This window comes from Megalobrama amblycephala, linkage group LG24 (genome assembly GCF_018812025.1).
Source record: "Megalobrama amblycephala isolate DHTTF-2021 linkage group LG24, ASM1881202v1, whole genome shotgun sequence".
Lineage (NCBI taxonomy): Eukaryota > Metazoa > Chordata > Actinopteri > Cypriniformes > Xenocyprididae > Megalobrama > Megalobrama amblycephala.
In genome coordinates this window covers 29,929,750-30,218,107 of record NC_063067.1, presented here as the reverse complement: position 1 = coordinate 30,218,107, position 288,358 = coordinate 29,929,750, and the positions used below count along the sequence as shown (strand labels likewise).

Here is a 288,358-nt window from a genome sequence, read left to right as displayed (position 1 = left end):
TTAATCTGTGTTTCAGAAAGCCATTTTTCAAGCCATTATTCTAGATTAAAGGGGTAGTTCACACAAAAAAATGAAATTTCTGTCATTAACTACTCACCCTTATGTCGTTCCAAACCTGTAAGATCTTCGTTCATCTTCAAAACACAAATTAAGATATTTTTGATGAAATCAGAAGGGTTTCTGAACCACACATGGCAGCAACGTCATTGCAGGTCCAGAAAGGTAGTAAAAACATCACTAAAACAGTCAACGGTGGTTCAACCTTAATGTTATGAAGCAACGAGAATACTTTTTGTGCGCAAAAACAAAACAAAATAGCGACTTTATTTAACAATTTGAACTGTTATTATAAGCAGTTGATGTAATGAATGCAGTGCAGGCTTCCATGTTTTTGCGTACGAAAGCCGGCTCATTATTGGCCAGGTATTTTAACTATGTTAATGATGTTTTTAATAATTTGTGTTCAGAAGATGAACGAAGGTCTAATGGGTTTGGGACGACATGAGGGTGAGTAATTAATGATAGTAAATAACCCTTTAAGGCCTACTCTTGTCTTAATCTAAATCCTGTCCAGGAAACCGCCACTGAAACTCATAATCACGAATTACCAAAGCATGACTTTTTTCTTACTGTATCTTGCAGAAATGGGCTTTAATATAAACATTCTCAATCTTTTATAACTCTCTGAGGATGAATATCATTCCTGTGCCTAAACATCACGTCCAATGAGCAAAATAGGAAAAACTGCAATACGTGATTAATTCACAGCCCAAGCAATAAAATATTTCTGAATACATTAAGCGAAGCATTGGAAAGATAGAATTAGCAAAACTACAGAGGGCCAGTGAGAGCAGGGGGAAACAGTCATGGGCAGAGCCGTCAACCAAATATAAATTGCTATTTCTATTTAAAAAAAAAAAAAAGTCCCAGCTAAATCCACAGAGGAGGTTGGTACAGATTGCTCCGAGAGGCCCAACTCAATATGTGACATTAGGGATGAGGGTCTTCGGCAGAGAGGGACTGACCAGCAAACACACGCAGCAGGCCTGCGGTACACTGGAGCAAACATTATCGACCCCACCTTAATTTCCTAATTATTTTCCTATTGGATTTCTAGTTTCATAATCGTCATCAGGACACATTACCAGAAACCCAAAACCCAAGCAGGATTTTTTTGCCATGGTAAACATTTTCAGTAAAACTAAAAAAAAAAAAAAAACTGTGGAATGAAGCTGTATATTCAATTTCTGAGCCCAGCTGGTGGATTCGACCCCCTCACGCCACCCCACCCGTCCACGTTTCCTTTTTTGCAAACACAGAACTCTTGGAAAGCATATACTGCACAACAGTTGTGCTTAAGGAAATGTAAAAAAGCTGTTTCTTGTGCTGACGGCTTCGCTAATGTAGATGTTTAGCATTGCACATTTTCTGCTTGATCTGATCCTGTGTGGGATTATCACACCAGTTCGCTTGCTGTGTTTTGTTAACTTTTGGAGGGAAAGCTCAGCGAGAGGCAGTCGAGAAAAACCAGACCATCCATCTTGAACATCTTGTTCTTGCGGCCTGGTCCGGGCCTGAACGGGAAAGACAAAATGAAAGGAAAGCTGGTGTGGTACCAGAGGGACAAGAACATAATGACAGCTTTTCCACAGAAAGTCACTTCCCGAGACTTTCCCATAAAACGTCACAATTTTTCAACACCTTGTTTTGAATTTGCAGTTGTTGTTTGCATCACTTCTGTTCTGACGTAAATGAGTATGACTGATGCAAACATCATTAAACTGATGAAAATTCACAGCGTAACGACTTCCTCTGACAGCCTGAGAAGACACCTACTTCCACTGACAGGATGTTTTCCCTTCCTTTTGGAAAGGATCAGCTGGAACCTGGAAACTCGAGGAAATTCCGATGGATCTATTGAGGAATTCTGGGAACTTTGCAGTTGTGTGCCAGGCTCAGGGCATGGGGCATTTGATAATGAACTCAATCCTGACAGCCCAAAGACAGAGTTTCTCACTGTGTTTCTCTCTGGATTTGATCCCTCGTATCTGCGAGCGATCAGAGGGCAGTGGATGGAGAGAGCGGAGACTCCACAGAATAATTACAGACGTGGCTTTCAACAATCAAATGACTGTGGGAAAGAAAAGATATTTATGGGAAAATGAAAAACTGAAAAAGGTATTAAATTTCTTCAGTTAAATCCCAGAAATTAAGTTCCCCATGATTTAGGGGACATTTTGGGCTAATGTTGGAAAGGATCTCAAAAATTTGTGCGTAATCATTCTGTGGTGCACAACAGAGTATTTTCCCAGCAGCACTGCACTGACATTTACTGTTTCCACCATCTGTCCACTTATTAGATTCACTCTTACATCAGCTAGACTTTCAACAATGACCTTTCTTTAAGGATACGTGGATGTACAGATCCATATGAAAAAGGAAGAAACAGATTGTATAATGTTTTCATGGTTTTTATGGTAATGGTACATTTTTGGTAACATTTCGATGGTCCACTTTCGACATTCTGCAACTTTGCAACTACATGTAAACTAACTCTCATTAGATTATTAGTAGACTGTCTACTTAATATCTGCTAACACTTTATTTTGATGCTCCCAACAGACATTCTACTCACTATATAACTCTACGTCAACTTGTAAACGTCAAATTTGGTACTCTACGTCAACTTATTCTACTAACGCTAAACAACAGTCTACTAATACTCTAATGAAAGTTAGTTGACATATAGTTGCAAAGTTACTTATAGTTAGTACAATGTCGAAAGTGGACCATCGAAATAAAGTGTAACCTGATTTTTTCCATGTGGAAACATTCGGGAAAATGGAGTGCTATAAACACATAAGACACACTTAAAAATGTATAAATGTCTTTGCATTCAATTAAAAAAGCACACCATTTATTTTAAGGAAATTTGGCAGAAGCACACTTCTCAAGCCAAACATTTTACAAAAATAAAAAAAACAATTAGAAATATTGTTCAAAATCAAGAAAAACATAGTTGGATAGGTTACTTTTATAATTATGGAACACATTAATGTGATGAATTGTGGTTATGTGTGAATTTAAAGAAATATATCAAATGCAAAAAGATATCAATTTAATTGTATTTATAAATAGATTAAAATATTTATAAAAATTATTTACATTTATTTCACTGGTCACTGAGAAACCATCAAAAATTCAATTATTTTTTGTTAAATTATTTTAGCGCATTAAGGATTTTAAATTAATTGCGTGTCTTAACACATTGACAGCCCTAATTTATATTATTTCATTACAAAATGCTCTGTATATAGCAGGAGTTCTTCATTGCACACAACGTTTTTTCAAACCATCGCAACATGAAAAAAATTTTAATTAGACTTTTTATTATATACATCACAAATATTAATATATATCAGCATTTGCACAATAAATTAGAAAACAGTCATTTTAAATGGATAGTTCACCCTCAAGTTGTTCCAAACCTGTATAAATTTCTTTGTTCTGCTGTTCAGATATTTGGAAGAATGCTTGTAATCAAGCAGATCTCACGCCCCATTGACTACCATAGTAGGGGGGAAATACTATGGAACATAGTACATAGAACATCAGTACATGGAAAAGACATACATTGAGTTTCAAACTCCATTGCTTCCTCCTTCTTATGTAAATCTCATTTGTTTAAAAGACCTCCGAAAAACAGGCGAATCTCAACATAACACCGACTGTTACGTAACAGTCGGATTATTAATATGTATGACCCCAATATTTGCATATGCCAGCCCATGTTCAAGGCATTAGACAAGGGCAGCCAGTATTAACGTCTGGATCTGTGCACAGCTGAATCATCAGACTAGGTAAGCAAGCCAGAACAATAGCGAAAAATGGCAGATGGAGCAATAATAACTGACATGATCCATGATTACTTGATATTTTTTAGTGATATTTGTGAATTGTCTCTCTAAATGTTTCGTTAGCATGTTGCTAATGTACTGTTAAATGTGGTTAAAGTTACCATCGTTTATTACTGTATTCACAGAGACAAGAGAGCCGTCTGTATAATGCATAAACACATCTTCATTCTTTATAAATCTCTCCAACAGTGTGTAATGTTAGCTTTAGCCAAGGAGCACTATCAAACTCACTCAGAATCAAATGTAAACATCCAAATAAATACTATACTCACATGATCCGATGCATGCATGCAGTATGCATGACGAACATCTTGTAAAGATCCATTTGAGGGTTATATTAGCTGTGTGAACTTTGTAAATGCACTGTATTATTGTCGAGAGCTCGGGGGGGCAGGGAGTGAGTGATTTAAAGGGGCCGCAGCCTGAATCGGTGCATAGTTAATGATGCCCCAAAATAGGCAGTTAAAAAAAATTATTAAAAAAAATCTATGGGGTATTTTGAGCTGAAAATACCCCATAGATTCACAGACACAGACACAGACACATACACATTCACAGACACATTCAGGGGACACCTTAGACTTATATTATATCTTGTAAAAACTGGTTCTAGGGCACCTTTAAATTAAAATCATCAAATAAATGCAGCCTTTAAGCATAGATAAACACCAACCAACAGAACCATAGTAAATAGTGGGATAAAATACCAATACTAACTTGAAACACAACACTTTTTTTAAGCACAAAATGATCTGCATCAACTTCTCAGTCGACCAGAGGCTTCTCGTTTGTTCGTTGACACGTTAAATGTTAACTGCTTTTCCGGCGCTCTGATCCCTGATCTCACAAAAGGGCATGTTTTACATTTCCTCATTTAAAATCTCTACTTGAAACAAGTCACAACAGTCATAAAGCATGCTCAGAACTTCGCGGCAGAGAGGTGCTGAATGAACCCATTAAATCACAGCATAAAGCACTTAGGTAATGAAGGAGCAGTACAGACAGTACAGCAGGAGTCGGCAGGGGTCCCGCTGCTCTACAGACCCCAGCTTACACCAGCATCAACTGCCATGAGCTCTACATCTACATTCACGCACATGCATAAAGGGACAGTGCATCCAATTAGGAGAAATTACAAATAAGCTCCAGGAAAAATGACACTGGTCTATCTGATTGTGAAGGTAGTGTGCTGGATGAGTTAGTTCAGAAGGTCGTTGAAGCCAGAGCAGTGGCACAGTGCTTTAAAGGTCTTGTTGTGCATTAAGCCTGAGCCTAACATCAAAAAGATAGTAGGTTACCCAACGTGACCACGACTCAAAATAAGCCCAAACCCGACCAGAAAGCAAAACTGCTCATTATCTTCCGGACAACCAACCCAAAACCAAGACTGTGTGGCCTGGTACTGTCAAATTAAATTACAAAACCCAACCTAAAATGCCAACACAATCTCATGACAATTTTTGGTGGAAATTTGGTATGAATTCGTAATCTTATCTGTTTACAGTTATGAGACAGTTATGTTTAGGCGTGGACCTTCGTGCTTACTTTTTTTTCTAAAACTTATCAATTTTCCTGTTCATAATGCACAAATTTATACAAAATCAACAACTCGTAAAATAGTTAAGTTGCTGCTTTTCACAGCATGCTCAAGAAAAATTCCCAGCCGGAATTTCAAAGTTTATTTATGATTCGTCAAGGTTGAATTACGACTGAATTTTGTTTTTCGATTTTGCAAACTGAATCAACGCTGATATTGCAAAGTTGTTTAAACATCTTTTCGTGCAGATCTTGTTTAAATTTCAAAGTTGTTTTAAAACATTTTACAACATTTAGCATCAAAGTCATGATAAAATGGAAGTAGCAACAGATCTTTTTTTCCATATTGTGACGCATATAAAAATATATTCATGGATGAATGGTTCACGATGGGATCTATAACATGCATTTTAGAAAATATATTTCAACATTGAAACAACTGACAAAATTTCAACCACATTTCAACTTTAAATATAAAATATTTATAATAATCCATTTTCATTACTCACAAACCCAAACCTGATTCACACTCATCTCAGGCCCTGTTTACACCTGGTATTAAGATGCATTTTCATCAGTCAGATCACAAGTGGATGACGCTAAATACAGGTGTAAACGGGGTCTAAGGTAAAATTTTGGCGTTATCTGCATTTAACAACTTCCAGAGGTAGTCAAAAACTACCTACTACCTACTAATTTCGACCGGATTGTTTTCGTAGTGTAGACAGTCATGTGGTCGAAAGACAAAATGAAAGGAAAGTTGGTGTGGTACCAGAGGGACGAGAACATAATGACAGCTCTTCCTCAGAAAGTCACTTCCCGAGACTTTTCCCATAAAACGTCACAACTTTTCACCTCATTGTTTGACTGTTCCTCATTTCCCAGCACTGAATAAGTGAAATGAAAGATGTCATTTGCAGTTGTTATTTGCATCACTTCTGTTCTGACGTAAATGAGATCTTATCTGCATTTAACAACTTCCAGAGGTAGTCAAAAACTACCTACTACCGACTAACTTCAACCGGATTGCTTTTGTAGTGTAGACGGTCAAGTGGTTAAATGTGTTCAAACTGCCACAAAAGACCACCAACTCTCCTCCAACTGACCTAATGTGTAAACATTATGGGAAGCACCCTAGCCAGACGGGATTTAAACTTTGTCAGTTGGAGATCCAAGTTTGGTTTGAAGACAAAAAACATACCAAGAACAATGTTCTCTCACCATTCCTGATTTCTAACACACACTCACAGCGTTCGGCTGGTTTTGCGGCTGTCAGAGCAGAAACGAAAGCTGATGCTCTCCGTGTCATGACAGAAGTGGTTGAAAGTGGACAAAAGAGACAGATTAAAACACGAGGTGTAAACGGGAACGTGTCTCCCTCGTCTACTTTGATCCGATCGACCAAAACGCATCTTAATACCAGGTGTAAACAGGACCTCATGATCCTCATATGACTGTGGCTCTTGCTATTTTACAACAATTTAAAGTCCTGCCATTTAGTTGTGAAAATAAATTCATTTCTAAACTAATTTCAATTGCATAATCATAAGCTTTTAGACCAAAAGAAGTTTTCAGGTCATGAGAAACATTCAGTCATGTATCCAAACATTTGTCTGGTTCTGTGATTTGAGTGTGGACAGTCCAGCTTGTGTTGATGGTTTCTCAGTAACCTTGAGCTCGGGATTGCTTATGGCTTTTGGCAGGATCTCCGGACAGAGTTGGCCGTTCCAGTCAAATCGAGATTTGAGAAGAATCACCCCTGTCAAACCTCTGTTGCATGAGGTGTGTAAGCATGTTTTTTGTGTGGGGGTGTCAGAGTATCAGGGTTTAAATCCCAGTGAAGATGTTTTTGGCCTTGATCACCATCCCGATCGATTCTTGGCTGATTCACTTTCAGATATGTCTTATTTTATTAGTAGCTTCAGCCTTCCACAGGCCCATTCACGCGTGATCAATACGATGGCTGAGACGGGACATATTTTTCTCATTTTTAGTGCCTTAACGCTATTTAACCGTGTCATCTGATAAATGAGTGGCCGTCCCAAAACGCTGATTTTCTATTGATTTCTCCCTCAATCTCAACACCCTTTGCCCCGTCACTCCTACATTGTTTGTATGTCCAGTTATCTGTCCACCTTTAAAAGACTGCACTGTCTCCTTCCTGTACACAGGAACCCATTTTATGTCAGACCAATGTGCTGAAGGATTAGAGGAGGAACGTTCTCAATACCGATCTTTAAAATAGTTAATGCATTTGACTTTTTAACACCACTTTATTCAATAAATGTATTTCTCATGAATTACATTTGTATATTTAAATTAAATTTAAGACTTTCAATAGTGTTTTATGGCTTCTTTAAAACTGTTTGTACACCCTCAAGATTTTAAAGGAGGCTATATGCAGTGCTTGAAGTGGGCCGTTGTGTTGTGCTGAATTTTGACTCCCTGAAAAATTATTACCTCCCTCGTTGAGGCTGCTACCTGATTGCCTAATCCTTACCCCACCCCCACACCTAATCCTAAACCTACCCATACTGGTGATTTAGGGGGGTAATAATCTGGCGGGGATCAGAATTCGGCACAACACCGGCACTTCCATATTTTGATCTGTAGCGCACCCTCACTTTTTCTTGCATACCGCACTTTAGAGGTCTGCGCGGGACTGTTTTTTTCGTCCCGCTCCCGCAATGGTTCTATTCCGCACGAACCCGCTCCCACCGAAAATTCACTCTGTGTTCACCCGCTATCCGCATATAGTGATTTTCTTCCCGACCCGACGGGTCCGGCTAAAGATCGTTTCCAGAATTTAAACTTCCCCTAAAGAAAGAGAGTGATTGAGGATAACAAATATAAAATGTTGCATATATACAAGATTTGTTATTTGTCTATAATGCTGTCGACACCATCCACGCAAGAACAGAATGACGCTGACTGACGACCGGTTTCTCAGGACAGGGAAATGGGGACTGTGTAAACGCCACCACTGCAGAAAGATTTATTCACTTCAAGTTCAAGCACAGATGCGCTGATGTCAAAGCATCTCGGGAGCGACCAGGATATTGTCAGACCGCCCGCTCCCGCCTAATGTACACTAATGTTTAATCCCACGCAGCAAGAAATCTTATCGGGTCTTATCTTATGCGGTAGAGGTCTCTTAATGCAGACCTCTACCGCACTTCTCACATGTTGCCAAAATGGCATTTCCGTATTCTCCAAAAAGTTTCCGCTGTATGTCCTACGCCTTCCCTATTCCCTACGGAACGAATGCAGCGCAAGTTAAATTTTTTCCTTAAGTAGAACAGGGAAGGTGTAGGACATACAGCGTAAACTTTTTGGAGAATACGGAAATGCCGTTTTGGCGGAAGCACTTAGAAGGCGAACATTTGTTTATATAAAGCATATACATTTTTTTTTTCGAAAATGACCGATGGTTTCTCTAGTTAAGACCCTTATTCCTCACCTGGTATCTTTAAAGCCCTTTGAAGCTGCACTGAAACTGTGATTTTGACCTTCAACTGTCTGGAGGCCATTGAAGTCCACTATATGGAGAATAATCCTGGAATGTTTTCCTCAAAAACCTTAATTTCTTTTCGACTGAAGAAAGAAAGACATGAACATCTTGGATGACATGGGGGTGAGTAAATTATCAAGAAAAGTTTATTTGAAAGTGAACTAATTCTTTAAACTGTCAACTTGAGATTTGAATCTATGGCGGAAAAGAGGGTTTTTAAAGACACTCTGTTGTTGTTATTTATTTACACACTCGTGCCTTCGAACTGTTGTATAAACACAGTATCACACTCATAGTCGTGTGATATGGCTCAATATCAGCACGGCTGTGATTACCTACACTCAGCCGCCAAATCACAGTGTGTGATATTGCTCATACATCGCACGTTCTGAGCTTTTATAAGCCGTATGAACAGAATGGACCAATTATCTGCACAATATGACTCAAGCCCAATTGTTTAATTGTGCGTGAGTGGTGCGCAAATCACCGTATACTCTGCGCACGTTCACCAGCGCACTCCAAAATGGGATAAGACTTGTGCGAGCCATTCCTATTGTGACACTGATATTTTTTTCCCTACTGCAAGCTCTGGTTATATGTAAGAATTTTTTTAGGTATTAATTATTTTTTTTATAGCCACTGTGTGAATAGCTTGTAACTTAAAAACCAGACCTTCCCCGAATTCCTAGGTTGTCTATGAAAGCCTGTAGACTGATTTTTATGTTAAGGACTTTTTGCCAGAAAAAATCAAAAGGATGTGATGATTACACATGCTCCTGAGAGCCTCTCTTCCATCCAATCAATGACACACGAAACATGCGTATATAATGTTCAGGATAATGCTGAAAGAGCTATTTTATACTGTAATGTCATGCAAAGAAAAGGGATTAATTCAAACTATAGTTTCACATAGTCAGATCTATACAATCTATAGTTGCGTCCCAAATGACGCACTATACACTTATACACTATGTACTTGTGCACTATGCACTCATCCATGTAGTGCGTGAATTGTATAAGGTTATTTTGTCATTTAACAACAGAGTCCGATCCTCCCTTCCCCTCCACTACGTAATTAAAGCTGCGACAGTTGAGTGCACGAAGTGTCCAACATTCCACACTTCGTTTTTTCCATTAATTTAGTGCATCATCCGGGTATTTAAAGTGCACTTTTTCTTTTTGGAATTTTCTGTGTGAACGCACTACTCGCACTATTTATACTTAAAAACGTCATAGAATAGTTCACAAGTACGCAAATTGGGACGCACCTTATATACTTTATAATCAAACTATCATAACAGTGTAAATTTAATTACCTCATCTGTCGACACGATGCCCATGCAAATATATCCACATCGCTTTAATCACATGCTTTCTTAACTGCTGTTTTCTCACTGCTGTCATTTTGTTGTTTAAATCTATCATACAGATTTTGTTATTAAGAGAAAAGTGCGCAGCACATATTTACATATTCATCTAAACGTCGCTCTGAGCAGCGTGTATGGTGTTGGGATGTTTGTTAACAGTATATCACTGCAAAGGTCTTAACAATTTCTTTTACTTCTAAGCAAAGAACGAAATAGTACTTTACCATGAGAATATCAGGGCCTTGAATCACGTTCAGTCTCTTGTACGTGTGAATGAGTGCGAGCACGAGCAATAAGTTGCTGGCTGCAGTTCACTTAATGACCACCGGTGTCGCTAATAACAAGTTTTTCATTTCTACAGATAGCCCCTCTAAATATTATAATTAATTAGATAATAAATAACATATTTTATTTAATATATTCATTAGTGTTAGGGTTAGACTAGAGCTCACATTCTGTTTTGAAGCATGTTGTCTCGTCTGAAGAAACATTCATTTTAATTAAAAATGACTTTGTATGAAACTGTGTAATACACTGTCTTCATGGATATTTCATAGCTCAAATCACAATGGATACACACTCTCACACACATTCAACTTGATCTGTTCCTGCATTATTAATGCTAAATTAAAGCAGCCCCTGTCTCCTGTCTTGAGCACAGTAATACATATTGATCCTTTCATTACCAAAGAACCTCCATAAAGTTCTTTACATATTGCTGAGGCATTCTGGGTGAAACTGCACATAAACAGATCTAATCACACTTGATGCATGTCATACATTCCCTGAGTCAAAGTGCCACAGATCAATCTTGACATTTTGTGAACGGAACAAAATGTAACCAGATCCATTTACTAATTTTTACAAAATGCATTTGCCAAATGAATAAACCTCCATTAATGTTCATCGTGAGAAGAATTTCATACCTTCTCCTTTACAAGTGATCTCTGAATACCTGCACCAGAACCATAAACACAGATTATGTAGTCCAATAACACCAGCTTGCGTGGGTTTTATTAGACCTTTCAACCCTTATATAATGGGTTAAGTGATAAAGTGACATTTACTGCCCACTCACCAGGTTACATGTGGAGCACAGGGCAATAACACACTGCTGGTGGGGCGGATTTTCTATTAAAACTGACTGCAGAACAAAATGGAGTTTATTTTAAAGCTAATTATTGCAGCAATATCCCTGCAAAACCAGCAAACCAGACCAGATTGACCAGGCTAAAACCAGAAAACCAGCTAACCAGCAGAGTTTGGCTATTACTGTAATTTTATATAATGTCACTATCTTTCACCATTCAGTGACATTATAGATTAGTGTTTCTTAACCAGGGGTCCACTAGGCCTCAGCAAACTTCCAATTAATATATATATATATATATATATATATATATATATGTATACAAAAATAATCTACCTTTAACTCTAAATTAAAATGCTAAAAACACAATTATGATAGGCTAACTATTGTTTTTACTAAAGAGCATAAGAACTATATGTTAGTAAAAACAATAGTTAGCCTATCATAATATGAAATGGAATCACAAAATGAATTGTGTTTACTTCATTTAATATAACAGTGCAGTGTTATTTTAGTATCATTGAGATACTATTATAGTTTTTATTATTATTTTGAATTCATTTTTATATTTTCCATTTTATATTTTTCATTTTAATTTTTTAGTTTTAGTATTTAGTATTTGAGTGTCTGATATTTGTGTTAGTTTCTGAGGTTTAAAAATATGTCTATATAGTTGTTACACATTTTATATTGGTTTTAGTTATTTTAGCACATCAAGTTAAATTAAATTATAATAAGAAATGTTGTCTTGACAACTAGCTGAAATAAAACAAGTTTACATTTTTTACACTCTCTAAAAAAGTCTGTAAAAATATGGTCCAATGTACTGTTATTATGAAGGAATTTTCTGCTTTAATTTTTCACAAGTGTTTTAATTACTCATTGTATTGCATTGTATTGTATTGTGTTTTAGGCTTAATTTTGCATGACACAGAAGTTGAAATAGTCTTTTCTTCCCTATCGTGATATATATCATGTGAGTGGCAGGTTACCCCACCCTCACGCCAGTAAACACGTCATCAGAGAAAAGAAGAGATGTCGCCGCAAGACGCAGGGGAAGTTATTTTGATTAAAGATTACGAGGACACATGAATTTTTAATTGTATAAAATTGTCCATTTTGATTTCGTGATGACTTTAAAGGAAAAGTCTGTAAACATACAGATTTTTTCCTAGTGCATATTTCTTAATTGAAGTAACGAAAATACGGCTGCATCCAAAAATGCTGCCTTCTGAGGATGCATTCCAAGGTAGGAAGGCATCAATGCACGTCCGAATCTAAACTTAGCTTTACTTCCTGTCTCCTGAGATGCCTTCATCTGATCGATTTTTGAAGGACACATGCTGCCTTTGATATCCCACAATTCTGTGCTTTCATTCTGTGACAGTTGAGCTAAAAAATAAAGATGGCATCTGAAAGTTGCGGTTGGTGGTCAGTTTGTGTGTAAGTGTACATTTTTGACCATTGTTTTGTCACTTCTAGCAAGAAATGAATATTGTAGTAATTAAATATTCACTTACATATCACCTTAAAGGCCTTTGCACACTGAGTTTGAAATTCGCATGCAAAACTGTCGCACGTTAAAAAATAAATTCGACCTCATGTTATGTCAATCACATTTACAAACTGCCTCCAAAACTTTCGTCCGTCATAAAAATATTCGGATCAGGTTCGATTTTCTGCGTTTTTCGCATCCGTGGCACACATTTTGAGAGACATTTTGACAATTCAGAGCCACTGTACGCGAACGCAAAAATCCACTTCGTCTACAGCACAAAACAGCAGCACTGTATGACAAACAAAGTGCGGAATACAAAGATCAGAATATAAAGTCCGATTGTGCCAGTAGCAAAGCATCAAACTGAGCCACTGACATCCTGAAGTAAACTTTGAAACGTTCGGGATAATCACGCAGCTTAATGAGGTGGATCTCCTTTCTCTCTATGCAATCTCGGGATTGGATGGACCCAATATTTCCTCTTTCTTTTTCTCTTTTTAAGAACAGAGAGGACACCTAAATCATGCTTACTGCTTGAAGACTTAATTTTGTATTGTTTTGTGATTTTTTTTTCACAACGGATTCATTAATACGCATTGGACTCAGTGTGCAAGGTCTCTGTGCGTGACAAATTTTTAGGATTACGAATGCGAAAAAACGCATGCGGAAATTTCGGACTCAGTGTGCAAAGGCCTTAACTCATGCTATTTTGCTGTCTTAAGGCCTACATTTTCGTCGCAAATTTTCGTATGCGTTTTTTCATATTTGTGATCCTAAAAATTTGTCACGCACAGAGACCTTGCACACTGAGTCCGATGCGTATTAATGAATCCGTTGCGAAAAAATTTGCAAAACAATACAAAAAGGACCTCCTCCCGGTGGGACATGCCCAGAACACCTCCCCAGGGAGGCATCCAGGAGGCATCCGGAACAGATGCCCGAGCCACCTCAGCTGGCTCCTCTCGATGTGGAGGAGCAGCGGCTCAACTCTGAGCTCCTCCCGAGTGACCGAGCTCCTCACCCTATCTCTAAAGGAGCGCCCAGCCACCCTACGGAGGAAGATCATTTCGACCGCCTGTATCCAGGATCTCATTCTTTCGGTCATGAAAGCTCATTTCGGTCATGAAAGCCCAAAGCTCATGACCATAGGTGAGAGTTGGAACGTAGATTGACCGGTAAATCGAGAGCTTCGCCTCACGGCTCAGCTCCTTCTTCACCACGACGGACCGGTACATCGACCGCATTACTGCAGAAGCTGCACCGATCCGCCTGTCAATCTCCCGCTCTGTCCTTCCCTCACTCGTGAACAAGACCCCAAGATACTTAAACTCCTCCACTTGAGGCAGGACTACTCCACCAACCTGAAGGGGGCAAGCCCCCCTTTTCCGGCTGAGAACCATGGCCTCGGACTTGGAGGTGCTGATTCTCATCCCAGCCACTTCACCCGTCCCAGTGCGCGCTGAAGGTCCTGGTTTGATGGAGCCAACAGGACAACATCATCTGCAAAAAGCAGTGACGAAATCCTATGGTCCCCAAACCGGACTCCCTCTGGCCCCTGTCTGTGCCTAGAAATTCTGTCCATAAAGATAATAAACAGGACCGGTGACAAAGGGCAGCCCTGCCGGAGTCCAACACGCACCGGGAACAGGTCTGACTTTCTGCTGGCAATGCGAACCAAGCTCCTGCTCTGGTCGTACAGGGACCGTGTGCAAACGTGATTAACATAACGTGAGGTCGAATTTATTTTTTAACATGCGAAAATTTTGCATGCGAATTTCGGACTCAGTGTGCAAAGGCCTTCAGTGTGCAAAGGCCTTTAGAAGTCTGTCCGAAATCATTTCATGAGATGTCTTTGCGCGCAATTGCTGCCTGCAAAGACATTGCCTGATAGGGTAGCGAGGCAACAAGTCAGCTGCCTAAGTTTTCGAATGCAGCCTGCATCCACTAGCCACTTTATTAGAAACATCTTTTTAACTGCTCGTTAATGCAAATATCTACTCAGCTAATCACATGGCAGCAACTCAGTGTATTTAGGCATGTAGACATGGTCAAGATGATCTGCTGACGTTCAAACTGAGCATCAGAATGGGGAAGAAAGGTAATTTAAGTGATTTTGAAAGTGGCATGGTTGTTTGCACCTGATGGGCTGGTCGGAGTATTTCAAAAACTGCTGATCTGCTGGGATTTTCAAGCACAACCATCTCTAGGGACTACAGAGAATGGTCCAAAAAAGAGGAAATATCCAGTTCTGTGGGTGAAAATGCCTTGTTGATGCAAGAGGTCAGAGGAGAATGACCAGACTGGTTCAGCTGATAGAAAGGCAATAGTAACTCAAATAAGCACTCGTTACAACCGAGGTCTGCAGAAGAGCATCTCTGAACACATAACATGTCCTACCTTGAAGCAGATGAGCTACAGCAGCAGAAGACACACCGGTGCCACTCCTGTCAGCTGAGAACAGCAAACTGAGGCTACAATTCACATGACTCACATAATGGTATGGATGATATATTCTTGGCACACTTTGGTCCTCTTAGTACCATCTGAGCATCGTTTAAACACTGCAGTCTACCTGAGTATTGTTGCTGACAATGTCCATCCCTTTATGACACACAGTGTATCATCTTCTGATGGCTACTTCCAGCAGGATAACGCTCCATGTCTCAAATCATCTCAAACTTGTTTCTTGAACATGTCAACGAGTTCACTAAACTCAAATGACCTCCACATTCACCAGATCTCAGCAGCTTTGGGATGTGGGGGAACGGGAGATTATCATCATGGATGTGCAGCCGACAAATCTGCAGCAACTGCGTGATGCTGTCTAGGGCTGTGTATTGCCAAGAATCTGGCGATACGATACGTATCACGATACAGGAGTTACGATACGATATATTGTGATATATTGCGATATTTCTTGGGTTTTTTTAGAAAAAGGATGTAATTTTCATAAAGAACACACCACCATATGCATAAAACCTTACAAACAATTTCATTTTTTTTTATCAATACAGTATCATTTGTACGGAAGAGGATTAGGGCCAAGCAATAATAAAAAAATAAAACCATCTCGAGATTAAAGTTGTTAAATTTCGAGAAAAAAGTCGAGATAAAATGTTGAGAATAAAGTCATTAAATTACGAGAAAAAAACGTGTTAAATTTCGAGAAAAAAGTTGAGATAAAATGTTGAGAATAAAGTCATTAAATTACAAGAATAAACTTGTTAAATTACGAGAAAAAACTCGTTAAATTTCGAGAAAGAAGTCGAGATAAACTCATTAAATCTCCTAATTAATCTTCCAACTCCTGACTGCTTTGTCAGACAAAATGGCGTATTCGGCGTTATGATTGGTTAGATCGCCTGTCAATCAAACTCCCAGCAAAGGGTCAATTAATCAGAACAGTAAATTTTCCATGCATCCACTGATCCACAACAGCAGAAGATGTTAGCTAGCAATTAATGCCAATGGTTTTGTATTGTAAATGCTCAACAACCACTGTAATGGTGTTGGAGTGTAAACATACCTACTTTCGGCCATGAAGCATATGTAATTTACCTGACGAGGAAACCTCTTGAGTTGTTTGTGTTCTCTTGACTTGTTCAGATGAAAATGTGGAACAGCAGTTTTGAAATGTACAAAACTAAAAGTTATTCAGTGAATTTTAGGGTAATTAATTTAGCTAGATGCTAACATCAACATGGTCAAGATTTTACAAATACTGACATACCGTCTTATTGCGTACTCAAAAGTATATACTTCCCCATCATCGGTGAAGTGCATGCTAGGCTACGTTCACACTTTCAGCTTAAATCCAATTATTTGTGTATCCGATTGGAATCTGATCTAAATGATTGACTGTGTATTGCAACTCTTTAAATCCGATTTGTTTTTCATTTCTAGAATATCTGAATTGGTTGTGTGTTTCCTACAATGTCTGACATGTTTTTGTTTTATGTGGCGTAAGAGAGCGACTTGAAACTGAACACAGACTGACTGAAATGAATTTACAGAAATGTGAGGATTTCAAACCACATATTCACCAATGAAAGTAGCTTGAAACGGTTTTGAAATAATCGTATTTCGTGTGATTTTTTGACGTTCTCACTTGCTAAATATAATCTGATTCCAATCGGATATGCAGAAAAATCAGATTTGGACTGACAGTGTGAACATGGCTTTATTGCACAATATGCGAATTGGGAAGCAGCAACTTCGCTACTGTTCACTACAGACGCTTGTAGATTACCAGCTCCACCTTGTGGCGGCTCCACGCCTCCACACCCATCCACAGACAGGCATTAATCATAACCAGAGGAGTGTAAAATTCAATTGCCTCCCTCTATCCATTTGGAGTGTAGAAGCCTGAAGGCCAGCCTTGTACTTCACCTGAGAGAGAAAGAGAGAGAGAGAGAAAATAAATAAATAAAGAAGAAGAACCCTCTGCCTACACTTCATCAGAAGCCCCTACTTCATAATAAATGGAGTGTCTCTGCGGTGGAGTTGTGCCATCAGAAACTCGCCCTCTCTCTATCCATTTAATTCCAGCGGCGGAGGGAAGGGTCAGGGTAGGAGCATCGCGCCGGAGTGAAACTGCGCGCCGCCTGCTTCCCTCAGTCATGCTGTAAACTACCTTTTAGGAATTGTTTCTCAATAAGAAATGATCAGTCCATTTATCTGCGGCAGACGGAACTGTCTCTTCGCCCAGACCTCCAATATTTTTCGTTTGACCTGATCAGGGCAATAAACTAGAGCGAGACACTTTCGATTTGTCACCGGCCCGAGAGCCGGGGTGGCTGAACGACTGATTACATCCCTCTCTCCACGTGCGCACACACACACACGCGCGCGAGCGCGCGAATTCATTCAACTCCAACTCCTCCCATCCACACACTTCCAGCTTATGATTTACACTTAACATAATACTTCATAATAGAGGCTATTTGACACTGATTTACCACAATTTCCTACATGGATCAGTTTATATAGCTTACCTTTTATCTATTTAGTTGTCATTATTAGACGTTTTCTCTTGCATTACAAACTACTAATATTATCAATCACGTTTATACAGTGTGTATCCATTAATGTAAATAGCATTGGCATTAATCACATTTAAATGTTTATTATCTTGCATATGGAAATGATGTGCTGGCATATGCAGACATTAGCTTGAAAAATTAAACCTCTCGTTGAGGTAAAATCATTTATAATACAAATTTCCCTTTCAAACTATTTTCTGTGCTCTGTGTGAAAACAAAAATAGCTTCACAACTGAAAATGCTTATGAGAGGTTTCATAATAGGTGATTAAGGGTATATTTATGCAAGACTTTCTCTCGCTCGGAGGTAGGGCATTACATTTTATCTAGATAAGGACATTAGAGGACATTAAGTTGATTTAATAAAGCAGACACATCTATGTTAAGTTCTGACGTCGTTCAACCTTTGTCTGACTGTTAAAATGACCGTAAAGTTCTAACAGACACACGACTGAGATGTGCGTTTGCAGCTTTTGTTGTTGTTGTGGATTCTCCAAGCTGGTATCACATTTAGACGAATTAATGAATTAGTTTAAACTAAATTAAACAATTTTATCAAACCGAAAAAAACTGTCGCTGACGACAGCCGTGACCGCGTGACTCTTGTGCAGTGGTGTCTCCTCGCGTGAGTCCGTTTCTTTTCTTCTTTTCTTTGCAGACCGCTTTGAAGACTAAGGACTGTCTGAGTGTCAGAGACACTTTTTCATGCTACCAGTATGAACCCCCTCACTCTTCAGAGCAATTGCTAGAATAATTGATTGTTGCATCTACTTGTCTGTTTGTAGAAGCTCTTGAAGTATCACTGGAATATAAAAGTGTTGTAACATAATGGAGCATTGTGCATTCTTATAATGAGGTTCTTTATTGACATCGAAGGTTCTGTGAAGAACCTTTAACATCCCATTCCACAAAAGGTTCTTTAGGCTAGACTATTAAAATGTTCTCCACACTAAGAAATAAATGGTTCTTTTAAGAACTGTTCGCTGAAAGGTTGTTGTGCAACCAAAAAAAATAAAAAATAAATAGTTCTATTGCATTGCTACGAAACCCTTTTATTTTTAAGTGTTTAATTTCATTCAAATTCAGATGATCAACTTTGGGTTATCGTTACATGTCTATTAAAATAATGTTATCATTATTACAGTATGATCTTGATACAAGGAAATTGTGAAATAAAAACACTTTGCATAAATTTACATACAATTTACATCAAAATGCATTCACTTCTTTTATCACTATATTGAGAATTATTACTTTTTATTAATGTTTTATATGTAGATATTTTACAACAACATGTTTATAACTGTACAACATGGAAATACATCATTTATATAGTTCATTAAGCCATTAATATTTATGACTTCAAACATTCAAATAAAGAACCACAATTAAAGACTTCACATGGTTTTGTTGTCCTCTAAACTAAAATTATATCATATTTTGCTCTACTTCTATATTATGCACTACTTCTGAAACGTTTGGGGCAATAAGAAGTTTTTTAATAGAAATTATTATTCAGCAAGGATGCATTAGAGTGATCAAAAGTGACAGTAAAGACATTTACAATGTAACAAAGATATCTATTTTAAATAAATGCTGTTCTTTTAAACTTCAATTAAATTTTTTAAAGAATTCTGAAACAATGTAATAGAGTTTCCATAGCCTACAAATATGACAAACATTCATAAAATCAGAAATGTTTCTTGAGCAGCAAATCAGCATATTATGATTTCTGAAGGATCATGTGACACTGAAGACTGGCGTATAAATAAATAAATGCAGTCTTGATAAGCATAAAAGAAAGTGGTTATTTCAGACGTACACATATTATAACATGCTAGAAAACAGAAAGGTTGTTAATCAGATGAAATTGTCCTCTGAGTTTGTCTCAATCTGACTCGTGTGTTCTCCTGACCAACACTGACACCTTGTGGTGAATCACACACTTGTTTTAATCATGAACAAGAAACGCAACGGCATGTAGTTCTACATCTTTGATGGTAGTAGGCTATTATACGCTTATTTGAGAAATTGTGTGTGTGTGTGTGTGTGTGTGTGTGTGTGAGTGACATATCAGGACACAAATTAAATGTGTATAATGACATGGGTATGACATAGGTATTACAAGAAGAGGTGACTTATGAGGACATTACTCCATGTCCCCATTTTTCAAAAGGCTTATAAATCATACAGAATGAGTTTTTTGAGTTGGTGTAGGGCGAAAGAAAATATGGTTTGTACAATATAAAAACCATTACGCCTATGGAATGTCCTCACAATTCACAAAAACAAATGTGTGTGTGTGTGTGTGTGTCACTTTTTCCACATTTTATGTTACAGCCTTATTCCAAAATTGATTAAATTCATTATTTTCCTCAAAATTCTACAAACAATACCCCATGATAACAACATGAAAGAAGTTTGTTTGAATTCTTTGCAAATTTATTAAAAATAAAAAACGAAAAAATCACATATAAGTATTGACAGCCTTTGCCATGACACTCAAAATTGGGCTCAGGTGCATCCTGTTTCCACTGATCATCATTGAAATGTTTCTACAACTTGATTGGAGTCCACCTGTGGTAAATTCAGTTGATTGGACATGATTTGGAAAGGCACACACCTATCTATATAAGGTCCCACAGTTAACAGTGCATGTCAGAGCACAAACCAAGCCATGAAGTCCAAGGAATTATCTGTAGACCTCCGAGACAGCTTGTAACGAGGCACAGATCTGGGGAAGGGTACAGAAAAGCCTAGAGCGGGCCACCTGGCCAAACTGAGTGATTGGGGGAGAAGGGCCTTAGTCAGGGAGGTGACCAAGAACCCGATGGTCACTCTGACAGAGCTCCAGCGTTTCTCTGTGGAGAGAAAAGAAACTTCTAGAAGAACAACCATCTCTGCAGCACTCCACCAATCAGGCCTGTATGGTAGAGTGGTCCAGACAGGAAGCCACTCCTCTGTAAAAGGCACATGACAGCCCGCCTAGAGTTTGCCAAAAGGCACCTGAAGGACTCTCAGAACAAAATTCTCTGGTCTGATGAAACAAAGATTGAATTCTTTGGCCTGAATAGCAAGCATCATGCCTGGATGAAACCATCACCGCGCATGACCTGGCCAATACCATCCCTACAGTGAAGCATGGTGGTGGCAGCATCATGCTGTGGGGATGTTTTTCAGCGGTAGGAATTGGGAGACTAGTTAGGATCGAGGGAAAGATGAATGCAGCAATGTACAGAGACATCCTTGATAACCTGCTCCAGAGTGCTCTGGACCTCAGACTGGGGCGAAGGTTCATCTTCCAACAGGACAACGACCCTAAGCACACAGCCAAGATAACAAATGAGTGGCTACGGGACAACTCTGTGAATGTCCTTGAGTGGCCCAGCCAGAGCCCAGGCTTGAACCCAATTGAACATCTATGGAGAGATCTGAAAATGGCTGTGTGCCGATGCTCCCCATACAACCTGATGGAGCTTGAGAGGTCATGCAAAGAATAATGGGAGAAACTGCCCAAAAATAGGCATGCCAAGCTTGTAGCATCATACTCAGACTTGAGGCTGTAATTGGTGCCAAAGTTGCTTCAACAAAGTATTGAGCAAAGTCTGTGAATACTTATCTACATGTGTGGTGTTTTTTTTTTGTTTTTTTTGCAAATTTGCAAAGATTTCAAAAACTTTTTTCACGTTGTCATTATGGGGTATTGTTTATAGAATTTTGAGGAATTAAAGAAAATAGCATCAAGTCAGTTAAACTCCTGGGATATTGATCTGGTCAGTTCAGTAGCAGAGGGGGTTGTTAATCAGTTTCAGCTGCTTTGGTTTTAATGAAATTAACAACAGGTGCACTAGACGGGCAACAATGAGATGACCCCCAAAACAGGAATGGTTTTACAGGTGGAGGTCACTGACATTTTTTTCCCCTACTCATCTTTTCTACTGTTTTTCACAAGTTTTGCATTTGGCTAGGGTCAATGTCACTACTGGTAGCATGAGGCGATACCTGGGGCCCTACAGAGGTTGCACAGGCAATCCAACTCCTCCAGGATGGCACATCAATACATACCATTGCCAGAAGGTTTTCTGTGTCTCCCAGTACAGTCTCAAGAGCATGGAGGAGATTCCAGGAGACAGGCAGTTACTCTAGGAGAGCTGGACAGGGCCGTAGAAGGTTCTTAACCCATCAGCAGGACCGGTATCTGCTCCTTTGTGCAAGGAGGAACACAAAATGACCTCCAGCAGGCCACTGGTGTGAATATCTCTGAATCAGATTTCATGGGGGTGGCCTGAGGGCTTGACGTCCTCTAGTGGTCCCTGTGCTCACTGCCCGGCACTGTGGAGGTCGATTGGCATTTTTCATTGAACACCAGAATTGGCAGGTCCGCCACTGGCGCACTGTGCTTTTCACAGATGAGAGCAGGTTCACCCCTGAGCACGTGACAGACGTGAAAGGGTCTAGAGAAGCTGTGGAGAACGTTATGCTGCCTGTAACACCATTCAGCATGGTCCAGATCTGGGAGGAAATACCCCAGGACACCATCCGTCGTCTCATTAGGAGCATGCCCCAATGTTGTCGGGCATGCATACAAACACGTGGTGCCAATCAAACTACCGAGTTGCTGCTATGAAATTTCAGCAAAATGGATTAGCCTGCTGCATCATTTTTTCACTTTGATTTATAGGGTGTCTTTGAATTCAGTCCTCTCTGTAGGTTGATCATTTTCATCTCCATCAAACGATGTGGCATCCTTGCGTTCCTAACACATTACCCAGTCCATATTAGTATAGATATCCAGCATGATATTCTTCCCCATTGAGATCTGATCTATATCAGTGTTCTGTAGATATATTCATGAGGTTTTACAAAATTACATTGTACAAATCAAAACCACATACGTTTTCCACAGATTCCTTCTTTATTCTATTTAAAAACATACACCAGTACAGACTCTGCACATTTATTTACTACGAACATAAGACTTTATTGACTTTATGCTGCACAGTGTGGAACAACATTTTAACAAAGTCAGTCACTACAAAGTCACTACATGTTGCACATTTACGTCAGATTATTTATGTATTTCCTCAGCAAATTACTGCATTGCTGTGAAACTACTTGAGATTTGTATTGTTTAAAGACATGCAAGAACGTTTAAACTGCTATCAGCTAATCTGACTGTATCTGACTTTGTCTCAGTCAAACCGACAGCTAAATCTACACTACTCAAGTGTACTGAACTGACTACATATATAACCACGTATATTGTCTTGAAGACATTTGGCAAGTTACCTTGAAAGTAGTTTTTAGATGGTAGATTTTAACTACATTGCTTTCAAAGTTTTTTCGGACATAATAAAGTAGTTAATAATAAACAAGTCACAGTAAAATCAAATTGGGAAAAATGCCCATTTGCCACAAGCCAAAACATTACACTGTACAAAGGCTCCGCCTCCATTCACATGATTGGCACCTCAGCCTTCCTATTAAATGCCACGCCCAGAAATGTGGCCGTATATCCTATTTTGTTAGCATCCATTTTCAGTATTTTTACTTTAGTAGGAAATAACTTCCTCCCTGAGGCATCTCTTTCACTGTGCTATTAACTCACCACGCTTAAACAACTAGTCATGGCTGATCTTTCCTAAATGAGACCTTACATTATATGATTAAATGAATAATTACATCTATTAACACAGTTTTTTTTAGGCCAGAGGCGCACAAGGCTACTTTTTAGGAACCTGTATATACATATATAATATAAAAAAATGGCACTTTTTTTGTCACATGCTTACAGTGTAACTACAATTATTTGCACATTCCATATACATCAGGAAATGTTCTATGGTTTTATAATATTTGGCACATAATGGTTAAAAGGCCACTACGTTTGAGCTACACAGTATTTCTCCGATGAGGGTGTGAAAAAAACTGGGAAAAAATAGCTTATAATAATATTCTGGTTATTATTGAGGGTAGGTGTTCGTGCGAATGTTGTAAAGCTGTACATCTGTATCCATCCATCCATCCATCCATCCATCCAGTCATTCTCTCACTCTCAAACAGTAATCAATAATACAATCACAGTCACGTCATTCCAATGGCTCTCCACCTTCACTAAAAAGCTATTAAATAATACAAAGATGACCATGACAGCATAAATATGTCATATACATTTGTATATACAAAATAACACAGTGTTTCTTTCGCCTTACAGCTGCAATAAACACCCAAAGTCTGCATGTGTAGTTCCTTGAACTAAGAACTTCCTTTAATTATGGCCTGTTGTTCAGGAAAACCGAGTCCATCGGCTCCTAAAGATGTGAATCAGAAGACTTTGGTCCGTTTGCTGTTCAGAGACCCGTGCTGCAAGACAAATTAGAGCGACAGATATGTGAAAAGCAATATTTCAGGTCATCTGTTTTTGTAGTGTTGTGTGACCAGTGTTGGGGGTAATGCATTACAAGTAACACGGGTTACAGTTATGTAATCAGATTACTTTTTTCGACTAACTAGTAACGCATTACTTTTAAAATTACAACAAAATATCTGAGTTGCTTTTTCAAATAAGTAATGTATGTTACTCTGTTTTCCAATTTATTGACTGACAGCTCACATGTTGGGAGTAAATGCAGAGGCGTTGTGTGCGCTGGATCATCTAAAGGATCGTTTCACTTTTGGAGTGAAAAGGCCTTTACATTTGCCGAAAATAGAACTTTTTTATATATATAAAAAATACAGAAAAATACAACAGAAGGGGCCTCCGCTTGTACTCGACAAAGAGCCCCGCCCCTCGCCATCACACAGAGCACACACACCGGGGTCGAAAATTAATGAGATCTTAGGGCAAAAATGCCACCAAAATTAATAAAAATGCTTCCAAAAACCAAGATATGGTGCAAAAAAAGTTCTGTATAAGTTCTTGTTTTTAATATTTATAAGCAGTATTACATGAGCAAAGGTTCTGTTTTCCTGAATATCAGCATGTTTGCAAATGTAATATTGATATTATACAACAATTCAATAAACAAGTTAATAGGCGACTTAAATTTTAGACACAATATTGTCTGTCAGTATTGTCTGTTTTTTCTATATTTTGCCAATGAAAATAGTTCCAAACAGTAAAGCCATTGCGCATCTCCGAGCAACACAGTTTCAATTTTGTTACTGAATGAATCCGCATTTTTGAACGAATCGTTCTAATGAATGATTTGACGACTCACTCACTTCTGCTTTATTCCTGAATGAATCAGCCATTTTGAACGAATCGTTTGACTGAATGATTCAATGACCATAGCCTTGTCCAAATACCCACACTTGCAGTCTTTGCACTTGACCACTTGTCTACTTACATGATGCATTTCCTGTATTTGGCCCAAGTGGGTGTGAAGACCACAAGTGTGTGTAGAACTTTTGATTGCCCGATGGGACACACTTATAGTGTTGCAAAAAATGCAAGCGTTTACAGCTTTTGTTTAAATTATTATTTTCAGTACTCTGCATTTTAAAATACACTTCTAAATGTCTGTTCAGTGGTCGCTATGCAACTAACAGAAAACACTATTTTAAAATTGCGGTGCTTCTTTGAGTGATAAAAAGCAGTTGCAAATGATGTACAAAATACACATAGCCTACTCATCTTTGCATCAATAAAATGCATAACACTTTATATTTTAATACCAAATTATATGTATTATATAATTAATTTAACTTACAGTCATATGTTTTCCTTGACATCTCACGATTTCGGGGCATGTGAGTTCCTGAACATAATGCATGATGGGATACGCTTAGCCTTGAATACCGCTCAGAAGCAGTGTGGGTTTAGTGTGCATTAAGGGCACTGCACTTGAGCATTTTTAAGACATTGGACAGTCTTGCGCACTTACTTCCTGTCGCGTACATGAGCTCTCAAGTGGGCAAGACCGCAAGTGTGGGTATTTGGACAAGGCATTTCTCATTGAGACAATGATTTGTCGCCACCTACTGGCGGTTTTAGTATCATTTCATTTTAGCTGAGGGGTGAAGATTGAATGCTTGAATGAATAGTTCTGATTAAAGAGATAATAGTCTATTTATAAATGCATTCTAAGAGCGAAATATGAGATAACATTGTAAAAATATGACAGAGAAAATAATTGCAGTCACATTGCATACAATGTTTGGGTACACTATTTTAAGGTGTCTGTGTTACTGTGTTTGTTGGTTTGTAAATCTAAAATACATTCGGGTGATACATTTTGAAATATTCCATGCAAGCATGTTTCTGAATAAAACTTTCATTTTCTAGCAGCATCATAAAAATTACAATTCAACAGAATATGCTTTTTAAGTACTGAGTAATAACAATTAAGTGCATGTACTTACTATAGGGTTAATATTAGAATTAGGGCTTTAGTTTAAGGTTAGTCACGTGTAATTATGCATCATTTATAGTTATTACTACAGTAACTACATGTAATATGTTTAACAAGGGGGGGTTGGCTTTGTATTTTAATTTTAAACAGGCCTCCGGATTGCAAAGGCCGCAAAGTGATGCATTGCTTTTAAAAGTAACTTTCATCAGGACATGAAAAACATTGCAAGGCATGTGAAAAGTGTTTAACTGCAGCAAAGAACAAGTATTTCTAGTAAAATTCATGCTCCCACTATTAAAGGAATTGGCTTTGTATTTTTATTTGGTAAAACCCTGTTTATAATTGAGCTTTAAAGATGGACATTTTCTTCAAGGCAAATGAAATTCTGGTTATGCAGAAAATAAATGAAGCATTAAATTGAAGTGACAGTAAAGAAAGTTTAAAAGAAATATTTCAGTTTCAAATATATGCTGTTGTTGTTTTGAGCTTTCTATTCTTTAAAGAATCCTAGAAAACAAAATGTATCAATTTTTCCACAAAAAAATGAATCAGCACATTGATAATAATCAGAAATGTTTCTTGAGCAGCAAATCAGCATATTAGAATGATTTCTGAAGAACACTGAAGACTGGACTAGTGATGCTGAAAATTCAGCTTTGATCACAGGAATAAATTACTATTTACAACATTCACATAGAATACAGTTATTTAAAATTATAATAATATTTCTCAGTATTACTGTTTTTAACTAAAAATTAAATGCAGCCTTGGTGAGCAGAAGAGAACATTCAAAAACATTCAAAATCTTATTGACCCCAAAACTTTTGAACAGTAGTGTACATATTAAAGTGGTCAAAAAAGTTTTCAGTTCAGATAGTCCGTTCTCTGCTAAACCTGACTCTAGATTAACACATCGACCCACAAATCCTTTGTGTCTCACCTTGGCCTGTTTGTAAAAGTGAGGAGCCAACTCCACCAGCCAGGACGACTCGACTGCGGTCACGTCCCGCATGTAGTACTTGCTGGTCTGAACCACCTCGTTGAAGACGACCCTGAGACACATCCCAAAACAAACAGTTCGGTTAATATCTGGTGAAAAAGAAAAACAGGAGTAGAAGTACAATTTATCCCAGTAGATTCATACGAGTACCATTTTGGGGGCTTTTCTCCATACAGCACCGAGTCAGGGTGGATGTACAGCTCTCTGTCGTCACGTAGAGTCCTGGACGATGTACAGCATTAAAAGAAGAACAGTGACATGCAAATATGGCTGGAAAAGTCAGCAGACTACCACTGATGAAGAGGAACTATTGAGGACACACAAGTAAGGATGAACGAACCGACCTGTAGGAGCCGGAGTGATGCATACGGGCGGCATTCGCAAAAAAACCCGACACAATACATCTGAGAATCACATCCGGATCACCTTGAGAGCAGACAGAAGAGTGAGACATCTCTAAACTCTGTATAAAAATACGGCCAGACAATATGACAAACCAATGACAATGTCTGAGGATAAAATAAGCAGTTTTAACAAACCAATATGGCAACCGATAGCATGAAAGCATTAGATTCATGTTGGTCACAGAAATGACAGCTCACCTTCACTGGACGTCCGAGGCACCTTAAACTTGTTGAGGAGGTGCCGCAGCTGTTCCCGTACGGCCACAGCGCGGAGGAGACCTTTATAGTTGAGGAAATGATCCTGACACCACTGAGAACTCTTCTGATGCTGTGGGAACAAATGTGGCATTTTATAGGCTGGATTCAATATCAAAATACCAAATTATCATATATCTTTATCCAAACATCACAAATCTGTGGTTATCAACCAGGAGGCCTCAGCAAAGTGCTACGGGGTTGGCATTGGAGTCAAAAAGCTTGAGAATCGATCTAAATGCAAAATAAACTAGGGCTGTCACTAATTATTATTTTAGTAATCGGTCGATTATTTTGACAATTAAGTGGACAATTGCCTAAAAATGAAAAAATGACTTAAAATACATACATACACACACACATATATATATGAAGAGTTTATTTGCAAAAACAGATAACTCCATTTTTATGAATTCTCACAAATCATGTTTTTTTTATTGTGCATTCCATATAACAATAAACTGCATTGGGCTGTTTTGATATAATATATCTAAAAAATATAGGTAAATTAAAAATTAAAATTCATTGAAAGTATGTTTTATATATATATTAAAAGTTTGTTTTTTAGCAAAAGCAGATAACTCCAACAGTCGTTTTTTGGCAAAAGCAGATAACTCCACATTTCATGTTTCATAGTTAAACAAAACCCAAGTAATTGCATTTAAAACACTCTCAAACACACGTGTGCACACAAACGCACACACACACCCACCCACCCACGCGCACACACACACACACACACACACACACACACAAACAGATCGGCACACACATACACACACACGCGCGCGCGCGCACGCTCTCTCTCTCTCAAACACACACACACACACACACACACACAGATCGGCAACAAGTACACACACACGCACTTCCACACACGCACGTGCGCGCGCGCGCACACACACACACAAGCAAAAGGACAACCAATTTTTCATGAAGTCGTGTATGGTGTACAAGGACTTAAAGCGAAATCATAAATCCTCGATCACTTTTAGTGAGCTTTGATAAAACTTCCCTCAGCTAGCGCGTTTTTTGAAGTGACTAGAAGCCTTGTCACCTGACCTGAATACTGCGCGCTGATTCGTAAAACGGACTATTGGTTTCTGTCTGTAAAAACAAGGGCCTTGTCGGCTTCTGCTGTAAAACGTGAACTTGCATGCCTGAAAGTGGGCAAAACCGGCTCTTCTGACAAAATGATTTAGGGTACAGGACGTGCTATATATGGAGAATAATGCACAGCACTGTTCATTTTTTTTTAAAATGGCGTTTATCGGTTTTTGCAAATGAACTCTTCATATATATATATATATATATATATATATATATATATATATATATAAAATAATAATTTATTCAAATAAAGTATCAAAAGCAAGTAATCATGTGGTTTTAATGAACAACACTTAAAAAAACAATGTCATCAAATTCAACTTATGTACATTACGTATTATAAACGCCTGCAGAGGGCACCAACAGCCTGGTGATACTGGTCAAACAAAGTTTAAGGTTACAAGCAACTCAAACTCACAGCATATGCAGATATGGAGGTTTTTAGGCAAGTTGCTGAGACGCGCTCCACACATGTAAATGATAACAGTGCAATACTTTGCTATGAAACACAAAGCGCATCAGATTTTATAAGCGTTCCTAAATGCACGTTATTGGAAACCCAGTTCATGTGGAGCAGAATTTACTGTAAACGGAGCTGCTCTGAGAAGCTGGAAGAAACTCTTAACCTGCACGCATGTAAATAATTAAAGTGTAGCGCTTCACTCTGAAACCCGCAGCCCATATATGTATTTAATTGAATCGCAGTCTTTGTGATTTCACAATAGCACTATGCTATAGTAAATAGTTTTAATATATCGTGCAGCCTTAGAAAATGGTCAAATAATGCGGTTCATGGATTCTCATACATGGAATGCTCCACTTCCAGTATTTTACACAATAAAACTGCAATCGAGGATTTTTTAAAATCAAGCACTCAAATTTAATTTTCTGATATAATGGACAACCTTAAAATAAACCAAGGTTTAATAAAGTAAAAGTGAATTTGAGTGCGGTGCCTGACCAACAGGATGCTCAGTTACCTTTATGAAAGCCTCATAAACATTCAGCATGGTGAGATGATCCCCCTCAGCCACAGCAAACTTCCTGTGCTCCCGCGCCTGACATCATATGGACACACAGAAAAATGTTTTATTGGCACAAATACATTAAAGGGATAGTTCACCCAAAAATGAAAATGATCCCACAATTTACTCACCCTCAAGCCATCCTAGGTTATATGATTTTCTTCTTTCAGCGAAACACAATCTGAGTTATATTAAAAAATATCCTGGCTCTTCCAAGCTTTGTAATGGGAGTAAATGGCACCCGAGTTTTTGAAGCTCCAAAAAGCACATTCATCATAAAAGTAATCCATACAACTCCAAAGGCCTTCTGAAGCGAAGCAATGCGCTTTTGTAAAAACAAATCCATATTTATTAGCTTTACTTCCGACTATGGCCATATGTGCATTCACGAGAGGGTCGAGCTCACCTGACCCCAATGTACGACGTAGCTCCTCTTCTCTTATATCGAAATCCTCCCACATTTTAAAAATGTCTGGTTTTCTTTCTTTCTCTTTTTTTTTTTAACGCCATGCCAGCTTCTATGGCTATATTCATGATGAGAAAGAGGTTTGGTTAAAAAAAAAATCTAAATAAATGTCTCATTTTAAACTTCTAATTCGTGACCAGTATTTTGTTTTGCTCTATCCTCTGTGAATCTGTTCATCTATTCTCACCTAAGCTTACCCAAGCCTACATCATGCGACGGGTCAGAGGTCACTCTTTCCACTGGAACTCGACTTGCATACGGCCGTTACAGGAAGCCAGTGAAAGTTTATAAAGTTATAAGTATGGATATTTTTCTTAGAAAAACGCATCACTTCGCTTCAGAAGGGCTTTATTAACCCACTGGAGCCGTATGGATTACTTTTATGATGGACGGATGGATGGATGTGCTTTCTGGAGCTTCAAAAGCTCCATTCAATGCCATTACAAAGCTGGGAAGAGCCAGGATATTATTTAATATAAATAACCATTGTGTTCGGCTGAAAGAAGAAAGTCATATATATACCTAGGATGACTTGAGGGTGAGAAAATCATGGGATCATTTTTGGGTGAACTATTCAGTAGCACAAAAAAAAAAACAGTAAAACATAAACAGCAAAAAAAAGACATACAGCTGCTTTCTTCTGATTGTGTGGCACCGTGAAAAGGTTTTGAATTTGCATCATGGCTGCGATGGTGACTATCTCCTTGGAGCAGCCGAAGTTTCCTGATTCCAGCAGCATCTTGGCAAACATGGGAGTGAGCGGGAACTCGGCCATTCGCACACCCATCGGGTCAGTGAGACGCCCGTACTGATCCAGACCTGTCAGAACCAGATCTGATGAGTTCACATACAGACAATCAAGCAGAAATCATGTGACAGTGTAAGATAAAGTCTTGTTCTTCTACCTCCAAGAGCGAAGAGCAGCTCCAGGGCTTGAACCATGGACTGAGCAGGAGGAGGCTGCGATACGAACACACTGATGCCATCAGAGACAAGGTACTCTTGAAGAACAACCACTCATAAATGTCTTGATACAACAGTAGGTGGCACTCACAGACAAGGAAGCTGAATCGCAGCACATTGTCGATGCCCAGAGCTTTCAGCTGCAGAATGACTGGAGCCAGATTAGAGCGCTGCATCTCTGGAACTGTAGACGCGGGCAACTTCTCAAAGTCCTCCTCTGACAGAGACACATGCACAGAACAGTACAATATACTATCATACATGCTTTGGAACTTTGCAGATCTTTTTTCATGGTCAAACTACTATATATTTTTAATTATCTTTGTATTATATGTTTTATTAATATATTATATATAATAATAGCACAGTACCTGTGTAGAGACGGAAGCACTTCCCTGCGCGGTTCCGCCCGGCTCTTCCGGCTCTCTGACAGGCAGAGGCTTTAGAGATGGGCGTGACGATCAGTGACTCTATTGCTGTTAGTGGATTATACGCCCTCAGCTTGACAAATGCACAATCAATCACAAACACTACACCGTTGATGGTGATGGATGTCTCGGCTATATTGGTTGCGACCACCACCTGAAAAAAAACATCACAGAACAAACTATCTTCAAGAAGATCCAATTTAGCACCTAGCACATATTTACATCTGTGCCGATTCCATATGTCTAAGTTAAATAGTACACTAAATGTCTCCAACTGTGTTTGAATCCCAATTCATAGTTTTTGTCCCATATAATGTGATCACGCTGCACCTTTCTGACAGTAGGGGGCATCCTCTCAAATACTCTCATCTGTTCGCTGTAGGGCAGGCCTGCGTACATGGGCAGCACACACAGGTGCTTCTTCATCCCGTAGCGGGACAAAGTTCGGGCCTGTTCCTGGAGCAGAGACACCACCTTCTCCACCTCCTCCTGTTGAATGATCAAATGGCAATGTTTATCTTGAACTGAACACAGCAAGTACGGTTGAGCTGCCATTTAATGCTTTAATGCTCTATGTACAGGTGCATCTCAATAAATTAGAATGTCGTGGATAAGTTCATTTATTTCAGTAATTCAACTCAAATTGTGGAACTTGTGTATTAAATAAAATCAATGCACACAGACTGAAGTACTTCAAGCCTTTGGTTCTTTTAATTGTGATGATTTTGGCTCACATTTAACAAAAACCCACCAATTCACTATCTCAATCAAATTAGAATACTTCATGAGATCAATAAAAAAAAAGGATGTTTTAAACAGAAATGTCAGGTTTCTGAAATGTATGTTCATTTTTTATGCACTCAATACTTGGTTGGGCCTCCTTTTGCATGAATTACTGCATCAATGTGGCGTGGCATGGAGGCAATCAGTCTGTGGCACTGCTCAGGTGTAATGGATGCCCAGGTTGCTTTGATAGTGGCCTTCAGCTCATCTGCATTGTTGGGTCTGGTGCCTTTCATCTTCCTCTCATAGATTCTCTATGGGGTTCAGGTCAGGCGAGTTTGCTGGCCAATCAAGCACAATAACACCATGGTCATTGAACCAGCTTTTGGTACCTTTGGCAGTGTGGACAGGTGCCAAATCCTGCTGGAAAATGAAATCAGGCATCTCCATAAAGCATGTCAGCAGAAGGAAGCAATGAAGTGCTCTAAAATTTCCTGGTATACGGCGGCGTTGACTGTGGACTTCAGAAAACACAGTGGACCAACACCAGCAGATGACATGGCAGCCCAAATCATCACTGACTGTGGAAACTTCACACTGGACCTTCAAGCAACATGGTTTCTGTGCCTCTCCACTCTTCCTCCAAGCTCTGGGACCTTGATTTCCAAATGAAATTTCAAAATTTACTTTCATCTGAAAAGAGCAACAGTCCAGTTATTTTTCTCCTTAGCCCAGGTAAGATGCTTTGACGTTGTCTTTGGTTCAGAAGTGGCTTGGTACGTGAAATGTGACAGTTGTAGCCCATTTCCTGAAGATGTCTGTGTGTGGTGGCTCTTGATGCACTGACTTCCAGCTTCAGTTCCACTTCTTTTGAAGCTCTCCTAAGTTCTTAAATCGGCTTCGCCTAACAATCATCAAGCCTGTGGTCATTCCTTTCACTTGTACACCTTTTCCTACCACACCTTTTCCTTCCAGTCAACTTTCCATGAATACGCTTTGGCACAGCACTCTGCGAACAGCCAGCTCTTTCAGCAATGACCCTCTGTGGCTTACCCTCATTGTAGAGGGTCTTGATGATCGTCTTCTGGACAACTGTCAAGTCAGCAGACTTCCCCATGACTGCTGTTGGGATTACTGACCTAAACCCAGTATTTATAGCCTGAGAATGGTAATTTAATAGAACTTGAAATTAAATATTCTAATAATATGAGATACTGATTTTTTTTTATTTATTTTTTTTATGAGCAGCAAGCTGTAATCATCAAAATGAAAACAAAAAAGTCTGGAAATATTTTACTTTATGTCTAATAAATCTAGAATACATTTAAGTTTTGACTTTTTGAATTAAATTACAGAAAAAAAAAAAAAAAACTTTTTCATGATAATTCTAATTTATTGAGATGCACCTGTATATTCACTAATCAATTCAGTTTATATGTGAATTAAAGCCTAAATTAATGCTGCCTTCACATGCTATCGGAATTATTGTAAATACGAGTATCCTAGTTGGAAATTGTGCCAGGATAAAATTGTGCTCTCCAGTCATATTTTACCACTGGGAAACTGGGGTATAATTTTAATACCCAAGTTCCTAAGCTGGACGGGACATAAACTTTAAACATGGCGGAGGGCAGAATGATTGCTGCTGTGACTGCTACTCATTATTTTATTTTTTTCACAACAGCTACATCGCCTTCATCTTATCATTAAAGTAGTACATATTTACAGTACATATATGAATAATCATTTGAAGTGTATCATATGTTTTATACACAGCAAGCTGACTATCTAGATAGCGTGGTGAATATTTGTAGGGTTGTCAATGAATCGGCTTCAAAATTTTATTCAAAATCCGTTGGATATTCATTAAATATCTTCAATGCATTTTGGCTTTTAATAAGATTTCCCCAATAAAGAGGCACAAATAAACCTGGTGTCCTCCATAGAGTTGACTCCTATTCGACTTCTATTATTAGACGTTCATTTAAGCCATTAGTCGACTAATTGCACATTCATATTAATTTAATAACTTAGATATATACTGCGCAGAATACTAAACCATAATGAGCCTTTAATATACATATAGGCGTAATTTACCTATTCCGCTCTCAAGCGCACATAAAGCTTGCCGCAAAAGCTGCCATTTTTCTTTATTTTACAGCACAATGTTTTCTTGTTATTCTGAGTTTACACAAATAAAAGTAGACATTTTACAGTTCCGAATGATGTATTACTATTATCTGTTTGAACGAAAATGACATTGTGACATGACAAAAATTAGTACTTTAAGTTGTTACTTACATGTTTCAAATTATAAGCCATATTTGAGGTTGATGGTGAATTTGGATTTCCTGCCCGACATACTGTAATTATCACAAGGACCCGCGGTTAACGATCTGTCCCTCACGGACTGCATGATATCGCTATGAGTTGTTTTTTTGTTTTGTTTTTTTTCTTTGATTAAAGGGTTAGTTCACCCAAAGCTTCGGAGCATTATGAATCAGCGTGTCGAATCAGCTGTTCGGAGCACCAAAGTCATGTGATTTCAGTAGTTTGGCTGTTTGACACACGATCCGAACCTCTGATTCGACACAAAGGATTCATAACGCTCCGAAGCTTCCTGAAGCAGTGTTTTGAAATCGGCCACCACTAAATAAGTCATTATTTTGTTTTTTTGGTGCACCAAAACTATTCTTGTCGCTTTATAATATTAATATTGAACCACTGTACTCACATGAACTGATTTAAATATGTTTTTAGTACATTAATGGATCCTGAGAGAGGAAATGTCATTTCTGGCTATGGAGGCCTCACGGAGCCATCGGATTTCAACTAAAATATCTTAATTTGTGTTCTGAAGATTAACGAAGGTCTTATGGGTGTGGAACGGCATGAGGGTGAGTAATAAATGACATTACTTTCATTTTTGGGTGAACTAACCCTTTAACCAACTAATAAAATTTTGGTCGACTAAGCCTCTTCTGACACTGACATTTAGTTAACTATTAGGGGGCAGCCCTAGTCCTCCATGATTCCTGTTCTTTCCAAAAACAAAGCACTTGAATACGACGAGCTCGTAATCACGACTTCAGAAGTAGGAAGTAGGAAATTTCCGATAGCACATGAAGAGAACGTGTATCTTCAGAAGACATGGATTAAACCGCTCCATTAATATGGATTTCTTTTACGATCTCTTTATGAACGCTTTGAAGCATTAGAGTTTTGGGTGAATAGACTTTCAACAGAGGGTTAGAAATCTCTCCGATTTCATTAAACACCTTCATTTGTGTTTTGAAGATGAATGAAAGTCTTGTGGGTTTGGAACAACATGAGGATGAGTGAATGAGGACAGAATTTTCCATCCCTTTCATAAACGCTGAGAGCAATACTTTTTGCATGTCATGTCAAAATCAAGGAAGCTTCAAAGTTCTTAAAAATCACATTTTATGTTAAGTCCTTTTTAATCGAATAAAATAAATGCTGCATCCCAGAACAAAAATACAGAGATGTCAACATTTTCTCCCAGCACACACACCTGTCCTGTGAGAAACGCCAGCACGTCTCCATCCTCCTCTGTCTCGTGGATCTTCAGCACGGTTTCCACCGTAGCCTTCACATAGTCTGGTACAGGACTAGATACAAAATCATTCTCCTCAGTTTCATTATTCAAAGCACAGAGACTCATCCTCACAGGACTGACCGTATGGTATAAACACGCACCTGACAGTGTAGAAAATATCCACAGGGAAAGTTCGGCCCTCAACCGTCAGAATGCCACAGGTGTCTTTATTTGGGTCTCCAGACTCATTTAGGTTGAAGAAATCTTGAAATTTCTGTGAGAAAAGCATTATTAGTACATTAACACATAGACTGTTATAGACCGCTACTGGAGATGATCAGACAGGATAACCACGTTCACTCAGTCTGTCAGCTCCATAACCATCCAACAAAAAAGAAAAAAGTCTCTTCTGCTCACCAAGGCTGCATTTATTTTATCAAAAGATTTTTAGCATCATTACACAGTCTTTAGTGTCACGTGATCCTTCAGAAATCATTCTAATATGCTGATTTGCTGTTATAAAGCCTGGGACACACCAAGCCCAACTCTTCAACATTGATAATAATCACAAATGTTTCTTGGGCAACAAATCATCATATTAGAATGATTTCTGAAGGATCATGTGACACTGAAGACTGGAGTAATGATGCTGAAAATTCAGCTTTGATCACAGAAATAAATTACATTTTAAAACATATTAACCTAGAAAACAGCTATTTTAAATTGTAATAATATTTCATAATATTACTGTTTTTTGTATTTTTAATCAAATAAATGCAGTACTGGTCAGCAGAAGTGACATGTATATATAAAATTTATTTTCTGAATTAAAATGTATTCGAATCTTCTTGGTGCTATACAGTCATGCTGATAATGTGCAACTAACATGCAGAAATATGCAGGAAATTATCAAATGAATATATATTTTTTTAATAATTCAATGTAATGATGTTTGTACAATTATATTCAAACAATTTTTTGTGAGAAATTTTGAATATAAGGAGTACTTTTCACATGCGCTGTAAATGGGGTCAGAGGTCAGACTTACCTTGGCATCCAGAGTGGCCGAGGCTACAATCAGACGCAGGTCTCGCCTCTTCTTCTGAATCTGTGAAGTAAGAGAAAACAATAAACGGAGAAATCCCACAGAGATTCTCATCTGACAGAAGATCAAGAGCAAATAAAGCGTCACCTTCTTCAGAAGGCCGATGGCAATGTCCGTGTACAGCGTTCTCTCATGAGCTTCATCCAGCATTAACACACTACAACGAGACAACATCCATGTCTGAATGCGCTGTGATATGAATCAATCCCCTGCAAATCAACGCTGGCAGAGGTGTGGTGGCTTTACCTGTATTTCTTTAACAGCGGGTCAGACATCATCTCCCGAACTAACATCCCATCTGTCAGAAACTGAGAGAGAAGACAACAGTACATACCAGAAGGCAACAGTAATAAACATCTATGGATGAAAATGACCGTCTCTACCTTTATACGAGTGGCGTGCGGGTCAGAGCAGTCATCAAACCTGATGGTGTAGCCCACCTCGTGCCCAAGAAATGCCCCTCTCTCCTCTGCCACACGACTGGCCACCTGCGAGCATACGTTCAGAGACTGCAGCAGGTGTTCACGCTCAAACATAAGCTGAGGAGAAGGGCTTACGTACAGATGTGGCCGCCACCCGTCGAGGCTGAGTCACTCCGATCACCTTCCCTTCTGCCGCCCATCCAGCCTCCAGCAGATACTGCAGACACACCTCACGTCACATGATATGACAATAAACTCTGTCAAGCAAACCTGCCAAAAAGTGATTCAGGAGAACTCAAGGAAACCCTCAAATAGGATGGACAAACCTGTGGAATTTGTGTGCTTTTTCCAGATCCTGTTTCTCCAACAATCACCACAGTCTGGAAACTCTCAACCAGATAGAGGATGTTGTTTCTGTGCTGGATGCAGAACACAAACATCATTCATAAATACAGAAACTGAATTGTAAAATTGCAAACAATATTGTAAATAGTGGTGGGAAAAGTTACGTTTTAAAGTAATGCATTACAATATTGTGTTACTCCCTAAAAAAGTAACTAATTGCATTACTACTTTGGTAACACTTACAATAAGGTTCATTGGTTAAACATTAGTTAATGTATTTACTAACATGAACATTACATTTGTTACTGTATTTACTAATCTTTGTTAATGTGTGTTAATGAAAATACAGTTGTTCATTTTTTGTTCATGTTAGTTCACAGTGCATTAACTAATGTTAACAAGATTTTAATAATAAATTTGTAAATTTTCAAATTAACATTAACAAAGATTAATAAATGCTGTATAAGTGCAGTTCATTATTAGTGCATGTTAACTAATGTAGTTAACTAATGTTAACTAATGAACCTTTATTGTAAAGTGTTACCATTTGTTTTTATGGAAAGTAATGCATTACTTTTTCTGACTTAGGCTTGCTTGTTTGTTTTTACATAACAAAAAAAAAAGTTCTATTTTTTGGCAAATGTAAAGTCTCTTTTACACCAAAAGTGAAATGAATAAGCCTCAAGCCCTGTTCACACTGCCAGCGACTTTGTCACTGTATGTTGCTAGTTTCTGTACTGTGAAGACACTTGTGGGCATTCCTAGTCCTGTCGCTCTTATGTTATTGGTAGACTGCACATCTATGGCCATATCTTTAGAAAATGCAATCACAAAATATATACAGTACATATACACCAATCAGGCATAACATTATAACCACCTTCCTAATATTGTGTTGGTCCCCCTTTTGCTGCCAAAACAGCCCTGACCCGTCTAGACCCCTGAAGGTGTGCTGTGGTATCTGCACCAAGATGTTAGCAGCAGATCCTTTAAGTCCTGTAAGTTGCGAGGTGGAGCCTCCTTGGACTGGACTTGTTTTTCAGCACATCCCACAGATGCTCGATTGGATTGAGATCTGGGGAATTTGGAGGCCAAGTCAACACCTCAAACTCATTGTTGTGCTCCTCAAACCATTCCTGAACCATTTTTGCTTTGTTTCAGGAGCATTATCCTGCTGAAAGAGACCACAGACACCAGGGAATACCGTTTCCATGAAATGGTGTACATGGTCTGCAACAATCCTTAGGTAGGTGGTACGTGCGAAGTATGGATGGCAGGACCGGTTTCCTAGCAGAACATTGCCCGAAGCATCAGACTAATGTAATGCACATTACATTACCGCTCGCTTGCCTTCTTCCCATAGTGCATCCTGGTGGCATGTGTTCCCCAGGTAAGCGATGCACACATACCCGGCCATCCATGTGATGTGAGAAACCGTGATTCATCAGACCAGACCACCTTCTTCCATTGCTCTGTGGTCCAGTTCTGATGCTCACGTGTCCACTGTTGGTGCTTTCGGCGGTGGACAGGGGTCAGCATGGACACCCTGACTGGTCTGCAGCTATGCAGCCTCATACGCAACAAACTGTGATGCATTGTGTATTCTGACACCTTTCTATCAGAACCAGCATTAACTTCTTGAGCAATTTTGAGCTACAGTAGCTCATCTGTTGGATCGGACCACAAGAGCCAGCCTTCGCTCCCCATGTGCATCAATGAGCCTTTGGCCGCCCATGATCCTATCGGCGGTTCACCGCTGTTCATTCCTTTGACCACTTTTGAGAGATACTGACCACTGCAGACCGGGAACACCCCACAAGAGCTGCAGTTTTGGAGATGCTCTGACCCAGTCGTCTAGCCATCACAATTTGGCCCTTGTCAAAATGTTCACTTGCTGCCTAATATATCCCACTCACTAACAGGTGCCCAGACCGACGTAGGTCATCTGACATTTCATATAGTTGGTTGATGACAAATATGAAGCAGTTCAACAACTCACTGCGTAATGGAGCCTATAGACAGGTTTCTGTGCAACTTCATCACAGAGATGCGCGCGCAACTAAAGGGCAGAAAGCATCACTCTTTACAGCATATCTAGCAGAAACAGAGATGACACAGGGCTGTTGTGCTGTAAACTGCAATAACCGCCAAAAAGATGGAACTCGGCATAACACCTGTTAGCGGTTTTGCCCCCTGAATGCGCGTGCATTCAGTATTGTTTGTATACAAGAAACCAGTCTATAGAATGTAGTTAGAATGTCCCTAAAATTCAAGAAATGTTTTTGTCTCATATTTACATCATATGACATAGTTAAGCAATATCACGAGAGTAACGGGCACAATATCACAGGAGTGCTGTTTTCCGTCCACAAATTTTAGACAATATTGTCTGTTTTGCTCAATTTTGCCAAAGAAAATATAAAGACAAAGCAGAACTGTTCATCTCCGAGCAACACACAGTGTCATTTCATTTCTGAATCCGTGTTTTGAACGAATCGGGTGAACCTTGTTGGACTTGAATCAGCGCTGCACAGACTGATCGGTATATGACATATGACGTGGTCATCAAAGTAATATGAGTCTGCGAGGGCTTTGAGCGATTCAGAAGTAAAGACCTTCAACCAATCAGAGTACAGAGTAAGTGATGTATGTTGAGCGACGCATAGTTGTCAGAGCAGAACTGCACACATGCTGGAACTAGTAGAAGATGGAGCAAACAATCTTTGCCGGTGTTGTAAAAAGAATTTAAGTATACACGGAGTACTTGCCAATTAATGCGCTGTCGATATCTTCTATAACGCGAAATCTACACATTTCAGCTTCAACAACAGCCATCATTGTTGTAAACTAATTCAACCCAAGCGCTCTTTGTGTGATTACGTTTCAGGTGATAATCCAATCATCGCTCAATGTTTGGTCGCTCTGTTCGGGCATAATTACTCCTCTACGCCAGCACGCTCGAAATGTTGTGGGCACTCAATCACTCACGGCCCAAGCATACGCTCCACTCGTGTGTCGCCCACGTGCACCGGTAAGACGACATTCGCTCAAATCCTGCTCCGACATGAAATTTCTATGTACTGTACTTTTTGTTGATGCTTTTTAAGGCATCGTTTACCATTTTGCAAAGATCGCCTCAGCACATTATCTATGAATAGAGCACTCTGTGCATGGGTGTGATTACATTAATAATTAGCAGAGATAGGCTAAACTGTGCATCTCTTTAATTTCATACAGATTACACTGCAGGATAATATCTGTTTTAAATTAGAGGTTTTATTTATTTCTTTAGACATATATGTCATGTTTGTGTGATAAGTAGGCAATTCGATGAGTTTTTAGAAATGCACCTTTTTTCCCAATGCACTTTTTTGAGAAAGCGCACCGTTTATTTTCCTTATTTTACAAAAGCACAAGGTTTTGATGTTACTGTGAGTGTACACAAATAAAAGTATTATAGTTGTCTTACAGTAATCTGTATGGCTAAAAATTTTGTTTCCGCTGTCAAAAAAATCCATCAGAACGCGCCGGCGCGTTCGTTGAACAGGATTAAAGAAAACGTAGCCTATTTAGTTTCATATTTATGTTTAAATATAAGATTTTTTTTTTTTATTTCATCTATGTTGATTATGAAAAGTGAACAGCATGACTACATCAAGATGCGCAATATGTCGGGAGACATGCAGTGGGTCAAACATGAATATGACCACTTTGTTAAGTTTTGATTTGTAGAAATCCTTTCTTTAAAGTGAATTTTGTTTTGTATAAATCGTATCTTAATTTTAAGCAATGTTTCATCAACCAGTTGCCTAGATTTAATGCATGAGAACGAAACCAAAAACGGATTGAAGTGCATAACAAACGAACCCTCTATGTTTCCGCGGCCTTTGAGGTGGAAACAATGTCTTTCTGTTTTAATAAATTTCTTAAATACATGTCTCAATCACAGTAGGCATACAGATAGTTATGATATTTGTGGCTTTAAAGCAATAGGCTATATTGTATAAAGTAAGCTATAAATAAACGTGACGTGACGTGACTTGACTGGAGAGTGCTGAATTACAGAGCTGCTGCAAACATATCAACATCATTATGATCAGATCAGACGCTTTCTTACATTTGTTTTTTTCTTTTCATATTTGTTGTGTGTTTTTGTTATTGAGAGGAAAACGCACCTATAAACGGTGCTATCAGCAGCATGGACGGGTCGGGATATTCATTAACAATATGACGCATTTCAAAGTTCTTTTTACCCCAAAACAAAGTATGAATCGTTGTGATTACATCACAAAATGAATCTTTGCTAATTTCTCCACACGGCCTTTCAATTAGGCCTAGGTCTCCTTCTTCGTTCTTATAACTTTGATGTTCAGGGCATTCTGGGTTGAGTGAGTGTACTATACTTGTTTTCATACATTGTTTGGAAGCTCGCACTGGACAGAAAGTGGAATAACATTGTTTAAAATAATGGATTAATTTTTTTTTTTTATTATTTAAAAAATATTTTTTAATATAGCTATAATAATTTTTTAGCTTTTTCATTTGATTAATCGGAAAAATAATTAATTGATTATTTTCTTTTTAAATCATTAGTTGCACTCCTAATATGAATAATACACAAACACATATCTGTATTTATCATGTTTCTGCAGGTACCTTGAAGACGGGCAGCCTCTGCCTCTGTTTCTCTATGGAGAGAGCCGTGTGCGGGTTAAAGATGATGGGAGAGCCGGTGGTCTCAGTGGACAGGTCTCTCTCCTCACACACACCCGGAGCCTCTGAGCCTGGAAGAGACACACATCAGCCATTCACACACTGACAGGAGCTCCATCTTTACTGTCAGGCAGTGGATTCAGAGCATTCTGGACAATGCTGCGCATGTACGAGAGAATCCCGAGTCTGGATCAAATCATGTCCTTCTAATGCATTATAGTGTGATAACTTGTGCATTTTGTGTTGTATTTCTGGGACATGAAACATGAAACATGGCATGTTATCATGTTATATAGCCATGCAGCACTGCAGTAACACACTAATACATCAAATACACACTAACGCTACACATGAATCAACACACAGCACAGCGCTGCTGCAGCATACGTTTACTCTGCGGTAATATCACCGGTCAAAATATGTATAAATATATTAGGATAACTCTGTGATACACGATATGAATTTTACCGGGTTTCCAGAATTTCATGGTGGTGTGGGGCGCCGCCATGATGCTACGTCATTGACCTCGGTGATATCATCGTACCTGTGAACTCACAGCTAGAGGGCGACAAACACAATTAATATGTACATTAATATGTCTATCTCTCATAGAACAAAATAAATACATTTAAAATATGAATGTTAAAAGCGTATAAAATAATTTATTGTGTAATTAAAAAAATTTAAAAGAAAATGTTTAATGAGACGTTGTAAAAAAAAAAAAAAAAAACCAGCTGCTTCAGTTGAGTTTGAACTCAATCAATCATTTCAATAATCCATCTATATCTACACATTATAGCCACAGCTTTAAAGTTTGTCACTATGCATACAACATAAGACACTAGTTGTTCTGTTATTATCACGTGCTTTCATGCAGGCTTATAAAGAAACACAGAGAAACCACAGGGAGACATAAGTGCACTGCACACTCTAAACATGATTTTAGTTAGTTAACAAATGTTCAGTGTGAACAAAAGCTATTGCAAGGATGGTTTTACTGATCACAAATTTGACAAATACTGGTGTGCTTCTCAACCTTTTTGACTCCAACACCTCCCAATGAGCGCAAACATATTCCCCATGACTTTTTCTTTTTTCTCTGTGATTTACTGGATAAGGTTTAAAGTCCCTGGAATCATTTTTTTTTTTTTATCTTTTAGTATGAATATGTTAGCCTTAAGGTGCAATATGTAATATTTTTGCAGTAAAATATCCAAAAACCACTAGGTCAGTGTTATATATTTTGTTCACTTGAGTACTTACAATATCCCAAATGTTTCCAACTATTTGTAAATCGTGAGAAAATTGCAATTTTAACCAAGGCTCCGGGACGTGTGAGGGACGTCAATTGCGTCATACCGCGTTACCCTCGGTTTCCGGTTTTATTTTGTAGAAACCATGAAAACACCAAAGACGCTTTAAAATTTACATGTTTTAATAGACATATTTATTTATTAATATATTTGATATATTCATAGACAGAAAACTAATTGTTGTTATATAGCTCACGTTTAGTCTTATTGTTTAAATCTAATTTTCTTGATTTTTTTGCGAGTACATGCTTTACCATGCCTCAGAGAAAAACACTATTTTGTCAAGTAACGTTAGCTAACATAGCATAATCAGATGCAGCTTTATTTTTAGTAACAGTAATACAGAATTTTCTCCATCATACAATACGTTTTAAATTGCATGCCATTTATCAACACAAGCCATCCAGCATTTAATATGATATTGTAAAATCGATCTATCTTACTGCAGTGTGTAACAGTGTCTCACAGCAGCCGCCGAGCGAACGCTCAGAGTAATGTTATAACATCATTTTAAACACATTCAAATGTATCTAATATGATAAACAGAGCTGTGTTACCTCATACTCATGACCGGAAAAGCGGAAGCAGCGCCGGTGACTGTGTCATAATAAAAGTCCCGCTGCTCGTGAGGCGTGTGTTGATCAATCGCTCCAGCGGCCTCGTTCAGCTCCCACAACACTCGATCCTGCTCTGCTTCATACTACAGTAATGTTGATAATCTCATCCATGAACATGATTTCTTCCCGAGTCCTATCCCTATTCTTTTACACCGTCCGTTGAGGTGGAGACCACATGTCCCAAGATTCCACGCTCAAACTTGGTGTCATCAAGCTACGCCTTTGTTTTGAATAGGCCTCTAGCGACCTCTAGCGGACAAAATTATATATTGTACCTTGAAGGTTATGAATAAGCTGGTGTGTTCCAAAACAATGACAAAATTCGCATTTAGGAGATATAAGCATTCAAAACTTAGTCTCTCACTTCCGCTAAAATGGATCACAGATTTTCATGACATCACATCGCACTTCAGTTTCTCGTCAAATCTTCGGTCCGATTAATCTAGAATCTGAAGTCCCGCCCCCTCCTACACTATCAACAGACACTGAAGCTGCGGCTGAAATCGGTAATTTGTTCACATTTACAAGTTTCTACATGGTGAATGGCACATAGTCCAGTTTATAGAGAATAGGGAATGATTCAGACAGTGTAAATATGATTTCCTTTGACGCGAATGAAGTCCGTTTTCGCGTTAGTGTCACATGAACCGCCGCAACGCGAGCAGCACAGTCTGCTCCAGTCCAGAGACACGAGAGCACAGAGCAGATCATATGCGTGAGTCGGTGCAGACCACAAAAGGTATCGGACCCATTTGAATTCTGCACAGAATGCTGTATATAAGCGATATAAAGGACATTATTTGGAGAAACGGTTAGAGATTAGAAGGAAACAGAGGTTCTAACAGCTCTGGCAAGCTGTAACGTAAACAAAACGCTATGGCTATTTAAAAAAGGGGGCGGGGCTGTTTGATATATTGTCCTGTCTTCCTGTTTCAGTTGAAATTACGTCAACACATTGAATAATGCTGTGTGCTCCAACACTCTTCAGTGGGCCTTTAAGGATATAGCCTACTCAAAATTTCCACCCAATGTAGCCTACTTTTTTTTAGAACTTGGCACAGCCTAACTAGAAAATTTATATTCATTATAAAAATGTTGATAGAGTTATAATATTTTATTAATTTACATGACTTTTCTCCATTTTAAAAATTACACCTTTTAAAATTAGGCTACCTCATGTGAGAGGAGGGAAGACAGAGAGGAAAAACATTTAAAAACAATTAGGCTACAACAGTAGGCTATTAAAACAATTTTAAGTCATCCTCTGGCCCCCTGGTTGAGATGGATTGCACCACATTTTGCATAAACAAAATGGCTTATCAAACAAGAAAAAATGTAGGGTGGGGCTCGATTTTGTCCATGAGGAATTGATTGGATGGTTGTGGTTTGCGATTGATCAATCTCATGTGAGTGACAGGTTGCCCCGCCCTTGCGCCAGTAGGGAGAAGTAGTTTGATTTAAAAAGGCACTTTAATTAAAAAAAAAAAAAAAAAAAAAAAATCATTTATAATAAATACTGCAATATTCCATTAAACCAATAAGAAATGTCGCACCAGTAAGGAGGGGAAGTTCGTTATTTTGATTTAAAAAGGACACATGAATTTTAAACAAATCATAAATATTATAAACACAGCAATATTAAAAAAAAAGAAAGAAATGGCAATTTTGATTTCATTGTGACTGTAAAGTGCGGTCACATTTACAGTTGCTCAGCGAAATTATAATGGAGAATCCATGCGTTCAGGAATTTCGTGGGCATATTTCCCCTCAGATTTCGCAACAGGTTTAAATTTGTCACGCGTTAACCAACAGAGAGTTGACTGGCGTACAATTTTTTTTTCAGCAAAATTCCGCTGCCAAAAAAGGTCAATTTCCTGTTGTCAACCGTGGAACAAAGTATGAAGCACAGCCCACACACGTCACTTTCAAACCGTTGACCAACATGGCGAACCCGTTGCTAAACTAAACCTTTCGCCCTCATGTGAAATTCCCAATTCCAGATCGCGTGGATTCCTATTGAAATGACAGGATTCACCTGTTAATATTCAACAACCATGTAAATGTGACCAGACATTAAGGGTTATATATTAAATAAACAGAAATACAGGGCTTCTCTCAATAGAGTTATCAAACAAACAACTTTACTGGATTTGTAAAGCTACAAAGAAAAAAAAGGATAAAATGTCCATCAGAATGTGAGCAGAACATCTGTTGAAAAGTGTGGGGCAGACAATGCCCAGGTTTTATTTTATTCTCCAAAACATTTCAGCCAGAAAATAGTCTCTCTACAGCCTCAGGTACATCTTATTAATCATAACAAGCATTCAGAACATTTGCATTTCCATTTCCATGAATACACTATAAAATACTGAGAAGTATGTTACATCAACAGACATAAGAAATTCTTTAATACATTATGGATTCAATAAAATGAATTGTACAGAATTTACACACTCCTATTCGATTTGACTGTTCATAACAGAGTAAGACAATCTGTTGGAAGCTAATCGTGAAAGAAATAAACAAAAACATAAAATTAAGTTAAATCCTGCTCGATACGGTGGCATTTGAATGAGAAAAAGCAGAAAGGACAAACGGAAATAACAGTTATTAACCCATTAGCCGTGGCAGTGCACTGGACAATATTAGCTTAAAAATTCAATGACCCCTGGGTGCGAGAAGGTTATTATCATGTCTTGTACCCATGATGCACCTCTTCCTCAAGGCTCACACATGCTGCTGGTAACATATACAGACACCTTGGAGAAGTAGCTCGATACAGCCCTTCCATTTTAAATTAAATAAAATGTCCGTCTTTGTCTCTCCAGGACTATGGGTTTCCTGCACGTCCTCAGTCGTAATGCAGCGCCGTGTAGAATATTATCCAAACCACCTGCAAACAAACCCATACATTTATCAGACAATTAGATATCAGCTAACAAGCTGAATCAACCACCAGAACCAACAGGAATCACATCCCCCATTCCATTAATAATCAATTAAAACAATATTTTATGACTGTATTATTTGTGGTACTAAATTAATGTAATGTATGTTGATTAAAAAAAACAAAAACAAAAAAACAATGCTGTCTCCAGACAGGATGACTTCCTTCATTACAGTAAAATGAATAACATTTCATATCATGAGAATTTACTGGATATGTACCATGAATATACAGTCATATAAAAAAAGGAAAAGAAGTCTAAAACAGGCTTCATTCATCTTATGCGAAATGTAACTTTTATTTTGATTTCGGGATGATCTGTGACATTCCTTCATTAAAGGTGGGAATGCTCCTAATTTGCTTAATTTTACCTACCATGTAAAACTTAACTATAATAATTAATATTGAAGTATTTTCTTAAAATATTACACCACTCCACCCAATACACTACCATTCAAAAGTTTGGAATCAGTACATTTAAGAAAATTAACACTTTCAATCAGGACACATTAAAGGGTTAGTTCACCCAAAAATGAAAATTCTGTCATTAATTATTTACCCACACCCGTAAGACCTTCGTTCATCTTCGGAACACAAATTAAGATCTTTGTGATGAAATCACAAAAAGGTTTCTCGTCACTTCATACCATTAAGGCTGAACCACTGCAGTCACGTTGACTATTTTAACAATGTCTTTACAACTTCTCTGGACCTTGAATGTGGTAATTTTGTTGCTTTCTATGGGAGATAAAAAAAAAACCTCTCGTATTTTATCAAAAATATCTTAATGTGCGTTCTGAAGATGAACAAAGGTCTTAAGGATGTGGAACGACATGAGGGTGAGTAATTAATGACAGAAATGTCATTTTTGGGTGAACTAACCCTTTAAATTGATCAAAAGTGACAGTAAAGACATTTATAATGTTACAGATTTCTATTACAGATAAATGCTGTTCATTTGGACTTTCCATTCATCAAAGAATCCTAAAAAAATGTATTGCAGCACAACTGTTTTCAACATTGATAATCATAAAATCAGCATATTAGAATGATTTTTGAAAGATCATGTGACCCTAAAATCTGGAGTAATGATGGTGAAAATTCAGCTTTGATCACAGGAATAAATTAATTTTTTACAGTATATTCACATAGAAAACAGTTTTTAAATTGTAATAATATTTCACAATTTATTTTTTACTAAACACAAGAGACTTATTTCAATAACATTAAACATCTTATTGACCAAACATTTTTGAATGGTAGTGCAATGTTTCAGTTTTTAAAATTACAAAATACTTTAATGCTAATAGTGTAGACTGTACTCAACACAGGACCGACAAAGTTTCCAGATATATTTGTTCTACAGTTATCCTACTAAAGTTTATGCTCTGTAGCAGTGGTGGACAGTAAAAGAATCTTTACTTTGTTACTTCACTTAAAGTACAGATACTTGAAAATGTACTTAGAGTTTTTTATTTTTGGAAAATTTTATGTCACTACATTCCAAAGCATGATATACTTTTTACTCCACTACATTTCATAAAAACAAGTAATTCAAGAATGAACCTCACTGGTTCTTGCGGAAGCTCAAACGAACTGCATAACACATGAGAATTAACTTCATTGGTTCTTGCTGAAGCTCAAACGAGCTGCATAACACAAGAGAATGAACCTCATTGGTTCTTGCTGAAGCTTAAATGTGCTGCATAGCAAGAATGAACCTCATTGGTTCTTGCGGAAGTTCAAACGAGCTGTGTAGCACACAAGAATGAACCTCATTGGTTCTTGCTGAAGCTCAAACGTGCTTGCATAACAAGAATGAACCTCATTGGTTCTTGCGGAAGCTCAAACGAGCTGCGTAACACAAGAATGAACCTCATTGGTTCTTGCTGAAGCTCAAACGAGCTGCATAACACACGAGAATGAACCTCATTGGTTCTTACTGAAGCTCAAACGAGCTGCATAACACACGAGAATGAACCTCATTGGTTCTTGCGGAAGCTCAAACGTGCTGCATAACAAGAATGAACCTCATTGGTTCTTGCGGAAGCTCAAACGTGCTGAGTAACACAAGAATGAACCTCATTGGTTCTTGCTGAAGCTCAAACGTGCTGCATAACAAGAATGAACCTCATTGGTTCTTGCGGAAGCTCAAACGTGCTGAGTAACACACGAGAATGAACCTCATTGGTTCTTGCTGAAGCTCAAACGTGCTGCGTAACACAAGAATAAACCTCACTGGTTCTTGCGGAAGCTCAAACGAGCTGCATAACAAGAATGAACCTCATTGGTTCTTGCGGAAGCTCAAACGAGCTGCCTAACACAAGAATGAACCTCATTGGTTCTTGCTGAAGCTCAAACGAGCTGCATAACAAGAATGAACCTCATTGGTTCTTGCTGAAGCTCAAACGTGCTGCGTAACACAAGAATGAACCTCATTGATTCTTGCGGAAGCTCAAACGTGCTGCATAACAAGAATGAACCTCATTGGTTCTTGCGGAAGCTCAAACGAGCTGCCTAACACAAGAATGAACCTCATTGGTTCTTGCTGAAGCTCAAACGAGCTGCATAACACACGAGAATGAACCTCATTGGTTCTTGCTGAAGCTCAAATGTGCTGCATAACAAGAATGAACCTCATTGGTTCTTGCGGAAGCTCAAACGAGCTGTGTAGCACACGAGAATGAACCTCATTGGTTCTTGCTGAAGCTCAAACGTGCTGCATAACAAGAATGAACCTCATTGGTTCTTGCGGAAGCTCAAACGAGCTGCGTAACAAGAATGAACCTCATTGGTTCTTGCTGAAGCTCAAACGTGCTGCATAACAAGAATGAACCTCATTGGTTCTTGCGGAAGCTCAAACGTGCTGCATAACAAGAATGAACCTCATTGGTTCTTGCGGAAGCTCAAACGTGCTGCGTAACACAAGAATAAAGCTCACTGGTTCTTGCGGAAGCTCAAACGTGCTGAGTAACACATGAGAATGCAACCTCATTGGTTCTTGTGGAAGCTCAAACGTGCTGCGTAACACAAGAATAAACCTCACTGGTTCTTGCGGAAGCTCAAACGTGCTGAGTAACACATGAGAATGCACCTCATTGGTTCTTGCGGAAGCTCAAACGTGCTGCGTAACACAAGAATAAACCTCACTGGTTCTTGCGGAAGCTCAAACGTGCTGAGTAACACATGAGAATGCACCTCATTGGTTCTTGCGGAAGCTGCGTAACACTAGAATGAATCTCACTGGTTCTTGCTGAAGCTCAAACGTACTGCGTAACACATGAGAATGAACCTCATTGGTTCTTGTGGAAGCTCAAATGTGCTGCGTAACACATGAGAATGAACCTCATTGGTTCTTGTGGAAGCTCAAATGTGCTGCGTAACAAGAATGAACCTCATTGGTTCTTGCTGAAGCTCAAACGTGCTGCGTAACACACGAGAATGAACCTCATTGGTTCTTGCGGAGGCTCAAACGTGCTGAGTAACACTAGAATGAACCTCATTGGTTCTTGCGGAAGCTCAAACGAGCTGCGTAACACAAGAATGAACCTCATTGGTTCTTGCGGAGGCTCAAACGTGCTGAGTAACACTAGAATGAGCCTCATTGGTTCTTGCGGAAGCTCAAACGAGCTGCGTAACACGAGAATGAACCTCATTGGTTCTTGCTGAAGCTCAAATGTGCTGCATAACAAGAATGAACCTCATTGGTTCTTGCGGAAGTTCAAACGAGCTGCGTAACACACAAGAATGAACCTCATAGGTTCTTGCTGAAGCTCAAACGAGCTGCATAACACACGAGAATGAACCTCATTGGTTCTTGCGAAAGCTCAAACGAGCTGTGTAGCACACGAGAATGAACCTCATTGGTTCTTGCTGAAGCTCAAACGTGCTGCATAACAAAAATGAACCTCATTGGTTCTTACGGAAGCTCAAACGAGCTGCATAACACACGAGAATGAACCTCATTGGTTCTTGCTGAAGCTCAAACGAGCTGCATAACACACGAGAATGAACCTCATTGGTTCTTGCTGAAGCTCAAACGAGCTGCGTAACAAGAATGAACCTCACTGGTTCTTGCGGAAGCTCAAACGTGCTGCGTAACACAAGAATAAACCTCACTGGTTCTTGCTGAAGCTCAAACGTGCTGCGTAACACATGAGAATGAACCTCACTGGTTCTTGCGGAAGCTCAAACGAGCTGCATAACACACGAGAATGAACCTCATTGGTTCTTGCTGAAGCTCAAACGTGCTGCATAAGAATGAACCTCATTGGTTCTTGCGAAAGCTCAAACGAGCTGTGTAGCACATGAGAATGAACCTCATTGGTTCTTGTGGAAGCTCAAATGTGCTGCGTAACACAAGAATGAACCTCATTGGTTCTTGCTGAAGCTCAAACGTGCTGCGTAACAAGAATGAACCTCATTGGTTCTTGCTGAAGCTCAAACGTGCTGTGTAACACAAGAATGAACCTCATTGGTTCTTGCTGAAGCTCAAACGTGCTGCGTAACAAGAATGAACCTCATTGGTTCTTGCTGAAGCTCAAACGTGCTGCGTAACACAAGAATGAACCTCATTGGTTCTTGCTGAAGCTCAAACGTGCTGCGTAACACATGAGAATGAACCTCATTGGTTCTTGTGGAAGCTCAAACGTGCTGCGTAACACAAGAATGAACCTCATTGGTTCTTGCGGAAGTTCAAACGAGCTGCGTAACACACAAGAATGAACCTCATTGGTTCTTGCTGAAGCTCAAACGTGCTGCATAAGAATGAACCTCATTGGTTCTTGCGAAAGCTCAAACGAGCTGTGTAGCACACGAGAATGAACCTCATTGGTTCTTGCTGAAACTCAAACGTGCTGCATAACAAAAATGAACCTCATTGGTTCTTACGGAAGCTCAAACGAGCTGCATAACACACGAGAATGAACCTCATTGGTTCTTGCTGAAGCTCAAACGAGCTGCATAACACACGAGAATGAACCTCATTGGTTCTTGCTGAAGCTCAAACGAGCTGCATAACACACGAGAATGAACCTCATTGGTTCTTGCTGAAGCTCAAACGAGCTGCGTAACAAGAATGAACCTCACTGGTTCTTGCGGAAGCTCAAACGTGCTGCGTAACACATGAGAATGCACCTCATTGGTTCTTGCGGAAGCTGCGTAACACTAGAATGAATCTCACTGGTTCTTGCTGAAGCTCAAACGTGCTGCGTAACACATGAGAATGAACCTCACTGGTTCTTGCGGAAGCTCAAACGAGCTGCATAACACACGAGAATGAACCTCATTGGTTCTTGCTGAAGCTCAAACGTGCTGCATAAGAATGAACCTCATTGGTTCTTGCGAAAGCTCAAACGAGCTGTGTAGCACATGAGAATGAACCTCACTGGTTCTTGCTGAAGCTCAAACGAGCTGCATAACACACGAGAATGAACCTCATTGGTTCTTGCTGAAGCTCAAACGAGCTGCATAACACACGAGAATGAACCTCATTGGTTCTTGCTGAAGCTCAAACGAGCTGCGTAACACATGAGAATGAACCTCACTGGTTCTTGCGGAAGCTCAAACGTGCTGCGTAACACATGAGAATGAACCTCACTGGTTCTTATGGAAGCTCAAATGAGCTGCGTAACACACGAGAATGAACTGGTTCTCATGTCAAGCAAACATGCTTGAGCTTCTGTTTACCACAACTGATGTGCAAGTTGATGAATGTTTATTTGTGAATAAAAGCCTAAATTAAATCTGTTCATCATGTAAAGTGATTGAGTCTCTTCAGAAAATTTGGACTAAAGCTTTCAATTCATATGGATTAGTTTTACAATCTCTTTATGAACTTTTGAAACCGAAGTGTCAAAGTGTCAGTTGCGTAGCTGTCAACGGAGAGACAGAATTCACTCAAATTTTATTAAAAATATCTTCATTTGTGTTCCGAAGATAAACAAAGGTCTTACAGGATTGGAACGACATGAGGGTGAGAAATTAATGACAGACTTACAGAATTAACAACATTTTTTGATTTTTGAACTATTCCTTTAAATTGATCAAAAATAGGCTGATAAATATCAGCGACCAATCCATCGGTGCATCTCTACTGTATATTTTGTTATTTTCACTTGTTTGCACACTTGAATTCAGTAATTATCAGTAGTAGTTATCAGTTCATGACAAGTTTTGTTAATGATGTAAAACATTTTCTTATCAGTACATAAGTGTCTGCACAATCACCCCCCCCCCTCCATCCTATACTAGGATGGAGTATACAAAATAGTAAACAGTACATTGTACGTTTAATACACAAGTACATTAAAAATCAAGTACTTTTGTACTTCTACTCAAGTAAAATCGAAAAGGTCTACTGAATACTTTTTCCCCCGGTTTCACAGACAAGGCTTAAGCCTAGTCCCACACTAAAATGCATATTTGAGCCGTTTTAACTGAGAGCAAATTGCACTAAAATATCTTAAAATATATCAACGCCATTGTTTTGTCTCAAAATGCACACCAGTAATGTTTTTTTTTCTAAAGACACGTTTAAAAAAGCTGCCCCAATTGAACGAAGGCCTAATCCTGGCTTGTATCTGTACTTTTACTCAAGTACTTCATCCTCCACTGCTCTGTAGTATTAAAAAAAATTCACAGAAAATGTTCCATAATATTTTGGGTGACTCTATAAAGCATCAGTTCAAACACAGTATAACAGGTTTAGCAGGAGATAGCCAAAATATATGTACCAGAAACAAAGCAAATGAAGTCATGAATCCTTCTTTGGTGAGCTCCCATGTTCCTCCGTACTCCTCCTCATCCACCTGCTGAAAACTACTGAAGTACACGTACAGAACTCCTGCGTTGATTACACAGAATCTGAAGGAAACAAACACAGACAGACATTTATAATTCACGGATGATTTGATAAAGTGTTCAGTTTGAGGACGTCAGTACTCACATGGCTATACCCAGAAACCCTTTCAGAGGAGCGACACCCCAGATTACGCCCAATATGACAGCGATGATTTGTCGGAACCAGTAGACGACATCTAAAAACTCATCCTGAAATTTAAAAAAAACAAGGAACAATAGGTGGAAAAGTAAGAAAAGCATAAACATTTGTGTATTTTTCATTCTTTCCTTTTTAACGCCATCCCAGCTTCTATGGCTATATTCATGGTGAGAGCCAGGTTTAGGTTAAAAAAAAACCTTATGAATAAATTTGGATTTACTTTGTTAAAAACCTTTTCAAAAGTATTAACAGAATAAAACAAGTTCCTCAAAGGGGTTAGAAGAGTAAAACATGTTTAATGAACAATTGATTCTGACAAGATGAAGACTTTGGGAAATTTTCTCCTGAAAGTAAAAATATTGAGTGTGTATAAAGTGTATAAAACAGCAGTTTAGTTCTGATAAAACTAACAACTTCAAACTAACAAATCAGATCAGATCATTTATCCCAACCACACTTCTGTTTCTGTAGCACCACAGATACATTATAGATACACACATTTTATATATATAAAATGTGTGTATCTATAATGTATCTGTGGTGCTATATATAGCACATATATATATGCTATATGATAATACAGGGGGGCAGCGCAGCACACGCCAGCAGTAATCTCCTTTAAACAGTCCAATCCCTACATATGACACCTAAACCCGAACACAGTTCACCATTCACATACACGCGTCTGCTTCTGCTAGGACACATTATAGAAAACACATATACACATGTAGTAGCCTACATACATGACTGGAGCGTGAGATGTGAGTGTAAATCAGACCTTCTCGTCCCACACTGCTTTACAGCTGATGGCTTTGCTCCATGTGGGCTGCTTTACTCCTCCATTAACCACATGAACCTCCTCTTTCCGCTTTGAGCTGCTCGTCATGATGTTTCGTCTGTGTAAACACGATAAAACACGCGACCTGATGTTTAAAAGCCTTGATCCAAATTGTAAAATCTTCTACAAGCGTTCAGAACTGCTGCTTTTCGCCCCACATTGACACAGCTCAGGGAACTGACTCTGCGCATGCGCACCGAAGTCATGACCTTGCCATACCATCCAATGAGCGAATGCGACGTCTCAACGTTCGGCCAATGAGAACGCAGAACTGGTATCAGACGCATGCGTTTCGCCCTCTACAGGAAAGCGATAATTACTGCAATTTCAGAGAGCGTTAGTAAATGAATGAAGTGAAGGAGTTCAGCTCCGACTCATTTGCATATATTGTGTGTTTTTTTCATTACAAAGTAAAATAAGCATAGCAAATCATTGTATTTACAAGATCTAGATGTAAAAATAATTATATAAAAACTAGCAAATAACCTCTAGAGATAACAGGAATTGTGACGCAAATTAATACGTTAATGAATTAAACAATCGTTTTTCAGATTTTTTTTTTTTCTGAGATTTTATTGTTTCTTCAGGTAGGCTAAAGTTTCCAGTGTTGGACGAAATAGCCACGTGGCTCTTCTTGTTTCACAAAAAAACAAAAAAAAAAAACACGAAAAAACAAAAAACACGTTTTGTGTATTTTGTTCACTTAATAATTTTAAACAGCATGCTTAATAAAATTATGTTTAATGAAAAACTGTGTCTTTAATATTTTTTATTAGCTATGTAGAAAGCAACAAGATGGCAGTGATATATTGTGAATATAGAAAATATACCCTTAAATATACGGGCGTTATGCATAACAAGACTTTAAAAAATAACACCTCACGCGGTGTCGCGCTTCATATGACACAGCAATATCTAACCCCTATGAGCCTGTCAACCCAGGGCCGGAAGGGGGTGCCAGAGAGTTTAATAGAATTATTGACAATGCATTTTATTTTGATTGCCTTTATTTTAGCGCTGCTCAAGGTTGTGTGTTAACTAACTGAGATACTAATTAAATAAGTTTAAGGCTAAATAAATAAATAAAACATGAAGTAGGCTAGAGAATGTGGCATTTGTTTTTCATTCTGCTTTCTAAAGACTGGTCTGAAATCTTTCTAAAGATGATTATACGGCTATTAATCAAGATTATTCACTTCCTTGACTGCCCTTGTTTTGGTTTAAATGTATATTTATAGTAAAATGCATTATATAGGCTACATTTGAATTGCAATATGTATAGCCTACTCTAGTTGGTAGAGCTTAAAGGATTAGTTCACTTTCAAATAAACTTTTCCTGATAATTTACTCACCCCCATGTCATCCAAGATGTTCATGTCTTTCTTTCTTCAGTCCTTCAAACCTTAATCAGAAATTAAGGTTTTTGATGAAAACATTCCAGGATTTTTCTCCTTATAGTGGACTTCAATGGCCTCCAGACGGTTGAAGGTCAAAATTACAGTTTCATTGCAGCTTCAAAGGGCTTTAAACAATACCAGACAAGGAATAAGGGTCTTATCTAGAGAAACCATTGCTCATTTTCTAAAAAAAAAAAAAAAAAAAAAAATTGTTATACATTTTAACCAATTAAGACGTTCACCGCGCTCTCCCAGCTAATCAGGTGCCAGGACCTATAGTTCAAATTAAGAATACAAAAAAGGTCTGCACTCTAAAAAAAACTTTAATTGAAGTGCACAGGAGATAAGATGACAAACGTTTCGGCTCTTCACCTTCGTCAGTATAACAATTTCATTCACTCTCAATAGTAATATAGAAAATGCACTATAAATCCACAGGTGCTCACAATCATGATTATAGCAATCAGATAATCAGTCCACAAACTTCAGTTCAAGGTAGGTAGGTAATAGGTCACAATTAAAGAATGACAAGAGTAAATCACACAATCACACAGAATAGATCCTTCAAAAAAAAAAAAAAAAAAAAATAGACACCAGAATAGCTCCATCAAAAATAAATAAATAAATAAATGGGATACAATAGCACATCAGGCAACATAGCCATTCATAAACAATATCAATACCTACACAAGTGAGTACATACATTTTAACCATAAATGCTCATCTTGAACTAGCTCTCTTCTTCTTCTCTATTAGAATTCCGGCAGTGTAGACACTGCTAAGTGTATTACTGCCCTCCTCAGGTCAAAGTTTGAACTAAATTGTCATATGCAATATGCTAGTGCAAGTATATAACATTTAGTTCAAACTTTGACCTGTGGAGGGCAGTAATACATTTAGCAGCATCTACACTGCTGGAATTCTAATAGAGAAGAAGAAGAAGAAGAGAGCTAGTTCAAGATGAATATTTATGGTTAAAATGTATAAAAAAATGTTTTTTTCTTTAGAAAATGAGTGATCGTTTCGCTAGATATATATATGGACAAAAATCCTGGAATGTTTTCATCAAAAACCTTTATTTCTTTTCGACTGAAGAAAGAAAGACACAAACATCTTGGATGACATGGGGGTGAGTAAATTATCAGGAAATTTTCATTTGAAAGTGAACTAATCCTTTAAATGCAAAGTAAATATTTGTATAGGCTACTTCTCTTTTTTTTTTAGGATTAAAGCGTCTGTGAAATGAGTACATGTAAATATTTTAAACATAATATTTGCTTCATTGACAATATAAAAGCCAATCATTTCAACAACGCTGTCATGCTGTTGATGCACAGCTTAGAGTCTTTATACATGAAAAGAGCTGCCTTTACATTTAATAGGGTTGCACTCACAGTCACAAGCAACAATATGTTTCAAAAGCACTGTACCTACACCCCTTATTTCTGCAGCATTCATATTACCTCACTTGACCTTTGTAGCAAAGCCCTAACCACAGAAACAAGTTACACTAGCTTAACTGCTATTACTTCACTGTAATTTAAACTTCCCTCAAACTTTTTCACTCGTTTCTGTTCGCAGAAATAACTTTTCATTCATGACAATGAGTGATGCATTTCGTATCTTTGTGTATGAATGTTAATTACTCATCATTATCAGTTTATATTCATGAGCTGATCATCAGGGCTTCGGATGCCAGTGACGTATCCAGTCACATGACACTGCCGCTGGTGACGTGCGGCGTGAGTTTCTTTCCCCGTCTGTGTTTAACACACACTCTCACACACACTCGACTGGACATAAACAAGAGTGAAGGGCCTTTGTGTTACACTCATCACTGTATCCTCCAGCACAAGCTGACCTGAGTTGTATTTATTGTGTGTATGGCAGCTGAAGCTGCGCGCCTCTGACGGGATTTGGCTCGTGCGCGCGGGTGAGTTTGTGTTTGACTTTTATTGTTACACATCGACGTCACAATCTATCATTACAGCAGCTATACTGCACTGATACATTTAAAGTGACTGACTGCTGCTCTGTGAGTGAGTGAGGAGTTAGTGTGTGTGTGTGTAATGGCGACAGGAAGAAGGGGTGGAGATGTAGTTTGTGGTTATGGTTTTAAATATGTGATCATATTTCATAATATTAGTATTCATATACATTAAAGTTGATCAGTGGCACACGTGTGAGATCATACATCTAACAATATGTATGTGAATTACTAGTGTTGAGATCATGTTCAACTAATTTGCTTTTAATAGTTTCATCTTAAAGTTGAATTTATCAAGTTGGTTGGTTAATTATTCCTTTAATATTTCCAGATTAGTCAGTGATAACTAATTTGTATTAACTCTTATGTGATCAGAACTCAGAATATATTGCTGACACATTTTAGTCATGTTTAGTGAACAATATGGGGCAATATTTGGTCATTTTAAGATAATGGCATCGGCCAATAACTGAGCCAGATTGACCGATAAACAAAACAAATATTTGTCAGATTTTAGATATACCTGTAGTTTTCTTTATGGATGGTGCACATTGTCCGTTTTGAATTGTAAATGGGGAAAATGCTAAATTAATGTTATTATAAAATTTGACAAGTGTTTATTTAAATTTCCCATTTGTTATAGATCTTATTTGCTATCATCAAATTGTATTATTCATACATTTTCCTTAGTCCACCCTCCACTATAACATCAGTATCTGTCAGTATCAGTCATTTCAAAAGCAGTCACTTACTAGTGTCAAATGTATGAATGATCATCCACACTTAGAGGTGGCAAATTGTTTTCAGTAAGTCAAGTTTAGTAGTAAAAAATGAACATCAAGCGCATGAAGTCAGTTTCCTGTCCTGAAGCTCAAGGCTGTCTGTGGTGAACTTGCAGGCCCTGGTGTTTGCTTCAAGAAAAGTTTTAACACCTTCACGGGCCTTTCTTCCTCAGCAAAAGGTCATGGCCAATGTAAAAATGCATCTCAAAATGACTGTGACGCACAACTACGTAGTATTCAGAGCTATTACCTTGAAAACAGATTTGTATGTTAGGAATGACAGTCGCCTGAAAATATTTGGTTGTGCTGAACCTCTTGATATAATAGGCTTTGTTTTCATGTATTAACACTATTATCGTTCTTCTATGACTGTAGGAAGAAATAAAAACCCTAAATCATCAGTAAACTCTCAACACTTTTATGCCCAGTTAAAGGTTCTGTTAGAATGTCTTCCTTGTTTTACTTTCCTTTCCTTCTTCCCAGCTTCCAGGTGGGATTATTGCAAATCTGTCCCCTAACAAAACATGGAAGCGCTCCCTTCCCTTGAAATCAGGACAAGGGTTGCGGGTCCCTGCGCTGTGCGTTCTAGCGGCTCTGGTCTGGTCAGCAGGAGCTGGCATTGCACTGCCTCGCTGGTTAGGAGACTGTGATGTCAGCCATTTTAGGTTGGACAGCAGAGCGTGTGGTGTGCCGCCATTTTTTTCCCCTCACTCTTCCATTTTTAACTGAGCCTTAACACCTTAGGTGCTGGCGACATCGAATCTGTGCCACTTTGCATTTAAAAAGCCCAATGTTCATGGCACCTTTGGACTTATTATAATGACATTGGTGTAGTTGCATTTGTAATAATAACCAAACTGAGCAAAACATGACAAAAAGCCATACTATGCCACTTTTGGTCTATTTGACGAAGAGGTCTTATTTTCAAAGCAAACTGTCAGTAGAAAAAAACCCAAATCGGACTAACTTTTATGAAATCTCTACAATTTATTGACTGTTAAAAAATGCACGTTCATGTTAGCTGAAACACATTTTCATTTGAAAGTCAACATGCCATTCAGAATGAGGGGCTACGACCAGGGAATGAGGGAACGCCATGCTATTGACAATGAGTGATAACAACCACACCTATCTAACACAGCCTGAAATAAGATCAGGGCCTGCTCTCGCCACACGCAGCGTCCTGAAAAACAAGCCAGTGAGAGCCAGGGACCGAACGCCATCCATGGGTTGACCACTGCGTGTATTAGTGCGTTAATTCAGTGTGTATGTGAAACAGAGTTTTGTGTGTGTGTATGTGTGTGTGTGTGTGTGGGGGGGGTTGCCATGGGATAGTAACACACCAGTGGTGCTGACGACCCGTCTCCCTGCAGACTGGGCTGAACTTGTTGAAGGGGAGAGAGAGAGAGGGAATGGGGGAGGGGAGGTGAGCAGGCAAACTGACGGTGGGGTACATGTGTTTTCGCCAAAGCAAACGTAACAGATAGAGAATAGATTGTAACCCCAACTATACGAAGCCATGTTTATCAATGCATAACGCTGCCTCTAAAACATCCGCATGGCTAAGAATTGGTCAGTTTAGGCACTATTGTGTCACACAGGACATGTGATATTGTTTATTTACGTGTTCTCCGGGCAGAGAGACAAAGATGTTCTGTCTGAAGCCACAGGACGGTACTTGTCTGAATATATAGGCCGCAAACATTTGAAATAGTTTTTATTCATGCTTTTTAGTGTCAACAGATTTGTTTGCTCAAGGGTAAAGAAGATCAGCACTCTTGCAGACAGGTATGCATTACATTTAGGTATTGCCAAACAAGTCCATGACCCCAAAGTTATTTTATTAGCATGTCAGAATACTGGTTGATCAATATGTGGTTTTCAGTAACAAATTTGTAAATTTGTCCACTCAATATTGAATATTTTCTTGTATTGTCGGGTAATTTTTAAGCAAACAAATTGGCATACAATCCATTCGTTTTGTATGTTATAGTGCTTGTTCATGTATCCACAGCTTATTCGAGAGGCGCTCAACGCAAACGGCAGCTTGGCTCCCAGGTTGACCACTCGCTAAATAGCTCATGGTGGAACATTCCAGAGTCTTTGGAGTGAGCCAGAGAGGAGGAGGAGGAGGAGGAGGAGATGGGGGGGTAACGGCTCTGTGATTGTTGGATGAGGGTGAAAAAAGGGTGTGTGTGATGGGGGTAGGGATGGGGAATTGGTATCAAGGCAAAAAAAAATTCCTTGCTGAAACACCTCACTGCTTCCTGCAACAGTTAATGGCCCCTCCCCAACTTCCCAACACATGTGTACACACACGCTCGCACCTCAGACCAAACTTACTTGCCCTGCCCCCACACGTCTTCTCGTCCTCAGGGTCTGACCCACATGATGGATGTGAGGCCCGCCTACCGCACAACCCCTTTGTGTTGGTTATGTGACCCAGCAGTGTTGGCAGGGCCGTGCCCCTCATGCAAAACTGAATGGCAACACTGCAAGCTACAATGAAGGGCATTTCCATCTGGGAAAAACAGGAGATACGTGGCAGTGTGTTCTGTTTGCAAGGATGAACCCCTCACTTACCCTCCGACAAACACATGATCACCTAGAAGTACGCGATTTAGAATCTGCTATCTTTGCTTCTGGGCTCAGAACTTTTGAGGCAATAACTTGAGCCATATATGCCATGTGACTAATCACTCTGAAACTGCAGGAAAATTATATCATGACAATGGCAATTGTCTGATGCCACCAAAAGAACGTGCACAGCTCAAGATAGATGCTTGTGAAGTTTGGTACTACTGTGTGTTGTCAATAACATCAGACAGAAAAAATGAGAAAAAAAAGTATATTTTGCATCTTTAAGAGCCCTCTAAGTTGGGCACTGGAAAATCATAATCTAAACTAAAAAAAAAAGTGATTTATATGTTGCTTGGAAGAAGTTTTATGTAGTCAGAATACATGAATAATATTGAATGGCCATCAATGAAGAATATGTTTTGGGTCCAGATAGTGTAGTTACTGCATCTACCAGCAGGGGCTGACTAGACCATGTTAATAGACTAAACCAGGGGTATTCAATTACAGTTCCTAGAGGTCACATCTCTATATTTCCTTCCCAGTGGTGGTCTGGACAATACTTTTTTGGAATAGTTATACATTTCCATATGGGCAGCAGTAGTAAATACCCTCATCGTGAGCAGAAAATAAAGTTAACTTGTAATTTCAAAGTTTTAGTTGCTTTTCCTTGCCCTACAAATTTCCCCAATTATAACATTATTTATTATGAAATGCTCTTAACATGCTGATGAATAAAACTAAATGTAGATGAAAAAAATGAGCTTGATCTCATGAAAGTGCATATCAATAGCATGAATTTATGTTTGTATTTGGCGTGCTATTTATATGCAGAAATTACTTTTTTTGTGCGTTTGATACGCATGTGTTTTACGTGCATAGGATATGCATTTTTCGTGTACATATAATATGCACTTAACCCACACCACCAATCCTACACAAGGGGTTAACGTATCATATATGCACGTAAAAAGTAATATCTGTGTATAAATAGCACGCCAAATACAAACATAAATTCATGCTATAGATACATAATACTAGGAGATCGGGTTGGAAAAATGTTGTCAAAAAACTTGTTTATTTGAATGGTCGTAGTCATATATGTATGACAGATAAATAATTGTATTTGCTGCATTCTCATTTTCTGCAGTGTTTTAGCGAAAGCATTAATCTATTTTGCTGTTCAAAATAACTGCATCATCTGCAGCTCTTAATGTGGCGCTTTATGTCTATAACGTGAGAGAGAAGCAATGCCAAATGTTTATTACCATAAACTAGCCTGAGGGCTTGTGGTGTGTACCGCTCTGTTGTTTTGACACGCTGCTCACTTTAAACTGTAGAAACGGTAAAATGGTGCTACCGTTGTCATTATGTTGGCCTACTTTTTGAGGATCACTGGACTAAACCATTCCTTGTCCTTATATAATATGGTAGAATTGGGTAAAGTTGTAGTACTCCCAGAAGACTTTTCACTATTCACTATTTGTGACCCACTAAACCCCTTTATGTTTGAGGGTTAACTTGCAGCTAAGAAACTGTGCTGCCCTGTTCTTGGGTGTCTGCTTGCTGCAGTCAAATATTAGTGAATTTGAGAGAAGTGTCCCAAATATCTAGCAGTTGTTAACAAGCCATTAGAAGCAAAAATGAACTGCAGTGGCTTTTTTTTTTTTTTTTTAGTTTGGTGAATACACTGTTGAACTTAATTGTTGAAATGAAATGTTTTTTTCTGACTTTTTTTGTTTGTATCATTAGATCAGGTTTGATTGATAGTATGCCATTCACTTAAACTACAGAAGTGAAAAGTGGGGTGTGATGGGTTGTGAGAACTCTACGTAAACTGAATGAGAGGCTGTAAAAGGTTCTTTGAAAGTGGCTCAGCCATCAAGAGACAGACAAAGCAGCTCTTCTCTTTCAGTGGGAAAAACAGTTAGGCCAATAGGCAGTTTCTTTATGTTAGTATAATAACTAAATTGATCTTGAATTCTGTGGTTGTTAAATGCTGTTGTTTTTTGTCTTTACAGATTGTTGTTCTGATGCCTGATACACATTGCCGTTAAGGACACAGAATACTTTATAATGGACTGATGATCATGTCCATCACCAAGTTATCAGTGGATGTTCTATAAGAGCAGGATAACCTTAAGTAATTGGAATCTCACTGGAGACTTAAGTAGACAAAACCATGGCTAGCAAGAGGAAGTCCACCGTTCCATGCATGATTCCTATAAAAACCATGCATCTGCAGGATGACTTTCAACGGGACAGACTGTCCCCTCCAACCAAGGATATTGGCTTTTCCTTCAGGGAGGAAACAAGTGCAAAAGGCAGTGAAAGTTTGGGTGAGTCCTCTGGGCAAGAAGCAGGTGATATCCATAAAGATGGCGGCATTTACACTTGTAAGCCATGTAACTTTGAGACACAGGACCTAAATCTTTTCCTTGATCATGTCTACAGTGGGCACCCAGATTTCCGAATTGACCCCTGTTTTCTTTGTGTGGATTGTGGGATAAGTGCTGCAAAATTTGAGGGCTTAGCTCTGCACAATGCCCGTGTCCATCCCAGTACACTAACCACCACACTTCAGCTCAAAAAGAAGGACAACAGGATCATGGTAGAGCAGAGTCTTTGCATGGAACCTTGTGAAAGCACTAGCTCTAAAGAAACGGAGATATCCATAACCAAGACACCAATCATGAAAATGCTGAAGGGTAAATCAGAACCCAAAAGGATTGTTGTTTCCCACCCTGCCACTGATGACCCTCCACCCTCTATTACTAAAGCGGTGGGGAAAAATGACTCTCCTGCAGTTACAGTCACCCATGTGCCCACTATTGTGCACAGTGGAGCAACCAGCAAAGTTGCTCTGCCATCAGCCATACAGATTGTTAATGGCTCTGGGGCTTTACCCATGCTGAAGACGGCTGTTACACAAGTTGTGTCTGTTGTGCAGAACACAAGTCTCAATCAGCACTCTGCTCCAGTCTCCTCATCCCACTCCTCTTCAGCCTCTTCATCATCAAGTACTAAGAATCTTCCAAAAGTGATGATCCCTCTCAGCAGCATTCCTACCTATAATGCATCCATGGACAATAGCAGTTTCTTAAAGACATCCTTTAGCAAGTTCCCTTATCCAACCAAGGCTGAGCTTTGCTACCTTACTGTTGTCACCAAGTATCCTGAGGAGCAGATCAAGATCTGGTTCACAGCACAGAGGCTAAAACAAGGAATCAGCTGGTCTCCTGAGGAAATAGAAGATGCCCGCAGAAAAATGTTCAATACAATCATACAGGCAGCACCTTCCATTGGCCAGCAGCAACGTCAGACCCACCACACTGCTACTCAGCCAACTATCACAGTTCTGGGTACAACTGCCATCCCTCACATCTTGCAAGGTAGCCTGGTTGGACAAGGAGGGGTGATTGTCACCCAACCAATGATGGCTAATGGAATTCAGGTCAGCAGTGCCCCTGTTGCACTAGCGGTCACACCCAAACCTCAGGCTGCTGCAAAACCTATGATGCAGGCCAGACCTGCTGCAGCCCTGGTAGCTGATAAAGGAATCAGCATGGTTTTAGGCACTGTTGGTAGCAGTAGTAGTGGAAATTGCAGTAGTAGCAGCAGTGCTAGTGCTAGCAGCAGTTCAAGCAGTATTAGTAGTACTAGCAGCTTATGTAGCCAGGCTAGTGTAATCAGTGTTGGTGGAAGTAGCACTGCAAAGTCGAAATAGCAACAGCAATGTGAAGGTCAGTACACCAGGTACTAATGGCACTTGCATTCAGAGCAACGGTAATATTGTGAAAAGTGAGGGTAAAGGCAATTCTGAGGCTAAAAGCAACATTAACGGCAAGAACAATATTCTGTCTGCCAGTACCACTCCAACCACTACCTTGGCATCTACAACTACAACAGATAGCACAATACCAAGTAAATCAGACTCCCCATGTCCTGTCTCTATGAACTCTCGTATTTTCTCCTCCAATAACTTCCTGGACCCCAGCTTTAACAAAACCAAAAAGTCCCAGGGACAGCTGGCAGCCCTAAAGGAGAGCTTCCTTGTTAACCAGTTTCCTAATCAAGAGGAAGTAGACAGACTTATAAGCCTAACTGGTTTGTCTGTGCGTGAAGTACGAAAATGGTTCAGTGACCGCCGCTATCACTTCCGGAATCTGAAGGGCTCAAGGTCAAGTGGCAGTGGTCAAACTGTTACAGCTAGTGGTAGCATTTCCCAGCTTGATACACTTGCTGCTGTAGACCTGTCAGAAAACAGTTCAACCCCGGAGAGGCCCAAAACTCCCCAGCAGTCACCTCTCAGCCCCTCACAAACATCATCACCACCAACTCCCACACGGCGTCCTCCACGACCCCCATCACCAGATTTCACGGCTATACGGTACAAGGAGCGAGAGCCTCATCAGGTTCGTGCTTTGGAATCCAGCTTTGCACAGGACCCAGATCCATCTAGTGAAGAAGTTGACCGGTTAAGAGCAGAAACCAAGATGACTCGCCGCGAGATCCATGGTTGGTTTGCTGAGCGGCGAAGGAGGGTAGCAGCAGAGAAGAAGAAAGAGGAAGCTGAGAAGGCAGAAAGGGAAGATGATGATACAGTGGGAGAGGAAGAGGGGGATGGAATAAAAAAGGAAAAAACAAGCAATGAGGAGACACATGAAGCTGAAGATTCCTCCATAGAAACACAAGTCAAAGAGGAGAAACTAAGGGATGAGACCGGTACTGAGCCAAAAGTTAACCCTATCAAGATCAATCTCAAAATGCTGAAAGTTACTGAATCTAATGGAAAAGGTGAGCCTGAGGGAAATCAACTGATTGAAGCTACCAAGATGCCACAATCTATCTCTCAGACTTCCCCATACCGAGGTAAAAAAACACCTGAACAGCTCCACCTGCTGAAGCAAGTCTTTGCACGCACCCACTGGCCCAGCAGTCCCCAGTACAATGAACTGATAGCTAAAACGGGTCTACCACGACCAGAGGTAGTACGTTGGTTTGGAGATTGCCGCTATGTCCTGAAGAATGGTCAGCTCAAGTGGCTTGAGAGTTACCAGACCATGGTAGATGAGGAAGACTTTCAGAAAGCCAGTATTAGTGTTCTAAAGGAGCACCTAGACACACATGGTAAACTAGATGAGACTAAGTTGGAGGAGATTGCCAAGTCAAGTGGGTTAGGTGAAGAGTCAATACGGCGGTGGTTTGCAAATAAGACCCCGCTTTTATTGGAGGAAAGGAACTCTGAGAACACAGGAAGTGTGATGACTGGGTCATCATCTGCAACCCCAACTGAAGCTGCTCTAACGTCACAGAATCCAGACCATGAAGATTTAAAGGTGGGGCAGTCAGGAAGCAGCCTAATCTCAAAGGATCAAACCGTAGAGTCAACAATTGAAATATCAACAAATACTAACAAGGTGATTCATTTTCTGCCAACTTAGCCATCAATTGAATTACATTGTAGCTTATTTGAGGATGGGTGAATCGGAGGGATTAAAAGAAATTAGCCCTCAGATTGTGTCCATTATAAAGTCATTCTTGTTTAATGCTGTTTGTTTTTTTGCAGAGTCTGACTGAGGAGGAGAGTTTATGCATGAATGGATGTAAAGAGATATCAGCCTACGGGATTACAGCACATGTGACCTTTATTTGAAGGCTTTTTTTTTTTTTTTTTTTTTTTTAAATGTCAGATGAAACTTTAACAGGAGCACTGGAGGATACCTCTGCAAAAAAATTTCTTCTATAATGAACATTTTCTTTTTCACCCAAGAATTACTAGCTGTCCCACTGTTCAAGACATGGTGTGGATTGTTGAAGGTCAGGATACACCCCTTCACCAGCCAGCTGCTTTTTCTATTTGGATAGAATAGAGGGGAAAACAGACATTGGCTTTGAGAAGCGAGACGCCCAAGTTGAAGTCCAGAGTTTTTCTTGGATGTGTATTTCTTTCTTTCTACTACTTCTGGAGAGGAATTGCCATTTTTAGGGAAATTATGGTGTATGAAGCGTAAACTGCACAGCTCTCATTGAGCCCTTTTGTAATTCTTAAAATATGACTTGACATAATTGCACCTCAGAGAGGTTAAGTTGTGTGCTGTAGGTGAGCATCAATACCACAGCACATTTTTTTTCTGAAATTTCATTGAAAGTAAAAGAAAACTGTAAAATCATGATAGATTCACCAGTGTGAACGCTTAGGCTTGTATGATTTTTACAAATATTATTTGCAAAATAAATTTAATAAAAAAAGGTCATGGATTTTCAGGCTTGGAAAAAAAAAAAAAATCACTTTTTCATTGTTGAATAAGTACTTTATTCTCAGGCTTGATTATGTTTCATATGAAAAGCAAAATTAAAATGTGTACTTCCTCCAATATAGCATAGGCACATTACAGAAAAGGCTTGGTTTGTAAATAAGAACATTGGTAACAAAACACTGATGCAAGAAAGCATAGAAAAAGGCATACATGTCCAACAGGGGATCTTTCGTTGATGTATATATGTATACATACACCAAGGCACATGAATGATGATGCAAGGAATTAGCAGAAACTAATTTACAGACTGGAGAAGGGCTACAGAAGTTTCAGGGAAAGGGATTTAACACTCAAAAGTAATTGAGGGAATGTTGGCTAATTAGGAATAAATGCAGGTGAATTCCCTCTGAAGAGGTTTGGCCTTGACTTTTCTTCAAAACTCAGGAAGTGATTATGGTCCCTGTGTCTTTCTGTAATATTTCTAGATTGAAAAATTGTTGTACACTAAACCACAGAGACAGACTGGGGGGGGATGGGGGAATGACAGAATTTATGCATGCATCCGAAGACGCAAGCCCGTTACACATACCTCCAAGTTAATGTCCCTCTTCTCCAATTTTCAATGTTATTAACACTTCTGCATATGCTCAATCAGGGGAACATACAACAATGTTACAATATAACTTTGGGAGTAAACTTCTGGAGCATCTTTCAGACTTTGATGCACAGAACCAAATAAATACTGACAAAAGCGCCATAATTTTACAGCCAAAAGGCAAAAAAAAAAAAAAAAAAAAAAAAAAAAAATTCTAAAAAGGTGGGGCTGCAAAGCACAAAGCAGCCTCTGCATAGTCACCTTGCTCCATAAAAATGCACCTGGTCCCCATGATCACATGGAGAGCCAGGTAAAGCATCGGTGATGGAAAAAAAAAAAAAATAATACAACAGCATCGCAATGGCTTCTGTATGTGGTTGTTGGAGACTGAATGATTTTCAGAACTACATGGCATGTGTATATGTGTGCAGATCAGTAACATCTCAACCTCTACTGGCTAAACAAGAGAACTGCATGAAACTTTTATCAGAGCTACAATAAATATGGCCTTGTTTTTACTGTACATCCACTGTAAATACTGAGGTTTAGCAGTCTTAGCCGGTTTATCAATTAATGACAACCTGTGTTAGAGCAATACTATGGCATAATGCAAAACTAAATGACTGCTTGGCACAGGGTATACATCAAAAGAAGGAATGACCAAAAATGCCCTCACTCTTATCCACAGTAGGGGGTTAAAAAACAAAACAAAACAAAAAAAACATTATGTCCTTTTTTCCCCTGTAAATATTCAACATTCAGTGAGTTCTAGTAACCCAATGTACTGAGACAAAAGTATTTGGTCCCAATTTCTTGTTTATACCACCTGCACAGTCTACCTTTGGCTTTCTTTAAACAGATACCATGGCTAACACACTACGAAAGGTACTAAATCACACATAACATTTCCTCCCTATTTGATCTGATAAGACAACACATAATAAAAAGCCTTCAGGAACAAGACATTTCAATTGCTAAAATGGAGGAACAGTAAATGATAAATCACAGAAATGGTTTTAGAGGGATAAAATGTTCTGAAATGAGATGGTCCAAGTTCTGTTCTGTAAACTAAATACACAACATTTCCAAAGCTCCCATAGCCTAAAAACCCCACCTGAGCTGTTTGTGAATTAAAGTCCACCCGTGCAGACTGGAAAAACATAAAACGAGGAGAGTGATATTGCTCTATGGTCACTTGATAACTTCATAACTTTATTTTAAAACAAAATAAAGGCTGTTCTTGAGTTAAACGTTGAAGAATGTGTTCCTGAAGCTTAGACGGCGACTACTTCAATGAGATCTGCCATCTGCCTGCCTAAAAAAAAAATAAACAAGAACATGTGCATCCTGGGACACATCAAACACTTCAGTCCATCAAGTCGGACAGAGGGAAGAGAAAGCATGAGAAACGCAATTAAAAAGGCCAAGCCCTCATGTTAGAAACATACTCGTATAGAAAAAAAAAAACAATAACATTATGAAAGTTTAAAACAGACGTTTAAATAATAAAAATAATCAATCTGAAATGAAATAAAAATGTGGAGTGAGAGGCTCTTTGAGAGCAGATCAGCTGCAACGCTTTTCTAACTGACAGCAAAATGGGGCACACACACACACATTTATATATTTATATATAAGCCAGAGACAGAGTAAAGAAAAGTATTATTACTCCATAAATGTTAACCTGGAATCGGTTTCAAAGTGATGAATGATACAGCCCCCACTCAATTGTGAAACACTGGCCCTGTCCTCGAGTCTCGCGCTGTATCAGAACACCCCTGTCCCTTTCGCCGCAGGTTCAGATTGTAGCTAAGCAGATATTTGTTCATTTCTGTCCGTGAGCGAAGGCTCCATTCACGCCCCGTTAGTCCCTCTGCCACTCACACGGCCCTGAGCGGGAGAGAGTCGCAGAGAGAGGGAGATCTGTCCAAAAACGCTGGCGATTTCCATAGAAACGGGTTTCACGGCAGTCCTTGACATCATCAGCTCTGAAGGAACCTTGTCGCTGGCCTTGCGTCTGCTCTGTCCATCTGTCGTACGCTCAGCCGGTCGTTTACGCACGGTTGTCGGCGCTGACGCGAGCCCTGCGAAGCCTACGAGGGAAAAGAGATTCAAATGTAACCACTTTTGATCATATTTGGTCCACGTCGCAGCTTTCTTTTGCCAAGAACCACCAACTCAGACAGGAAGAGCCCATCTCAAGTAATTCAACCAGCCACAGTTGATAATAGATTTTCAGAATTTAAATGTGCTGTTCTATAGAGTGGTGCAGGGATGATGTATTTTTGTAGACCAAAACCCAGAAACGAGTTGCATTTTAGCACGTTCTGGGTTTTTTGAATGGGTTTTTGGGTCAGTGCTTGAAATAAGGTCTGTGGTGAAAACAAGCTCGAGGTGTTTTCACATTTTATTCCACGGCAAAAAAACACATCAGTAAAACCCTCTTGTGATTTTTCAAAAGCTATTACTTGTCCTGAAAAAGACGGTTGCTTACAAATGTCTAAATGAGACTATAGAGGTTGTACTCACTGGCATTAGTCGCTTTCATAGTCTTGTTGGGTTTATAAATCGCTCTTGCAAACTACTATAACTCTAAAATGTTTTTAAGACTGAAAGAATTGTCGGAAGCTTAATTATGGTGATGCTGAAGTCATGTGACCGTGGTGTAATTCGTTTATAACCTAAGTTTAGCTTTTGACTTCTGCCGATTATATTCAGGCTTCAAAATTCATTGTGATGATGATCATGATAAACAAAACATGTAAGAATAATAAGTTGTCGGTCATAGACTTTATTTTCTGCAATAATCCAAAATATCCCATATCCCTGCTCCACTCTATTACCAACTGTGATAACACTGATTTCAGAATTATCTGCATTAAACGTCAAACAGAAATGGCAATTTACAGGCCCGTTCCTGTTTTGTGGGCATTTTTAGCCACTATAAGCTGCAAAGTGGACCAGCTTATGGACTGCAAACTAATATTTACTACAACTATGTTATTCATCATCTTAAAGTTATCATCTTAAAGCATAAAATGAAAATTGCATGTTAAATGCATGTTATTGAGCTTATCTTGAATTTAACATCAAAATGTCATAACTCGATCTTCCATCTTCTCTGATGTATGCTGAACTTCTCCAATCATTTAGTCTTGCCCCTTTCTTACAATTGACTGCAAGCTCGCATCCAGATCTGCCTCCATAGAGTACCTCAGAGATGATGTGTTTTTGTATGCAAAACCCAGAAGTGAGTTAGCATTTTAGGACTTCTGGTTCCATCGCCCTAAAGTCTATGGATTTTTTTAATGGGTTTTTGCTAAATCGCCTGAGAAAAGGTCTGTGGTTAACAAAGCCTCTAAATATTTTCACATTTTGATCTATGACATAAAACACACCAGTTATAAACCACTAGTGATCTATTTTTTTTTTTTTTTTTTTTTTTTTTTTAACCTTTATTGTGTCTTAAAAACAGCAGTTGCTAACAAGTTGCTAAAAGGCCTACTTCATTTGGAGGGGACTTTAGATGTCATCATGACAAACAGGACATTTGGACAGCATTTCTCATAAAAAAAGTGGATAAGTATTCATTCACAGCGCAGATCATAATCAGCGAGCATGTTTTTAAATAAAGTTGTTTTTTAAATAAAGTTTGAGGAAGCTTGGTGGTGACGACGTTGATCCGCGACCATGGTGTGCTGTAGTCCGTTTATAGCCTACTGTTAGCTTTTTATATCTGACCACTTTATTTAGGCTTCAAAATGTACAATTGTTGTGTTAACTTGTAAAGATTATCTCGATAGAAAAAATGTGTAAGTGTCATAACCCTTTATTAAAGGTGCCATAGAATTGAAAATTGAATTTACCTTGGCATAGTTGAATAACAAGAGTTCAGTACATGGAAATGACATACAGTGAGTCTCAAACACCATTGTTTCCTCCTTCTTATATAAATCTCATTTGTTTAAATGACCTCCGAAGAACAGGCGAATCTCAACATAACGTAACAGTCGGGATCATTAATATGTACGACCCCAATATTTGCATATGCCAGCCCATGTTCAAGGCATTACACAAGGGTAGCCAGTATTAACGTCTGGATCTGTGCACAGCTGAATCATCAGACTAGGTAAGCAAGCAAGCAAGAACAATAGCGAAAAATGGCAGACGGAGCAATAATAACTGACATGATCCATGATATCATGATATTTTTAGTGATATTTGTAAATTGTGTTTGTAAATGTTTTGTTAGCATGTTGCTAATATACTGTTAAATGTGGTTAAAGTTACCATCGTTTATCACTGTATTCACAGAGACAAGACTGTCGCTATTTTCATTTTTAAACACTTGCAGTCTGTATAATTCTTAAACAACTTCATTCTTTATAAATCTCTCCAACAGTGTGTAATGTTAGCTTTAGCCCATTAGCCACGGATCATAGCCTCAAACTCATTCAGAATCAAATGTAAACATCCAAATAAATACTGTACTTACATGATCTGATGCATGCATGCAGTATGCATGACGAACATTTTGTGAAGATCCATTTTGAGGGTTATATTAGCTGTGTGAACTTTGTTTATGCAATGTATTAGAGTCGCAAGCTCGGGGGCGGGGAGCGCGAGGATTTAAAGGGGAAGCAGCCTGATAATGATGCCCCCAAAATAGGCAGTTACACAAATTAATAAAAAAAAAAAAAAAAAATCTATGGGGTATTTTGAGCTGAAGCTTCACAGACACATTCGGTGGACACCTTAGACTTATATTACATCTTGTGAAAAAGCGTTCTAGGGCACCTTTAAACACAGAGCTTATTTTTTGCGATTTTCCAAAAGTCTATGGGAAAAATATATAGGCTTTCGATCGAGGGAACCCATGCGCCGCTAACTTCCGGGTTGTTCTACAAAAACACGTCACCCCTGAGGTACTCTATTCAATCAACAACTGATGGGTAGAACCAAGTCCCAACTAGGGATGTCACGATACCAAGAATCTAGTAGTCGGTACTGATACCACCAAAAGTACACGATACTCGCTACCAAAGTCGATAAAAAAAAAAAAAGAACAATAATACTTAAACATTAACTCTTTTAATGTGTGTGTGTGTGTGTGTGTGTGTGTGTGTGTGTGTGTGTGTGTGTGTGTGTGTGTGTGTGTGTGTGTGTGTGTGTGTGTGTGTGTGTGTGTGTCATTTTTATACATATTTTAAAAAGAAATTACAATTTACAATTTTGTGTTTTTATGAGGTAATTTGTTGCAGTAGTCAGTAATAAAACAAGAATGAATAAACATTACAAGCAGTAGCATAAATAAATACAACAGAATAAAGATACAAATTAAACAATGCTGTATATTTTTTCAGGTAGGTCTAATAGTTAAGTAAAAACACCACAGAAATTGAATAATCAAATATAAAATAACTCTGCACAGTCACGTATACACTGTATAAGTTAAATAGACATTAACCCTTATTAAAGCTTTTCTTTTGTTTTTTTATTATTAATAATACAGACAGCCAGTATGAGAAAGTAGCAAGATGCAGTCACTAAGACCTAATGTGCATAACCGACTGTGCTTGTGTGAATATTTGGCAAGACGGGCATTTTGACATAAACATTCAAATACACACACAGTTATGTATAATAAGCGATAGAAATCTGACACTCACGAGAAGCGACTATGTGCGCGCGCTTTGGTTGAGAGCGCACTGACTGAAGATCGTCTCTCAGAGAGAGCGAGAGTACTTTATAGTTTAAATTCGCTTGAATTTATAAATTGGCATGATATAAAACAATGTGTGCGCTAACGTCTTGTATTGCACCGTGCAGCTCGCTTGCAGAACAAAATCAATATAGATACTATGGGTGTGAAGCCGTTTGCGTATTTTGAGAGCGAGAGAAGACGTGATTTAGTGCTGAATCACTGTTTATGAAATTACGTCTCATAGAAAGTTTTGAAATTTCTGATTTTATCTGATAATATGTTTGGGTTCAACCTACATGCTATAATGCAGAAACGTTCGGTACTATTGGTACTTACGGTACTGTAGAAAAACAAGTACCGTCAGATTTTAAAGTGTTGATACCAATTTGGTACCGAAGTATAGGTTCTCATGACATCCCTAGTCCCAACCTACATTTTTTTTTTCTCTACGTCACAATACGGAAGAAAATGTCACAACGTTTGTTTCATCGCAACTACATGCTGTGTATTATTTGACAATTCAGCATCTTTTTCAAAAGCAGGCTCTTCAAACCAAACACACCTCCTGTTCTCATGGTCCAACAGCGCCTCCTGTGACACTCTGAAGTCATCCAGCGGGGACTGGTACCGGGCCTCAAACGAGCCCTCCCGACCACGATATCCCAGGGCCTGACCCGGAGACGAGGGCAGAGGTGACATGGAGGACGTGGAGGAAACTGAGCTCGTGTCCCCCATACGCTCCCGGCCCACCTGCATGGCCACGCCAATCGCTCCTGCTGCAGAGAATGGACTCAACATCTCGCCGTTCTCATGCTGCAGAGGAAAAGAGATTGCCATTACGATACAGCATATTCATTTAGTCTAGTAAATGACGTTACTGAGGTGCGTTTCTACATACTATGATCTCATAGCCCACCCTTCCTCTGATGATGTCCATATGCACCAGCAGGGACGCCAACTCGAGATCCTCACTGTAGCTGTTTTTAAGCGGGACCGAACGGTAGCCTAAAAGACGGACAGGAGTGACATTGGTTTTTCCAAACTCAGGGCGATTACTGCAATATTCATTTCAGGGGTGACGAATCCTGCTCCAGACTTTAGCTTCAACCCCAACACACTTGCCTAGAAGTTTCTAGTGATCCTAAAGACCTTGATTAGCTGATTCAGGTTTGATCAGGATTGGTGCTAAACTCTGCAGGAGTAGGACTGGACACCCCTGATTTATTTAGAGAAGTTCCCTTTGGTCATTCATTCAGGAGCAGTACCTGTTTTGAGGCAGTTGATGGGGAACGTTGCCTGGGCAAGAAAGTTCTGGTCATTGAACATGTCGATTTCATAGACCACGAAGCGCAGAAACGCAAAAGAAGGATTGCACACGGTGAATCGGAAGGGTTTCCTGGGCCAGGTGGGGTTCAGACCGTTGTCAGCTGAGAGTAAAACAGGAAAATCGTTTTGTACGGTTGAACTCTAGATACTTACAGCTCCTTTAATCCCAGGTGATCCCACATACCCCTATAACATTTGTTCATGTCCACCTCACCTTCAGAGTCAGTCCTCTGTTTGGCGTTGTCATATTCTGCTCCACAAACTTCAATCTCGATGAGGGGGCAGACGATACCTCGACCATGTTTGGGCAGGTGGCGTGCTCCCAAAACCTTAAAACACAAAAAACGTTCAGTTTTCTTCAAATTTGGTCACTTTCAGCTTGTCGGAATTGGCAGTAGTGTAAATTTCGTTGACGAAGTATTAAATGTTTGTTGACAACGTTTTTTTTTTCCATGACTAAGACAAGACGAATGTGAGAAGACAACAACGTCATTAAACCATAATTGTGACTATATCAAAATAAAATGTAGTTAAAAATATAAAAACCTTTACCAAAATCACTATGTTTTTGTCAAATAAAAAGAGGAGACAAAATATTGCAGATTGTTTTTAACAAGCCTCTACAATCTGTCATGTTTGCGGTTGCCAGATATCAAGATTTTAAATCCTCAATCAGAGCTTTTCTATCAAAAGGACACAATTTCTGTCTGGTGTTTTACTTAAAGGGAACCTATAATGCCCCTTTAACAAGATGTAATATAAGTCTCTGGTGTCCCAGAATGTGTCTGTGAAGTTTCAGCTAAAAATACCCCACGGATCATTTATTATAGCTTGTCAAATTTGCCTCTATTTGGGTGTGAGCAAAAACACACCGTTTTTGTGTGTGTCCTTTAAATGCAAATGAGCTGCTGCTCCCTGCCCGCTTTCCAGAAGAGGGCGGAGCTTTAACAGCTCATGCTTCGGTTGCTCAACAACAACAAAGCTGGAGAATCTCACGCAGCCAAAATGAGTATTGTCAGTAACGGTGTTCAGCCTTACATCGTTCAAACCAAAGTCGGACGCTGATGGAGAGACTCAGGAAGAAGTTACAACTTTTAGAATGAAACTGGACGTTTCTGAATGGTTAGTGGATAAATTTATCGTAACTTTGCAGATGTTGTTTATGCTCTAACAGGAACATTACACACTAACTAAAGTTAAAAAAAGTGAAATAATAATCAATTACTCCTTTAATCTTTGCAATCTGGCAACCATGCGTACGCACTCTCTCTGAAAAACAAGTAAGCTGGAGTTCAGCGATCTCCATTTGATATATTCTGCTTAAATGAAAGTGTCATTCACTCAGTGTTCCTTCACTTGTGCTGTTTGCTGTAACTAAATCTGCGATCAAACATTCTCAGTGATGAACGGTAATAAATCTAAACATGGATCTCGACTAAACTGTGATTGTAGTTGCTGAATAAATGCACTTGTGCAACCTCTGTGTGGCAATACAAAGTCTTTTTTTGCTGTTGCTTTAATAGAACTATTAAAATAGTTTTAATTTTTGAGAGAATTTTCTTGTTTTCATAATATAGACAGAGAGTGTTAATTTATATGATAAATAGCCAATAATAAATCAGGAAAATAGATGAGGTGAAATAAACCGTACGTATGAGACAACATTCTCTTGATTTCATAGCTGAAAGTGCAATAATTCTGGTAAATATAAAACTAAATTTCTTTTTTATAATTACAGTTTTGAGCAAAATAATCATTTTTTTCAATTTATCCATTACAAAGCATGAATTTTTTCATTCACTAAAACACTAAACTTAAAACTTGACTGAATAAAAACAGGACAAGGTTGACTAAACATGATAAAAACTAAAAAGTACATTTGACACAAGATTAAGACTAAATTTAAAAATAGCTGACAAAATTAACACTAATTGGCAGATAACCCATGTGCACTTGGTCTGAAAACTGGTTGCTTTTAACATGTTGCCATTCTATGGTGACATTGCGTAAAAGTAATGAAAATAAAATCCCCTAGCCACATTTGTATGGCACTTCTAAAGATTTAGTCTTAGTGTGTCCTATAGTGCGGCAGGGCATTTGTACCTCTATGCTCAGCGTGATCGGCTCCACTCCTCTCAGAGAGTGCCGGTCAAAAGGATCAAAGTTGTCATCTCTCATGATTGGCGGCTGCAGCACATAACCGCTCCTGCCGTTCAACATGAAGAGCGCTTGATTCATCTGCATCGGCTTATCTACAGAGAGATGATTACACTGTTAGATGACAGGACTGATGCCCCTTTTCCACCAAGTCAGTTTGAGTGCTGGTTCAGAGCCAGAGCCTAGTTTCAAATCAGTTCTTTGTCTTTCGACACCCAAAGCACCAGCTCCAAACCAGGAAAAGTGCTTCAGAAGTAGCACCAAAACATTGCTGGTCTAAAAGTAAGAACCACTTGCATCAGGGGCTGGGTTACCATGATCAACAAGACAAACAGAAACTTGTGACCGCCATTTTTGAAATAGCACCCAAAATCGATGGACGCGATTTAGCCGAAACAACAGTGGTCCGTGGAGGACACAAACTGCCTCCTTGCACTCTGGTCCTCGGAGAGTAAATTGGAGGGAGCTTCACGGACGAAACCAGTGTTAAAGCAAATTCATAGTGAGATGGGATTCAGAGTGAGAACACGTTGGATTCGCAGTGTTTGGATGCCAATGTAGGTTTGCAAAGCCATGAATATCAATAGTAAAGCAACGTCCACCATTGTTGATGGTGTGTTTGTGTTTGGCACTGACGCACTAGCATTGCTGGGAAAGATGAGACGTATACACTATACAGTGACATAAGATCTGGCTCTGTGGTGGCTCTCTAGCCTGTGGAAAGGCAAATTGGTTCTTGGAACCAACTCTAAACCGACAATAGCACTGGCTCTGAACTAGCACACGGTTCATGCTGGTGGAAAAAGGGTATGAGAGAAGGAATCATGGCCCTGTACTCACCTGCGGTCTGGAAGTTAAGGGCCACTAGCTGACTGCCACAAAGCCACATGGGTAACGGGTCATAGTTGGATGAGTCCAGGCGCTGACCGCGCGGGTAGATACGAGAGAGTTGTAGCCGATTGTACTGCAGAAACTTCTTTCCTTTGATGCGGTTCACATACTTCTCTGCTTTGGTCTCGGGAAACGAGGACATGTCTCGGAAACAGGCCCGCTCCGTCCCAATTTCTGTAAGAGATAGAAGATGCCAGGGTTTATGTTAAGGAGTTACTTGGTTTTGTATATTAAAGCAGTGTTTCCCAACTTGAAACCGCATTATTCCCCATGAACCGCATTATTAGACCATTTTCTAAGGCTGCACGATGTATTAAAACCATACTATAGCATATTGCTATTGTGAAATCACATAGACTGCAAGTCAATTAAATAAATATATGCTCTGTGGGTTTAATATAAACACACACATCTGTGTAGGTTACGTTCGTCTCAGAGTGGCTCTGTTCACAATAAATGCTGCTCCACATGAACTGTTATCATTTACATGCATGGAGCGTGTCTTTTAACAGCAGATGGTGCTCTAGGCTAGTTTTTAACCACACGCTCAAATGCTCGCGAAGAAGAGTGCTCGTGCATTCGGCCTGAATCTGAGAATGTACTTGCACCTCAGAATGCTTTTATGACGCGAGATTAATGTAAACGGCGCACTGCAAACACACTTGTAATTGGCTTCAACCTTTTTGAACTTTCTGAGTGATTACGAGTATGGCTGTTTCTAAAGCACACAGTGCCATCTGCTGTTAAAAACTAAGCTCAGAATCGATTGGAGAGAGAATCACGATGCATTCGGAAAATCTCAGAATCTATCCAGAATCATTTCTCGATTGAAGTGGAGTCAGCGCTACGGCCGATTACAAAAAACTCACATTAACATGCCAATATACTAAACTTAACTTTGACTTTAGTATAGGTCAAATTTATCTTTTACAATATCTGTAAAAAAAAGTAAGTAAAAATTAAAAAAAAAATTATTCCAGAGATGTTGGAAAACATCCTGAAGTCAAAACACCTTCAATAACAATAGTTGGTATGATTTAAAAAATGGTATCTAACTATATAGTGGCAGAAGCAGAATCAGGTCAAGTTTCAAGTAAAATGCATTCACAGTAATTTTATGCCAATATAAATATTATGCAACATGATGAATATGATTTGATTTGAAAACAGTTTATTTGGCTATTAGGTTTCCCACAGAGCATCTTGTTAGACTAATCGTGTAACCCCTAATTGACAGTAAGAAAGCATTAAAACAGTTTTAATAGCTCAGATTTAAACATAAGTGCAGAATGATTATTTCCATAAATCAGTTCAAACTGTCAATTTTATTGACTCAGACTCAATGATTTATTATCACTCAAAAATGTTCATGGAAGCCTCTGTCTGCCATTAACATGTATTAATAAAAAAAAAAAAAAAACTATATGCAAGTAAACATTGGTGTTTATTGCTATGTATTGTAATATTTTGTGCATATTAAAAATAATATAGTATTAATTTAGTGAGAAGTTAATTATTTAATTAGTGTCAGCTTTGCACTATTTTATCTTTATTGTACAATGTTTGTATTGGTCAGGATTATTAAAACCAATTATACTCTTAGTTTATCAATTGTTTTTTTTTTTTTTTCTTCAAACAGAGGACAACTAGATTTAATATTCTGAACAAACAACCGTTGTAAAATGAGGTTTAAAAAAAATGAAAAATGAGAGATTTTAAATATATGACCCAGTCCTAAGTGTTAAAAAGTACATTAGGCCAGTGTTATTTTAGTATCACTGATATACTATTATAGTTTTTGTTAATACTTTAAATTAGATTTAATCTTTTTATTTTCTGTTTCATTTTATTTTAAGTAATTTTATAATTGTATTAATTCTATTAGTTTTTTTTTGTATTTTATTTTAGTCAATGTTTTATTTATTATTCCAAGAAATTATTTTATTATTATTATTATTGTTTTATTTAACGATAATAACCCTGTTTAGGACATGATATGACATGAGCTGGAGAATCACTTTCCACGAGGCATCGATAAGTCTGAATTTGAAAAGTGTTGGACGTCTTACTGTCTTCATCAAAGGGAACAGGGCGGCAGTAGATGACAAGGTCCGACAGCTCTAAAGCAATCTTCTTTCTTCTTTCCATCATTTTACCCTCCTCAATCTGAAGGAGAACAATCGTTACTCATATCAAACACATTCACACAGTCTATGGGAAAAGCAAAAAAATAATAATTTTAGATCAACTTGACCACATGATTTCCAAGCACAAGTTTGTTCTAGCATCAAAGATAGCTCAGAGATTTAGTAACAGGTGGTCACGGTCAGTTACTGTATTACTGGAGGAGGAGGAGGAGATAAGGCGCGTACGGCAGGACGGACCTTAGCTTCAGAGGTCATGGTGACCTCTCGAATCTTCACCACCCAGTCCTTCAGCTCCTCCTGTGAACTAGCGGCAATGTCCAGAACTGGGCCGGTACGGGGCGAAGCAACGAGGACCAAAGAGAAGACAAACTGTCTACTGCCCTTCCCTTCTGGTCTGACCACTACAGCAGAGACAAGATACACATGCAAATATTTCAAGTCAACATGAAACAGCATTTTACTCCTGCAATCTATATATTTCTTAATTAAACAGAATATTAGACAAGGGGAAAATGGATTAGCATCACTTAATTTTATTCATCAGGAATTGGTGAATCAACTGAATTTATGGTCAAAAAAAGTCTCTATATGGCAGGTGATTGAAGGGGAGAGGATGAAAATAATAGGTTTTAGTCAGCTGAAAATGAAATTTGTTATAGAAGTGCAGTAAGTTCGTTTTGATCAAAGATTATGAAGACCAACATTCTCTCTTTTTGGAATAAATAACATGCACTGTTGATCCCTGCACAATAAAACCAGGAATATGTTAAAAAAGGAAATGGTGTCAATTGTGTCACATTAATTTCTAGAAGTTAGATAGAGCATTCAGTGCTACTGCACAATAAACCGCAAGTGTGTGCTGCATCCAAAGTAGGGCTAATCCAGCGCTAGGCTAACCCTAAATGCAGGACTGCCAAAGTTAACCTGTTAACTTAAACCTGTTTGATATCACTGCGTTAAAGAGGACCTATTATGCCAATTTTCAAAAGGTGTAATACAAGTCACTGGTGTCCCCAGAATGTGTCTGAAGTTTCAGGTCAAAATACCCCACAGATCATTTATTACAGCTTGTCGAATTTGTACATCGTTTTTGTGTACGTTCCTTTAAATGCAAATGAGCTGCTACTCCCGGCCCACTTTCCAGAAGAGGGCGGAGCTTTAACAGCTCACGTGTCAGTTGCTCAACAACAAAGCTGGAGAATCTCACGCAGCCAAAATGAGGATGGTCAGTAACGGTGTTCAGACTTACATTGTTCAAACCGGAGTTGACACTGATGGAGAGATTCAGGAAGAAGTTACAACTTTTAGAATGAAATTGGATGTTTCTGAAGAATGATTAGTAGATAAATTTACGTAGTTGCTGTGGAGTTGATTCCACAGCAACTACATACATATACTACATACATACACACAGAATCTACTTCCTGCTTCGCTACTGTTCGGACGCTCTTGCTTACAGCTCCGCGCTTTGCTCTATTGCTTTTTTATTTTATCTCCTAATTTTAACTACAGCAAATCAGCACAGTGCTCAAACGACAAATCTTGGCACCAACAAACTTTTTAACTGGAAGAATTGCTACAAAAAATTTTTATCCAACCAGCCTCCCACTGATGGCAGCCATCAGCTTACATTCCGGAGAAGAGAAACAGCTGCCTACATCCAAAAGGATTAGAAATAATATGCCTCCTCTGGTTGAAGAATCTACCTGCTGCACAAACTGCCACAGACTTCTACAAAGGATTGCAGTTCTTGAAACAAAGTTACTTGCGGGACTACCAAACCAGACGGAACACACAACAGAGCTTCGTCATGGATGTCCTCAGCACACAGTCGGTGAGTCCCATGAATCTAATGCCACTAAACAGACCATACTGAGTGCCGAAACTGATCAACATACTAATCAATGGCACAAACAGGGAGCGAGACCCAAAGGCACTCGAGACATCAGATTGTCACGAGTATCACATATTGCAGTAGCATCCTCTACCCCAAACACTAGCTCCCTACCACCGCCAATACATCTGGAGAACAGATTTGAAGTGTTAATGAATGTGGGTAAGGAATCTCCAGACATGATGAATGTGGGTAAGGAATCCCCAAACATGATCGGACACAGATCAAATCAGCCAGCAGCTAACACCGATGCTAACTGCCACTCAAGCAGCTGAGCCCAGGACTCTGATAGTGGGTGACTATTATCAGAAACATTAGCAGCAGGGATACAACTACATGCTGCCTTCCACAAGCAACAGTTTCTGATGTAAACAGGGAACTTAAGAGCATTCTGATGAAATATAAAACTGCAAATCGACTAATCATCCATGTGGGGAAGAATTATATTCGGAAGGAGCAGTCAGAACTCCTTAAAAGGGATTTCAATGAACTTTTTGAAATGCTTAGAAGACTAAAAGTTCAGTCGTTCATCAGTGGACCACTCCCAGCAAGAGGAACAAATAGATTTACACAGGTTGCTTGGACTTAACACCATGGCTGCAAAAAACCTGCAACTTACAGGGACTGAATTTCATCGACAACTTCAATCTTTTCTGGAGTCAGAGACAAATGTTCACTCATGATGGCCTGCACCCAAACAAACTGGGCTCAAGAGTGCTAAAGGACAATATCTACTTCTGCCTCCATCATCCTTCAGCAGTGTGTGCAAATACACTCAACCTGAATGGCACAAACACACCTGGACAGAGTACAACTGACCACAGGACTTCATTTCAGCACCTGAATGGACATGCGGCTGACACATCCCACAAGGTCAATGATAACACCACGCAGCCACAACAACCACTGCTCATGGACACAATCCTGACTGAGCCCTGCCCACAGAACTCACCAAGAGACAGTGACGTGTTAGAACTGCTCCAAGATTCAGCACCCAAGGACGACTTTCGGGAAAACAGCCAGGGAAGCCAGGACAACATATTACAGCCTCCGGTAACACCAGAGCAACAGCCCCTCTCACCGGACACGTTATCCCTCTCTCCAGCATCCCCTCTTCTGTGCTTCTCAGAGAAAATGGAGGAACTGGTGTATGCTGGAACCAAACTCTCCCACTCTTTTGCTGCGAGCCCCCAGATATCAACAAAAAACCGACCCCCGAAACCACCAAAGCCTTTGGGCCCAGCTCGACCTCCCCCTCCTCCTGCGAGAGCTCTTCGGCCCCTGCCACAATGCCCAGGGCCCTCACCCTCCTCCATCTGTTCTAGGTGAACCAAAAACAACCGATAACAGCTCTCAGTGATGTGTGTCGGGTCTCCGCCATGATAACAGTGACTTTATCAAATGTTTAGAGAACAAGTGGGAACCAAGTGTGCCGGTTGCTTTCTCTATTTCGGTTTTATTACGTGATAGAAAGCCTAAGGCCTTCTCAAACCGTTTGGCAAACCCATTTAATCTGCTACCTATTACACGTCAAACTAAGATTACTGTAGAGACAGAAAGTAAGACTGTTAAGTTAGCACTTTTAAACATCCGTTCACTTAAAAATAAATCACTTCTAGTCAAACAACCTAGATTTTATGCTTCTAAATGAAACATGGCTTGAAGACAGTTGCAGTTCAACAATCCTGAATGAAACAGCCCCTCCTAATTTTACTTTTATGAGTGTCTGCAGAGCTGTTAGGAGAGGTGGAGGTGTAGCTGCTCTATTTAAAGAGGTCTATCAATGCAAGCAAGTGTCATTTGGTGATTACTTGTCTTTTGAATACTTGGGTATTGTGTTAAAAGGTGCTCCTCGCATTCTACTTATAATTATTTACAGGCCAAATACTCTCCAGCCTTTGTTGAGGACTTTACATTACTGTTATCAGCAATTTCCTCAGAGTTTGACTGTTTTTCTATTAGTGGGGATTTTAACATCCACATAGAAAATGCAGAATCCAATATGGCAAAAGAAATCCTAAACGTTTTGAATACTTTTGATCTGACTCAGCATGTACTTGGACCTACACACAATCGTGGACACACTCTAGATTTAATTATTAGTAAGGGTCTAAACATTTCATCCATTGTCATTAAGGGTGTAGCGCTATTTGATCATTTCTGTATTTTCTTTGATATATTGATCTCTCTGACTGTTGAAGTTAGATCTATCTCGGTCAAAAAGTGATGCATAAATGAGAATACTTGTGCACTGTTTATGAAGGCTATATCTTTAACACCAAGCATATCTGCAGACTCTGTTGATTTTCTCCTTGATTCTTTTAACTCAAAAGTACAGAATGTTATTGATAACATTGCTCCTGTGAAAGTCAGGAAGAAGAGTGGCAGACAAAAAGCACTGTGGAGAAACTCAACAGCAGTGCAAAATATGAAAAGACAATGCAGAAAAGCTGAGCGCATTTTGGCGAAAAGACAAAACTTGAAATCCACTATAACATTTATAAAGATAACCTTCATGATTTCAATGTGGAACTAGGCAAAGGTAGACAGACCTTATTCTCAAATATTATAAACAGAAACTTAAACAACACCCGCACTCTTTTTGCTACTGTAGAGAGACTAACAACCCCCCCCCAAGTCAGATTCCCAGTGAAATGCTCTCAGACAGCAAATGCTGTGAATTTGCTTCCTCCTTCTCTGAGAAAATTAATAATATCAGAAAGGCAATCAGCATATCCTTGAGCTGCACTGGGGTCAAACAGATCAGATCACAACCTCAGAAATTAGCTATTATGTCTGTTTTTGAAGCAATTGATGGCAAAATTTTGGAAGAAACAGTACAGCACCTTAAAACATCTACCTGCGCCCTTGACACACTTCCCACATCTTTTTTCAAAAGTGTGTTTAACTGTTTAGAAGCAGATCTCCTAGAAGTAGTAAATGCCTCACTTCTCTCTGGGAATTTTCCAAAATCCCAGAAAACTGCAGTTGTTAAGCCCCTCCTGAAAAAGAGCAATCTGGATAACATCATATTGAGCAACTACAGACCAATCTCAAATCTTCCTTTCATAGGCAAGTTCATTGAAAAAGTTGTTTTCAATCAGCTCTTAAACTTGAATGGATACTTTGACAACTTTCAATCTGGTTTCCGACCGCATCACCGCACCGAGACAGCACTCATAAAGATAATAAATGATATTCGCCTAAACACAGATTCAGGTAAATTATCAGTGCTGGTTCTACTCGACCTCAGTGCTGTGTTTGACACTGTCAATCACAACATACTTCTTGACAGGCTGGAAAACTGGGTTGGGCTTTCTGGGATGGTCCTTAAATGGTTCAGGTCATACTTAGAAGGGAGAGGTTATTATGTGAGTATCGGTGACCATAAGTCTGAGTGGACATCCATGACATGCGGAGTCCCTCAAGGTTCAATACTTGCACCCCTCCTGTTCAACCTATATATGCTGCCACTGAGCCAAATAATGAGAAAGAACCAAATTGCATATCACCGCTATGCAGATGACACCCAAATTTACCTAGCCCTATCACCTAACGACTACAGCCCCATTGACTCCTTGTGCCAGTGCATTGATGAAATTAAAAATTGGATGTGCCTAAACTTCCTTCAGTTAAACAAAGACAAAACTGAAATCATTGCGTTTGGAAACAAAGATGAAGTTCTCAAAGTGAACATGTATGTTCACTCTAGTGGTCAAACAACTAAAAATCAAGTCAGGAATCTTGGTGTGATTTTGGAGTCAGACCTGAGTTTCACTAGCCATATAAAGAGAAGTAACTAAATCAGCATATTATCATCTCAAAAATATTGCAAGAATTAGATGCTTTGTCTCCAGTCAAGACTTAGAGAAACTTGTTCATGCTTTCATCACCAGCAGGGTGGATTATTGTAATGGGCTCCTCACTAGCGTTCCCAAAAAGACCATAAGACAGCTGCAGCTCGTATAGAATGCTGCTGCCAGGATTCTGAGCAGAACCAGAAAACATGAACACATCACACCAGTCTCCAGGTCCTTGCACTGGCTTCCAGTTGCATTTAGAATTGATTTTAAAGTACTGTTACTTGTTTATAAATCACTCAGTGGCCTAGGACCTCAATACATTGCAGATATGCTCATAGAATATAAACCTAACAGATCACTCAGATCATCAGGATCAAGTCATTTAGAAATACCAAGGGTTCACTGAAAGCAAGGAGAGTCTGCTTTTAGCCGTTACGCCAGCCACAGCTGGAACCAGCTTCCAGAAGATATCAGGTGTGCTCCAACAGTAGCCACATTCAAATCCAGACTCAAAACATATATTTTTATCTATGCATTTGCTGATTGAGCACTGTGCTACGTCCAAACTGTTTTTGCATTTTATTTGATACGTATTATCTTTTTATTCTTTTAATTCCTTTTCCTGTTTTTATTTCATTTTCAATGTATTTTATATCTTTTATGTATCATCTTGTTATTTCTGACTTTTAATGCATTTTAAATATTGCTGTCTGGTTGAAGGAGCTGGGAGAATTAGGAAGAAAGCATTTGTGATTAGGTTTAAATTTGGGGGACAAACCATGGGGAAATTTGAGCTGTGGTGCATGGTTAAGATATCTCTGGATTACAGTCAGGACACTTTCCAAAGGGGGAAATTTCCAAAGGGGAAATTTGAACTGCGTTGCATAGATTTCTCCGGAAGGGGGATTAGGGCTGTGTGGCGCAGTTTGAGGTGTCTTGGCAAAAGGGGAGATTGAAACTTTGTTTATCAGTTTGAAGTGCCTTAACAGGTAGCAGTCCTGTCGTGTGAGGAAGATCCGTTTAGATCCACTCTGACGGACAACAACAACAACAACAACAACAACAACAACAACAACAACAACAACAAAAAACTCCCTAAGACCTCCAAGCTCATCCATCCAGATAGCAAAATTCTCTGTTTTTACTGTTATTTCTATTCCTTATGTTCTATTTTTATTATTCTTCTTTATGTAAAGCACTTTGAATTACCATTGTGTATGAAATGTGCTATACAAATAAAATTGCCTTGCCTTGATTCAACTCATCGACTAGCATGTGCCGTCATTTTAATCTTTTGTGCAAATCCAGCATTGAATTGACCCTCATTTATGAAGCAGTCCGGCGTAAAATGATGGCATGATAACAACACTCTACTACAACAACTCTTCCTCTTCTCTAAGCAGCTCAACAGAGACATATCCAGCTGCAGACGCAGCACCACAGTTTCAGAACCGCAGCCACAGAACGGAAGTGAGGGGCGGGGCTTAACAGTCATATTTGCGCTACCCATACATGCCATTTTCTTTTGTTAAATATAAGTTGTTTTTACATGGATTTTGATCGGATCGATGTCTACAGTATTTAACAACAATACTTTTAAATAAAGATATTTTTCTGTTCATATAGGAGTGATGGCCTAATATGCATAAGATATCATGATGTACAATGGTGTGTCTCAATCAGCTCTCTAGAGTTTTAATTACCATGTTAATGGGTCGCGTGATCGTGGCTTTCTTTCAATACAAACTGTGCTCACAGAAAAGCAAAAGACGCTGCGATTTTGTTAAGGCATGCGTCTTTTCCGCGTGCAACTAATTTGTAAAAAACTGAACAATTACTTTTAACCATATAATTTTGAAAATATATTAATAAATGTGTAACCATATAGTAAAATGTCTCCCTTGACTCCCGTGATATTATTTCCGTATGTTCATGTTGTGAACTTGTGACAAATAGTATAAAGACACAGAGGTATGGGCATTTAATGTCAAAATATAGGCCTACATGTATTTAATCATTGCAAATCCTTGAAAAAGTGAAACATACATTTAAGCCAATAAGGCATTTAACAACAGAAGGTGTATACGGTGATGATATTTCTGTCATGATGTGGTGAACAAATTTATATTTATATATTTATATTAAGTGTTTATCTGCTACAGGCTATTGAATCATTTACATTTTTCCATTTAAAGATTTTTGTGCATTTGTCAAAGATATTTATCGTGTTAATATTAAATAAATATTAATTAATAAGACTTATTCATTTTGTTTTCATTTCTGCAGAAATGCCATGATATGGGCTTATAATTTTTAAGTGTTTTAAGATGATTATTTGTTGTTTGCTTGTTTTTATTTTATTATGAGCAGTTTAAATGTGTTTTAACCCTATTATTTTAGAAATGTTTTTTAAATATCCTATTTGTTTTCATACAGAGAAACACACGTTTCACTTGTTCAAGGCTTTTTTTAAATGGCTATTTTTATTTGACATTAAATAGCCTACGTTACATAATCTAAGTATTATTTGTAACAATTTGAACATGACAAAAATAATACGATCAAATATACAGTCAAATGTTACACATTTATTAATATATGTTTGATTATTAATATATGTTTTATTGGGCCTATATGAACAGAAAAATGACTTTAATTAAAAGTATTGCTGTTAAATACTGTAGACATCGATCCAATCAAAATCCATGTAAAAACAACTTGTATTTAACAAAAGAAAATGGCATGTATGGGTAGCGCAAATATGACTGTTAAGCCCCGCCCCTCACTTCCGCTCTGTGTCTGCGGTTCTGAAACTGCGTTCTCAAACTGTGGTACTGCGGGTCTGCAGCTGGATAGTATTGGCTCAACATGGCCTCGCCCCCTTTGTTGCGCATTCCCAGGGGCAGAGTTCATGCCAATTTTAGGGTTAGTAATGTCACCAACCAAAAGAAGCTCGTTGTAGTCCCTACCAGCCTTTTGTTGTAGTCCTAAAAAAGCATTTTCCTATAAAAAGAAAATATCTCCCTTTGCATTGAACGTTGAGCATTGTAATTTTGCTTTTGTTGTTTATGCTCAAACAGCAACATTACACACTAACTAAAGTTAAAAAAGTGAAATCATAATCAAGGACCCCTTTAAAAAGGTACACTATGTAATTTTTTTTTTGTCAAAAATGAACTTTAAAATGTCAATACATCATAAATCCTTCTTTCAAAATGTTTTTGTCTTACCCTGATTCACTATGGTAAGCCTTTAATAAGTGTTTATATTTTAGACCTGACAGGATGGTTTTTGTGGGAAATTGCGTACATGCGTCTTGTGTCATATCCATAAATAGAGAAAAGTTTCTCCAGCTACTTTGTGTATGGTGTGGGAGTGACAGAGGTTAGTTGTCACAATGAGCGAGAAAGGTTTACATGGAGCAGCTAAATCCTGAATCTCCGGGGATTCAGCCATTTTAAACAAACGCAGAACAGAGGAGAGTCTGCTTGCAAAAAGAGAGTGTGACAGAACTCGTAATAAAACCAGAATCAACATTGGCCTGGCTTTTCAGAGATGCTGAGAACTTTGAAATGTTGTAAAAGCGATGCAGACATGATGGTGTTCTAACAGAGTTCATTGTAAAGCACTATCTATTGTGAAGGCTCATTTCATGGTTGTAGTAGTGCTGTGCTTATTCTCAAGGAAGTACTGTGTCTATTAATGGGTAAAGCTACAGTAACGTCTTCAGCTTGAGATGCTTTCTAAGCTGAGATCTAAGCTGGTTATATCTCTTAAGCCTAGTAGTGAATGCTTTTTGAGAACCATATTCATCCCCATAATAATAGCCAAAGCACAACCAAAACAATGTTCTTCCGCAAAATACATGGCGTTTTGTTTTTTAACTGCTAGAGGGCCAAAAGTAACCTTTAAATTAAACCACAGTTAAAACATTTATCTAATTATACATTAAAAACTAGAGAACTTTTACTTTAAAACTTTAACAGACTGAATGCATTAAAGTCACCATGAAATCAAAATCAACAATGCTTTTTTTATGGAATATTGCATTATTATTAATGATTTATATGTGCACATGATTTATTATTTTTTTTAAAAGAATATGTGCCTCATAATCTTGAACCAAAATAACTTCCCCTCCCTCTTGCAGCAACATCTCTTTTCTGATGACGAGGGCGGGGCAACCCGTCGCTCACATGAGATCCACCAATAGCAAACCACAACCATCAAATCAATTACACACACAAAATCAAGTCCATTTGTTCTTGTTCCAGAAGCCATTACTCTCGGTTATACATCACAACAGGGAAGAAAACACTATCACAACTTCCATTTCATGCAGACACTAAATCTGGAAGAAAACTATATATATATATATATATATATATATATCACATATACACACACACACACATTCTCTTTGTAAGGGCCTCAAACAGGGATCTGATGATGAGTGTGTATCAGGGAAGAGGAACACACACACACACACACACACACACACACACACACACACTCACCGATCTGACAGGAAGACACGTCCACACTTCCTCTCAGGAGATCTCCCAGAGGACTGTTCTCTGTGGCCTGCTGAGAGAGAGAAAAAGGGTAAAAGGTCGGAGCACAGAGCGGTGCGAGGAGCTCTGACATAACAGAACAACAACAAACACAAACACGCGTCTGACTGGAGTACAAACTGAACTCACAGATCTGTCAGGCTCCACGGCTGTCGGGCTGATTTCCTCAACGTAATTCGCAGGGAACCACAGTTGCTTCTTGCCACCGCAGTCTCCCTTCCACCTGTGTGGAGAACAGAAATAGACACGTTTATTTTCAGGGTTTGTCTGTTGTGAACTAAATCAACACTGAATGAGAGAAACGGCCCAGACAGGCTTCAAAAACAAAAAGCAGGTAAAATAGGCTTTGGCAAGTAAATGAGACTTTCTGGTTAGTTAGATATTAATGTTTTAGAAATTCAGATACATGACATAGACATCAATATTAAAAAAACAACAACAAAAAAAACAATGTCAGGGCTCAACAATCAGTGTTGTGGGTAAACACGTGTTACATAATCAGATTACTTTTTTCAAGTAACGAGTAAAGTAATGCATTAGTTTTAAATATGACACAAAATATCTGAGTTACATTTTCAAATAAGTAATGCAAGTAACTTTGTTTTCTCATTTATTGACTGACAGCTCTCCTGTCTCCATGTTGACAGAAACAAACGGTGCTTTCCAAACGGGATATATCGCCCTCCGAAGGGCACTTCGGAGTGAAAATAATCATGGCCGCCATATTGAAGGGTCGTTCCAAACTGAAGTGCTCAAAACTGGCCACTTCAAAGGGTCACTTCTAAGGATTTCGAAGGGTACAACTGATGGACACTTCAGGCCCCCATGATCCTTTGCACAGGGAAGTTGTTTGGCATCACAGAATGGGTACAGTAGGTTAGGAGTTCGAGTTTACCTATAAATGTACACTACCGTTCAAAAGTTTGGGTTCAGTAAGATTTTTTTATGTTTTAAAAGAAGTATCTTCTGCTCACCAAGCCTGCATTTATTTGATTAAAAATACAAACAATAACAGTAATATTGTGAAATCTTATTCCAATTTAAAACAGCTGTTTTCTATGTCAATATACAGTATCATCACAGATCATGTGACACTGAAGACTGAAGTAATGATGCTGAAAATTCAACTTTGATCACAGGAATAAATTACACTTTACTGTATATTGACATAGAAAACAGCTGTTTTAAGTTGGAATAATATTTCACAATATTACTGTTTTTGTTTGTATTTTTAATCAAATAAATGCAGGCTTGGCGAGCAGAAGATACTTGTTTTAAAACATTAAAAAATCTTACTGACCCCAAACTTTTGAACGGTAGTGTATGTATAGTATTTTTCTACACCATGTAATAATTATACGAGTTAGATTTGGTACGTAATTATGGTCGAAACGACATTGTACTTAAACAAAAATACTTTACAGCTCCCTTTATCAGTCCATTCAAATGTTTAAAATACATAGACACACTATACATGGTGCGATAAACCAAAAATAAATAAATAAACTAACGTTAAACAAAGGGCGCAGCTTGCACAATCTACTCCTCTTTGATTGTCTCGTTAAGATGACGCGAAGTGCGTTCCAAAAGAATAGTTTTTTTGACCCCTACACCCTTCACTGCTTCGAAGCTCTCCTCTGAAGGGATTAGGGCATAGGGATGCACCCTTCTGAATGGAACGCAGGGAAAGAGTATAGAACCCAAGAGGCAACACTTTGATACTTTTTTGCTAACAGCCACTAGATGGCACTCCGGTAGCGCGGCCACCATTATGGGGTGAAAATACTAACTGGACCATTGAATCCTTCACATCTTACACACCCAAGATCGGCAAATTTCACTGCCAAATCAGAAGCGCAAAAGAACATTTTTCAAATTAAATCATCAGTAAATTGTATGGCTCCTACAGTAAATGTTTTATTGTCTTATTTATGTTATATTTTACCAGTTGTGGAATCCAACCATTCAACCATCTGAGGTAACATAGTTAGCCTACTTTGAGTATTTCCATTTTATGCAACTTTACACATTTATTATTAGTCAATTAATAATTAATACATTTAAGATCATCACTATTTTTTTAAGAGAAGGCAGACTAGGGAATGTTGCGACTGATGTCACTGCCATTACACAATAGGCTGAGAGGTGAGCACATGATTAAGTTAGCCGTTATGCTTTCTCCAACGGTAAGAGATACAGACCCTCTTATCTCCCTATAATATACTATCTCTGGATACTGGTCGAAGTATACTCGGGGCTTAAGAATTACAGCACAGCTGAAAGGTTTGTTTGAGCAGCGCCCTCTACTGTACAGGCGTGAAGTTGCATTTCATTCACCCTGAGGCTTATTCAGTTCACTTTTGGTGTGAAAGGGCCTTTACATTTGCCAAAAATAGATTTTTTGTTGTTGTTAAAAAAAACAACAAAAACAAACAAGCACAGCCCAGAAGCAAGTACAGTAACACATTACTTTCCATAAAAAGTAACTAAGAAGCACAATTTACTTTTTTTAGAGAGTAACACAATATTGTAATGCATTACTTTTAAAGGTCCCGTTCTTCGTGATCCCATGTTTCAAACTTTAGTTAGTGTGTAATGTTGTTGTTAGAGTATAAATAAAATCTGTAAAATTTTAAAGCTCAAAGTTCAATGCCAAGCGAGATATTTTATTTAACAGAAGTCGCCTACATCGAACGGCCAGTTTGGACTACATCCCTCTACTTCCTTCTTTAATGACGTCACTAAAACAGTTTTTTGACTAACCTCCGCCCACAGGAATACACAAGAGTTGCGTTTGTAGAGTGTGTTTGTCGCCATGTCGTCGAAACGCTGTTATTTTCATCCCGCAGTCCAATCACCGGGTCTGATTCCGGCTCAAATTGATAGGGTAAAATTAAAGACATGTTACAATAACACTGAGCGCGTGCATCTCCACGTTATGGTAAGAGGCGTGACCTTTCCGGGCAAGGTTTGCTCTGGGTTTGCTCAGAGAGCCATAGGGTTTGCTAAGCTGCTGTCGAATCACAACACAGGAACCGCTGGCACAATCAACCCGTTTTTATGACAGTGGAAACAGCGGTATACAGATAAGTAAATTATGTGAAAAATACTGTGTTTTTTTACACGCGAAACATGAACACATGTTATATTGCACACTATAAACACAATCAAAGCTTCAAAAAACCACGAAAAACGGGACCTTTAAAAGTAACTTTTCCCATGTTCTGTTTATTCATGAGCTGCAGTTTTGTCATCTGCAGCTAAAAATGGATTATGATTGGCTGTCAATGTTTTTATTGTTCATCAGCTGGAAAAAATCATTCTGAATCCACTATCATTATCATTATAGTTCTGGTTTGGACTTCACTATTCTCACAGAATCAGAATGATTGTTAAAAATCATCGGTGTATAGTTATAGTTGTCACAGAGAAACAATATCACTGGAATCACTTTCAGAATGATTTTTTCAGCTGATAAAAACACTGACAACCAATCAGAATCCATCCTGCTTTAAAGAGCTCAAGCATTTAAAGTGACAGGTGAAAAAAAACTGTAGCGCACACTTCTAATAAACAGAACAATATCATCCGCTGGTGTGGACGCTAATATAGTTATCGTTACAGTTATCATTCATGGAGAGAACGGGTCTTAAATCTCAGGTCAGCCGTTAGACCGTTAGTTTAGACCTTACCTACCTTATTTAGTAACATTATTTATCAGAGTGAAAGTATCACTTCTGTACTCTATAAATAATGTATCATTCTGGTCTTCCTGCCCCTTGAGTTTCCCACTATATTTTTATATACTGTCTGCTACACCTTGTTCTTGTAAAGCCAAGTGCAAACTTAAAGGGGTGGTATAATGCCAATTTTACAAGATGTAAAATAAGTCTCTGATGTCCCCAGAGTGTGTATGTGCAGTTTTAGCTCAAAATACCCTACACATCATTTTTTATAGCATGTTAAATTTGTCACTTTTTGAGGGTGAGCAAAAACGCTCCGTTTTTGTGTGTATCCCTTTAAATGCACATGAGCTGCTGCTCTCAAAAGGGGGTGGAGTTTCAGGAGCTCGTGTTAGCGCTTAGCAGCGCCTCACATTACCTCAAGCAGACTCACTGAAAATGTCAGAAACTGTTGCTGCTGAAATCACTTGACTTTGGCACTCTGTACAACTGATTCGAAACAAAAGATTCGTAAAGCTTTGAAGCAGTGTTTTGAAATCGGCCATCACTAGATATTGTTGAAAAGTTGTTATTTTGTTTTTTGGGCACACAGAAAGTATTCTCGTCGCTTTACAATATTAAGGTTGAACCACTGTAGTCACATGAACTGTTTTAAATATGTTTTGAGTACCTTTCTGGATCTTGAGAGGTTCTGTGATATTGCTGGCAATGGAGGCCTCACCGAGCCAACGGATTTTATCAAAAATATCTTAATTTGTGTTCTGAAGATGAACAAAGGTCTTACAGGTGTGGAACGATATGAGGGTGAGTAATTAATGACAGAATTAAAATTTTTGGGTGAACTAACCCTTTAACCAGAACACAATTTTTAAAATAAAATGTTGTGGTGCTTTTTACATGCTGAACTGGCAGCTGCATTTAGATATAGTCTCGTACTCACCAGCCTCCTTCCTGTTTGTCCACATTTTGAATGATGGCATTCTTATTGAAGGAAAGTTCATCATCTCGCTGGGCTTTGTATTCATACATGGCTCGTACTGTACACTGCTCACACACACACACACAGGGATGTCAGACACTAAGCCAAACATGATGACAAACATTTTCTACATGCAGCTAGAGAGCGGAGTTACCTTAAACGTGGGCATTTGATTGGCTTCCACATAAAATCCAGGGTTACGGCCCTCATACAGAGATCCATAATCAGGCTCCTGCACACAGACACACAGAGGAAGAGCCTTCACTTCAACAACAATCCACCCAAAAACCGCCTGAACAAAATGATCAGTTAATTCTTGAACATAAAGAGAAACGTACAGATGCACTCAAGAATATAGTATCTCAAAATAAATTTTAGCACTCAATGCAAACAGCCTGAACTGCCATTATCTGTTCATTTTCTATCTTAAAGATCCACTGATGTGCCTTGGAAAGCTCAGCTTTATTCAGTGTTGACGTAATTTCCAATGAAACAGGGGATATATATATATATATATATATATATATATATATATATATATATATATATATATATATATATATATATATAGAAGCTCCTCCCCTTTTTTAAAAATAGCGTTTTGCCTAGATCACAGCTTGGCCAGAGCCGTTGAACTCCTAAAGCCCAATTTTACCTCATAATCTCTAACCGTTTTTCCTCAATATTGCTTTAAAAATATAGCATTGTTTGTAGAATTCAAATGCGTCCTAAAGTTTTGTGGTCTGCGCCAACTTGCACATATGATCCGCTCTGTGCTCTTGTGCTCTGGACCAGAGCAGACTGTGCTCACAATGCGGCGGTTCACGTGACACTAAGGCCCCTAGTTGACTGATATAAATCTGTACACTACAGTACGTCTACACTTATCCCAGGTACATTTGAAAACGCATCTTTTTTCTCTGCGTTTTGTCCTTCATCCACACTAAGAAGGAATTTTTGTCCTTTCAAAATGGAGCTTTTTGAAGACGCTCTCTGACATGGATAAATTCGAAAACGTTGTTTTCTGTTGTAGTGTGGACTAGGGTTGGGCGATGTCCCCTAAATTGGCAGTTGACGATGTTTACAGTAAAACATCGTGATGGACGATGATATCGTCGGGTGTGTGTGTGTGTGGGGGGGGGGGTATTTTAATTTTTCGTTATTATATAATTATTATTCATTATTTTACTTTATTACTTTATCCCTTTGACGCGTACGATCGGTACAATCACACCGGTGTGATTAGAACGTTCAGTGCAGTGCATCACGTGATCAATTGCCAAATTCAAATGTTCGTGTGCGCTTTGGCTGGCGCTAAACCAGAGATGGACGCGCGCAGCACTTTTCATATATCACAAATATGCAGTGTTTTCAACCACATAATGTTTATTTTAGGTTTCGGATGTTTAAATACATAAGATGTTGTGAATCCAACAGAACCTGCGGCACAAACTAACATGGCGACGCCCATAACGTGTATAGCTCAACTAACGCAATCATTATAAAGTTGTTTAAACAGCAAAACACATCCACTTTCACATATTTGACAATCGGAATATCAGATATTTCATGTTATAGTTAACAAATTAGTGAATATTTTGAATAAAAAAGGAAAACTGAAATAAAAGCAGATCATCAGTCATACAGCGCTGCGGTGTGTGACTGACATGACAAGCGATGATGCGTCACCATGGAAACAATAAAGTGATACGTTCTAAATAACGGTCGCCTTGAAAAACTCACGCTGGGGGGTCAGCCAGAATATTTTAAAGGTGCCCTAGAATCAGAATTTGAATTTACCTCGGCATAGTTGAATAACAAGAGTTCAGTACATGGAAAAGACATACATTGAGTTTCAAACCCCATTGTTTCCTCCTTCTTATGTAAATCTCATTTGTTTAAAAGACTTCCGGAAAACACTCGGATCTCAACATAACACCGACTGTTACGTAACAGTCGGGATCATTAATATGTATGACCCCAATATTTGCATAATGCCAGCCCATTCGACGCATTAGACAAGAAAGGCAGTATTAACGGCTGGATCTGTGCACAGACAAGGTAAGCAAGCAAGAACAGCGAAAAATGGCAGATGGAGCAATAATAACTGACATGATCCATGATAGCATGATATTTTTAGTGATATTTGTAAATTGTCTTTCTAAATGTTTCATTAGCATGTTGCTAATATACTGTTAAATGTGGTTAAATTTACCATCGTTTCTTACTGTATTCACGGAGACGAGAGTCGTTGCTATTTTCATTTTTAAACACTTTCAGTCTGTATAATGCATAAACAACTTCATTCTTTATAAATCTCTCCAACAGTGTGTAATGTTAGCTTTAGCCACAGAGCATAGCCTCAAACTCACACAGAATCAAACGTAACCATCTAAATAAATACTTTACTCACATAATTCGAAGCATGCATACAGCATGCATGACGAACATCTTGTAAAGATCCATTTGAGGGTTATATTAGCTGTGTGAACTTTGTAAATGCACTGTAATATAGTCGAGAGCTTGTGTGGCAGATGGAGCGTGCTCTTAAAGGGGCCATGCTGAAAAAATCAGTGCATAGTTAATGATGCCCCAAAATAGGCAGCTAAAAAAATTAATTAAAAAAAATCTATGGGGTATTTTGAGCTGAAACTTCACAGACACATTCAGGGGACACCTAGGACTTATATTACATCTTGTAAAAAAAAACAATCTAGGGCACCTTTAAACTTAAGTGCGAAAGGGTTATTTTATTTCCCAACTAATGACTCATCCGGGCATGTGAGGGGAATAAAAGGGGCGGGGCGGGGGCGTGGCATCACGGATGGTGTCTCTCCATCGTGATGTCGGTCATCGTCCATCGGCACAACCCTAGTGTGGACTGTGAAAATTGAGGTATTTGAAAACTTACACGTTTAGTCATATGACACATATTGTACCAATAGATATCCATTTTTATAGTGGTATGTATTATTCACTTTCAGTGTTGCTAAAGATCTTCACATTACAGTTCTGCAAATGACAGAAAATTTACCCTCAATTGCGTTTTAGACCATATAATAAGTGTTGATTGAGTGTGAATGCACAAGTCAGTGGCGAGATATTTTGTTAACGATTTGATCGTGCCAGAAGAATAGCGTGAGAATTTTAAGATGTCTGTCTCTCGGCATCATCTCAGTGAGCTTTTATTACGCTTTACGCATGTGCAGTATACGTCTTCCAGCATTTCAGTGTGGGCGTAAAACGTTTGGAAAAGCTAGTGTGGATGGAAACCGTTTTGAAATGAAAACGGCATTTTCAAATTAGTGTAGACATAGACTACGACTCCTGGAATTTGCATAAAACCAGGCAATCCCATTAGAGCTTGGGATTTCAGCCACATCTTGGCATTTCTGTGTGCATCAGACTGTAGGTGTGCAACCTGAGACTTGCAGCAGGCCTACATTTTTTCTCTGGATACTAATTATAGGCTAACTGTTGCAGCTTTCAGAGGAACTTAAATGCACCGGTCACAAAGCAGAAGGAAGTTAACTCAAATTGGGTGCTTCTCAGTCAGAAAATCTAATTTTAACAGTACCCACACTGAGCAAATGACTCAGGTAAGAGGTACATCAAGATTTCGGTATGCATGCTGTCAGATCGCCTACATGCGTTGTTAAGTCCAGATTTTGAGTTTATACACACGAGTAGCACCAGGGAGTGCTTTAAATTAATTATCAAGTTAGTTCTCTTGGTTATCAGCTTAGATATTCCATACTGGTGCATCCGTAAAGTGACAGTTCACCAAAAATGTCTGTCGCCCTGCCTTCATGTCAATGACTATATATATACACTCGTCTTCTGTGGAACATAAAAGACATTTTGAGAAATGTCTTTGTTATTTGTCAATGGGCACTAAAAGAGTTTGGTTACAAAATGTTCTACTAAATATCATCTTTTTGGTTGCACAGAAGAAAGTCATACAGAAGGGAAGTAAATGACAGAATTTTCATTTACAGGTAAACGGTCCTTTAAACCACAGATTAGAGGAGCTGAGATGGATGTTAATCTAGATGTGTGTAGCTGCACTTACAGCAGTGCCAATCTTCTCCAGTGTTTCCTCATTGATGGGGTAGCGTAGCTTCATCTTGCGGTACAGTGGATGTTTCTCATAGTAACTGATTAAATCTACTAAACTGTCAAACTCAGAGGTGCCCAAAACCACAGTCTGTCCCTCCTGCTGCACACGGCAGTGCTTTATCTTGCCCTCCGCCCTAAGAGAGCAAACAAGAAAAAAAAAAAAAAAAAAAAAAAGAGAATGAGGAAAAACTACAGAAACAACGACACGAAAAACATGAAAGCAGGAGTCTGGATTTTACCGGAAGGAAATGGCGAAAGAGTTGTATTCTGTCCTCTTCCTAACGAGGAAAGCCCCGTCACGTGGGACTCTCATCAACATGTTTTCAGCCTGACTGCGGGACAGACACGCGTGGTACCACCTGCACGGAAAACACATGCTGAAATTAGAAAACACAAGGAAGACAGGAAACAGCACACAAACCCCTGCTACACATCCACTGCCGTTATTCCCTGCAAGATGTGCGCTGCTGTTCACACGTTTGAAGGCAGTAAGACCTTTTGGTTACACTTTATTTTAAGGGTGTCCTTGTTACAGTGTAATTATACACTTAAGTACAGAGTAATAATAAAAAACAACATGCACTTACTATAGAATAAGGGTTTGGTTTAGGGTTAGTTACATGTAGTTTATATAATTTATAGTTATTACTATAGTAACTACATGTAAAACGTAACAAGGACACTAAAATAAAGTGTTTCCGAAAGAAATTAAGGAGGCATTAAAATGATCATAAGTGACTGTAAAGACATTTTAATAAATGCTGTCCTGATAAAAATGTATCACAGGAGCAAATGTGTTACAAAAAGAATTCTAACAAGAAAGAAAGAAAGAAAGAAAGAAAGAAAGAAAGAAAGAAAGAAAGAAAGAAAGAAAGAAAGAAAGAAAGAAAGAAAGAAAGAAAGAAAGAAAGAAAGGTGCGGGTTTGGAACGACATTAAATGATGACATCTTTCATTTGAAGTGAACTGTCTTTTAAAGGTGCAGTAAGCAATTTCTGAGAAACACTGTTTATGTTTAAAATCAAGCCAAACAAACACACCCCTCCCTTCATTGCTCCGCCCCCAAAATGCACGAACACGCAATGCAAGAGTGGATGCGTCTTTACCAAAGCTGATGCGCAGCAAAATAATGCTTGGTTAAAAACAAAGCGAAGATCACGAACAAACAACAAGGAAGAACAAAAAATGCTCCAGCTCCAGACAAACAATGACACTCAAAACTGTCCTGTTACTATAGCTAACATTACAACAACAGCAATCTTCGTTCTGTGAAACAGAGCAAAACCAATGTTACTCACATATGAAGCAGAAACAACGTGACGCAGCATCCATTTTCAAGCCTTCCCGCTCTCTAACGTCTCTCCAGCGCTGAAAATCTTTTCTAATATTAACGCGGGTCCTAAAGCTCTGGCCTGATCAATAACCCTTCTTTTTCCAGTGATATTCCTCTGAGATTTTCTCTTTTGTAATGTCTCTCAGCCATCTCTCTTTCTACAGTCTTTCTTCAAATTTCCCTCTTGCTCACTCCCACTCCCCCATAATGAGTGGACACGCCCCTACCGCTGATTGGCTCACTCACTCCTCCCCCTTTATGACTGGATACGACCCCTACTGCTGATTGGCTCACTCTATCCTCCCCCTTCATGAGTGGACACACCCCCTACAGCTGACTTGCCCACTCCCTCTCCTCCCCCTTCATGAGTGGATACGCCCCCTACTGCTGATTGCCTCATTCACTCCTCCCTCTTCATGAGTGGATACGCCCCCTACTGCTGATTAGCTCATTTTCTCTCCTCCCACATCATGAGTGGACACACCCCCTACTGCTGATTGGCTACAAGTGTGCTGTGCTGCTCGGTCTGATCCACTTTCTCATGGCTTACTGCACCTTTAAGAGCTTTCATACATCAACTGCTTCAGTTGTGAGCTGGGTGCGAGACTCACTCTTTGCTCTCGTGAGCGTTGGTTTGTGGCACTGGCTCAGTCAGCTTCATCTCAAACTCGTTGCAGCGCAGAGGCACCTGCTGGTAATGTGTGATGAGTGCAAACAGAGTGTCAAACACCAGGTTATCCGTCAGGTAGAACTTCGGGCTGCCGGCTTCCTGCCGAGAGTGAATCCTGCAGTGCTGAACGCGACCGGACCTCCTGAGGAGAGGGGGGGAAAAATACATTTTTATTTTACAGCCATTTTAGGTTTCCAAGTAAACAATCGGTCAACTGCTACTCTGTGACTATGATGAGGCAACGTTATTGTTGTTGTTACCAGAAGGACAGCGTGTAGTCGCCCACAAACGTCTCGCTCTCCCGCACCAGAAAGGAGCCGTCGGGCGCTCCAGTCTCCAGGCAGTACTCCGACAGCAGACGCTCTGCGATCTGACGCCCGTCACGTCCCGCACCCAGCTTACCGTGAAACCACTTCTCCGTTACATGTTGGTCCATGCCGTTACAGGTCTAAAGAACACACGTAAGAGTCTGGATGTTCAATCATACTAATGAGTTCACAGTGCTACCACTGGCTAAATTACCAATGGTTTTCTTTTACCATTATAAAGTGACTTAGTGGTGGGCGATATACCGTCACATGACGTTGCCGTGCTGCTTTGTCGCGACAGCTTGCATGCGTTTTTAAGCATATCAGTTTAAAATCAAGTGATTTTAGACCACTGAAGCACAATAAGCGGTGAAAGAGAACACATAAAGCCGCTGCTCAGAGTGTGCGAGTACTGAACTGAGTTCTTTTTGAAGCATAATTGGGCTTGAACGATTAAATACACATACTAGTGTCAAAATGTCCGTCTTTGAAAGTATCCTCGTAAAAAGTCCTTTATGTCTTAGTAGAGAAAGGAAAAGCATGCGTTATCAGTATATTGGATCTGTGCATTAGCTCTTAATGTGACAGCAGCCTAATACACCTGCTGCCATCTGTGTCATTAAAGGGTTAGTTCACCCGAAATGAAAATTCTGTCATTAATTACTCACCCTCACGTAGTTCCAAATCCATAAGACTTTCATTCATCTTTGGAACACAAATTAAGATCTTTTTGATGAAAACAGAGATTACAGAAAGCTCTCAGATTCCCATCCCCCCCCCCAAAAAAAATCTTCATTTGTGTTCCGAAGATGAACGAAAGTCTTACGCGTTTGGAACGACATGAAGGTGTGCAATTAATGACAGAATTTTCATGTCCATTTCATTTGTGTCTTTGTTCTATTCCTGTACACTTGTAATTCCTTTCTTTGTTCTTATTTTTTTTATTTTTTTTATTTTAGCATAAATTTAGCATACTTTTTTTTTGTGATACTGAAATTGGTGATGAGAATTATGAAACTTCAAATTGTATCAAATTTTGATATCATAAAAACCTTATTTAAAGCAAAAATAACTATATCGTGATATATATCATTATCGTAAAATAAAATGACTCATATCGTGATATAAGATTATGGTCATATCGCCCACTCCTGTGAATTGTGTGAAAGTGAGCATGTTATTCTGTATCAAAAGTAACCACTAGTTTAATGAACTAATAGGAAACAAACTATTCATCAGCATTGGAGGAAGTTACTTTAAAGTATTCTGAGCATATACCTTGACAAAAAAAAAAAAAAAAAAAAAAAAAAAAAAGAATCGAAAGCAGCACAGGAACTTCTGGGGAAAGTGTTTTATAAAAAGTCCCAGGCAGAAACCTGGGGATTTTTTGGACTAGTACTATTAGCTCCGTTTAACATTTTCAATGATGGCTCAAAGCATTATAAAGTTGTGTTTCAAATGTACAATATAGCAAAAAACGGTCACTTGAGGGAAAAAAGGAGGTCACTTTATATTAAGTGTCTTTAACTACTATGTACTTACATTTAAAAAAAAAAAAATAACTGTTAGATACAATGTACTTATTGTGTTTATGTTGTCTGTAAAACACTTGTGCTGCTGTTGAGGTAGAGATACGGGTAAGGTTAGGACAAGTTTAGTGGTATGGGTAGGTTAAGGGTCAACAGTGTAATTATAGTTGTAATTACAGAAATTAATTACAGCTTTAATTACATGAAGTTATTTTGTGAATATAAGTACAATGTACACAATAAGTAGTGCATTGTATCAAATGATTTATGTTATTATATAAATTATACACTTAAAGATTAGTTCACTTTCAAATTAATTTCCTGATAATTTACTCACCCCCATGTCATCCAAGACGTTCATGTCTTTCTTTCTTCAGTTGAAAAGAAATTAAGGTTTTTGATGAAAACTTCAATGGAGCCCAAACGGTTGAAGGTCAAAATTAGTTTCATTGCAAAGCGTTCTACACGATCCCAGGCGAGAAATAAGGGTCTTATCTAGAGAAACCATCACTCATTTTCTAAAAAAAATAAAATTTTATACATTTTAACAATAAATGCTCATCTTGAACTAGCTCTCTTCTTCTTCTCTATTAGAATTCCGGCAGTGTAGACACTGCTAAGTGTATTACTGCCCTCCACAGGTCAAAGTTTGAACTAAATTGTCATATACAATATGCTAGTGCAAGTATATAACAATTAGTTCAAACTTTGACCTGTGAAGGGCAGTAATACTCTTAGCAGTGTCTACACTGTCGGAATTCTAATAGAGAAGAAGAAGAAGAGAGCTAGTTCAAGATGAGCATTTATGGTTAAAACATATATAATTTTTAATTTCTTTTAGAAAATGAGTGATGGTTTCTCTAGATAAGACTCTTATTCCTCGTCTGGTATCGTTTAAAGCCCTTTGAAGCTGCAGTAAAACTGTAATTTTGACCTTCAACCGTCTGGAAGCCATTGAAGTCCACTATAAGGAGAATAATCCTGGAATGTTTTCATCAAAAACCTTCATTTCTTTTTGACTGAAGAGAGAAGGACATGGACATCTTGGATGACACGGGGGTGAGTAAATTTCAGGAAATTTTAATTTGAAAGTGAACTAATCCTTTAATATTAAGTGGGAATGCTGTTAGAAAGAAAGCCATTTCCATAGAGCTCCATTTTTTCCATAATGCTGTTTAAAGTGTAGACAAAGTATGATATTTTCAGTGATAAACCTACTCTTACAATAACTGTTCTGTTAATAACCCTCTGCCGATCCGACTGTCCGTGAGCGGGACACAAACATGCGGCAATCCGATGCTGTATATTTCATGAAAGCCCCGGAGCTTTCAAAAGTGACGTGTTTTTGCGTCATCTGGAGGACATTTGCTGACAAATAAATGTGAATTTCTTGGCCCAGGTAACTCGGTCCTAACCCTAACCCAGACCCTCATTGTTCATTTACATATACTAAAGATATTGTGGGTTGAAAATTACACTTTAAGACATTTATTATCCACAAGAACCCCATTTTGAAAGCAGCTGAACAACTGTTACACTACTGCAAATTGCAGTTTAGCAGTGATGCTACTCACTCACCTCTCTATGCTCCTCCTCATCCTCGTTCCCTTGATTACTTGAAGTCTCCTCAGAATAATAGATCTTATTGCTGGTCAGAACAAAGAAGTGAGGGTACCACTCCTGTGAAGACAACAAAAGTGTACATTCATCACGAGTCTGCCAGCAGATTCAACTCTCCAGTAAGAGTAGATGAAGAGGATCTCACATGGTTGATGGGATCTTCTAGGTACAGGATGCCATTTTTGATGGAGTTGCTGATGTCGTTCTCCGAGTAGGGCGTTGAAGACGAGACCTCCTCATACGCACTTCCCTCAGCTAATTTCTTGTGCTGAACAGATCAAATCAACAATAAAAGGTACCTTGTTGAGAAACTGGCTACAGTTGCCAAAAATCCCATTTCCTGCCATGTAACCAATGGGCTCTCACCTTGATAAGGATCTTCCTCTTGAGCTGATTGGGTGAGGGGAGGCCGTCGGCTGAGATGTCCACCGCTTTGGTCAGGAGCATCTCTCCAAACACTTTCTTAAAGAAGGTGGCCATGTTTCTCTGCTGGACAATACTGCAGTGGTCCTCGATGGAGAGGATAATGGGATAGCTGCACGCAAACACACATAATCAGATTAATTGCATAACGCACATTCTTGAGAAGATCACCATATCAAAACATCACACAAACGCAGACGTCATGTGGGTTCACCAGGGACACTCACTCAGACGTGACGAAGGCATGTTCTTTGATGGTGTTCAGCACATCGCTGAACTTGATCTTGGTGGTGAGGGTGTGACCGTGGTAGATGACAGGCATCCCATCAGGACCGTCCCAGCAGTCCACTGCAAAAAAAAAAAAAAAAAAAAAAAAAAAAAAAAAAAAAAACAAACACACGTTACAACCACCTGCCAAAAAAACAACACACTCACATGCCACAAATCATAAAACAGATGTTGCTACATTAGTCAAGTCACCTTATTTATATAGCGATTTATACAATTGTTTCAAAGCAGCTTTACAGTGATAAACAGGAAAATAATGATTCAATGATGCAAACAGAGTTTAATTCTTCTGTAAAGCAGCTCTAAAAGACAGTAGTAAACAATCATAATTCTAATAACTAAATAAATTGTTCTAGTTTATAAAAATATTCACTTCCTAAAAAAAAAAAAAATAGACAAAAATAAAATGCACATAATTTAACTGTTTCTTTATTTTTTTTATTGTACATGTTTGTAAAATTTAGAAAAAAATAAAAAGAAGGAACAGGAATAAAAAAGGAAATAAAAAGAAACCAATAAAAAACTAACAAACAAATTAAAAGAAAAAAAAATATATATATATATATATATATATATATATATATATATATATTTTTTTTTTTTTTTTTTTTTTTTTTTTTTTTTTTTTTTATCCCAGAGTTCAGGACGCTAAAACTGCAAGGATAGTTATTTATTTTATTATGCCACGGATCATGAAACACCAGATCTTGCCATGTAAGTCTAGTCCTACAGTTCTAGTTCTAAAAGAAAGAAAGAAAGAAAGAAAGAAAGCCTAATTTATGAAAACTAATTTCAGCTCCTAAAATAAATAAATAAATAAATAAATAAATAAATAAATAAAGAAAATAAAAATAAATCAAATTATAATTTAATTGTTATACATTTCTGTGCTTTTTTTTTTAATTGTTATTGTGCAGGCCTGGTAAATAAAAAAAATAAAAAAATGAATTAAAAATAAAAATAAAACACTGAAAACCAATCAACCATAATAAACATTAAAAAAATTAAAAAATAAATAAAAATAAAATAAAAACAATCTGAGAAAAAAAAAAAAAAAAATAATAATAATAATAATAATAATTTAAGATGTTTTTCTTTTCCTTTTTTATCCCAGAACCTAGGACACTAACACTGCAGGATATGCATTTATATTATTATTATTACTACTGGGAGAGGAAGAAAAAAAAAGAAGAAGAAAAAAAAAAAAGTATTATTGCAATACTACTATTCAATGCAGTGCCATGCAGTATTCAGTGTAATACCAGCAAAACTATTACCAGCATGTTAATTTCTAGGTTTTTAATATTTTAGAATCCATTTGTATATGAGCCATTCATCATTACTAATGATTAGCTGAGTGTTGTGTTGCGACTTACACTCAATGCATCTGCAGCCCATCCGCAGACAGCGGGCGTACGCCTCCAGAGACGACTCACTGGAAAACTGGTCTCCCGTCAGATAGCTAAAAATACCAACACACACGTCAGGCCTGTCTGCATTACTCCATACAACACATCAGTACTGGCACACACACCTCACACGCCACCATCAATAACCCTTTCACCTTTATTACAGCTTATAATCAATGCAGACGGAAGCCACGCAAACATTCTGCACAAACACGTCCAAGAATTCTTTCCATTCTGTCTGTCTTTTTGTTCCCTTCGAGCTACCTAATAGCTTTATAATCAAGTTATTCCGGTTAAACAAAAATCTCTCTTAACTGTTTTGAAGTCATGAGAGACACAAAAAGCAAAAAGGTTTGATACCAAACACATACCATACATAAAACACCCTAGTAACACTTTACCCATCTGAAACATCTCATGCCAGACATGTCTTTTTATTCAAGTTTTACAGGTTACTGACATATACACAATTCACTTTCTCAGATGACTTCTCTTTGTTGAAGTTAACAGTACACATACACTGTTAACTAGACTACTGGATACAGATTTAAAAATTGAGATATTAAGTAACAATTACAAGAAATAGTCACAATTACCTTTTTTACTCTGAGGTGAAAACGGATTTCTATATTAACTATGAAATTAACTTAAAGCGTTATCTGATTTGCTTATTATAAAATCTTTCTCAAAGATATTAAAATAAGTGATAAGCAGAAAATAAGCATAACTCCAGTGAAAATCTTATATCCAACAATAATGTATTTTTAATAGGACAACATCATACTGACTGTAATATATAGGCTAAGCATGAATTATCTCTGATTGTGAAAAAGAGTGAAATTCTTCAATGCAGAGCGGCACAAAGGTACTTATGCGCATACTGGGCACGTGATGATGCACTTTAAAAGCAAAATGAAAGAGTTTAGAGTACAAAGAGAAGAGATAATTGTGTGTGCGCAACACCTAATGCATTGCATCTATTCAACATTTTACTGAGCCTTGTTCATCAGGGTTTTAAATTCTGGTTACTGTGCGTGTGAGTAATGAGTTTCATTCAGTCCTCTACTCCAGTGCTCTCATCTAACAGACGCCCAACAACGAGGATCACACCATTCAGTCACCAATAAACTCCAGAAAAATAGTCCTTTTACACAAAAGCACAGACATTTATGTTCAGATAATGCATAATGGGAACATTGTAACATCTTAGAGAAGGTTGTACTGTGTTCAATAAAAGCTAAATAATTAACTAACCCTTTCCCCATATAACATTTTGGCTCTTTGAGGGTGATCAAATTTGTATTGTAAACAACCACCTAAAACTAACTAGCAAACAAACAAACACTAAAACTAATTAACTACTTTAACCAACCTACCAACTAAGCAACCATCTAACCAACTATCCATTTCCCCATCTGAACATTTTGGCTATTTTGAGGGTGATAAAATGTAATTTTTCTTTTTCTTTTTCTTTCTTTCTTTCTTTCTTTCTTTCTTTCTTTCTTTCTTTCTTTCTTTCTTTCTTTCTTTCTTTCTCTCTCTCTCTCTCTCTCTCTCTCTCTCTCTCTCTCTCTCTCTCTCTCTCTCTCTCTCTCTCTCTCTCCCCCCCATCTATCTATTTATCTCTCTATCTCTATCTCTCTCTATCTAACCAACCATCCCCCATCATCTAGCACAGGATGTGCAATCCGGTTACTAGGAGCAAGGTCTCAACACCCCTGGTCAAACTTTTTTTCTTTGAGGAGGACTGATTTTATACACTTACTTTATACTTTTACTTTACACTTACTTACTTTACTTAACTTATTTTGGTTCTTTGAGGGAGAATAAAGCCACTCAACTAACTAATCAACCAACCAACCAACCCTTTCACCAGAATTTTGTTTCAAATTAACTAAACCAACCAAATATTTCCCAATCACCTAACATTTTGGTTCTTTGAAGGAAAATCAAACTACCCAACTAAATAATTAACCAACCAACCCTTTCCCCATAATTTTGTTTCTAACTAACTAACTAACTAACTAACTAACTAACTAAATAACTAACTAACTAACTAACTAACTAACTAACTAACTAACTAACTAACTGACTAACCAACCAACTATTTCCCCACAATCTAACATTTTGGTTCTTTGAGGGAGAACTAAACAACCCAACTAACTAATCAATCAACCCTTTCACCATAATTTTGTTTCTAACTGACTGACTAACTGACTGACTAACTGACTGACTAACTGACTGACTGACTGACTGACTGACTGACTGACTGACTGACTGACTGACTGACTGACTGACTGACTGACTGACTGACTGACTGACTGACTGACCAACTAACCAACCAACCAACCAACCAACCAACCAACCAACTATTTCCCCATCATCTAACATTTTGGTTCTTTGAGGGAGAACTAAACTACCCAACTAACTAATCAATCAACCCTTTCACAATAATTATGTTTCTAACTAACTAACTAACTAACTAACTAACTAACTAACTAACTAACTAACTAACTAACTAACTAACTAACTAACTAACTAACTAACTAACTAACTAACTAACTAACTAACTAACTAACTAACCGTCCCCCATCATCTAGCACAGGATGTGCAATCCTGCTACTAGGAGCAGGTCTCAACACCCCTGGTCAAACTTTTTTTCTTTGAGGAGGACTGATTTTATACACTTACTTTATACTTTTACTTTACACTTACTTACTTTACTTAACTTATTTTGGTTCTTTGAGGGAGAATAAAGCTACTCAACTAACTAATCAACCAACCAACCCTTTCACCAGAATTTTGTTTCAAATTAACTAAACCAACAAAATATTTCACAATCACCTAACATTTTGGTTCTTTGAAGGAAAATCAAACTACCCAACTAAATAATTAACCAACCAACCCTTTCCCCATAATTTTGTTTCTAACTAACTAACTAACTAACTAACTGACTAACTAACTGACTAACTAACTAACTGACTAACTAACTGACTAACTAACTATTTCCCCATCGTCTAACATTTTGATTCTTTGAGAGAGAATTAAACTACCCAACTAACTAATCAAATCAACCCTTTCACCATAATTTTGTTTCTAACTAACTAAACCAACCAAATCTTTCCCCATCATCTAACATTTTGGTTCCTTGAAGGAGAATCAAACTACCCAACTAAATTATTAACCAACCAACCCTTTCCCCATAATTTTGTTTCTAACTAACTAACTAACTGACTAACTAACTGACTAACTGACTAACTAACTATTTCCCCATCATCTAACATTTTGATTCTTTAAGAGAGAATTAAACTACCCAACTAACTAATCAATCAACCCTTTCACCATAATTTTGTTTCTAACTAACTAAACCAACCTTCCCCATCACAGGGTGTGCAATAGAGGGCCACAGGACACTGGCCCTCCAGGAGCATTTGTTTAATTGAGGGGGGTTCATTTTATGCACCAACTAACCAACCAACCAACCAACGGATGAACTACTAAAAAAAATGGATGGACATTAGACCACATATTACTATCTAGAAACCCCATATTACTATCCTTTGTCAAATTATCTGGACTAGTTACTAGATGCCTTATAGAGAGAGAGAGAGATTTAATAAACATACAGCCTCTTAAAATCACTAGTGTCAGATTAATCATCTATATAATTGCATATTGAAAATTTGCAAGACAAGCAGTGTCAGTGCATCAGTGAGCAGCTTACAGGGAACATAGATCACGCCTCTACTCACGTGTTGTGGGACGAGGAGATCCAGTAGTGGGACAAGGGGTTGTTCATATCCTCTGGCCGCACCTGATCGAGCTGCGAATCCCAGATAGTGTTCTCTTTAGAGAACAGATACGTGAGGAACTGAGAACCACAAAACATGTTTATGTTAAAAACAGCATGCTGAAACTGAAGACAATAAGCATGAGTTAGCACTCAGCAAAAATATGACATGGACGTCCATGTGTTTTGGTCTTTTTAATCAGTAAAAAGGAATTGTTTCCCCTATTTTTTTCCCCCAATTCATTTTATTTTTTCTAAATAAATAGTAAGCAAAAAATGTTAATTTTGTAATCACCTTTATGATTTGTGTGAAAATAGATACTTCAATTACTACTACAATTATTTACTAAAAATAAACGAGGAATGCGTATCAAACACATGTAAACAGTTTGCTAAGGGACTCTCAAGATTAACTACATTCAATGAATGTTTCAATATGATCACATTATAATACAAAATAATTCAAAGTTTAAGCAAGATGACATCTTTTTTATATCTCATTTAGATAGCTCTTGCAAATAATAGATCAGGATATTCACAAGAAACTAATTAAGGATAGAAGAGGCAGGTTAATATATCAAACAAAAAGATCTGAAGTCACACGATACTGCAGTGAAGCAGGAAGTGGTGATGTGGGTAATGCGTGGTGCTTGCAATGCCACAGTTATAGGTTTGATTCCCTGGGAACCCACATACTGAGTAAAAGTACACCCAGAATGCACTGTCACTTTGCATAAACTTGTTTGCCATATACTTAAATGCTAATGTAAAAGTCACCTCGTCTTGATGAAAGTATGGCTGCTCGATCTCTCGTAGAGGATCCTTCAGGTAGTGGAACATGAACTCCTGCACCTTGTTGTTATCTGCAGCCCAAAGCTCCTGAGGACACACACACACACACATACATATTATATATATATATATATATATATATATATATATATATATATATATATATATATATATATATATATATATATATATATATATATATACACACACACACACACACACACACACACACACACACACACACACACATACATACATACATACATACATACATACATACACACAGTATATATACACAGTATATATTTATATGGAGCAGTTATTACCAAACATTTACAGTACAGATTATCTACTGTACAAATGCATCCAATTAATATGTAAATACAGTGACCACTTGTTTTGGTTTGAGCAATAAGGTGAAAAATGCCTATCTAACCTTCTGATGTTCAATTAGGAAGTTCTGGAAGTCCTCCAGTGAGATCTTCTGTTCAGGTCTCTCAATAAACCTGTCAGAAACACACAGATCAGTGTTACAGCTTCATGTCTGAAACCCAAGAGATGTTCTGGGATGTCTGATAACAATTTAAATACATTACATAAACTAGGGATGTGACACTGAGGAAATTTTCCCACCGGTCATGTCCCACCGACATGAAACAATTTTTTTTTATTACTAAAACGACATTGGGGGCGACGCTGTGATGGGCAAGAGATGTAATCGGTGTGTGGCTGAACACTGTGTAACACCGATAACACAGACTACTGCAGCAAGCCCAATATAAATAATATATAATAAATGGACCATTTACTAATAGATCTTTATGTGCACAATTCAACTAACTAACCAATCCTTTCCCCATCTTACATACGGACTCTTTGAGGGTGATTAAATTTATACGCTACCAACCAAGCAACCAACTAACCAACCCTTTCCCCATCTTACATTTTGACTATTTAGAGGGTGATAAAATTTATACTCTAACCAAACAACCAAACCTTTCCCCATTATCTAACATTTTAGTTCTTTGATGGATAATTGTTTTATACACTAACCATCCAACCCAACCTTCCTCCTCCATCTAACACAGGGTGTGTAATCCTGCTACTAGAGGCTCACAGGACGTTGAGAGGGATTGATTTTATAAGCTTACTAACCAACTAAACAGCCAACCATCAAAACCTTTCCCCATCATCTAACATTTTGGTTCTTTGAGGGAAAACCAATTTAAACACTACCTAACTGACTAATCAACCAACCAACAAACCACATTGTTGAAATTGTCTGATAACAACGTAAAGGTGCCCTAGAACGTTCTTTCACAAGATGTAATATAAGTATAAGGTGTCCCCTGAGTGTGTCTGTGAAGTTTCAGCTCAAAATACCCCATAGATTTTTTTAATTTTTTTTAACTGCCTATTTTGGGGCATCATTAACTATGCACCGATTCAGTGTGCGGCCCCTTTAAATCTCGCGCTCCCTTTACAACATGCTAACAAAACATTTAGAAAGACAATTTACAAATATCATGATATCATGGATCATGTCAGTTATTATTGCTCCATCTGCCATTTTTCTCTGTTGTCCTTGCTTGCTAACCTAGTCTGATGATTCAGCTGTGCACAGATCCAGACGTTAATACTGGCTGCCCTTGTGTAATGCCTTGAACATGGGCTGGCATATGCAAATATTGGGGTCATACATATTAATGATCCTGACTGTTACGTAACAGTCGGTGTTATGTTGAGATTCGCCTGTTCTTCGGAGGTCTTTTAAACAAATGAGATTTACATAAGGAGGAAGCAATGGAGTTTGAAACTCACTGTATGTCTTTTCCTTGTACTGAACTCTTGTTATTCAACTATGCCGAAGGTAAATTCAATTTTTGATTCTAGGGCACCTTTAAATATATTATATAAACTTTAATAAGGACCATTTTGTAAGGAAAATTTTGTAAAACTAAAATCATTTTCCACTAAAATATAAAAGTTGTGTACAAAAAATAATGTCATAAAAAATAACAACAAACATCCACACAAGTGATTCAGCTATTACTTCATAATAGCCTAACATTTAAATAGTTCAATCAAATCCCAATAAATACATTCTGCCCTATATTATTTAATACTGAATATTTACTTGTAATTAAATCTTATCATGGAAGTTAAATGTGTTGTAAATGATCATTTATGTAATTCATAAATTCTTTAGCTTGAAAAAGAGAAAAATGAGTGAATACCTTTGCAGCAGTGAAATCTCCATCTATAAAGAAACAGAAAAAAAAAAAATTATGCGAGTAATATAATACCCAATCTTGTAACTGTAGCATTTCAGCTTCCACTACAGTAAAACACCCCAGTTAACATCTGCAGCTCTAAACCCCGTCCATACACAGGCCCATCAGACGCTAATCAACTGATGATGAGATATCAAACATCCACACAAGTGATTCAGTCTACAAAGACGAACACACATACATAGCACTGATGACCCCTGCACTCAAAGGGGTGTGTGTGTGTGTGTGTGTGTGTGTGTGTGTGTGTGTGTGTGTGTGTGTGTGTGTGTGTGTGTGTCCTAATGGCTTTTAGCCGATGGATCTTGCGGCTTTTTAAAAGGGCGAGTATTGACATGAAGGCCATTTGAGAAGCGGGGCAAACTGATGGGGTCGGGGACAACTGATGAGGTTTAAGTGGCTCTGAGGAGGGGGTTCACCTCTCACCCTGCTCCACCAACATATAAATAACACACACAAATAAATGTGTAACTCACTGATTTCTGTGCGTCAAACATCAGGCTGCGGTACAACTGCGCGAAATGACTATATGACACATCTCCATTCCTCAGCTCACCATCCTAACCAAGACACCACATTAAAAAATACAATTAATATTAATAATAATAATAATGAAACAAAAATTAATGTGCTATATTTGTCCTGTAATTACAAATGTATTAATAGAGAGCAAACCATTACACAATATCCAGTGATGTTACTGCAGTTAACAGTGTAACAATCAAACCACAGTATAACAAGTAAACAAACATACAATAGAAGTCACCTAAACGAATTAATTCTACACTAATATGAGAAAAAGAATTTAGTGTATGCAGAAGTGAGTGTGTTACCGGAAGTTTCTCTCGTAAGAACTTCATATTGGGAACCCTGTAGTTGACTTGACACAGCATACTCTTCAGATCCTTACAGGAAATCCTGCCAAAGAACGCAGAAAGTTTGGGAATGTGGTTATGAAACAGCTTCACGTGGTGATGTCAGCGTCAGATTTATGAGGACGCTCAGTATCGTTCATTTCAGCAACGTTTTCATTAATCCGTTTTATAGCTCTTTTCAGAATTTAATAAATAAAAACATTCTTCAAAAAAACAAACCTAAAGTTATTACATGTATAATGTACATACAGTCATCTGTTTTAATGTATACATGTACCCGTGTATGCTTGTAGTATGTACAAATACACTACTGTTCAAAATTGTTTGGTCAGTAAGATTCTTTTTGAAGAAATAAATAAGTTTAAAAAAAAATTAATACTTTTATTCAGCAAAGACGCATTAAACCGATCAAAAGTGATATTTATAATTTATTTACATTTATAATTTTAAGATTTCTATTTCAGATACTGAAAGCAGCACAAGTGTTATCATTGATAATCATAGCAATAGTGATTTCAAATTGTAATAATATTTCATAACATTACTGTTTTTGATTTTGTTTTTTGTATTTTTGTCAAATAAATGCAGCCTTGGTGAGCAGAAGAGACTTAAAAAAAAAAAACTTAAATAAATAAATAATCCAAACATTTGACCGGTAGTGTATAAAAAGACATCGTTAGTATGTATATGTGAAGAGGCAGGTTTCCATTGTGAGTGGAACAGATTATTAATTTCTGCTGTGTACGTCACTTATTTGATTTAGTCACATACGTTGACAAACTGAAAATGTCATGTTTCTCATCTACACACGACCACCATTTCATCTGAATACAACACCTCAAACAGAGCTCATGTGTCTTTCACCCGCACTCTGTGTATTTACCTACACACACGTTGTGAGCTTTGTTTCCTGTTGCAGGATGTGCAGTCTCTGAGCTCTATTTACCCAACAGGAGTGTGTGAGTGTGTGTGTTTGGGCTGATAAGGCCCGGTACCTCTGAGTCAGCCATTTTTCCCCTTAAGGCATACATCATAACACAGATATATCGAAAGGAAGATGAGATTAAAAGAATCGCTATGGCAGGAAAACGTCTCAAATGCACATTATCTATCCATCTACGTATGTGTCCCTCAACATGATCGTACACTACACCAGTTTCTCTACAGAGAACCGTAGCGCTCGATTACTCAAATGACATTGACACGTAACATACCTGTCTTCTCTGTTGCGGTCCACTGCATAAAACTGTTTTCTCAGCCACCTGAGTTCAAGAAAAGAAAAAGGGAAAAAGAATATATAATATACAACACTTTAAGGTTTCTTTTTTGTTTATTTGTTTGTTTTTTGCTATTTTAATATTTGCGATTATTCATAGTTTTCAGTCACGTGACTGTCACCGAGACCTGGAGGGCAAAACATCCATAGAACTGTAGCACAGGCCTGTCGATTTTCAATTTCAAAGGAAGAAAAACAAAAATGTGTGAACAAAATTTAAGTTTTGGGAACTTGTGATCCATATACAGTGTCTGCTGCACGACTTTATAAACCGCTTAACGTATATATATATAAAAAAAAAAAACACACAACACAAACTGCCTGAAAGGTGCTAAAGAGGATGTTTTGTTTTATACATTTTTGCAATATTACTTGAAACTGTCTTTACTAACTGATAAAAGACCATTTATTAGGTGCACTGAAAGGAATAATATTAGTATACATCATCTGTGCACGAGGTAGGGCCTTAAAAACATCAGCCAATCGTTTACGTGATCATCGCGTAAACGATTGGCCCTCTGGCTTGTCAATCACTGCCATGACGTTCCTTCTGAGAGACGTGAGCGGATTGGCCCTCTGGCTTGTCAATCACTGCCATTACGTTTCTTGTGAGAGACATGCGCGGATTGGCTCTCTGGCTTGTCAATCACTGCCATGACGTTCCTTGTGAGAGACGTGCGTGGCTGCGCGCTCCAGAAACTTTCCACACTCCACAGGCACCGCATGCAATGTTTTTGTCAGGAGACAGGAGTAACAACTGCAGATTATGAGTTACCTGCGGTGAGTCCGACATAATGAATCCACTAACACGACACAGCGAATGCCGGTGGTAAACACTCGTGTTCCAATACTCATGCACGAGTTTTGGGTGGCGTTCCCTCGAAATGAGCTGTGAAGGAGGGGGGTTGTTCTTACGCATGCGCTCATTTAAAAAACTCACTAACAGTCTTTGGTTTCTCAGTCGACGAAAAGATCCTCTTTAGCACCTTTAATGTACTAAAACATCGTTATTAAAAGATTAAATTCAGTGAACACCTTTTTGATGATGAATACTTTATATAGTAGAGCTGCACGATTCTGGATTCAATGAGAATCAGGATTGTTTTCGTTTTAAATAAAAATTGCAATTCTCCCATGATTCTGAATAGAGAATTAAACAAAATAACATAAAATTTAAGAGAGGTTCTGACAAAATGTTGATTGCTTCAAGTGTATTTAAAAAAATATTTAATTAACTTCAATTAATATATATTTATTAAATTGGTTTAAATGAATGATTCAATGACTCACTACTTCACTTGTTTCATTACTGGATGAATCAGCATTTTTGAATGAATCTCTTGAATGAACAATTCAATGACTCGCTCATAAAGACTTTACTTGTTTCACTAAGCCCTGGGTATACTTCATTTTTTTACGCATACGCTAGTGTATGCATACAGTCGAGCGCACAGCCTTGCAAAGCATACTTCACTTGACTAGTATGCGTACACAGGCGTTCAACACATTTTTATCTCGCCACGAGTTACATCCCATGTAAACATTGTATTCAAACTTTGTATTCTTTTAGGCTAGAGTTGTACAAACGAGGGTACTTTCTAACCTCTTCGCACAATCTCTTGTCTATGTAGGCCTGCACTGTCACTGTAGCTTGCATGCGTTCCAGTCCGTTCTGTTTATGCTGTTTATTTGCAACTACCTTGTGAATCGACGGCCCCAGGGCATGGTTGCCACCTTGTGGATAAACTAATTACTGCAAAAAAATAAATAAATGTAATACACATGTGCAACCTGCATCTACAAAGTATGCGCGGTTACAAAAATCCGGCAGTTCGCGTACAGTAACGCCCATACTCTTCTGATGACGAAAATCACATCACACACACTGGTACGCTGACCCTCGCGTATGCATAAAAGTATAATTTAGGCTTTACTGGATAAATAAGCTTTATGAACAAATCTCTTGTATGAATGATTCAATGACTCACTCAAAGACTTCACTTGTTTCATAACTGGATGAATCAGCTTTTTGACCAAATCTCTTGAATGAATGATTCAATGACATGGGTAACTGGGTACTGGGTAATAACTAGGTACTAACCCAAAAGTGATGTCACATGAAAACTATTGAATACAGGCCGAGCTGATTTTAAGCACTTTTGACACTTCACATGTGAAACCAGAGCTTAATGGTTAGCATCAGTCAATATCTAGAGGGAGAGGGGCACATAAAAGGTCAAAGGTCACCTTTCTATCTGCAGGGGTGTGGGGGAGCGTAATGTATCTGACACCAGCCAGGTCAGACCCTTCACCCACATGACCATCTCCTCATCTGAGGTAGCTGCAGGACAGACAGAGGAACACGAGCATGAATATGTGTGTACTGTAACTCTAATACGGTTTCATTTCTTACAAAAGTTTTGCACATATTTCTGCTAGTAGATTTATCTGGACGGTTACCTGCCAGACTGAGCGCTTTGAGCCGAAACTCTGTCCCGTAGAGAATGACGAAGCAGTGGGCCTGGTCCGGCCGCGCAGCAGAGTCCTCCACATACCGATCAAAGTCCCGGGACTTCTGCCCCGTCCGGATCTCCTTAATTTCCCGAATATCAACTGAAGGGGACACAAGAGACAGACTTGAGTGACTCAAAACAAGTCTTTTCTGATGTCATTTACACATTCACCACAAGCGTTAAACTGCACTGAAATATAGTGAGATGTTTTCATCAATGCGTTTCACCGGAAAGAAACAAAACCATTTTCCTCTTTATCATTTTATCTTTAACTACGGGTGTGAATCTTTGGGTTAAAAGGGTTCAGTACATACACTACCATTCAAATTTTGGGGTCTGTAAGATTTTTTTGTTCGTTTTTTTGAAAGAAGTCTCTTCTGCTCGCAAAAGCTACATTTATTTGATCAAAAATACAGTACAAATTCCAGTAATACTCTGAAATATTATTACAATTTAAGATAACTGTTGTCTATTTGAATACATGAAGAAAAAATTGTGCTGCTTCATATTTGAGGAAATGTGATACTTTTTTTAGTATTCTTTGATGAAAAGATAAAAGAGAATTTATTTAGAAAAGGAACTCATTTGTAACACTACAAGTATAAATGTCAATTTAATGCTTAATGCCTTGCTGAATAAGAGTATTCAATTCCTTAAAAATAATAATATTAATTTTACTGTTCCCAAACTTTTGAACAGTAGTGTAGATCAACAACAATTCGATCAACAATTTAACAACAATGATTAGATTCAGTATTTCTTTATTGGATAGGGTTCTTTAAATACTTTCCCTAATGGATCTAATGCAAAAAAAAAGAAAAAAGGAAAGAAAATCTATTTTAGGCCACTTACTACATTACCTACATTTAATACAGGGTATTTGAAATGCAACAAAAGCAAAAGTGCAATACCAACAGTGTGTAGATTACATGGGTGACCAGAGAAGTGAGTGACTTTAGAAAGCAACTCTAGTTTTATAATACTACAAAATGTAATCAGTAAAGCAAAACACCACAACACAAAAATAATGCAAATAATTTTACATACATATACACACATATATACATATATATACATATATATAGAATTTATTAAGGAAGGATCTTGAATAGGATCAGTTCTCTCCATAATTATAGCATATTGGCGAACGATCTAGTGCATATCTGTGTTTGGATCTGGAAAGCTTCAAAGGTTTCTATTTACAATGTGCTTTTGCCTCATTGAGCAATGAATGTAGCCAATCACAGACATGTCTGTTGATTTTTTGAATGCAATGGCCAATCAGCGGTGTTTAAGTTATTCAGAATTACTCACCACTCAAAGCTGGAGTTTTTGTCCAGTGCTGAATTCCGCACACTGGCAAATCCTCTTATTATAAGTATACATACACAGACAAGAGGGTTATTATATGTAAATAAGATATATATTATATATTCTATATATATCTATAAGATGCACTGCCCTCCAAAAGTTTAGAAACGCCCTAGAAAAGTGGGGTTTTGGACAATGTTGGCATGAATCCTTTTTAATTTGTGATAATTTTGCACTGATAAGGGACAACACAAACTACGAAAACATATTGTATTATATAAACAGTTTATACATAGAAAAAAACTTAAATGTTTGATTCCTCAAAATATCCACCATTAGCAGCTATCTGACCTAAACTGGGTTCTAATTGGTTCATTGTATTCTAAAATTAATTGGCAATCAATTGTTGAAGCTATTAAGGTGTGCTGACCCAAAAATCTTTTACAAACCTGGGCCAAGTTTAAACCAGTAACCAAGCATCACAGCTGGCAAAGGGGCATGTCTGACTTTGACTTGTATATATTGCCATTATTATGTAATCAAAATGAAATTCAAATTACTTTAATGTATTTGCACCAAAAAATGATAAGGATTTATGCTGATATCGTCCAAAACCACACTTTGCCAGGGGTGTTTCCAAACTTTTGGAGGGCAGTGTATATTGCATTATTATATGTAAATAAGAGATTCATGGTGTCGTGTAGACAGCTTCATTGATTATAATGGAACTTTGTGAGATCACGCAAACACTGGACAAAGATGAAACTTTCTAGAGCGCACGTGTTCACGCCAGCTATTAAATGGAGTATACTGTGAAAGGATACGTTCGCTTAGCGTACGTGGGGGAAAAAAAAAAACAAAGTAGACTTTGTGCTTTAGAAAACAATGTCTTGCTTTTACTGCTGTCACTTTTTTCTTATATTAGAAAATATTGGAAAGTTTTGAGTATATGATTTCATTATATGCCAGATAAAAACTTTCCAAACATCCAATGCAGCAAATTAGAAGCTTAATTATTTTTGGGACACATCTGAACGGTCCTATCAGAGATATTTGGACATGTACCATGGTAATAAGCCAGTATCCCTTATTAAGCACCTTAGTAATACCACAGTATTACATCTGATACCATCAGATCCATCTGTAGTACATCTGATACCATCGATGTACCATGATCCCACCACAGGACAGGAAAGCAGCAGTAAAAATAAAAGCCTCACATGCTGGAATTGAACCTGCATTACAATCTTTTTTTGGTTTGTTTTTTCTCAAGGACTAAAGAAAAACTATCAGTGTTAGTGATGTGTCTGCCTATACGTAATATACATAATATAATGTAAACATGAACAACAAATAAAAAGGTTATAATACAGGTTCTAGTGCACCAAGTAAGCCTGTATGTAAGCAAAGCCTAAAAATAACTGTGCCAAATGAGAAGAAAAAGAGAAGAGTTGGTTTTGGTGCATAAATAATTATTTCAATCACAGGACCAAAAATTCATTAGAAACTACGACATGTTTAAGCCAAATTACAACATTAGTTAAAGTTCCCCTATTATGCTATTTTAAAGGTTCCTAATTTTGTTTTTGGAGTCCCCTACAATAGGTTTACATGCATTCAAGGTCAAAAACACTTTAATTTTCTCATAATATGCACTGCCGCATCACCGTGTGATTGGTCAGCAACTCTAGTTCAGAATTAATACTTTATTTGTCGTGCACTATATATATATTACACACTGCGTGACAGGGAATATTCTAAAAAAGCATAATAGGGGTACTTTAAGCCAAACTAGGGTTAATCTGAATCTCGTAAGTGACATGACTGAATTGAATAGCAACAGCTTTTATTGGTAAGAAATATTTATGGCTGGTAAATGTTTAATTCACCTATTGGAAGGCATGATAAAAGGTTAATTTTAGACTCTGCCTGCAAGTCTCAGCAAAAAGACACAGAATCTGAAGAAACAGAGATGTGTGTGTACTTGCCAACACACTCTCCTGTTTCTCCTCACTCTTAACCACACTCATCCTGTGCAGCTCTGACAGAGATATGCAAGAGAGATGCAGGTGTCATTAAATAAGACACTGAATGAATAACTAACAATTTCCCAGTAATGACACGTCAAACACAGCGAACACTGGCAGACCACAGCATAAATGGGTTTTTTATTATTATTATTATTATTATTATTATTTTTCTTGGATTTAGACTCTTTATCTGGATTTTTTGGCTCAGGAACACAAAACAACATCCCATCTACACCTGCGAGCGAGTGATGCCACAACTACACCGATCCCATTATACTGTGTAACAGAGCCAATCACGCTGTGTTGTGACTCGTCTGCTTGACTATAAGAGGAGTTTTCTGGAGTGTGCATGTGCATTTCTCCACTAGTTCAAGATCTGATCAGATTCTGGAAAATTGTAATTTCTTGTAAGACATAATCATATGGCTACTACAATGCCACTGTTCTGTTTATTCATTTATTCAAAGATACAGGCAAACAATTTTGAAAGATTATCTTACGAGACCTCCATTTATTATTATGTTTTGTCTTCTGTAGTGCTGCTTATAGATGAATCAACTGAAATTATTTCATAATTGAAATAAACTTTGCAAAGTTATTGAACTGAATCAACGCTGAACTGACTTCAGCTGAACAACGACACCGTTGTCTTCTGTAGAGCTGCTTCACAACACAACTGAATTGATCTCATATTTGATCATGGTGACATAACTGATCATTATTTTCATGTTTATCAATGTGAAGCTGCTTTGAAACATACCTGTATTGTGTAATGCACAACATAAATAAAGGTGACTTGACCTATAAAGTACTGTAAGTTTGTAAGATTGAAACTTATACATGATGGTTCCATGAAGAAACTTTAACATTCATGAAACCTTTCAATTGGACAAAAGGTTCTTTAGTGAAAAATGATTCTTTAGATTTTTTAGAATGTTCTTCACACTAAGAAAAAAATGGTTCTTCTATGGCATCACTGTGAAAACCCCCTTAGGAACATTTATTTTTAAGACTACACCGTTGTGCCAATACAATCCAATATAGTGATTTTTTTTTATGATATTGTATTGATTAGGGCTGTCGCTGGGGCTGAAAAACTAAAATTTATCTTTTAAATATTTAAAAATAAATTAGAATTTCTGAAAGACATTTGAATTCATTACTTTATAAGCACACATTACTTTTGCCTAGCAGAAAGAAACACGTTTAAATCTGGTACAAATTGTGGTTGATCTATATAGCTATTTTTGCCCTTCATGGCAACTGTGAGGGGGGTGAATTTTTTTTATAACTCATCTGTTTGAATTATATTAAGCCTTAAAGTTTTGCATAATTAAGGGCACGGCCACTTGAGTGACAGGTGGATTGTCGCTGCTGTCCCCACTAGCCGTTTGTCTGCTGCCGTCACGTCATCTCAGCTCCACTCACGTACCACCTCTTTGCCCATTGCCAGGCTGGCTTTAGGTTTCAAAACTGCTCTTCAGAAACCTATATTTTTTTTTACAGTCTATGACCCAAACCAGCATCCGAAGATGCACAAATGCGAGGCAAATCCAGCCGAGCATGTACAACTCATCACACCAGCACCCAGTTTGCATGTCTAAATTAGTTGCTTACATTTACAAAATGTGCCAACAATACCAGAAATAATCCCTTTTAATCAAAATAAAAGGTCCATGTTTATGAAACTAAATGAAAATGTTTAGTGGAATTAGAAAATATTTAAGAGATTGTTAATTTAGTTGCATACATGTTCCCATATCCATATATTTTGTTCTAATGTCACAAGTTATAATCTAAAAGGTTTACTGGGTTTTACACAATTCTTTTTGCTGTGCGGTTTTGGTGAAGGGTAAAGCTGCGTCCGAAATCGCATACTGTTGAGTAGGTACTACATTTGAATTTAAATTTACTTCATGACCATTGAAAAAGTATGTTCTATATAGCACGAACGAGTGTAGTATGAATGAATTCGGACATACTACATCCACAATGTTACTGTCACATGACCTACCAGCATCAGTTACATCCCTTCAGCTCCATTCACAAATCCTCTGCAGTGGCCTCATGGGATAGTAAAGTGTCCATAGTATGCGCATTTAAGAATCTCGCCAGAAGCAGCAAGTCATCCGGGTACTTTTCGCCAACTGTTTTTAAAATATTATGAATTCGGACATGCTACTCTGTTCAAATACTGTTTTTCGCGTATTATATAGTAGAGAAGTATTCAATTTCGGACGCAGCTTAAGTTACTAGAATAAACATTGTCAAGTGTACCTTTCTTCTTCTCACCGCTGCTTCCTGCTGATTTAGAGAACAATTTCTCGACCCCTGTCATTCCAAAGAATAGAACAACGGCAAGGGCGTCAAGTATAAACGTCTTGTCTGTTTGGGGAGGTGCGCGCGCAGTCAGCAGAGCCAGGCGAAAGTATAAATCCAGCTTAATGGTACACAGAAGTCATGGTTCGGTACATACCTCGTCACGGTTGGATGCGAGTTCGGTACAACAGGAAAAAGCAACGAATCCCCAATGCTAGGTTTGTTTTTATTTATTTTGAATAGACAGTAGTGCAAATTAAAGTTTGTTCCACCCAGCGGCATGTAGCTCCCTACTTTATACAGAACACCCTCCTTTAGAGTATTAAGGCCCCAGTATACTTCAAACGAAGTTCTTTTTCGTTCTTCGTTTAGGGGTAAAACGACGAAGTTCGAAATGTGTGACCAGCAATATACTGTAAACGAACGTCTGACACCGCCCACACTGCTGAGAGCGACGGTTAGATGAATATGTAAATATGTGCCGTGCACTTTCTTCTCAGTAACAAAATAAACACCAAAAATGAGAAAACAGCAAGCATTTATTATAGAAAGCATAAGAAAAGCGAATGATCATAACAACATGGTATGTTAGCACGAGCTCTGCAAAGTAGCACTCCAGTCACATCACATCTTCATATAGCACTTTATTTAATAGATTGCTTAAAATCAAGCAGCTTTACAGTATCAAACATGAAAAACAGTGCGAGTGCCTCATTTTTTTTTTTTTTTTTTACAAGCACAACTTCATTTTGTACTATAAAGCAGCTATCCAGTGTGTTCATGTTTTCACCATGGTTTTCACCCGCAGAGATCTTACCTCAACAAACTCAAACACACAAAATGAGTTAAAGGTGCCCTAGATTGTTTTTTTACAAGATGTAATATAAGTCCTAGGTGTCCCCTGAATGTGTCTGTGAAGTTTCAGCTCAAAATACCCCATAGATTTTTTTAAATTAATTTTTTTAGCTGCCTATTTTGGGGCATCATTAACTATGCACTGATTTTTTCAGCACGGCCCCTTTAAGAGATGCGCTCCATCTGCCACACGAGCTGTCGACTATATTACAGCGCATTTACAAAGTTCACACAGCTAATATAACCCTCAAATGGATCTTTACAAGATGTTCGTCATGCATGCTTCGAATTATGTGAGTAAAGTATTTATTTAGATGGTTACGTTTGATTCTGTGTGAGTTTGAGGCTATGCTCCGTGGCTAAAGCTAACATTACACATTGTTGGAGAGATTTATAAAGAATGAAGTTGTGTTTATGCATTATACAGACTGCACGTGTTTAAAAATGAAAATAGCAACGACTCTCGTCTCCGTGAATACAGTAAGAAACGATGGTAACTTTAACCACATTTAACAGTACATTAGCAACATGCTAATGAAACATTTAGAAAGACAATTTACAAATATCATGATATCATGGATCATGTCAGTTATTATTGCTCCATCTGCAATTTTTCGCTGTTGTTCTTGCTTGCTTACCTTGTCTGTGCACAGATCCAGCCGTTAATACTGCCTTTCCTTGTCTAATGCGTCGAATGGGCTGGCATTATGCAAATATTGGGGTCATACATATTAACAGTCGGTGTTATGTTGAGATCCGAGTGTTTTCCGGAAGTCTTTTAAACAAATGAGATTTACATAAGGAGGAGGAAACAATGGGGTTTGAAACTCAATGTATGTCTTTTCCCATGTAATGAACTCTTGTTATTCAACTATGCCGATGTAAATTCAAATTCTGATTCTAGGGCACCTTTAAAGACGCGTCCCATGCGAGTGAAGGCGGAGCCTCCTTTTACGTTATCGTCACTGACCAATGGTAGTACGAAGGTGTTTTGCAGCTGGAGCAAACTTTTCCTGAAAGTTCGCTTTGGAAAGCCGTTTCGAACTTCCAAAAAGAACACAAAACAAACTTCGTTTTGGCCTGATTTTGTTCGAATTGACGTCACATCAGTTCGTTTTTCGATTTCGTTTGAAGTATACCGGGGCCTTTAAGCACTAAGCAGTAAACAGAATCCACTCTTGCATAGGTCTTTTTTTTTTTTATGGCTGATAAAAATACAAAAGGTGTTTGGTCACAATCAGCTACAAAACTGAAAAGCAACTCGTGTTACATTTGCAAGAAATCACGGAAAGATGAGCGAGGAGGAGAAAAAGAGCCTGTTGATTTTGTCTCATAACAGCGAAAAGTAAGGCATCATTCGAAACTGTATTTGTCTACACTCACAATAACAACAAACATTGTCAATTTTTATTTGTGTACACTCGCAATAAATACTAACAAACAAGCCACATTGTGCTTTTGTAAAAAAAAGAAAACAAACAGAATGCCACTTTCTGCCATACTGGTTTTCTTTCCGTGAATCTTGTGGAGTGCGTCACAAAAATTAATCAAAACTCAGCATATAGGCTACTAGCAAGCTCTTGCGTGCCATCTAAACTCTTGTTTTGGGTTGGTGCATAGATCATCTCTTCTTCTGCTCTTACCTATTGTGGCGGTTAGCAAACAGCGTTGCATTACTGCGCACGCCCCCTTCTGGACTGGAGTGTGGATCGCCTGTGACTAAGTGTATGTTACTACAAACATATCTGTATTTCGGTACTATAACTAAACGGTTCGGGACAAATACATGTGCCATTACACCCCTAGTAGTAAACTGATTACCTGTAATCTGGATTACTTGTAATTCAAAATCAGAATGAGCTTTATTTACTGCCAAGTATGCTTACACATACAAGGAATTTGTCTTGATGACAGAAGCTTCCAGTGCACAGACAGAATGACAGCGACAAAATAAAAGTAAAATAAGTGAATAAAAATATATAAAATAGACTATATTTTTGTACAGGTATGTTATATACAATACAAGGGAATGTGAATAAGAGGAAAGATAAATATCAGAAATATATGCTGATATGCTAAATAAATATGAGAAAGAAAATAAACTTTTCTTGTGCCTTTGGTGCTCTGTAGCGCTGACCAGACGGCAACAGTTCAAAGAGGAAGTGGCCTGGATGTGAGGGGTCCACAGTGATTTTGCCAGCTCTTTTACTCACTCTGGATGAGTACAGATCTTAGGGGGTGTGGGAAGGGGTGTACTGAAGATTCTCCCAGCAGTCCGGACTATCCACTGTAGTCTTTGCATCCTTAAGTCCTTGCATCGATGTGTTTACATTCTTGTGCCAAAATTTTCAAAACCAGCTTCAAACTTGTTTGACCAAGATGTTTGATAAAAGCCTGAAAAGCCAATCAAATCATTGAGCTGACGTGCTGGACTTAATGAACTGCCTGTGACATACCTCCTTTTTTGGCAAATTTCCAACATTATGGGAAAAAGGTGTTGTTTCTTTTGGTACATATTTGGATAATAGGAATCCAGATTTGATAGTTACATTCCCAAAACCAACCAGTGATCTCAAAAAAATGCAAGCGTTGGATCAGACTCTGCAACAGACCGCACGAACAACTGAATATTAAATAATCACCCAAACTAGCAAACTATCTCTACGTTTGCACAAAGGAATAGTAGAAAACAGTCTGGTGGATGTTTTCAGAAAGGTGAACTGACTAAAATCGCACTTGTTCTTTATGACACTGACCATCATTCATTTTACATTGTGATTTATTTTCTACATTAAATACAAAGGCTATATGCATGCAGGCAAAGTTACATTTATTTTAAGAAAAACATTTACTCAGTTTGGATCTGCAGAAAGTATCTTGCTTCTTGACGTTTGAGTAGATTTTCCCTTGTGGTTTCAATATTTTCTCACCTTTTAGTGATATTTTTAGTGTATCAACATAGCCTTATACAAAACATAGCTTTCTGTATTTTGCATCACAATAAACTGCATTTAAAGTCACTTCTTCAAAATCCTCAGGTACATCAATGAGTAAGCAGACTCAGAGCGTCATTTTGGCTGACGGACATTGAGTAACTGCCCTTGAAAAGTACTGAGCGTTATTAAAAAAAAATGTTTACCTAGTAATAGGTTTTTTTAAAAAAATTAGTTATAGTAATAGTTTTAAAGTAATTAGTTTGAGTAATAGTTTTTGCTGAAGTATCGATAATTGTGTTATTTCACTGATATTTAAAAATGACTCATATCATGAAATAAGACTTATATCACCCAACAATAATTGTGTTATAATACCGTGATTTCAATATTGACCAAAATAATTGTGATTATGATTTTTGCAATAATCAAGCAGTACTACGGTGTGCTTAAAAAGACTGTTTGTGAAGCAGTTTCATATCTATACATGACAACTGCTCTCTCTCTGCACCAACGCAGATCTGAATTTTATTTTGTCAAAAGTTTAATAGATGATTAATGATAGTGAATCACTGTCATTTAGGAATAAGATCGCATCAGCGCCGATAGCCTAGTGGTTAGTATGGCGCAAATGTGTTCACGGCGACCCGAGTTCTATTCCCGTCTCGAGGTCCTTTGCCGATCCTGCCCCCTGTCTCTGCCCAATGTTTTCCTGTCTGCTTTCTACTGTCCTCTCCAAATAAAAGACACAAAAAACCCATAAATATAACTTAAAAAAAAAAAAAAAAAAAGATAGCCTGGGTGTTTGAATCAAGATTGCAATCTTTTAACGATTAATCGTGCAGCTCTAGTTGAAGTACCTTTAATTTGTAAACTATTTAATTCACCAAATTACCTAAAAATGTGCATTACCACAAGTTTATTTAATACACAAACACATACCATTCACACCTAAATCAAAGTGTGGCTATCTTCAGGGCAGAGTAATGTGGGTGCCGTAAGGTCTTTACAATTGACGGCGAAAACTGCCTGTTACAGGGCTAGTTCACCCAAAAATGAAAATTCTGTCATTTATTACTCACCCTCATGCTGTTCCACACCCGTAAGACCTTCATTCATCTTCAGAACACAAATTAAGATATTTTAGTTGAAATCCGATGGCTCCGCGAGGCCTTCATAAGGAGCAGTGACATTTCGTCTCTCAAGATCCATAAAGGTACTAAAAACATATTTAAATCAGTTCATATGAGTACAGTGGTTCAATATTAATATTATAAAGCGACAAGAATATTTTTGGTGCGCCAAAAAAAACAAAATAATGACTTTAGTGATGGCCGATTTCAAAACACTGCTTCATGTAGCATCGAATCATGATTCGGATCGCGTGTCAAACTGCCAAACTGCTGAAATCACGTGACTTTGGCGCTCCGAACAGCTGATTCGACACACCGATTCATAATGCTCCGATGCTTCCTGAAGCAGTGTTTTGAAATTGGCCATCACTATATAAGTCGTTATTTAGTTTTTTTGCCACACCAAAAATATTCTCGTCGCTTTATAATATTAATATTGAACCACTGTACTCACATAAACTGATTTAAATATGTTTTTAGTACCTTTATGGATCTTGAGAGAGGAAATGTCATTGCTCCCTATGGAGGCCTCACTGAGCCATTGGATTTCAACAAACATATCTTAATTTGCATTCTGAAGGTTAACAAAGGTCTTACGGGTGTGGAACGGCATGAGGGTGAGTAATAATTGACAGAATTTTCATTTTTGGCTGAACTAACCCTTTAAGGTGTGGGGCAGGTTTTTTTTTTTTTTTTAGGTTTTTGTTTCTGTATACCTTTCAACACGGCCATTATGCAGCTATCCCGGTCTCCCTAAATCAGGATAACTTTTAGACTTTGACTAACATTTAAACTCAAGTACACTTCTTTGGGTCAAGTCTAATACCACTAAAACCTTAAAAGATGCCCCAAATCCACATGAATTAGTTGAGTAAGTTTCTCTTTAAAGATGTTTTCTGATAAACTGATCTCATCAGAATTTACAAGAACAAAGTACTTGCATAATCACCCAAAAATATGACCTCAGCAGGGCCAGATAGTAGTGTCCATATTTGCTCCATCTGTTTCTTTTTATACGATAAAGTTGGAGAGTACAAACACAACAGTCCTGCGGAGGAAGCCCCTCTCTAAGGCAAACACACACACACACACACACACACACACACACACAGGACAAAGGCAGTTGGCCTGAGATAGGAGCTCAGGCTGGGTGCAAGAGAACCGCTTGACAATTCCAAACAGGGCAGCAGGAAACACAAGACTGCACGGCACAACCAAGAGTCTTCCTGTCTCACAAACACACAACAGAAAGAACGCAGAGAGCTGCGCACACACACACCTTAAGAAACTTCTGCCACGAGAACATCCAAAAACAATCCATCAAAATATCACATTTGAAACTCACAGGCACTTCTCAAAATGTGATTCATAAGCACAATTTGTCCCAACAAGCGACTTTAACTTTAGTTACAGGACAAAATGCACAGTGAGCTTTATTAATGTCTGATTCTGTGATAATGGAGAATGAACTCTTGGTCAGAGAGTGAATTAGGTTAGAAGTTGTGGGAAAGTTTTGGTGTGGATCCAGCCTGGCTTACAAACCAACCGAAACATTTCGTAACTCGGCTTATCTGACTCGCTGATAAAGAGAAATGCACTGATAATCAGACAAAAATAAAGGAGAATATATGAGTACAATCACTTGAGCATAAAGACCGAACCAAGCACGTCATGCTTGACATATGCAAGTTCGTCACCTCAACGCAGTCTGCTACGCCCATGACTTATATGTTCTTATTTGACAAAACAGAACATGCTTTAAACGGTTTCAACTGATCCATAAAGTTAAACAGCATTCCAAAACATCTCTCCTTTTATAATGTCGATTTGCAAATAAAGAAGCGCTTTCTAAAGACCAGCCACCTGTATCCCTCACATTTCGTCATCAATAGATGACAAACAGAAAACATGAAGCTGTGGACAAAACATTACATGAAGTCTGAGAAGATAAAAATAAATATAAATGTGTACAGAGCATTTAAGATTACTATTAGAATAGCAATTCCAAAACTAAGTTGGGAGTTACCTTTTTTAAAAAAAAAAAACAATATATTTGTGACGAACACGCAATTAATATAAAGCAAACGGCATGGCCCCAATTAAAAATATAGCACGCATACTGCCGACCTCCCATCCCTTTTAACAAGTAATACAGGGAAAATATTGTTACAACAGGTAAACATAATTCACACTTTACCGTGACCAAAAATTATTCTAAAGCAGCAATATGTAAAATTTGCATGGCTGAAATATCAAGAGCCGGAAGAAATTTACTACGACTGGTTAAATTCATAAGCTGAGACACCCTAAACAGAATACCAAGTTCAGTCACAATTACCCAAATTTAATTACCAAAATATTTTACCAAAAATGTATCTCTGTGCATCACTACTTTTAACCAACAAGTTTATGATCACTGGATAGATTTTTAAAAAATAAGTTTGTGGAGACTGCACTCACTGTAAGTAATTTCAAACGCATTAAAGGGTTAGTTCACACAAAAATAAAAATTCTGTCATTAATTACCCATCCTCATGTCGTTCCACACCTATAAGACCCGTAAGACCTTCATTCATCTTCGGAACATAAATCAAGATATTTCTGATCAGTGAGGCCTCTATTGACAGCAAGATAATTAACATAGAAAGGTACTAAAAACATATTTAAAACAGTTCATGTGACTACAGTGGTTCAACCTTAAAGGAACACTCCACTTTTTTTGAAAATAGGCTCATTTTCCAACTCCCCTAGAGTTAAGCAGTTGAGTTTTACCATTTTCCGAATCCATTCAGCCGATCTCCGGGTCTGCGGTACCACTTTTAGCATAGCTTAGCATAGTTCATTGAATCTGATTAGACCGTTAGCATCTCGCTCAAAAATGACCAAAGAGTTTCGATATTTTTCCCATTTAAAACTTGACTCTTCTGTAGTTACATCGTGTACTAAGACCGACGGAAAATGAAAAGTTAGGATTTTCTAGGCCGATATGGCTAAGAACTATACTCTCATTCCGGCGTAATAATCAAGGAACTTTGCTGCCGTACCATGAGTGCAGCAAGCGCAATGATATTACGCAGCGTCTCTCACAAATGTCTCCATGGTTGCAAGGCACGCTCCCTGTGCAAGCAGGGGGTCACAGCCGCTGCGTAATATCATTGCGTCTGCTGAATTATTACACCGGAATATTATTACGCCGGAATGAGAGTATAGTTCCTAGAAAATCGGCCTAGAAAATCGCAACTTTTCATTTTCCGTCGGTCTTAGTACACGATGGAACTACAGAAGAGTCAAGTTTTAAACAGGAAAAATATCGAAACTCTTTGGTCATTTTTGAACGAGATGCTAACGGTCTAATCAGATCCAATGAACTATGCTAAGCTATGCTAAAAGTGGTACCGCCAGACCCGAAGATCGGCTGAATGGATTCGAAAATGGTAAAACTCAACTGTTTAACTCTAGGGGAGTTGGAAAATGAGCCCGTTTTCAAAAAAAGTGGAGTGTTCCTTTAATATTATAATTCGTAAAGCTTCATGAAGCAGTGTTTTGAAATCAGCCATCACTAGATATTGTTGAATAAAGTCGTTATTTTGTTTTTGTTTTTTGGCGCACGAAAAATATTCTTGTCGCTTTATAAAAATAAGGTTGAACCAATGAACTCACATGAACTGTTTTAGATATGTTTTTAGTACCTTCCAGGGCATTGAAAAATGAAATGATCTGGCAATGCAGGCCTCACTGAGCCATTGGATTTTATCAAAAATATCTTAATCTGTGTTCCGAAAATTAACAAAGGTCTCACAGGTGTGGAACGACATGAGGGCGAGTAATTAATGACTGAATTTTAATTTTTGGGTGATCTAACCCTTTAAATATATTAGAGCAAAGCATATCTATCAAAACTGTTCTCTAAAAACAATGAATTTCCTTTTTTTAAAAAAAAAAAAAACGTCCAGGTTTTCCATGACTGCAGGAACCCTGGTCCATGTGTTTAGCATGATCTCATGTTTCTGCGCACCTAAAGCAGCAAATTTCCTGTGACGATGAAAGTTCTTACCAAACATATGCTTCATAACACTTAATTAAGGTCAATTAAATCCATCCACAACTAAACATCGATCACTTGAACAACCTCGCATACCAAACATGAAATCTGTTTATTATATCCTTACATAAAGTGGCCCTACGTCTGATTTAAGAAAGTCACATATAACTTCAGACACGCAATTACACCACGGTGAGGCTCACTGGGTGTTTTTTTTTTTTCTGTTTAGTGTGGCTGGTGCATCCGGAGCAAAGCGCAGCTGTGTGTAAGACATCCCGCCGCAGGAAAACAGCAGCACAGATGGGCCTGCCCTACAATCAGACCCAAGACGAGCAGTACACTACTGTTAAACGTGTTAGCACACAAGCCATAACCTACTGTTCGCCCAAAACAAAAGCAATCACAGTAACTATACATATCCAGAACGAATCAATTCAGTCCCAATGAAAATCATTAAGAACTACTTTAAAAGCAAACAAAGAGGCAGAGCTGAAGACGCATCTTGAGGTTGTTAAATTATTATACTTGAAGCAAAGGTCAAAATAAGTACCTATACAGAAGCCATACATACATAATGCGTACCAGTCAAAATCCCTGTCATTTTCCACCAAGAAAACTAAAAATAAACAGTTGAATAAGCAAATGAAGGTCTTGACATAAAGAAAACGTTGGCAGTGCAGGTTTGTGTAATTCATGTCGCGTAGTCATTATGTTTCATTGAATAAACCCAATATGCTTTTATAAATACAGCATCAACCACTTTAAAGGGAAATAGTATTAAGTATAAATAGCTAATGGCTGTGGGGACCAAAACTGTGGTTATGAAATATGCAAATACCACACCAAGTACTCTTTTCTGAACCCATAATGCCAAGCACTGATTTACTATCCACCAATCTTGAGTTAAACACCCAGAAGCAAGGCGTAACTTACTTTCGCCCTCGATTTTATCCGTTCCTCTGGTCCAGATAATCTGTCTGGTCTCAAGCTTGACTTGAAACGTCCTTCTCTCTGGTCTTTGAGACTTTTTGGAGTAAAAGAGCGTCAGTACAGTGCCCAACTCTAGATCCCGGTAGAGATTGTTCACCTCGGTGTCGCTCATCGTCCAGGGTACAGGTCCATTGGAGGAGAAACCCACAGTTGCAGCCATTTCCCCTGTTTGTTCTTCAGTTCCTTTCAGAATAATTCACAGCCTCCCGGGCCTGAGGAGGACACCTACAAAAAAAAAGAAGAAAATGTGCATCTGAAAAATCACGAAACAACATTATGGCATAGTAGCAGCAGTGTACGCACTATATACATCGGTTATGAAAACACACACACACACAGAGGCCTGCTGTATGATGCATCCACATGTGTCCATTTAAGTTGGAATTATTGGCCTTTTTGGTGGTTATATAGACAGATTATAGACTATAGAAATAGTCATATTGTGAACAGCTGAATATGTATTGATAATCAGTGCATAAAAGTGCATTAATTTATTATTAGAACATATACATGAACAGCAAATCATTATCCCTCAAATGTAACGTTATACTATAACCTTAAGTCTTGTATGTTTATGTAGATTATAGAGATTGAGTTCATTTTATTTTATACTATTTAGTTAGCCTAAATAAAGCCACTAAAATCACTTTATACTGATGCAACCAATGCAAACAAACAAACAAACAAAAAAAATCACTGATTCTCTATTATTAATGATAACAAAAACTGTACATTCTGAAATTGTTTTAACATCAGAATACACATGAGAAAGAAAGATCGGAGCATCTATTTTGTATCTAATGATGATGATGATGATGATAATAATAACAACACAGGTTTGTTTTGTCTTACCGTGTATGGATGCAGCTGGCTCTCTGACACGCAATAAAAGCAGAAACACAACGTCCAATCTGTCCGCAATCTCAGCTGCGCGCATGTCGTCCTCTGCCCATGATCAGACGCGAGTTTGGCGGATCTGAGCGGCGGCCGCGGCGGTGTGATCGAGCCGAGTGTGAGATCTGCTCTCCGCCATGAGTTGATGTGCGAAAGCCCTTCCCCCATCAGCCGATCCCTACAGCACACCGAGAGCGCACGGCCTCTTAAAGACACAGCGCCGCACTTTAACCACCGCTGTGCGTGGAATGGAACACTAGTGCGCACTGTGCGCTGTGTACTGCCTACTATTTTTAAGTGTGTAAAACAGTATGCATTGTGGCTGTTTGGAACAGCATACTACAATACCACACTTACTATTACTATGCACATAATTTGAATTTTCTGTTTGAATTGGACACCTAGGTAACCTGTGCTGAATTCGGAACTGCATACTAGCATACTACTTTTACTATTTCTGCCATAGAAAGATATGGTATACATAGTACACTCTAAAAAAAGGTTCATGTATGTAGCACCATATCTTTAAAGGTGCTCTACAGTACCTTTGTCAAATGTAGAACCTTAAGAGTTGCCATATCGGATTTTATTTCTTCAACAAAAATGGTGCTAAACAGCACCAATAGTCGTTCTTTGGCTCGTAAAGAACCTTTAAAGGGGCTTAACAGGTTCTTTGTACGGCAGAGGTGCTATATAGCACCTTAACCACCCCAAAGAACCACCCCAAACCGCTGAAGAACCATACAGGGGCTTAACAGGTTCTGTATACAGTAGCGGTGCTATAGCACCTCAGTCATCCCAAAGAACTGCTGAAGAACCGCTGACTGAAGCACCAAGATTTGGTGCTATACAGCACTTAAAGCAGTTCCCCTATGATTACAAGCCAAAGAACCATTTTCAGTACTATATAGTACCATTTTTTTTAGAGTGTACGAGTAGTACATTACGCAGTTCTGAAATTCAGTGAAATTGAATACTTCACTTTTAGCGTGCGAAAAACAGTACGCCAAAAGAGTAGCATGTCCGAATACATAGTATTTGGAAAAAAAAGGGGTGAAAAGTACCCAGATGACTTACTACTTTCACTGAGATTCTGAAGTGTGCATTTGAAGGACACTTTACTATCCCATAAGGCCATGGGAGAAGATTTGAATGGAAGTGAAGCTGGTAGGTCATGCGACAGTAACAACATGGCAGATGTAGTATGTCCAAATTTCATTCATACTACCCACATACATACTATACAGGACATACTTTTTAATGGTCGTGTAGTAAATTCAAATTCAAATGTAGTGCCTACTCAGTACGCAATTTCGGATGCAGCATATGTTTGGTATACAATATACTGCACAGTATGCAAGATGGGTGTAGAAGACGTGGGGGATGCTCTCATACTAGAATACTAGTTGCTTACTGTTCAATATATACTGTGTACTGCATTGTATTTTAAACGTTTGGAAAACAGTAGGCATTATGGCTGTTTGGAATAGCATACTGTACTACAATACCACACTTATGCCTTCTGTGTGTATACTATGCACAGTATTTGAAATTTCAGTATGAATTGAATACCTCGGTGATATAGGCAATGTTTGGAAATATAATACTTGTGTACTGCTTACTATATACTGCACTATGTAGTGCCTACTATTTTGTGTAAAAAATATGTGTTAGTTGTTTACTCTTTACTATATACTGCATAATATTTTACAATATAATTGTTTGACATAGTATGTATTATGGCTATTTGGAATAGCATACTACTGAAATACCACATTTACGCTTCCTGCAATGTCTACCATGCACAAGATTTGAATTTTCTGTATGAACTGGATACTCAGGTGACCTAGTGTTCAGCATGCAATACTAGCATACTGTTTACTATATACTACACAGTATGTGCTGCCTACTATTGTGTGTATAAAGTATGTGAAACAGTATGCAGTATATGTTCAGCCTATACAGTATTTAAACTAGTTGCCCTGTTCAGTATGTACTGTGTACTGCCTACTGTTTTTTCTGATATGAAACATTGTGCAGTATGGCTATAGATAGGAATACTATTCAGTAAGTAGGCTACTGTACAGAACACAGTTAAAAATATTAAATTAAACTATGCAATATAGAAATAGTAGTATACTACATTGTTGTCACACAAGCTCATAACATATTGACAAAATTACCATCTTTTTTGATAGTCTGGTTAAGATACAACAGACACAGCATTCTCGGCTTTTTTCCATATTTACAGTATCAAACCAGGGTTTGAAATCAACACCCGCCGAGTGTGAACAGGTTGGCGTTTTTGCTGGATGTCAATGGAGGAGAGGCTTTACTCTGACTTTTGTGAAGTAACAGCTGATGACTTTATGAATTGACAGCTAATCTTCAATGCATTTTGAGGGAGCTATATTTGGAAGTTACAAAATACAATTAAATAAATGCTGTTTTATGTCACCATTTTGTTTTTATTTATATTTTATTTCAAAAGAAATAATAATTTGGTCATTCCTACAGTTTGGTGGAACAGGTTTGAAAAAAAAAAATGTTACAAATTCTTTCTCTTTTTTCCCCCCTTTTTTTGTCCGTCGATCAGAAAACACATAGGTCGAGCTCAGACCTTAAGTTCAAATATAACCTAATAATTCTGTTCAAATATTCCATGGGAACATATGGGAAATTTGTCCACCCTGTTACATGACATTTTTACAATGCAAAGTATAACAGGGTGGACCTTTTAATCTAATGAAGCCCATTACTAGGTAGGAAAGAACAACATGCTAGTAGAAGATTAGCATTTAGGAGAAATTTTAATAGAGTTAAAACATTTATTTTAAAATGTCCAGTTTCATGTCCAGTGTAAATTGACACAACAGAGTGGACATGTTATGTTTTACACTATTAGTTTAATAGTGTTCTAAAATCCAGGAAAAGAGAGAGACGTTTATGACTAATACTTTGTTCTTGGAGTTGGTTTCCCTGCAAGGAAATTATGTCACATCTAGCAAGTCATGTGATTAAGGGCATATGCATAAGATGTAAGAGGGTGAACTGGAGTTTTAGGGACAAACAAATTTAACTGTTTTACACAAAATATCTATTAAAATAAATAGACTTTTTTGTCAAAGAGAATAAGTAAATTTGCGCATTTAATTGCTAATCTAAATTGCTCATTTCGAAATATATAACTTTTATTTCAAAGTGAATTTGTCAATTGCAATATTTTTTCATGGGGACCCAAATATAAACAGTAATTTTGATCTGGTTTATTTATGATATTTTTGTTTTGCCTAGTAGAAGTTCTGAACGGCCAGCAACTTGAGTAAATTTAGTAGCAAATTGACTGACGAGTGAAAAAGGTTCATTTCAAGAGAAATTGCTTATTGGTTTCACTTGGTTAATAGATTTCTGATTCTGAAACACTTAAAACCATAACCTTTTTTTTTTTTTCTAGTTTTCTCACAGAACAACAGTTCTGCAAATCAAAACTGCTGTGCAGCATGTCACAGTATAGACACATGCAACTGCACAATGCCCTCATAGGAAGAGGTTATAAACCAAAGCCACAGGTGCAGATCGCTGCCTTCACGGCACATTCACGTGATCAAAGCACAAGGCACGAAGGATGTGACCTTAAAACCTTTATTATAGGTTTACAAGGCTAAATAAATGAATGTTTCAACAAGAAAAAAAAAAATAGAATAGCTGAAGCTATTCTATATTCTCTGTATATTTACTGCAGATATATATAAATCTGTCTTTTTTGCTACATATTTCTCAGCAAAAATACTAACCAATGGCACCTCTTTGGGCATTGAATTCAGTTCAGCTTCCTGCATTCAAGACCCAATATCATTTCAGTTCCATTCTGGCTTTACATTTACATTTCGCTGTGTCATAAATGGTCACGATACTATAAACAACACCAACAGACTTAAAAATCAAGCTTAAACTAAACTTGTTAATTACGCTGTCAATAATTACACTGAATACATGAGCTTCACAAAAGGACTGTGTAAACTGTTGATGCCTTACTATACTAATGCGAAGCAAAATCAACATTCAAGCTTACATTGTTATACTGCCCAATAAACTATAGAAAAATGAGGATGCATTTTTTGGTGTGATTAAACTTGCATATAATGTTTACAAAAATGTCTGACCTCTGTCTTTGAATGAAACACATTTTTAAACTTAGGGTAAAGAGAGAGAAATTGTTAAAAAAAGACTAACTGCTTCTCATATCTATGCTCTTACAAGACCTTACATTACCTAACAGACTTCTATAAACACATTTTTCCATTGACAGTGCATTTCATGGACCTTTTCTGTATCATTTATGGATTCATCATTAAGGATTTACCAATTGGAATAAAAAAAGCGTTATATATATTTATATAAGCTTAATATAACTAGTACTGTGCATCATATAAATAACTTCTTTTTATGAGAAACTGTTATACCACAGAAAAGGCACAGAAATGAAATTACATTAAAAAAAGGACAGACAAGGCTGAACAGGATACACAAGAATAATCAGTATAATGAAAAGCGACACATTCTTTTGCTAAAATGCAGCTCTTTACACACATTTAAAAACAAAATGTACATTCCTGATAGAAACAATACAACTAAATTCAAAATTCAAAGATTCAAAACAAAGAAAGACATTCACATTTGTTTGCATTGCCACATCATGACATTCGTGCCTCTTGATTGTTTTTCGTTATATATGCCATCTATTTACATGATTTTTCATTACGCGTTTCTTATTTTACTTAAGGACTATTAAAAATTCTATTAAAATATACAATTCAACAATATATCTGAAGGCTAAAAACAAAGGATGCTAAAACTGAATGCATGGAATGAAACATTAGCAGCCTTTCTTGAGTAAAGACGTGGTGTTCAGCAAGGCTCAGTAATGGGCCCCATTTTGTTTTCAAATAGCCTTGTTTGGGTTAAACAAATAACCACTGAACTAATGTGTGGTCTTGTTTGAGAGAACTATCAGCTTGTGTTTTAATTTAACTTCATCTATCCTTAATTGACCCTTCACAAAGCCCCGCCCCCCTTAGTTACTGTTGCTTTGTCCGATAAGCCGTGGTGCTGTCACGCCACACACAGTGAATAATACATCGCAGAGCAAAGAGGACACTGACAACACGTCGACAGACAAGACAAAGCAGGTTACTTATGATATTAAACAATGTCCCAGCTTTCGAATTGTGTATTTTTTTAAAGAAATTCGAACACTAAAAAACATTTTGTCGCTCTTTATTAATGTGTCGTGACAGATTGTTGTAACGCCTCAGCTTAAGCAGCTCGTGAACCAATCATCTCTTCCTACTAGTTAATTTATGGAATCAAATAAACATGAATGAACATCAGAAGGAATGTTGTTTAAAATGCAGAAAGACGTAAATACACGCAATTTTTCAAGATCAAGTCCACCGAGGTTAATCTTCTAACTCCTGACTGCTTTGTCGGACAAAATGGAGGATTCGGCGTTCTGATTGGTTAGATCGATTGTCAATCAAACTCCTGCGAAGGGTCAATTGATCAAATCACAAACAAAAAGATGATTCAATTGCGATAAACACCTTTTACAAACAATTCATCAAAATAGCAACAATATAAAATGAACTCTAAAACTCAAAGTCCTCGTCCGCCATGTCGATAGCCCAGGCAAACTTTTCTCGCTGTGTTTTGTTGTAGATCTTCTCAATGGGAACTCCCCATTTTTTGCACCTGTGGACGGAAGAATGTAGTAAACAAGATATCTTGGCTAAAGAAAATCTCCTTCACAGAAGCACATTTAGCATGGGTAAAGGTCAAAGGGATATTCTTCCACGCTTTCCAAAACAACTGGTGAACGGGGCTATTGTGTCATAGTAGGGAGTTTTTCCAAAAATAAGCTAAGAGTTGGGCTGATGACAGTACACACAGAGGCAGAAGTTTGGTTCAGGCACAGATCCTTCTTGGGGCTACACCGCCACTATTCCCACCCACGGACATTACAAACAAGAGGAAAACTGCCAGAGCCCATTGTTCCTGCCTGCATGCTTTTCACCTCGAAAGGACTTAGAAGTGATATAAGCAACCTATAGTACTTTTCGCACAAATACTAAAGTAAAAGTTAGACTACTAGAATCAAGTCCAACTTGGCCAAGTCACAATGAACTCACACAGAGACGCCATCTATTTCTCTTACCAGGCGACTGAGATACGTGGGTCCAGGTAGTTGAGTTTAGATGTGCCTAATGCGATCTGTTTATTCTCCTCACGGTCTGTGGCCTGAACCTCCAGCTTCATAAGCTGTTCAGATATCCTCTGCACTGCTTTCTTCTTCGTCTCCACAGCCCTTAATGCAAAACACACAAATGTTTATCAGAGAAAAAAATGCATGGCTCTGATATAACATTCCACACTATTTTTTATTACCTGTGTTAATACGAATTGGATCAGTTTCCAGTTCAATTCAATTAAATGAAAACAAAAGAATTAAGAACTGACTGCCAGTCAAAGCTTGCTTACTTTTTACTTTTCTCATCGCAAAGCGTCTTGGCGTCGGCTTTGGCTGCTTTATGTTCCTTCTTGGCAGCAGAGAGCTGTTTCTTTTTCTCGTCTATCTACAAATCAATATGATATCTTTACACAAAAGGTTTCCTTTTACAGATAACAGCAAAATAGTCGGTAATACTTTAGCTTAGGGTCCAATTGTGTGACCCAGAAATCATATTACTCTTGAGTTTGAATTACTCTCACCTTGGTCTGCAAATTCTGCATGGATTTCTCAAAGGTTTTCGGTGGCGCCCTCTGGTGGTTACAGAGAAGAGCAACGGCTCGGTTCGCTCTGTTATATGAGAGGATCTTCTCAGGGATGTTCTCATCAGCTGTAACAATAAGGATAAAGAATGGTATTTAAAACAAAATACCATCTTTAAATAGTGAAACTGCAAAATTTTTGACATCTTCTCAAACAATTCATGAAGTACACAGATGTGGACAAGAGGAGAGAGAGGAGAGGCAGACTCACGGCTGGTGAGTTCTTTGAGTTGTTGTTGGAGGGTAATGGACGCGTTGTAAGTGCGAAACACTTTCGCAGTCAACCCATCCATCAACTCCTGGAGATGTTTATTCAGAATTGATGTCTAAAGAACAGAGCAGACATTAACCCTATGAAGCTACTGTACACTGTAAACCCTAATGCTCAAAATACTTAATTGGTTTGAGTAGGGCAAACTTAAAGGTGCCCTAGATTATGTTTTTAAAAGATGTAAGTCTAAGGTGTCCCCTGAATGTGTCTGTTAAGTTTCAGCTCAAAATACCCCATAGATTTTTTTTTAATTAATTTTTTTAACTGCCTATTTTGGGGCATCATTATAAACACGCCGATTTTATGCTGCGGCCCCTTTAAATCCAGTGCTATCTGCCCACAGAGCTCGCGCTTGCCTTGAACAGTGCATAAACAAAGTTTACACAGCTAATATAACCCTCAAAATGGATCTTTACAAAGTGTTCGTCATGCATGCGTCAGATCATGTGAGTATAGTATACTGTTATATTGTTTACTTCTGATTTTGAATGAGTTTGATAGTGCTCCGTGGCTAACGGCTAATGCTACACTGTTGGAGAGATTTATAAAGAATGAAGTTGTGTTTATGCATTATACAGACTGCAAGTGTTTAAAAATGAAAATAGCGACGGCTCTTGTCTCCGTGAATACAGTAATAACCGATGGTAACTTTAACCACATTTAACAGTACATTAGCAACATGCTAACAAAACATTTAGAAAGACAATTTACAAATATCACTAAAAATATCATGTTATCATGGATCATGTCAGTTATTATTGCTCCATCTGCCATTTTTCGCTATTGTTCTTGCTTACCTAGTCTGATGTTTTGGTTGTGCACATCCCAGATGTTAATACTGGCTGCCCTTGTCTAATGCCTTTTATAATGTTGGAAACGTGGGCTGGCATATGCAAATATTGGGGCGTACACCCCGACTGTTAAGTAACAGAGATTCGCCTGTTCTTCTGAGGTCTTTTAAACAAATGAGATTTATATAAGAAGGAGGAAACAATGGAGTTTGAGACTCACTGTATGTCATTTCCATGTACTGAACTCTTGTTATTTAACTATGCCAAGATAAATTAAATTTTTCATTCGAGGGCACCTTTAAATTGAACTGTTTTATTGTTTTGAGTTGTATGAACTATTCTTTTAATTTAGACTAACTTAAGTTTAACTGGAACTGGACTAGGATTTCTATTTCCCAGCATGCTTTGCCCATTGCACTCAAAAGGGAGAGTAAATGCTAAAATTAAGTGTTACATAATGTGTTTTGGACAAGATTAATGGTGAGGGAGATTTAGCAGTGATGAATGTTTTGTTATGCTAATTTAGAAGAGTTTCTCTTAATGTGGGTTTTTGAAGAGTTACCATCATGGTGACTAGTAGCGCATGTGGCTTGGTTTGAGAGCAGGTCAGTTACATGTTTTAAGTTCAGTCGTTCAGTAAGTGCTATACCATGCTATTGTTAACATATTAGCAAGTTGGCATTTTTTGTATTTTCTTAGGATTTACAGTGAAGTAAATAACTCATTTGATTTGCAAGAACTTGTATGTGAAAATAAGTTTATTAAAGCTGCAGTCCGCGATTTTTGGCCCTCTAGCGGTTAATAAACAGAAATGCACGCGTCTTGCGGAAGAACATTGTAGCCGGAGCTACTTCTCTCCGTTTATGTCTATGGCGATTCACGCAGTTACTGTGATACTCTGCGGCGGGTCCTACCAGTCCGGTCTGAAATAGTCCGAATATAAACACTTATTATAAGTGTACTATAATGATTCAGGGTAAGACAAAAACACGGTTTGGAAAATGGATTCATGTTGTACATTCTCATTATAGAATTTTTGTAAATTTTGAACACAAAAAAAGTTGCGGACAGCATCTTTAACTAAATATTTTATGTTAATTGCTATCAAAATGTATGAGTTAGCTAACTCAGTATTTCAAGTTAAGATCAATTAACATGTATGAGTACTACAAACGCAAAACTTGATAGTTCTACTTAAAATTGGGAACATCATGTAACTGATTACCTCAAATTTTTTGAGTTAGCCCAACTTATTTGGGTTTACAGTGTATCAAATCTGAAATCAAAATTCCGAGGCCTCTAAATTATCAACATGATCAAAACTTTGCTGAAAAACCTGTTCTACAATCTACTATATTCTTTCTGTTGTGTGATTGATAGTTTGTACTTTTTAGGAAGTAAAAAGTCTTTTAGTGTAATTTGTAAACATGTCCCCCTTCAGGTCGTGGTTGACGTGTCTTTTTTGCTGTAAAATCATTACTGATTTTCATAAATTAAACATAAAATTAACTTTCATATTTTTAGTAATATTTCAAGATGAACACTTACTGGACTGAAGCAACTTACTTGATAATCCATATCATTTTTAGAAAATTAATGTTCAAAAGTGAGAATGTTTCAAATATGATTATCAGACTTTTGAGGAAGATTTATTTGTTCAGCTCTCAATCATCTTTGTATTGCACTGCAATATATGTTTTAAAACTACAATAAATACTACAGAGCTTTGATCATAAAACTAAGCTTTTAAATATCAACTAAGACAATATAGAGATACAGAGTGATGACTGATATTTACATGCATTTTATGTGTCTGCTATACTGTTATGAAGATCTCATTGATTGACATCACAAGCCATCAGAATTTCATCTTACTATTTGTCCATATAAATATCAGCAACTGCCACAAATTGTGTCTTTTTGCTCAGTTTGGGCCTCTGAATAAAACGGAGGTGTTTTTTCCTCCTCGAGTATATGTATATTCTCACTGTATATATGAGCCATAAAAACCTGATGTATCAAATATGATACTCAACAAAAAGACACAAGTAAACTTTCTTTTTAAATATGTTGTCTAAAGGTTCAATAAACTGTTACATTTAAAAAAATTAGATTTTTCAGTCTATTATTTCATATGTCAGGCTTTACAGGGTTAAACAAGATGCACACCAGGAATGATGGTGAAGTGTATTATGGAGGTCTTACATTGAGCCCGGTCAAACAGATCATCTTCCGACTGCTTGTTTTCAAGGAATAACTGTAGGTTTTTAAAGACCTAACACAACAAAAACAATACATATTTATTAGTTATAAATACTAAAAAACATCCCCTCCCTCCCTATAATCCAGAATCACCCTCATTTACATATGTGACCCGTCACGGAAACCAGGGACACAAGTCGGCAGCACTACTATTGAGCAAACTGAGAAAGAAGCGTTTTTTTTTTTTTCAAAATTGGTGATTTTTGTTTTTTTGCAGAATCTATTAGTTGAGATCACAAAGAAGCATCTCCGTGTTTTATATAGCAGTATTGGTATATTTAAAAGCGTACATTTTGAGGTTGAAATCAGCTTGTTTTTCTGGGATTCTATCTCACAGTAGGGGCGTGTCATTGTCTGTTTGTACTTCCATACTGGAATCGGATAGGCCGGCTTTTGTTTCTTTTGTTATTGCCGCCGCCCTCCAAGGGAAGCGTGGCTACTTATTTATGCAGCGCTCTGGCCGGCTCTAGCTGATATCAAAATTTAATGAAGATGGACGCCGCAAAGAATATTGCAGACGAGCTGAAACGTGGCCGTTACACCGAAAATGTTTTGAAGTACAACATACGGCTGGATTCTTTAGCTGCGGAAAAAAGAGTGGCAGGACATGCGAATTATTGGACATTTAGAGGCAAACAGACGCAGAGTAGTGCAAACTTCGGAGATGGTTACATCCACAAAGAAGACCCCGACAAAGAGAAAGTGTGCCCGAACAACTTATTTCATTGGAGGCAACGAGATCTTTTCTGTGTCTTATGGGGTAAGTTTCCATAAACATCAAAGTTTGTCGTTTTGTGTTCATTCTAAGAACACGTAGGCTACACGTTATCTCATGTGTCTTTGTTATTAGCTAGCTCAGGACTGTTGTTTTATTGTAATCGTTAGCTCATATCACTTGCCAAAAAAACCCATTACTATAATGGGCTTTTTAGATGGTAATGTTAGCATCTGCTATTAATTTGAATAACGCTTCAACTGCTTGAATTGACTGGTGTGAATGACTTAGCTCATATAACCTTACTTTTCTTGAATTGAATGTGAGGCTAATAATTTTAGCCAGTTACTACTTCTTAACAAGGATTTACTAATGTAATAGTAAATGTATCAGATTAAATTCCTACGTAAGTAAAAGTATAAAGTATCCGTAGCCGTAAAATGTGCTTTATAAGTCAAAAGTAAAAGTATTTATTGAAGAGTTTAATGTACAGGATTTTTTTAATCCTTTGACTCAAACCAGGTCTAACCACTAACTGAGGTCTAAACCAGGACTATACGGTTATCACAGAATCCTGTTCAAAAAGTCCTAATGTCAAAAAAGATAAATTACACATCATTGGAAAGCTTGGAGACTACACTTTCAGAATCTGTGAATAACTGAACTGAATAACAGAACCGACTTGTGTCCCTACTTTCCGTGACTGGTCACATATAAGCAATGTCTCTCTCACTCTTTTCTCCACTGGGATTTTGTTGTAGTAACGAATGGAGTCTTTTCCCAGGAAGTCGAACTCCACCACGTAGTCCTGTCCATCCAGCTGAGGGTAAAGTTTGATGTGCTCCACGCGCAGAGAGCAGCAGCCCACCGTATCGGCCGTCTCTCCCTCATCCTTCTCATTACCAGCCCTCAGTGCCAACTACACACCAAACACACACACAGCACACACCAAGAGCTTTCAGTGAAGTACAGAGTCACAGAGGGCCTTTTTCATAGAAATCTTAGCAAAAACGTTTATTTCTAGAGGGTGGAAAATGTTCTAAAAATTATGATGCTAGAAATAATGCTAGGAACTTAAATAATTAAAGTTAAAGTAACCATGAAATCAAAATAGACGAATTCAATTTTTTTTTTATGGAATATTGCAGTATTATTCTAAATGATTTATATTGCACAACATTATTTTCAATTCATGTGCCTTATAATGCTGAACCAGAATAACCTGACAGAATAATAAAAAATAAAAAAACTTTACTGGCGTGAGTGCAGGGCAACCTGTCACTCACATGAGATCCACCAATAGCAAACCACAGCCATCTAATCAATTCATCATGGATAAAATCAAGCCCCGCCCTACATTTATTCTTGTTCCAGAAGCTGTTTCACTCGGATATACGTCACAACAGGGAAGAAAAGAATATTGCAACTTCTGTTTCATGGTGACTGTAAACATTATATGATAAATCATTAGTTCTCAACTGGATGGTTGGAGGTCCTTCCAAAAATAAGTTTATCTCACTTTTACCAAGGATAGAGGATTTATTGCTGTTGATCTATTGCAAAATGTGCAACAAATAAATGCACTAGGAAGAAGTGTTTCAACAGAACTACATTTCCCATAACGTGGACTCATTATGGTTTGATTACTTCCACCTGTGTGTCATTTGCTTGTTAACTTTGGCCTATATAAGCTCTGTGTTTCTAATGACACTTTGTAAAGTCTTGTTACTATGTTACTGCTAGTGATGGGAGAAACAAAGCTTTTCAAAGCTTTGAATCAATTGAACCATTTGCACCTTTTGCTTCGCAAAATGATTCATTGTTTCGAAACGTTCGAAATAACACACGCTGATGACCCCTGCTGGTTAAAACAGTGTAAATGCAACAAAAACTCATGCCAAACATGCATAAAAACAGCTTTTACAAATCCATTGCAAATGTTTTATTGAAAGTATAATCTATCAAATGCAATTAACTAATCATAAATATTAAGTGTCTGTATAATATGTATTCTTTTATCAATTTTCAGGGCTTGTTTTGTTTATTCTATGGATGGGTCAGCTAAACAGAGACTATTAACTACTATTATGCCTTTAAATTATACAAATACCTCATTATGACGTCTACAAATGTGTAAAACTCATCAGAGATCAGGTAATAGACACTTTTACTTTTAGACACTTAATACTCAGGTAACAGACAGACACTTGTTCAATGATTCGCCGCTAAGGGAAGAATCTCAGCGAATCTGCATGATTCATGGGTTCACAGAGATCACCCCCAGTGGTGAACCATTGAAATTTTGAAACGTTTCGAAACAGTTATGACATAACAAAGCCTCATTTACTCGTTTGGTAGTTTGAAACATGCTCCGAACCAATGATTCGAAACAAAAGATTCGTAAAGGTTTCGAAGCTTCAGGAACCAGTGTTTCGAAAACGTCCATCACTTTACCACTGCATTTCTGAGCGTGGTTTGGTTTCATATTCTTATGATTTTGATCATCCGAATGTTTTCTGTAGTGATGGGAAACCGAGGCTGTTCTGAAGCATTTGAGGCTTTCATCAAATTTTGCCGAAAAACAAGTTCATTAAGCCAAGTTCAGACTGCACGATTTTAGTCCTGATTTTGGCTAGCCGACAGGTTTTGAGAAATTGCTGACAAATGCCCGAAATCACAGGCAAATCGGTGCTCGTTCACACGAGTGACAATCACGCAGTGTGACTGAGCAAAGACGCGATCTGAGACAATCGCCGACAAGTCGCCGACGCCCGTGAGATATTTGACATGCTAAATATCTGGACCTGTCGGCGATTCAAAATCCTGCTGTGTGAAAAGTGTTCTGACTGAAAACTACATCGGCGAATGAGCTGACAGCCAATGCAGAGAGCAAGATACAGAGCAGCAGGGGAGTTCGGGGAGGAGTTATAGACCACTCTTGTTGCAGAACACACAATCCTTGTTCCTCGCGTCTTCCCCAACCATTTCCTCCTCCGTATTCTTCTTCTTCTTTTTCTTGTTTTCGCTGCAAATCAGCACAAAGGCAATTTGTATTGCAAGTTTCTTGCGGGCTACCATTTTTAATAATAATCCCAGTCTCACGTAGGGATGGGTATCGTTAAGGTTTTAACGGTATTACTACTCTTACCGATACTGCTTATCGATCCAGTACTTTAACGGTATTCTTATCGGTACTTTTTGTTATATATATATATATATATATATATATATATATATATATACAGTGCTTCCCACAGGTTTGAAATATACTTGCGTGGTAGCCGGGAGAAAAATCCTCCTATTACCCACGGCACAAAAATGGTCTACTACATGTGATAAACAAATAATGTGTGATTTTTAACAGTATTTTTATTTATTTAAATTAATTTTAATTACATAGCATACTATTACATTTAAATGTTTATCCTTTTCCTATGTTCTCCTTGCTGTCATATAGTTTCTCTCTCAGTGAATGGGACACAGATTTTACTAGTAAAATTTATAAAATGAATAATATATGTGTCAAATAATGTTCTTAGTCTTTTCTTCCTGTGGGGGAGACTACAATAAGTAACTATGAATTAAATGGAAATCAAATTAAATACAATTTATTGTGTAACCAAAATACCAATAATGCCCAAAAGAAAAAGAAAAAACTTTTAATTACTTTGACTTTTGACTTGACTTTTAATTATAAACAAGCCCGAAATACACTGGGACTCTTATTTTGAAATGTCTGTACTATTGCAGGCTGATCCTTCAGATTCTTGCAAACGTATAAAACATTTTGTATAAAGGCCATGAAGTAGACATTGTAATAATTCATCAACTTGAGTTCATTAGCAATCGCTTGGCATAAATCTGCGCTTTTCACTGATTGAGAATCACTTTGAAGCAGTGTGAACATAGTCTGAAGCGCTGTTGCGCGAGCTTGTAGAACGCGCAACAGCGCCACCTTGTGACTTTGCAAAATGCAGCGCCCGTGGGAATGTCAGCAGGAGTAAACAGTTCTTCTGACGCACACATAAAGAGCAGGTACGAAACGATTAGCTATTCGATCGCGGATGGTTTCATTATCTTTCGCTGATATAAAAGTATAAGAGGATAAAAATAATAAAAGCAAAAATGTGTCTCCAAATATACTTGGGTGGCCGTTATTATACATGGGCGGCCCGCCCAAGTAAAGTCTATGTGTGGGAAGCACTGATATATATATATATGAGCTGAATTAACATTGCTTTATATTATATATTGTCCAGCATTTTTGCTGTTTTATACAAGATACAGTAAGAACATGAACAAAGAAACAAACAAATACAATAAAACAAAGATACAAATTAAATAAAGTGCTTTCATTTGTTCATGTGTTCAGGCAAGTAATATAGGCTTGCCTAAGTAACCAAATGTAAAATAACACTGCATGGTTTTCACAGTATAAATTAATAGATTAATGCTTATTAAAGCTAACTATATTCAGATGAAGAGCAGTGAGTGATTTTCTCTTTGCATTTTGTTGTTTGATTAACATTGATGGCTCAATCGTCAGAAGGTGACTGCTGTCACTTTAAGACAATCGATATTAACACACATCGGATTTTCTCCCAGCTGTTCATATGCAATTAGCTAAACACGCTCCAATCTGGTCATTTTAACATATTTTTTTATGTATTTGATCGCTTGGATGTGCACCTGAAGCCGAACGTGTTTGTTTGTCTATTCGCACAATTCGCACACAATTCAGCCTGAGGAACAGCGTCTCTTGCGCGGATTATTGTGCTTTCAACGTTTTAAAACGTTGATGATATTTATCAAACATTTACTGCAATTTAGCAACAGTAAAGACTGCATTTTACAACAATCATCGATTGTGCTGATTCTGACGTTAAGTTTGGGTTTAGGGAGGAACGAACGTGCGCAGCTGTGAATAGAATGAAGGTGTGCTAGACGAAACGCGGCTAGTTTTTAATAGTTATACCTCGGATATCTTCTTTCTAATTGATCTTAGAAGCCAAAATCGAAATCAAAAATAAAATCAGCTTAATATCACAGGCCTAAAGTGTAAGCAGACTTTTAGTTGTTCAGTTCTCGCCTCCATCGTCACCATTAAACAGGGTTTTCATGTGAGTGGCTGCGCGCGCTGTAGCTCCTCTCTTCTGGATTGTGAAAGCAAAAATGCATCATAGACAAATGTCCTAATATTATTGCATACAGACTCAGCTGGTGACTCTGGCGAGACTGAATTTGCAAGATAATGTCTACAGGTGCTGGTCATATAATTAGAATATCGTGAAAAAGTTCATTTTTTTATTGTAAATTATTTTAAACAATGAAACATTCATATATTCTAGATTCACAACATGTACAGTAAAACATTTCAAACGTTTTTTTTTTTGAGTTTCATTAAATGACAATCCCTACAGTATAAATTCCGGGTATCTCTTGTTCTTTGAAACCACACTAATGGGGAAGACTGCTGACTTGGCAATGGTCCAGGAGACAATCACTGACACCCTCCACAAAGAGAGTAAGTCACAGAAGGTCATTACTGAATGTGGTGGCTGTTTACAGAGTGATGTATCAAAGCATATTAAATGCAAAGTTGACTGGAAGGAAGAAATTGGGTAGGCAAAGGTGCACAAGCAACAGGGATGACCGCAAGCTTGAGAATACTGTCAAGTAAAGCCGATTCAAATACTTGGGAGAGCTTCACAATGAGTTGAATGAAGCCGGAGTCAGCGCATCAAGAGTCACCACACTCAGACATCTTCAGGAAAAGGACTACCAAGCCAATCCTGAAACAGAAACAACGTCAGAAGCATCTTACCTGGGCTAAGGAGAAAAAGAACTGGACAGTGAACAGTGGTCGAAAGTCCTCTTTTCAGATAAAAGTAAATTTTGCATTTCATGTTGAAATCATGGTCCCAGAGTCTGAAGGAAGACTGGAGAAGCACAGAATCCAAGCTGCTTGAAGTCTAGTGGGAAGTTTCTGAAGTTAGTAATGATTTGGGGGGCCGTGACATCCGCTGGTGTTGGTCCATTGTGTTTTATCAAGTGCAAAGTCAATGCAGCCATCTTCCAGGAGATTTTGGAGCACTTTATGCTTCCATCTGCTGACAGGCATTATGGAGATGCTGATTTCCTTTTCCAGCAGGAATTTAGCACCTGCCCACAGTGCAAAAACCACTTCCAAGTGGTTTGCTGACCATGATATTACTGTGCTTTATTGGCCAGCCAACATGCCTGACCTGAATCTATGGGATATTTTCAAGAGAAAGATGAGAAACAGTCGATCCAACAATATACAGATGATCTGAAGGCTCAATAGTGCCTCAGCAGTGCCACAGGCTGATCACTTCCATGCCACACTTCACTGATGCTGTAATTTGTGCTAGGAGCAAGTCATTTGCTGTAATATGTGCTGCCCACCAAGTATTGAGTGCACAAATGAACATACTTTAAAGAACTTGAACTTTTCTGTTTTGAAAATCCATTTTTTGATTGATCTTAGGAAATATTCTAATATTTTGAGATACTGGATTTTGGACTTTCATGAGCTGTACGCTCTAATCATCAAAATTAAAAAAAAAAAACTTTTGAAATGTTTTACTTTACATGTAGGGAATCTAGAATATATGAAAGTTTCATTTTTAAAACTTTTTGATGATATTCTAATTATATGACCAGCACCTGTATATAGCAATAATAAATGAATGTGTATTTTCTTCATAATTTCTCCAGTACCGATAGCAGAACCGTTCACGTCAGAGCTTATCGATACACCAGTCTTTCATAATTTAGCCCCAGGGCCAATTTAATACCGGGTTTTGGTACCCATACCTAGTCTCACGTGAGAACTCCGGTCTTGCACGCGTGATATTGCATTGTTTCCTTGTCACATCTGGCGTGTGTTTGGTTGTGAAACGTAGTTTGTGTGCCAGACAGAGTTGTCGGCGATTCTTCCTATTGTAAAGTCATGCAGTGTGAAACCTTCTGTCGCCGATCCATCGTGCAGTGTGAACACAGCAGCGATTGAATGCTGGCCAAGATAATCATGCAGTTTGAAAAGAACAGTGACCCGACTACTTTGAAAATCGTGCAGTCTGAACTCGGCCTTACGTGAAGCTTTTAAAACTGCGCATTAGCGACATCTGGTGGTCAGACTTGTTTTCTCCACCATATCTAACAAATCAGGGAGCAGATCTATGGTTTGAAAAAGCATGTGACCAGACAAAGCTTTGGAAGTCCGTGAGATATATCACTCTTGTCTTGGATCATACAGTTCTATCTAATCTAAACTAATCTCATCTAAATTAGTTTGTGACAATGAGACCACAACTCATGTCATGTGTAGCCTGGTCATTGGATTCACATATTGATCAATAATATACAATGATATAAAATATACAATGATGTGATCATAATTGACAGGAGTAGTTGAAAAAATATTTTGGGTGAACTGTTTAACCCTCATGTTCTGTTCGGGGTCTCTGAGACCCCAGCAATAAAACATGATTAAATGCATTTTCCTTTCATGCATCAGGTGAAGCGCAAATTTTTTCAAATTTTTTCTCCCAACTTTCCGATACTGCATGACGTACGAAGCTTCAAATGTCACCAATCACGTGGTATTGTCATTTCAATACAAGCATCGGTACAGTGTGTGATACAATTGTGCCCGGCGTGATGAATACGATCCTCAATTGGACACGACCACAACGCAGCCCTGAAGTATCAGCAGAGATCGAGTCGACTAGATCATCCACTGTGAAGGCCTCATCGACACGACAGCCAGTAGCACAGTTCCTCAACAAACCGACCATACCGGTGTGATGAATACGATCCTCAACTGGATGGAACTGAAATAAACAGTTTGAATGTTGCGATCCTATCAGATTTATGATAGCAACCTGATTCGTAACAAAGCACTGTTCACCAGAGGAGAACTGGCCCCCCGACTAAGCCTGGTTTCTCCCAAGGTTTTTTTTATCTCCATTTTAACACCTATTTGCCACTTGTTTGCCACCTGATGTCACCTGTTGGAGTTTGGGTTCCTTGCCGCTGTCGCCTTTGGCTTGCTTAGTTGGGGACACTTGACATTTGACTTGACATTTGATATTCAACAGTATTCTTGACATTTATTCAACAGCGCTTTGATCTGCCTGCATTGACACTATTCTTGAAGAGCTGCTGTGCAGCAATAATTTTGTACCAGTTTTCAATGTAAAGCTGCTTTGATACAATCTGCATTGTAAAAAGCTTGACTTGAAAACTGCGTCGGAGCATCGGAGCCCAGGTATCAACCGTCCCATCACTAGTTTTCTGAATTGCCTTGTTTTCATGTGTCTTGGACCTTGTTTGATGTTTTGATTATTTACCCTGTGTTTTTGACCCCTGATCCTGAATAAAGTTGCATTTGGATCTTCTAACTGTGTTTCAGAGCAGTTCGTAACAATTTGATTAAGGACGTTTTGTTTACTAATAACTAGTAAACTGGTTTTGTGTTAGGACACCAAGTGGGTCCTGAAGTAAAACCAACTAAAGACCGCTGTTATGTATTTTAAGAATTTATAGGATATGTCTAATATATCTTTCTTTAATGAGGATTCACTATTGTATTTTTGTTTGCAGCAGCTTTCCTTAACAGATGAACAGATATTTTTTGAATGTAGTGATTTAAACAGCTGATCACAATCAGAATGTGTGTAATGAAGTGAGACCTTGTCAATGAAATAAAGTGCCACGGCTCTCTGTCTGATCCTCATCTCTTTACTCCTCCAGTCTTCACGGTACTGCGCCCGGATCCGCTCCACACATTTCTTCAGCCGGCGTGCCGTCTCGTACTTCTGCCAGTCCTTCTCTCCCTGAGACACACACAAAATTGCTTGCCTTAAAAGTTTCATTTTTACTGCAGCGAACTGGTTCATTTCAATGAACTGATTCTACAATTCATTTGAGTCACTCAAAAAAGTTCCTCATTGGCATTTCATATGCTTTTAATAAATATATTTTTCACACTACTGTTCAAAACAATTTGGGTCAGTAAGATTTTTGAAAGAAGTCTCACCAAAGCTGCATTTATTAAAAAAAACATAAATATTATTACATTATTATTTCAATTTAAAATAACTGTTTTGAACTAAGTAAATATATTGTAAAATGTAATTTATTCCTGTGATCAAAGCTTAATAATCATTACTCCAGTCTTCAGTGATCCTTCAAAAGTCATTCTAAAGCTGGGTTCAACTATACAATTCTGGCCATGATTTGGCTGTCAGGGACAAATGCTGAGATTCCTAAAAGATTCCTCTGATCCTGGGCTAAAATCTGAAGTCTCTGTTCATTACTTTGACATATTCGCCGACAGCGATTAATGACCGTTACGATCAAATCTTACCTCAGACAAAATTCAGGCAATGCCAGAAGATTTGACGCACAGTCCTGCAGTGTGGCTTCTCTTACGACAACCATCAAATCAAAAAACAATAGGAGCGCAGAACCTGATGACGCAATTTGTGAGACAACAAACTACCATTTGTTCCACACGTCTTCGTTTGTTTTTCCATTTTTTTCAAGCCATGATCAAAATTAACGCTAAAGATTGCTAGCCAACATTTCTATCCCGCATGTTAAATGCAGCTCACAGGTCACTGAACATGTCACTTACTTGATGATGTAAAACTCCAGGACAAGTCTTCCTGAGTGCGTCCATTTTTAACTCATCTTGACTGCCGTACAGTCTGACAAGCAACAAGGACTATAAATCGTACAGTGTGCACCTGGCTTAATATGCTCATTTGATGCTTAAGAAACATTTCTTTATTTTCATCAGTTTTAAAACAGTTGTGCTGCTTTATATTTTTCTGGAAACTGTCATTTTTTTTAAGGATTCTTTGATAAATGGAAAGTTCATAAGAACAATATTTATTTAAATGGAAACCTCCTTTTTGGTCAGTAAAAAGGGGATCTATTATGCCCTTGATTTTGTTTTTGGGCTCTACTAGAACAAGGTTTTCATGCTTGAATGTTCAAAAACACATTATTTTTCACATATTCTGCATTGTTGCAGCTCCTCTCATCCCAGTCTGCCAGTAACACTCTGTTTTAATTCCTGTTTCAATCAAGCCCCTCCTTCTCCTTCTGTGCTCTGATTGGTCAGATGGGCCAGTGTGTTGTGATTGGTCAAGCGCTTTAACACTCTGAGGTCTGAGGGTATCGCCGGCGATACCACCGCGTTTTTTTTCTTACCAGTGTGAAAGAGACTCAAAATACTCCGTCAATGTTGCACATACAATTAAGAGTTATACACCATTTTAATCTGTTGAATATCTTCTTTCATTTGTGTACACTCAGAGTAAAAACAAAATGCTGTGCTTTTTGTAAAATAAAGAAAACTAACATGATGCGTGATCTCTCGTCTCCCTCTGAACAAAGTCCAATCTGATAGTTCTCAGAAAATGAACTGTAACTTATTGAATACGAATGACAAAAAAAATAAACTTATGTCTAAAGAAACGTTGAAATGTCAGGTTTTAAATCGTGCAAGTCAAATCGAAAACAAACATTTTGTGTTTATGTAATCTGTATGAAAAGAGAGCCATGTCAGAAGTCAGTGATTCAGCTCATTATCTGCTAATGCGGCCACGCCCACGGAGCCAGCGCTATTCAGACGCAAATTCAGAAGCAATACATGCATACATCGTCTCAATCGTGTATTTATTGTCTTGAAAAGTGTTTATCTGGGTGTTAAAGCCATGGTTAGCGAACTCTAGAAGACATGCAGTTAGTTCCTGGTTCTTCTTCTTTATATGGATTTGTGGCCTAAAGGTGTACAGAGCGCCCTCCGGCTGCAAGTATGAACTGTATCCAGCACTCATAGTGATGATATATAGAATAAATATAGAATAAATATTACTCCTCTGTATAGAAATTTGACATAAACATATAAGAATCCATCAATATTTCTCCAAATGTGCATGCTTTAAGCTAAAAGCCTATACGAAATGCCATAGAGGTAACATAATTGTTCAGACACTTTGCATCACAGAAATACATTATATTTTAAAGAATATAATAGAATACCATTATTTTAAATTGAGCTGAGACATGATTACAGAGGGTTTTTTCACACCCTACCTGACTCAAAGGCCTCATTAATATGCAAGTCATTTCAGGTCATTATTATTTGATTCTTTTGTCTTCTCAGGTGTAAATGGCCCATTATTCATGATCATTCACGCCTCCATGCATACTGTGTTTCTTGACAAAAAGTGACTTACAAAAACTAAATCAATATATTGTTTTATATGAAGGAGTAGGCAGCATAATTTTTACATAATTCTGAAGCAAAAACTCTAGTCTACAACCTCCAATACCCAGAAGTCTTATGAACACAGATTTAATATACTTTTTTTGGCCTTATTTCTGTGACTTAAGTTTTTTGTTTTTTTCAATAACCACGCATAAACGTTATTCCTTCAAAAACACAAACATGTACATACATGTTCCTCACATATTATGGTAGCCTAGTTTGTGTTGAATACAGTGTAATGACACTTGTGTCATTAATGTGTTTATGAACAAATGAAAAAAGCACAAATGTCAGGGCATGTCAAAACTTCTCCAGGCCCCAAATCAGCCTCAGACTCCAGAGGGTTAAGCGTGATTGGGTACTGTCCCGCGACTCCCGCCCCTTACCATAACCTTGAGTTTCAAAATGCTACTAACTAACTCAACCAGGCTCCGCCCCTTTATTTTGCATATACCTTGGACGGGAATTATTTAAATTAGGAATATTGTGACATGTTTGTTCTTGGAAGAAAACTCAAGACTACAGTGGAGGCATTTCAGGGAGTTCAGAAACAGTGTTACTGATATAGAGAGGGACTTTGTGCTTTGGAGCTTTGCAGATCTTTTTCATGCTCAAACAGCAACATTACACACTAAAGAAAGTTGAAAATATAAAAAAGCATCATAGGGCCCTTTAACCAAATCACTAAACAAAAGAGCTTTTAAAGAAGAATTGCTTTGCAAACTGGATATCACTAGTATTAAAACAAGTGACTGACCAATATACTGGCCAGGCCAATAATTATTCAGATAAATATTGAATTGGAGATTACTGGCATTAGTTACTTCATCAACTTTTTTCAAGAAATCTGTTTTGCTCTTACAAACACCTGCTATGACCAGTGTTCTTGTTATAATCCACAGGTTTATACGTGAGGTGTTGTGGAGAGATAAAGGACGATTCAATCTTGGTATGGTACTATCATGTTATGTTGTGAAAGGACACGTTTAAGATTTGTTTGAAAAAACAAACTCCTAAAAGAAGTGCTGTTTCTGACCTTGATTCTGGAGCTGGGGTTGAGCATGATGTATTTGATGGAGCCCTGAATGTTCTCTGTCCACGACACCAGCCATGTGACTTTGTTGTCATGACGAACTTCCTTCCACCTGGTGCCTGGGGGTGGTTTGGGGTAAACTGAATCTCTGAGGACAACAGACAATGGGTGACAGTCATACTCATCTTATAACACTTTTCAAGTTTTACTGCTTGTTGAAAAAGGTTTTACTTTACAATGTGGAATCTAATGTGGAAACTCTGAAATGAAAAAAAAAAAAAAGCATACTATATGTTATATTCGGAATTTACATTCCTTCTGTTGAGGATCTGTATGAAAGATTTTATCAGAGTTTGAACATGACACATCTGCTCAAGCAAAACAGGATCAGGCCTGCCACAACACACACAGGAAGCGGCCCTTTGACACACTCACAGGATAAACAAGTCCTTCATAAGGGCCACAACAACATCACACTGACCGCTCAGCAACAAAAACAATAGCTAGCTAAGTATATGGGCTGTGGGCCAGTACTTAGAATTCTGGCCAACACTTTTGTACCAAAAATTACATTTATTAGAGGAAGAATAATCCTGGAGGAACCTGAGCTCAAGTGCTTCGATCAATGACACTCATCTCAGGAATTCTCCATCAATTCCTCTACCTGGTGTTTCAACCAGAAGCCTTTAGGTTACAAGACCAAATCACTTAACCACTTAGCTAACCCTTGGTGAAGTAAACCAGCAGGAGAGCACTGATGTATGAACTAAATTTGGTGACATTACAGTGTGTTACAGTGAAGTTATTGAGTATTTTTCATAATATAAAATGAGCAAAAGGGTTTTGGGCTTTGCACTTTTCAGACGGTCTCTTCAGACTTGTATCTCCGCCACCTGCTCATAGAGACCAATTTATTATAAAGCACATTTGAGGAAAATTAGGTTGTTGTAGCTTGTTGTCTAGGTTACTATGATTGGAAGTAGCTGCAATTTGTGTTTTAACAACGTTTAGCTCACGAAGTTATTAATCCGGGAAGCTTGAATCTGTGAATATATTGCCAACTTTACTGAACTGCTTGACTGCACTGACTGCATTTCTTTATATTTGAGTCCAACAAGTTCAAACTCTAAGAGCTGCGCATTATTTGTGTGCATTATTAACGTATGTTACTAACTGAAACACTACTGCCAGCCAGCGGGACATTAAAGAGGAAGTGTTTGTCCGAGCTCACAGCAAGGGAACGATTATAACTTTGCGAGGAAACGCAAATATCTTTGCGTGGGAACGCAAAAGTTTTGCGAGGGAACGCAAAGTTTCTCGGGGGAACGCAAAATATTTAAAAAAAAAAGAAAAATTCCTCCCATCCCAAATTTTTTTCCACCAGCACTTAAAATTTCCTTCCTTCCTAATTTTTTTTCCCCACTACCACGTCCCTTTAGGGGCTCCGTACAGGTGTCCCCAGACTGTGTCTGTGAAGTTTTAGTTTAAAATACCTCACAAATCATTTATAAATCCATGTTGTAAATACACATTTCTGACTACAGTCAAGAATAAGCTGTTTTCATGCATGTGCCTTTAAATGCAAATGAGCTGCTGTGCCCCGCCCCCTCTACGATCACAGTTCATGCCTCAATCTGATTTTCTGCCAAATATTAGACATATGCTTAGTTTTGATTATCATCTATATCGTTAACACTCTCACAGATAGCGGATCACTGATTTTATCTTTAAAGTTTATTATTTCCACACATTTTAAAGCTGTATCAGTATAAACTTCTAACCAGGGTTCTGAACCGGTTCAAAGAACGAAAACGAAAACCGGAAACAAAAATCGGAAACGGAAACGAAAATCAAATTTAATCGTTCTGAACAGAAACGCTAATTTGAAATGGCCATTAACCGGTTAATAACGTTATTTTATCGTTCTGTTTAATATTTTGATTTGGCAGTCAACCAATCACGAATTCAAATAGTACAGCCTATGCAAATGTGACGCTGACACATCCAACGAGTGAAATGCCCGCGATGACGCTCTAAAGTGAGATGCCCGTGCTGACGCGCTCAGCCCAGCTGTCAAGTCTATCTTCTTACGGTGTGAGGACACGCCTTTTTGGGAGGGGGCGTACTGTCACGTGTAGTTGGTTTTTGATCAGTTTTCATGTTTTTCCCCTGTCTTCAGTTTCAGAGTCAGTTTTCTAGTTTGCTAATTGGCGTGACAGTAATTATGAAATTACATATAAAGATCTACTTAAAGTCCTGCTTAAGTGGGTCAAAAACACTCAAAAGTTCAACTAATTGCAATTAATATAAAATTAAACTGTAATACATTTTCATGCAATTGTAACTAACATGCAAAGAAAACTATATTTCACTCTTTATACAAGTATATTAAACTATACTACTTTTCACAAGGTAACACCACATGTGGCAGAAAAACTAATGACAGATCACATCACCTAGATCACCTTCTTGTTAAGGGGTTCTCCGATCAGGTTTTTTTGGGTCAATCACTGGAAGCAGTATTGGCTGATACAATCACTGATGCCGATCACCAAAATAAAAATACTATTCTTAAACTATGTATTTCAAGTACATAAAAAAATTAAGTGATGTGAAAGTACGAACTGGCAACTCTTTTATTGGCAAGCAGCATGTGCAACATATTCCTTTCCCTCTCTAAGAGGTGATTAGGAACAGCTTAGAGCTTAACAAATATAGTATTCCTGTGAAATAACTGATAAACAATGACACAGACAACAGCAGGAATATTAGTGTCACAATCCTCAGTCACCAGCCCAGTCACCACAGAACTACATTTCCCAGCATCCCTTCTGGTCCCCACCTCCACTCAGTCAGCCATCATCACAGCTGCCACTGATTATCACCTCACATAAGCAGTCACTCTTCAGTCCACCATAGACCTTTTTCACACTTCCGTGTTTTTGGCTTCCGGAATGATCCACGCTGGGTAAAAGTTTTTCCGGTTACAGTGATTGATAGCCTCGATTAGAACCAGCTCGGGAATCAAAGTCGTTTTACAAATTAAATGTCATGAAAATGTTTGAACGATCTTGGTGAATTATTGGTGAGACTACAGAGCTCTCATTTACCCCCTTTCCACCAGCACGAACCGGGTGCTAGTTCAGAGCTAGTGCTAGTGCCAGTTCGGAGTTGGTTCAACTGACGAGCCTTCTAAGAACTGGTTTGCCTTTCCATGGGCTAAAGAGCAAGCACAGAGCCAGGTCTTACGTCACTCTATACGTCTCATATTTCACAGCATATTTGAGATGCATCGGCTTCTTGCATAGCGATCGCCGCATAACATCAAAGCTCCGCGAGAACGATCCAAAAGCACAAGGAGTCGTATGCTCTACAAACACTCCCGCGGATCCGCGGCACCCGCCGAATCGGTCCGTGCTGCTCCGATGCATCTCGAACAAGCCTTCTATCAACAATTGTATATAGACAGAGATTACAATCGAGCTGCTATTAGCTCGATTAGCTGCTATTTCAAAAATGGCGGTCACAAGTTTCTTGTTGGTCACGGTAACCCGCCCCCAGCCACTGACGCAAGCAGTTCTTACTTCTAGTCCAGCAATGTTTTGGTGCTACTTACGAACCACTTTTCCTGGTTCAGAGCTGGTGCTTTGTGTGTCGAAAGAAAAAGAACTGATTTGAAACTAGGCTCTGGCTCCGAACCAGCACTCAAACTGCCTTGGTGGAAAAGGGGTAATTAAGAGCTAAATTTAATAAATAATCCGAAGTGATGGCGGTTAAACTGGTTATATTCTTTGTGTCTGTTTGGCGCAATTGTGCATTATCGTGCTCTATGTGCTGTAAAGACAGTGCCTGCGTCTAAACGTGCATACTGGCCATCCTAAATAGTAGTCTATGTGACATTAGTAATATTTAGTACTATTTAGAGGTGGATAGTATGCACATTGGGATGTATAGAGTATTTTTAGCGACGTGCTGGGGAAGTGATTGGCAGCTCCCTTATCACGCAAGCCTGATCTTCTGATTCATAAAACAGGACCGCTCGCACCCTGGATATTTCTGGATAGATATATATAAACACTTCAGTCATCTCTCACTCATATTTTTCTTTCGTCATCATCATAAAGTGTGTATTATGCACACTCACAGTATTATTGTGCTGTTGCAACATTAATGCAAAGACTGATAGTAGTTTAATCATTTTAATCGATCAGGATATAACATATGCTTGAATGTGGGATATAATGCCATATGAGATTAAAACATGCTATATATTTTTAAAACGTATTAAACTCACGTCAATATTGTGTATCTCACGACTTTATATCCCCCATTGAAGTATATATTCGGAGTTAATTTTTTTATGAATAAATTATATAAATAATGTGCATTGTACGTGATATGATTGGGGGAATTACTGAATGAGTAGCTGCATAGCCTATACTGACTATAAATCCACCTGCCGTAAATTCGAGCAACGGTTTGAGTGGCCGTATAAGCTACAAACAAGTAGAAAATCATTTCTTTGTAGATTATACAACAGCAACTTGGAAAACAGACAAAACAGAAAAGGTAAGAAGCGATATTTGAGAAAAGAGCCTATCAATCTAATAGCCGTAGATGCATAGCGGAACTAACTTTACCCCACGTCACATGATTTCCGATTCTTGTGAAAAAGGTCTATTGTCTTGTCAGATAAGACTGGTATTCTCTGCCATTTCAACTACAATTATCCAAGTCTCAGTTACCTACCTGCTTACATCGCTTGTTTGCACAAATCTTCACAATAAACCTGTTGTTTGGAAATTTATGGTTTCATTCTTTTGTTGTGTGACAGATGACCAGACCTTAAACAAAAGTACAACACGGGCATTCTCCTCACCCCTATAGACCCAGCAGATCTGCTTTTCTCTCAAATGTGAAGATGGCCACCCGGATCGAGAACTACATATAAGAGTTCCTCGAGCTCACATCAAGTACCCTGGAACGAATGACACACTATAAGACCTTTTATTTTGGTGTGGTTTGGACGATCTCCTTTATCAACATGTTCCAGCGGCTGCAACATGTTCTTTGAAGAAATATATTGATAATGTTCTATGGTTGTGGGGATCATCTTATACTGCAGAGGAAGCTTTCCCTGAGTCCGTTCCAGTGAGTGAAATTCCAGAGTCCACTTCAGCCCCAGAGTTGAGTCATAAGCCCGTTCCAACCCCAGAGTTCAGTCCCGAGCCTGCTCCAGCCCCGACGTTCAGTTATAAGTCCATTCCCGCTCCAGAATCTGCTCCAATCCATAAGTCTGCTCCAGAGTCTGAGCCAAGTCCAAGGGCTACTAAAGCATCAGTGCCTCATTTAACCTTAACTCAGAGGAGGCAGAGGAAGAAACTGCCCTCTGCAAGTCCAGGCCCTGACCGCAGCCCAGTGTCTGCTCCAGCCCCTGACCAGAGCCCACTCTCATCCCAGAGCTTCAGCCCAGTGACCGCTCTCCTCCCAGAGCTCAGCCCAGTGCCCACTTTACCGCCAGAATCCTTAGCCAACATGGCCATTATGTCAGAACCCAGCCAGATACTTCCAAGCCCAGAGGATTCAGAGATTCCTCTACCAATGATTGTTTCCCTTGTTATGGGAAACAATCATTGGCCAATGTGTGTTTGGGCTGCACACTGCTCTCCCATTAGTAATGAAGTGGAGGTCCCTTCCCAGTCTTCTGTCTATCTAGATGCAAACACGGAGGTCATTTCTAAGTTTCCTGTTTGCCCAGAGTCGACCAGGGAGGTTGTTCTCGAGTTTCCAGTCTGTTCAGAAGTGACCATGGACGGTCGTTGCCCAGTTTTCTGTCTGTTTAGATGCAAACACAGAGGTCGTTCCTGAGCTCTCTGTTTTTCCACATACGACCAAGAGTGTCATCCCTGAATCTTCTAAGAAGGTCATTCCCGAATTTCCTGTCTGCCCTGATGCAACCACGGAGGCTAACCTATATTCCTTCAGCACGGACATAGAGGTCGTTTCCGAGTTTCTTATCAGCCTTCCGTCAACCATGGAGATGATCCTTGAATTTCCTGTCTGCCCTGATGGAACCATGAAGGTTGACCCCAGGTTATCTGTTCACACCAACAAGACCACAGAGGTTGTTCCAGAACTGCCTGTCTGACATAACCCGACCGTGGAGGTTGCACCCGTTTTCAGTCTCACCCAACATGACCGCAGAGGTCACTCCTGCACTGCCTGTTTGCCTCAACATGACCACAGAGATCAAACAGACACCTTGCCGGCCTCATTATGACCATTGCTAACCTTGTTCCAGTTCCTCCATCCAGTTCCTTCAGCTCGGGGACCTTCAGTTACATCTGTGCTGCTATGGTGATCTTCTGCTCCACCGTGGGGGTCTTCAATACTGTCTGCACAGCTGTGGTGGTCATCTGCTCCACCACGGAGATCTTTAGTTACATCTGCGCTGGGGTGGAGGTCTTCTGCTCTGCTGTGGGGGTCTTCCGTACTGTCTACACTGCTGTGGTTGTCATCTGCTCTGCCTTTGGATTCTACCCTTGCTCATTCTGTCCTGGCCTCTTCTCCCCTATTGGACCTTTTTTGGTGTGAGGTCACACCTTCTGGGAGGAGGGAGGGGTACTATCAGGGGTATCCTCAGTCACCAGCCTGTCACCTGAGAGCTACATTTCCCAGCATCCCTTCTGGTCCCCACCTGCACTCAGTCAGCCATCACACCTGCCACTGATTACCTGTGCGATCCCCTTCACCCATCTTTAGTCATCTGCTTCAGTCATACGGTTTTCTCATCTGCGACAGATAAGACTGTTGTTCTCTGCGATTTCAACTACAATAATCTAAGTATCAGACACCTACCTGCTTACATTGCTTGTCTGCACAAATCTGCTCAATAAACCAGTTGTTTGGAAAGTAACTGTGTTGCATCCTTCTGTTGTGTGACAATTAGGCTGCTGTCACTTTAAGACTGATTGCACAGATCCAATATACTGATACACATACAACTCACTTCCCAACTGTTTGTTCACTTAAGACATAACCAACGGTGTTTAAGTGAATACTCACCAAGCCGGGCACATTTCTGTGACACATTTCTATCTATTTGACAGTTTAGGCCCAAACCCGAAGCTCAAAGTTCATTTTGCTTATCCATGTTCATTTCAACAAACCATGACAACATACCACATGATCACATGAGGACAAGGGAATCACATGACAACAGGAACCATGACAGTGAGCATGAATACAAATTAAAAGACATGAACACAAACAACTGTGACAACATGGTATAAGTAGGTAGATGGACAGACAGATTGATTGATAGAGCTACAATCTAAAAAGGACTTTGAATAAACTCAGATATGTTAGATTTTTCACCTTTTTTCATCACAACATAATTCCTATACATCCATTTGTGTTATTTAATTTACTATTATTCTACAAAATGAAAATAGTAATAATACAGCATGATTAGGTACTCACTTGCTGCAGTTGATGATGATGTCCTCAGGTCGGATGCGGCGTTTCAGTTTGCCCATCTTAGGATGGTCCCCACGGCCTCGGAACAGACCTGGAGGCTCAATCCGGAAGTTGCCAATTCGCTCCCTGTGGTTGTCCATAACACAGTATCCATACTCCTGCAGAATGCGTTCATTCTCTTCTTTGGTTTTCTGTGAAAATATGAATTTGCCAGTTTAATAGTCAGTTTCCATTTCAGCAGCATGTGTGTGTTTGTGGCAAACTAACCTGTTTCTCCTCTTTTGACATCTGTTTTCTGGCCTCAGATTGTGCTTTAAAGTACTCGTGCATCTCAGTGAAGTCACATTTCTTCAGCTCAGTGATCTTTGACTTCTCCTCTGATGTCATTTCCTTACAAGAAACATTTGTGGGACAATGTTTCTATAAGACACTGAGACAATGTTTCTATAAGAATAATGACATTTTCACATTTTTTTGCACATTTCCAGCTGATGATAAAACTATTCCCTTAAAGCATTAGTCCACTTTCAAATAAACTTTACTCACACCCATGTCATCCAAGATGTTCATGTCTTTCTTTAGTCAGTCGAAAAGAAATTAAGGTTTTTGAGGAAAACATTCCAGGATTTTTCTCCATATACTGGATTTCAATGGCTACCAACAGGTTGAAGGTCCAAATTGCAGTTTCAGTGCAGCTTCAAAGGGCTTTAAACGATACCAGACGAGGAATAAGAGTCTTATCTAGTGAAACGATCGGTCATTTTCGAAAAAATACAACCATTTATGCTTTATAAACAAAATATTGCCTTGAACATACTTCCCGTTTCCGCATTTTTCAAAATGCTTACGCTGAATGTCCTACGCCTTTCCTTTTCAACTTACGGGGAAAAACGAAACTGCCGCTGCGTTCGTTCCGTAAGTAGAATAGGAAAGGCGTAGGACATACGGTGTAAGCGTTTTGAAGAATGCGGAAACGGGAAGTACGTTCAAGGTGATATTTTGTGTTTATAAAGCATAAACGGTTGTATTTTTTTCGAAAATGACCGATTGTTTCGCTAGATAAGACCCTTATTCCTCGTCTGGTATCATTTAAAGCCCTTTGAAGCTGCACTGAAACTGTAATTTTGACCTTTTGGTAGCCATTGAAATCCACTATATGGAGAAAAATCCTGGAATGTTTTCCTCAAAAACCTTAATTTCTTTTTGACTGACGAAAGAAAGACATGAACATCTTGGATGACATGTGGGTGAGTAAATTATCAGGAAAAGTTTATTTAAAAGTGGACTAATCCTTTAAAACTGGCAATTGTGAATAGTATGAGAGCAATAATATTAGAGAAGTAAAGTTTTGAAAAGTGTGTTACCTTCTTCCAATCTTTGAAGAAGTTCTTTCTAAATATGTCTTTAGTTGTGTACTCATGGTCAAGCATTTTTGCATAAAACGTAGCCACTTCCTCTGCACCAGGGCTCAGTTTCATGGCCTTTCCTGTGAAACACAGGAAACCACACTATACATGTGTCACGATCATGTTTAATTTCATTTACTGTTTTGCCTAAGTTCTAATTCATTGTTTGTTGCTATAGTTTCTAATTAGTCTCGGGCGTGTTCCTTGTTCTGCTGATTGTCTTCTCAGTGTACATTAATCCCTCAGTTCTTTGCTCATTGTCGTTAATGGTATATGTGTAATGTGTTTGGAGTTCTTGAAGTTCATTAAAGTATCTGTATTTCCTTGTTCATTCTGCATCATGCATCTTCTTCAGAATTATCTACACAGCACGTGACAGAATGACAAACCAACAAAAACAAAACGAGTGAGAAAAGAAAGAAAATGGACCTAGCAGCAGTTTGACTTCTCATTATGCAGGGAGATCGCTCCCTCGAGTGCCAAACTAGGGAGTTTTTGGACTTAAATATACCCAGATAACTGCCCCTGAACCTTTTACTACGTCAGACTTAAAATCTCAATAAAAAATTAAGTTATCCGGGGAAGGTCCTTCAGGGAATTTTTGTGAATATGTTGAGTGGATGTTGGTACAGTGTGGATCACCATTCACCCTCAGCCTCACAGACGAGGACAACACCAGCCCCATTCGGACCCAGAGCCCGGCCAGCCTTCAGCCATACCCACACTCCACCACCCTGGGTCTTTGTCACCTTGGTCCCGCCTGGGTCTCCTCTGTTGGTCGGGCTCCTGGTTCCATCCTGGCTCCTGCCTCCATCGATTACATTTTGTGGCTTAAGCCCCGGGTATACTTCGGCCGTCAGTGTTCATGCACACCCCGTCCACGTGCAGCCCAAATTTCGAGACTGCGCAGACGGTGCGCGTGCAAAAGGGCATGCTCAAGCAGGACAGAAGAGTCCACAAGGTGGCAATACGCACAGTACTGAGCACAGTGCGCAGTCGTCGAACAAGAGTGTGTAAAGAGCAATTCAAAAACAAGACGAGTAAACTCAGAAGCATGCTTTCTCCATCGTTTTTGAATCCTGTTCTCTTGGTGTATCTTCTGAACTATGTTGCAATGGTGGATGCACTATTTTTCTTCTCCAATCCTGCCCAGTGAATGTCCCGTTGATGACACGATGTCTGGTAAAGAGTATAGAAAAAATTGTACTGCGCATTTGTCTAACTCTGTCATCTGCGCACATTTGTGGTTTAGTGTACTTTGAAAGATGTGCGGACGCGGCTGCGCACGAGAAGCGTCCAGGCGTGGAAAGTGAAGTATACCTGGGACTTTAGTCCTGGTTCTGTTCTTCGTCGTCCTTCGGGTCCTCCATTCATTGTCTCCTCCCTATATCATCTTCGCCTTGGTGTTCCCTTATGCCAGCCCCTCCACATTCCCGTCTGGTTCTGCACCCACATCTTTGCAGTGCGGGGGTTGACGATCATGTTCTATTTAGTTTAGTTTTCTTTGCCACTATTTTTCCTGAGATCAGTTTCTTCAGTTCTTTGTTCATCGTTGTTAATGGTATAGGTTAGTGTGTTTTGAGTTCTTGGAGTTCATTAAATTATCTGTATTTCCTCATTCACGTTCTGCGTCACGAGTCTTCTTCTGATTTATCTACATAACACGCTGACTGAATTTTACCAATATTTTTGACTGCTATTTATTTTTACTTTTCTAATTAATTGGTAACATTTTTAATAGGCAGATTTTACCTTTCATGTAATGTAGTGTTTTGTAGTTGTTTGTGAATGTAAAAGGTCTGAAAAGTTTTAATGATCAAAGTGCATGATAAATGTAGTTTTTGACTAGAAGAAAGAAACGATTCTGAACTGCGATAAACGAGTCATCAGTAATTCCAGTCTTACTTCCTGCATGAACCTCCATAGGTTTGTAACACATTTGCATAATGTCAGCCTATGCTCTCCACTGGCTGACCACAAACAACATCTACTTTGCCCCACCTTCAAACACTATAGTTGTAGCTGAGGCCTGGAAGAGTTTGGTTTGTGTTGTTGACATGTTGAGAAGACACTGTTTTCTGTGCTGCGAATTGATGCATTTCTAAAGGATGAGCACTCGGCCTGAAATTGATACGGAAAAAACGACTCTATCGTTACTGTTTATATCACCGTGTATCAAGTGCTGAGGAAACCTCAGATGCTGAAATTCAGGTATGTTAATGGCGTTTCGTTTTCATGCTGAATCCTTTATTAAACCGCTTAGACACTATGAGAAAACAGGTGAATGTATATTATGAGAGTATTGTGTGTGTTTTTTTATTTTTATTTTTTTACTTTAGATGCATGTAAACTTCGCAGAACAGGGGCACTTTAAAAAAATAATTGTATTAGTTGTAAAAAAAAAAATATATATATATATATATATATATATATATATATATATATATATAGGTCAATCTCTAATTATTTTAGGCTAGTATTGCATAGTATTTGATAGGGTATGACGAGATCTCGTGTAATCTCGTGAAATAAAAAAACATTTAATTCAGTTGGATAACGGTCACTGCCGCTCCCTATTCAGAGTACGCACGATCGCGAAAGTGAAAGCAAACGCGAGCGCGTATTCAAACACAATGTCAATACCCCGCATTTGAAAGCGGCTCCCTGATGCATGCAAATATCTTCCAATATCAAAGCTATCTTAGGCTGGGCTGTGTAGTTGTATGCATCTCTCAGCTCTGTATCATGCTTAAAGAAAAATTTGGTCTCTATTTGCACTTTGAATATTGAGAGAGTGCTTTGATTATGGTTGCACTTATTGATTGCACTTAAGACTAAAAGAAAACTTATTTATTTTTATGGTAACACTTTACAATAAGGTTTCATTAGTTAATGTTAATTAACTTTACATGAACTAAGGAAGAAAAATACTTCTACACCATTTCAGTTAATGTTAATTTCAACATTTACTAATACATTGTTAAAATCAAAAGTTGTATTTGTTAACATTACTTAATGCACTATCATGAACTAATCATGAATGACTATTTTTATGTTTAACTAACATTAACAAAGATTAATAAATACTGTAGCAAATATATTGCTCATTGTTGATGTTGGTTAATACATTAATGTTAATAAATGAGACCTTATTGTAAAGTTTTACCATTTTTATTTATACTCTTTATTTCTATGATCAGTTTGTGGAAAGGAGTTCAGTTAGGAGGTCAAAAGTTGTAGAAGCTCATAAATCATGTACAGTAAGGTCTGAAGAGACTCGTATGAAATCATAAAGGAGAGAAGCCAGTTTGCGTCAAAACATTTTACAGTGCTTGAATATTATTGTCTTTTACTGCATATGATAATTCACACTCAGAAAGTAGAACTGAATTTCATAGAACTGAAATTCATCATAAGATGATTAGTTAAAACATTTCAAATACACCTGCAGATTATTTTTCTAATCATGTATTTCATTTTTGAGGATTTCTTAAAAATAGTGTGTAAAAATCTCGTCTCGTTCTCGTGAACTCAATCTCGTGTCTCGTGAGCTACCTGTCTCGTCACACCCCTAGTATTTGAGTAGAACATGATAGCAGACAAATAGCAGTTGGTGGGGTCAAAAGCCAACACTCCTCACCATCATAATAAAACCTGATATGGCCTGTCAGGGGTTCATATGGCGGTGGGAACACAGGACCTTTATGTTCCAGAAACTTCCATTTGGAGCCATCTGTGTATCTCTCCTCTTCCCACCTGAGTAGCAGAGGTAGAGAAAGACAGATATTGCATAAAAGACAAAGGGGGCAACATTTAAAGATAAGTACAAATTTGTCTCAATTAGGTCTCACCATTTCCACTTCTCCTCTGGCTCGTTTTTGACTTTCTTTTTCCCTCCAGTGGTGACTTTCTTTTCCTCTTTCGTCCTCTTCTTTGGTTTCCTTTCCTGGGTCAATGAAATATGACCTCAGTAACAGTCCAAAGCCAAAGTGAAGGTGTACATTGTTCAAAAGAGTGATGTTTACCTCCCTCTCCTCATAATCACTTTCATCTTCCTGTTTACGTTTCTTCACCTTCTTCTCATTCTCCACTTTTACCTTTTTGGGGTTGAGTTTATATCTGCTTTATAAAAAGAAATCACTATGGTTTTACATGCCATATGCTGAGGATCATGGGAACAGATTTTTTTTGCACATACTCGTCTTCATCCCGCTCTCTCTTGAGTGACTTCTCATGTTTGATGGAGTGATGATAGCCATTATCCTCTTCCACTTTAATTGACGGTGGGCTGAAACAAAAGACATGTTATTTTTACAACATTTTTAGTTTTGATTACGTTCAATTAACTGTTCAGCAGTTTATATTGGTTTATATATAAAATAATACACAATTTATATTTTACAATGTGGAAATCGAAACATTGTGACTTACAAATGATGGACATCGCTGTCTTGCCTTACAAAACCGTTCTCTTTATCTCGATATTTCCCATCAGAACCATGGAACTTTGCAAGAAAACAAAAACACACCCAAAATAAGATTCATAAACACATAAAAAATGTTCAAATACTCAGAGACACAAGGTGCATATTTCATTCATTATATTTTGTAACTCTCTGGTATGGCACAACCTTTTCTTCTTTTTGCTTTTCTTTGCGCTTAAGTTGCTCTTTTTCTTTCTCTCTGTGCTTCTTCTCTGAAGACCTCCTGTGTTCGCTGTAAAACAAATGGAAAAAGATAAGATTTCCCTTTAGGACAATAGATAAAAGAATCAACAATGAATATTGCCCTCCAAACAGCATGCCAGCAACTACAGCAGATCAAAAAAGCCTGAAAATAATATATAATCATCTGCTATATGTGAAAGTACAGGGAATGGGTTGTAAACAATGTTAGAATTATTTCTGCCTTGAAATCAATGTCAAAATAAAGAAAAAAAATCACCTGTTGCCGTTCTTTGAGTTGTCTCGCTCTCTCTTGTGTTCTCTCTCTTTATGTTTATCCTTGTGCTTGTGTGAATCTGAGTCAAAAACAATAGTTTTATAAAAACTTCCCAGCTTTAGATTTAGATATGTAATACATCTGAATGAAATTCATAGTAATCCATTTGAATACATTTAAAATAAAATAAAAATTAGTAATGTGATCAATTTTAACTCCTTAAATGTATGTGATATGCAATTACTTGATGTAGTATCATTGCATAAATACATTAAAAAAAGTACCACAATAGTACCTTGTTGTACCATGTAAAAACCATACTATATGAATATGGTAATCTTAGATTATGTTGGCATACTGTAAATAACATTATGCTTATTTATTAAGTTATCATACACTTACGTTTTAGTTTAAAATCATTAGACTTTCATTTTTAAGTTCTACTGTAGTGTATATGCCTATTTTAAACCTAACTTTAAAAACTTACAACTGTGATTGGCATAAAACACATTACTGAGAGAGTTCAAAAATACTTATGGGAGCAAAACAACATACAGTCAAAAAAAATTTATTCAGACACTCTAACATTTCATTCATTAATACAGTTTATTCACTATAGTTTAAAAAATGGTAATAAAATATGACAAGATCTCAGAGTTAAACTGTGTCAGAAAAATGAATCTTAATTATGTCAGATAACACTTAAGCAAAACATGGTCAGGTCAAAGTGTCTGAATCATTTTTGGTTCCAAATTTTTATCAATTTTACTGGTAGTCCACAGTATGAAGAATTTTTGGGTATAATATGTCACAGTTTACTTTATTTTGCTATCCTCACTTACATAAATGAACTATAGTGTCCTGAACACACTATAAAAATATATCAAAAATATTAAAAATGTCTGAATAATTTTTGGTTTGACTGTAAATGAACTGGTGGTGTACAAAAGTGCTGTGCTGCTTTCATTCAACTCCTCATGTGCAACCTGCTTTTATGCTAATTAACCATTAAAGATCTTTTAGGAAAAATTATGAAGCCAATCCAATGACTCTGAATGGGGTTTGTTTACCAGCTCACAAAACTCAAAAGACACAATCTCATTCTTATAAGAGTGAAATGTCATTATAGGAATAGATCAACATATTAATCTCTTAAATTTACTTTAAAATTAGCATACTTCCCAAAAAATTAAATAAAGACGAATATGAGCAAAATGAAATGGATCAAATATGTGTTTTTCTGAAGCTCCTCTACACCAGAGCCACTAAAAAACAGTTACGACATACTTTGATCTCGTCACGTGGTTCATGGAGCTCTCAATAGTTCCAAACAACTCTGCACTGTCAATCTGAATGGGTTTAAGCAGGATAGACAGCAGTTTCAATATATTTGCAGAAATTTCTGGCCAATATTAACACATAATGTGCACTGATTACTATGTTTTACAGTAGCATTTTATTCTGGGGAAAGGTAAAGTCACAACCTCAATATATTTTTCTTGAGTTTAGGTATTAGTGATCAAAAGTGACCGAACACCTTAAGTGAAACTTTTTATCTTTTTGGTACTAAATAATATTTGTGTAATAATTATGATCCATTCAATGCAAAGAGCCAAATTAGAGGCAACTGGTGGCCAGAAAAATAATATTTATATGTAATGCCTCTTTAATAAATATACATGTATATAGCTCTAGTCTAGTTGCTCAAAAGAGTATTGCCAGTCATAATTGCTTACTTATTTTTTTATATATATTTTGCATTTTAATATATTTTTAGTCATTATCAAACACTAGATTGTTATAAGTTTACTTTTTTTAATGTTAAGTTTAAAAGGTTTATCCTAATTTTATGATACTCACAGCATACACAACAAGTGAATATTAATGAATGTAAGCAAATACTGAATTTAGTCCAAGAAAGAAGTTTAAAAGTTTTACAAAAAAGAAAAAACAAGGCAACCAATTGCATCAATGAAACTCTTTATTATATAATATAACCAATGAGGCACTAGATAAGTTATTTCTTGAATGGACAGTCATCATAGAAACATATTATAGCTCCCACTGGGAGAGAAAGATTTGCAGAAAGACTAAAAACTGTTAAAATATGACAACTAGCATCTAGTTATGGTAGATATTGAAGTGTTGCTCAAGTTATCTGACTGCAATTACAGTCTAACTATCTATTATCCAACGATAAACATTAACTATAATGTGATTCATAAAATACCACTACTGGCTGGATTATTGAGAGGTCAACTAATGCACTAAAATGTCAAAAAAATGCAGTAATTTCATCAACTTGCCAGCGGGTGTGCTTGAAAATGAATGAGGTTCAGTGCTAGAACAATTTTTTTTTTTTGGAACTATTGGTTGCTCCACGACATGCGTTACTTCCAGTGTCACAACTTTGTTTTTCACCAGCTCTATACACTTAAAGGGATAGTTCACCCAAAAATGAAAATTTTATGTTTATCTCCTTACCCCCAGGGCATCCAAGATGTAGGTGACTTTGTTTCTTCAGTAGAACACAAATGATGATTTTTAATTCCAACCGTTGCGGTCTGTCAGTCGTATAATGCATGTCAATGGGAACTTCGTCTATGAGAGCAAAAAAAAAACATGCATAGACAAATCCAAATTAAACCCTGCAGCTCGTGACGACACATTGATGTCCTAAGACACAAAACGATCGGTTTGTGTGAGAAACCGAACAGTATTTATATAATACTATGTCCAGCTGCCTTGGGCATCCGGTGTGTGAGGTCTAAATGCACTCTGATGTCGGAAGTGATCTCTGGCACTCATTGACGTATACATGCGAGAGATCACTTCCGGCATCAGAGTGCATTCAGACCTCACACAACGGATGCTCAAGGCAGTTGGACATAATGGTGTATTAGAGGTAAAAATGATATAAATACTGTTTGGTTTCTCACATGAACCGATCGTTTCGTGTCTTAGGACATCAATGTGTCGCCATGAGCTGCAAGGTTTAATTTGGATTTGTCTGTGCATGTTTTTTTTTTGACTCTTATAGATGGAGTTCCCATTGACACGCATTATACGGCTGACAGACCGCAACAGTTGGAGTTAAAAATCATCATTTGTGTTCTATTGAAGAAACAAAGTCACCTACATCTTGGATGCCATGGGGGTAAGCAGATAAACATCATAAAAATGCAGCCTCTGATTGGTGCCTACTCAATAGTTTGCCCAGACTTGTTGAGTTCAGAACAGATGTTAAGTTTTGGTGTTGGTTTTAGTAGCTTAGGCTAAATAGTTTACCAATTTACATAACGTTCTTGAAAACTATTATACTGAGCAGCAGCCCCCTATATTTATGAGTAACAATCAATTGATTAATTAGTTATAAACTAGTTGCTATTAATACAGGTACCATCAGTTGTCTTCTTATGAATGACTTGTTTGTCATTGAGTCAGTGTTGCTGATGCAAAGTAGGCCCTTCGTTACCAAACACCAAGTAACTACATTAGGATACAATTATGAGTCATTCGCAAACATTATCCTGTTGGTTACTTTAAAACTAACCTTCATCTGGGAGATCACAGGGATATGTGACTATTTGATCTGTTAAAGCCACAATATGTAAATTTTCGCCGCTAGAGGTCGCTTATTCAGTAGCTTATCCTTGATTTTGTGGAATTATGGGAGGTGTTGTCTTCACGTCTACAGCCGTTGGAAAAGAATCAGGATGGGACTTGGTCAGAAATCATGTTCATGGATGAGATTATTAACGTTACCAAGTGATGTTGGAGCTGAACGAGACTGCTGGAGCGAATGTTAATGAGAGACGAGCACGACACATGCCTCGAGAGCAGCGGAACTTTTATTATGCCACAGTCGCTGCTTACGCTTTTTTTCAGTCTAGCGTATAAGGAGTAACACAGCACTGTTTATCATATTAGATACATTTGTGTGTTGAAAGTTGTTATAATGCTACTCTGTGTTCACTTGGCAGCTGCTGTGAGACACTTGTTGCACACTGCAGTAAGCTAGATCGATATTAGGCATGGTAAAAAATGGTACTCGCTGTAAATCAAGAAAACGAGATTTAAACAAGAAGCTATATAACATATAGTTTTCTGTTGATGAATGAATCCAAACAGTTCCTCATTTGTCTAATAAAACATATGTTTTATTAGACAGATGAGGAATATAAAGCGTCTTTGATGTTTCCATGGTTTCTACTAAATAAAACCGGAAATTGAGGGTATGATGTCATTGATAGGCGACGCACAGACATGGGCTGTGTCCTGTTTAAAATTGCTTATTTCTCTGGATTTAATAATCCTTGGAAACCTTTGGTATAAATTACACAAGTCAACAAAATATATAACATTGTTCTAGAGGTTTTTAAATATTTTAATCCAAAAATCCTATTGTACATATTGTCCCTTTAACGGGTTGCATGTAAGATTTATTGCATGACTCAGGCAAAGAAAAGCTATCAAACATTGTTTACTTAATCAACTGAGTCAGTGTAATGGTGAAGGGATTGATCAAATAGGCTAACTGATGGAAGGTTTGCGATGAAATATCATGCTCCCTTGTAAAAGTATTTTTTAATACTTTCAAAATACAAAAATACAGTAGTTTATTTTGATACATGGTGTGGCTGCTGCATTTTGTAGTTTATTTTGATACATTTAAAATTAAATGTATTTGGTATTTTATTTTAAAATACATCTATAGCGTCATTAAGAGTAGGTTTAGCAGTTGAGTGGGCTTGGGCAGTCATTATGATAGAGCTTATAGTTATAGTGAAGGGTATGGTTAGTGGTTGGAGCGGGATACGCTATCGACAGCACTACCCTAACTTCTGGTCTGACACTGCTGTCCTCAGACTGCTGAGACATGTGGTTCTGCAGTTATATCTTAATCTTGCCGGCTAGAAATCAAACTGGAACTCAAATTGGCAAATAGATCGACTTGTATAAAAGAGAAGCAAATAAAAAGGTGTTTTTTATTGGTTCAAAGTTGAAAATGGCCAGAGTATGTAGGTTTATGAGTGCCTTCAAACTAATCTGATAGCATCATTGTACCTCCACAATTATGTGTTTGTGTGGGTTTGGCATAAAGTAATGTTTAGAAAGTAATATCAGTGTACATGAGAGCGAGATAAGAAAAAGCTACAATGACACAAACACACACATATCACATTAACACGCTACATTCCAAGAAAATGTGGTATTGCCATTGTATAATGAGCATGTATATAGCCTATAATACCATGGTAGCAAATTGCCAGTACTTTATGTTAATGTTGCTACCATAAACATAGTTACAGTTATTGTTAGTGTAAAATAACTAATGTTATCAGGAGGACCACTGTCACTTAAAAATAAATTACATGAAAATGGCAGAAAGATAGTAAAAGCTTCTTTAGTATTATGTTTTTACAGTAACAACTGTGGTAACTATGGTATTTTTGTGGTTGTTATGGTGAGCGAGTTGTCTGTTACATGAGTTATTGCTGCTCATATTCAGAGAAAAGAAAATGGCGCAGAGACTAAGTCCTCACGCATCCTTTCCCCACTTTCAGCGGCCAAATTCAGCCCGTTACCCTTCAAAATGCACACGATGACAGTCATTCTCCGCTAATCGATCTACTACTCTATGTGAATGTGATATCAGTGTGAGGCATTTCAGGTGTCAAGTGTGGTTTTACAGGGCTGTTTCTGAACAATAAACAGCAGAGAGCGCGTCTGACGGGACTTAGTCTCTGACGCCATTTCTGCTACATCTCACTGTAACTCTCATCACCTGTAAATCAACACTTACTATAGTCCAGAGACCCGGATTCCATCTGAAACACATATTTATACAGCATTTAAATATATTGTGTTGCATTTCAACAACAAAAACGCATGCAGTTAAAAGATATTCGCGCATAAAGTTGGCGTTGCGCGAATATAAATATGTTCCATGTACAATCTTAACTTTTCGTTTGTAAAGTTTACTGCAATAATCTACAATTTCATTGCATATAAATCCAGATATGCCCTGCGAGAATAGTTTAATATGGAGAACATGTTCGAAATTGATACCTGATGGTGTTTATGTGCGTGATCTCCGCTCATGTTGAGACTCTGATGATGAAGAATGTGATGATGAAGGTATTATCTGGAAATGACAAAGATGCCGGTATTTTAAAAGCTGTGACAAAATGATCAGAGTTCGGTCGTCGAGAGACAAGTCTGAGTCTATCGCTACTACGCATGCGCTGCTTGTGTTTGAAAAACACCGAGTACACACTGGATTTTGAACACTAAGACCACAACATTATATGCAAACTCCAAACTTATCTTCTTCACACACCTCAAGTTAAGATCTAAAGGCAGTTTTATCAAGTTAATTTATCATGTATTACGTCTAGGTCTTATGAAACTTCATGCGTTGGGAAGAATGGTGCTGTAAGAATTCATTTTCTTTAGAAGTGATTTTCTGTTCAAACATCTAGCTCAAAATCCCCCTAAATTACAGATTACCTCTAAACTAAAATTTCACTATTATAGGGGTCCAAGCACCAAAGGTGAAGAAGAATGCCAATATCATGTGCTGCCTCAGTATTTTATGTGCAGGCAGGGTTAAACAAAACATTGCTTTATTTTATAGTTGCTGAAGCTTATATTTACATTATCTTTATTACACATCTTTATTTTTGCATGATTCCAGAGATCATTTTCATAAATGTTCATTAAAACTGATTTTTGACATGGTAATGAAAAGTTTAGCTGGGTATTACTAATAAAGTTATAAGTAAACAAGTAACAGGTTATAAAATAAACATTTATGAATATATTGCTGAATTCAGTTAATAATTAATTCAGTCATAATTATGACACACATTATAGGCATTATTGTCGGACATTAATTCTTTGGGAAATGGTCCTTTAGTTTATCCTTTAGTAATCTAGGCATCTGAACCTAATAAAAAGTGGTTCTTTGAAAATAGTCCTTTAAAAATGCATCTATTGTAATTGCTGGCATTCCTATTATAATTATCATTCTTCTGCTCTGGGAGTCTATGGCAGCCCATAGAAGTTATGAAATTTTGCACATATAAGCTTTTTGCTTATTTTTGACCTGTCCACGCCACAAGTGTTGCTGGTTTTGTTCCCAAACTACATATATTCTATTCCTTGTTGGATGTGAAGTTGCACCAGACTAACTATATTACACACACAGATAGAAGACAGTCTGAACATTCACCATAGCAAATTTGGAGTCTCTAACTTAATCCCTATAGCGCCACCAACTGTCCAAATTTGCACTCTCGTTTATGCTACTAACATTTGAACTGTAAGGGCTAGAAACAAAATTTTCATCTCATTCCTTGGCTTAAGACGATTCGATTGCACCCTATAGCCCTGGGTATACTTTTTTTTACGCATATTCTAGTGTAGTCGAATGCACAGCCTTGGAAAGTATACTTCATTTGACTCGTACGCATACACAGGCGTTCGACGCATGTGCAGTTTTGAGCAATCTCTCAAAACTGTACAAATTTTGTACAAATGAGGGTGCTTTCTAACCTCTTCGCACAATCTCTCGTCTAATGTAGGCCTCCATTGTCACTGTAGCTTGCATGGGTTCCAGTCTGTTCTGTTTATGCAGTTTTGACTACCTTGTGAATCGACGCCCCCAGGGCACGATTGCCACTTTGTGACTAATTACTGCAAAAAAGTTTAAATGCGCATGTGCGACCTGCTCATACAAATTTGTGCGGTAACAAAAATCTGGAGGTGTGTATATCTTCTGATGACAAAATTCGTGTCACGCGTAAAAAGTGAACTATACTTTGGGCTTATGATATAATTTTCCATCATGAAAATTTTTCCGCCATTTTGAACTTTCTGAAAAAATCTTTTTCGAACTCCTCCTAGGCCGTTGCTCCAATTTTTATGAAAATTTAACCAGATCATCTTCAGATCCATGCAATTATGACAAACATGAGTCCAAAAAAATGATATCCAATGTTCCCATATTGGCCATTTTGTATTTTGTAGTAAAATGCTGTATTTTGTGAATGCATGAACAGGATTGTTACGAAACTCGGTATGGGTCATCGGCACAATGTCCTGAAGGAGTATGAGAAGTTTCGGACCAGCGGCACCTAGTGGTGAAAACTAATAATTATTTATATGCTTATAACTTTGGATGTGGTTGACTTATTTTCAGGGGAGTCATCTCCTTAGATTCCTGAATCCTTGCCGAGTCTAACAATACCAAACATGTTAGGCCTTATGGTTTGTGCAATGTTGTGATCGAAAATAGGAAAATAGGAAAACATAGATTGTTAGCTATGCGCTATGACCAAATGTCAAAATTTTGATAGTAAGTGGTGAAATAAATGTAATCAAAGTTGTGCATGGGTCATTTTTTATGTGCGCATAAATATAAATGTCTATAACTCCAAGACAAAAAGAGATATTTTCACCAAATTTGACATTTATGTATGGGTGCACTCTGAGGAAACATCTTTCTTTTTTTTTTTGTCTCACTTGATGGTGCTATAATTGAACAAAACATGAAATTACCACTAACTACAATACAGTATTAATTGCTAAATGACATAAATTGCTATATTTTATGAATGCATTTTATCATTACAAAACTTGAAACGTGCCATTGCACCGTGCCCTGAAGGTACACAAAAAGTTTCAAGACAACGTCACCTTGTAGTCAAAAGTTATATTGACATTAAAAAAATTCTAATAGCTTTTGATTAAGCCTATTGTCATGAAACTGGACTTAATATATTCCCTGGGTCACACCGAGAAGATTGATACCAATGTTCCCATATGCCCTGTCCCAATACCCACACTTGCGGTCTTGGCCACTTGAGAGCACGTACACACGACAGGAAGTGTGTGCGTAAGACTGTCCCATGTTTTAAAAATGCTCAAGTGCAGTGCCCTTAATGCACACTAAACCCACACTATCTTGAATACCGCTTCAAAGCGGTATTCGAGGCTAGTGTATCCCATCATGCATTATGTTCAGAAACTCACATGCCCCGAAATCACAAGATGTCAAGGAAAACATTCGACTGCAAGTTAAATTAATTATATATTACATAAAATTTGGTAGTAAAATAATGTGTTGCACATTTTATTGATGCAAAGATGAGTGTATTTTGTACATCATTTGCAACTGCTTTTTATCACAATTTTAAAATTGTGTCTTCTGTTAGTTACATAGCGACCTCTGAACAGACATTTAGAAGTGAATTTTAAAATGCAAAGTATTGAAATCATTTTAAAAAAAAGCTGTACACGCTTGCATTTTTTTCAAGACTATAAGTGTGTCCTATCGGGTAATCATAAGTTCTATACACACCTGCAGTCTTCACACCTACTTGAACACTTGAGCCAAATACAGGAAATACGTCATGTAAGTAGACAAGTGTTCAAGTGCAAAGACTGCAAGTGTGGGTAATTGGACAGGGCAATTGTTGGCCAAGCTTCCTGTCCGCCATTTTGATTTTCTTTAAAAACCTACTTTTTCAAACTCCTCCTAGACCATTAGTCTGATTTTCACCAAATCCATGTCAGATCATCTTCAGACCAGGGGTGCGTTTCCCAAAGTGAACTATGGTCGCAAATTCCGTCATACCGATAGAGTTCAATGGGACTTACGACCATAGTTGGCTAACAATACTTTCGGGAAATGCACCCCTTGCCAGCAAAAAGTCATGGATTTCATGTCAACAGATGAAGTTTTTATATACCGCCGCAAAGTTGAGGCATGATGCCAAAATGACACTGAGGCTATACCTCTGCAATGCTTTGGCATATTGACACCAAATTTTCATGTGTCAATAGCCGCGTTTCCACTGCCGGGCCAAAGGCGGGCGTGCTAGTGCGTGCCAGGGCCGGTCGCGTTTCCACTGTCACTTCCGGGGCTTGATCGTGCCTCTTCGGTGCTTCCTCGTTGCCAAAGGCACGGGTTTTTCAGGCCCGCCGAAAACCTTGGTCCAAAGCGGGCCAGCTGGGGCTTGAGGCGCGGTCGAGGTGAAAGGCGGAGCTAATTGTAGTCAGGTGATGGTCTACACTCTGAAATGGGTTGGGTTGTGTGACGTTTGATCGAGGGAGGTGTGTTTAAGGGCGGTTTTTAGATCAGTGCTGCGGAGCTAGCGGACCGACAGTGGAAACGCAACTTGATTTTGGCCTCGGTGCCTAAGGTCTGTGGCCATAGGCCCAGCCCAGCACGCTGTTAGCCCTGGCTCACACTGGCCCGACAGTGGAAAAAGCGGCTATTGTCACCTCACTCTGAACACACATCAATTTGATCACAGCGCCACCTATTGGTATAAAGTGATAAACGATTAACTCATGATTAGTGACTACATTCATGATTTTCAGCCATTTTGCCTAATAATGACATTATGGCTGAATCCCAAATGGCACACTTCTATGCACTTTCAGTCTTGTGGACTTACAATGACTGCTGCGTGAGCATGTCCACCAAGTCCACGAGACCGTAGGGCATCTCATTCATCATTTTAGGTTTCAGAAGAGTGCTCGCAAGTGCCCCCTTTGCGGCTGCTATGCGCCCTCGATGCGCACTTCAGCTGAGCCCGCAAGTTTGCAAGCTACGCAGGGGACTTTACCCGGCAGTCAAATCGGCATTACGTCACGAAAGCGCGGGACTCAGAGGAAGACCGTGAGGGTTTAGGGTGCCATTTGGGATTCAGCCTATGTCTTTAATTCCTCATTGTTGCAGGATACTCTCAGCCATGCGGTCATGACTTGTCATGCCTTCTTTGTGCTTGACCCCATAATTGCTGCTTGCAGCTATATTTATTATTATTACTACATTTTATAAGTGAGAAAATATGTTTAAACCAAGCCTGACTTGGTTTAAAAAAATCATAATCAGACAAAACTTATGTTCAGTTTTTTTTTTGTTTTTTTTTTAAATGTGAAATGAGTTTTATAATATATTTCATGTTTCTACAAATGGTTTCCATTTGAATTTTCAGAAAAATCTCCTCAGACAACTCCGTTGGTCAGATTTACACCAAATTTGGGATGCATCATCTCAAGACCCTCATGACAAGACGTCCCAGACTTGAAAACTCAAAAATGATATTCTGAGGACAAACAATTCACATCACATTTTGCCCATAGGGGGTGCTACAACTGAAAAACACTCATAACTCCTGAAACATATGTTCAATAATTTTGAAAATCTTTGTGGCAAACGAATGAACAATGAACCCACACTGGCATACAGAATGCTCTAGACCATCACTAGTGTACAGTTCCTTTGTGTAAAATTTGACAAACATATACACTAAGAAAAACCCACTGGAATAAAAAGTATGAAATTTCATTTAGCTAGTATTTGTTTTATTCGACTGCGAAACATCCATGTGGGTTTTCTCTTTCGATATTTCTGTACACCGCATTGAAGACCATTCATCATTTGTGCTCCACATGCATACACACATATTAGTAAAAATGTTCAGTACATTTATTTAATTGTTCACAATGTAAAACCTTAAAACTTGCAAAATCTGTGAAAAACAGAAACGTGTCAAACAAACATGGTGCCAAACTGTGAACAGCCCAACAACGAAAACACAAACACCGCTGATATACAAATAAAGGAACACATAAAAATGGAGAGAGTGATGAAAAGGGAGGGTGGTCATATCTCCTGAGAGTCTTTGATGGGATAGCTGGACAGAACAGAGTCACACGTCTCTAATAAATCCTTCTGGCAGCTCACACAGATGTCCTGACTGTACCAGTCGCGCATAGCCCGAGTGTGAACAGATGTCCTGTCATTCCCGCACGACACTAGAACTAGAGGAATCCTGTGGCACAGAGACGACAAACATTACACAGAGAAGAACAGACCAGACCATACCATACATCACATACAATCGTTATAGAAATTGATGGAAACACTCAGGCAGCACCAATCAGTGCATATCATTCTGCAAGTGATGAAATCGGATTTATTTAAGATTGTTGTCAAATGTCCAGTATTTCAATATTGATGGCCACATTAATAGAGATAAACGGGAAGATGGATTTGCCTCTGCAGACCTCTATCATGACATCTGGCTGAACTCATGAGATGAACAACAACATGTTTTTGAGGCATTGCAGTATTGTACGCATTGATGTTGTGAAGGAGTATGTGGATACAAGCTAGAGCAGTAGCTCTCAACCTTTTTGACTTGAAGGCAAACAATATTCGAAGACTAGGAATTTGCTCTGGTATTTCTGCTGTAATCATAAAGCTTCTTATTTTTAAACATTATTAACATCTCTTATAGTTTCAGAAAAAAGATAAAATGGTAAGCATCTGGGGTGCAAGTCAGAAGACGGACGCAGTGCTGTGATAAGGGAAAGAAGAAACAAGTCTTGAGACAGTGCACGAGTACCGCATTGAGTTCTTTTTCAAAGCTTTTTGTGCTTAAAGGATTAGTTCACTTTCAAATAAAACTTTCCTGATAATTTACTCATCCCCATGTCATCCAAGATGTTCATGTCTTTCTTTCTTCAGTCGAAAAGGAATTAATTTTTTTGATGAAAACATTCCAGGATTATTCTACTTATAGTGGACTTCAATGGAGCCCAAATGGTTGAAGGTCAAAATTACAGTTTCAGTGCAGCTTCAAAGGGCTTTAAACGATACCAGACAAGGAATAAGGGTCTTATCTAGTGAAACGATCAGTCATTTTCGAAAGAAAAAAAAAAATGTACATGTATATGCTTTATATAAACAAATGATCGCCTTTCTAAGCCATCTGGTTTGAGGACACAAGAAGTGTCCACACTAAACGTATGTCTACAAGAACAGCTTACGTGCGCATAAGTTTTACAAAACAAGATTTCAGTTTTTCCTACTTTCAAATTTCATGTTTAATTTAATGTCACTTGCCATTTCGTTCCGTAAGTAGAATAGGGACATTTACTAACAATTTCTGACTGAAAATTGTTTCTAAACCGATGTTTTTCAGGGTATAGTGCAAAAAATTGTGTACACTTAGTGCAACAGATATTGTTACTTACCAGGCTGAATTCCAGGACCAGCGTTCATTCCAGAAATTTCTCTGGCTTTGCTCACCATCCTTCATCACGATTTGCTTGAAGAAGCTCAGTGGAAGGTTGATGCAGCGCTTGGAGGGCAGACGCATCTGTTACAGAAAACGTGTGCAAATGAACAGCCACACGTCATTAATCAGGCATCCAAACATTCAATATATCAGAGCATCAGCTTACCTCTATACAACACCCAGGACACACAACCCTGTGAACACAGCAGAACGTGTCACAACACAGGTTTCCTAATGAGCACATTCAGAGAAATGAGCGATCTTACCTCCGACACAGAGAGCAGATGTTATGCCACGTGAAATAAAGGCTTCTCAATGCACAGCATGAACATACCTAAGAAGAACAGACTTTGAGGACATGATCAGAAATGTGATTTTTTTTTTGCATATCAAGATTTTATCCAGGTGGGTGAAAGTCTGGGCAGTGAAAAAAAAAAAAAAAAAAAAAAAAAAAAAAAAAAAAAAGTATGATTCCAAAAATATGATTCCAATTTTTTTTACAGAGGCCAGAGCTGTTGAGCTTGGTAAAGCCTCAGTTTCCTTCTACTCTCGAATCACTTCTCCTCCTAATCTCCTCCATATTGCTTTAAAACATATTCTGTGTAGAATTCAAATTGTCGGTGCTGACTCAAGGATATGATCCACTCCGTGTTCTCGTGTCTCTGGACCGGAGCAGACAGGTGTCACATGAACCGACACACAGCGCACACAAATGTGAAACCAGACTTCATTTGCCTTCAATGGAAAGTATATTTACACTGTCTTCAATCGTTCCCTATCCCCTATATAGTGCACTATATATGTGCCATTCACCATGTAGAAAATAGTAAATGTGTGAAGTGAACTAGTGACCGATTTTTGCCACAGCTTCAGCGTCTATTTATAACGTAGGGGACGGGATGCGAACATTGGTCCTGGAGAGCCACAGTCCTGCAGAGTTTTGCTTCAACTTTAATCAATCACACCTGAACAAGCTAATCAAGGTCTGAAGGGTTACCAGAAAGCAGGCAGTTGAGTTATCATCATGGTTGAAGCTGAACTCTGCAAGACTGTGGTTCTCCAGGACCAGAGTTCACCAGGACCAGAGTTCACCACCCCTGCTTCAGATTCGAGCATTTGATTGGACAGGAAATCTGATAAAAAGCTAAAGTGCAACGTGATGTCATCAAAATCACTGATCCATGGGCAGGACATCTGGATGTGCACAGCTGAATCATCAGACTAGGTAAGCAAGCAAGAACAATAGCGAAAAATGGCAAATGGAGCAATAATAACTGACATGATCCATGATATCATGATATTTTTAGTGATATTTGTGAATTGTCTTTCTAAATGTTTCGTTAGCATGTTGCTAATTTACTGTTAAATGTGGTTAAAGTTACCATTGTTTCTTACTGTATTCACGGAGACAAGACTGTCGCTATTTTCATTTTTAAACACTTGCAGTCTGTATAATGCATAAACAACTTCATTCTTTATAAATCTCTCCAACAGTGTAGCATTAGCCGTTAGCCACGGAGCATAGCCTCAAACTCATTCAGAATCAATGTAAACATCAAAATAAACACTGTACTTACGCGATTAGACATGCTGCATGACGAACACTTTGTAAAGATCCATTTTGAGGGTTATATTAGCTGTTTGAACTTTTTTTTTATGTTGTTTAAGGCAAGCGTGAGCTCTTGGGGCATGGAGCACCAGATTTAAAGGGCCACACACCCTGAATCGGCTCATTTCTAATGATGCCCCAAAATAGGCAGTTAAAAAAATTTATTAAAAAAAAAATCTATGGGGTATTTTGAGCTGAAACTTCACAGACACATTCAGGGGACACCTTAGACTTATATTACATCTTTTGAAAACGTGTTCTACGGCACCTTTAAGGCCTACATATTCATACTAAAAGCCAAAAAAAAAAAAAAAAAAAAAAAAAAAACCCACCAACAACTTCAATTTTGGTTTCATGGGACTTCAAAGCTTCAATGCAAGAACATCAAAACCAGTGAGGGAAACTATTCAAATGGTGTGTCCAAAGATTTCGGCCATGACTACAGCACAACATATTTACTATACACAACGTTGAGTTTTTCTTGTGTGACAGAGGAGTTCTGCACTGCGACTCGACAGGGCACTCGTTTTTCTTGGGTTACCATTTTGAAAGCCTCATCACAGAGGCTACATGAATACGCCCATTTTGTTACCAAAGCAACCCATGCAGATAGGCATTATGTCTGGACAAACAAATCTTAATTGATCACTTGCAATTAGTGCGGACAGTCTGCCTGAAAAGATCTGATTTGAGAAAAACATCTGCTTTGCCTGCAGTCTGAACATAGACAGTTTAGGCAACAACATTTTTTAGATCTCGAATCAGGAATTCTCACCCGCCAGTCCTGGTATCTCTCACACAACATGTTCTTCTGATCTTCTTTTCCTTCCGAACTGTGCATTTTCATGACGTCAACGATCGTTGTGAGAACAGACCCCTTGTTACTGCTCTTAACCTTGGACAAGAAAGGTTCAAAAGTACAGAGGTGGAAGAAGAAGAAGAAAAAAAAAAAAAAAAAAAAATCACTATGTAATTTTGGGGGGAATCTGTCTTTTGAGTTCTGTTAAAACAAGATACTTTTACTCAACATTTAAAAAGGTTAAAAAAAAAAATTCTCATTACAATTTCATGTAAACTTAGAAGTACATATTTTGTGTTTCCATTTGGACAAAGAGCAAAAGAAAACCTCCACAATAATGTTTTCACAAACTTCAAAAATAGGAAAAAATAGAAAGTGGCAATAGAAAGCGGCATTCAGAAGAGGAAAAGATGTCATTTTTACTGTCACTTCTATAGCCACTGTATTAGAAACACCCTCACAGAAGTAATTTGTTTTTGTAGTTTTTGTAATTTGACGCAAAGGTAATATAATACTAAGTAAAACTGTTATAAATGTACATACATTTAAAAGAAAACAAAAAATTAAAATATAACAAACTTGGCAGGATTTACGATATTGATGACCATTAAAACACGTCATCATATCCGTGAAAAGGGGTCTATAGAAGTAGAACTTAGAATCTCTGTCCTAGTGTTTTAAAGTCAGAAAAATAGTGCTTTTTGACAGGTTTAAAATGTTTTTGAATAAAAAAAAATTCTAAAATGAGAAAATCTCTACTGCATCCTGTAAATTTAAGAAACTTTAGAAAAGGGTTTAATTTTTGAACTTGCAAACACTTAAGTACAATTAAACGAGGATACTTTTCTGCTTTCACTCAAGTCCTTTTTTGGGTAGGTACTTTTCATTTAATAAACTCAAGTACAATTTCTCAGTACTTTACACCCCAGCAATAGTATAAGAATTACAACCTGGAAAAAAAAAAAAGTTCTTACTTTTTGCAATTTTTATATAAAAAAAAAAACCTGACAAATGTAGAAGACTGCAGTCTTCATTTCATGTAACTTAATGTGCACCGAGTAAATGTTTTAAGTGTCATTTCCTTGATCATAAGGTGACGCACCACTTTGAAGAGATCCCTGTTGCAAGCAAAAGATCTGGTCCGGCGCTTTCCTGAGCAGACTCTGATGTCTAATGAAATGACAACCACATTTAAGAAAATTAAATTGTAATTTTAGCAAATCTCAAAAAAATAAAAATAAATAAATAAATAAAATAAAAAAAATATTTAAATCTCAAAAATCAAAAGAAAATAGTATTGAGACTTTTCAAGCCTTTTAAAAAAACAATAAATGTAATATCCTTTTAATGTAATAATGGGTATTATATAATTAATAGGTTAAGTGTACTTAATTCTCATTAAAATAGCAGTGCAATTTTTTTTTTATAATTTCTTTTGTTGTAATTTACATTTTTTTTTTTTTTTTTTATTTGTAGGTCAAATGTGATGGACACAATCTTATCAGTTTTCATTCGCTGCAGCAAAAATCAAGATCTCACCTGTAAAGCTGGTGTCTTGCTCAGGTTTTCCTGAACCAAGAGTTTCCTGCACAAAACATTTTACACAACTATAAAACTACAAAGCTTTTGCATTTGTGCAAGTGGTGCTAGATATATGAAGAGGACCAACCTGATCTCACAAGAAAACAAACGTTACGAGGTGGCGATTTCATATGAAGTCGTACAATGTAACGACCTTAACCCCACTCCTAAACATACTCATCACTGGCGCATGAGCAGATTGGATGAAAACGCACAAATGAGATTGTACGAATTCATATGAATTAGCCACCAATTCACCAAAATGTAAAATAGTTACGAATTGCTATGAGACTGTCGAGAGGACTCATACATCCAAAGGTATCCTGTGTGGAGTTGACTTCAGAAAAGAGGCGCCTTTAGTCTCTTCATTAATGGGTGAGCCATCTGCTGCTTAAGGAATCAAAATTGTCAGTGGTTTACAAATTCAGAGGAAAAAGAACTCAATGCGGTACTTGAGCACTGACTCAAGCCTGGTTTTCACTTTCCCCTATCACCCCAGATGTTTATAGACGTTTACTTTTTTTTTGTTTTTCATCAAAAAAAACAAACAAAAAAGTAATTCTATTGCAAAAATAAATGTGCCATTCCTTTGTAAACAAAGTTGTAAATGATAGGACAGAGTTGTGTACATTGGTCTCTGTTGTGTGCCAGGCGTTTCCAGTGGTTCATAGAGCGAATCTCCTCCATAAGCAGCTCATGTAGACTGCTCTGCTCTTTGGGCTTCAGTCCCATCTTGCGCTCGGAGGCCTGAGGAAGAGGAAAGCAAAACCTGATCGCTGAGGAATCCGATGTTGCAAAAGTAAACGTCCAGTTGTAAATTAAAATGACAATCCACAGGGACTGGATTAGATGGTGAAAAGAATCAGGTGGTTAGATGGAAAAGGATTGTGACATCAGTCAAAAAGTTAAAACTGTTTTGGGAGATGCAAGTTGACATGTTGATGAAAAATTATGATCCCAGCTGCGTTCAGCATCCGGTTAGTGAGGTCAAAAAAAGTGCTCTGATGATGGAAGTGATCTTGTGCTTTGCTTCAATGAGTGCGAGAGATCACTTCCATTGTCAGAGCGCGATCAGACCTCATTAAATGGAGGGCAGTTGGACATATGTGGAGGGCAGTTGGACATACAGTAGTGGTGTTTTAGAGGTAAAAAATTATATAAATACTGTTCGGTTTCTTGCACAAACCGATCATTTCGTGTCTTAGGACATCAATGTGTCATCATGAGCCGTAGGGATTAATTTGGATTAGTCTGTCGTGTTTTTTTGACTCTTATAGATAGTGTTACTGTTTCAATGCATTATATGACTGACAGACCGCATTGGTTGGAGTTAAAAATCATAATTTGTGTTCTACTGAAGAAAAAAAAGTCACCTACATCTTGGATGCCCTGGGGGTAAGCAGATAAACATCAAATTTTAATTTTTGGGTGAACTATCCCTTTAAAGAATTTTGCACAATACATATGGCCACACAGGGTCAGTTTGAAGTTAAAGGTAGGGTAGGCAATGTTTTTCATAAACACTTGGTGAACACTGGGTGAAACTTTCTTCACATCCTGATAGCAATCAATAATAGAAGTGGTCTAAATATTAAAATGGTATTAAGATGCTTTTTGGTCGATTGGATCACAAATGGATGACGGTAAATACAGGTGTAAATGAGGACATGTTTTGAGCTCGTCAACTTTTGACCACTTCGAAATTCGACCGGATTGCATTCGTAGTGTAGATGCACATGTGGTCAAATGCATTCGAACAGCAAGAAAAAGACCAGCTACTTTCCGCCTACTGACCTAACGTTTAAACATTATGGGAAGCGCTCTAGCCAGACAGGATTTAAATTTTGTCAGCTGGAGACCCAAGTTTGGTTTGAAGATGAAAAACAGTGTTCTCACCATTCTTGATTTCTAACACACACTCACAGCGTTCGGCGTGGTCTTGCGGCTGTCAGAGCAGAAATGAAAGCTGATGCTCTCCATGTTTTTTCGTGGTCTCCGGGCGCATTCATATGTAAATTGCGCAAGCTTATTTTGTTCATTAGATTGAAAGCTCTGAAAAAGCCAATAGATTTACCCGTCCATTGACCCTCCCCTCAAAGTAATCAGGACAGAAGTGGTTGAAAATGGACAAGAGACAGATTAAAACATCAGATGTAAACGGGAATGTGTCTCCCTCATCTACTTGCGATGCGATCGACCAAAACTCAAATGTAACAGATCTAGGCTAGTAAACCTCACTCCCCTGATCTCAAGAGGCACTCTAGCGACTGACGCTAGAGACTGCGGTCTTTAGCCTCCTTGTTAGAGCGCCCGACTCCCATTAAGACGGGCCCGGGTTCACGTTCCGCTTAGAGCGGGTGGTTCGAAATGGACGAGCTACATTAATACCAGGTGTATACAGGGTCTTACAGTTCCTCCTGAACCAAAACAACAAGCTTATTCTGTGTTCACGCCATGTCGTAAATGTAATTATGAGATGTCAACAAGTGATGTTCTGTTTGGAGCTGTTAACGTCCTCAGACTCGGATTTATGCGTTTCAATGTCAACACTATCAATGCTGAAACTAATCTGCAGCAGTCAGGCTGTACAAGTTGATTATTATTGTAATGTTATGTGCTTTGAGACGTGAGGTTATTCAACACCATCTCTCGTGACGCTTTCAGAATCTGCTGTGTGCGTTGAACTGCGGTTATGTGTTTTGAAGGAAGCGTGGCTTTGGAGATGCTCCAAAGGGAGGCTGGGATCTCGTGCTTTCAAAGCTAGCTTGCGATTGGCTAGCCTCTCTGAAATTGCTTACCCTATCTTTAAGACTTAAACTTTGTTAGAACATGGCTTGATGCTAACAGGCTTGATGCTAACAGGCTTGATGCTAACAGGCTTGATGCTAACAGGCTTGATGCTAACAGGCTTGATGCTAACAGGCTTGATGCTAACAGGCTTGATGCTAACAGGCTTGATGATGGCATTTTATTCAATTTTAATATCTAAATTTTACTGAGAAGAAGAAAAATAAACTTTTAGATATTAATCTGCATATGAGATGGACATCTGTTATGCTCATCTTTGCTCGCTTCTTTGAAGGTATCTTGAGTAAAACAGCTTTATATTTAAATGAAGCACATACAAAAGACCAGATCTGGAAGTGATGCAACCCGTTTTACAGAATACAGAAGTTTGTTGTGCATAACCTGTATTGTGTCCTCATACAAGCTATAAACAAATTCTTCTCACCGGTCGTAATTTCGGCCGTGAGCGGATGAATTCTAGAAGAGTCTGGTGAGGGTCTGGCTTTCTCTGGCCGTCTCCAACATCCTACGAATGCAAGGAAGTACATCCAACCAAAATGATTTCCAAGTCATTAAAGCAGAATATACTGACAAAAGAACAAAAAAGAAACATTCTAAAATGAACAAAAACAGACTGAGCACAAACCTGAACTTTCCGTAGCGTGTATCGTCTGCACTGGATGTCCCGCAGAAGCTGGTTGAATGGAGGGGTCTCAGCAGGCAGTGGGCATTTAGTTAAAGTCACTCTCTTCGCTAACGGCTGCAACTCTACACCTCTGCTCAACTCATCCACTAGATCCTTCCATGTGGACACCTGCAGTATAGAAACAAGAAACAGGACTCTTTATGACCCTTCTACCATGAAAGCTGACTAGTGCTGCATTTCCCAATGCTTTTGCTTTAATACATACATCATAGTAGGCTATATATCTTATAATTAGGGCTGTCAAGCAATTAAAGTTATTAATCTAATTAATTACACAATGTGACGATCTACTTAATCACAAATTAATTGCACATCAAATTTGGCTGAGAAATTACCCCAAAAGATCATAAAAGTCATCGTGTTAAATGTGAAAAGCATCAAACAGACATTACAAAAAGTAGCTTTAGAAAGAAATATTATATTTCACTAAACATAGAATTTACTTCAACAGCCATGAGGGTGAGTAAATGATTTTCATTTTTGGCTGAACTTTGCCTTTAAATGTTTATTATTATTAATACGGAAATATGAATAATAAAAAAAAATTATGAAATGATACTCTAAATAAACAAACTGCCAGTAGATGGTAGTAAATGTCTAAATAAGTAAGTCATTAATTCATTCGATTCGTTCAAACGGCCTCTCTTTATGAATGGATCATTGAATCATTGGTTCACCCAATTGATTCGCTCAAAACTTGGATTTATTCAGAAACAAAGCACCGTTGTGTGTTGCTCGGAGATGCACAACAGCTCTCCTCTGGCTTTACAGGTAATATTTTCATTGGCATAACTGAGTAAGAGCAGACAATATTGTCTCTAATAAATAACACGACATTGACTTATTGAACTTGAGTATAAAATCAACATCACATTTGCACTCGTAGTATTCGGGACACAAACAACACTCGTGAGATATTGCACTCGTTACTTGTGATATTGCTTAACTATATCATGAAACACGAGACAAAAACTCATACAGGGGCATTTTTGCCCTGATATCTTGAATTTTATCATTCTAACTCAATTCTGTAGGAATCATAACATTAGTTGTTGCCCTGCTTCATGTTCGTCACCAATCAACTGTATGAAATGTAAGATGAACTACTTAGATTTGGGCCGGGGTGGGTGCGTTAAATGTGTTAATTTTAACGTGTTTTATTTTTTCCCCCATAACTAATTAAATTAACATGTTAAATTGACAGCCCTACTGATGATACATGTATAAAATATTAAATTATTGATTATTATTAAATATTAAATATTAATATTAATTACCGTTGCCAGTGATGACTCACGTGAGCCACCTACTGGTGCATGCGCAAATAACACTCGTCTACAATCTCCTCAGACGCAGATTGAATCACTGCTGCTAGTTGAAACGATGCTGCAAGCGGGGAAAATGCTTTCAATTCATGGAAATTTCGCTGCTATTATGTTTTCAAAGAAAATGCAAACAGCATGGTTGAACAGTGCAAACTCTGCCTTCCAGCTACAAAAACACTTTCTTTATCAAAGGACTAAAAATAATCTGTAATACCATACTGTAGCCACTAGATGTCTGTATAGCCCTTTACACACACACACACACACACACACACACACACACAGATTATATATATATATATATATATATATATATATATATATATATATATATATATATATATATATATATATATATGTGTGTGTGTGTATAGGGCTGTGTATTCCCAGTTTGTGGAAATGAGACATGATTGCTTAGTTTTAATAGGTTTTAAAAAGTAACCAAAATGCTAAAAATTTTAATTAAAGCAGAACACACATGAACAGCACAGACTGAGTCAACTAGATCATTCATCGTGAAGGCCTCATCAACACGACAGCCAGTAGCACAGTTCAACAACCGTCCTTACCAGCATAATGAATACGATCCTCAACTGGATGGAACTGAAATAAATACTTTGAATGTTGCGATCCTATCACACTTATGATAGCAACCTGAGTCGTAACAAAGCACTGTTCGCCAGAGGAGGACTGGTCCCCCGACTAAGCCTGGTTCCTCCCAAGGTTTATTTTTCTCCATTTTAACTCCTGTTTGCCACCTGATGTCACCTGTTGGAGTTTGGTTTCTTGCCGCTGTTGCCTTTGGCTTGCTTAGTTGGGGACACTTGACATTTGATATTCAACAGTGCCTTGATCTGCCTGCATTGACGCTATTCTTTAAGAGCTGCTGTGCAGCAAAAATTATGTACCAGTTATCACTGTAAAGCTGCTTTGACACAATCTACATTGTAAAAAGCGCTATATAAATAAAGGTGAAAAAAAGGAGAACAGAAATATTTGATCCAAGCTTGTTCAGTTTGGTTATGATCTGATGTCACTTTTATATTTTTAAGCTCTAAATAACAACAACAACAACAACAACAACAACAACAAGGCAATAGATAATTTATCAGATTTTTTAAATATTTCTATTGTTGAGACCCATTCAAAAGTATGGAACATGTAACATTTAAAAACTTGCAGAAATTGAGAAGAAATAATTAAAATTAAAATTAAATTTAAAAATGCAATTTATTTAGAGTAAAGTTGACCCCTAACAGTAAAGTTTACCCCTTTCTTTATTTCTATGTGACGTAATCTTTATTTCTATGTGACGTAAAAAAAATTTGAAGTAATCAAAAAGTAATCAGATTACATTACTTTCATATTGTGGATTGAATTACTGAATTATTTTTTTATGAAGTGATTTGTAACTGTATAAATTTTTAAAGTAACCCTCCCAAGTCTGCACACACACACACTATATTTTATTATTTATATATATATATATATATATATATATATATATATATATATATATATATATATATATATATATATATATATATATATATATATATATATATATATATATATATACACACACACACACACATATAATGTACTGAGCTCCAAGAATCACCCAGGAATAAAAGTAAATGTACTAAAAGTGAAATTGATTATTATAAAAACTGACAGGCACCATGACATCTTTGTCAGTGTGATTTAACAAATGCTGTGCTGCTTACCCAGTTTGTGGTCACTCGGGCAACCAGTTGGGTCTCTGATTCAAACAGTTTCTGCAGACTCTGTTTAGAGTTTTTCCATATAAAATTGTGAATAATGAGAGAGATGTTACTTCTAAAAAACACAATCAGCAAGTTAAAAAAAAAACAAAAAAAACAATCCCAAGCGTAACAGGTGTCAACACTCAAATTCTCTCACCTCCCGGGACTGTTGAACAATCTGCAGATACTGACACAACTCAACGGTGTGCGAGAACAGACTGGAACACACGTTCTTGTAATGCTTAACAGCCTGGCTCGGGTCATACAGGCGTTCCTTACAAACCTACCAGAAACACAGTTGACACACATTCTAACTTGCAGCACTCATGCTTTCACATATTCAGACCAAAAGCATATTCAGCTTCTGTGACTGCTCCCGATTCAGTCATTGCAGTAGATGGATGATTCTGAAGGAGTGTGGATGTCAGCACCTGGATGACATCAGAAATGGTGCAGATGGGTTGGCAGGAGTGATTGGCGCTGAGGCTGAGGTTCACTTTAGTCATCTGACACACCAGGATCTCTAAGGTCTCACTCAACTCACGCTCCACCTGTGTTTCCAGACCCCAGTCCAGACTCAAGTACACAAGACGGCCCACAAACTCAACGGCCTATAGAGACATCGATATCTCTCAATGGCACATGCATGAATGAAAGACATTGTTTTTTGATTATGCACCAAACTGAAGAAACTCATCGCCTACCTGTTCCTCTGTCTCGATCACAAATGAATTACCTACAGAGATATTTAAAAAAAAAAAAAAAAAAAAAAAAAAAGTGTTTAATTGCATTGACAGTTTTGCCTGCTTCACCTACAACGGTCCAGTTTTTAACACATGGTAACACTTCAGTATAGGGAACACGTATTCACTATTAACTACAACTTTTGCCTCATTTAACTCATAATTTACTGCTTATTAATAGTTTTTGTAGTGTTTAAATTTAGGAATTGGATAGGATTAAGGGATGTAGAATATGGTCATGCAGAATAAGGCATTAACATGTGCTAGTAATATGCAATCTAATAAGCAACTAGTTAAAAGTGAGAATTGGATCCTAAAATAAAGTGTTACCAAAAAATAAAATAAATAAACATTTACAAATTTATATTATATGGGCCATTACTATATTTACTATATATATGGGCCATTATACAGTATTGGTGCAAACTGCTGTCCCACAACCAAAAAAACACATTTAAAAAGCATTAAAGTATTCAAATTTTAGATGTTTACGAAGATCCTTCTATTATCTATTGAATCCCACAATAATATTTAAAATATCAGTAAGCTTAAAATATACAAAATCATCATTTATTGGGTACTTTCAGTTGGGAGGTGGTTGTCCCGAACCCTAACCCCTAAATTTCAACTTGGGAAAATCATATTGAAATCATATTGTAATTGAGTTAAAAATACATAAAATAATAATATTTTATTTTTAAATCATGAAACTTTAATGTAAAGAAATGTGTCCTGCATTTTCATGTCACTAGCGAAACAGTGTATGTTTTAGTCCATTGGCTGAGACTGATTTTAACCACACTTCTACATTTTTGATCAGGAAATATTCCTGTGTCCCTCCCTCTCATAGCTTCTCTTTCATAGGTACCATCATTTTGAGTAAAATGTGTGCAAAATGTCTGAAAATCTGTGTGTAACTTTAAGAAACGTCACTAACAAACACCTTTTTTTCTGCAATTAAGGAAACTTTTTTGGGTGTTATCCCATAAAATTTCGTTTTTATTTGTGTACAACTGTTCTGAACTGAGCTAACCATGTACTGATTAGCATCTTTGAGCCAGGCTCAAAAGTATCTAAAATTGTCACTACTGAAGTAGTCACGACCGAAATGTGAAGTTTCGGTTGTGACATTGTTTTTTTGAGTGTTATTCAATAAAAATTTATTATCTTTTTCCTGTGTACAACTGTTCAGAATTGTGGTAGGAAACCATGTGCTGATTAGCATCTTTGAGCTAGGTTCTAAATAGTATCTAAATTTGTCACTACCGAAACAGTCATGACCGAAACATGTCATCATTGTTTTGGTAGTGACAAAAGGGAACATATAATCATTTATTTGGGAGAAATAAAATTTTAGTACAGTTATGCAAATCATTAGTATTTTAATATGTTTTAGTAGTGCCAAAGACTATAGAATAACACTTAAAGTCTTTAAAGGGACTTTGGTAGTGCTTAGGTATGCGAGTTAAGATTCTGTATTGATTGTGATGTGGTCGCTGCTAACACATTACTGTCACTAAAATGTGCAGTCACAACCGAAACATGGGATGTTTTGTCAAAAATAAAGTATGCTGAATTATCAACTAAGGTGTTATTATAGTGTTTGGTTCAGTGTATATTCAAACTAATGAATCCTTAACTTTGAAATCAGTATGATTTAACTTTATGCCTTTTAAAAAGAAAGACTGGATTCAAAATACAACAAATCTCATAAATTACACTTGAAATATTGTTGTAATTGTTTAAAAATTGTAATCGTTATTGATTTACCTGTGAAAACTTTTTTTTTTTTTTAAAATAGCAAAGAAAATATATTTACAAGGTAGATGTAAACAAAATTAATAGGTCAATGTAACCCTTCTTATTAAATTATTTATTATTGTGTTTCAATAGTGACATTTAGAGAGAGGAAAAATATTCCAAAACTTTCTGAAAATACAGTATTAGAATTAACTGCACAATTACTAGAAATGTGAACCTTGGATATTATACAATTAGCATATATACAAAATTTGTGGGAAAAGAAAAAAATTCAAGATGTTTCCAACTCTGACTTTGAACCAGTTCTGTAGAATGGCCCATATATAGGCTAAAGGGGCATGTTTTAGTCCATTGGCTGAGACTGCACCAAAATGAACATTATTTAAACAGTGTTTATTTTAAAGATGGTGATTATTTATTTATTTAGACAGTGATTTAAAAAAAAAAAAAAAAAAACACCCATACACAAACAAATTACTTACTAAATCCATCACTTCAATTTCTTGTAATGACCGGTATGTAAGTCTGTTAACTTTTTAATTATATCACTGCAAGGATATAAAGAAATACCCATCCAAGGAACAATTAATGTAATTGCTTTTACAAAGATATCAGTGCTGATCAGATTACTTGCAAATTGTAGACAGTTGCTGATTACAAATTACATGACCTAAAATGAGTAATCTAGAAGTTACTAACTACAATTTTCATAATGTATTGTGAATTCTTTTTGATTACTTTTAGATGACTTTTGACTACTCCATTTATCACCTAAATTTGAATGGGATTACTGTGTGTACCATATTGATATAAAAAAAAAAAAAAAAAAAAAAAAAAGAGAGAAAGAAAATATTTTCCTTTTTTTTTTTTAAATCAACAACATGAAATACATTAAGCATTACATTATGCAAGGATTAATAAGAGTTGATGAAAAGCTATTGATTAATTAAATCATAAAAATGTCAAATTAAAATGAATAAAAACAAAATAAAATATAAAATAATACAATTACAAACAATTTACTGCCATTGTATGAATATGTAATCATGTAATCCATAAAAAGTAACTGTAATCTGATTGAGCATTTAAAAATAGCTATAATATAATATAATATAATATAATATAGACAAGTACTACTACATTTTTGGAATCTGATTACGTAACCCAGATTATATGTAATCAGTTACTACCCAGTACTGAAAGACTTTTGAAAAATTTCTGCTTTTAGACCCTCTGAAATGGCTTCCCATAGACTTCCATTGTAAATTCAATTTTGCAATGGACAACAACATGTTACAGCTAGTGCACTTAACTTAATGAAGCCACAACATTTCTTAAAATATAAACGTCAAAACACAAGTTTGTTGTTAAAATGTTAAATCTGCATACTTTCAGCCCCAGTGTTCTTACCAGCATCACTGCTAATCGGCCGCAGAGAGACGCTGCCGTCCCTGGAGAGCAAAACGCCATCTGCGGCTGGAGACACGACAGTTTTCCATGTCTTCTGACTGGATTGATGCGAGAGTAAAGAGCAGAGCTGATAGCACAGAGCCCACGCCTGCTCCTCACTCACAGGATGATCCTGAATCTCAAGCATCTCCACCAGAGACATCTGATCATATGAACACATCTGACCTGTGTTCATGTCATATAACTCCATCATCTCCTCTGAAACGTGTGAATTTCAGCTTAACAAACAATACAGGTATTTAAAACGCTGCTTGAATAACAAAAGATTTCTTCCACAATGATAAAAACTTCTCCTCTCCTTCCTTTACGTGTGCTTCACAATTCTTCTCTATAATGACCGTAATTAACTGCACCTGAGAACTGAGTCACTTTGATAACGCTGTCGAACTTCTCCCTAGTATGAGGAGAACTGCGATTCATTTGTTGTGAATCGGTTCGTTCAGACTGTTAATCAACCGGTTCAAAAGGCAGATTCGAACGAAACTTTTGCAGCCTCATTTCCACAGCGATGAATCACAACATTAAGATACAAGTCTGTGTACTTCGTCTACATGAAATCCCTTTGGTGTTAATGTGGACGATATTATTGCAAAGAAATGTTTGGTTTATAATCAAAAGGTAATTTGCTCTTCCTCTGAAAAGACAGTTTGTTGTTTTGCTATTTATAGCAAAACCTCAAAAAAGTCTCACTTTACATTCTTGTTGTACTAGTGTACTCAGAGATGGGCAAAAATACATGAAAATGTATTTAAAATAAAATACAAAATACTGTGTGGAAAAATTTATTTAAACACAGTATTTTGTATTTTAAAAATGCACAAAATACATGTGAAACTGGCCTTCCAGTGAAGTTTTAAGAACTATTAAGGCCCATTCACACCCCGAATGAAATAAAGTTCTACAAAGATAACTATTAGCATATTCTGAGCATGCACTCTGCAGTTACAGTATCTCACAGAAGTGAGTACACCCCTCGCATTTTTGTAAATATTTTATTATATCTTTTCATGTGGCAACACTGAAGAAATGACACTTGCTACAATGTAAAGTAGTGAGTGTACAGCTTGTATAACAGTGTCAATTTGCTGTCCCCTCAAAATAACTCAACACACAGCCATCGCTCTCACTCTCTCATAATGGTCATTTGAAGTTCAACATGGCACCTCATGGCAAAGAACTCTCTGAGGATCTGAAAAAAATAATTGTTGCTCTACATAAAGATGGCATAGGCTATAAGAAGATTGCCAAGACCCTGAAACTGAGCTGCAGCACACTGGCCAAGATCATACAGCGGTTTAACAGGACAGGTTCCACTCAGAACAGGCCTCGCCATGGTTGACCAAAGAAGTTGAGTGCATGTGCTCAGCGTCATATCCAGAGGTTGTGTTTGGGAAATAGACGTATGAGTGCTGCCAGCATTGCTGCAGAGGTTGAAGGGGTGGGAGATCAGCCTGTCAGTGCTCAGACCATACGCCGCACACTGCATCAAATTGGTCTGCATGGCTGTCGTCCCAGAAGGAAGCCTCTTCTAAAGATGATGCACAAGTAAGCCCGCAAACAGTTTGCTGAAGACAAGCAGACTAAGGACATGGATTACTGGAACCATGTCCTGTGGTCTGATGAGACCAAGATAAACTTATTTGGTTCAGATGGTGTCAAGCATGTGTGGTGGCAACCAGGTGAGGAATACAAAGACAAGTGTGTCTTGCATGGCGTTGTGAGCATCAAGCATGGTGGTGGGAGTGTGCATGAGTGCTGCCGGCACTGGGGAGCTATAGTTCATTGAGGGAACCATGAATGAGCAGAGCATGATCCCCTCCCTTCAGAGACTGGGCTGCAGGGCAGTATTCCAACATGATAACAACCCCAAACACATCTCCAAGATGACCACTGCCTTGCTAAAGAAGCTGAGGGTACCTAAACCCTATTGAGCATCTGTGGGGCATCCTCAAATGAAAGGTGGAGGAGCGCAAGGTCTCTAACATCCACCAGCTCTGTGATGTTGTCATGGAGGAGTGAAAGAGGACTCCAGTGGCAACCTGTGAAGCTCTGGTGAACTCCATGTCCAAGAGGGTTAAGGCAGTGCTGGAAAATAATGGTGGCCACACAAAATATTGACACATTTTGTGCCCAATTTGGACATTTTCACTTGTACTCACTTTTGTGGCCAGCAGTTTAGACATTAATGGCTGTGTTGAGTTATTTTGAGGGGACAGCAAATTGACACTGTTATACAAGCTGTACACTCACTACTTTACATTCTAGCAAAGTGTAATTTCTTCAGTGTTGTCACATGAAAAGATCGAATAAAATATTTACAAAAATATGAGGGGTGTACTCACTTCTGTGAGATACCGTATGTCATTTGTTGCTTTAAATGCTCGAGCTCTGTAAAGTCCCACTGTAGTCAATCATTTTATCCCTTAAAACTTATCTTTGATAATCAAATTGACTTTTCTGTGAAAATAATTTTTTCATGCCTTCAAATATTTAAATTTAACTCCACACACTTGCTTCATTTAGTATACGTAGGTCCATGAATGTGTAATTTAGTCCCCGGCTCCACTCAATCACACCAGCTCTGACTACCTGATCACTCTGTAACTGTAGAAAATGCTGCCGCTACACAATGGCAAATGGAAATATTGGTTTAATTCAGACATGTTTGAACAATAAACTGATTCAGAAGAGGGAGAGTGTATACAGAGTTGTCTACAAGTCGATGTCCAAATGGTAATGTGTGTTTTTTATATCGCTCTCTACAATATCGGACAAATAACAGAAAGTGAAGTTATCAAGCAGCTAATAATGTGTTGCTAATGTTACAAACCGTGATCATATTGCTTATCTCAGAATCAGACAGCTGCCTTCTAAAAATCAGCATCCACAAACGCTTTTAACCTCAAGTAAGTCTCACCCCTCATGTTGACCGGATTGGTTACCTGTTTGTGATGATAGGAAACAGGAGTGGTTTCAAACCATGTTTTTGTGCCTGTCTTTGGTACTCTGAACTAAAAAATACACAGCAAAGTAGTTGACTGCTGCATTTATACATGGTTTGTCTTAAAAGCATATTATAAATACATATAAACAACATTAAAATCTTGATTTTCACCAGCGGTCTTTAAATCAGGATTGATTCCGATTGGCTGTTAATGTTTTTTTTCATTCATCAGCTCAGCTGGATGAAATCACTCTGAAAGTGATTCGAACAATACATTGTTGTGCTATTATCGTTATAGTTGTGTTGTGGACTCTGCTATTCGTTTAGACTTAGAACAATTTCTACATTTAGAGCATCTTTATTGTTATCTTTGTCGTGGGATGCACAGCACGCACAGAAAGCTGTGTGTCATCTTGTGAGTAAGCCTAATGTGAGTTCTCTTTCATGTCATACTGCACATTAATTAACTCTTTTTAATTTCAAGCACTCGCTGATTTTGGATTGGAACAACTGATTTTTTGCCGGAGCAGGATTTGACACCCCTGCTCTAACATGTCAACATACACCCAATAAAAGCTGCACAGATAAAATTGCATACCCTGATACAGTGGCATGGAATCTGTGAAAATGTGAATCATTTTAACAAAATAAGAGAGATCATACAAAATGCATTAGTAAGATATTTTGCATTAAAGATGTTTACATGAGTTTAAATACTGATTTTTCTGTGGTTATGTTCCATGACTGTTTTTATGTTTTGTGATATTGTTCATGAGTCCCTTGTTTATTCTGAGCGGTTAAACTGAGCTCTGTTCTCCAGAAAAATCCTCCAGGTCCTGCAGATTCTTCTGTTTTCAAGGATTTATTGCATATTTGAACCCTTTCCAGCAGTGACTATGATTTTGAGATCCATCTTTTCACACTGAGGACAACTGAGGGACTCAAACACAACTTTTAAAAAGGTTCAAACATTCACTGATGCTCCAGACGGAAACACGATGCATTAAGAGTCGGAGGGTGAAAACGTTTGAACAGGATGAAGATGTCCAAATTTTTTTTATTTTGTTGAAATATCTTTTTTTTTTTTTTTCATTTAGTACTGCCCTTTGGAAGCAACAGAAGATACTTGCATGTTTGAGTACAATTTACCATGTTTCCTTCTGGAGCATCAGTGAACGTTTGAACCTTTTTTAATAGTTGTGTTTGAGTCCCTCAGTTGTCCTCAGTGTGAAAAGATGGATCTCAAAATCATAGTCACTGCTGGAAAGGGTTCAAATATGCAATAAATCCTTGAAAACAGAAGAATCTGCAGGACCTGGAGGATTTTTCTGGAGAACAGAGCTCAGTTTAACTGCTCAGAATAAACAAGGGACTCATGAACAATATCACAAAACAAAAAAACAGTCATGGATCATCCAGGTAACCACACACAGTATTAAGAACCAAGGGTATTTAAACTTTTGAACAGGGTTATTTTTATAAATTTATCTTTTTTTTTTTTTTTTTTTTTTGTGAACTAAATGTAAACATCATTAATGTAAAATATCTTACTCAGGACAGTACTAAACAAAAAATAACATGCATTTTGTATGATCTCTCTTATTTTGTTAAAATTAACATTTTCTCAGATTGAAATTATTCAGATTCTGCAAGGGGTTCCCAAACTTTTGCATGCCACTGTATGATATAGTAAATGATATAATTCAGTCATTAACACTTTACTCACCAACACACACACACACACACACACACACACACACATATATATATTCCCCAGCCATAGCAAGCAGTAATGATTGAAGTTTAATAAACACATTTGAACAGCTAGTTGATAAAAGCAAAATAAAATAATAATAAAAATCAAGACTGACTGGCTAGCTCTTATGTCCAGGGCTGTGAATGTTTATATGATTGTCAATGAATGGGACACTACATTTTATTCTAAATTAAATATCTTCAATACATTTTGGCTTTAACAAGATTTCCCCAAGAAATCCGGTGTCCTTCATAATTCCTATTCTTTCTGACACTAAATCACTTGAATGCGAAGGCAGCATTATTCCTTGTTTCCTTACAGGAATCCAGATCATTTGTTCATTCAGTTGTAGATGCGCTCATACTTCTGCGGCTCACATGTATGAAAAAGGAACTAGTTGAAATCAGCTGCCTAATAGAGAGGTTGACTGGTAAAAAGTATTTTATGTATTTTGAAAATACAAAATACTAAGCTTAAATGTATTTAAATACAAATTAGTATTTTGTATTTCAAATACATGTATTTGAAATACTGCCCATCTCTGAGTGTACTTATGTATTTCAGAGGTCTGTAATTTGATATCACTTTACAATTCATGTCCTCTATACTGTATAAATAATATAAAAATGTCAGATCACATGGTTACTTCTCAATACAGAAACTTTATTTTATTTTTTCAGAAAAATGTTGTGGTTTTGACATCTACCAGCAGGGGCTAACAACCCAGCCAAGCCTTGAGGTTTCACTTTTGTGGTGAAACACATATTAAACTTCCATTTCCTGTGTGATGAATTAATCAGAACCAATTACGTTTGCATCTAATTCTGACTATTTTTTAATAAACTGCATTAGAATAAAAACTGCTTTTTGGAAGTCATAGACTGAGGGTATATCAATGACATAACTAATCAGTATATACTGCACAGTATGCATGTTAGCATTCAATCTTGAACTTTTCCAGTCTTGTCTTTAAATCTGTTCTAATTTAAGTTGGCTGATATTTCTAGTTAAATTACAAAAAAAAAAAAAAAAAAGTTAAAATAAAATGGTACTTTTGTATTAAAAACATCACATTTTGAGATGGAGCTTCTTTTTCTTCAATTGCATGTTTTAGTGACAAAAAAAAAAAAAAAAAACCCCAAGTCAGTTGTACACTAGTAAAAATAGTTTAATGCATGTGATCTGGGGGCTAAATGGGTGAACATGGGTGCTGACAGTATTGAAATGCAGTTAATTCATGATATACATCATGGTCGGGAAGTAAAAATTCTGATTCTGTCACATTATTATATTGTGATACAACAGACATGATTCTATTCTTAGTCTGCATCACACGATTACTCTAGAATTTATCAATATTAATAATAATAAAAAAGTCACACCAAAACAAAGACATACAAACACATCATACACAATTCTAAACATCTCAATCTAGTAGCCAGGGACAAAATACAGTTTCATGATTTAAAAAAAGAAAGAAAGAAAACAACTTTCTGTACATGGTTATCTTGCTCAGAACAAAAGGAAAAACAGCAGATAAAACAAGTTCAGAGAACAAAAAAATAATGTACAATTCACAGGTTTTCATGATTACTTTGACTTCCTTCGTTTTGCCTGGGTGGGACTGGCTCCAGTGTTTGTTTCTTGAAAGACAGAGGAAAGAAAAGGTAGATTAGACATTTCAATCAGCCAACCAGCATTTGTGGTAAACTGTCTTGTGATATACAGTGGATTTTCTCTGCTTTTAACAGATCCTAGCCAAAACATCTTGTGCAAGACATACCATTAAAGAAATAGTTCAGCCAAAAATGAAAATGATCCCATAAATTTACTCACCCTCAAGCCATCCTGTGTGTATATGATTTTCTCCTTTCAGCCAAACACAATCAGAGTCACATTAAAAAATATCCTGGCTCTTCCGAGCTTTATAATGGGAGTGAATGGTACCCGAGATTTTGCCCCAAAAAAGTGCATCCATCCATCATAACAGTAATCCACTTCAGGGGGTTAATAAGGGCCTCCTGAAGCAAAGCGATGGGTTTTTTTTAAAGAAAAATATCAATATTAATAACTTTATAAACTATAATCACTGGCTTCCCACAACGGCCATAGGCAAGTCGAGTTCCAGTGGAAGAGTGACCTCTGACCCGACACATGACGTAGGATGTAGGAGTAGCGTAAGCTTAGGTTAGGTTCAGACAAATAGGGCTGTGCAACAAACTCAAGCTCCTCTTATATCGAAATCCTCCAACATTTGTCTTTAAAAATTCTTGTTTTAGATTTCTAATTTAGGATCTGCGTTTTATTAATACGTCAATACGTCATGCGTCGGGTCAGAGGTCCGCTGGAACTAGATTTGCGTACGGCCTTTACCGGAAGCCAGTGATTATAGTTTATAAAGTTACATTTTTATATTTAATTTTTAATTAATAAAATGTTATTTTCCTTACAAAAACGCATTGCTTCAGAAGGCATTTATTAACCCCCTGGAGCCGTATGGATTACTTTTATGATGGATGAATGCGCTTTTTGAAGTTTCAAAAACTCCCATTACAAAGCTGGGAAGAGCCAGGATATTATTTAATATAAGTCAGATTGTGTTTTGCTGAAAGAAGAAAGTCATATACACTTAGGATGCTTGGGGGTGAGGAAATTATGTGATAATTGTCATTTTTGGGTGAACTATCCCTTTTAAACATTAAGAATGGAACATCTATTATTGGAGCAATTTAATCTATTATCATCAATTATCAAGTTTCTATATCTAGATATATATTTTGCAACTATTTTATATAAAAGAATCATGTATTTGGAGTAGGGCTTGCATAGACTAGTCAGGTAGTCAACTGCTTCAACCACTAGTCAGCGCTGTTGGGAGCCATCGAGTACTCGAGGGCACAATAGCCATGCTGCATTCTTCACAACACGATTGTTTTAACGCAAACCCCCGATTTTGAAGTGGTTGAGTGAAGATCTAAGTGGTGTGAGTACAGATCCGTTATTTTTGTTACTGACTAACTGTTAAAATTAATTTAATCAATTTATGCAAATATTGTTCGACATCAAATGACGCGGATGTTAAGGTTATAATGTTGAGTCAATTTACAATGTGTTATTTTGCCTGTGAAATACAAAATGAAACCCGTTATTTTTTTTTATTTTTTTTTTTTTTACAATAGTTGTAAGAGACTTGTTACTACTATTTTTTTTTTTTTTATGTATTTTTTTAAACTGTAAACCACAAGCACTCAAGTAACTCGGGTATTGTTTTGACAAGTAACCGACTAGGAGAAATGAGTAGTCGTGGCAACCCCTAACTTGCAGAGCAAATATTTGTGCCTGATATCCATTTAGTTGACTAGAACGGTAACCTATACCTTTTCCTATGTTAGATGAGGCTGACCCGGGCCTAGCAGCTCTTTTTCTCTGCCCATTGTCGGATGCTTCCTCCTCAGGCTCCTTATCTGTTCGTGAGCTTCGTCGACTGGGACCTTTTGCTTTCTCAGTGGTGGCCCTTGTATCCCTGGAGAAGGAAGAGGTAAGCAACAGGGTCAAGAAGTTAATCGATACGTTCACAGAGTACGGTAAGTTTGCAGTCATACAGTCAGTTTTGTATGCTATATACACTCAAGTTTTCTTTGGGTTTGGAAATCAACTGTTCTCAATGGTCTTAACACTGAAGAAAATTACCACATCTGTCCTCTATACAACTGAGGAATTCATACTTGCTGTTTTTCCTCATCTACCACAGATAACGTCCGTCCTGTTCATGACCATATTTACTGAAATGGCCACGCTGCCCCGTGCAGGGAATCTACAGGTCTGGTATATACATACCTTGGGGCTAAGTTGACGGGCGTCTTTCTTTTCTTTGCCCATCTGTTATAGAAGTGGAAAAACAGCGGTAAACTGCTTTGATGCTGAACAACATTTTTTCTCCTTTCCCATATTTGAGTAAAGATCAAGGAAAAAGAATGATTTCATGAATCATTCCATGATTATTAGTGTCATGAGGTGAGCTCATTCAGATTAACCAATAAAATTACTCTTTTTGATTGAAACACTGAATCAACAAAGGGATAAAGCATATTAATTTTTAAAATTCAGGTAAAGAGCAATTACAAAAGAATGGTACAATGAAAATAAAAAGACATTGCAAGAGGTCAAGACAGACTTCACACATGATGCTGAACATGATTATATCGTATTGATGAAGAAACAGAATTACATATTGCCTTACCCTTGTTCTGCTGCAGTGGTAACCCCTTGTCCTGTAAATAGAGACAACTGAAATTAGTTTTGTGTCAAACACTGATTGTGAATTGTATTTCTATTTGTCAACTTCAGGCTACATTCCTGGGAGTTGGTCTGAGTCAAGCTGGCACAAAGCTGAGCGAAATGGGTGGGTTCAGACCACAAGAGAGATGATTTTGGATTGGATCCAGTCTTGATTACATAATCTTTAATTAGATTAGCATACGCTAAAGCCCAAAGTATACTTCAGTTTTTATGTGTATGCTAGATTATGTATACAGTGCACCTGACAGAAATCATCAGCCTAGTACGCGCACACAAACTGCTCATGCTCTGTAAGCTCACATGTGCACTTCTGGAGAGAAAGAGCGCAGACACTGGACAAAGATACAACTTTCTAGTGTGCATGTGTTGAGTGTGTGTTTGCGCACACTATCAGATGGAGTGTACTTTGATGCATTCAAGTCGTCCTGGAAAGTTCGTATTTATGAGGTGGGAAGTCGTGTTTTTACGGACAGCAGGTGCATTCAAGTCACTTTTGTCGGAGTAAGATGGCGGTGCACCTTCTCTTAATTAATTACACAAAAATACAGCACTTCTACTTCTAGAAAATGAAGAACAAAGAATGTGCATCTGGTGCATTTTGCTTTTTATATTTTAATTAATTTATGAAGCCACTGTAAACTTTATCATTACAGATATTGTTATATTCGAATGCTGTCATATTTTTTGCAGGCAATTAGCTTACTTCGTTGTAAATAGAAAAGCCTGATGATGTCACTGTTAAATACCTATAGTATATTCTGCCATGTTTCTCACTGACACACCCCCAACTCGTACAGATCGGGGCTTAAAGAAAATCCCGAGCTTCAGACACATATTTACAACATTGTGGCGGCATTAATGTGTGTTCAGCTCATAAATATGATTTTTCCTACATGACCTGAAAGAATCATATGCATTCAGCTGTATACATAAGCTAATCGAATGCTTAAAAACCGAAGTATACTTTGGGCTTAAGTTAGTTCACATATTACTGCCTGACTTATTTACCTGACTTTTATTTGCATGGGTAAAAAGTTATTTAAAAAAAAAAAAAAAAAAGTGTTTACCAGCTTGGTCACATGAAGCTTGGTCTTCTTGTGCAGCTTCAGGATGAGCTGTATATTTTATGTTAAATAAAATAAAGAACAACTAAGAATTAAAAAAAGCATTCATGTTTGACTAGACAACTAATGAATTTACCTTCATTAACGTCAAGCAGTTACCTGAGATGCTAGAAGCATCAACAATTGCTTCTTTTGTTTCAGCGGTGTCAGGTACACTAGTCTCCACAAGTGAAGAAGGCTGATGTTCCCCAGAGAGTTGTGGGGATGTTGCTGTGGAGGAGCCAGAAGTTGTAGTGGAAGGTCCTGGAGCAGCAGCAGCAGCAGATGCAGCAACTGAAATTGCAGGCGAACTAGAGGATGGCAAAGAATTAGTAACAGGACTAGACAGGTGAAGCATTCCAGATGTAGAGGTTGGGGGTGGCATATTAGACGTTGGTGTAGAAGTAAGGACTGGAGAAAGAGAGGGCACAGGTTCAGGAGAAGACACTTTTGGAGGAAGTGGAGACTGCTGAGCTATTTGAGCAGCTGAAACAGTCACTGGAGCAGAAGGCTGGAGTGTAGATACCGTTTCAGATGTAACCACACAAGCAGCATGAGTTGTGGCAACATCCACAGTTTTTCCTATCTGAGTGACAGGGGTTCGCTCTTTTTTATCATTGTCACTGCTTGAAGAGATGGTGAGTATAGTATTTTTGCTTACAACAGTCTGGACTGAACTGCTTTTGGCTAACATTGTTGTTGAAGACAGGGGACTTCTGCGAGCAACAGCTGTAGCCCCTGGGCTAGAGCAAGCAGGTGGAGAGGCTAAACGCTGTTGAAAGGGTGAGGACATGCCAGAATGTAAGGATGACTGCCCAACAGGACTAGGTTTTGAGCCACTAGCATCAGAGACACTCTCCTGTTTTGGAACTCCAGGACTTGGCTGTTGAGATGGTGGTACTACACTAACAGGGGATGCCTGGCTTGCAGGTACTTGAACTTGAAGCTGCCCAATGACAGTGCGGCTCTGCTGAGTAGCAGCTATGCTGACGGCAGTTGTGTTTGTCGGCATAGGTGTTGACGCTGGTGCAGAGGGTGATGTAGTTGACACTGAGGTAGGAGTAAGCTGGATATTGGCAGAGACTATGGGGCCAACCATTGTGACAGGCTGAGACATGACGTTAGTGCTTGATGGTACAGACGTAGCTTGAAATATTGAATACACAGGTCCTGTGATGAACTGTGGACGTGTTTGAGTAGGATTTTGTTGACGAACATCTGGAGATCTTATGTTTTTATTGGGAACTGCCAGTACCTTGGAAACAATAGCTGGAGGAACTACAGAAGCAGTGTTGGTAGCAGAGCTAATGGGATTGGAGGTTACAAAGACTGTGATCTGGTTTTGTGGAGTTGCTGCTGATGAGATAGGCCTTTGCAAGACAGTTTGAGATGCATTTGAGATGGGTATTAGATTGTGATTCGAACTTACTGAAGGGTTGGGAATTGAAGTGAGGCTTAACAGCACAGCTTGGTTTGAACTAACACTTGATACAGCACTGACAGACTGCAGGTTTGCACTGCTACTGGGAACAAAATTTGGACTTGATACTGAAGCAGATTTAGGTTTTTGATCAGTTTCACTTGTAGACAAAGAGGTGCCAATATTTGTGCTCTGTGAGACAACAGGATTGGATTGGTTCTCCTGAGCTAGTGGCGCATGAGGGCTCAATTTCTGCACAGGCTCTCCTCCCACTTGAGGAATATTTTGAGATTTCATTGACAAAGATGGGGTACCTGTATTGTCCAATAGTTGATTCAGAGATGTTGGAGCATCTCTAAATGCTGGTGATGCAGCAGAGCCAAGGTCATGTTGCGGTGTTGTCCGAGGTTGTTGTTTATCTTCAGCACGCTTTCAACCAAATTGTTAGGGTCTTGCCGTTTGGGTTCCTGAGATGGCACCCGAGGGCTTGCCATTTTAGGTGCAGACTGCTCTCTTAACTGAACTGGCTGATGCTGCTCTGGTTGTGTAGCCAGTACATGGCCATCTCTAACTGTATCAGCACTGCCTGGTAGGGTTTGCACAGAATTTAAACTCTGTTGTGATTCTCCAGATCCTGCTGATGGCAAAGATGCAGAGGTAGCTGGGAGCACTGAGTTGGGACTAACCATAATGTTCTGTGGACTAACCATGACCTGCTGCTGATGTGGAGGTGATATCAGTGAAGTTTTGGCACCCTTCTGTCTTCCTGGGCTTGGAGTGGCTGTTTTTTTATTTGAAGCAGGGCTGGATCGTCGACTATTACTGGGACTAGCCCTTTTAGCTTGCCCAACACCAGTCTGTTTGTCTTGTTTTCCTCCTGAGCTTACTATGCCACCACCTGATGGATAAGACTGTGGGCCATTATTGTTGCCACTGGTATTATTGTTGACAGGAAGAGTTGCTAAGCTTGGTGGAGCCTGGCCAATTGCTTTAAGGGTGGTTGGGTTAAGACCTTGCTGATCAAAGCCTCGATTAAGGTTTGGCTGCCGCGGTGGCAGAGGAATGTTAATTTTTGGAGGGAAAAGACCAGCAATAGAGGCATTCAGTCTCTCAGGGGACAGATTTATTTCAGAGGGTTCAGTACTAGGTGGACGGTTGGTTGGAGTTAAAGGGTGGTGATATGGTCGGGGACTGGCTCGGTTAGGGGTTTTAGGGCGGGAACTTTGGGAAGTTGCAGGAGCACTGGGAAAGTGAATATTATGTGAGCCAGCCATTGCTGCCACTTGCTGAGACTGCTGTTGGGGACTTGCTCCTGGCTGGTGGGGCACTGATAAAGGCACAGATTTCATTAAATGAGTATTAGGACCTTGGTTGGGAATCATTGGTTGATTTCCATTTCCAGACTGTTGACCAATTTCAAGGGGTCCCCGATCCTGCAAGCTATGGTTTCCAGGGGTTTCCTCTGGTGGCGTTGGTTGTCCAACCTCTGAAAGGGGTGTCCTTCTCGCTGGTCCAGTGAGAGATGGATTCACCATGAGTGGCATGCCTCTGGCTTTATCAGGAGAAGGTGGAACACCTCCATGCCCTTGAAGATCGATCATTACAGGCATGTTGCCCGGCTGCGATACAGGCATTCTCTGAGATGGATCATTGGGATTGACTAAACCCTTAGGAATGTGACCACCTTGCTGTAGTGGCATTCGATTCTTAGCTTCTTGTTGCATTTTAAGCATCATCATCATTTGTTGTTGTTGCTGCTGATGTTGTTGTTGCTGTTGCTGCTGTGTCTGTTGTTGCTGCTGTTGTGGCTGTGACTGCAGTTGTTGTTGGAGGTGTTGTGGTGGCTGCTGTTGTTGTTGCTGCATCTGCATTGACTGTTGTGAATGAATCTGGGTCTGGACATGATGGTTTCCTTGTGATGTTCCAGCTTGACCTTGAGGACCCTGCATACCCTGCATTTGCTGCTGTTGCATTTGCTGCTGTTGAATTTGTTGATGCTGTTGTTGCATCTGCTGCTGTTGCATCTGTTGCTGCTGCATCTGTTGCATCTGTTGTTGCTGCTGCTGTTGTAACTGCTGCTGCTGTTGCATTTGCTGCTGTTGTTGCATTTGCTGCATCTGTTGCTGCTGTTGTGGGGGCATAAACTGCATTGGCATTTGCTGTAATACCCTTTGATCTCCAGACTGACCAGGCAGACCTAAAGAAATAAAGTAAAATGTAAGTAAATAAAAACAATTATGTAAAAACAATCGATCATCAAACAAGAGAGATTCAATCATTTACCTGGTCGATTTGCGAATTCAGAATGTTTGGCGTTAGAGTCAAGGCCAGTCCCTTGATCACTACCCAGCCCTTGCATCTCTACTTCCTCCATTCCATGGGGTACTGAATCCAGACCACTAAGACAGAGATAGATGAACTTTGTAGTTATTTACAACAGTGCAACAGTTATTTCCTCTGCTTCAGTGTAAAAATCAAAGAATAAAAAGCACTTACCACAGACCATCAGCAGACTGTTGTCCTTCTCCTGCTTTTGGTTTTTTCTTACGAGGAGGTTTTTTCTTTTTAGGTTTAGCCTGGTTAGCAGCAACCCCACCTGTTCCTTGCTTCCCACCAGGACCAAACTGGCTGGCAGAAATATCACTTTGGAGAAGATTTACTAACAAGGGACTGGTTAATGTCACATCCTTGTTTACTGGAAATCCACCTGCTTGCCCACATGGGCCTCCTATTGGCATCTGACCAGCAAACTGAGGATTGAAGGACATTGGATGACCAGGAAAATGGCCATTGCCAACCTGTAAATGTTGAGGACCCCCCAACATACCCTGCTGTTGTTGCTGATTCTGCAGGTCTGGAACCATCTGTTGGCCGATATCAGCATTTCCACTACTATCTCCAAGTTGATGCTGATGTTGCTGACCAGCCTGTTGCTGCTGCAGCATCACCTGCTGTTGCTGTTGCTTTTGCTGAAGCTGTTGTTGCACTAAATGGTGATTTCCTGGAAGTCGCATTTGAGGTCCATGAATTCCCAGTGCTTGGTTGGGGTTGCCATTTATTGGAATTTGTTGAGACTGTTGTTGTACCATTTGCTGATGGGGTTGCTGCTGTAGTTGGGGTTGCTGCTGTAGCTGCTGTTGTTGCATTTGTGACTGTTGTGGCTGTTGGTGCTGCAGTTGTAGTTGCTGCTGTTGTAATTGTTGTTGTTGTAGCTGCTGTTGCTGTAATTGCTGCTGTTGTTGCAAATGAGCCAATTGTTGTTGTTGTTGCTGATGCTGTTGTGGAGTCATCTGTTGCTGGCCCATCTGAGATTGAAACTGTGGCAAATTACTTTGAATGTTGGGTGAAGGACCTCTCATCATCTGGCCTGGCATAACCCCAGGCTGACCTTTTGGGCCAAAAGCCTGCTTATTACTCTGTATCTGACTAGCTACAATGTGTTCCATCATAGCATTTTGCTGTTGTTGCTGTTGTTGTTGTTGTTGTTGCTGCTGTTGTTGTTGTTGTTGCTGCTGCTGAAGCAATAATGCCTGATGTCCCTGTCCTCCACTGTGTTGGTTTTGGTTTTGCATGATCCCTTGAGCCTGTGGTGGCATCATTTGCTTAGGAGGGGTCATTCCTCGTTGCCCGGTATTCACTGGCCTGGACAGGACAGTCTGGCCCCCTGTTTGGCTTTGTACCATTTGACTTTGTGAGGAAACTACAGCCTGTGTTTGATGTTGGGTCTGCGGTACACCCATCATTTGAGTCTGAAGACCTTGCTGAGGTTGCCCCATACTACCACCTGAGGTGGTGCCTGGGGGTTGGGCTGGCATGCTAGTGTGTTGGATCATTCCAGCACCTTGAAGAGGATTTGACTGCATGTGGTTTGGCGCTGAGGCTGAAGACTGGACACCTATAATAAGATTTTCAGAGGTGTTGAAAATGAATTAAAGTTGCATAGAAAGTGGACATAACTTCAAATATCAATAGAACAAAGGCAAATTAAAACAATCCACTTGTACACATCTTACCAGTGCTCGAAACGCTCTGATTATTTTGTAATTGGGGTGTACTACCTGCTCCAGTGGTAGTAACCTGTCCTTGTGCAAAGTTATGATTAACAGGAGCGTTTGGGAACCCCATTGGCATTCGTTTGGGCATACCTGCAAAAAATAAATAAATAAATAAATAAATAAATACAGGCAGCCAAATAAATAATATATCACTTTTACATTAAACAGCTAAAAGCATACCTCCCATACCACCTTGAGGGACCTGTCCATGTTGTGGAATGCCCATAAAGCCTGGCTGAATGTTTCCTTGCTGGCCCATCACAGCTCTACCTGGAGATCCAACACCCTGTGGGAACCCCTGGGGGGTTGTGGGACGTGGACCAAGTTGCCCTTGTCCCTGTCCCATCATTGGAGGAGTTCCAGGTGAGCCCTGTTGGAAAGGAGATGACGAGGAACCAGGGGACTTAGCTGCAATATTGCCTTGCGTGGCAGAGGATGGAGGCAGAGGAGGAGGTGCTCTTGAGACAACTACACCTGGTGCTCCTTGAGGGCCTTTGGGCTGAGGGGTTGCAAACTGGTTTGCCCCTGCCTGCTGCTGCTGCTGCTGCTGTTGTTGCAACTGAAGCGGTGTCATTGTATTAAAAACCTGTCCAGCCTGCTGGCTTCCAAATGGATATGGTGGTGGTGGATGATTGGGCGTCTGAACCGATGCCAAAGAGGGCTGACGCTGCCCCATTTGTGGCTGTGGGGGGGCTTTTCTCCAACCTGGTCCCATAGGACCCTGGACAGGTGGTGGTTGGAGAACACCAGAGGGCAACTGGTTCCAGCCAGGAGGTACAGGCATCTGGTTAGAGGGGTTGAAAGGACCACGTGCACCACTTAGTTGAGCCAGCTGAACCTGCTGTTGCTGGTGCTGCTGTTGTTGTTGCTGAAGTTGCTGTAGGGCTGCTGGATTTAACTGTCGATTTGCCTGCATGGCTTGTATGTGATGTCCCTGTGGGCCTAAGTTGCCGATTGGACCATGTCCCACTTGAGTATGCTGGAGTTGTTGTTGCTGTTGCTGTAAGGCCAGCATGGGATCCATTTGGTCTGAAAAAGAAAGTGAAAAATATTGAAAGATAAAATGAGAACTATATACCTGTTAATAACATTTTTTTTGCTTTGCATAGGACTCTTTTACCCACAAATCACCTTTTACTTTTTAATTGGATTAATATTGGTCTTAAGTTATCTGACAACAGAGGAGTGCCTACTCACCTGTAAATCAACAGTTGCACTATGGCTTTAAACTTCAGTTAAGTGTCAGTTAAGTAAAAGAAAAACTTTTTTTAAATTATATCATTAAATTAGGAGGCATAAAAATAAAACATCACAGTTGCTTCATTTTCTTCAGTATGCCTGATATCAATGTGAAGTGAGTGACAAAGATCATGTGAAGCACAAATCTCCAAAGTTCATTTAATACATATACTAAAACTTGAAAATTCAGTTTGAAAAATGACATTTTTGTGCTTTTTCAATATACATTAGCATTACTGTATGTAGATGCAAAATCAGAGCAAGGCTCGCTTGTCCAGGATTTTTTTGAAGGCTCCAGAACGCTAACCATTCTGGTGGAATATGATTGGCCATTGCAATCAAGAAGTCAACAGATATGTCTGTGATTGGCTACATTGCTCAATGCTGTAAAACACGCTGTAAATAGAAGCCTTTGACGCTCTCCAGAAAGCAAACACAAATACGCATTGGGTCATTTGTGACCCACTAATAATACGCTATTATTAGTTTCAGCTGAGGGTGCAACTGTAGCACCCTCGTAGAACCGGGCCTGATCAGGTCAGTTGCACTGGTGCTCAAATAATTTTTCAGTCGCACGCACTTTTTCGCAAATGGTCACACTATAGAGCCTTGGAAGACATTTTTTTCCAAGTTCCAGTGGTGACACAACTATTGCATTTGCCTTTGTAGGGCAGTATGGAGTAGGGCTGATGGTATATATCATTACCACAGTGTCTATTGTTCAAGATTTTACTATATTGTTTATATTGTGGTATGTAAATACATCTGTGTAGCACAGTACTACTTAAAGTTACACACATAAAGAAACATGCATTAATGAGAAAATAAAAAGTGGGATGTGCTTGATGTTGAGTTATTAGAGTTATTAAGAGCAATGAGCTTTGAAAAAGAACTCCATGCAGTTGGTTCAATTTCTGTAGTATTTCTTACTACATGTTAAATAAACCTACTGTAGTTGAAAAATATCTTTGCTCTAATGTATTTGCCACACTGTTTGTAATTTACTTCTTATTTTTAATAACAAAAATGAAAAAAATAAATAAATAAATCAATATCGAGATATATATTGTTGTGAAATACAATTTCTTATACCCCTAGTATGGAGCATAAAAATAGGGGTCATATCATTAAATTAACAAATGGCTTTTGGATGTTTAAATCATTACCTGTCTGTGAAGGTGGTCTTGGTGCTCTTGGCTGCATCTGTCCACCACTATTCGGTACCATTCCCTGTGGTGCCATATTAGCCCCAGGGGGCATCATGGATACCGAAGGGTTATTCATTCGCATTCCAGCTGAAAAACAAGCATTTCTTCAGCATACATTTGTCTAATGAAATTTAAGTCATCCTGAGAACATTGATTAGTTTGTTCAGGTGTGTTTGATTAGGACTTGAGCTAAAGTACACTGTGTTAAGATTAGCACTTGTGAATAATTACCCTGGCCCTGCTGCATAGAGAAGCCAACATCCATTCTCATCTGACCAGGTGCACCAAGGGGACCATTAACCCTTACTTCTTGACTTCGGTTCTGTCCAACCGCGACGTTGATAGCACCTTCACCTGTATGAACCCATCAGACCAATCAACACATTTGCTGATTGTAGAACAAAGGCTAACATCACACTGATATGTAATTAAAAATACAAAGTGCAAAAAAGGTCAAAGGCGGCAATCAGGTCACAAGGAAACACACTGGCCTGAGCAGAATGTCACACATCTGTACCTTCAATCTGCACAGAGAGGATGCCCAGTTCCCGCAGCTGCTGCTGGTTGTTTTGGGCCAGGAGGCGCAGTCGCTCGGCTGCTTCTCTGGGGATGTTGAAAGTGACACGCACGCTGTTCCACGGCTCCACACGCTTGGGTTCGAGCTTGTTAGTACCTTCATTAGACAGAGTGGAGGTACAGGAGAAATATAAGCCCAAGGAGATGGGGAAAAAAACATTTAAAGACCACATGAAAAAAAAAATTGCGTTTGTCAAACCATTTCATTAGAAGGAACCAACTAAACACTTAGCAAAGATAGCATGAATCTCTCTCTCTATATATTAAAGTTTCAAGCCAAATCTTGACCTAGTAAGAGCATATCAGGCATCCTGTTTAAGATGGTATCCAGCTTCTCCTGAAAGTCCTCATCATTCATGTTCCCTTTGAAAGCAACATAGATTGTGGAGTTTGTGGTAGGGCTGTGGGAGCCATCATCTCCATCTTCCACTCCGGAGTCATGATCCGTGAGTGAGGCGGCTCGAGGTGATCGAGCATCCTGGGAGAGGTCAGACAAGCCGTGCTGATGCGCCATAGCCCTTCACCGAAAGAGCTGTGTAGCCTGTGACGATGCTAAAAGAGAAACAACAAAGTTTGTCACCATCGATAAGAAAACCATCAAATGAAAAGAAATAATATACTTTCTTTAGACCTTGAATACACCAAGGTTCTAAAAATTTGGGGTCAGTAAGATTAAGCAAGGATGAATTAAATTAGGGCTGGGCGATATATCGCATGCGATTGTCACGCGCATTTCGTCAGTAAAGCCGGTTCCCTGATTGCCGCTAAAACGCCATCACCTGCTTTCAAATGGAGCGGCATTTAATAGACAGAGCCGTAGATCACTGACAAGCTATGCAATATCGCGTTCATTATCGAAGGTGATTTATCTGTCGCATGCAATATATTGCCCAGCCCTACATTAAATTGATCAAAAGTGGCAGTAAATACATTTATATTGTTACCAAAGGTTTCTATCCCATATAAATGCTGTTGTTTTTAACTTTCTATTCATCAAAAAATCCTGAAATAATTGTATCACTGTTAAGCAGCACAACCGTTTTCAACACTGATAATAATAAGAAATGTTTCTTGAGCATCAAATCATCATATTACAATGATTTCCTAAGGATCATGTGACACTGAAGACTGGAGTAATGATGCTGAAAAATCAGCTTTGATCACAGGAATAAATAACATTTTAAAATATATTCAAATAGAAAATAATTATTTGAAATTATAATAATATTTCACAATATTACTGTTTTTACTGTATTTTGGATTAAAAAAATGCAGTCTTGATGAGCATAAACTCCCCTTCACACTTCCAGAAACACGCAGCAAAAAAGCAACATGCGACAGTCACAGTGACTTCAGTTTGTAATTACACATACTTTGTAGTTTATATTAATGCATAAATATAAGGATTTCCATATGAACCTAATTTGGGTTCATAATCATTACACTAACAACAATAAATCATTAAAAAGACACTTCAAGCATAAAACATCAATAAATATACCATATTAGTATTTTTGAAGGCCCGTTCACATCAAGAATGATAACTATAAAGATAACTATAACGATAACTATATTTGCATCCACACCAACGAACGATAACGGTCTGTTTATTCTAAGCTCACTTGTTGCGTTTCAAAGTGTGTACAACTTGTTCTTGCTGTTCTTGTTACATTTTTCACAGCTTTAACCAGCAGGGGGTATTCCAGAAAGCAGGTTATGTGACATACCTGGGTATGTTTAAGAGTAAGTAAGCGGATAACCTCAACTTTCGGTTCCAAAAACGGAGGTAACTTTTAGGGTATGTAAGTAACCATAGCAACTTGCTCTCTGAACATAACCTGCTCCGGAGCAGGTTATGTTAAAGGGTTGGTTAGTTTAAGAGGAATTCAGATGCATGTTATATTATCAATATGGTTATATTAATGTATCTAAATTTGTTATATAGTTACAGTTATATATACAATGTTATATTATATTATATCAATTCTAATATATGAATGTATTTTATTGTCATCTCACACATGGATCTGCTTTTTATCCTTTATAACAGGACATTTTCTATGCTATAATTTCTATAATAAAATACATATCATATATGTGATATCTTATTTAATAATTAGCATCAAACAATATTAAGAATAAGAAATGATTGCATAACCACCCAATAGGTGGTGATGTGCACCAAGTAGGTTATGTAAATCGCCATTAAACAAAAGAAGAAGAATGAAGTAGAATGGCACGCTTTTTCTTAGCGTCTGTTTCCATGGTGAATCATCGATTCGTCGCTCTGTTGTGTGTTAACCGGGAACATACTCTGGGTTGGCTGAACTTACTCCCGGACGCATTTTTGGAACCAGCATACCACGAGTAAGCAAGGTTTGGGTTAATCAACCGAGAGTTCAGGGTATATGTGACAGTAAGTTAACCCTGCTTTCTGGAATACATCCCAAATGTCCTCATCATGTTATGTTTGGAGTGAATAGCTAGTGTAATTGATATAATCCAACCAAGTACACCTTTACAGCAAAACCAGTACTGGATATCTGAGGTAATTTTTATGTTACACTGTTTGCTAGCCTGACATCATGATCTTCTTATCATTTATTCAGAGGGTATGACCGATTGTTTTCCATATATCCATTTTCTTTAAAGGGTCCTTGAAAGGGGATTTGAATTGTCAAACAGTGGTGGCTTTTTCTGGACTTCTGCGATTAACTTCTCCACAATGTCGTCTGCCAATTTAAATGCGTGAGCCCTTAAATTCGAATGGATTCTGATTGGCTGTCAGTGTTTTATCGTTCAACAGTTGGAAAGAAAATTGTTCCTAAAGTGATCCCGATGATATTGTTTCCCTATTTCGTTATCGTTATTGCTGTGGGGTGGACAGTGCCATTCTTTTATATTTAGTACGATTTTTAGAACTATATCTTTATCGTTATCGTTCTTGGTGTGAACGGGCCATAACTCTTCAGTTGAAGTTGTCTTTACTTCAGCGAAAAACCAGCAATTGGGCGGGTTTTGTTGTGCAGACCTAGCAACCCTGTGTCCATGCAGTTTTTTGCACCTAAACAAGAGATGATCACCCGACCATTATAATGAGATGAATTCATTAGGAATACCTTCTTTCTCGTTTATTTAATTCTGACATAATATTTAACCACGGCTGTTTCTTGTGATTTTTAGGTAGCACAACAGTTAACAGTGATTATGATTCATCAATTTGAGGTAATGTCAACATTAAATTTGACAAATATTTCACGAAATTCGACTAATTTTCAACTGGTTCTATCGACTCCTATGGTGCGAGTCGATAGTCGAAAAACCTAGAATCCAACATCCCTACATAATCCCATTCATTTCAATAGAGCTAGCAATTTCCGACACAAGCAACAGTGACCGTTGGCGACAGGATGTAGGTTGTGCCCAGCAAGTGGCAAGAAAACGGATTTGTTTTCTACAACATTGGAATAGCATCCGTGACTATCATTCTTGGAAATAAGTGTGCTCCAATTGATCGGATGGTGATCGCTATCATCTGATAATAGCTTTATATAGTTTGATCGGTGGTCTCTATAAAAGGTGATCAAAAGAGTCGATCAGATGACAAAACTCATGAGACAATTTTTCTACATGCAGCAAAAATGACTTCACTACATTCACCGGTCTGTCGGTTATGTCTTATGAACAAACAGTTGGGGAAAAAGTTGCATGTGTATGAGTATATTAGATCAGTGCATTCGGTCTTAAAGTGACAGCAGCCTAATATTCCTGCTGTCATCTGTCATTAATGTTAATGAAACAACAAAAGACAGAGAAAAATCACTCACTGCTATTGATTTAGAAGGATTAATATATTTATACAGTGAGGATTATACAGTGGTTTTACATTTGATTACTTTCTGTTGATAAAGACCATTCTGTTTTTTTTATTTTTTTATTGTTAATTTCACAGGAATGCTATATTTGTTAAGCTCTAAGCTGTTCCTAGTCACTTTTGAGCGCGCGAAAGGAATATTTTGCACGTTGCTTGCCAATAAATAGAGAGTTGTCAATTCATAATACTTTCTCATCACTTAATTTTTTTATACTTAAAATGCATTGTTACGAAAAGTATTATGTATTTAGGTGATCGGTATCAGTGATCGTATTGCTTCTGCTTCTAGTTCTGATTCTTACTGCTTCCAGTAATTGGTAATCAGCCCCAAAAATCCTGATTGGAGCACCCTCACTACCAGCCACTGGAGACATGCAGCGACAAATTCACTGGCAATGAGTTTTTGGGCTTAAAGCGTTAGTTCACCCAAAAATGCAAATGTCGTCATTTATTACTCACCCTCATGTCACTCTACACCCGTAAGACCTTCGTTCATCTTCGGAACACAAATTAAGATATTTTGATTAAATCCGATGGCTCAGTGAGACCTCTATAGACAGCAAAGCCATTTTAACTCTCAAGATCCATAAAGGTACGAAAAACACATTTGAAACAGTTCATGTGAGTTCAGTGGTTCTACCTTAAAGGAACACTCCACCTTTTTTGAAAATAGGCTCATTTTCCAACTCCCCTAGTTTTACCGTTTTCGAATCCATTCAGCTGATCTCCGGGTCTGGCGGTACTACTTTTAGCATAGCTTAGCATAGTTCATTGAATCTGAATTAGACCGTTAGCATCTCGATCAAAAATGACCAAAGAGTTTCGATATTTTTCCTGTTTAAAACTTGACTCTTCTGTAGTTACATCGTGTACTAAGAAAACAGAAAATGAAAAGTTGCGATTTTCTAGGCTGATATGGCTAGGAACTATACTCTCATTCCGGCGTAATAATCAAGGAACTTTGTAGCTATACCATGGGTGCAGCAGGCGCAATGATACTACGCAGTCTCTCACAAATGTCTCCATGTTTGCAAGGCATGCTCCCTGTGCAAGCAGGGGGTCACAGCCGCTGTGTAATATCATTGCACCTGCTGCACTCATGGTACGGCAGCAAAGTTCCTTGATTATTACGGCGGAATGAGAGTATAGTTCCTAACCATATCGGTCCTAGAAAATTGCAACTTTTCATTTTCCGTCGGTCTTAGTACACGATGTAACTACAGAAGAGTCAAGTTTTAAACAGGAAAAATATTGAAACTCTTTGGTCATTTTTGAGCGAGATGCTAACGGTCTAATCAGATTCAATGAACTATGCTAAGCTATGCTAAAAGTGGTACCGCCAGACCCGGAGATCGGCTGAATGGATTCGAATATGGTAAAACTCAACTGTTTAACTCTAGGGGAGTTGGAAAATGAGCCTGTTTTCAAAAAAAGTGGAGTGTTCCTTTAATATTAAAAAGCGACGAGAATACTTTTTTGCATCAAAAAAACAAAATTACAACTTTTCAACAATATAGTGATGGCCGATTTCAAAACACTGTATCGGAGCTTTACGAATCGAATCAGTGATTCGGATTTCCTGTCAAACGGCTAAACTGCTGAAATCACGACTTTGGCACTCCGAATCATTGATTCGATTCGTAAAACTCTGGAGCAGTGTTTTGAAATCGGCCATCACTATATTGTTGAAAAGTTGTTATTTTGTTTTTTTTAGTGCACAAAAAGTATTCTCATCGCTTTATAATATTAAGGTAGAACCACCAAACTCAAATGAACTGTTTTAAATATGTTTTTAGTACCTTTATTGATCTTGAGAGAGGAAGTACCATTGCTGTCTATAGAGGCTTCACTGAGCCATCGGATTTCATCAAAAATATCTTTATTTGTGTTCTGAAGATGAACAAAGGTCTAACCCTTTAAGAGACTTTTCAAAAACACTAAAACTTTTGAGCGGTAGCGTACATACTTCTTAATCATTACTTTGTTTTAAAAAATACCTTCAAGGTAAAGAATATTTATTTTTATTAATTCATAAATATTATGTTCTTGAAGAGTCAGAGCACATGACCTTGCTTCGTCATAAAAAGGTCAAACGCTTTGATCTTTTAAAAGACTTACTGACCTTGACACAGTCATGAGAGTCTGCAGGGGTGTGACTGCGCAAGAATACTAGGTTTGATTCTTTTAATAAGGCTTTTTTCTTCATTATGAAATCAGGAGAGTTGCATCACCCAAACATTTGTGAGAAATAAAAAAAAATAAAAAAAAATCAAGCTTATAATGGAAAACTAAATTTTTTATGTATCAATTGCAATTTTTATGCTTTTTTTTATTTTTATTTTTTTTATTAAGTAAATCGATGCCATTCATGCCATTATCCCCTAAACAGAAAATGATAAAACAACTTCATGAAGTATTTTATAATACACAATAAAGCAACACAACAGGAAGCAGTGACTGAATGTTAGTTATATTATGAGGAAACCCTGTTATGTACTTTAATGTGTAACAATAACCAGCCCTATAAAAAAAGTGGTAATACTATGATACTTTGATATATACGCCATAGAAACCGTTTTTATTTTAGTACTTTGATTATTTGTTAGCGAGACTACCAAGACTACACAAAGTTTCTTTATCAAATAAGATATCAGCAACTCGAAGAACAGAGTGAAACAACAATGATACTTTATGATAACTCCTGTGGCACTTCTGATGAGATGTCAAATATTGGTATGAGGTGCCTTTAGTAATACTGAGAGGAGTTTTACTGCAAACTGACCACACTGTAACTGTGAAATATCTAATACACAACACCTCGTACATTATTATCCTTGCAATTATTGATGACTTTACTCAAGAGCTTCATATGGGTTAATTTCTCTAGCATTAGCATTAGCAATATCAAAACAAAGACAAACCACATCACCTACGCGTAAGTCAAACAATACAACATTATAATGAATTTAAAGCTCATATCTGGTACATGTAATCCTAGCAATAACACCGTAACGAATACCTGCATTATTATAATGAGTTAACCTCACTCAGGCTAATGTATTAGCTACACAAACATAGAGAGCCTCACTGGTCACTATCACACCAATAAAAGGGTGTTCCCTCCATGCACTGTACACATTTGCGTGCTAATTTCATACTAATGTTCCTATGAAGTAATGAGGAGGTAAAATCTCACCGTTGTCAGTCCATGAGGAGTGGTTTTACTGCAGTAAACAGGTATATGCTAACAGACGCTAACGGCGCGTTCTCGAGGCCGTTGTGCACGTAAGTTCAGGGCTGTGCGCGCGTCCGCGCTGTACGGGACCGAGCGTTCGTGTCCGCTCTACCGTCCAGTACGCAGGAGCAGGTTTGATCACAAAAATATTGTGACAGAAAGATCACCAGCACAAAACACGAGTGACCGAAGGGGCGGACGTAGATGACCGGAAGTGAACGGTCGCCTGAAAGACACAGGTTCCGCTTTTTCTTTTTGGAGTAGTGACCACTTTGCTGAATATGATAACAGATTAATTTTGTCTTTAAAAATTACATTTTGCATTTTAGCTTCATATAGGCTACATTATACGTTACATGAAATAAATATCTTAATGCATTACACTAGTAGTTTCTTAGTAATTTATGAGTCCATAACGAAGAGCTTTTTAACATTGTTTTATCATCTTATTTCTTTTTGTCTGGGCGTTTAGTTTTCTCAGTTAATTCGCTTTCATTAGACTGTGACGTTTTTAAATTATGTTCAGTGATAGGTTTAACTCTCTGAGCCTTTATGGGGCCCATTTATTTAAAAATAATTTAGAATTTATATCTATACAAGTCCTTTCCAGTGATAGCTTGCATAAGCAAATCTAGCATATTTAACCCTTAGAGGGTCTTTTTAGACCCCAAACGACATTTGTTCTTTATTTTGTCCGAATAACATGAAACTTTGTACAGTTGTTAACACTTTCTAGATCTACAAATTTAAAAAAAAATTGGAGTGATATCTTGTTTTTAGTGGTGTCAAAAGTATTCACATTCAATACTCAAGTAGAAGTAGTATTAGTAGAAGAAATCAACTCAAGCTTTTTACTCAAGTAAAAGTGTAAAAGTACTTTTCAAAACTACTTAAAGTATAAAAGTAAAAGTAATGTAATGAAAAAAAATGCTTAAGGACAAAAGCACCGTGCCAGGGGTCTACCCCACCTCCTCAAAATGTCATCAATAACCTTTATTGGAATGTAAATGTACAACAAAATATAATTTTGTAAAAGAAGTTTCAAAATAATTAAAAATACAGTGTTTTTTTTTTTTTTTTTTTAATATATTTCACAAAGTAATTTTTCCTGTGACAAAGCTGAATTTTCAGCATCATTACTCCAGTCTTCATGTCATGATCCTTCAAAATCATTCTAATATGTTTTTAAGAAACTTTAATGTGTACATATACAAAATTGTGCAATATTTTTTTCAGTTTTTGGAATAGAAAGTTCAAAAGAACAGTTTATCATATCGTAACATTATAAATGTCACTGCCATTTATATAATGCATCCTTGCTGAAAAAAGTAATTTCTTTATTTCTTTTCAAAAAAATTTTCTTACTGACCCAAACTTTTGAACGGTTATACAAAAGCTTTGTACAGATAAATGCTTTTTATTTCTATTCATCAAGGAATCCTGAAAAAAAAAAGTACACAAATGTTTTCACTTGAAAATATAAAAGTTTCTTGACCAAATCACATTTAGAATGATTTCTAAGGATCTTGACACTGAAGACAACGATTGAAAATTCATGCATCACAGGAATAAATTACTTTGAAATAATTTAAATAGTACATTATTTTAAATTGAATAATTTTCACAATATTACTGTTTTTTACTGTATTTTTAATTAAATAAATGGCCTTGGTAGTGAAACTTCTTTTAAAAACATTAAAAATCTTAGTGGTTCCAAACTTTTTGCCCAAACTCTGCAGGAATTTGGGGCAGCGGAAAGAAAAATGTGGGTAGTTTTGGTGTACAGGGCAGGCTTTTAGGGCTTGAAAACACCCGCCAACCTAAATGCGGGTAAGCTGTTTCAGTTCACACCGCACTCGTCTGTTGGATTTGTTGGATAGGTGTGATAACTTTGGCATTGGTCGGATCAGTAAATGTTTAATCGCTGTTTGGTCGTCTGAGATCCAACAAACGCAACAAACTCCGGTGCGTTCCACTATTTGCTGTGCTATGGCCGCCAATTGAAGGGTTGTTCCAAACCGAAGTGACTAAAAGGGCCCTTCGGAATGAAGGATTTCATCTTGGACACTTCGGGCCCCCACAAGGGAAGTTGTTTGATCACAGAATTACAGGAGGCTTCATTTTATCTATAAATGTTGGATTCATATCTAAATATTATGAAATCACAATTATGATGATAAAAATTACATTTTGTCAAAGTTTAGCATTTTTTTGTACTGAAAAAAAAAAATAAGTTTTTCAAAAATGTTTTTGAGGATGAATTTTGTCTATTTTCTAAGTAGGGTCTCATCATAATGTAACAATATTGAAAAACTGATTTTTTTTTATTACAAAAATACTAAACTTTGACAAAAAGTAGCTTTTATTGTTATAATTGTGATTTCATAATATTTAGATATGAATCCAACTGAAAAATACTTGTGAAAAGATGTCTTTAGTTAGTCAAATAGCACAGCAAATAGTGGAGCTCTGCAGCCATCTACTGGTAAAAATGATTTGAAATTTTGAAACTGCATTTTTCAAAAGATGGGCAAAAATTATTCATGTTATCCCCATGAATGAAAGTCAGAAATGTGGGTCTTTTATAAAGTGAAATTTACATAAAAAGCTGTTTTTAAAAAATATGATAAATCCTCCAAAAACTGTACAAATGTTGAGTAAAAACATTAATAAACAGCTTACATTTGTTTAAAAAAAACAAAAAAAAACAATTATATTGTTACAAAATTACATTTTGTTGAGACCCCAAAGACCCTGAGTGTACTTCCCAAATGAAGAGCGCACAAGGGTTAAAGCAACAGGAGGCAGGAGCACCAAAACAATAATGCAACGAAACTAGGCCTACACTACATATAAATATTTATTCTTCATCCTGGTCACTCTCATTGTAAAGCTACTAAGCACAACAGTAACGCTGTTACAGTGCAATTATGATCAGTTGTGGCAACAAAAAAAAACAAAAAATCACTAAAATCACTGTCATAAAGTCAACTGATTGTCTCTCACTCTCAGAAGAAAATGATGTGCGTAGCAAACATTCAAGACATGAATTTCACTGTTTATACATAAAAGAGAAAATTAATTAAAATTACATCAGCAAACTGACATTAACAATTTAAAATAAAAACGGTTGAACCAAATAACAATTATAGCATATATTAAATTGCTTATGAAAGCGTATGACACACATACCTGTAGGAAAATCCATCTTATTTGCCTCATATTTTACAAGTGACCTTCTCTTAGCTTCATTCATTTTAGGTAATTTCCCTTTTGATTGGCTAATAAAACAAGACTATATATTTACCATTTTGTTACCACCAAACCCTCTAATATAATCAATAAATAATATACAACACAATTAATTTGTAAACAGTAGCATTTACAGTACACTGTCTGTCAATGCAAGAATGTCAACTTCACTTTCATTCAATCTTCATGCAGGCCTAACAGCTACACATATTTCTGAAGCTACTCCTTCATGAAGACTTCAGATCAGGAGACCTTGCAAGACATGAAAAAAATCCTTTCATTTTCCTTTTTCTACCCGTGGAGTCATTCGCATAAAGCATATTCCTACACAATCCTCAAGGAACTAGCAATTAATAAAAAAGACTTACTGAAATATACAGTACAAGTTAAAAGTTTGGACACACTTTAATGAGTATGTTTCTTATAAATCCAGCTGAGTGTGAAGGGAAAGCAGACAACGTGAGTCCAGCATACCTGGAACATCTTCAATATGGTTTATTTATCGTTTTGTAAGCATCCCATGATGAAGTTTTTTGAGAGAAGTGAGCTAAGCTGAACTCTGGATAAAGGAATACGCTTAAATATTTAGAGTTGTTCAACATTTTTCAACAGGTAGAGCTGCGCGATTAATCGTTAAAAGATCGCAATCTCGATTCAAACACCAATGCAATTTTATTCCTAAATGACAGTGATTCGCCTGCATCTATTAAACCTTTGATCACAGCAAACTTTCAAATCTGCATTAGTGCTTCTGCTGATCCATAGAGAGCAGTTGTCATGTTAAGGTCTGAAACAGCTTCACAAACTGTCTTTCTAACCACACCCTATCATTATTTCTGTTACAATAATTCAAATTATCACAAATGTACTGGGATTAAAGTTTATAGTTCTGATATAAACACTGATGTCTACGGTAGCGATCAAAATTGAGCAAATCATCTTTTGAAATTAACTTGACGCTTCAAATAAATATTGTATCAGTTACATCTTTACACCAGTAGGTGGCGACAAGAGACTTTTTAAATGTATTTGTCATTGAACCCTTCATTCAAGAGATTCTTCAAAAATGCTGATTCATTCAGTAATGAATCAAGTGAAGTATTTATGAGTGAGTCATTGAATCATTCATTCAAGAGATTTGTTCAAAAAGCAGATTCATCCAGTAATTAAACAAGTGATGTATTTATGAGTGAGTCATTGAATCATTCATTCAAGAGATTTGTTCAAAAAGCCGATTCATCCAGTAATTAAACAAGTGATGTATTTATGAGTGAGTCATTGAATCATTCATTCAAGAGATTCTTCAAAAACACTGATTCATTCAGTAATGAAACAAGTGAAGTATTTATGAGTGAGTCATTGAATCATTCATTCAAGAGATTCTTCAAAAATGCTGATTCATTCAGTAATGAAACAAGTGAAGTATTTATGAGTGAGTCATTGAATCATTCATTCAAGAGATTTGTTCAAAAAGCCAATTCGTCCAGTAATGAAACAAGTGAAGTATTTATGAGTGAGTCATTGAGTCATTCATTCAAGAGATTTGTTCAAAAAGCCGATTCGTCCAGTAATGAAACAAGTGAAGTATTTATGAGTGAGTCATTGAATCATTCATTCAAGAGATTCTTCAAAAATGCTGATTCATTCAGTAATGAAACAAGTGAAGTATTTATGAGTGAGTCATTGAATCATTCATTCAAGAGATTTGCTCAAAAAGCCAATTCATCCAGTAATGAAGCAAGTGAAGTATTTATGAGTGATTCATTGAATCATTTTCAAGAGATTTGTTCAAAAAGCCGATTCGTCCAGTAATGAAACAAGTGAATTATTTATGAGTGAGTCATTGAATCATTCATTCAAGAGATTTGTTCAAAAAGGCGATTCGTCCAGTAATGAAACAAGTGAAGTATTTATGAGTGAGTCATTGAATCATTCATTCAAGAGATTCTTCAAAAATGCTGATTCATTCAGTAATGAAACAAGTGAAGTATTTATGAGTGAGTCATTGAATCATTCATTCAAGAGATTTGTTCAAAAAGCCAATTCGTCCAGTAATGAAACAAGTGAAGTATTTATGAGTGAGTCATTGAATCATTCATTCAAGAGATTTGTTCAAAAAGCCGATTCGTCCAGTAATGAAACAAGTGAAGTATTTATGAGTGAGTCATTGAATCATTCATTCAAGAGATTCTTCAAAAATGCTGATTCATTCAGTAATGAAACAAGTGAAGTATTTATGAGTGAGTCATTGAATCATTCATTCAAGAGATTTGCTCAAAAAGCCAATTCATCCAGTAATGAAGCAAGTGAAGTATTTATGAGTGAGTCATTGAATCATTCATTCAAGAGATTTGTTCAAAAAGCCGATTCGTCCAGTAATGAAACAAGTGAAGTATTTATGAGTGAGTCATTGAATCATTCATTCAAGAAATTCTTCAGAAATGCTGATTCATTCAGTAATGAAACAAGTGAAGTATTTATGAGTGAGTCATTGAATCATTCATTCAAGAGATTCTTCAAAAACACTGATTCATTCAATAATGAAACAAGTTAAGTCTTTTTGAGCGAGCCATTAGGTGTGTTTGACTTGAAGCGGCGCTGCGCAGCGCAGATTGATCGGTGTATATTATCAAAGTACCGCGAGAGCGATTCGAAAGCATACCGTACCAAGCCATCTACTCTCTAATGGCTCTCGGGATACTTTGATGTCATACACTGATCGATCCATGCAGCGCCACTTCAAATTGAAAGCACCTAATGAATCATTCATTCAACCGATTAAAAGAAGTATTCAAATTAATTAAATATTTTTAAATAGACTACAGCTAAATTAACATTTTGTCAGAATCTCTAGTAAATGACGTTATTTTAGTTGTCTATTTAGAATCATCTGTTTAAAAAAATTATGTCAATTTTGCTAGAATCGTGCAGCTCTATTTTCTCATCAATGCATAATTCTCATGCCTCAGTAAATAATGAGTAGTCATGTCCAAATGTTTTGACAGGTACTGTATGTGTCAGAGCAGTTTACATGCTCAAACTATATCACAATCCTGTCTTGCGTGATAACATACCAGTGTCATGAAGTGTAGTTCTTGAAATCTTTAGGTAAATAATGAAAAACACTGCAGTCTTACTGCCTTTCACAAGCTGTCATTATCATGTGCGCATGCAAGCTGTTTTTCTCTGTGTTTGTGGCTCATTTCCATCTATTTTCCTTAAGAGGAGTGTTTACTCGCTTTACTCTGTCCTTAGGACTTTACAACCTCATAACCAGCCCATTTAGTGCACAAACAGTATGACTGCGACCATCTACAAACTCCAGAGCGTGTGAATGTGTGTGAATCTAGGGCATGGACATGGACATCGCAGAGGCGTCGGTGCTGCGCGGGTCCTTCACGCCGATGATCAGGTCGTTGGTCCTGCGGGTTCCTTCCACCAGCGAGATGATGTCCACCTTCTGCACATCATGGCCCTTCTGTATCAGAGACATCACATCTGCCTCCAGAAAATTAGCTGGACAGATAAAAGAAGAATTAATGTGGACCCTAGTTTAAAAAAAAAAAAAAAAAACTATGCCAAAATCTATTTAAAATACATTTATTTCATACTAAGTATACTTCAAATCCATTGACATATAAAGTATATCTTTAGTTGGACCTCAGCACTACTTCCGCACAATTAAAGTGGATTAAGTACAAAATTAGCTGTTCCAATTTAGCAGACTTTAAGTATACCAAAAGTACAATTGCAGGGTATTTTTATTTAGCACATAAATATGTAAATGTATACTTAGCACAGGAATAAATTACATTTTAAAATATATTACAATAGAAAACAGTTACTTTAAATTGTAATAATATTTCACAGTATTACTGTTTTTACATTCAAAAAATTTACAGACCCCAAACTATTGAATGGTAGTAATATAATAGTTTTTTAACTTACAGTCCAGCAGGAGGGTGTTGTTCTGGATGAGAGGATGGAGTCTCCCGTACGACACACTGTCACTCATGTTTTTGCGTGATGACAAAACATTAATCAAAACCTGCAAAAACACACCAGAATAAGCGGTTAGTCACTGAGGTCAGTACTTTAAAGAAATGTGCTAGAGTACTTCTACACAGCAATGAGGACTGACCTGAGCGATGCCACTCAGGGCGCGGTCGCCGTTAGAGGAGCCCAGAGCGATGTAGGTGCCGCACAGCCCTAAGGATGGTCTCACGGCCACGGGCGTCAGGAAAGAGGCCGGCCTCTTGCCCGGCTCGACGCTGTTACGCTGATGATAACATGCAGCATGTTACAATCCTGACAGACATCACTTACTGAAAAAATTATTGCAATCTTAAAGGGTTAGTTCACCCAAAAATGAAAATTATGTCATTAATGACTCACCCTCATTAAGTTCCAAACCCCTAAGGCCTCCGTTCATCTTCAGAACACAGTTTAAGATATTTTAGATTTAGTCTGAGAGCTTTCTGTCTCTCCATTGAAAATGTGTGTACGGTATACTGTCCATGTCCAGAAAGGTAATAAAAACATCATCAAAGTAGTCCATGTGACATCAGAGGGTCAGTTAGAAGTTTTTGAAGCATCGAAAATACATTTTGGTCCAAAAATAACAAAAACTATGACTTTATTCAGCATTGTCTTCTCTTCTGGAATCCCTTCCATTGATTTGATTCCACTGAATTGCTTCCATTGAATCCTTTCATCTGTCGGCGTTGGTAATGCACTTTTACGTCACCGTGATTGTTTTTGGCAATTAGGACATCCGCGACATTTTGAAGCATCGAAAATACATTTTGGTCCAAAAATAATAAAAACTACGACTTTATTCAGCATTGTCTTCTCTTCTGGAATCCCTTCCATTGAATTGATTCCATTAAATTGATTCCACTGAATCCTTTCATCTGTCGGTGTTGGTAATGCACTTTTACGTCGCCGTGGTTGTTTTTGGCGATTAGGACATCCACGACATTTTGAAGCATCGAAAATACGTTTTGGTCCAAAAATAATAAAAACTACGACTTTATTCAGCATTGTATTCTCTTCCGGGTCTGTTGTCAATCCGCATTCACGACTCCGCTTCTTCTTCTTCTTCTTTCCTGTTTTATGGCGGTTGGCATCCAGCTTATTGGTGCATTACCGCCCCCTTCTGCTCCGGAGTGTGGTTCACGACTCCACAGTGACGCTGCTGACGTGTTATCTGGTACGCCCAAGCTTCGTTTACAGTCTGAGGGAGACGCACGCTGTATTCAAGCTATTCTACATTGTTTGTATTTTGGTATTGCTATATTTTTTAAAATGGTGTGCAAGTGTGCATGTCGCGGATGTCCTAATCGCCAAAAACAACCACGGCGACGTAAAAGTGCATTACCAACGCCGACAGATGAAAGGATTCAATGGAAAGGATTCCAGAAGAGAAGACAATGCTGAATAAAGTCGTAGTTTTTGTTATTTTTTGACCAAAATGTATTTTCGATGCTTCAAAAACTTCTAACTAACCCACTGATGTCACATGGACTACTTTGATGATGTTTTTATTACCTTTCTGGACATGGACAGTATACCGTACATACATTTTCAATGGAGGGACAGAAAGCTCTCGGACTAAATCTAAAATATCTTAAACTGTGTTCCGAAGATGAACGGAGGTCTTACGGGTTTGGAACGACATGAGGGTGAGTCATTAATGACATATTTTTCATTTTCAACCCTTTAACAGTAGAAGACTAAAAATACTATGGTAAAAACCTGTTAATCGATTAACAACGTTCCCTTACTCTACCCTTATGAGAAAGTATGTATTTGTGTGTATGACACTGTGGCACCTTCATTTACACTGCCATTCAAAAGTTTGGGATCTGTTAGATTTTGTAATGTTTTTAAAAAGAAGTCTCTTGTGCTCACCAAGGCTGCACTTATTATATTAAAATAAAAAATAAAAAAATACAGTAATAACTGTCACCATTATGTTCAGTTTAGCTCAGTTCTTGGACTTTTTAGTTTGTATTTCCTCAGTTTCTGTTTTCTTTTGTTTGTATTCCACTTCCTAGTTGCTATGGTCACTGTCATTATGAGTTTGTAGAGTTCATCTGTGTTTGTTTAATTATCTAGTTTGAATCAGTACTTAAGTTCCGTTTTCTTCTCAGTTCACTGTTGGTTGTTGTGTGTGTTATACACACTGTTGTACCTACCCTCTCTGATTAATAAAACCCCCTTACGTTTTTATATCTAGTCTTCAGTCTTCTGCTGACCGTGACAATTACAGTTTAAAATAAATGTTTTCTATTTGAATATATTTTAAATATAATATATAATATAAATATAAAATATAATTTATTCCTGTGATGCAAAGCTGAATTTTCAGCATCATTACTCCAGTCTTCAATGTCACATGATCCTTTAGAAATCATTCTGATATGATGATTTGATGCTTAAGAAACATTTATTATTATTATCAATGTTGAAAACAGTTGCGTACGATTTTGTCAGGATTTTTTGATGAATAGAAAGTTATAAATAGAAAGCTTTTGTAACATACACTACCGTTCAAATGTTTGGGGTCAGTAAGATTTTTTTTTTTTTTAATTAAAGAAATTAATACTTTTATTCAGCAAGGATGCATTAAATTGATCAACAGTGACAAAAAAAGACAAACAAAAGATTATTACAAAAGATTCTATTTCAAATAAATGCTGTCCTTACGAACTTTCTATTCATTAAAGAATCCTGACAAAAAAATTGTACACAACTGTTTTCATCATTGATAATAATAATAATAATACATTTTTCTTGAGCATCAAATCAGCAAATAAGAATGATTTCTGAAGGATCATGTGACCCTGAAGACTGAAGTAATGATGCTGAAAATTCAGCTTTGATCACAGGAATAAATTACATTTTACAACATTCACATAGAAAACAGTTATTTAAAATTGTAATAATATTCACAATATTAATGTTTTTTCTTCTATTTTTAATCAAATAAATGCAGCCTTGGTGAGCAGAAGAGACTTATTTTAAAAACATTAGAAATCTTATATATTTACCTCCGATTATGGAAAAGGTTTTTAAGGTTGTCAGTTTATTATAGAAGTTACAGCACCTTTTAAACCAAATGGCAAAACAGGATGACATTTTAATTACAAAAAAAAAATGCAGAAAATAAAAATCATTCAAAAGCGAAATGACAAGGTTTGGTAAAGCGTGTGCCCGTTTTTGCCATGCGTAGGCATCCTAGCGTACCTGATTGAATGCTGCTGAGCCATGGGATTTATTGGGCCAAGAGAAGTCCAGAATTTGACTGTTAAGGAGAATCCCAGAGGGAGTCACAATACGACTTCCAAACGGCCGGTTTAGCGAGCTAGGAACAAAGTGTAAATTAAATTATTCATGAATGTAATTCAACAATTTGTTTAGCATAAGTCAGGGGTGTCCAATCCTGCTTCTGGAGGGCTATTTTCCAGCTTCAACACACTTGCCTGTAAGTTTCTAGTGATCCTATGTCACTATGTTTACTTAGGATTGGAGATAGACTCAGCTGGCCCAACAGGAGCAGGACTGCACACTATAGGGCATTACATACAGTCAAACCAAACATTTTTCAGATATTTTATATATATTTTTACTAGTGGGTGCAGGACACTGTAGTTCATTTATGCAAGTGAGGATAGCAAAATAAAGTAAACTGTGACATATTATACCCAACAATTCTTCATACTGTGGACTACCAGTAAAACTGATAAAAAATTTGGAACCAACAATGATTCAGACACTTTGACCTGACCATGTTTTGCTTAAGTGTTATCTGACATAATTAAGATTCATTTTTCTGACACAGTTTAACTCTGAGATCTTGTCATATTTTATTAAAGGTGCCCTAGATTCAAAAATTGAATTTACCTTGGCATTGTTAAATAACAAGAGTTCAGTACATGGAAATGACATACAGTGAGTCTCAAACCCCATTGTTTCCTCCTTCTTATATAAATCTCATTTGTTTAAACGACCTCCGAAGAACAGGCGAATCTCAACATAACACCGACTGTTACGTAACAGTCGGGGTGTACGCCCCAATATTTGCATAATGCCAGCCCATGTTCCCAACATTATGAAAGGGATTACACAAGGGCAGCCAGTTAACGTCTGGAGCTGCACACAGCCGAATCATCAGACTAGGTAAGCAAGAACAACAGCGAAAAATGGCAGATGGAGCAATAATAACTGACATAATCCATGATAGATAAATTGTCTTTCTAAATGTTTCGTTAGCATGTTGCTAATGTACTGTTAAAAGAGGTTAAAGTTACCATCGTTTCTTACTGTATTCACGGAGACAAGAGCCGTTGCTATTTTCATTTTTTAAACACTTGCAGTCTGTATAATTCATAAACACAACTTCATTCTTTATAAATCTCTCCAACAGTGTAGCATTAGCCGTTAGCCACGGAGGACAGCCTCAAATTCACTCAGAATAAAACTTTAACATCCAAATAAATACTTTACTCACATAATTCGAAGCATGCATACAGCATGCATGACGAACATCTTGTAAAGATCCATTTGAGGGTTATATTAGCTGTGTGAACTTTGTAAATGCGCTGTAATATAGTCGACAGCTCGTGTGGCAGGGAGCACGCGATTTAAGGGGGCGGCGCCGAGTGTAAATCAGTGCATTGTTAATGATGCCCCAAAATAGGCAGTTAAAAAAATTAATTAAAAAAAAATCTATGGGGTATTTTGAGCTGAAACTTCACAGACACATTCAGGAGACACCTTAGACTTATATTACATCTTGTGAAAAAGCATTCTTGGGCACCTTTAAATACCATTTTTTTAAACTATAATGAATAAACTGTAATAATGAATGAAATGTTCAAGGTGTCTGAATAAATTTTGGTTTGACTGTATATAAAAACACTCTCTTACAGCCTTGTAATGTAACCCACCTCATAACAGACACTATCAAGTCATCAGTGCCCATGATCATGAGCTGGCTGGCAACAGCACCCTCCTGCACCTCGTATGATGGGACGTAATGTTCGGCGGGTGACGCAAGCGAATCGCTGATCATTTGGCGGAGAACAGCGGCCCGGGTTTTACTGTCAAAGACAGTGAATGTTAAGCCAATGTCATTGAAACAAAAAAAAGAAAATTACTATGAATAAACTGATCACTGCCTCGAAACGCACACAATTAGAAAACATTTTTTGAGTGTAATTATTGTTTGAACAATTTTGGCTCAATATTCACCTTAGCATCTCTGCCACCAACTCAGAAACAGAGGAATCAAACATGGAGTCTCCCAGTCCACTGGCTTGAGACAATGCAATCTTCAGTGACTACATGTTGAGCAAATGAAACACACAGGAATATTTAAACAATATTACATGAGCCTGAGCGCTGCTGTGCACCAGGGTTATTACTAAAACCATTAAAAAAGGGAATGACCTGAAACAATTTTAACATCAACTGAAATAAAATACAATATTAGCCCTGATGCTGTTTGGTCAATTTTGAAAAACCCCCAAAATTTTATGTTTAGTTTTTTTATTTCAGGTTTTGGCACTTGCTTTGTGAGCAAAAAAAACAAACAAACAAAAAAAATCATGATTTGAAAAGGTTAAATGGTCCTGAAAAAAATAGTCACACTTGTATTGTTCGCAGTCAAAAATGAGTGCATTGGAAATGAACGGAAGATGAATTTCATCTAGTGGAAACATTTGGTACTGCGCACAAACAAAATCTTACTGAAAGCTAATTTTTTGAGATATCAACCTCAAATTTGGAACACAGCTTGTTTAGATTTATGGCTTTGATTTTATCACAGTTTTAGAGTAAAACATGTTTTGGAAAATATATATTTCATAATGTAAAATTGAAAATGGTATTTTTGTTCATTTTTCATAACATTAAATGTAAAATTTTATCACTTTTTCACTTCAGCAATAATCTGCCAAGTGTCATCTTTAAAAAGAGACCAAATTTAAGTCCAAAACATTCCAGATTTATGAAGTTTAAGTTAGAAATTTCCTTTTTTTTTAGGTTCATGCTCAAAAAGTGATTATAACTACTGCATTACTATAATTTAGTACCGTAAAATCCCCTAAAAATACTACATACATATATACATATATACACACACATACTATTTGTAAATCAGCTCAAATTTTGTTTTCCACCTCACAGTGTCAATCACAACCAGCTCAACTAGGCAAAAACTCAAATTCACTTAACCTGGGTATAAAAAAAGATGTTAACACAGAGTAAAGCATATCATAAAAGCCTGCATCTAATAGAAGAGGAAACTCTTTAGTCAGCGCAAAACACATAATGGAAAGAGCAAGCAGACAATAATCTGATTATTATAAGCAATAAATCACATGTAATGTGAAGTGAGTTAAAGCGCTGTAGTACCTCAGCTATCCAGTGGTAAATTTGGCTCCTGGACACCTGGCTTGTGATGTTAAATCCCTCCAGGATGTTGAGAGCGGAGAGGAGGGCGGCTCCCGCATGGGGTGGAGGAGGAACAAACACCTGGTGGCCTGACAGAGGAATGTAAGGCAAAGCACTGTGAACCTTTCAATTAAAATACTGCTGAAGCACTTAAGACTGTCGAGACGGGTGTTGATCTCACTGGAGAAATGAGCCATCAATGACTTGAAGAAAAGACAAGCAGTCTGTAGTCTAGTCTAAATATAACTAATGGTGTTTTCATAAGGCAATAATCAACTCATCAACTTTTTAATGCGAGAAGATTAAACATTTTTGTGCCATGTGGTTTGAACATGAATTTGGAGTTGTTTTTATAAGTAAGGTGAGCAAATTGGTTATGTATGTAATTAAAATTGAAGCTAAACATGCAAATGTAAAGTGTGTGTATGTAGATATGGGAATGTCTATAGTTGACACTGCAAAAAATGTTTCAAGTCCAAAATATGAAAAAATTCTTAAATCAAGAAGCATTTTCTAGACAAGTAAAAACTATTGTCTTGTTTTCAGAAAAATAAGTCAAAATTAAGTGAGTTTTTACTTAAAACAAGCAAAATAATCTGCCAATGGGGTAAACAAAATAATCTTGTTTTTTGGTTTGAAATAAGATTATTTATCTTACCCCAAAAGTAATATTGGGTGAATATCTTTGGTCTGTATATGGGATTCTTGATTGTGCTGTGGTGGATTTTTTGAGGAAATTGTACCTTGAACAAAGTCTAGTTGCCGCACCCTTGGTAAAATTAATTTTTTAATTGAGTGTGCAGTTATATAAGCCAGGAGAAATCATTATAGTGAGTACAACAGAAAAAATGGCGCTCGTAAGAAATATATAAAATTTCATTAGTCAACTGTACTTTGTTCAGGGTCGCCAAACAAGACAGGAACTTGGCACATTAACATATAATGTGTGGTTACAGGTGTGCGTTTTACAACGGCTTCAAATACAGATCATCCAATCAGGAGTCAGAAATGGAACTACATACTTTATGCTTTAATGAGCCGGCCCATTATTTATGCATACCTTTGTACTTTTGGTACTTAAGTACATGTAATATCAGTTACTATAATATTTTTTAGTATTTTCTTTAAATGGACTACTTTAACTTTTAATTCAGTCAATTTCCATACCGTTATCTTTACCTAAGAATGACTATTGCGTACTTTACAAAATACTGCTGAACCTCCACCTGCAATTCTTGTCCATCCAGTTCTGAGAAGTGAAATAGCAATAACAATTGTGCACTAAAGAAATTGATACAGGCTAAAGCAGAAGTTTTTATTGCTCTACAGTTTGGAGTTTCTGCTTCACATCTATGAAGGTCAACAGAGACCTAAACTACTGCAATTAATCAAGTAATAAACTGCAACAGACAAAATTTTAAAGATCTATAGGGTCTTTTACAGCTGCTTGGTATAAACTTGACATGAAATGGGTATTTACCCTGGTAAAGAGTTTGCAGTGGCTTCTCTATGATAGTGGAGTAGTTTTTGAAATCATCCTCTGTCAGCACACCTCCTTTAGCTTGAACCTGGTCACAAAAACACATAATAATGTAACTATTATAATATGTTCTGTGCTATTAGTTATTGGTAGCACAATGAAATTATCTGCAAAATGGTTAAAATGGCAGTGTTTGAAAGCATTTAAATTAAAAATGAAAAATATTAATAAATATTATAATAGCATATAAATAATACTAAAGTAACACTTGAGACATACCACTGATGTCATTTCCTGAGTCAGATTCCCATTGTAGAACTCTGAGATTCCATTGGCTGCGATCCTGTCCAAAATGGCAGCTAAATCCAGCCGTTTATTGAAAAATCCTGCGAGTGGAGCCTGACCTTTAGGCAGGAACAGATTTCTGAATGCATCCGAAACATTTTGCTCCTTCACTTTAGACAACGCATCAGCTGTGGAAAGATGAAGGGACTTACACCAAACTGCTTTAAAGTCAACATAAAAACAAAAATTCACACATTTACTTTTCTTACTACAGATTACTCTGAAAAGGAATTTATTTTCGGCTGTCATCACCAAGCCTGCATACTAGGGTTGTCAAATGTACTGGTACTACTGGTACCAGTCGCTACCAAACAAAAATTTTTGAGTTGACAGTACCAGCATTGTCTGCAGTACCGGTGGTACGGGTATATACGGTATTCACTGATAACCGCTGCTTTCAAACGCTCTCGTTCATGTTTGTGCGAGTGCTCTCCGAGCATCAAAGGTTTCTATTTACAGCTTGTTTGTACAAGCATTGAGCAATGTGTCTAACCACAATCATATCTGTTGAGTGCGTGAAGGCAATGGTCAATCAGAGGTGCTAGTCAGTCAGTCAGAATAGTCCGCACTGTATTGCAAACTGTATTTAAAGACCCCCCGTGGTGAAAATCAAGTTTTTAATGTTGTTTACATGTAGTTTTTTTAATATGTTTTAACACAAACCATGTGCAAATTCATCAGTCAACACCATTGCTGAGTATTTTCTCCTTACAACTGCAGTAAACCAAAGACAGTCCCAAAATCGCGGTCTGAAATTGCCCCCCATTTCCTACCATCACAAACATGTTGTAACCAATCATGTCAACGTGTGGGCGTTCTTTAGCATATCATTACTATGCTGCTTCTACAAACATTTGTGAAAGAATGGGTCGCTCTCAGGAGCTCAGTGAATTCAAGCGTGATAATGTGATAGGTTGCCACCTGTGTAATAAGTTTATTCGTGAAATTTCCTCACTACTAAATATTCCACTGTCAACTGTTAGTGGTATCAAAGCAAAATGGAAGCAATTGGGAACAACAGCAACTCAGCCATGAAGTGGTAGGCCATGTAAAATCACAGAGCAGGGTCAGTGCATACTGAGGCTCACAGTGCGCAGAAGTCGCCAACTTTCTGCAGAGTCAATAGCTACAGACCTCCAAACTTTGTGTGGCCTTCAGATTAGCTCAAGAACAGTGTGTAGAGAGCTTCATGGAATGGGTTTCCATGGCCGAGCAGCTCCATCCAAGCCTTACATCACCAAGTGCAATGCAAAACATCGGATGCAGTGGTGTAAAGCACGCCGCCACTGGACTCTAGAGCAGTGGAGACGTGTTCTCTGGAGTGACCAATCACACTTCTCTGTCTGGCAATCTGATGGGCGAGTCTGGGTTTGGCGGCTGCAAGGACAACGGTACTTGCCTGACTGCATTGTGCCAAGTGTATAGTTTGGTGGAGGGGGATTATGGTGTGGGGTTGTTTTTCAGGGGTTGGGCTTGGCCCCTTAGTTCCAGTGAAAGGAACTCTTAATGCTTCAGCATACCAAGACATTTTGGACAATTTCATGCTCCCAACTTTGTGGGAACAAAGGATGTTTGGGAATGGCCCCTTCCTGTTCTAACATGACTGTGCACCAGTGCACAAAGCAAGGTCCATAAAGACATGGATGAGCGAGTTTGGTGTAGAGGAACTTGACTGGCCTGACCTCAACCCGACAGAACACCTTTGGGATGAATTAGAGCGGAGACTGTGAGCCAGGCCTTCTCACCAACATCACTGCCTGACCTCACAAATGTGCTTCAAGAAGAACGGTCAAAAATTCCCATAAACACACTCCTAAACATTGTGGAAAGCCTTCCCAGAAGAGTTGAAGCTATAATAGCTGCAAAGGGTGGGCCAACTCCATATTAAACCCTACGGATCAAGAATGGGATGTCATTCAAGTTCATGTGCATGTAAAGGCAGGCGTCCCAAAACTTCTGGCAATGTAGTGTATATTATGATGTTATGATGAACTATATGCCTTTCTCCACAGATGTAGAAGTTGTTCAAAGCATTTGTAAGGATACTGATTGTTAGAAGGCAGCTGTCTGACTCTGAGACTGCGAACTGGAGCATGGTTTGTGTAACATTAGCAATACATTATTAGCTGTTTGATAATGTACCCAAGAAAAATGCTCATCATATTATGTGTCCGATGTTGTAGAGAGCGATTCATAAAAAGCATTGCCATTCTGATAGTTCTACTGAGATGAGCCTGTATAATTCACTCTTCCACTTCTTCTGAATCAGTTTCTGGTTCAAACATATATGGCTGAATTAAACCAGTATTTCCACTTGCCACTGTGCAGTGTTTACTACAGTAAAGTTGACCGAGTGGATTTCTGAGCTGGTGTGAGAGAGTGGAGGTGGTGCTAATTTGCATATTCATAGCCGTGTATACTAAATGAAGCAAGGGTGTAGCATTACATTCAAGCTATTTAAAGGCATAAAGAAATTATTTTCATAGGAAAAACGTTTAAATAGTATGTAATTTTGGTGATTAAAATGAACAACTACAGGCGGACTTAAATGCGCAAAGGAATTTGAAACAGTTAAAACAAACGGACAAGAAAAAACAGGACAAACATATTTAAAGTACATAATTCAACAGTTTTCGCTCTGGTACCGAAATAAGTACAGAGAACTGCAAAATCTTACTGGTATGGCCACAGACTACTGAAACTTTTGGTACTATGACAACAGCCCTACTGTGTCACGTGTGTTGTGTGCTCACCCAGCTCATGCGTAATGTTGAATCCATTCCTTGCCACATCTGCAGCCATAGTGATGACATCCTTCCATGACATTCTAGAGGAGAGGGAACATGCTACAATGTGAAGCTGTTTTCCATTAGCCATCATTTAAATTGAGAATTGATAAAAATATGAAAAATAACTTTTATATTACTCACTAAGAAGTCTACTATTTGTTTGTGCACAACTTCAAGTGGGTGCACAATATAGGACTTAAAAATTAACCTCAATATCACAAAACCACAAGTAGAAGTCACATTTCCTGCCAGTTGCATAAACATAGCCATTATGTTAAGACAGTGTCTTAAGATCTAGTACGACCCACTAGCAGTTAGTCAAGGGGCAGCCAATCTTACTATTTAGTATCAAATTAGGACAATCTACATTATGTAACTGACTTAAAAAAAGTTATGAACAAAACAATTTGATGACTAACTTGTAAGACTAGTCTTAGTGGTTTATGCAACCAGCCCCAGGTGGATAAAATGCCTAGACTAGTTTTACAAGTTAGCAAGCTCATAGTTTTTCTTTAAGACTGATACTTTAAAACATGCCGTTTTCACAGGCAAAAAAAAGGTCCATTGTCTACTGTCAATAGTATAGCAATGTATGAAGCACAGCTCACACAGAAGTCACTTTCAAACAAAGCAGCTTTCTGATGGTAAACATGGCGAATCTGCGTGACCAACTTGAAACTGTTGCTAAATATGCGCATTGAAATCTTTCACCCTCACGTGACATTTTCGATCATGTGGATTCCTAAACACTGGATGACCAGATTTTGAACAGAAAACACCTGCCTGAAACGCCCTGTTTGCAGTTCTTCTATTATTTCTGTGACGTAGTTACATGCAACACATTCGTATAATGCCCGCCTACTGGCTGCTTTGGACTGTCCTCAAAAAACAGTTGGGTAAGTGATTCTTCTCTCTTGAGATGATGCTGTTTTTTTGTTTTGTTTTTTCACTGCAAGGGCATTGCGTGGACTTCCAAGACCAACAGCACTGATATTATACGGTTTACAGTTGCTCATAAAGCCTCGGAAGCTGAAAACCCATTATGGTAAAATTCCAAATGTTACAATTCCAATACACGCTCTAAGCCAGGGTTCCCAAACCTTCCCATTCCAGGACCCACCTAAACAAGACCCACCTTGGGGGTTGGAAGGGAGACTTGTGGTACATTATCAATAAACCACCAGGAAACAAAGCCGTTGTGATGCCAAACCCCCTCATGGAAGAGAAAGTCGTCGCGTTTACAACTGCGACAATGAGCGCTTACCATGATCAACTAAACACAGGGTTTTAAAAAAAAGTATGTGAAGTTTGCAGCACCATTGTTGCAGTAAAATTGCACAGCATTCTTGAATAAATCATTTATTAGATGCACTTAACATTTTCACGCCCCTAAACATGATGCAGAACAAAACGAACTGCGATTGGTTGCTTTACATGTCAGTTACACGGCCTCTCGGCGGTTCTTGGCCAATGCAAGTTACTTTACTCTGCCATCAGTCTGAAGCTCTGCCTACACAAGATTAATAAAACACAGACCTACAACAAAATTTGAAAAAATTAGAGTTGGGGCACTTTGCTGTATTTTTTTTTCAAAGTTTTGTTTACTTAAGTAATCCATCGTGTTATCGTGTTCATGATCAGACGTACCACTGCACATATATTTCATTTTAAGAAGACGTGATTGAATATGTGTGCATATATGGCGCTGGTTGACATTTGGAGCATTAGAGTAGATTAAATATGTCCATAAAAACTTGAAACATGCTTGCTCCAGTCTAGATATGAACGGTGATTCACGCTGCAAGTGTTATTAAACTCATTACGGTGCTCAGCACAAAAAAAGGCTCTCATGCTTGTTCTGTGTGTACATGTGAAATGCGTTTTACTGACATATTTTCATATGTTTTTTGGTCTGTGCGTGTCATTCACTGAAACGTAAATTGAAAGGATGGGCTTTAAAGAGACAGGAACTAAGACAGAACATTTCAGGCAGAAGGTGAAAAAAGGTGCTGCAGAAACGTACAGTATTAGAAAAATATGTTGTTTTTTGAACTCTAAAACTTAAATCATGTAAATGTATTCTAGGAGACCCCAAAGAATAAAATCATTAACTTGTAAACGAGCATAATATGGGCACTTTAAAAAGAAGCCACCTGGAGAAATGTGTTTCATGCATCTATTTTATGTTCCTCAGCTCACTCAGTGTTCCTGATTGGCTGTAAGTTTGATCAGTGCAGACAGAAAAAGTATCTCTCACTGGAATCTGGATACGATTCACCTGGTTAGGACACATTGTTTGTGAGAAAGTAACCTGTGATTGGTTGCTTTACATGTGCAAGCCTCTTTCTGCCTAAGTGGGCGGTTCCTAGTCAAAATAAGCTGAACTGCAGACCAAACTTTATGCCAATAGTCAAAACTCTACATGCTGTGTGAGAGTACACAACTGTACCTTCCATACAGCTGATGAGCTTGATGTAGTCCGCTGAGCATGCCTGGAACAGCCACTGACAGACCTGACTAACAGAGGGAAAGAGACACATCAGTGACTGTAGAACGAGCACAGTGCAGATACTGTGTTTATGAAAACACGTGGACTTATTAATTTGCTTCGGATTTTTAACATCATCATATGACGCACATTAAGCCAAAATGAAAGCAGATCAAAATAAAGCTTTACCCTTTGATTAAGATTTAACATCATGTCCTCGTGAATACCAGAGGGTGCCGTCTCACGGAAGTCAATGATCCGGCTCTCATTGTTTCGCATGTCATGGACGAGCATCACGCCACCACTGAGAAGAAAGCAAGTCATTTACTGTTTTTGATGACTCACCCACAAAATCAATTTCTCTATCCCTGCACACATGCCTTCTTATAAAACCTTCTTTAGACTTCCTGGAATTTTTGACCATTGAATTTCCATGACCTTTCCAGTTATTTGTGATTTAACGCATAAGGATTTAAAAAAAAAATCCTTTAACAAAGATTTCTGGTTAGACTTTTGAAATAATATTTACACAGTTATACTTAAGGAGACATAGTACACAATTTCACATTGATTTCTGAGCAAGTTTTACTTTAGACAAACACTCACATAGAGATATATAAAATATTTTACAGCAGAGCAAAAATAAATAAATTATATTTTGCAATTTTGAAATCCCATGATATGTTGTTTTTTCCATGTTAGTGGGAACCCTGTTTCTACTTTTCTCTAGCTTGTAATCTTTAAATGGTTAGTTCACTCAAAAATGGTAATTCTGTCATCATTTACTCACACACAAATGATCCATTGACCGTCCATTACATCAAACTTTTACACTTAAACATGCTTTCATAAAGACATTGTAAAAGTAATCCATATGAATGGAGCAGTTTAATCCAAGATTTTGGAAGAGGCATGATCGGTTCATATGATAAACAGATTTAATTTACACTTTTATTCACATTGATCAACGCACTTTCATAGAGCTCATCAAATATGGTCAATGGCAGCTCAACCACACAAGCATGTTTTAGATTCTGTTTACCAATTATCATTTTTGGATGAACCATCCCTTTAAAGTTGTTAAAGACAGAACTAGTGCTCGTACCCGCCGATGCCTGAGGTGTGGGGATGGATGATGCCCAGGCAGAGGGAAGCGGCTATGGCAGCATCAACACTGGACCCTTGTTTGCCCAGTACGTCAAAGCCAAGAGACGTGCAGTGGGCCACATCTGTCACTACTGCAGCTTGATTATACACCTGAGAAAAGAAGTAAAAAATAAGTAAAAGTTCTATTGGAATAGAATTTGGAATTTATCCTACACCAGTCAAAAAACTATACATTTCGTTGGACAGAACAGTAATAGCACACCTTTCTCAATGAGCAAATCAATTTGAGGCATCATTCACTAAAACCAGAAAGGCACCCAAAAATGTGGTACATATGCATTGTACATAGAAAATATAACATATGCTAATTTGCATCTCAGGACCATAGAAAAGCTAGAAGAAAACAAACAAATAAACAAACAAATAAATACCAACCACACCCAACTACTGCATTACCTTTGGTTAACACTCTAAAAAAAAAAAAAAAAACGACCAACCCAGCATAAAAAAAAACTACACACCCTACCAATTATCAACACTGTTTACCTTTGATTAACACTAAAAAAAATCTACCAACCCCGTTTACCTTTAACACTCTAAAATAAAACTACCCACTATCAACCATTTTTACCTTTGATAAACACTCTAAAACATCTACCCACCCAACTACCATCCCTGCTTACCTTTGCTTAACACTCTAAAATAAACTACCTCCCCAGCGAACTACCAACCCTGCTTACCGTTGATTAACACTCTTAAAAACAACTAACCACCCAACCACCAACTGTTTACCATTGATTAACACTCTAAAATAAACTAACCAACTAACCAACCATCAACCCCGTTTACCTTTGATTAACACTCTGAAACAACTACCCACCCAATGAACTACCAACCCTGCTTACCTTTGATTAGCACTCTAAAATAAACTACCCAACTAACCATCAACCCCGTTTACCTTTGATTAACACTCTGAAACAACTACCCACCCAACGAACTACCAACCCTGCTTACCTTTGATTAACACTCTAAAATAAACTACCCAACTAACCAACTATAAACCCTGTTTACCTTTAGCCGCGTTTCCACCGGAGGAACTTAACCCAGGAACTAAGAACTTTGGGGTGGTACTCAACCAGGGTCTAAATGAAGTTCTGGGTAAAAAATTCCCCCTCTGAAAGTACCTGCCTGCTAGGTAGTACTTTTTCAAAGTTACAGAACTTTTGGGCGTGGGACTTGGGCGCTGAATATGCTGATCTGTTGAGTTCATGCAGCATTTTGATTGGTTGACTCCACGCAGCATTTTATTTCAACCATCGTTTTTTTAAAGTCTGTTGTGGTGTGTGCAGTAAAGAGTTGTTTGCTATTCGAATCAACAATGGAGTTTAAAAAATACGACCGATGGACTGAAGATGAGGTTCAGGCTTTATTAAGCTTATATGCAGAGGACGAAATCCAGCGGGAACTAGAAAGTCGTGCGCAGTCCTACGTCACCGGACTATCTTCATGGTACTTTAGACCGCTATGGAAATGCAGCTAGCAATAGGTTTGGGGGGAAAAAAGTTCTTGGGACAAATTGTTCTGGTAATTTTGGTGGAAATGCGGCTATAGATTAACATTCTAAAATAAACTACCCAACTAACTAACTATCAACTCTATTTACCTGATTAACACTCTAAAAAACTACCCAACCAACCATCAACCCTGTTTACCTTTGATGAACACTCTAAAAAATTACCCACCCAACCATCAACCCTGTTTACCTTTGATAAACACTCTAAAATAAACTACCCAACTAACCAACTATAAACGTTTACCTTTGATTAACACTCTAAAATAAACTACCCACCCAACGAACTACCAACCCTGCTTACCTTTAACACTCTAAAATAAACTACCCAACTACCCAACTATAAACGTTTACCTTTGATTAACACTCTAAAATAAACTACCCAACTAACCAACTATAAACGTTTACCTTTGATTAACACTCTAAAATAAACTACCCACCCAACGAACTACCAACCCTGCTTACCTTTATTTAACACTCTAAAATAAACTACCCAACTAACCAACTATAAACCGTTTACCTTTGATTAACACTCTAAAAACAACTTCCAAACTAGCCAACCATCAACCGGGTTTACCTGATTAACACTCTAAAATCAACTAACCACCCAAACAACTGCCAACCCTGCTTACCTATAATTAACACTCTAAAATAAACTACCCAACTAACCAAATATAAATCCAGTTTACCTTTGATTAACACTCTAAAATAAACTACCCACCCAAACAACTACCAACCCTGCTTACCTTTATTTAACACTCTAAAATAAACTACCCAACTAACCAACTATAAACCGTTTACCTTTGATTAACACTCTAAAAACAACTTCCAAACTAGCCAACCATCAACCGGGTTTACCTGATTAACACTCTAAAATAAACTACCCACCCAAACAACTACCAACCCTGCTTACCTTTATTTAACACTCTAAAATAAACTACCCAACTAACCAACTATAAACCGTTTACCTTTGATTAACACTCTAAAAACAACTTCCAAACTAGCCAACCATCAACCGGGTTTACCTGATTAACACTCTAAAATAAACTACCCACCCAACCAACTACCAACCCTGCTTACCTTTATTTAACACTCTAAAATAAACTACCCAACTAACCAACTATAAACCCTGTTTACCGATGATTAACAACACTGTAAAATAAACTACCCAACTAACCAAATATAAATCCAGTTTACCTTTGATTAACACTCTAACAAAAATGACCCACCCTACTAACTACCAATCTTGCTTACATTCATCAACACTCTAATAAAACTACCAACCATACCAAATCCTAACTACATATAGTTACTTCCAACCCTGGCAACATATAGATAAAAATGATTAAAACAATAATTTATTTAATTAAATAGCCATACAACTCTGTTTTTTAAAACCAGTGCTTAACCAGCAAGGCTTTATGTAATGAACTGCTTTTATTTTTTATTTCTCTCTTTATTCCTGTGTGTTCACAGCACCTGTGGGTCTCCGAAGTATATCTGCATTATGAGGGCCACGGTGACCCCGGTGGCAAAGGTCAGGCAGGCAGTGATGATGACGGTCAGACCATCACGTGTGCACGCGCAATCCTGTGCCAGCGGGTCTCTGGTGGTCTCTCTCAGTGGAGAGATGTCATGCCTGGCCAAGTCAGAGGCAGAAGAGGGCAGCCGCTGCAGTCGGGCTGAATTCAGAAACAGATCAGGCTCTACATGGAGAGACAGGACAGAATTCAGGGCACGATGTGGAGCGAGCAGTTATGGGTGACCCCTCAGGGCCTAATCAGAAAATCTATGATCAAATGCATTTACCTGTGTCCTGCTCACTGAGGAAGTTATCGTCATCTTTGCGTGATTTGAGGGTGTTGTCGGTTGAAACATCATCTTCTGGTAGTCTTGGGAAGCTGGTGATGCTCATGTAGTCCACAGGTGAGTATGCACTGTTCAGAGCCGCATCCTTCTCAACCACTGTCACTCCCGTATCGGCTGCCGGAGTGTACATGATTTACCTGAAATCACCAATACATGGGGACATGAAATTCAGCATAGTTCTGCATTCATTATGCTGGAAATTCATAGCACAATTATTTTCTATAACATACAGAGTGTTTGCAAAGGATTACATATTTTTGTAGGCCAAAACCCAGAAATGGACACACACATTTTTTGGTCAAGCTCTTGTATTAACAATGCAAGAGTCAAGCACTCTGTAAAGTCTACTCCAGCACATCCCAAACAACGATGATTTCAATTAATTTTAAGGTCTTGGCTCAGAGATGCCAATTCATGTGTGAAAATGATTCTTCATGCTCCCTCTCAACCATTCTTTCACTCTTTGAGCCTGATGAATCTTGGCTATGTCATCGTGGAATATGGCAATGATGTGTCTTCCGACATGGTTGTTCAAGAAATTAAATGAAATAAAAGAGCTGTTGCCAAACATATAACATGCTAGAAACAATAATCACAGCAATAATGATCCAATCATAGACTCTTAAGCACTTTGCCTATTTAAATCCAAACAGCGACATTTTTTTGTATATAAATAAATGTACTTTATCTACACAGGTGAAGGATTGGACACCCCGGCTCTAGAGTTTCATCCGGGATATAACAGGATTTTTCTGCCTCGTGTTGATCTATTAGCTACTTTTATTTGCCTTAGTTTGACTGCATGTTTATGTACATAATTATGGGTAGCTGACACACAACTCTCCACCTAAAACAATTTTTTATACAGCATTTTGCTTCTCTTTTTACATGTATCAGGTATGCCATTTTTATGACCACATTTGGGTCAATGACATGACGCTACTTTTTTGTGTCCATATGGTTTAGTTAAATTTAAAAGGGTTAAAATTTCGAAATAAATTTGCTAAATTACTTGCATACATTCTCTGTTTTGAGGACAAAGTCAAAAAATGTCTGATTTGAGAGAATATTTAGGGGAATGTTTGCGAAAAACGTCAATGTGGTGTAACCGTAAAAACTTTGTACCAAATAATTCATCTTGTTTAAAAAAGGTGAAATTCTCAATAATAATTATCAGAAAATAAAAGTAAATGGAACACCATTGTTCTGGATATTATAATTAATTTGGGGAATCATGCGAGTCAAGTCAAATTCCTGAAGTGTCAAGGTGGTGTAACCAACTTTCAAGGAGCCATTTTGTTCAAACTGTGCAAGAAGACCATGTGACATCAGTATTAACTTTTCTAAATATTCCCTCCAAGGCCATGTGCTTACATAGGTGTCCATGATAATGCCTGTCAAATTTGATTTTAAACTGAAATGTCAAATGGTGTAACTGGTTAGGGTTGGGGTTATCACAAGTTATTTCTGTTATAATTTTATACTAGACTATAACTATACTATACTATACTATACTAGATATTAGACTATAACAGGGGGGTTATAGTCTAATATCCCTGTTTTATGATGCTGATTAAAGATGTAATATAAACTAACCTACTAATTGGAACTATTCTCAAGTGTTTTTTATTGAGAATTTCACCCTTTTTAAACAAGATGAATTATTTGGTACAAAGTTTTTACGATTACACCACATTGACATTTTTGCAATCATCCTCCAAATATTCTCTCAAAATGAATTAAAACAGACTTGGTCCTCAAAAAAAGAGAATGTATGCAAGTAATCTGCTAATTTATAAATTTAATTAAACCATATGGACACAAAAAAAAATTGTGTCACGTCATTGACTCGTTTACAAATAGACTACATTACATTTTTAAAAAATGTCACAACACCGGACCATTTCAAATGAACTAAGAGCTAATTTAAATAGTTAAAAAATAAAGACTAGTTACAGAGCTAAAATATACATTTTCACTAATGCATTAAAAAAATCTTGATGTTTATTAAAAGAAAAAAGTTTTTAAATGCATTTTGTAAACTGTCCCTTTTATTATAACTATAATGACCTCTGACATTGATCCCTGCACTAAATTCACCATATAACACAAAACTGTAATACAAAACTGATCTGAAATCAGAATTCAACACTTCTAGTATAACATAATATCACAGGCCTCCCTCCATATCGTTTATTTACTGACAGCAATAAAGGCCTGGTATATGTTCGTTTAGCTAATATCGACAGCAATCGTCTGCTGCCTACAGGCGATATCTAGAAAAAACAATTTGTCATGAAAATTAGTCGATATGCTATAATAAAACACCTCATCATACCATATAAAACAGGAAATGCGCGTGAAGAGCTGGCGCTGTCTGGATGAATCAGCTCCCCTTCACAACATCACTGTAGAGTTACAGATGACCTCCGAAAAGATCTCAAAATAATCAGTGTCGACTGATATAAGTTACATCCGCATGGGCTTTCATTCGTCAGACACAACATTAAAACAAACCGGCGAGATGCGCAACGTTAAACAGTCCCAGTCAACGCGACTAATTTCATCCATCTGTATTTACATCTGTGACTCGGAGATCAGAGCTGTGTCATGTAAACAGCTGATTTACTCATTCCCTTGTTTTCACACGGATACGGAGCAGAAAACCCGAAGGATCAGCTGACATCATCACTGCAATGTTAAAGACGCAGGTGCGCGGGCGTGTACGTTTGACGCGTTTTTATTTTGTTCAAAATACCAAGACTGAGCAAGGGAATAAAACAAAACACAACGGTCTTGAGATGCTCTTCAAAGATTGTTTTTTTTTTTTTTGTTTTTTGCTTATATGCCTTCTAAAACGGCCCAGTCTAACGTACATTAGCAATTAAACAAAAGCAATAATGTTTTAAATCCAGCCTTTCCATCATACTTACAGGTGAAATGTGCGGTTCAGTTCCTTTTTCACATATTAGTCCTGGTGAATTAGTGCATTCATTTCTTTAAACGAATCAAACACTGGCGCATGCGTCAAACCTCGGAGCGAAGAGACGCTTATCCTGCTGAACAGGTTCATCAGCCCTCTGGAGAGGGGGTGTGTATGGCGTTCCGAATGGCTCAAATATATGACTTTGCAACATGCACTCGTCTCACTGAACGTCTCACTGACGTCTTAATTTTTTGCTATTAAATCCATTCATTTCAAGACGCAGACGAGGCGTAGACGTCACGCAGACGTCACGTAAATCACGTGTGGCAGTGAAGTGTAGAGTCAGACGTTCACGCGTGATTCACGTGTAGCAGTGAAGTTATTTATTTATTTTTTCGCTAACACGTATCAGAACACGGTCCTCACACGGCTCAGTGCAGTGTGTGAGCCAATGCACAATTTACCTGCACTTCATTCACTGCTCTCAATGGACGTGACATCTCCGTCTGACTTGTAACGTGACGTCTGCGTCTGACTTTTTTTTTTTTTTTTTTTTTTTTGTCAGTTTTTAGTGCAACTTTTTTCCGTTTTGAAATGTTTTACATTTGGGGGTTATTGTGTTTTTATCTTTTTACATTTTTAATGTAGCCTACACGCTTGATGGCCAACCCATCGATCGCAATCAGCGGCTAGATCTGAGACTGTTGCTGTAAAATAATAATAAAATACATGGAAAAATGCATTATGCCTGACTAATGTTCAGTTTTTCAAGCACCTCTCTTCTTATGTTTTACATTTAAAATATAAATTAGGATTCTAATATTATTTTATCATGTTTTCCTTTCTTTTTTAAAAAGAAAATGTTAACTTTTATTCAGCAATAATGTTAAATTGATAAGATTTCTATATTTTGAATAATAATCTGCCAGTATTCATCAATCAATCCTGTAAAAATATCCGACGTTGACATTGAAGGATCATGCGTCAAAGAAGACTGGAGTAATGATGCTGAGAACTCAGCTTTGCATCTCAGAAATAAATATAAAGTATATTAAAATAGAAAACCATTATTTTAAATTGTAACAATATAATAATAACAATATTAACCAGACCCCACCCCTTCAATATATAAATAAGTAAAACCTTATATAAATGATTCACCAATTTTATTTGTTTGTTTATTTATTTATTTGTCCTGTCCTCGATCCTTATCATTGCGTGAAATGAATCATTAATGGATGCGTGAAATGAAAATAGAGCTAAACAACGACGCTGGCACTCGCTCACCAATAGATGGCGTCGTTGGCCCATGTTTAATTCATTTTTTCCGACAACAGAAATAAATGATTGGGTGCTTATACAAGTATGTAAATAAATAAATAGTTTCAGTAGCCACAAGAAGAAAAGAAAACAGATAAGTTAACAAAGAAGTCATGAATAGAAGTAAAAACTACTGGCAAGAATTCTAGCAGCTGCATTATGGACTAACTTTAACTTGTTTATTGAAGATGCAGGACAACCAGATATCGTTGAGAAAACCTAAGATAAGTTTTTTTTAAGCTTTATGATCAGTGGATTGTGTACCAAACAAGCAAAGATTAATTAAATAGGCTATATAAAGGTGTGCGATAGAGACAAAAATGATATCTCGATATTTTCTGGGATTTTTAGCCATAACCATAATCAGAATATATTTTAGCTGAGTCTGTCTTTCTCTCTCTCTTTCCCAAAAACAGCTGATGTGCAGCCACTACAATATTTCAGTTTTGTTTTTAATGGTAAGGTGGTCAATTTCTTTTCGTTTCTTTAGTTAATTTAGAAATATTTTGGGAAAATTCATGTTTGTTAAAATCAAGGTTTTTTTTTTTTAAGGAACACCCGAGCTAAATAAATAAATAAATATAAAAAAAACATTTTGCGTCTCTGGCTTAAGAAGGAAGTCTTCACAAAAATGAACCGAGACTAAGCGAATAGTTGCCTCATAGATGATAAAAATATCTATAAAATGCTTTAAATTACTACTTTAAAACGAAATCATTAAAATCGAAAACAAACTCTTATAGCCTATGTAATCCGTAAAGAAGCATTTTTATCTAAAGGGCGTCCAGTTGAGGAGATGAGTCAAGATTGTCAAATTCATCTTTGTGACAATCAGAAAACACTAGTTTATTAACAAATAATTCAAATATCCCCTCACAATTTTTTTATTATTTATTTTTTATTCATTTTTTTCTTTTGGCCGCTGTGCGAAAATTGTTTTCATTCAGTACAAATATCACAGCGGCATTAGTGCCATTTTTTTTAAACTGACTGATCAATTGCATGAGACAGTGGTTCATATTAAATTGTTCTGATTTTTTTAACATGCATTCAAATATTCATGTTTATTTCTTGCTGCAAATATTAGAGGAAAACGTCATTGATTCATCCTGGCGAATTGTCTCAAATTAAAGAGCGTAAAAACACTTTTATTCTAGGCCTATATATTTTATCATAAAATTGAAAGTAGGCACTTTGTAGTAACAAAGCTGCATGGGTGGCTTGCATGCGAAAAAAAATGAATGGACTTGAAAACGTTAAATATTATTTCCAATGAGGATAAGTGTAAACAATAATAGAGAATGAACAGGTATAATAAAGCTCAAATTAGTGTATGGAATGTGCTGGAAACCCTTGCAGCAAACGCAGACGTCACGTAGACGTCACGTCCAGGCAGTCGAACTGTAATGTGGCAGACGCAGACGTCACGTTCGGCAGTCGCAGTTCGGCAGACGCAGACGTCACGTTCGGCAGACGCAGACGTCACGTTCGACAGACGCAGACGTGACGTTCGGCAGACGCAGATGTGACGTTCAGTGAGACGAGTGGATGTTGCAATTTCATATTAAAGAGCTCGTCGGAACTCCATAGGTGTGTGTGTGTACGTTAATTAAATGCACGTCAAACACATTGAGGTTTCACAGAAAAATGGACAATGTTGGTGTAATTAGTAAGTTTACACTGTAGCTAACCCTTATTTACGTAGCAGGCAGCGCAAACAAAATACTAGCTAGCTGTACCATGGTAGCATTGTGGTATTCTTTGAAATGATTTTTATATTTATATATAGACAGGGTTGGGCAAAAATACATCAAAATGTATTTTAAAATAAAATACCAAATACCTTAATTTTAAATGTATCAAAATAAAGTACAGCAGCCATACCATGTATCAAAATAAACTACTGTATTTTTGTATTTTAAAAATACTGAAAAATACTTTTACAAGGGAGCATGAAATTTCTTCGCAAACCTTCCATCAGTTAGCCTATTTGATCAATCCCTTCACCATTACACTGACTCAGTTGATTAAGTAAACAATGTTTGATAGCAACTGCCTGAGTCATGCAATAAATCTGAAATATGCAACTAGTTAACAGCACAATATATTATCAGTAGGATTTGGATTAAAATATATATAAAACACACACACACACACACACACACACTAGAACAATGTTATATATTTTGTTGACTTGTGTATTTACATAATCCCAAATGTTTCCAAGAATGCTTAAATCCAGAGAAATAAGCAATTTTAACCAGGACACAATTGATAGGCGATGCACTGTGCCTGTGTGTCACCTATCAATGACATCATATCCATGTTACCCTCGGGTTCTGGTTTTATTTTGCAGAAACCATGGAAACACCAAAGACGCATTATATTCCTCATCTGTCTAATAAAACATATGTTTTATTAGACAGATGAGGAACTGTTTGGATTCATTCATTGACAGAAAACTAATCATGTTATATAGCTTCTTGTTACCGCGATTACCATGTTTTAGCATGCCTAATATCGATCTAGCTTACTGCAGTGTGCAACAAGTGTCTCATAGCAGCTGCCAAGTGAACACAGAGTAGCATTATAACAACTTTCAACACACAAATGTATCTAATATGATAAACAGCGCTGCGTTACCCCACATACACTAGACTGAAAAAAGCAGAAGCGGCGACTGTGGCATAATAAAAGTTCCGCTGCGCTCAAGACATGTCACGCTCGTCTCTCATTAGCAATCGCTCCATCTGTCTCGTTCCAACATCACTCGGTCCTGCTTTGCTTCATACCACAGTAACGGTAATAATCTCATCCATGAACATGATTTCTGCCCGAGTCCCATCCCGATTCTTTTCCACTGGCTGTAGACGTGAAGACAACACATCCCACGATTCCACAAAATGAAGGATAAGAGACCTCTAGCGGCGAAAATGTACATATTGTGGCTTTAACAGATCAAATATTCCCATATCCCTGTGATCTCCCAGATGAAGGTATAAAAGTTTTAGTTTTAAAGTAACCAACAGTTTAATGTTGAACAGTTTGCAAATGACTCATAGTTGTATACTAGTTTAGTTACTTGGTGTTTGGTAACAAAGGGACTACTTTGCATCAGCAATACTGACTCATTCTTAAGAAGACAATTGATGGCACCTGCATTCATAGCAACTAGTTTCTAACTAATTAATCAATTGATTGTAAATCATAAATATAGGGGGCTGCTGCTCAGTATAATAGTTTGAGCATTATGTAAATTGGTAAACTATTCCAAAACTTAACATCTGTTCTGAGATCAACAAATCTGGGCAAACTACTGAGTAAGCACCAATCAGAGGCTGCATTTTTGTCATCATGTTGACTTCTTACAAAGTATTTTACTGTTTTAAAACTACAAAACACTAAAGTTTTTTGATACAAAATACAAAGCCATTTTCATCAATCCTATCAAATACAAATTACAAAATACTATTTTGTATTTGAAATACGTATTTAAAATACATGTATCATAAATACTGGCTATCCCTGTATATAGAGAGGCTATTTTATTGTTTTCAGTTATTTAATATTAATTTTCACTTATTTTTAACATATTCATTGCGGATAGCCTTATTTTCAAGTCATGTACATGAAGACAGTTCTACAGAAATAAGCACACAGGTAAATAATGAGTCTAGATTGCAGTTGCATCCTGAGTGTTTATTGTTATTGTCTGGTACCTGCATTTTTGAAAGGATGCTGGAAACCCATCATAGTATTTTGCATAGGTCTCTGATGCCCATGTCATATGGATGAAACAGTCGGCACATCATGAAAACCATGCAGAATAGTGAAAGGCACAATCACCATAGATATCATAGACACCAATCTTTATAATACTCTATTTGTACTTTGTTACTAAGGTGAACATCTCTTCTAAATAACAATATGAGGAAAAATACAAGCATATTTATTTTTGTTTTGTTTTTCTCATTTCATGTTTTCAGTCAATCCACTCTCAAATCACAATAACTACACTCGCTTCCACCAGCCTCTCACGAGGCCTAACGGACATCATTCTATAGTCCCACAAATTAAATTAATCATATTGAACACACTCACGCACACACAGAAAAATAACACAGAGTATACAGTGCCCAGCTGTGACGGTGAACAACAGCGGTGGATCTCTTCAGAGGGCAGAGATCACTGATTTCATGTTCGTTACGCGATATTGCCTTGTCCACTTCATCTAACACATAGAAACAATGTGATAGAAGACGACCTTCAAGTGGATGATGTTAAGGAACCTTGTAAGGCTATAAGGCATTGGCTTTTCCTAGATACACCACTGACATTCGTACTGCTCTCTCTGTAAAGTCAATATGATGAAGAATCAGTCAGTTTCAAATGAAAACAAAGAAATAAAAGCATATTTAGATTTACATTATACTTACATTATTTTGTTAAGAGATAGCTTACTACGATAATAGTTTTACAGATTTTGGCAGGTGGACAGGAAAGACTACAAGAAATGATTAAACATTAAATGACAGAAGAAATAAAAGAAAACTGCATGTGAAATCAAATCCTCCTAATGCATGAACAGTGGTATTGACAACATGGCAAATGTTGGTTCGTATCGTAAAATACCCAGCAGAAGGAAGTGTACTCAAGTTTTTGGAGCAACATACGGTTAAACGATACCATGAAAACAAAAAGGTGATGTTTCAAAATGCAAACACTGAACTGTAAATAGATTGCAATTATATACATTTGAATGCAACTAATTGTTTACCTCTTAAGGTAGCTTTTTTTCCCCAACCCATGCATGTTGGCATCTCATTCACCAATGCAAACGAAAACATACCGCTAAATACCATGATTCTCCACAAAACGTATGACAGTGCAAACTTCTCAAAGTCTCAAAAAATGTACAAACAGTCATATAATTATATACTTTCAGCACCATTGTTAGTCTATTCATTACTGAATACACATATAAGATAGATCACAATGTGGTTTCCTGTAAATGTGCCGAGGGTATTTGCTGACTATCGAGGAAGAGCACATTTTAGGATTCAACGTACGTGTTAATGTGAGTTCATGTGCACCGAGTCCATCTCACGAGAGGCGTTGACTCAACAACCTCTGACAGACAAACATCAGAGTACAATGAAGATGTAAATCACAATCATATAATCAATATAAGAAATATGATGAAATGCAAATAATGACATCGTCTGAAAAACGGATGATTTGAGAAACAGAGAAATGGTCATAAGATTTCGTTCTTTGTCTCTGTGGTCACAGTGATTTCTCACACAAGCATTAAGTGCTGGACAAGGGAACTTTCAAGCCTTTTTTGCTACACTGAAAACTTTGAAAATATACATCTACATCAATGAACAAGCACGTATATGTGTGTGTGTGGGGTCGGGGGGATGGGGGGGGGCTATAATGTTTTCCTTTTCATTTTGAGGACATTTTAAGATTCTTGACATGTTTTGTGAGATTCATCCATCAATAATCCTCTACAAAGCAAATAAACAGTCATAATCTATACTATCCTGCACATTCTATAAGCGATTATATCTGTAGCCTATGGCAACTTCTCCTCAGTTCTATATGTTGATCATGTGACCTGTAAAGACATTGCACACTGCCCTGATACTCCCATGATCTTTTCCTATTAGATCAGATGTTGAAAGGGAGCTATACTTCAGCTTCACGTCACATTTAGGGAAATACTATCTCCCTAAACAGATATATCCCTAAAAGATCACTGAAAAATAATAATAAATCTTCTTAATAGCATGTTGTTGGCATAGTATCAGTCCTGTCCATGATGTTTCCCCCCTCAATTTAACTAAAGGCTCTGTTTCAAAATCTAGTGAGCTAGATTCCTTAAGCTGCCTCAAGAGACTTGATTTCAATAAAGTTTGATGTTACCATTATGCTTAGCTAAGCTAATGAAAGGCAATGCTCTAATATAAACAAATGCATAGTACACGTACATAGTGTGTGAAAATATCTATTTTTTTAAATACATGGGGGTATTTCTTTCCTTGCAGAGTATGTATAAAATTGATGCTGCCCGCTTTCTCCACCACCTTGAATAATTCATTTCACTGGAACTGCCTTCTCTAGGAAGGATTCTGCCTTTGCAGAAGCACAACTATGAAAGGCATTTCCTAAATGCTGGATAGGCAGCTCACTAGGTTTTGGAACAGAGATCAGATAATAACAATGAATTAAATTAAATTGTTTGGGGGTTGAAATACTTTTGAAAGTTAGCACCGTAATGTTGAAAATCAGGCAGCAACATCTATGTTGAAATAACCTCTTTGCAAACATATCCCACTATATTTGTCTTGCTCTGTAAACTCTCAACAGCTTTTATCTGTTTAATTCTTGCTCACACATTTATCTTCATACTTTCCATTCTTGTTGTTTTCTAGTGACTCTTCCGTTGCTGTAGTACTTTTATATGACATTACTAGGTAGGTACAAATCTCTTCTTAAAATCTTAAGCCCAAAGTATACTTCGGCCGTCCGTGTTCCTACGATGGTCCGAGCAATGTCCATGTGACATAATTTTCGTCATCAGGAGGGTCTGTGTGCAGCCCAATTTTTATGTCCACGTGGACAGTGCACGTATAACGGCACATGTGCGAGTGATTTCAGCACTTTGCTTTCTGCACTCACGGCCAAGGAGTATAGTTTGAAAGGCTCAGAGCGGAACACGGAAAATAAAGTATACCCGGGGCTTTAGGGTTAATGTATTTAATGTTCTGTTTTTTTACGCAAAACTAAACGGATGTGAAAAATTAACCTGATTATATTTCAACAAATAGCACTAATGTACCTGAAGTGTCAGTGTTATACATTTAGAGGGATGTTGTATGTAAAGATATAGAGTTTACATGTGTCTCCTTTTCGGCTGTGCTCCCAGATTGGGAAACTGATTTAGGTGTTACAAGGACACACAAGGAGGTACATGGCATTTAAGCAAATATATGGATCTTAGACAGAGTAATTGTGCTTGGTGGTGGCCTGCCAGCCAGATAAGAGTGAGAAGAGGATAAAGATAAACTGGCTTGTGCTCAAGGACAAACCTGATTAATATGAAACTGAATAACATTATGGACATAAAAGCAGAATAAAAGCAAAAGGGAGGACAAGTGAGAAGGAAGGGAATTCATTGGTAGGTATGGGTTACTTGGGGTGTCTATGTGTAATAATGCCCTCAATGTAAACTTTGATGCCTCAGTGGCAGATGTTGCGCTGGCACGGTTGGTGCAGGAAGGAGTTGCGGGTGTGGGTCGTGCGCCGTTGGACCTGTTCACGCACACGGTTTTGGCGCTGTATGCGATTGCGTGCCAGGTGCCGACGCTCAGTGCGGGCTTTGGCCCTCTGGACCCTGGAGACCTGGGTGACTTTAGCTAGGGCACCTGCCTGTGCGGCCGCTCCCCGGGTCACACGTGTGGTCATGCTGCTCCTGGTCATGGCGGGCATTGCTGATTCAGACATCCTGCTGTAACAGTGCAGACAGGAGGAAGAATGTGAAACGATTGAGTGAGAATGGACAGAATGGATGAGAAGAGTAGTAGGATGGAAGTCAAAATTAAGTCAGCATCCTCCTGTTTTTGATATTCAGCATGATTTTTATTTGATGTAAGTTGGGTGTCCTGCAGAGTGTAGCACCAACTTGCACCAACACACCTGCCTGTAAGTTGCTAGTGATCCCGAAGACCTTGATTTGCTGGTTCAGATCTGATTAGTAGTGGAGGTAAACCAGGGTTTGGCAACATCGGTCCTGGAGGGCCACTGCCCTGCAGAATTCAGCTCCAACCCTAATCAAGCACACCTAAACCAGATAATCAAGGTCTTCAGGGTTACTAGAAAGCCACACACAGGTAAGATTGATCAGGGATGGAGCTAAACTCTGTAGGACTGTGGCCTTCCAGGACCGAAGTTGTCCATCCCTGAATTAAACTCTAACTACATATCTGACTGTCTAATAAACCTGGAATTGAATGACTACAAATATTGTTGGCTCTGTGATGAATTGCTGATGTTCCTCTATTGCAGGGATCTCTAACCCTGCTCCTGGAGAGCTACCTTCCTGCAGACTTCAGATCCAACCCTGCTCTGACACACCTACTTCCAAGGAATTTCCAAGTAACTCTGAACACCTTGATTAGCTGCTTCAGGTGTGTCTGACTGGGGTTGAAGCGGAACTCTTCAGGGAGGTAGCTCTCCAAGAGCAGGGTTGGTGACCTCTACTCTATTGTAATTCACTTTGGATAAAAGAGTCTGCTAAATCAGGGGTTTTCAAACCTGTCCTGGAGGACCCCCAGCACTTATGCCTCATCTAACACACCTGACTCAGCTCATTAATAGAGACTGCAAGACCTGAATTAAGTGTCAGATATCCTACAGAACAGGTTTGAAAACACAGAATGCATAAATGTAAATATTGCATCTGTTTACGACACAGTGTTACATGTGGAAATGTATGCTAACAGTGGGAGTGAAATTTACCTAATACTGCCAGCCAGGCTGGTGGTGCTCTCTTCCACCGGAGGGAGAGGGCCAGCCGAGACGTACACGGACATGCTGGGGTGTTCGATGAGGAGGTCCTCCATGGGACTAGCCTCTGCCGTGGCTCCCTCTGCAGTAAAACAGGGGGGAGGGGTGACAAACCAGCTCTCATCCATGCTGCAGTCACTACAGGAGCACGAGCCCCTCTCACTTAACAACACATTCACTTCTACTGACTCAAGGTGAGAGAAGGAGGCGGGATCAGGAGGAGAGCATATGGAAAGGGAGGAAGGATGTGCTGCCTGTGTCCTGCCTGCTCTAGTCCTGCGATTTTTGCAGGTATGAGGAGAGGGGCCACATATCTGAGATGCATGACATTCACTGCGGGGACGGGGGCGTGCTACTGATGCTGCCTCTGGCCCATCCTCGACTTAGGTGAAGTGAAGTAGGACGTGATAGAAGACAAAACAGGGTGTATTTCCAGAATATGAAAGGTTTGGTTGAAGCCATGCGAGTGGGGGATGCCAGTACCATGAGCACACATACCAGTAAAAGCAATTCAGTCAAATATGGAGAAATGAGAAGGGATACAGAAACAACAGAAAAACACAGAGAATAGGAATACTGTCATTAGTTTCTTATAACCCTTTTAAAATATTACTATCTAATCACCATGTACTACTTTATAAAGTCTCAATGACTTTGTTCTAAAACCTAGTGATATATTACAACACTGGCTCAACTGTTGGCAGTAGTTGGGGCTGGACTATCTGGAATAATGGCTAATAGGGGAGATTGGCAAAGAAATTTCACACTTCCACCTTACTTACATACCCCTTGCAGAATCTGCTAAATGTTAATAATTTTAAAAAAATAAAAGAGATCATACAAAACGCTTGTTACTTTTTATTTAGTACTGTCCTGAATAAGATATTTTACATAAAAGATGTTTACATATAATCCACAAGACAAAAAATAGCAGAATTTATCAAAAATGACCTTGTTCAAAAGTTTACATACCCTTGATTCTTAATACTGTGTGTCTTTACCTGGATGATCCATGTCCCTGTTCCATGTGACTGTTTGTTCCATGACCTTTGTTTGTTCTGAACAGTTAAACTGCCCAACGTTCTTCAGAAAAATCCTCCAGGTCCTGCAAATTCTTTGGTTTTCTAGCATCTTTTGCATATTTGAACCCTTTCCAGCAGAGACTGTATGATTTTGAGATCCATTTTTTCACACTGAGTACTACTGAGGGACTCAAACACAAATATTAAAAAGGTTCAAACATTCACTGATGATCCAGAGTTAAACACAATGCATTAAGAAGCAGGGGGTGTAGACTTTTTGGATTTGAAGATAAAGGTAAATTGTTCTGGGAGACATGTAAGTATCTTCTGTAGCTTCTGAAGGGCAGTACTAATTGAAAAAATATGATATTTAAACAAACGTAAGAAAAATGTGGACATCTTCATCCTGTTCAAAAGTTTTCACCCCTGGCTCTTAATGTTTCCTTCTGGAGCATCAGTGAATGTTTGCATCTTTTTTAATAGATGTGTTTGAGTCCCTCAGTGTGAAAAGATGGATCTCAAAATCATACATTAAGCATAAAGCATAAATCAAAGAATTTGCAGGACCTGGAGGATTTTTATGAAGAACATTTGCTAGTTTAACAGCTCAGAACAAACAAGGGACTCATGAACAACCATCAGAAAACAAACAGTCGTGGATCATCCAGGTAACAGCATACAGTATTATGAATCAATATGTAAACTTTTGAATGAGGTCATTCTTATAAATTCAGCTATTTTTTTGTTTTGTGGACTATATGTAAACATCTTTTATGTAAAATATCTTATTCAGGACAGTACTAAATAAAAAATAACATGCATTTTGCATGATCCCTCTTATTTTGTTAAAATAAGTAGCATTTTGCAGATTCTGCAAGGGGTATGTAAACTTTTGAGCATGACTCTATGTTTTGTGGATGTGACAAACCTCAGAGTTCAAGGGGATAATAAAGTTAAAACTACAGGTATGTGTGTTTGGAGCAGGGTTGGAACTAAACTCTGTAGGGCTGCGGCCCTCCAGAAACTGAGTCTGACACCCCTGCTATAAGCACTTCTTCTTTCTATCCCCTGAAGCAGGAGAGGATTTGTGAAAGCAACATGATCTGATGTTGGTAGATCATGTGACTGTGGCAACTTGGCAGATAGATTCTTTCATACTACTCAGATTCATACTATACCGAACATACTTTTTAATGGCTACAAAGTAAGTTTCAAATCAAATGTAGTACCTACTAGACAGTATGCGATTTCTGAAGAAAGCTAATTTTCGTAATTTTGCTAATTATGCTAATGTACGCTATAGCAGCATTTACATTATTAATTGCGGTCAGAGCTTAACTCACAAAATTGAGCTTGTGTCGAAGTATAATACTAGAAGCAGTGTTGGGGAAAGTTACTTTTAAAAGTAATTCATTACAATATTGTGTTACTCCCTAAAAAGTAACAAATTACGTTACTTAGTTACTTTTTATGAAAAGTAATGTGTTACATTACTTTTATAGTCTAATACAACATTAACCATCATATTTACCCACAACACCTCTGCAACTTTATTTCTGTCAACATAAAGACAGGAGATGATGTCTTAGAAGATAATTGCCTATATAAACAGTAAATATTGAGACAGTTCACTAGGTTTTGGAACCAAGCCAATGTTTTCCAAATTCATATAGATTAATCCACTACATCCAATAGAATGTTGCCTCGTTACCCCAAAATACTCTTCAAAGTTGAAGCTACCTTACCTATAATTTATCCCTTGCCTTTAATTAGTAACCTGTATAAATTTAGGTCCCATTACAGACAGTGTTTCTCGTTGTTTGTGTAGGACACTCACCGGGCACATTGACCAGGAGCCATCCCTCTTCGTCAGCCTCAGTCACACAGGGATTTGGTCCCTTCAGCTCCGGAGTAACTTCTTCCACGCTTCCAAAGAACAGACTGCTGAGCCGCTGGAACATGGCTGCCTCGGAGGTCAAAGGTCACAGTTTTTTGTTTCCTGAGGGATAGCTGCCTTAGAAGTTTTTTTTCTGTTTTATTAACTATAGTGACTAATGTTGTTTTTTTTTCAGTGATGTAACGGATAGCTGGTTGATCACAGACGTATTGGCCTTTTTTGTTGCAACAAAGGAGTCTCAGAGAAGGCGCAGTACAAAATAAGGTCTCACTTGGTTGTGGTGCAAAGATCTACGTTTGACAAAGACAGAAAAAAGAAGAACAGGAAGGATGGTCAAGAAAACCATATCATAAAATATTTATGGAGTAACATTTCATAGAAATAACATTTAACAACCTGTAGAACTATAGACTTGCTGGCATTACGAGTATTCAGATTATGCCATTTTGTAATGTAAGGTAATAGTGCGATCTATAAATAATTCACATAATATATATATATATATATATATATATATATATATATATATATATATAGCATTCAGATTATGCCATTTTGTAATGTAAGGTAATAGTGCGATCTATAAATAATTCACATTTTATATATATATAGCATTACAGTATATAGCATATATATATATATATATATTTATGTGAATTATTTATAGATCGCACTATTACCTTACATTACAAAATGGCATAATCTGAATACTCGTAATGCCAGCAAGTCTATAGTTCTACAGGTTGCTATATATATATAGCATTACAGTATTGGTATTTGTGGAAAAATACGCTTTTTCATGTAAATATCAGTGGAAAAATGGTCGTAAACAGTATTCTTTATGAAAAATTAAATGACATTTTTTTTTATAATTTTCGATTAAAATTTATAACTGTACTTGTTAACTATGACTGGAATATGAATATGAAATATGACCAGTACCCATTCTTGACAGGTTGCGTAATATTTACCCAGTATATTAACATATTTGCACAATTCTCTGTATCTCTCTCTGCCAGTTAGTTCATTCACATCCATTTGCACTGATTAATCAATTGAATTGAATTTAAAAACATTAGAGGGATTTAAAATCACATCAACTATTCATACATTTACACATTAGCAGTTATCTTTGAGGTGATGAAGAGTTTATATCCATACTTATTTCCTTGTGTTTAATAATTAAACACAAACCGTTTATTCTAATGCCATAACCTTATAATCTTTTTTTCATTCACTGAAACGAGAGAAAAAAAATCAGTCCCTATGGCTCCCCTACAGGCATCTACATGAATTTTGACGTCAGTGGGCGGGGCTTCCGCTGAATGCTGACGCACTAGACGCAACTGACCCCGCCCTCTTAACACTAGCGGACACAGTACGAAACAACAGAAAGGAACCAGGGTCGTTTTGATAGAAACAAGAAAAAAAAAATTGTTTATGAATACGGCTTTTGCAACAAGGTATAAAAATAGTTTTTTTTTTCTTCAGATAAATTAAATGCATACATCAAAAACAACAATGCGCTGATAAATAAAACATTATTTTAGCGCGTCTGACAGATGCTGTTTGAAAAACAACATCGACTCCTGTGTGTACCGATGATCCCGTCCGAATCTAAGGCAACCGTGGCCTTATATTTTATAAATAGTCTAGCAGAAAAGCGGACGTGAATGCTAAACTTAAAACAGCAGCGAATATGAGCATATAATGCGAAGAGCAGAGAGAGAGAGAGAGAGAGAGACTGAGCGCAAAGGGTCAAAGCAATGACAGCTCGGATCAAGGGTATTACCAGCGCTCTCAATTCACTCACATAACCACAGACTCTATACATCAACCCTAAAAATCACATATAGAGCTGGTTTAATCAAAAACCGAGCAATGTTGCTTCAAATATCATAAGTTAAATCCATTGCCATTAAACGTCGACTTGAAAACACAATTTTGGCGTATGAATGTTTATTTAAGACGGATTCTGTGAGAAGAGAAATCAGAAAACCGTCGAGAAAACTAGCTTTGGTCTAGGCTGCGAGAGCAAAACAATGATGATGTCGAATGACAGGAATGAGAGCGCGTAATAACTGACAACAGAGGAAACACTGTTCCAATACAGACCTATTTATGGACAGTTAATGGACAGCTGTTGTTATCGCTTGCATTACACACGACAGGTCTGATGTAGTGCAGTTTAAACACAATTCTGCTACAAAACAGATCTCGCTTTAAAAGACAGAAGGAGATGTGTATATTCAGCATCTTACCTGTCTTACCTGCAAAATTATTCAAGTTGTAAACGCGACGACCACACAATAAAAACAACAAAAATCTTAAAGCATAGCTTTAGGTATTCTTTTTATATGAGGTAGTAAATTCACAAAAAAAAAAAAAAAATATGAAAAAGTCTTTCTTCTTAGAAGAAATCGACGTGTAAATTCTGATTTACACGACGTTTGAATCGTAGTATCTGCAACCTATGTGTTTTTCCAGCAGATATCGTTTGTGATGTTATTGCTTCGCCCAGCTGATCCGCAGATCAGAATATAGAGCGTACAAAACAGCTGATTGTGATGTCATGGCGCTCGTAGCAACGGCCTGACCCCGCCCACTCCCCAGTTGGACCAATCAGGGATTTACACAAGATCGAGGGCTGTAAGTGAAACGGTGGGGGTTGGGCTGATAATCTTATCAAAAGATTCCTTGCAAGTGGAGCTCACTGCAGAGCCACATGACGTCCAGCTCCCCCTCTGTGGATCTAATGGGTGGAGGGATTGGGTTATTAGTAGTTTTAGGGTGTGGTTGGACCTTGTAGCTCCACCCATTACGCCCGAATAACGTCCAGAGAGGGGGAGCTCCAGCCATGGCTCTGTCCCTTTTGGAATCGCATCTACATTCTTCGTCTAGAATGTCGAATGTCGTCAGTTTATTTTACTGCTGAAGAAGAATAAGGGTTTACAGAGGTGTTTACACTTTTATGTAGTTTATTTAGAAAAGTAAAAAAAAAAAAAAAATCAAAATGTAGACTTTTATGGCTATGGAAGATTTTGAAATAAAGGCCTAGCAAGCTGTGATTAAAGATATAAAGTGATGATTTCACAGTCACTCCTGTGGCTTGCATCATTCTTTTGATTTCCATTGGCGCCGGTTTAAAATGTTATGTCACTGGGCTGGTTTTGGATCAGGTGCATGTACTCTGGTGCTGCAGGTAATGTGATCTGCAGAGGTCTGGTTTTGTGAGCTGTCTCTTTAAACAGTGTTTGTAAATATTGCCTGCCCCTCCCTCACCACATTCTTCACATTGGGGGCGGGACACAGACTGCCACGTGTCACAAGTAACCAATCATAACACATGGTCTGAACACTGACATGTCAGCAGCTTATGGAGAGCTACAGATATTTGAAAAGACCTTGATGGTTGACTGGCGTTTTTAAGCTTCAGGATTTTAAGATAAAAACTAACCCGTGTAACAATGTAACAAAACAAATGTAATTTGGATTGTTTTCATCTGCATATTTGCTTTAAAGGGTTAGTTCACTTAAAAATGAAAATAATGTCATTTATTACTCACCCTCATGCCGTTCCACACCCATAAGACCTTTGTTCATCTTCAGAACACAAATTAAGATATTTTAGTTGAAATCTGATGGCTTAGTGAGGCCTGCATAGACAGCAATGGACACTTCCTCTCTCAAGATCCATAAAGGTACTAAAAACATATTTAAAGTCGTCATGAAATCAAAATTGACCCTATTTACTTTGTTAGCGCATTACTAGTCTTGTGGTGAACAATTAATCTGTGCAGGTTAATACACAGAAAAAAAAAAGTTTGCCGTGGTAATCTTTAATCAAAATCTGAAAAGTTACTTTCCGGTCTGGAATGGCGTTCCTTCTCTGATGACGTCAGTTTGACGGCTTGGGTTGAAAAACAATTAAACCACTCCCCTCCAAACATTAGTCTGCTATGAGTCAGAGATGGAGAGGAGGAGCGCTAAAGTAAAACTCTGCCCTCTATTCAATATTCCGTTTCACTTGGAAATACGTTCACAACACTGGAGAAAAGTCGTTAGCAACTTCCGGTTCACGAAGGACTTTAAATCAGTTCATGTGAGTTCAGTGGTTCTATCTTAATATTATAAAGCGACGAGAATATTTTTTGTGCGCCAAAAAAACCAAAATCTAACAATGGCCAATTTCAAAACACTGCTTCAGAGCATTATGAATCTTTTGTGTCGAATCAGGGATTCGTATCGCGTATCAATCCACCAAACTGCTGAAATCACGTGACTTTGGCGCTCCAAACCACTGATTTGATTCGTAAAGCTCCGAAGCTTTAAGAAGCAGTGTTATGAAATCGCCCATCACTATATTGTTAAAAAGTCGTTATTTTGTTTTTTTGACGCACAAAAAAACAAAATAAAATTGTTTTTTTGTTTTTTTTTCTCTGTTTTTACTGTTATTTCTCTTCCTTATGTTCTATTTTTATTATTATTCTTTATGTAAAGCACTTTGAATTACCATTGTGTATGAAATGTGCTATACAAATAAAATTGCCTTGTCTTGCCTTGCACAAAAAATATTCTCGTCGCTTTATAATATTAATATTGAACCACTGTACTCACATGAACTGATTTAAATATGTTTTTATGAATCGTAGCCACGAAGCCATCGGATTTCAACAAAAATATCTTAATCTGTGTTCCGAAGATGAACGAAGGTCTTACGGGTGTGGAACGACATGAGGATGAGTAATTAATGACATTATTTTTGGGTGAACTAACCCTTTAATGCTAGCAGATATACAGTATAAGAATTTACTGTATTAAGCATGGTATTAACACAGACCGCTAAACAGACAATATGTGAACCTGGACCACAAAACCAGTCATAACGGTCAATTTTTTGAAATTGAGATTTATACATCTGAAAGCTGAATAAATAAGCTTTCCATTGATGTACAGTATGGTTTGTTAGGATAGGACAATATTTGTTCGAGATAAAACTATTTGAATATCTGAAATCTGAGGGTGCAAAAAAATCTAAATAGTGAGAAAATCGCCTTTAAAGTTGTCCAAATTAAGTCCATAGCAATGTATATCCACTCACAAAAAAAAAAAAAAAGATATATTTACAGTAGAAAATTTACAAAATATCTTCATGGAACATGATCTTTACTTAAAGGTCCCGTTTTTCGTGTTTTTTTTGAAGCTTTGATTGTGTTTATAGTGTGCAATATAACATGTGTTCATGTTTCGCGTGTAAAAAAACCACAGTATTTTTCACATAATTTACTTATCTGTATACCGCTGTTTCCACTGTCATAAAAACGGGCTGATGACTTCCTTGTTCTATGAAGTCCCTCCTTCAGAAATACGTAACGAGTTCTGATTGTGCCAGCGGTTCCTGTGTTGTGATTCGACAGCTCTGAGCGCACCGTGCCCGGAAAGGTCACGCCTCTTACCATAACGTGGAGATGCACGCGCTCAGTGTTATTGTAAACATGTCTTTAATTTTACCCTATCAATCTTGAGCCGGAATCAGACCCGGTGATTGGACTGCGGGATGAAAATAACAGCGTTTCGACGACATGGCGACAAACACACTCTACAAACGCAACTCTTGTGTATTCCTGTGGGCGGAAGTTAGTCAAAAAACTGTTTTAGTGACGTCATTTAAAGAAGGAAGTAGAGGGATGTAGTCCAAACTGGCCGTTCGATGTAGGCGACTTCTGTTAAATAAAATATCTCGCTTGGCATTGAACTTTGAGCTTTAAAATTTTACAGATTTTATTTATACTCTAACAACAACATTACACACTAACTAAAGTTTGAAACATGGGATCACGAAGAACGGGACCTTTAATATCCTAATGATTTTTGGCCTAAAAGAAAAATTGATCATTTTGACCCATACAATGTATTGTTGGCTATTGCTACAAATATATCCGTGTGACTTATGACTGATTTTGTGGTCCAGGGTCACATATTAGCAATATTGATTGCATGCATTTTAGGATTACTAATAATCTCAATAATCTACCTACCAAAAATCCTAGCAATAGAATGAGCAATAGTAACATTCTGTGTAGCCTATATAGGTTACAAACGATCTGTTACACAGAATTAGATGTTTGCAGCATCAATCACTATTTGTAGATACCAGACATTAGTTGTTGTTGCCAGTCATTCCCCACATTCTAGTTATCACACAGTGTGTTGCCTCATTTAGTAAAAGCAAGTAAGAACACATATTATAATAACCATATGTAGCCATTTCCACAGTCCTATTGCGTGTGCTGATACAATGACACCTTCTCACAACTCCTCACCTGCTGATTGGGCTTTAACACCCTGGACGTGGTTGTCATTACTAATAAAACTTGGACGTGATCCTTGAAAAAACTGCTGAAACAGCTTGTAATAATAATCAACACAAGCCTCCAGCTGGTACTTTTATCTTACAGCTGACCTATGAAATCAAACAGGCAGGACACGACTTGCCCCAAGTGTTCGATTTGGTACATGATATTACATATTAAACAAACAAAGAGTTCTGTCAATAATTGGGTTGGGTTTCACAACCATGAATGCAGTTTAATGTGCACAGCAAATTTAGGTAGGCCATAGACAACTTCAGGTTAACTGCAGAATTGTTTGAATTTAAGGAGGTAGAATTAAAATTAAATAATATATTTAAAAAAAAAAATCACATTAATTAAATAATATTTCACTACATTTACCACTTTTCATTTATCCATAAACATGTTATCATACAAAATAAACTATTATTTTTATTTTTATTTTTAAATATTATTATAATCACATTACATAATATGATTAATACATCTCAGTATCAATAATCACCTGTCACCTGTAGAAATGTGTATTTATTTGTATATTTAATTACGCGTACAATCCGCTTGTTAAGCTATGATGTATCGAAGACCATTTCCGGGCCCTTTCTTCTGTGTTTCAAGTGAGAATCAGCCATATCTCAACATAATTTAAAAGAAGGTATAAAAGCCAGAACCCCCAAACTTTCGGTATTGGTATCGGCAGATATCACTCTGAATAATCGCTATCAGTATCGGTGGGGAAATTTAGTATTGGTGCATCTCTAGTATATTAGCACCGTTTGTTGTTTGCTTTCAGGATCTCATCTGAGCGTTTGAACCAGGAAACGGTAATGCGTGATAGCAGACTTAACAACTGGATGATCTTTATTTTAGAATTGCTTTAATGTCCCTTAAAAGTCCTCAATATGGAGTCAAACAACATCAGACATTCAGTGTATTGTGGAGTGCAAATTCCACTCCCAATTATTAAATTCAGAAATGTTACTATTGTGTAAAGAACAACTGTTCCTTTAAGCAACGTAAAACTTCTGACTCAACCAATAGCGTGACTTTGGGGTGGAGTGGAAGGAGTGGTTGGAAAACCTGTTTGGAAACAATTTCTGCAATTCAATTTGGTGCCATAGACCTTGGTCAGGTTAGACGGCATACTGAATTTAACGCAGATGAAAACAAGGCTGTGAGGGATAGACATACACGCACTGCATAAAGGTCCTAGATCACATCATTTTCACAATTCACAACTCTTTTTCTCTACTGAAAGATGTTTCGTCAAGCTGATCAGTCGGTGTGTAGTTAAACAACAGTACAATCCACTGAACGCACTGTATTCTGTCCCTCACAGCCTCGTTTTCATTCCTGTCAAAAATTAAATATGGCGCTACCCTGACTAAGGTCTATTGCTGCAGAAGTTACACACCACAGCTTTAAAACTTAATTAAGTACATTCCTAGAAACATCGGATTCTTGAAATCTTTGTCTATGCGTTTCCACCCTTGCATACTTTATGTACTTGTTTTGCAGCCATTTCCTCTCTTAAAGCTCAAGTGTTGTTGGCTTGTTTGGCAGGTGTCTTTCTGTAGGCCTTCACCTTAGCTTAAAGGTGAAAAAGTGTGTGAAAGTTCACTGTGCGGTGGTGTGATACTGTTAACTTTAGCAGCCTGTACATGACCCTTGACTAGAGTAACACTCTTCACTGTTTTTGAGCATCGCAGAAACCCAAGTGCCGTAAAAATGGTGGAAATGTATTTTGAGTTTGATTAGTTTAAGTCTGTGTAGTAAATACACTGTAACTAGCTTAGAGAGTATGGGGATTTGAAAATAGGATCCTAAAGTGGCTGTGAAAGACTTTCCAAGCTGGAAAATTGCATGTACTCAAGATGGCAGATTACCGAGAGATAGACGGCTGTTTTGAGAACAAACACCACAACAACTGATTTTATTGGAGCCTCCTAGCCTTGACGCTGTCATGGTTTGACGTTACCTTCATGGCCCTCTTAACCTTTCCAGCGTCCTCGCCAAAAACAGATGCGGTTGCAGTGAACGGTGTGAAGTGCTTGAAGTCAGGATGGGCTGGAGGAGGGGCCAGATGAAAGCTTCATTACAAACTCTCAAATAAACAAGGTGGAGGACAGACTCTGTGGAAACACATAAACACAAAAACCTGTGAGGGAGAGGTCAATCTTATCTCACAGAGATTAGTCACAGTAACACACCTGAGCTACATTCAGTAGTGGATCTTTTGTTAATTTACCTATGTTAGGAATCCAGATGATGACAAATATATTTTGTAATATGCACAATCTTGTTGGTACACTAAATGCTTTGTTTATGGTTAAGGCATTTTAAGTTCCAAACCCAGTAGTGAAACTCTTTGCTGTCTTCTACACACAATGAAAGCTTCTTTTGTGGCATTGATGGTTCCATAAAGAACCTTTAACAACCATGGAATCTTTCCATTTCACAAAAGGTTCTTTAGATTTTTAAAATGTCAACATCATTCTTTTAAGAATTGTTCACTGAAAGGTTCTTTGTGGAAACAAAAATGGTTCTTCTATGGCATCTCTGAGAAAACTCTCGTCTGGAACCTTTATTTTTTAAATGTTTTAAGAGTGTAAGGCAGATTTTTCAAACTTTGAGCCTATTCACAGAGCTTGTTGCTCTGGTTCTGGGATTGCCTGTGAATTTGGCCAAAACAAGGCGTCTTAGAAGGCAGTATAATTTTCCTACCTGCTGTTACCTGCTACCTACCTTTGGAACAAAGCCAATCTCTCCTTGTGTTGTTAAACTCAACTGTTTGTCTCCATTAAAATATCACATGTAATATACAGCATATGCTTTAAATCTAAAGAACATATATGTTTGCAGACAGTCAGAGAAAAAGTCCATTACAAACTGTACTTCATGCTCTCACTCTTGATAAGACTGAGGTCATTTTCTGAGGCCTGCTGTCTGACTCGACTCTCACTCTTTATCTTTATAGTTCACATGGAGCGTTTCTGGGTCAGAGTGGGATATGATGACATGCAGTAATCTAGCTGCAAGCCTTCAACCGCTTTCTGCTGTTATTTATAACTTTATTAAAAAGAATAACAAAAAAGACTTGGTCACTGTTGCTCTTTTGTCTTCTAATGCTATCAAAATGTAGAACTATGTAGAACTAGTACTTAAAAGGATAGTTCGCCCCAAAATTTTATTTACTCACTCTCATGTCATTCCAAACCAGTATGAATTTTCTTTCTTCTGTGGAACGTAAAAGAAGATATTTTGAAAAAAGTGTTTAATTTTGTCCACAAAAAAAAAGATGAACCATATAACAAAATTTTTTTCAGATATATATATATATATATATATATATATATATATATATTTTTTTTTTTTAATATTTTTTAAAAATATAAAACAAAAACTATACAAAAGGTCAATTGCTAATGTATATTTTAATATATATTTTTATATTATTTTCAATAAATTTTAGTTTATAGTCTTTTCAGTTGGCTGTGCTGTTTACAACATATATATTTGCCATATGGGAAATAGGGTCAGTGTTGTTTGGTCCCCAACATACTTCAAATAAACTTTATAAAATGGACAAAAATAGAAATCCCTTTGACTTAGTCTGAAGGAAGGACCTATAGGTCATATCTAGAAAAGGGAATGACACAGAGTCTATTGACTTCGATCCAGTAGCAACACCCAAGCCATCACCCACAACACTCACACAACCACCTGACAATTCATTCATTTTTTGAAATTAGACCTCCACCTTCTTAGCATTCCTTAAAGGTGCCCTAGAACTTCTTTTTAAAAGATGTAATATAAGTCTAAGGTGTCCCCTGAGTGTGTCTGTGAAGTTTCAGCTCAAAATACCCCATAGATTTTTTTAATTCATTTTTTTAACTGCCTATTTTGGGGCATCATTAACTATGCACCGATATATAGGTTGCGGCCCCTTTAATTCTTGTGCTCCCCCGCCCCCGGAGCTCGCGCTTGCCTTGAACAGCATAAACACAGTTTACACAGCTAATATAACCCTCAAAATGGATCTTTACAAGATGTTCATCATGCATGCTGCTTGCATACATCGGATCATGTAAGTATAGTATTTATTTGGATGTATTACATTTGATTCTGAATGAGTTTGAGGCTATGCTGCGTGGCTAAAGCTAACATTACACACTGTTGGAGAGATTTATAAAGAATGAAGATGTGTTTATGCATTATACAGACTGCAAGTGTTTAAAAATGAAAATAGCGACGGCTCTCTTGTCTCCGTGAATACAGTAAGAAACGATGGTAACTTTAACCACATTTAACAGTACATTAGCAACATGCTAACAAAACATTTAGAAAGACAATTTACAAATATCACTAAAAATATCATGTTATCATGGATCATGTCAGTTATTATCGCTCCATCTGCCATTTTTCGCTATTGTTCTTGCTTGCTTACCTAGTCTGATGATTCAGCTGTGCACAGATCCAGACATCCTGCCCTTGTCTAAGGCTTGATCATGGGCTGGCATATGCAAATATTGGGGCGTACACCCTGACTGTTACGTAACAGTCGGTGTTATGTTGAGATTCGCCTGTTCTTCAGAGGTCTTTTAAACAAATGAGATTTATATAAGAAGGAGGAACCAATGGAGTTTGAAACTCAGTGTATGTCATTTCCATGTACTGAACTCTTGTTATTCAGCTATGCCAATATAAATTCAATATTTAATTCTAGGGCACCTTTAATTTATTCATTATCAACAGTATAACAAGAAAAAAATATATAAAAGAAGTTAGTTTTCACTGTTATGCTGATGATACTCAGCTCTATATTTCTTCATGTCCTGACGAAACAGACCAATTCACAAATTAACGGAATGCATAGCTGATATAAAATGATGACTAGTAATTTCCTATTAATAAATTCTGAAAACACAGATTTTAATTATTGTGCCAAAAACCTCTGCATGTATTAACCCAGGATACTGTCTAACACTTAACATCTGTTCTGTCAAGTCTTCGTCGTCAGTTAGGAACCTATATGTGCTCTTTGATACCAATCTTTCATTTGAAATCCACATTATAGCATCTGTAAAACCGCATTCTTCCATCTTAAAAATATATCTAAACTACGACATATGCTCTCAATGACAAATGCGGAATAGTTAGTTCATGCGTTCATGACCTCAAGGCTAGATTACTGTAACGCTCTGCTGGGTGGTTGCCCGGCTCGCTTAATAAACAAACTCCAGCTGGTCCAAAACGCAGCAGCTAGAGTTCTTACTAGAACTAGGAATTATGACCATATTAGCCTGGTTCTGTCAACACTGCATTGGCCCCCTATTAAAAATCATATACATTTTAAAATTTTGCTACAATGCACTAAAATGGTTTAGCTCCCCAGTACTTGAGCGAGCTTTTAATGCATTATAGTGCTTCACGTCTACTGCGATCTCAACATTCTGGCTAGCTGATAATACCTAGAATATCAAAATCGAACTGCAGGCTATTTTAGATCATTTTCCTGTTTAGCACCCAAACTCTGGAACAGTCTTCCTAGCATTGTTCGGGAAGCAGACACACTGAGAGCAGGTGCATAATCAAATATTAGCTTTGTTTAATGGTGATGACAAAGCTGTAGGTAAACAAAATATTGATTCTTGAAGAAGATGAAAACACTAGTTTTGAGAGTATCTGTTGCCACTGGATTGATTTTCCCACAGGTTAAAGGTTTGACATATTGCGTAAGTTACATTTGACTGAAATGCTTGTATTGAAATATTTTATATTCTACCAATGATAAAACTTTTATAGATGTTATGTTTAGTGAAGTAGGGCCACTTTTAGGGAGCATTTGAGCTGTCCATATAATCACTACCATATAGTGGTTTTATAACAGTGACTGTAAAATATGTATTTTACATATGGGAATGGCATATTTTGAGTTTTGATATTTAGGATGTGATCATTGGGCTATTTGGGTCTGTTTTGTTACACAGACCTGGCAACCTTGATGGTGACATTGTTAATGCAAGTGGCCCCTGAATGACCCGGCAACAACCCACAAAACCCTGGCACCATAGTGCTTTGCATAGACTAATCAGCACTCAAAAATCAAAATCTAGCTGGATTTACAAGAGTTCATGTAGTAAAAAAGAAATTAAGCTTTGACATTGCCATGGGACCTACATTTTACACGGCCATTAAAGGTCCCGTTTTTCGTGGTTTTTTGAAGCTTTGATTGTGTTTATAGTGTGCAATATAACATGTGTTCATGTTTCGCGTGTAAAAAAACACAGTATTTTTCACATAATTTACTTATCTGTATACCGCTGTTTCCACTGTCATAAAAACGGGCTGATGACTTCGTTGTTCTATGAAGTCCCTCCTTCAGAAATACGTAACGAGTTCTGATTGTGCCAGCGGTTCCTGTGTTGTGATTCGACAGCAGCTTAGCGAACCTTGCCTGGAAAGGTCACGCCTCTTACCATAACGTGGAGATGCACGCGCTCAGTGTTATTGTAAACATGTCTTTAATTTTACCCTATCAATTTGAGCCGGAATCAGACCCGGTGATTGGACTGCGGGATGAAAATAACAGCATTTCGACGACATGGCGACAAACACACTCTACAAACGCAACTCTTGTGTATTCCTGTGGGCGGAGGTTAGTCAAAAAACTGTTTTAGTGACGTCATTAAAGAAGGAAGTAGAGGGATGTAGTCCAAACTGGCCGTTCGATGTAGGCGACTTCTGTTAAATAAAATATCTCGCTTGGCATTGAACTTTGAGCTTTAAAATTTTACAGATTTTATTTATACTCTAACAACAACATTACACACTAACTAAAGTTTGAAACATGGGATCACGAAGAACAAGACCTTTAAGCCATGACCCAAATTGCCTATAAAAATGATAATACATTTGCTTTTAAAAAACAAGTAAATGTATTACACTTTATTTAACATAAGAATATGACTAATACTGATGAATAAATAGTATAAGGTCATTATTCAACATTATTCAACAATTTCTTCTCTACCCTGTCAGTCTCGTACGCAGTTGACGCAGTGAACGCAGTTCAGCACTTCTGTGTTTACGTCTGAATTCCGGCTCATTATTGGCCAATGCTGTTCATGTGAGTAGCACGACGCATGCGTGTGATGCTGACGCATGAGTCAGCCAATAATGAGTCAGCGTTCTGACGTAGAACCTGGAAGCGCTGGCCGTAAACAGCGTAGGAAATGACACAGAAGAGAAAATATTGTTGAATAAAGTTGTTATTTTTGTTTTGTTTTTGTGCACAAAATGTATTCTCATCGCTTCATAAAATTAAGGTTTAACCACTGTAGTCACGTCAATGTCTTTAGTACCTTTCTGGACCTTGAATGTGGTGGTTAAATTGCTGTCTACTGAGGAGTCAAAGAGCTCTTGGATTTCATCAAAAATATCTTAATTTGTATTTTGAAGATGAATGAAGGTCTTACAGGTTTGGAACAACTTGAGAGTGAGTAAATGATGACAGAATTTTCATTTTTGGGTGAACTAACCCAAAAACTGCTTTTGACAGAAGCGTCAACTGCTTTCACATGCGTCTTTCAAAATTAAGATTTGCATCAGAAAAACATAGGATTACGTTTGTTGTTATTTCACTGAATGCACACTCCGCGACCCACCAGTTGAGAAACACTGGGGTAGACTACAGAGGAAGAGTGAGGCATAATTTTATTATCTATGAAACATTTGCATAGAATTCTACTTCCGTTTGCAAATGAGTGCAGCAACTCAAGTAAACACAGATGAAAGGGCTCATTTGTGCTGGAAAATGGACCTACTTCCTACTCTGTTCCCTCTGCTGAGTGACTATACAACATCTGATTCACAGGCCTCCTCCTCCTCATGGTCTTCTCCGCTCGTCAGATGTGTCTCAACACGATGGGAACAAACAGTCCCAGTGGAAAGCCTTTGGCAGGAATATGAAGCACACAGACTCACTGGGGATCACACACTTCCAACGGGGAATAGTAGCAAAAGAACAGTTTTAACCTTTTGCTAGATCACAATACAACAGTTAGTCATCAGGAAATGAAAAAGACTGTTTACTTGCATGTTCCTGGTCTAATTGTGCATGATTCATCAGTTCCTCCCTCATGTCATAAACAGGCCACTTTACACAACACAATCCGTTCCTGTTGGATCAGTCTAATGGAACAGGCTAATTCGGCCTGATTCGTCAAAGTCCAGTATTTTACGTATATACACACTCAGCATACTGGCCAGGTTGATAAATAATATGTAGAACAGCACAGGGGTAAGTTTGAACCTCAGATTGCATAACCTTTCTCTGCCCCGTCCTAAAATATCCTCCCGGGGCCGTGTCTCCTTTTACTCTCATAACATAGACCTGTGCATGTCATAGGGGTCGCATGAAGAGACATGACAGGCCAGCAGATGGCGTAATAAAATACAGGTTCAACAGTGTGTGTGCGTACAAAACTTCAGGTAAAGTTGTCAAAAATACTGCAATATGACATGCAAAGTGCATAGATAGTGTCATATTTAAAACTTCTGAGGCCTCTGAAATTCTAACAGGACCAAAACTTTGCTGAAAAACCTGTTGCACACAATCTACTACATGCCTTCTGTCATCTGATTGATAATTTATACTTTTTTAAGCAAGTAAAAGGCCTTTGAGTGTAATTGTAAACATGTCCCCCTTCAGGTCAGGGTTCTATTTGCTGTAAAATCTTTACTGATTTTAAAGGAAACATAAAATTATATTAAAAAAAACCTTTACACTTTGAAATTACACACAGGAAAACAGCTTCCTGACTATTATTTTATATGTCAGGCTTTATTATTAGGGTTATTATTATTATTACTTATTATTCAGTAGTTTTTTTTTTTTTTTTAAAGCACAGTTCACAGCACAGTTTCACAGTTTTTGATTGATTGATCAAATAAATAAATCAAATAAACACATCCAGAACTGCAGTAGTAACAATGTGCAATGTCCAAATGGTAGTTTTGCGCCCTTAAAGGTGCCATCAAACGTTTTTTTACAAGATGTAATATAAGTGTAAGGTGTCCCCTGAATGTGTCTGTGAAGGTTTCAGCTCAAAATACCCCATAGATTTTTTATTATTCATTTTTTTAACTGCCTATTTTGAGGCATAATTATAAACGAGCCGATTCAGGCTGCTGCCCCTTTAATTGCTCGCACTCTCCGCCCCCCCCGAGCTCTCGACTCTATCATTGCATAAACAAAGTTCACACAGCTAATATAACCCTCAAAATGGATCTTTACAAAGTGTTCGTCATGCATGCTGCATGCATACATCGGATTATGTGAGTACTGTATTTATTTGGATGTTTACATTTGATTCTGAATGAGTTTGAGGCTATGCTCCGTGGCTAACGGCTAATGCTACACTGTTGGAGAGATTTATAAAGAATGAAGATGTGTTTTTGCATTATACAGACTGCAAGTGTTTAATAATGAAAATAACTACGTCTCTTGTCTCCGTGAATACAGTAAGAAACAATGGTAACTTTAACCACATTTAACAGTACATTAGCAACATGCTAAAGGACATTTAGAAAGACAATTTACAAATATCACTAAAAATATCATGATATCATGGATCATGTCAGTTATTATTGCTCCATCTGCCATTTTTCGCTATTGTTCTTGCTTGCTTACCTAGTCTGATGATTCAGCTGTGCACAGATCCAGACGTTCTGCCCTTGTCTAATGGCTTGAACATGAGCTGGCATATGCAAATATTGGGGTCATACATATTAATGATCCCGACCGTTACGTAACAGTCGGTGTTATGTTGAGATTTGCCTGTTCCTCAGAGGTCTTTTAAACAAATGAGATTTATATAAGAAGGAGGAAACAATGGAGTTTGAGACTCACTGTATGTCATTTCCGTGTACTGAACTCTTGTTATTTAACTATGCCAAGATAAATTCAATTTTTAATTCTAGGGCACCTTTAAAGGGCACTTAATCAGGAAGGAGATGACATTTTAGGGCCGTTCCAAAGGGAACTGAACTAAAGGCCCTGTCCCAAATGGCACGCTTCATATGCACTTTCAGTCTTGTGGAATGGCTGGCACGTACGCGTGTCCGTTAAGTCAATGAGACCTTAGGGAGTCCTATTTGTCATTTTAGGTTTCAGAAGGGTGCTCATGAGCACCCCTTTGCGGTCGATTTGTGCAAAGGGTCTGAATACTTAGGACCATGTGATATTTCAGTTTTTCTTTTTTAATAAATCTGCAAAAATGTCAACAATTCTGTGTTTTTCTGTCAATATGGGGTGCTGTGTGTACATTAATGAGGAAAAAAATGAACTTAAATGATTTTAGCAAATGGCTGCAATATAACAAAGAGTGAAAAATTTAAGGGGGTCTGAATACTTTGCGTACCCACTGTATTTTACAAGTATAAAGGTTATTATAGTTATAATAACTAAACCTAAAACCAAAAAAAAAAAAAACTTCATTACTTGAAATTAATGTTAACTGAAATAAAAAATAATATAATATATACAAAAAAATTTCATCAGTTTCCAAGCTTTAGCTTAACCTGATGAACTAAAATAACTAAAACAGAAATAAAAAAAAAACTATATAGACGTTTAAAAGCAAAAACTAAAAGACGAAAGCAAATGAAAGCAGAAAAACTTAAAATCAAATCTAATCAAGATTTTAAACAAAAACTAGCCTATAATAGTACCTCAATGATAAGTGTGTCAGTCCCTGACAAGTACTGAATTGAACTGTCTTTTGTGTCTTTTTGCACTTGAACGGTCAAAAACTGCCCGCTTTTGCGAATAAAGTACAGCTGATTGTCTTAAGTGAACATAAACAGTTTGGAGAATATCAGTGTATTGGATCTGTGTATTGTTAGAGAAATGCTTACTTAATGCATTACAATTTAACTAAATTAGATTTTAGTCGACTAAAATCTTATTATATTTAGTCGACTAAAACTAAGACTAAAACTAAAATAATTTCCGATGACTAAAATATGACTAAAACTAAATGGCATTTTAGTCAAAAGACTATGACTAAAACTAAATCAAAATTTGCTGTCAAAATTAACACTGTTGTCGAGCCCGTACTGAAGCAAGCTCCGCAGCCGACTTCATCCCGACAGTCAAAGCGGTGTTACGTCACGAAAATGCAGACTCGTAGGAAGTCCGCGAGTGTTTAGGGTGCCATTTGGGACAGGGCCTAAATCCCTTCTACAAGTCCATTACAGAAAGATGTGATGGTTGAAGCTGCAGTCCGTAAGATTTGGCCCTTTGTCGCCATCTCTGTTTGAAAACTGCAATTGCAGTTATTTGCGGAATTATCACCTTTACGTGGGTTGTGCTTCGGCACGGCTCCTCAGCATGGATGAATCTAATGTTTGCTGTCGGTCACCGCACCGGTGTAGATACTGTACTTTAAGAATCACAGATTCTCACCGGAATCCTCACATGCCATATAGACTGCTAGCTGGGACTCATTCTTTATGTAAACAGACGTGAGTAATGACGCAAAGAATTACCCACGGAAAACCCACTTTTATTAGAAAACATTATTACAAGTACAGTACAGTCCAAAAGTTTGGAACCACTAAGATTTTTAATGTTTTTAAAAGAAGTTTCGTCTGCTCACCAAGGCTACATTTATTTAATTAAAAATACAGTAAAAAACAGTAATATTGTGAAATATTATTACAATTTAAAATAACTGTTTTCTATTTGAATATATTTCACAAAGTAATTTATTCCTGTGATGGCAAAGCTGAATTTTCAGCATCATTACTCCAGTCTTCAGTGTCACATGATCCTTCAGAAATCATTCTAATATGCTGATCTGCTGCTCAAGAAACATTTAATGTGTACAATTGTACAAAATATTTGTGTACAATATTTTTTTTCAGGATTATTTGATGAATAGAAAGTTCAAAAGAACAGTGTTTATCTGAAATCTAATCTTTTGTAACATTATAAATGTCTTTACTGCCACTTTTGATTGATTTAATGCATCCTTGCTGAATAAAAGTATTCATTTCTTTAATTTCTTTTCAAAAAAATAAAAATAAAAATTCTTACTGACCCCAAACTTTTGAACGGTAGTGTATAATGCTACAGAAGCTTTGTATTTCAGATAAATGCTGTTCTTTTGAACTTTCTATTCATCAAGGAATCCTGAAAAAAAAAGTACACAACTGTTTTCAACATTGAAAATAATCATAAATGTTTCTTGAGCAGCAGAATCAGCATATTAGAATGATTTCTGAAGGATCATGTGACACTGAAGACTGGAGTAATGATGCTGAAAATTCAGCTTTGCATCACAGGAATAAATTACTTTGTCAAATATATTTAAATAGTACACAGTTATTTTAAATTGTAATAATATTTCACAATATTACTGTTTTTTACTGTATTTTTAATTAAATAAATGTAGCCTTGGTGAGCAGACGAAACTTCTTTTAAAAACATTAAAAATCTTAGTGGTTCCAAACTTTTGGACTGTACTGTATATCGTTGTGAAGGTAAGGAGATAATTTTGAACACTGGCTGGTTATGTACTTGCTCAAAAAAAAAATTTGGATAATTTTTAACCAAAAAAGTTATGGACTGCAGCTTTAATTCAAAGAAGTCATTTTATAATTTATGGTCATGTGATGCAGTGTGGCAAGTCCTTATAATTAATTTCAAAGGCAGATGGCGGGAGAGTTTGAGGTAACATATAGACCTTATGGGCCAGAGAAACAAGCGCACTGACATCTTTAGAATTTGGTGTTTGAACATCAGTTTTCTGCAGTATAGCTCAGTATATTTATATGGCATCGCTGTTGAAGAGTAATTAACTGGTGAATTAGATTTACTTATTGTAGAGTTAACAAAAGTTATCATGAGTTCTTAACTTCATGCTGTGGTATTACATGCTGTGGGGTGCAGTACTGAAAAGGGGCGGGGCTACATTAGGTCTCATAGAACAGCTGATTGTGTGATGGGCGCCGTGCTGCAATATCATAGTAGCATTCCAGGTGAAGTTAATAAGGAAATTAAATTCTTTTTCACTGCTTCCTTTGCCAAATGCGTTCCAAACTACTACATTACAACATGCAAGGGCCCTTCAGAGTGAGTAGGGCACAGTAGGAAATGCTCACTTCTGTTCGAATTTGCCCAATACTAAAACAAAGCCACTTAAGGCAAGCCTGCAAGGTTAGCAAAAAGAAAAAGAAAAAAGCGTAACACTAGCTAACACTGCCGTATGCAAGGAAAGGAGACCAGAGGACATTGTTTTTTTAATGGATGTCAATGGAGGAGAGGCTTCACTACGCTAAATAAACTGCTTTTGTGAGGAAACAGCTTATCATTTAAGGAATCAACAGCCAATCGGCTAATCTTCAACATGTTTGGTCTTAAACGTTTGTTTTGGATTGATCTATTTTTTAGAGTTTACACCAAAAAATGCTGTTTTATAAGAGAAATCATGGACAATTGCGTGACATGTATGATTCCGTTTACAGCACTTCTCATTCATTTGTATGGTATCCGCAAACAATGACTTGATTGTCGGACGAAAACTGAACAAAATTCAATGAAGGCTGTAATGTGATTTTTTTTCTTTGGGATATTTGGGACTTTTGGCATACTCTTTTCAACATACTATGCTTTATTTGTAATCTCACATACTATTTAGGATGGATAGTATGCACATTGACACACAGGGGATGTCTGACTAAAAGCAATAAGTGTCAGTAGTCACAGAGAGTGACCTCTAGTGCTGTGAAGGTGAAACTGCAGGTTGGGATGTTACACTTGAAACCATGTGGAAAAAAAAAAAAAAACTAAACCTGAAACTAAACCTAAAGTTGAACTCACTGACCTGAAAGAAATGGCTATGTTTGGCACAAAGCATATGCAGCAGCTCCCAGGTAACACCATCTCTACTGTAAAGCACACTGGTGGCAGTTTCTGCTATATTAAAATGTAAGTTACAGCTGTATAAAAGCAATATGACAAAACAATATTGCTTAGTATTACGATTACAGTACCATTTCTGCCATTTGCTCTCTCTATACTTCCGTTATCAAGATATATTTAGATTTTAATAGGTTATATCAGTAGTATGACCATTTCAGAGGTGACGAAAACTACAATTTAAAATTAGAGAGCTACAGAAATGTGTCTTTATATTACAAATAAAGCTTCATATTGCAAGTAGGCAACTTTCGACACCCCCTTTATTTTTATCAGAACAAGGTAAAAATGAATGAATAAATAAGTAAATAAATAAATCAAAAGCCTTTATTTTTTCTCTTTTTCTAACCATTAATTCCCATTCCAAATAAATAAATAAATTACATTAGTTAACTACATTAGTTAACATGAACTAATAATGAACTGCACTTATACATCATTTATTAATCTTTGTTAATGTTATTTTCAACATTTACTAAT

General features: G+C 37.8%; 9 protein-coding genes across 24 annotated transcripts; 1 reads left to right on the top strand and 8 right to left on the bottom strand.

Moving 5' to 3' along the window:
• Positions 1 to 22,856: 22,856 nt before the first annotated feature.
• Positions 22,857 to 44,722, bottom strand: dhx35 (DEAH-box helicase 35). Its single transcript, XM_048178383.1, has 22 exons — positions 44,703 to 44,722; positions 43,301 to 43,390; positions 42,776 to 42,903; positions 38,101 to 38,193; positions 37,914 to 37,991; positions 37,736 to 37,840; positions 37,599 to 37,660; positions 37,440 to 37,509; positions 37,296 to 37,355; positions 36,409 to 36,521; positions 36,224 to 36,320; positions 32,296 to 32,454; positions 31,909 to 32,119; positions 31,633 to 31,754; positions 31,480 to 31,534; positions 31,203 to 31,393; positions 30,064 to 30,141; positions 27,917 to 28,046; positions 27,659 to 27,740; positions 27,465 to 27,536; positions 27,255 to 27,366; positions 22,857 to 24,323 (listed from the first exon to the last, which is right to left on the bottom strand). The coding sequence occupies exons 2-22, from the start codon at positions 43,338 to 43,340 to the stop codon at positions 24,285 to 24,287; spliced, it is 2,097 nt and encodes a 698-aa protein (XP_048034340.1). The 5' UTR covers positions 43,341 to 43,390; positions 44,703 to 44,722; the 3' UTR covers positions 22,857 to 24,284.
• A 2,251-nt stretch (positions 44,723 to 46,973) lies between these two features.
• rab5if (RAB5 interacting factor) lies at positions 46,974 to 55,816 on the bottom strand. Its single transcript, XM_048178533.1, has 4 exons — positions 55,488 to 55,816; positions 54,656 to 54,759; positions 54,444 to 54,573; positions 46,974 to 47,655 (listed from the first exon to the last, which is right to left on the bottom strand). The coding sequence occupies exons 1-4, from the start codon at positions 55,593 to 55,595 to the stop codon at positions 47,614 to 47,616; spliced, it is 384 nt and encodes a 127-aa protein (XP_048034490.1). The 5' UTR covers positions 55,596 to 55,816; the 3' UTR covers positions 46,974 to 47,613.
• Positions 55,817 to 58,670: 2,854 nt separating this feature from the next.
• zhx3b (zinc fingers and homeoboxes 3b) lies at positions 58,671 to 69,380 on the top strand. Its single transcript, XM_048178360.1, is given in 4 exon segments — positions 58,671 to 58,877; positions 64,312 to 66,011; positions 66,013 to 67,710; positions 67,860 to 69,380. Coding segments are annotated over 3 exon segments (3,324 nt in total). The 5' UTR covers positions 58,671 to 58,877; positions 64,312 to 64,472; the 3' UTR covers positions 67,947 to 69,380.
• Positions 69,381 to 70,331: 951 nt separating this feature from the next.
• plcg1 (phospholipase C, gamma 1) lies at positions 70,332 to 136,245 on the bottom strand. 6 transcript variants are annotated; one of them, XM_048178358.1, is made up of 33 exons: positions 136,004 to 136,245; positions 135,095 to 135,376; positions 119,486 to 119,638; positions 119,273 to 119,366; positions 116,964 to 117,011; positions 115,708 to 115,792; positions 115,351 to 115,434; positions 114,821 to 114,843; positions 113,020 to 113,089; positions 112,569 to 112,670; positions 111,754 to 111,872; positions 107,969 to 108,054; positions 106,532 to 106,652; positions 106,248 to 106,416; positions 106,027 to 106,149; positions 105,840 to 105,941; positions 102,685 to 102,872; positions 102,366 to 102,566; positions 100,662 to 100,781; positions 100,376 to 100,556; positions 96,458 to 96,535; positions 96,265 to 96,368; positions 91,771 to 91,864; positions 91,585 to 91,654; positions 81,596 to 81,771; positions 81,293 to 81,389; positions 79,173 to 79,397; positions 78,279 to 78,427; positions 76,390 to 76,504; positions 76,115 to 76,276; positions 75,766 to 75,854; positions 75,412 to 75,662; positions 70,332 to 71,238 (listed from the first exon to the last, which is right to left on the bottom strand). In XM_048178358.1, exons 2-33 carry the CDS (start codon positions 135,309 to 135,311, stop codon positions 71,199 to 71,201), a joined length of 3,936 nt encoding a protein of 1,311 aa, XP_048034315.1. In that variant the 5' UTR covers positions 135,312 to 135,376; positions 136,004 to 136,245; the 3' UTR covers positions 70,332 to 71,198. The 6 variants fall into 6 exon arrangements, with proteins under 6 accessions (XP_048034315.1, XP_048034310.1, XP_048034312.1 ...); XM_048178353.1 differs by having other exon boundaries at positions 75,748 to 75,854; positions 136,004 to 136,244; XM_048178355.1 differs by having other exon boundaries at positions 75,748 to 75,854; positions 81,608 to 81,771; positions 136,004 to 136,244.
• Positions 136,246 to 140,607: 4,362 nt separating this feature from the next.
• Positions 140,608 to 179,344, bottom strand: top1b (DNA topoisomerase Ib). 2 transcript variants are annotated; one of them, XM_048178724.1, is made up of 21 exons: positions 179,152 to 179,344; positions 178,886 to 178,910; positions 173,083 to 173,158; positions 172,770 to 172,854; positions 172,594 to 172,643; positions 172,337 to 172,426; positions 172,164 to 172,260; positions 171,990 to 172,084; positions 171,779 to 171,894; positions 168,097 to 168,218; positions 167,000 to 167,122; positions 166,736 to 166,923; positions 159,257 to 159,401; positions 155,630 to 155,773; positions 147,646 to 147,831; positions 146,148 to 146,210; positions 143,085 to 143,199; positions 142,814 to 142,941; positions 142,583 to 142,677; positions 142,260 to 142,409; positions 140,608 to 141,796 (listed from the first exon to the last, which is right to left on the bottom strand). In XM_048178724.1, the coding sequence occupies exons 1-21, from the start codon at positions 179,182 to 179,184 to the stop codon at positions 141,694 to 141,696; spliced, it is 2,229 nt and encodes a 742-aa protein (XP_048034681.1). In that variant the 5' UTR covers positions 179,185 to 179,344; the 3' UTR covers positions 140,608 to 141,693. The 2 variants fall into 2 exon arrangements, with proteins under 2 accessions (XP_048034681.1, XP_048034680.1); XM_048178723.1 differs by having other exon boundaries at positions 172,164 to 172,257; positions 179,152 to 179,343.
• A 5,219-nt stretch (positions 179,345 to 184,563) lies between these two features.
• Positions 184,564 to 201,117, bottom strand: zgc:114123 (uncharacterized protein LOC569174 homolog). 2 transcript variants are annotated; one of them, XM_048179016.1, is made up of 16 exons: positions 200,670 to 201,117; positions 197,460 to 197,491; positions 197,187 to 197,366; positions 196,913 to 197,038; positions 196,717 to 196,776; positions 193,605 to 193,772; positions 193,404 to 193,484; positions 190,801 to 190,918; positions 190,482 to 190,561; positions 190,130 to 190,175; positions 189,693 to 189,760; positions 188,567 to 188,686; positions 186,449 to 186,516; positions 186,349 to 186,376; positions 186,139 to 186,263; positions 184,564 to 184,931 (listed from the first exon to the last, which is right to left on the bottom strand). In XM_048179016.1, the coding sequence occupies exons 1-16, from the start codon at positions 200,920 to 200,922 to the stop codon at positions 184,763 to 184,765; spliced, it is 1,722 nt and encodes a 573-aa protein (XP_048034973.1). In that variant the 5' UTR covers positions 200,923 to 201,117; the 3' UTR covers positions 184,564 to 184,762. The 2 variants fall into 2 exon arrangements, with proteins under 2 accessions (XP_048034973.1, XP_048034974.1); XM_048179017.1 differs by having other exon boundaries at positions 190,482 to 190,558; positions 200,670 to 201,115.
• Positions 201,118 to 206,579: 5,462 nt separating this feature from the next.
• Positions 206,580 to 226,665, bottom strand: ncoa6 (nuclear receptor coactivator 6). The gene is given in 16 exon segments (XM_048179373.1): positions 206,580 to 207,072; positions 208,807 to 208,952; positions 209,267 to 209,308; positions 209,670 to 209,700; positions 210,796 to 210,843; positions 210,952 to 212,682; positions 212,685 to 214,448; positions 214,535 to 214,650; positions 214,748 to 216,146; positions 216,265 to 216,396; positions 216,487 to 217,335; positions 218,712 to 218,840; positions 218,985 to 219,107; positions 219,271 to 219,426; positions 219,618 to 219,881; positions 226,400 to 226,665. Coding segments are annotated over 15 exon segments (6,945 nt in total). The 5' UTR covers positions 219,844 to 219,881; positions 226,400 to 226,665; the 3' UTR covers positions 206,580 to 207,019.
• A 5,439-nt stretch (positions 226,666 to 232,104) lies between these two features.
• Positions 232,105 to 254,887, bottom strand: LOC125260429 (glutathione hydrolase 7). 2 transcript variants are annotated; one of them, XM_048178788.1, is made up of 16 exons: positions 254,733 to 254,887; positions 251,740 to 251,936; positions 251,410 to 251,636; positions 248,359 to 248,510; positions 247,443 to 247,557; positions 247,215 to 247,282; positions 244,730 to 244,803; positions 241,911 to 242,104; positions 241,632 to 241,719; positions 240,113 to 240,240; positions 238,949 to 239,037; positions 238,645 to 238,797; positions 236,942 to 237,059; positions 233,832 to 233,969; positions 233,639 to 233,738; positions 232,105 to 233,206 (listed from the first exon to the last, which is right to left on the bottom strand). In XM_048178788.1, the coding sequence occupies exons 2-16, from the start codon at positions 251,927 to 251,929 to the stop codon at positions 233,037 to 233,039; spliced, it is 2,004 nt and encodes a 667-aa protein (XP_048034745.1). In that variant the 5' UTR covers positions 251,930 to 251,936; positions 254,733 to 254,887; the 3' UTR covers positions 232,105 to 233,036. The 2 variants fall into 2 exon arrangements, with proteins under 2 accessions (XP_048034745.1, XP_048034744.1); XM_048178787.1 differs by lacking the exon at positions 254,733 to 254,887 and adding an exon at positions 254,138 to 254,650.
• Positions 254,888 to 259,723: 4,836 nt separating this feature from the next.
• On the bottom strand, positions 259,724 to 282,189 carry LOC125259655 (tumor protein p53-inducible nuclear protein 2). 8 transcript variants are annotated; one of them, XM_048177489.1, is made up of 6 exons: positions 281,986 to 282,189; positions 281,718 to 281,890; positions 275,870 to 276,023; positions 267,479 to 267,828; positions 264,572 to 265,001; positions 259,724 to 263,561 (listed from the first exon to the last, which is right to left on the bottom strand). In XM_048177489.1, exons 4-6 carry the CDS (start codon positions 267,600 to 267,602, stop codon positions 263,294 to 263,296), a joined length of 822 nt encoding a protein of 273 aa, XP_048033446.1. In that variant the 5' UTR covers positions 267,603 to 267,828; positions 275,870 to 276,023; positions 281,718 to 281,890; positions 281,986 to 282,189; the 3' UTR covers positions 259,724 to 263,293. The 8 variants fall into 8 exon arrangements, with proteins under 8 accessions (XP_048033446.1, XP_048033445.1, XP_048033444.1 ...); XM_048177488.1 differs by having other exon boundaries at positions 281,718 to 281,845; XM_048177487.1 differs by having other exon boundaries at positions 281,718 to 282,189.
• Between the last annotated feature and the right edge of the window lie 6,169 nt (positions 282,190 to 288,358).

Excerpts from the sequence above, each read along its gene's own strand:
- dhx35 (XM_048178383.1), bottom strand. The coding sequence starts at position 43,340 with ATGGCGGCGCCCCACACCACCATGAAATTCTGGAAACCCG. Across the intron at positions 36,522-37,295 it reads CGGCCACTCTGGATGCCAAG|AAATTTCAAGATTTCTTCAA; the intron begins GTAAGTCTGACC and ends CTTTTCTCACAG. Across the intron at positions 36,321-36,408 it reads GATATTTTCTACACTGTCAG|TCCTGTACCAGACTATGTGA; the intron begins GTGCGTGTTTAT and ends TTTTGTATCTAG.
- rab5if (XM_048178533.1), bottom strand. The coding sequence starts at position 55,595 with ATGACGAGCAGCTCAAAGCGGAAAGAGGAGGTTCATGTGGTTAATGGA. Across the intron at positions 54,574-54,655 it reads GGGTTTCTGGGTATAGCCAT|ATTCTGTGTAATCAACGCAG; the intron begins GTGAGTACTGAC and ends TGTTTCCTTCAG. Across the intron at positions 47,656-54,443 it reads CTTCATTTGCTTTGTTTCTG|GTGGTTTGGATAATATTCTA; the intron begins GTACATATATTT and ends GTTTGTTTGCAG.
- plcg1 (XM_048178353.1), bottom strand. The coding sequence starts at position 135,311 with ATGGCTGCAACTGTGGGTTTCTCCTCCAATGGACCTGTACCCTGGACG. Across the intron at positions 106,150-106,247 it reads AGAGGAAGATCCTTATCAAG|CACAAGAAATTAGCTGAGGG; the intron begins GTGAGAGCCCAT and ends TGATCTGTTCAG. Across the intron at positions 105,942-106,026 it reads TAGAAGATCCCATCAACCAT|GAGTGGTACCCTCACTTCTT; the intron begins GTGAGATCCTCT and ends TTGTCTTCACAG.
- top1b (XM_048178724.1), bottom strand. The coding sequence starts at position 179,184 with ATGAGCGGAGATCACGCACATAAACACCATCAG. Across the intron at positions 178,911-179,151 it reads ACGCACATAAACACCATCAG|ATGGAATCCGGGTCTCTGGA; the intron begins GTATCAATTTCG and ends TATGTGTTTCAG. Across the intron at positions 147,832-155,629 it reads CACTTTATTTCATTGACAAG|TTGGCACTGAGGGCTGGTAA; the intron begins GTCTCACTTCAT and ends TTTGGTGTGTAG.
- zgc:114123 (XM_048179016.1), bottom strand. The coding sequence starts at position 200,922 with ATGATGGAGTTATATGACATGAACACAGGTCAGATGTGTTCATATGAT. Across the intron at positions 193,773-196,716 it reads CCCGAGTGACCACAAACTGG|GTGTCCACATGGAAGGATCT; the intron begins GTAAGCAGCACA and ends TCTATACTGCAG. Across the intron at positions 186,377-186,448 it reads ATCTGCTCTCTGTGTCGGAG|GGTTGTGTGTCCTGGGTGTT; the intron begins GTAAGATCGCTC and ends CTGTGTTCACAG.
- LOC125260429 (XM_048178788.1), bottom strand. The coding sequence starts at position 251,929 with ATGTACACTCCGGCAGCCGATACGGGAGTGACAGTGGTTGAGAAGGAT. Across the intron at positions 233,739-233,831 it reads CCCTGAGTGGCATCGCTCAG|GTTTTGATTAATGTTTTGTC; the intron begins GTCAGTCCTCAT and ends GTGTTTTTGCAG. Across the intron at positions 233,207-233,638 it reads CAACACCCTCCTGCTGGACT|CTAATTTTCTGGAGGCAGAT; the intron begins GTAAGTTAAAAA and ends TTATCTGTCCAG.
- LOC125259655 (XM_048177487.1), bottom strand. The coding sequence starts at position 267,602 with ATGTTCCAGCGGCTCAGCAGTCTGTTCTTTGGAAGCGTGGAAGAAGTT. Across the intron at positions 265,002-267,478 it reads GCTCCTGGTCAATGTGCCCG|TCGAGGATGGGCCAGAGGCA; the intron begins GTGAGTGTCCTA and ends ACTTCACCTAAG. Across the intron at positions 263,562-264,571 it reads AGCCTGGCTGGCAGTATTAG|CAGGATGTCTGAATCAGCAA; the intron begins GTAAATTTCACT and ends GCACTGTTACAG.